Source organism: Ochotona curzoniae, unplaced genomic scaffold (assembly GCF_017591425.1).
Source record: "Ochotona curzoniae isolate NIBS_2020 unplaced genomic scaffold, NIBS_Ocur_1.0 scaffold_4812, whole genome shotgun sequence".
In the NCBI taxonomy this organism is placed as follows: Eukaryota; Metazoa; Chordata; class Mammalia; order Lagomorpha; family Ochotonidae; genus Ochotona; species Ochotona curzoniae.
The window spans coordinates 3,451,189-3,739,546 of NW_024467124.1; the positions used below are offsets into that span (position 1 = coordinate 3,451,189).

Below are 288,358 nucleotides of genomic sequence, written 5' to 3' on the forward strand. Positions count from 1 at the left end.
GATTAGGATGGGGCATGAAAGGAGAGATGACACACTAGAATAGGTGTTATGTTAATATGTAATTTCTGGATGTTTGTAGACTTCCTAATGTGCAGCCACAATTTCTGGGGTTTGGTTAAGAAACGCTGATTTAGAAAAGGTTTTGGTGAACTAGTAAGAAAAGTTAGTTTATGGTAAAAGATTCTGAAACTAAGATTTCATTCTATAAGTTTCCTCCAGTTTCCATGTACTTTTTAAAGTATGTATCAAAATATATTGATGGAGATGTATAATTTTAGGTCCTAGGTTGGATTAATTATATTCTAGTTTCTGGTAGCTTTCTCGCTATAATTTTGAGAGTGGACAGAACAGGAACCAGGTTCCTTGTGACAGAGTGGGAACTCAGTAGGAACGCATAAGGGAAGAGAGGGCAGATGGGTTGGCCTTGGGTGTTGGCCAACATGGAAAGGAGGTGAAGGACTCTGGCCCATCCAGAGGATGGTGAAAGCCAAGACCGGAAATGGGTTGTTCCTGGCTTCTGGGGAGAGTGTGCATGGCTCAAACGCATGGGGGATTTTCAGTGAGGAACCCATAACTCCTGCTAAGCTTTCTTCAAGGACTACATACAAATCTCTAGGAAGAGATAGATAAGTGCACTCTTTGCTTCCCACAGTTATGTTAGCAGGCACAACTGCCAGGTTCAGTTAAGTTCAAGGACTTTCTTGGCAACACAGAATTTCTTTCACTTGAGAGTTCTGGATCTCAAAAAACTAAACTGGATTTCTGCAGAGCAAGTTTCTTGCATAACTATTTGCCCAGCAGACTTTGCCCAGAATAGTAAGCTCTGGTTTTACTTCCTAAAGTCCAAAGGATGGTTCATCTCGGAACTAACCTGCAACCTGTTCACTCTCTTTGAGCTTTGAGTGAGTTGATTAATTCTGTATACTTCACAGGTGCTTGTGTGACACTCCCTTACAGTCTGCGAACAGCGCTTTAATTAATTCTTGCAAGGAAGATAATTCTCTCCTTATTTCCAAGACCTCTCCAATTAGAAATACAATAGTTTTGTCTTGATGACCTAGTGTCACCTAGCATCCTTGTTTGGTTATTTAATTACAGCAGAAATGGGGCTGTGTAAAACTGTGTTTCAGGCCTATTTAAATCTGCATGCTTGCTAAAGGCTTCAGTACTGGCAGAGGCCCCTTCCTTGCCCAGTGAGAGGAGTAATCTGTATAAAGCCTTGATATTTTTTTTCAGGCTTCCTCATCAAAATTGAGTGAAGGACAATACTGACAGTCTAAAGCTGAAAGATGTTCAGTCTGAAGTCAGAATTCAGCATGATGCCATTAAAAGTAGAATTCCCTCTGGCAAAATACACATTTGGGTAAAATCTTATGAAAAAAAAAAAACAGGTTACATTTTGATACGGTTTGCTGTAGTGAAAGGCCTTGAAAGTGGCTTTCTGTTTGCCTCTTCCTACCTGACTGTGTTTCTGACGTGTGATGAGAGTCTATTTCTAGGGAGAACATTTTTTGTAAGTTATTTGTTATAGTTGTTGGTGAACTCCTCGTGAGCCCCCTTTTCGTACGAGATGAGGTGCTCAGGAAATTCACCACTGTAAGCTAAAGCATGTTAATGTAAGTCTGAGTCCCGTTACTTGGTGTTTCTTCACAGGAAAGGAATCTAAGCTGTTACTCAGACAATAGTTGCGTGACTGTTCCACTTTCCTGGAAAGGGGAGTGACTGTAGGCTTATATTGCACATCTATTTTGTGACATTCTTACCTGACTTACCTGAAACTGATAGATTGAAATATTTTTACAAGTTTTTTATTTCATGAAAATAAGCAAGCAAAAACCACTCCTGACTTTTTTTTTAATTCCTTACTTAAGGGACAGCAAAGAGGGACAGTCTCCTAGGCTTTACTAAGGACAAATGGACTCACCCCAAACATTATTAGTAGTTGCTATTTTACATTTGAAGTTCTATTTCCATAATATCCCTCCACTCGCCCCTCCAAAAAAGAAAATCTTGTATATCATGTCTTTCTAGATTCTGAATATAAGTGTCCCTTCAAAATCCATATGTTGAAATCCTAAGCCCTGAGTAAATTTAGCAGGTGGGGTGTTATCGGAAATGCTCGAGTATGGGGGTGGAGCACACAAGAATGGGATTAGTATCCTTGTAAAAGACCCCCTTACCTCTTGCTCTGTGTGAGGTCACAGCATCAAGTCCACTGTGAACTAGGAAGTGGGCCCTTACGAGAGCCTTGACAGAGGACTGCACAGAGTACCTGTCTCAAGCTCCCCAGTTTGTGCTAATTCATGACAGGGACCCAAACAAACTAAGACTTGCCTCAGCTTCCTGGAAAGTAAGGCTTTAGAGTGAGCAGAGTCCATGAATGTCATCATTGGGAAGGGACAGAGATAAAGTGATGCATTTCTATTTTGGATCTTTTATTGATTTCAGACTTGGTGTGCTTCTACCCCCTGCCCTACTCTATTATTTTGTAAAAAGTTTTCCTTTGAGAATCAGAGAGACAGAGAGCTCCCACCCACTAATTCACTCCTGAGGTACCCGCACTGACCACAGCTGGACAGATGCCAAAGTGGGAAGCCAGGACCTCATTCCAGGTCTTTCATGTGGGTGGCAGGAACCCAATTCCATGAGCTCTCGCTCAGTGCCTTCCAGAGTCTGCATTAGCAGGAAACTGGAGACACAGATTGAATGATGCACTTTGATGTGTGACATGGATATCCTAACGATCCCTAACCAGTGGGCTAAATACTCACTCCTCTCTCTCTCTCTTTAAAACATTCCTTTTAGTTATTAAAAAATTTAAAGAAGAATTTAAAAGAATATTTATTTTCCATGATATGATTCTGTAGGTATGAGGATTCCATCTTCCCTTCCTTCCCTTTCAGTCTCACTAATCTCCCCACCTCCAACACTGTTTCTCCCATATTATTACAATCGTACAGTCCTTCAACAGCAGTCACAAGTTCAACATTCTGTTAAGTGTAACATGGCATTATAGGTATAGGCTATGGTAGAAAACCTAGTATCCTATTATCAAGGTGTATTTAAGGGTTTTGCTGGGAGTTCTCCTTTTATTCAGGAGTAGGTAGAGATGCATACTGCAGCATGTCTTCCTGATATACAAGTCTCCATTATATAGTTCATCTTTGATATGAAGACACATGCTTACCTATATACCTATTTAGTTTGTACTTTGCATCAATGTTGCCTTATATCTGAGAGAATATATAAAGCGTCCTTGAAAAATCTTACTATAAAATTGTCATGCAGTAAATTAGAAGTCTCTGTGATCCTTTTTGTACATATACAGAAAAGGTTAATGTATGGCTCACCACATTCAGAATGTTGGACAGTCCCCTCAACATGAAAGTGCTCCTTTGTCTTACCCATTTGTCCTCAAACCTTCCTCCTTTTCTTGGCTCCTGGGACCCGCTGATCTTTGTTCTCTGTCGCTGTCATGTTGTGTGTTTAGACTGTCATTAGAATGGAGTCATTTCTAGGATGTTTGTTGTATGCAACCATATGAGAATGGCTTTTTCATTTAACACAAAGCCTTTGGGATTCATTCAATTTGTTGTATGTATCAGTTATCTGTCTTTTTTTATTGCCAAATATTGCTTCACTATATACATAATAGTAGTCACAGTGTGTTTGACCCATTTCCTCAAGGAAATATACAAAATCGCTCCTGCTTTGGACAATTATGATTAGATCTTCTGTAAAATTCAGGTATGGTCTCTCTGTGTGTGAGCTTAAATTTTCACTTCTCCAGGGCAAGTACCCAGGGGTCTGGGATTGCTAGGTCACGTGGTAGGTACTTAATAAGAAGCTGCCAGACTCCAGGAGTAGCCGTACCTTTTGCATTGTCAACAGCCATCAGTGAGAGTTCCCATTGCTCGGTGTGCTTGCCAGGACTTGAATTGTCAGTCATTTTTACTTAAGCCATTCTAGTAGACATGCAATGACCTGAAGTTATGTTTTTAAGGATGGAAGGAACAATCCTTTGACACTCTTTTGGCTCACTGATTACTGTGCAGAGTCAGAGGTATGTTGGAACCTCAAATAATTCTCCTTGGGAACTGTATGCCTCCAAGCTCCAGCCTGGGCAGCTCAGGAGAACTTTCCTGGTCCAGCCTGGCCAGACTCTATGAGGTCTGAGGAATGAGGGTGGTGATGACGGAGTCAGGGTTACAAAAGAAAAATCCGATCATCCCTCTTCTATTTCTCATTTTCTTTTCCCCTTAGTCCCCTTAGTGAAAAACAAGGGGATGTTGCTTCTTGTAATTCAAATTTTAATTTTAATTCAAATTCAATGTTGTATGTTGTTCCATCTTGTTCAAAAGTCTGTCAACCCCAAAGAGCAGGAAACATGTGATACTTTACTAAATGCTGATGGGAGAAAAAAAAATTCTAGCAGAAGAGTTGAAACAGTTAAAGGATCTCTGTGCTGTTGCCTAGATCGTTGGGTCACCCACTGTGAGTCACTCTCCTGGCCAGAGTCCTCATTAGAACATCAGCAGCTACACACGATTGTGGAGAGTGGTACACCTTTTTCCTTTTCCAAAAGATTGGAAGAAGTTATTGGCAAAATTTAGATTTGTCAAATTGGTGATTGAAGCACAGGTGTAAGTCTGGGATGCACATGAACCACAGAAAGCTTTCTATGATAGCTGACATGCACTTTCTTCACTTCAGAAAGAGTTTATTGTATTTATTTGAAACGCAGAGTTAAAGAGAGAGGGCAAAAGAGGGGTCAGAAAGAGAGCTCTTTCATCCACTGGTTCACGCCCCAAAAGGTCACAACAGCAGGAGCCCGGGAATTTGGGTCATCTTCTGCTGCTTTCCTAGGCCACAGGCAGGGAGCTGGATGGGAAGTGGAGCAGTCGGGACTTGAACTGGTGCACATAGGTGATGCTGGCACTTCAAGCAGTAGCTTAACCAGTAATACCACAACTCTAGTTCTGATTCATTTGCTTTCTACAACAAATTTGTATGAGAACACACAGCTCTGGAGAATCATTTAAACATAATTAAATGTGCCTAACAGGACTCCTCGTTTCCAGATGCCACATGATCAAAACAGTTGTAGTGCCTTCCTTGCCTTATTGCTCTATTTGCAACTTGTGAGTCATGATCACCTTAAGATAAATAGCTGTACTCTTGTAAATCAATCACAGTCCTTAATAATTTTCTCCAAGAAATTTTGGTGAGGAGGATAATAGGTTGTAGGGGGAGGCCATAGGAAAAGAGATCTGATATGGCTTGCTGAATATTTTAATGATTTGCTGTAATCATTATCGTTTATAAGAGTGTACTCGCACAGGGGTGAGGGAACACCGTGTAATTAGCTTTAAATTTTCCCTGAGAAAGGAAATTGTGATGAATTCTTTTTATGTCTGGCTGTAATCAGTACCTAGTGTCATGTGCCTACTGGTTTGGTCCTTCACAGGAGCACAGTGAGCCTGCATCCCTGCAGGAGCAATGTTAAATACACAAGTGTTGAAATATCCGTCTCTCAGATTAAATACACTCTCTCATCTACGCAGCAATCTTTTCTATCAAGTAAACCAAGAAGTTATACATACCTGCCTACCTACAGACACATAACGAGTCCCATCCTTTATTTTCTTCTAAAAAATGAAATTCCTATGTTAGTGAATTCTACTTTACGAGTGACAAAATTTGACTTAGAAATGCTGCTTTCTTCAGTTCATATCAAAGATTATAGATACAGGGACATGCCGCTTGATTATGGTAGAGCGATGAGCTTGGGTTTAGAAAGTCCAGTATTGGTGAAGTCTCCTGAAATTTATTCATCACTAAAACATCGTGACCATGGTACTTAATCTCTCCACATCTTATTTTTTTTCTCATTTTAAAAATGATCATGGAACTTTTACTTACATTGCATGGGTGTGAGAAAGTACTAAGCATTAAACAAAGATTTATTGGATAAATGAATGCATCTGATATTTTATGTCTGTTTTTCTACTCAATATTGCTATGAATAGACTTTTCAGGATATATATCATACTTTGTGTATTTCAATTTTAATTTTATAAAAATATTATAACAGGGACCCAGTGCAGTAGCCTAGTGGTTAAAGTCCTCGCCTTACAAGTGCCGGGATCCCTTATGAGCAACAGTTCATGTTCTGGCAGCCCTGCTTCCCATCCAGCTCCCTGCTTGTGGCCTGGGAAAGCAGTCGAGGACGGCCCAGACCCTTGGGACCCTTCATGCTCATGGGAGACCCGGAAGAAGATCCTGTCTCCTGGCTTTGGATCAGCGCAGCTCCAGCTGTTGCAGCCGCTTGGGGAGTGAATCATCAGATGGAAGATCTTCCTCTCTGTCTCTCTTCCTCTCTGTAAATCTGCCTTTCCAATAAAAATAAATAAATCTTTAAAAATGTATAAAAATATTGTAACAGTATGAGTTTTAGTTCATTCGTATATAAGTAGGAAAAGGCTGTTGCTTATACTCTTCGAAACATTTTTTTTAATGTGAGAGGCAGAGTTACAGAGAGAGAGGAGACACACACACACACACACACACACACACACACACACACACAGAGTGACAGAGAGATCTCCTATCTTTGGATCACTCCTCAAATGGCCAGAATGGCCTGGAGCTGGGCCAGACCAAAGCCAGAGGCCAGGAGCTTTCTTGAGGCTGGATCGGGAATGGAGCAGCTGGAACTCACCCATACGGATGACCGTGTTGGTGGGATCCCATGTGGGATGCTGGCATTGCAGGCAGTGGCTTAACGCCCTGCTCCACAACACCAGGCTCTGTTGCTGTGCTTCCAATGGCCTCTTGGAATACATCTTTTTTTCACGTATCTCTTAATGTGTATCTTTAGGGTATGGTTCTGAAATTTGAGTGCTAGGTCCCAGGCTGTGCTCAGAGTTCCGACTCTGACGGGGGTTTGTGCAGTTCTTCTCCAAGTTCATTGCAAACATTTACAGGAATTTGTGGGGTTCTTACCACATCTGCCTTTAGATTTATTATTTTAATGTGTGTTCCCCAGTTCAGCGGATTTGAGATGCTAGCTTCTATCTGTATCACCTTCATTGTCTGTGGTGCTGAAAGTTGTTTGAAACCACGCGATTTGAGTATTTTTGGAGTGAACTGTCTTTTAGTATTGCTAGGCTCGAGGTTTGATAATATTGTCAGGCATTTAAGCCGTGATTTCTACTAGGCTTACAGTTACACTATAGAAGAAATGACTGAGATAGTTGCATCGTTTTATTCTTGGTTCTCATTTAAATTTTGTGCAGAATGATTTTATTTCATTAAATTGGAGCCATTGAATGTAGTAGTATAAGTGAAACAGACTTTAGCTTTTTTCTAGAAGTACGGTCCTTTTCTCCTATTCTCCCAGTTGCCTTTGGGAATGACTGTTGATGAGAAGTGGGGAACAGAAGGAGGAAGGGGAGGACACACCCCCTGCAGTTCTGTGCTGCCCGTGTGACTTCCTCAGGACTATTTTCCAGTGGTCTGAGCCACTGACATTTGATTGATGTTTTTGATACAGGATACAGCAGGCAGCCAAAGGTAGGACCCCATCACAAGCCCCTGCCCCCATGTGCTTGGGCAGCAAAAGGACCCCTTCTTGGGAGGTACGTCCCTCATCGAGGACCTGGCTCAGGGAGGTGCCATCTAAATAGTCACATCTTCCGATGTCACAGAAGAGGCTGCCCAGTGGGAAGACACTGCTGACCTGGGCTGGAAGAGGGCCAGATGCCCTCCCTCTGCCTCCCCTCCCAGACCCCTCTCTCCTTCTGGTCCCATCCCCACCTGTGCTCATATGGGTGTGAGTTCATGTCCTCACCTTAGAAAAAAATACATGCCAGCATGGTCATGATTGGAACAAAAAGTAAACCCTACTTCTCCCGCGTTAGTGCCTCTCGTTTCCATAAACCTGAGCTTAGCCGTTTCCTTTCTAACTTGTGAGCAAGCTAGTGGCTTGCATTTGACTTCATTTTTTTAAAAAAGCATTTTATTTCAGAAAGTTTTGCATTTATAAAATAAAGACTGAAGTGGTAGTGCAAAGACTTCCCCTACAGCCCTACCTTATTCCCATCTCATGTTAGTATCGTTGTCACAATTAATGAGCCACACCCAGCTTCCCCCAGTTTTTTAATCAAAAGCCTTTTGTCCCCTCCACCCCTCCCAGTCTCTAGTGCTCAACATTCTATGTTCATTTGAGGTTATTTATGTATTTATTTACTTGCTTTTTGTTGTTGTTGTTTGTAGTTCTCACATTTAGAGGGGAGACCATGTAGCATTTGTCTTCTGCCATCATCGTATCTCCAGGTGCACTAATTATTGAAAATGACAGGATTCCATTTTTTTTATTAGCCAAGTAATGTTCCATTTTGTATGTATGCCACATTTTCTTTATCCATTCATCTGATGATGGACACCTAGGTTTATTCTGTATTTTGGTTATTGTGTTGGCATAAAAATGGCAGAGCAGGTGTCTCTTTGAAATGATGTGTTCATATCTTTGGGTATACATCCAGTAGTGAGATGGCTGGATGATATTGGCTGTTCCATATTTAGTAGTTTCAGGAAATTTCCATGCTAGAAAACATCCCCACGTTTTCCACAGTGGCTGCACTAATCGCATCCCCATCAACCGCAAGGAAGAGTTACCACATCCCCAGGAGCGCTTGTCGTTCCGTCTTTTCCGTAATGGCTCTTCTGACAGGTGTGAGGTCATTTCCCTTTATGATTTCTTTTTGAAGATTTATTTATTTTTGTTGCAAAGTCAGATATATATACAGAGAGGAGGAGAGACACAGGGAAATACCTTTCGTCTGATGATTTACTCCCCAAGTGACCGTAACAGCCAGAGCTGCGCCCATCCAAAGCCAGGAGCCCAGATTCTTTTCCAGGTCTCACTTGCAGGTGCAGGGTCCCATGGATTTCATCCATCCTCGACTGCTTTCCCAGGCCACAAGCAGGGAGCTGGATGGGAAGCAAGGCTGCTGGAATTAAAACCGGCACTCCTGTGGAATCTTGGTGCGTTCAAGGCGAGGATTTTTACCACTAGGTCACAGTGCCGGGCCCTCTTTATGTTTTTTTTTTTTTTAATTTTTCCCTCATGGCCAATGATGTTGAGAATTCTTTTTAGATGTTTGCCACGTTTCTTTCTTCTTTTGAGAACTATCTATTCAGTCTTCTGCCAGTTTCTGAACTGGATCGGTTGTGTTGGTGTGGTGGAGCTTTTTTTTGGATTGCTGGTGTATTCTGATTGTTGATCCTTTTTTGGATAAGTAACTTGTAGATATTCTCAGTCATTCTTCTTGATGCCTCTTCGCTTTCCTGATCGATTCTTTTGCTATGCAGGAGCTTCTGAGCTAAGTATAATCTCATTTAGTTTTATTTTTATTGTCTGTGGTTTGGGGGTCTTATCCAAAAATTCATCACCCACACCAATATCCTGAAGAGTTTCTCCTAGAATTTGTCCCAGTAACGCCAAGTCTTTAATCCATCTCGAGTTTTATATATGATGAAAGATAGGGATCTAATTTTATTTATATCTGTCTACTAACCATCTGGCTTTGCGAGCACCATTTATTTCAAAAACTACCCTGTCTCCAGTATTTGCTGTTGGCAACTTCTTTGCAAAAATCAACTGGACATACATACTTGGACTAATTTCTGAGACTTCTGTTGGCATTTGATCTATGTTCTGAATTTTATGCCAGTGTCGTGCTGTATTAATTAGGATAGCATTGCAGTATACTTCAAAATACAGTATTCTCATGCTTCCGGCTTGATTTTGTTGTTGTTGTTGTTGATTACTTTGCCCTAGCTCTTCTGTGATTTCATGGGCATTTTAGAACTGTTCCCCCTAACTCTGTAAAGAGAAATGAGTGTTAACAGAGCCCTGAAGCACTGAAGCAGTGGGAGAGAGAACATCTCACAGGAACCAGCCCTTTACAGGGCACAGTCCCAGCATCCAAGCAGGGAGACAAACTAAGGAACACACACTGCCTTTTCTCTCCTTTAGCTCTTCAGCCCTCCGGGTGTCTCCCCGTTGGCCAATGCCAACCACAGTTAGAGGATCGGAGAGTGAGTGACGCAGTTCATGGGCTGGCCTCTCCCTCCATCCCGGTCGTTCAGAGAGCAGAGAATGTAGGACAATGGGGACTTGGCAGAGGGCAGTTAATGTGATGGAGTTGTGAGGTTTGCTTTGAGGAGAGCAGTAGGTAAGCGTATGCGGAAGAGTGGCACGCAGGAGAACCACCTGTCTTTTAAGTAGGTATGTACTTATAAGGCTCTTTCCAAAGGTAAATGTTTATAACCCTGTGTTACTGAAGTAGCAGCCAAAGGCAGAGCGACCGTCACATGCTGGCAGCATTTTAATCTCAACTAGAAGTCACCATCCAGTTTGTCTAAGTTACCACTTTAAATTCCAACCCACAGAATTGGAAGAACCCAAAAAGCAACAAATACCAAGATGTCACCACTACATCTGGGCCCGTGTGTTTGTCTTCCCATGTCTTTCACATTTCAGTTTAAGGCTTCCTTCTTGAAAATAGTCATAGAATTCTTGAGGGGATTAGAAAGATCATCATATTAATCAGGGGAGGCCACATCGTCCTGTAAACCAGGTGACCACCGACTGGGACAGTGAGGGTGACCTGCTTCACTTTGACTTGCTGCGTCATTGTCCCATGCTGTGCTCACTGTGATATTCATTGTTAAATTCATGTCAGCACCCTCTTTGAAGCAGAGTGCCTTGGGTTATAATTTGCCATGCATTTTCACTTTGAAGGAGATGAAATAGTTTGATACCTTCAGATGTCCCCTAATTGATGTTACAAGTTGTTTTCATACATTTGTTCAGCAGAAACGTTGATATTTTTCCCTATAAATAGGAAGATGCATATTACTCAGAGAGGGTAACCAGCATTCAGCGACTGCATACCCCATGCCACAACCCTTCTAGCTATTTCTTTATATCTCATTTTATTAACCTACAAGATTTTAGAATGATTTTTGCTAACAGGAAACAATCTGTAAGGTATAGGTGTCATTGCTTGTACTCCACGAAGCAGAAAAAGATGACTCAGAGAACTTAAGTCATTTTCCAAAACTATGAAGTAACCCATATATTAAGTCCAAGTTTGGTATCTCCCTCTTAAAAATCAGATGAACTGCTAGTGTTAAATTTAATACCATGGAAACAAAACCTATCTTAACTCACATATTAAATGCTGTGAGATTGCACTTGTTTCAAACATGACATATCATCTTTTTAAAATTCTATTTAGGTATTTGAGAAAGAGTGACAGAGAGAGAGAGATCTCCTGTCTACAGTTCACTCCCTGAACTAACCTGCACATTAGCCGGGCCTGGGACAGGCAGAAGTCAGAACCAGCAGCTCCATTCAGGCCTCCCATATAGCTGTTAGGGACCCAAACACTTGAGATACCAACTCCTGCCTCCCCCAAACTGCCTTATCAGAAAGCTGGGCAGAAAGTGGAGCCAAGACCAAGCACTCGGGTATGAAAGAAGGGCATCCCAAGTCGTGTCTTGACCGCTGTGCCATAACCCATTCCAAACCGGATACGTTCTATTGTGACAAATCCATTCAACGAATTTTTACTGTGTCACAGGTAGGCATTAGCTGATCCTCAGAGTCTGAATTTAGGAACTGAGGACTCAGCTAATTGGTCAATTTCTGGTTTGTCCTTGTTTGCAGTGCTGTGCAAAGAAAACCTATGGAAAACAGATGTGATCCAGGTCAGAAATGTGTTGGGAAAGTACATAAGAACTACCTTTTAGGGACCAACATTATGGTGCAGCCAGTTAAACTTCTATCCGGCATTAACAGAGTGCTATTTGAGTCCTGGATGCTCTGCTTCCAGTTCAGCTTACCTGTTAGTGCAGCTGGGAAGGGAGTGAATAATAACTCAAATACTTAGCTTCCTTGTCCCCCATACAGGAGACCTGGGTAGAATTCCTGGCTTCTGGCTCCTGGCTTTGGTTTGGTTCATCCCTAGCCACTGAGCCATTTGGGCAGTGAACCAGCAGGCCTTTCTCTCTTTCTCTCTCTCCCACTCTGTCTCCCCTACCCCCTCTCTTTTTCTCTGTCAGATGACCAATAAAGTATTTTTTTAAAGAAATCTTTAGAACTATGTCTTTTAAGATAGTTAACTTACAGATTTCAAAGACACTTATCAGCTGAACAAAATAACACAGCTCCTTAATTTTAAGATGCTGTGTGATGACCCCAACAATGTAATGACAGTTTTTCAGGGGGAAATCATGATCATATTAAATGTCTGAATCAGTTTCACATCCTGGTTTCAGACATGTTGAAATATTAAAAGTCCATGTGAGAAATGAGGAATTGATTCTTGCCATTGTTTTCCAGAAGTAAGCTCTTCCCTTGTGGTCAGCTGAGTCAAGATGCTATTCTGAAGACAAAAGGGAAGGAGAACTGTCACTGCCTGCTGGCTTGGATTTGTGCTTGTCCTAATGACCTGTGGTGTACCCATGACTTGGGCATGACTTTCTCAGCTGGGGAAGGGTTCTGGAATTAGGTGGATGTGAAAGAGAATTGAGTCTGCCAACAAGCCATGGAAGTTCCCTGGACTTCCTTCGCAATCACTAGACAAATGCCTGTTTCTTGAGGTTGTTGTGGAATTTACAAAACCTAACATACATCAAGGGCTTTGCCCTAGGCTCTATTGCCTAGTCCATTGCATATTAAGATATCTGGGACTCCATAACATATGAAAGAAAGCAGTATGTATGGATTCAAGTTTTTGGAGGCTGGGAAGTCCAAGAGCATGGTAACAGCCTCTTGCGAGGGCCTTGTGTTGCTGCCATCCGTTGCAAAAAGCCTAAGAGATAAAGGGTGTATGCCACAGAAGCCAAACTCCAGGGACACTGCACTTGTTCACAGACTGCTCTTCGGTAGCTAACCTAGGCCTGTGAGAACCTCGGTACTTCCTCCTTAGAACCGCCTAGAAGGCCCACCTCCTCTCAACACTGGAAATCGGATTTCCACATGCTTTTTGCAGAGGAAAAACCACACACTCTGGACCTGGCCCAAGGTAGGGCTTGCTGGTGTGTTTGATACTGACTCTAAGATCCATTCATCTCAGCCACCTGCCTGGGAGTTAAAAATAGCAAGTCAAAAAGAACCACTGTGCTGCACTTTGCCCTGACTCTTCCCTCCACCTGCATCTTGAAAATCCCAGAATCTTTACGGTAACTTCCCATCTCTGTTCACCAGCTTACCTCTCACATGACCAACAAAGACCTTCTCACCTCGTGTCCTTTTAGTTACCCTGTGGTGGCTGCCCTGGCTCCCTGCCCTTCTGTCTCCTGCTGCGACTCCGGACTGCGTGCTGCCGGGTCTGCGTGTCCTTCCCCCAGGGATCTTCGGGAAATGTTCTTATTTTGCACTTACGCTCGTCTTACAGCCTCTGCTGTTCCATGGGACTCTTAAATTTTTATGAGCGGCTAAAATATTTAAAGCGAAATTCACCATTTAGCTCCTACTTGCAGGTTGGCCACAAACTGTTTGTATAGAATCAATAAGCCACTTGGCCACTTGGGACTCTGTCTTCCCTTCTCAAATAAGGACGAGAATAGATCATTTCCTGGGTCCTTTCTTGGCCTGACTCTTTCTGTGCTGAGATCATGTTGGCTCGCCTAACACAATAGGCCTGCCTAACAATTTGGACTGTTTAGGAAACATGAGTTTGAGAATATCCTTGAACATTCACTGCTTAGCATTTAAAAAATAAACATCTGTTTAATGTTGGGAGAAATTAAATTGTCAGCTCCAGATGTGGTTCAATTCTCCGTGGAAGTGTGTGTTGATATCCTGGCCCTGGAAGCAGCCTTGAGGCAGCTGCCACGCACTCAGCCCTCCCTGTTGGCCCTTCCCAATGAGTTTGGTGAACTGGCTCCAGCACTGCTAGCTTCCTCTCCTCTGCGTTTGGCAACTTTTCTAGCCCACGTCATATTAGCATATTCGCTGCCTCCCACCATGATGTGTGAGCCAAACTCAGTGACCATGAAGCCCCAAGGTTCTGAATTTGAGATTGTTTGGGCCGTTCTACTGAGATACAAGAAAACAAAACAATGTTTGCTAGTTTGATGTAAAACTAACATCCCAAACTTTTTTTTATTTTTTTTTAAAGATTTATTTTTATTATTTTTTTATTGGAAAGGCGGATATACAGAGAGGAGAGACAGAGAGGAAGATCTTCCGTCCAATGATTCACTCCCCAAGTGAGCGCAACGGCCGATGCTATGCCGATCCAAAGCCAGGAGCCTCTTCCGGGTCTCCCACGCGGGTACAGGGTCCCAAAGCTTTGGGCCGTCCTCGACTGCTTTCCCGGGCCACAGGCAGGGAGCTGGAAGGGAAGCAGGGCTTCCGGGTTAGAACCGGCGCCCATATGGGATCCAGGGCGTGCAAGGTGAGGACCTTAACCACTGCGCCACCGCGCCGGGCCCAACATCCCAAACTTTTGTTTTCTGCCTTTTGTGTAAAAGATACTGGTGAAACCACAGTATGTGAATGTGTAAAATATTAAATTCCTGTTTCCTGCAACCTGAATGATATTTGGAGAAATGTGTGGCAGAATTCAGTCATGCAGCGTGGGGTGGTGGAGGTGGGAAAGGGCGGGGAAGGAGGACCTTCTCCTTTCACTTTTCCTCTACTAAAACTGTGCTCTGTTCTGACATTCAGATAGGCAGGGTTTAGAGAAGCTTGGGGGGTTTGTTTCTGTGTTTGCACTTCTATGTGCCTTTCCCCTTATTAACTTGAAATTGAGAGAGAGAGAGAGAGATCTGATCTGATCTTCCATCCATTGCTTCACTTCCTAAATGTCCACCTCCGCCCTCAGCGAGCGCTGGGCCAGTCAGAAACTTGGAGACAGGAGCTTCAGCTGGGCCTCCCCCCGGAGTACAGGGCCTTGAGGACTTGGACAATCCTGCTCTGATTTCCTAGGCCATTAACAGGTAGAGAAATAGCCCGCTAGGGCATCACACTGGCCCCTTTCTGTGACTTTCTATGTGAATTTGAGCCTTAACTGCATCAGTGTGTGACCTAGATCAGATTTTTATTTGTTTCATTTGGGCATTTTTGGGATCTCTGATACACAAAATGGAATTACTAATAACCTTCAGAATTGCCGTGTCATGGAGTGCATGGATCTTCAATTTGAAGAGATCAAATTGCCAAGGTATGGTCTTAGTTTGCGTTTTCATTGCAATGTGGATACCCACTCTTTTCAGTATTTGGAACTGTTAGATTTTTTTTTCACTGTTGCTAATTAAACGAGTATAAAATTTAGGTGTTAATTTACATTACATGACATTATCCTCCACTCTGTTTTAACTTTGCATTTCTCTGACTGGTAGCCATGCTGAACACCTTCTCATATTGGTGAGTATTATGTTCCTTCTTTTGCAGAAAATATCTGTTCTTCTCTTCATCATCTTCCATCCACTTAGGAGTTTTGCTTTGTTCTGTTCTGGAGAAGAAGTACAGCAAGTCACCTGGACATTTTAGGACGATCTTTGTATCTTTGTGGTAGATTTGGCCCAAATTAGTTTTTATATGTGGTCCTGTGAATAATGCCAGATAGAGTAAAAAGCAAGCACGGGGTGCTACTTTCTCTCTCTCTCTCTCTCTCTCTCTCTCTCTCTCTCTCTCTCACACACACACACACACACACACACACACACACTCTCTCTCTCTCTCTAAAGACTTATTATTTTACATGAAAGTCAGAGAAGCTGAGAGGAGGAGACAGAGACAGAGAGATCTTACATCCATTGGCTCTCTCCCCAAATTGCCATTACAGTTAAGGCTGGACCGGTTTAAAGCTGGATTCCAGGAGCTTCTTCCTGGTCTCCCAGGTGGGTACAGTGGCCCAAGGCCTTGGGTTATCATCCACTGCTTTCCCAGGCCATCATCGGGGAACTGGGTCAAAAGCAGAGTAGTTGGCCTGTAATTGGAGACTATCTGAGATGCTAGTGCTACAGGTGGAGGATTCGCCTACTATGCAACTGCACAGGGTCCCTGTTGTGTTACTTCTCATTCCCGACAGGACCCTGCCCTACCTAATGCTCACATCGGTGGACTGGTTTTGTTAGGATTTGCCTGTTTGCTTCGTGGAGAATCTGAGCTTCTTGGGAGGACCCATGTGGTCCTCCTAGTATTATTGTGCTTTTGGGAAATAAAGCAAGCTAGATGAACTCAGACGCCCTTGGCTGAAACATGAGAAAATAGTCTAGAAGCCAAGAGATTCAGTGGAATCCTTGGCAACATACAGGGAAACAAATTAGTGTAATTCTTCCATTAATCTCAATTGACCTGTCTTTAGATGTTTGAAGTATGAACTAGTATGTGACAATTGGGAAAACTGAGGATTTAAAAAACATGCCTCATCAAGCTGAACATTTGGTGCCAAGGGAAAGATTCTAGGATGACTCCTTTCCTGGAAACAGGAGGCCAGCACGGCCCCGGGACATGCTAGGTGTTCTCTCTCTGCTGCTGGGATCCTCTCACACAGCGTTCGGGAGAACGCTGCGCAGTCACGCGAACGTGCACACCGTCAGCAGACGGCTCTGAAGGTCACCATCCACACGCTGTGCTGTGATCATTTCCAGCTCCTGGCTTGATGCTGTGGAGAGCTGACCCCGAGGAGGAGAGCTGGCTGGGAGAGGAAAGCGATTGCTTAAGCAGCCTGGGTCCTGTGAGAACATCCCTGGACGAGTCGCAGGCAGGGTCCATGCTACAGTAACTTCGTTGCTGCTGCACTGCAGCATGCCCTCTCTCAGCTGTCTCTATCTGTGCTCTGAGTCCCTCTGGGGCCTGGGAGGTAACACTCTTCTATTGCTAGCACTGGTGCATGTTTGTAAGCCATGATGGCCGCTTGCTGTTGTAACTCTGATTCTGATAAATACTCAAACTATCCACAGATAATGCCAACCCAGGCAACGTGGCTGTCAGCCTTTGGTACATGATGCTGTTTCAAATGTTTGCTCGTTTGTCTGTGGCTTTACTGGTTCTTCTTTGCTCTGGTTGGAGAGCGCTGAGTTTCAGCTTTTGGTAGAAAATTCAGGAAAGGAAACCGGATAGAGTTTAGCACAATGTCATGTCACCTGTCCTTTGGTCCTCCTCCTTGCATGCCAGTCTGCCCTATTCCTCAGAAAATCTGTGCTCCGGGGACACAGGCTTGAAGAGTTTGGCAACGGTTTTTTGTTGGGATGGCAACTTCAATTTAGGAAGGAGTTAAAAGAAAAGCTTGAATGCTTTCCAAAGACAAGAAAGCTGTGTACTTAATGCCTAGACCCTTGCAATGGACAAGTTACAATTCATTTTCTTTTTTGTGCCAAGCAGTACACAGTAAAGCAGTGAAAACTCATTTAAGTTTATTCTGTAAGAAATGGTGAAAACAGCTGGTAACCCAACTTCACTGCAATGTGGATGGTACCGCTACTGCAGAGGCCAAGCTGCCCACACAGGCGGCTCTGCAACTTAATTCAGGTGGAGAAGCTACTTCTGAGTCTCATTGGGTCTGTTGTCTTCTGCTAAATGAATTTCAGTAATAACTGATATTAGCAATGGTTAAAGAGCCAGGATTTTTTGAGAGTACTTCAAAAGGATTATACAAAATTGCATTAAAAGATGTTTGTTTTACTGCAAGAAAATAAAAATGCATGCACAGTTTTCTCATAATATTTGTTTTCCCTGAATTTTTAAAGACTCCTTCCTTATATACATAACTAAAGCAAGCATGTTTATTGTATTACTCATGAACATGTTTAATTATTCCTTTTAAAAATGACTTATTTATTTTTATTGGAAAGGCAGATTTTAATACAGAGAGAAAGATCTTCGATCTGGTGCTTTACTCTCCATGTGAATCAGAGCTGAGCTGATCCAAAGCCAGCAGCCAGGAGCTTCTTCCAGGTCTCCCATGCAGGTGCAGGGTCCCAAGGCTTTAGGCTGTCCTCAACTGCTTTCTCAGGCCACAAGCAGGGAGCTGGACGGAAAGTGATGCAGTCAAGATACAAATCAGTGCCATATGGGATCCCAGCACATGCAAGGCAAGGACTTTACCCAGTAGTCCACTGCACTGGGCCCGTTTTTAATTATTCTTGTGCACAAAATGAAGCAGTACTAAGCTGAGAGACATCTTTTTGGCTCATATTGAAACATTTTTGTCTTGTATATTTAACAAAGATAGGTCTTAATGTTTCAGAGAAGATTGTTTTCTGTCTGTGCCACCTAAGAACTCCAGGCAGTAACTCTACAAGAAACCAGCCCCATTCTTCCAATGACTCCATTGCTAACTTCTCTTCATCCTTTTCCGACTGTAACTTTGCAAATCAATGCCGTTCTCTGGGGGAAGTAACTATTGCATGACACTTGATATTATTCCTATGTTTGCCTCAAATCCTATTTTCACTCACCTGTCTGATTCTGAACTATTTCTTGCACTTTCTAATTGATCTAGAAAACTTTGCAGAAGTACATGAAAGTGCTTTTACTTCTGATCCAGCTGCCTGTTGATATGCCGGGCAAGCAATGAATGAAAGCCCAGGTGCTTAAGTCCCTGTCGCCTGCATGGAAGATCCAGGTGGAGTTCCTGGCTTCTGGCGCCAGCCTGTAGAAGCAGCCCTGCTATTGTGGCATATGCAGATTAAAGATTCTGTCTCCCCCTCTCTCTCTCTCTCTCTCTCTCTCTGCTCTTTCTGTCTCTCTCTTTCTCTTTCTGTGCTTGTGTCTGTCATTCTGCCTTTTAGATAAATAATGAAAATTAAATAAATGAATAAAAATGTTTAAAAAGAAGATATGAAACGAAGCACCACAAAAGCAGAACGGTGAGGGGGTTATGGGAGTGTGGAGTGGGGTCTCATGGAAACGAGGCGCAGATTTCAAGGATTCTCTCCCAATACAATCGTAGAGGAAATGTTTAACCATCTGTTGGCAAGCTCATTAGAGACCCAAGGCCTGGGTTTCTGCTGTGAGTTGGTCACACACAGACTTCTAGAAAGATAGCACGTGCTCAGCATAAACCACAGTGTTTACAGTGGGGAGACGATGCATCCCAAGTTTTGGGTAACAGACGTGTTGAATTAGAATTTCTCAACTGGGCCTAGATTAGAACCAGTACCCATACAGGATCCGGGTGTGTGCAAGGTGAGGACTTGGCTGCTGGGCTACTGCGCCAGGCCCATATACAAATAATCTTCAATAGTTCATGGAAATGTTCATTATGAAAAACTATGTGTAAAAAAAATGGTGATTTATCAAAAAGAAAAAGAAAAGCTTTGTGTGAATTTCACAATTAATGTATGCTATGCATTGTGCTGTGAAAGATATTCAAGATTTTGATGGGTTGGATCACAAGAAACTGATTCTAATGTGAAGTTCTTACCCATAGTACATTTCTTGTGACATGCTTAGAGAACAAAACTAAATCACATATTTTAAGAGGGAATTTTGAGTTTTGAATGAGCAGTGAAAAGCACAGATAATTTTAACATGAAGACATTATTATGTTATTAACAGACATACATTAACTTTCTTTACCCCTCACTTCTTATGGGAAATTAAGTAATGCTTTATATGAGAGATCTGATCTTGCTTTGAGTTTTTAAAAACACTGATAGCTACATTCTCTCATTTGTAAGCATAATAAATAAGTATAAATAAGTAACAATTATAATAAACAATATCCTGTTTATTATAATAATGACCTATGATTTGTTTCCTATGTGGGATGAGGGCTCTGGTGCATATAGACTTGGAAACAAGTAAGGAATGCTGTTTGCTGGGGTTGTGTTTGATGCTGTGTACCTGCTGATGTTCAGAACAGGTCAGTGAAGCTGTACTGAGACTTCTCAACATTCCAGCAGGCCGTCTCCTCCCTGACACGAGGCAGACGGCACAGGCAATTTCAACCACCTGAAACATGTCATTACAGTATTTCCAGCTTTAGTGGCCGCTGACTATCTGTGCTGGTGGTTCTATTTCCTCCTCCCTACTACCACACTGAGTAGCTGCCTATATGACTGTTTCCAATTGGCAGTATCACCACTGCACTTTCTATGTTGCTCTTTTTTTTTCTTTAATGAGCTGTTCTGTTGCTTATGTAGGTGGAAGACATAGTAACAGGTTTAGGATAATTTTTACAATTGCCCTATGGTGACGCAATAGTTTTGCAGTAATAGGAACAAAACAACTTCATGCATATGCATTGCAAAGATGACACTCTTATTATGTTATACAAATTGGATGTGTCAGAATCTTAAATGTCACCTGTGCAGGAAACATGCAATGCTGCATAATTTTACTTTCTCTAGAAGTGACCATGGAGTTCTAGAAAATTCCTCCTTCCCTCCTCTTTGCTTCCTTTTCCTTTCCTCTTCCTCCCTGTCCTCTCCCCTTGCCTCCCCTCTGCTCCCCTTCCTTTCCCTTCCCTGTCCACACCTCTCTGCCCTGTCCTCCCTCCCACTCTTCCTAACAAAAAAGTCAGAGTCCCCATCTGACTCACTCACTCCAGCACCCTCTTGGTCCACCAACTCTTACTCTCAACTGTCTTCATCTCCTCTCAGTTTCAGGACTCAACAGAACCCACAGGTGAGCAGATGCCAGGGGTATCCTTCATTCAAACAGCAATTAAGAGAATCATTTGTTTTCTGTGCGACCATTTTTAAAATTCATACCTTGTTTTGTTCTGAAGCAGATCTGAGGCTGTCGCCCAAATCACTTGAATAGAATAGTGATTGAGGAAGTCAGGCTTCAAAGAAAACAGAAAACAAAAAACAAGAAGGAAAAACAAAGCCCAGACTAAAATGATGAGTCTGATGAATGCCTATGTGAATGTCTGCTTAGGTGATGAGGGCCGTGGGCAAGTTTAGATATCCAGTTTCTAGCACTGAGGATAAAACCCCAAGCTTTCCTAATGTTGGAACTTAAGATGAATTTCTTTCATGGAGGTTCTCAAAGTGTCATCAATGGACAAAAACCAAAGCAGCATCCTTTTTTAGATACGCAGTGGAGAGACTCATGTGCTGATTGGTTATAACGTCATCAACGTGTTATTTACATTGTGCACAAAATTAATTGAACTTAACACCTCTGAAAGTGCTAGTGACTCCCAATACCCAGGCCTGCGTAAGAGTAAAATTCGGTAAACTGAGACAGACAGATCTTTGTAACCTGCAGGCAGTTGCTGTCATAGATAGATTGCTTCCAATTGGGCTTTAGATGCAAAATTATTCCATGTAGTGTCTTGATTTCTATGTAAAGCTTGGAGTGCAGTATTGCAAAAGATCTGGGAGTGAAGGAAGACGAGAGTTATTTTTCTCTGATGAAATTCAAGGACGCATTCCTGAATGTGTCCTGCATTGGCTCAGAGTGGAATGAAAATCCCCCACCACAGGCTTACAAGCCTTTCTCCAGGCTGGCCTTTTTACCGAGCTCCTAAGAGGCTAAGGAGCTGCCTGCCCACAGGCCTGCTTAAATGTATTGGGATGAATCAGCAAATGGGAGCTTCCACTCTCCCTGCCTCTCCAATACATTTTGTAGGGGGTTTTTTTTGTTTGTTTTTAAGTCATGATTTGTATCGGAAAAGCAGAGTTACAGAAAAAAGGAGAGACACTTTGACAGAAAGAGCAATCTTGCAACCACTGGTTCACCCCCCTGATTGCCACAATGGCTAAACGTGTAAAAGTTCAAAGCCAGCAGCCAGGAGACTTTCCAGGTCTGAAGCCCATGTGGAACGGGATGTCAGAACCGCAGCTGGAGGCTTAACAAACTATACCACTGAGCTGGTCCCCAAATAAATCTTTCTTTTAAACATTTTTTATTGCAAAGTCAGATATGTAAAGAGGAGAAGCAACAGAGAGGAAGATCTTTCATCTAACGATTCACTCCCCAAGTAACCACAGTGGCTGGAGATGTGCCAATCCAAAGCCAGGAGCCTGGAGCTCTTCCGGGTCTCCCATGCTGGTGCAGGGTCCCAAGGCTTTAAGCCACCCTCGACTGCCCTCCAGGGCCACAAGCAGGGAGCTGGATGGGAAGTGCGGCTGCCGGGATTAGAACCGGCGCCCATATGGGATCCGGGCTTGTGTAATGTGAGGACTTCAGGTGCTAGGTCACTGTACCAGGCCCTAAATTTTGTTTTAAAAACAAATTAAGTTTTAAAAGAAAACTCCCTTCAGAAAGAACTTCAGATCTACTTCAAACCAACATGGAAGATGATTTTGACTCAAATGGCCTTAACACAGGGCCAGGACCCCTAATCAACTACTTCCTAGAAATGAAACACAGTTAAATCCTATTGTGTTATCTCTATCAGAAAAGGCATCTTAAGTGTGTCACACTGAAATGCAATGAACTACCCCTGAGCAAGCAATCGTTTGGTCCAAGAAGAAAGCCAGAAATGATGCTGACATTGTGATCATGTGCTTTTCCCCCTCAGAGTGTGAAAGCAGCAAGCCTAGGGAGCGTTTCTTTCTCTAACAACTGTTTTTAGTATGCAGGCCCATGTGTTTGAAAATGGAATTTAATTCAACATTAATTAATGTGATGATATTTAGAGAGTCAGTGTTTATTTCTGAAACTTGTTAGCATGCTTGCAGATAGGCTCATGACTCATGTTTGCATCACGTATGACTTCAGAATGTCACAAGTTTCACTTTACTCGTCTAAGGCTTCCGGCATAAGAGTCCATTTCAGAGTCCTGTCTGTAATTACAAGTCCCCATGTGTAGTAGATGCACTTAGAAAGGGAAAAATATCCAAAAACTTGACATTTGATAAGAAAAAAAATGCAGATGTGTAATACAATGAGGCCTATTTTATTTCCGAGATTACACGTGAGATGGAAAATACTGATAAAGGCTTGCTTTCTGTAATGACTTTAGCGTGCCCCTTCAACTCTGACATCACTTGCCACATCTCTGTTGCTAGGCAACAAAAGAGAAAACCCGTGCAAGTTCAGGAAGTTCCAACCTAAAAAATGGGTTGTATTCTAGGCACAGATGAGCAGTTAGTTTGAATTTTAAATACATTTTTCTCATGTTAAAAGTATTGTAATTGGTTGTTCGGTACTCAGGCAGCCGTCATAAGCCAGTGTAGCTCATAGTTCTTTCGAATTGTTGGAAAGCAGCACCTATCCCTTCCAGAATGATTTGTTGCTTCTCCTATCCCAAATGCCAGATTCCAGGAACCAATATATATATGTATATATATATAGTCAAAATAGCTAAAATACTAGGAAAGCCTGTCCTTCTTAATCACAGACAAAGTTAGATGAGGCCATAGACCCTGTGTTCTTCTAAACCCAATTGTAACAAGTCTCGCTGTTTGATTTGGAGAGTGAGATGGTGTGTGAGAGGCACCCTGAGCAAACGAGGCGGTTCTCACCGAGAGCCTGGGGCAGGGCAGCCTACCGTCTCAGCTAACTCCAAGCACAGCTGTCTGTTCCCTTTTGCAAGGATGTAGAGAGCATTTGTACCTGGAGACACTGTGAAAGCATCACTGCGTTTATTACACCTGCTTGCAGGAATCACCACACCGTCTTATAACAACTCCTTCTAAAGACTTGCAGATGTGTGTTTTTAGAAAGCATGACATGTGCACTAATAACTATACATTATGGGATAGAATGATGTTTGATCTATCGATGCATTATGGAAGGATCGGTTTAGGAGTTTACATCATGCATCTTCTCTGACCCTTGTCATTGCTGTGTGATGACAACATTCAAAATCCTTTCTTCTGGCCATTTTGAATAAATTCTGCCACACAGCCATGAACAGGAACAGGTTTTTTGTCTAAGGACTAAGATGCCCGCATCCCACACTGGAGTGTTGGAGTTGGATTTCTGGCTCCAGCCTCTGACTCCCGTTTCCCACCGTTGAAGGCCCTGGGAGGCCGTGGTGGTAGCTCCAGTAACCGGTGCCTGTCACACTTCAGGAGGACCTGCATTCAGTTTCCAGCTCCTGACTTTAACCTCTTGGACAGTCAACCAGTGTGTGGCAGCTGTTTCTGTCTCTGCTTCTCAAATAAATAAGGAAAATTAAAGATCAGTGACCGCAAATGGCAAAACAAAGTTCACCTAACAAGTGTGTTCTGCACAACTGACATTTACTATGAAAATGCAATTTACTTACACTTGTCATGCCATGGGGAAAAACATAAGAGGAATTTTAAATTAGCCCCTTTTTTTTAATTTGGGGTAAAACATTTTGGAACACCATGCACAGTTTGGATTCAAAATGAATTCAGGCTAAGGTAGTAGAGAGACATCTCTCATTTAGAGGCATTCTGAAAGGCAGCTACAGAAAGGCTTCCTGCTTTTCGGAAACACAGAGAAAGAGATGTTTTCTCCTGTGCATAGGAGAGTGTGTCCCTGGGTCAGTCCCCTGGGCGTGCTACACAGTGTAGTGAGATGCAGATGCCGCCAAGGAGGCCAAGCCTCTGTGTGTTTTCCTCATCCCTCCCCGCCATGCCTCAGGTGCACAGCTGCTCACTCACAATGGGGGTGTCTCTAATTAGGGGGACTCCTCTCCCACGTTACACTGCAGCAACATTTTAATCTAACTGCTCTTGAGCCCTGCTGACTTTCAATTACTGTTTTGGTCTTGTACACAGCAGTGACAGTAATCCCAAATTAAAAGGTGATTGGTATTAAGCATTAGATTAACTTCATACAATAAGTGCCAATGCTTGTTAGCAATATGCGAGGCAGCCGACTCCTCTTGAAGGTGCGGCCAATGAGACCTGCTCTGCTTGCAGAAGGCAGGCTATTGTTTCACGGCTCCTTCCTTCAGACTGCCTTTCTATCTGAAAAACTTATTTTGAGTGTTCTTATTCCAGATTACTGCAAATTGTTCTAAAATTTCGCGCAGTCCTGTCACGGGACATGTCCAATCAGATCTACAGATTTGTAATCAAGCTGCATTTTGTAAAATTGTATTTCTGGAAATGTGCCTTAGGAGTTTGCATAATCGGCACTACACTCAACCTTCAGATAGTTCCTCAAGTTTTAATAGCTGAAAAGTTTCCAATTTCCTTTGCTAATTTTCAGCTTGAGTTTCTCGTAGCGTTCTTGAAGATGATGTCAGGACTCTTGGGAAGTATTTGGTGAAAGGGGATGAGCAAAAACATATATCATATAACAAAACATATATCATAACTTAAAGTCAGGGGTCCAAAGGGATGCATTTTCAAAGCAAACATGTAATTACCATGTTTCCTCCATTAGCCAGCCTGTGAATGCTGTAAACAGATCCACTGCGGGAAAGAAACCTTGGGGAAAGTTCCTACAACTTCGCTAGTCTCTCCTTATGTTGACAAATCATCAGCATCACCTACAGATGTTGTGCATCTAATCAGAGCTTGTGTATACCCACTGGGGCTCCCTAGCAAATGCGGCTATCCCTTTGGGAAATCTTCATCCGTATCTCACGTTTAGTGTTTCAAAAACATTCTTTATGTGTCAACAAAACTTTGCCTCCTCCATACCAGCTTAAAAACAAAAGCAAAAAAAAAAAAAAAAAAAAAAAAAAAACAAGCAAAACTTATTGAGGCACAAAAGGAGAAGCCAGAGTCATGGGGGCAGGGCAGCTCCTGGGCCTGAGTGTGGCTGGTCTTCTGACCGCCGCTGGGACCGCCTGAAAGACATTTTTGAAAAACTTTATACTCTGCATGTCTTAAAATGTACATGTAAAAATGTGAATAATCACGCAGAATATAATTACAGACATCAAGCTGTAGTTTTTATGATCAAACAAGTACATGACTTTATAGACTACCATAGCAATTTGCTACTCATCATCAAAGTGTGAGAACAAAACCTTTCACAAATTTTTTTTAAAGATTTATTTATTTTTATTGCACAGTCAGATACACAGAGAGGAGGAGAGACAGAGAGGAAGATCTTCTGTCTGATGACTCACTCCCCAAGTGACCACACAGCCGGAGCTAAGCCAGTCTGAACCCAGGAGCCTGGAGCCCTTCTGGGTCTCTCACGCGGGTGCAGGTTCCCAAGGCTTTGGGCCATCCTTGACTGCTTTCCCAGGGCACAAGCAGGGAGCTGGATGGGAAGCGGGCTGCCGTGATTAGATCTGGTGCCCACATGGGATCTTGGCGTGTGCAAGGCGAGGACTTTAGCAGCTAGGCCACGGCGCCGGGCCCCCCCTTCACAACTATTTTGCACTATTCTTTCACTTCCCACCTCTTCCTCAGCTTATTACCCTACTGTAATATTTTTATGTTTGAAAATATTTTTTTCTGGTTAGTCTATAATAACTCCATGCAACAAAATATATATGCATTTGGAACTTAAGCTTAATTTTTCAATTTATGTGACAATAATTTAGTTTTTGAAAAAATTTCTGGATTGGTTAAATATCATTGGTACTATACATTTAGAACTGAATGCCACATAGATGCTAAAATTATGATACTCAGGAAAGTAAAATCTTACTGGAAAACAATTTATTCCTATAGACAGAACATTTTCCACCATTAGTTTATGTATGAGAGTCCTTGAAAAAGTCCATGGAGTCTGATGGTTAGCCTAGTGGTTAAGATGCTGGTTAAGACACCTGCATTGCACACTTTCCTAGGTCCACCAACAGCGCCATCTCCCTGTCCTGCCTGCTCTGGCTTCCTGGTAGTGCAGAGAGACCTGAACAGACTTCCTGGCTTCTGGCTTATGTTGGTGCAGTGCTCCACTCTCTGAAGTGCTCGCTCTCTCTCTGCCCCTCGAATTAAAACATTAAAGATAGTTCATGCAAAAAAAGTGTAATTAAAAGATATAAAAGTTTTTGAAATGTGTGCATTTTTAAATAAGATATATCCCCATAATTTTTGAAGCTCACTTGGATTGTGGCTGCATATGACGTGTTACTGCAGAGAATCAGGATTTAGCAATGGTTTGTAATCAGGCTCATATTGTGCTACAGTGGGTTAAACCACTGCTTACAATGCTGTGTTCTCTACATCCCATATGGAAACTGGTTTGAGTCCTGATTGCTTTACTTCTGAAATAGCTCCCCACTGTTGTGTCTGGGAAAGCAATGGCAGATAGCCTAAGCACTCGTATCCCTGCCATCCACATGGGAGACCTGGATACTAGTTTTGACTTTGCCCAACCCAGACCATGGCAGCCATTTAAGGAGTGAATCAGTGAATGGAAGACACTTCTGTCCACTTCTCTCTGTAGCTCTTTCAAATAAATCTTTTTTTAAAAGGGGCATTAATGCTCCCAACAACCCAATCACCTCTCTAAGACCCCCACCATGTCTTAATGACACTGCTAGGAGAATCAAGTTGCAACAAGGACTTTGGTGGGACAAACAGCATCCAAACCACAGCACGTAGTTTCAGCTTTGTCAAATGGTAGCAATAGCCAGGTGGGCAACGTTGAAACCTGTCTGGGTCTTCCCACGTGGGCAGCGGGAATAGCAGCACTTGGCCAATTACCTGCTACCTTCCACTAGTATTAACAGGAAGCCTGGTTAGAAATGAGGGCAGGATTTTAGCTCAACCACTTTGATATGGGTTGTAGGCTTCCCAAACGGTGGGTTATTCTTCTGTCCACTGCACCCACCTTTAAAGGAGCAAATATAATAGATCTATCTCTCTGTTTTGCTTGCATCATTTATTTCTCCTAGTAATTGCATGATACAGCTACAACCATCACTGTCATTTTTTGAGATGAAGAAATATAAAAGGGAAGGAAAGATGTTAGCAAGAAATGAACAAGTGTGTGTGTGTGTGTGTGTGTGTGTGTGTGTGTGTTCTGGTTTCTGAAGGATGAGACAAACGAACACAACTATACCTAAAGGGAAATGACTCTTAGAGGAGAGGTGGGACTGAAGCTGAGGATGGATGCCTGGGCAGAGCCTGGGGGAGGCAATGGAGAGGGAGGGAACGGGAGAGGGAAAGGATAAGAGCGAGAGGGAGACGAAGAGAAAATATATAATGAAAAGCTTCCATATGCTGGTTTAACCCCCAGATGGCCACGCTTCCAGATTGGGCCAGGACTAAGCTGGATGGGAAATGGAGCACCAGGCTTCCTATCGATTGCAGGCCCTTTCTCTGTTCCAGAATCCAACCAGAGACCCCACCCAGCACCTTAGCTGATGCATCAGGATCTCTTAGTCTGCAGTTGGTGGCAGTTTCTCTGTTTTTGTCATTCATGACCTTGAGGGTTCTGAAGAGTAACTCAGTATTTCGTGGGATATCCTCAATTTGAATTCATCCCATTTTCCCATGATTAGGTTGAGGCTATTAATTTTTTGAAAGAATCTACATGTGATGTACCTTTTCCACATATAGTATTTATGTATCTACTTACTCATGGATTGGTTAAGGCAGTATCTGCTGTATTTCTGCAGTAGTAAGACATTTCCCTTTGAAATAGATAACTATTTAAGGAAATGATACTTTGAAACTATGCAATTTATAATCACTAGTTAGAGTGTTCATTAGTGGTTCTTCCCAACAGTAATAATTACTGTAATTTTTCTTTTGTTAAATATATTTTTTATTGGAAAGCCAGATTTATAGAAAGAAGGAAAGACCAAAAGATATTCCATCTGTTGGTTTGCTCCCCAAATGGCTGCAATGGCAGGAGCTAAGCCGATTCGAAGCCAGGAGCCTCTTCCTGATCTCCCACATAGGTACAGGGTCCCAAGGCCTTGGTCCATCCTCCACCGCTTGCCCAGACCGTAAGCAGGGAGCTGGATGTGAAGCGAAGCAGCTGGGACTCAAAACGGCATCCCTGTGGAACACGAGCGGTGCGTGTGGAGGATCAGCATTACATCATGCTGCCAGCCCTGCTGTGTTATAGTCACGCTTAAATTATCCATCTTAGCTGTTAAGAAGTCTTTCAGCAGATCAGTTAAGGCATTATTTCTCTATCTACCTCTTCAAACCCCATTTCTGTACTTTCTGGTTCCATAGGATGAGCAGCAACTTAAGCAAATTTTAAGAACTATCACTATGTGTCATACAGGAAAGTTACGATTTCTGGTTGGGTGTCCCATGCAGCCCATCACTAGTCTCGTAGCAGCTTGGCACTTCTCGTGAAGGATTTGCTTTGTGTGGCCCTAAGAAAAACCACAGAAGACAGTCAACTCTTTGTTCTCCTCCCAGCCTAAAGTCTTGGAAATGACTATGGAAAGTATGGAATGTAACATTCCAGTCACATAACATTGCTTGCCATTTAATTTCCATTCCATAAATGTGCAAATGTTCCCTTCCTGATCAATGTACCTGAACAAATGTCGATTTTCAGAATGGTGCACTGAATGGGAAGGCAGGCATCCTGCCGAGTTCTCCAGAACTTTGAAGATCTGAATGTTTAATTCTCCTATTTAGGTGAACTTGTTCCTGTCCCGAGGCTTTGATGGGGTTCAGTAACAGTTGTCTCTTCCTGCGGAGTATATTGAGTTTGAAGAAGTGAAAATTAAAAAGTTGCTCTTATCAAGTTGATTGTGCTGCCAAAACCATTTAGTCTTCTATAGGTATCTTGGAGGGAGCTTTTTCTTAAGAATTACTTTAAGCTAAAGAAGAGATTTCTCCCCCTTAAGGTTGGCATCTCAATTAGTGTCAGGATGGCTCTTCTCTATCCATCACTCATCAGAAGTTTGCTATGCCATTAATCAAGGGAACCCATCTAATTTTAGGTTTCGCTTTAATCAGCGCTTGTGCTACTTCCATTTTTACATCACCTTTTATACAAACATCTTAAATGACTTTCTGCGTTTTTCTGACTCAGAACTGCAATAAAAGCTAATCTAGCAAACACATCTTACCGAAAAAGGGAATTCTACAGGGGAAGGGTCTACCAGGAAGGTCAATGAGGATCTGTTTACACATCTGGATGGTGTCAGAGCTAAAGATCAATTGGATGAAAGCAACAATAATACTGAGGTGAGCTAAGCCGTATGCCCCTGTTGCAGAGGGCACACAGTCAACATTTTAATATAACAACGAAGGTCGGAATATACAGACTCAATAATGAATTTTCTCTGATCCTACTAAACTGTCAATGAAGTAGTAGATGAAAAAAAGATTAAATCACATTCACAGAATCTGAGATAGTAATTGAACCATCAATAATATTATCTTGTGTAGAATTCTTAGGGAGGTAGCCTAGTAAATGATTCCTGATGGATAGGGGCTCCAAGAAGGCTTCAAATTACAGCAGATCATCATGGCAAGGCATTCACACCCATACGTTTATTGCTACATCAATTCTTTTGAACTCTGGCAACAGTTTCCCTTAGAAAGACTGTTTAGTGTGTGGCCTCTCAGGTAACGGACAGCAGCCTATTTAATCCTTGACTTGTTCGAGTAGAGTTGATGTGCAGTGCTTCATTCACCCCACATCACCATGCTTTGCACCAGGGCGGTCAAGCTTTGACTTGCTGATCCTGTCACTAGTGGCTGTTGAATTAGCTGGGTCTTTGCAGATAGCCCCAGAATACCACTTCCCTGTGAGGTGGGGGAGAAGCAAGGGCTTTCTTTGACCCTTATGCCAGTATTCTAAGGTACCTGTAACTTTGTTTATGTCTTAGCATAAACTCAGTGCTCCAAAGGGGGAAGTTTTCCATCTTTGTTCACTTGTAAACAGGGTTGTTTGGAAGTCTGGATTTGGTGATGTCAGAATATTCTTTTGTTACAAGAAGTGGTATCATCTGTTTTCTTTTGAAGATTTATTTATTTTCATTGGAAAGACGAATATACAGAAACGAGAGACAGAGAGGAAGATCTTCCATCTGATGGTTCACTCCCTGAATGGCTGCATCAGTTGGAGCTGAGCCAATCTGAAGCCAGCAGCCAGGAGCTCTTCCAGGGCTCCCACGCAGGTGCAGGGTCCCAAGGCTTTGGGCCATCCTCGACTGCATTCTCAGGCCTCAAGCAGGGAGCTGAATGGAAAGCAGGGCCGCCATGATTGGAACTGGCGCCCATATGGGATCCGGGCGTGTTCAAGGAGAGGACCTTAACCACTATGCTATCGCGCTGGGCCCTCATCTGTTTTCTTGATCTACAACTTTGAGGGGCAGTTGCAGCTACCTTAACGTTTTGAAGATAAAAGTATAGCCAAAACGTTGAAGATCTAATAGTCCTCTACAGAGGAAAAGTGTTTATTCATTCTTCCAAGAAGTGCATGCCAATTTTGGGGTGTTTTGGCCTATGGGTTTATACAGAAAAGCCCTGAAAACTTTTCACTTTAGCAACTATCATTTAATTAATTTCAGATACTGGCAAGAAAAATCTTCATAATGCTCAGAACACTCATTCTTGAGGTGGTTGAATTGAATTACAGCACCACTGTCAAAGACCAAGCACACTGGTGGAATACAAATGTTTTTCCTGTTATGCCCTCTCCCAGATAATGAGTTGTAGTAAGAATTAAAGTAACACATTTTTGTGTAAGTATTAACAATGACAGCTTGCTTATGTGACTGTGTTGCAAGAGCTTGTCATGATTGGTTGTCAGGCGACCCCATGAAGAGGTAATGTGGTCATCCCTTTTAGAATGAGGACCTTGAGGCCTTGAAGGTTAAGTAACTTACTACAAAAGATGCAATTTTCAGAGCGAGGTTCCAAATGGGCTCTGATTGCCCTGTCTCAGCAATTCTCACCCAGACTGTGCAGCTTCATTACAATTAAATACAATGTAATGATGCTATAACTAGAAGCATATCTCTCTCTAAAAGCATAATGGTGTCTGGATCCAGCATCTGAATCCAAAAACTTTTCTCTCTCCCTTGTTTCCAGGTTTTGTTTTTTTTTTTTTTAAAAAGGACTTATGTATTTTTTGAAGGGGAGAAGAGAGAGAGAGACTTCAGGGGGGAAGATCTTCCATCTGCTGATTCTTCCCCTAGAAGCTGCAGTGACGGATCTGGGCCTGGCCAAAACTTGGAGGCCAGAACTCTATCTGGGATGCCCAGCAAGTGTCAGGGGCCCAGGGACTTGAGCTGTCCTCTGCTGCTGCTTTCCCAGGCGTGCTAGCCGGGACCCAGATTGGAAGTGGGACAGCCAAGACTTCAGCCAACATTCTGTTATAGGATGCTGGCATGGCAGCCGATGGCTTAACCCTCTAGGCAGCAGCATTAGCCACCCAGGATTGCTTTGGCAAATTTATTTACTTATTTGAAATGCAGCGTCACAGAGAGATACAGAGATGAGAGAAAGAGCCAGAGAGACAGAAAGAGAAGAGAGGGAGAGATGTTTTCCATCTGTTGGGTCACTCCCCACACAGATGCAATGGCCAGTGCTTGGTTAGGCAGAATCTGAGGGCCTGGCACTACACCTTTGCTGCTCTCCGAGGCTCGTTCACAGAGAGCTGGATCAGAAGTGGAACATCTGGAATTCAAATCGTGCTCGGATATGGGATGCTGGCATCACCTTCAGTGGCTTAACCCCTGCTCGGCAATGCTAGCTCCGTTTGCAGAGTTTGATGAAGTTCATTTCTGCTTCTTATCTGAAAGGATCTTGAGAGCTTTTTTTTCCATTAGGAATTGATGATGTCTGCACATTTGCAAAAGCTCTGTTGTTCATGGTTTGGACCCAGACTCCAGTAATACTGCATGCCTGCTGCAGTGTTCTCTCTTTGCATTGATTAAATGCAGCTCAACCATTAAATAAATGATGGATCACTTTTGCAATGAATTTATCAGAGCACACACACTCCAGAGATTTCTGTCTTCTTGGAGGAGAAGCTAATAGCGAAGTACACACATTGATCTAGATGCAGTTCCACCACTTACCTTAAGCAAGTCACCTAATTTCTGCTCTGTGAAGATGGGTAGAGCAGACTGAGGGGGTAATGATCGCAAGCGACAGAATACGTTAAGTGGCTATAGCGGGTTTAGCAGTTGGTCTGAGCTAGAGTTAGAATTCGCTTCCAAACCAGCACTTTAAACCATGCTAAGCACTTAATTGATTCTTTTTTTTTTAATTTTTTTTAAAGATTTATTATTATTTTATTTTGGAAAGGCAGATATACAGAGAGGAGAGACAGAGAGGAAAATCTTCCGTCCGATGATTCACTCCCCAAGTGAGCGCAACGGCTGATGTTATGCCGATCCGAAGCCAGGAGCCTCTTCCGGGTCTCCCACGTGGGTGCAGGGTCCCAAAGCTTTGGGCCGTCCTCGACTGCTTTCCCAGGCCACAGGCAGGGAGCTGGAAGGGAAGCGGGGCTGCCGGGATAGAACCGGCGCCCATCTGGGATCCCGGGCGTGCAAGGCGAGGACCTTAACCACTGCGCCACAGTGCCGGGCCCTTAATTGATTCTTTTTTGTTTGATTGCTTGCATGTTTGTTGTTTTTTTTTTTTTTTAAGGATGCCCTGTGGTTGTGAATCCACCACTCTCATTCATCATCCCTCAGCTAAATCATTTTGACTCCTTAAAAAACAAAACAAACAAACAAGAAGCAACCTTCAAAAACATTAGTGTTTACAGCTTTTAAGGTGATTCCAAAACAATACGGAATGTGTTCCTGAGAGGACATCTCAGACAGATGCTTCAAAAATGCTGTTAGCAAGGGGTAAAGGCTGGCAAAGAAACTGGGAGAGACGCATGTGTTGATGGCAGAGGGCACTTCACAAAAGTTCATAGAAAAATGGAATTGATGAATATTTATTTTGATGCCAAAATGTTTGAAAATCATACATTGGTATTTCATAGTACTTATTTTCTATGACATTTCGAAGTTGTTTTTTTTGTTTTTTAACCAAATTGTTGCACTTTTCATTTTCACTTTCTATAGACTTTTTGTTTTGGTTTGGTTTTTAATATATTTTTATTTTGAAGTATGTGGTACTTTCTATAGACTTAAAGTGCTCTCCCACGTGTTTGGGTGCTGATTGATACGAGACGGGTTGTCTCTGAGCAGATGGAATTTCCTGCCCTCCCCTTTCCATCGGGTGATGTCCGTGAGTCAGTGGTTCAACGAAGACGCCAGGCCGCTCCTGCCTGCATCTTCCCCAGCTCCCCTGAACAGCCCTGTGTGTACCTGTAGCATCTGCTGAGGGTTGAGAGCCATTCTCCTTCCCTCCTTCAGAGGAGCTAGGCCTCCAAGGGTGTCCATGCTCAGCCTCTGCTTCTCTGCGTGCAGAGATGAGAGGAAGGAAGCGGACCCCAGGGCCCCCTGGCTACCCCTGGTGGAGGGGCAGTGGTCCAGTGGTCTTATTGTGAGCCACCTTCAGTGTGTGACACAGCCTCCTGTACGGTATTCCATGGCTTTTAGAGCTCACTTTTACATGAATTATTTCCTTTAATCTTCTCAGTGGTCCTGGGAGCAGGTTTGTCAGTCAATTTAGAGAAGAGATTACAGATAAGAAGGGAGGAGGCAACGCAGCCCGAGTCAAGGCCAGCATGCTATCCCGGGGAGGAGTGGGCAGAAGGCCAAGCCTGTGGACACCAAGCTTCCCGCTCTGTCCTCCCAGTGGCCTCGTGGGCAGATGGAGAAACTCACAGTCTGCCCCAGTTCCCTCTGCCCATCAGATTGCCGAGTAAATGTCCCCCTTTCCCTCCTGCCCCAGTGTGTCTGGCAGGATTCATCCTGGGCATCAGGCAGCTTTGGGAGCCTGGATGGATGTTCAGAGGCAGTTCCTGTGAAGTTCTGGCTGGTTGAGTCTTTCCTGCTCCACCAGTGGCTGCATTTCATCGCCAAGCATTTTTGCTTGGTTTGCACAGCCAGGGCAACAGAAAGGTCTGGGTTCCCAGAAGATAAAGTGAGGTTAGCAACTCTGGCTCGTCCTCTCTCCAGAGCCAGTCCTCAGTCTGCGATTCCAATGATGTGGATAAATATTTGAGTGTCCATTATGAGCCTTTCTCGTGTGTCTGAGATCTGAAAAGCCTTGTTGATTTTTGGTCTGTTTATTTGCATTTTCCTTTGTGTCTGGCAAACATAGGCAGCCCCTGGCTACCAACTGCACAGAAGAACACTCTTCCCGACTATTACAATGGTTGCTCATGATAATGTTTGCTTACTCTAAACATTCACTGGATGTCTCCCACAGGCTGGGAGTGTGCAGGTGAAGGACCCAGTGGCACGTAGAAGTGATTGAAGTAACCCAACGGGACTTGCAGTATCAAAGGGTATATGGTACACAGAAGCAGCAGTGTCCGTGGGGAAGTCGCGGGACTGGCGATGCTGAAGCCCAGCCTGAGGATAGCTGACTTTGTGGGGGACCTTTACAAACACATACCTTTTTGTTTTAGAAAATTGTTTATGAGACTGGCATTGCAGCATAGTGAGTAAAGCCATCACTCGCATCATCAGCATCCCATATGATCACCAGTTCATGTCCCAGCAGCTCCACTTCTGACCCAGCTCCCTCCTAATACACCTGGGAAAGCAGCAGAAGATGGCCCACGTGCGTGGGCTCCTATATCCAAGTGGTAGACCTGGAGGCTCTGGGCTTTGGACCAGCCCATTCCAGCTCTAACAGTAGGGGGCGGAGGGAGTGGGTAGGACATCAGTAAACCCAGCCACACTTTCCAGACGTGTTTAAAGTGTGGTGGCTGTGTGTAGAAGGTGTGATGGCTACACATGAATGATCCCTCCAGAGGATGAGGGGGGCACAGGAAGCTCCAGGTTGAGTGCTGTGGTAGAGGAAGAGGCTCGGATCAGGAGAGTAAGAAAGTCCTGGTGGTATTTGAAAGGGCACCATGCACCTCTGATTGCAATTTTGATGCAAACCCAATGAAAAGACAGCACAGGCTTCTGGGAATGGCACAGGCTTCTGGGAATGGCTGAACCTAAAATTCATCTTTTGTGGACTTGTCAAGTGCAATCCAAAGAGGTGAGCCATTTCATGGGTGCAAGTGGGATGAGTGTTGATCTGGAGGGACAAAGGGTGGCTGGTGACTTCTTTTTCTTCCAACAGCGTCTCTTAAAAGTCTTTGCTGTTTGATATTTCTTAACCTTTGTAGATATCACCATGGCAACCCTTGATATGAGAAATAACATTAGCCTAAATGTATCTGCCTTAGACGGTCTGACATTTTCCACTGTGGTGACCATTTCCATTGATTGTGCACATGAGGAAGAGGGTTCCTCTTGGATATGTCGGGATTTTTTTTTCCCTGAGATGATAAGTGCTAGTCACATCCCCCTGGTGTGACATGGATGGTAGTGGAAGAGGATCCAGTTGTCCTCTGGTTTGGCTCAGGACTGACGATGAGGAGTCTTTTGGGAGGCTTTGCTTAAATAGGTTCCATCACTGTATAGAACCAGCGTGGTTAAGTAGCTTCTCCACCTGCAGTTTCGCTTTCTGCATCCCACAGTCAGCAAGAAGGGAAGGAGAATACAAAACGGCAAGTTACTCTGACAGAGAAAGGAGAGACTGTGTTCATGTAGCTTTTATTGCAGTATATTGTTATGGCTGTTCTATTTTTTTTAAAAGATTTATTTTTTTATTTTTATTGGAAAATCAGATATACAGAGAAGAGGAGAGACAGAGAGGAAGATCTTCCACCGGTTGATTCACTCCCCAAGCGGCCGTTGGAGCTGAGCCAGTCCAAAGCTAGGAGCCAGGAGCCTCTTGCAGGCCTCCCAATCAGGTGCAGTGTCCCAAGGCTTTGGGCCATCCTCAGCTGTTTTCCCAGGCCACAATCAGGGAGTTGGATGAGAAGTGGGGCTGTTGGGATTAGAACCGGTGCCCATGTGGGATCCTGGTGCATGCAAGGTGGCGACTTTAGCTGATAGGCTACTGCACCAGACCCCTGGTTGTCCTATTTTATTATTTGTGGTTCATAGGTTACTTTGTCTACCATACACATTATATTTCATCATAGGTATTTTTGTATGGGAAAACATGTAGACCACAGAGAATTCTGTGCCTTCCATAGTTCCAGGCATTCACTGGGGTCTCAGAACATGAGTCCTGTAAGTTAGGAGGGACTGCTCAGTGTCACTTCTAGTCCACAGCATTTCATCAAGTACTCAGCGTGTCCTCTGAAATGTAGTTCCCTCTTCTGAATCGCCTTCTTTTGTCCAAATCCTGGTCAACCCTGCTCTTTACTTCAAAACTTTCCATCCCTTGCATCATCACACAGCTGCATATTTTATAACCTCTGTGGCTTTCTGCTTTCTGTTACTCAATGTGCTGAACACCTTCCCTCTGGCAGGCACTATTGTACATGCCTGAGGCACGTGGCCAACAGAGGGTGAGCCCTTGTCTTTGTAGGACTCACACCAAGAATGACGTAAATATACGAAAGAAAGGAGATGATGTTAATTGATAAGGGAGAAATAGTGGAGTCATGCAAGGTGGCAGGGGTGCTGGGATGGCGCAGTCAGGATGATTTTTGTTGTATGTATAGGATGGCCATAAACAGGTGACATGGGAGCCTGGTCTTGAAGGAGGTGTGAGAGGCAACACCTCAGAGAGACTGATACAGAAGGCCAAGGTAGACGTGTGCTTGCACTTTTTAAGGAACTGCAAGGATGTTAAAAGGGGCCAAGTGGGGCAGGGGGTGTGGTTGGAAAGCGAGGGAATCAGGCAGATCAAGCAAGTCCTAGAGGGTTTTGGGTCTTTGAATGAGTGAATGACGTGATGTGGTTTGTTGCCAGCTTCTGTTTGAAGAAGGGCCATCGTAGTCCCAGGGTGGTGCTGAACCCAGATGAGAGGTAGTGAGGTTTTGCCCAAGGGTGCCCACCACGGTGTGTGGAGAAGTGGTAGAACGCTGGATGCATTCTGAAGGCAGAGCCGACACGATTGACTGATGGATGAGACCACTCTCCCTCAGCCCTTTTCTCCCACTCTTAGATTGTAATCAAGTGCTTTCCTTGCTCAAATAGACCTATGTCTATGTTAGGATCCCTTTGGGGCCCTGTCTTTTGAACTTGATCCCTTATTTTCTGTAGAGGAAACTCCAAGAGACAAATATAAACCTATCTATGTAGCCTTGTGGTTAGAGCAAAGGTCCCAGAACAAAACTACCTGCTCTGCTTTGTGCCAGACGTGCAGCCGGAATACGCTGTTTGGCATCCTGGTTGTCTCAGTTGTCACTAAAGTGTGAGGGACAAAGAGACTAAATGTCAAGTTCTTCAAAATGTGGAAAATGGAACTAAAAGATAAGCTGCTGATTTTGGAGTAAAACATTTTTGAATCTGAGCATATGAGAGGGGTTTTAAACAAGTTGATGGACGGTGCATATTATCAAAAAACCTGCATGAGTTTTCAAATATTTTGTGTTAAAGTACACTTACCTTTTGGTTCCATTTCCACGGACTTTATGAAGTGTCTTCATGCATTTGAAGAATTCGGAACTGCTTGTGTACACAGTAAGCTGTAAATAAAAGTTGACGGCAGTAATGTGTGATACTCTGTTAGCATTTGCCTTGAGTTCTGCCACGGCTTCGTAAACTATGAGCACTCTCGGTGTTCTTTGTTTTTTTTAGGTTGTGTTTTTTATAGGAAAGTCAGATTTACAGAGAGAAGGAGATACAAAGAGAAAAAACCTTCCATGTGCTGGTTCACTCCCCAAGTAGCCGTAATGGCCAGAGCTGAGCTGATCCAAAGCCAAGAGCCAGGAGCCAGGAGTTTCATCTGGGTCTCCCATATGGATGCAAGGTCCCAAGACTTTGGACCGTCCTCAGCTCCTTCCCCAGGCCACATGCAGGGAGCTGGATGGGAAGTGGAGTTGCCAGGATTAGAACTGATGCCCATATGGGATCCTGAGGATTGCAAGGCGAGGATGCAGGCCCTGAGCTATCCTGCTAAGCCCTCTCTCGTTGTTCTTAGAGATGTGTTTCAGAGGATGTTTTCTGTTCTCCAGGATGCATCGTAACAATGGAAATGTTTTTCTATTGCCTCTGCTCCCCTTCCTTCATGGCTAGTGCAGTGTGTTTTTAGGGCTCAGTTACATTGTGAAACTGCTGGTTTTGAAAGTCAAAATTAAACACTGGCAGTTTGATGGTTTAACCAAATATAAGTGCATTTGATTGTGTACTTGGAGACCTTCTAAGTCTAGGTCAGGTGTTGGTGCACCCTGAATTTGTGCCCGGCTCTCCCAGTCAGTTCTGCTTCAGCCTCGACTGCTTTTCTGTTAAATAGGGATAATGACAAAACCCATCTCTCAAGGTTCTTTCATGGACTGATGACAAGAGTTACCCTTACAGATTAATAGCTTTTAAACTTTCCCTTGCACAAACCTCAGGCTTAATGTATATGTTTTTATTTTAAAAAAAGGTCTGTTTACTTATTTGAAAGGAGTAGAGCCATAGAAAAAAAAAAGGGATTGGGGGAGAGAGAGAGAGAGATCTGAAGCAGACACCTGAAGTGGCTGCAACAGCCAGGTCTGGGTCAGGCCCAAACAAGGTGCAAGGAACTCTGGCCAGGCCTCCCACTAGGGCGGCAGAGGCCCAGCTGCCTGGGCAATCCTCTGTTTACCCTGTGCCTTTCCAGGCTCAGTAGCAGCAACTGGATTTGGAAGCCAAGCAGCCAGGACTCAAACTGGTAATCCACTATGGGATGCTGGCATGGCAAGTGGCAACTAAACTGTGCTGCCAGCACTTGTCCTGCTGGGGAATTTTAGTACGAAGTGACAACAGAAATGGTTGGGCTCTATACCATAAAATATCCCACTTTTGCCCTGGGGAGAAATCCACTAATTAACAAGGTGTCCAGGTGTGTATTCATTTGCACAAGATACTTATAGAACCCTCTTTTCAAATGTTTTTATTTTATTTCATCACAAAATACATAATGGACCCTTTCTGTTGTCCCTAAGATAATCATGAGTGCCTATGTATATCTTTCCCATATCACATAGAAACTTGTAATAAAATCATGAGTAATATTTATTTTTTTTTCTTTGGGGGTTTGAAGAGTTGTTGATATTCTAGTCATGATATTTAGTATGTTACGTGCTCTTTATGCCAATTGTGAAATGTGCCAGCATTTCATTGACACATCCCCCTGAAGTGGGCAGCCAACTGCAGTAGCAGGCTTCCCAGAGAGTGTAAGCATCAACAATCTGATGACAGACACTGCCAAGCAAAGCCAGCGTCGGCGCACACAGGACTTGCTCATAGAGGATAAGAGGAATATGTGACACAAATATCTGTATGCAGTGTACAATGACCAAGTCAAGATCACTAGCATTCCATTCCACTCATTTCTTACCTCCTGTACTCAGAAACTTCAGGTTCTCCTGGTTATTTCCAAGCACACAACATATTATTGTGGATCTTAGTCACCCTACTGAGCCACAAAAGACCAGAACCAATTCTTCCTGTCCGTGTTTTAGTCTCCTCTGTCTAACCTCTCTCCCCCTTGCCAACCTCTAGAGACTACTGTTCTACGCTCAGCTTCTACAAACTCAACATTTTTAGCTTCCACAAGTATTTGCATGTTGGTTGTGGCTCATTTCAGCTGACACGATGTCGTCATTTCATCCTTGTTGCCACAAATGATAAGATTTCATCCCTTTTATGACCTAATACTATTCCATTGTGTAGATCACTCTTTGCTTCACCCATTCATTCATCTGATGATGAATGTCGTGCTTGATTCTGTGTCTTGCTATTCTGAACAGTGTGGTGATAAACATGGGAAAGCAGGTGTCTCTTGGACAAAATGTTTTGGAAGAATTCTTAACATTCAATTAAAATTTTTGTCACAGTCTTCTTTTGTTGTTCCTGGTTCTCAATTGTGCCAGCCCATACAAATCTCATAGATAATGTTCAAAAATATGGATTCCTGGGTCTTATTCCTTATGGGATCGGATCTATTGGGTTTAAGAAGCACTTCAAGTGTCAGTATCTTTAAACAGTTTGTTTTTAATTTAAGCCTTTAATTAATTATGAAATAGTTAAAATAAATGCAAGCTAAAGAGAATTGTTTAATAATCCCCAAAATACCTAGGGCTCAGCCATGATAATTGAGCTCAGTTGTTTTTTAAAAGTTTCCCCCAATGATGCTTCTAATGTTCATCTCTGCTCGGGATCACTGCTGCCTTCTAATACAAAAAAGGGAAGAAAGATTCCTATGGATGTTAATACCAGTGGAAGGGGAACCTTGCAAGGGCCTCACAATGATTTTTTTAAAGATTTATTTTTATTGGGAAATAAAATTTTTTTGTTAGATTTATTTATTTTATAGTATCTTAAAAAAATCATGCATGGTGGTCTAGTTGCTAATGTCCTCACCTTGCACATGCTGGCATCCCATATGGGCTCTGGTTCTAATCCTGGTGGCCCCAGTTCCCATCCAGTTCCCTGCCTGTGGCCTGGGAAAGCAGCTGAGGATGGCCCAAAGCCATGGGACCCTGCAGCCATGCGGGAGACCTGGAAGAGGCTCCTGGCTCCTAGCTTTGGATTGGCTCAGCTCTGGCTGTCACAGCCATTTGGGGAATGAATCAGAGAATGGAAGATCTTCCTCTCTGTCTCTTCCTCTCTGTATATCTTCCTTTCCAATAAAAATAAATAAATTTTTTTAAAAAGATACTATTTGGTACTTTGTCCCTAAGTCACAATGGCCTTCATGGGAATGTAACATGTTTTGTTAAACAGTAGAATAATTTTCAGATTGGCACTGGAATATCTTAGAAAAATTCCAAGTCTCATTCAGAACGTCTCTAAACTTAAAAAACAAAACGAAACAAAATGTGCCCAACCACTGGCGTTAACTCAGGGAAGCCTTGCTCCAAGGTAAGCAGCGGTCTGATGGAAGAAGGTAGCGGCATGTCACAGGTGATGGCTCAGAGGAGACATGCTGGGGAAGCGTGAACCACCACTGAGTTATGGAGTGGAAAGCAATTAGCCAATTAACCAAATTAACCTCAACCTATAATAGGAAAGGTCTGGAGTTTTCCAAAACCATGTGAATACACTGTGTCTGGTTGACTTGCCATTTCCTTGGGCTTCAAGTGTATGAGTTCAGCCAACTATGGACAGAAAATATGCTGAATAAAAAGGTCTCTGTATTGAGCATCTACGGGACTTTTTTGTCATTGTTTCCTCAACAGTGCATTATGATAACTATGTATATACTGTTAGTATTTTATACAATCTAGAGATGACTTAGAAGTAATAGGGAGGATATGCAAGGGTTCTGTGCAAACAGTACAGCATCTTACCTAAGGCATTTGAGCCTCCGTGGGTTTTGCTATCTCCAGGGAACTGAATATGGTATCTTCATGAAGTCATATTTTAACTATTAGCTCGAACAGGATTGTGTGCCAGCTCTAGTTTCTGAGTGGCAAACATAGTTGGAAAGCAGTTTCATCTCACAGTTGGACAGAATTTTATAGATTAACTTACACAAGTGACTCTCCTGATATCTTCTGGGATGTTGACAAATGCCAGCATCCCCTCAAATACTCTAGCCTGAAGTTCCTTCACTTACTACTCATTCATCAACTTGACCCATATTAGGGTGGTAGTCCTCTATGAAGCTGAATTCTCACTCTTTTGTGTCACCTTAACAAAAGAACATATCCACTTAATATTGTTACACATGTATAGAGGTAGAACTGCTCTTACATTTTTCACACCATCTGTAAAACCAAAGTAGGGCTTGGTGCTCTGGCACTTATGACACTGGCAGCCCCAAACTGGAGCACCAGTTTCAGTCCCTGAAGCTCCACTTCTGATCCAGCATCCTGCTATTGTGCCATGTCATCTACATGGGAGACCAGAATGGAGCTCCTGGCTGTGGTAGCCATTTTGGGAGTGAACCAGCAGATGAAAGATCTCTGTGCTTTTCAAGTAAATTGAAATTAAAATAGCTTCACAGTGTGAATAAGCAGGACCTATCATATAAAATCAACAATCTACTACTTTAGCAGGATGAATGGTGCTATTTTGCTGAAACAGAATTCCTTGTGTTGTTGTCTAAGGGTAGAACGAGATGGCCTATGGCTGATTCTTTAACTTGGGCCTAGCGTTCATTAACCAGCACAGGGAATGCCCGTTTGCTGAGGTATGCTACATTCAAAGGTTTTGATAATTTAAAGTCTCTATTTCCTGGATCTGCAGTCAGATCTCAACTTTAACCACAACTGCCAACCATCAGAGCTCTATGTCCCATTGGAATGAGGCATCCCTTGGGAACTTTGTAAAGATGTTTTGTGTACTTGGAAATTAAGGTCAGCATTGTAGTGTCACTGCAATCTTCAATAAATGGGCATCTAATCCAATTATTGCTGGAATGGGGAACAGAACAATCTTTCATTGTTATGTACTACTGTACTTGCTGCTAATGCACTGGAATTGCAGACTGAGGGATACGATGGGAGAATCGAGCCAATCATTCTTGTTGTGAGTGCAGGCTCTCTTCTGGCCAGCTCAGGCTGCTGGAGTGGGGCTGTTTTCTTGCTGCTTGTCCCTGTTCGAACTTCTGCAAAACATCCGAGTCTTTTCACCCATGGGATTATTGCTTTAGACAGGTCCCCCCTCCATCACTGACTCTCAGGATTAAGCATGGATGACTCCCCTCTGACACACAATCACATACAAGAGTCTTTTCAAAATGCTTGTTCTCTGGATCTGACTCCAGTACTTCTGGTTTGCTTAGCTGGGGCTGAATTCAGAAACTTGCATTTTTTTTCTTTCTACTTACAGTTTATTTATTTAAAGACAGAGAGATCTCTCATTCACCGGTTTGTTATTCAAATGTGCACAACGGTATGGGCTGGGAATTCCAGCCAGGTCTCCCCTGAGCACGGCCTATAAGGTAGTTTGATAGCTACTTGAGCTGTCAGAGTAGGAAGGTGTGCAGTCAGCTGCTTCAGCACTCCAGTGTGGCATACAGACATCTTTGACTGCCAGGAAAAAAAATGCCTGCCTGGAAATTTGCAAGATTGATAAGCACTTGGACTGATCCTGGTATAAATGACATGGAGACATAAAATTATCACTTCCCAAGATTATTACCGACACAGGGCATAATACTTAGAAAACTGCTCAAAGACAACCCAGTTTGAGAAACTGGCCCTCGTGTTTACAGTTTCTGCGGATGGATCAGCCTTAGGTATGCAGACAAAGCCTTACTAAACATTGTGAGCAGGAGACGGGCAAAAGTCCAGGCTTGTTTTCAAATGGGCTGACCTTTTCAACAAATGTATTCCAAAGGACACAGACAGTCTAGATGATGTCTCCATCGATTCCCAGATCACTTTGGAAGCTGTGGACTGCAGCAGAATCATATTTTCAGCTGGTACCCACACTTGTGAAGGACACAGTTCGGGGGCGGGGGGAATGACATAAGGGACAAGAAAGTGGCAGAAAACGGGGAAAGAAGGACCAAGTAAAACTGACAGGTGGCTGGTTACTGATGCAGGTTTCTCAGTTCACAAAGTCAGCCAGCACTCATTAACCTGAAGAAGGGAGGTAAGCCTGGAGGTAACATCAGCACATTAAGAAACCAGTGTTGAAAAAGTGTCCTAGTCTTCACTTTTCCTTTTGTTGTTAATTCTTGTTGACAACTGTTGGAATACAATAGAGTAGCTAATTAGGATTACTTAGAACTTTCCAGGTGACCAAGAGGCTTGCTGGCATTCATGTTGTATCCTTTGGGGGAAAAGTGATCAAAATGTTAAATGTCACTATTGATCACTCAATCGTGATCATCTGCTTGGCCATCCCATGTAATATTTCCATCTCAGTTTCTATGCAAAATTCTTAACCAGAAAACACTCATAATGAATTTTTATTTTTATTTAGTAGTTGAACTTAGCAATATTACAGATGACCAACTACCATTCTTTATGCTTCCTATTTGCGTTTTTCATCATTTATATTGAACGTAAAATCTACATGTACGAAATATCAACATCCCTAATAAATTTATTTTCACTTAAGAGAGTGGACACCCAAACTTTATAAGAGACTGAATATTAAATATCTCATAATTTTATGCTGGAAATGATTTACTTAAAAGTGCAGAGGCTTATTTCTAAGATTTACTAGGAATGGCAAAAAATAGACAAAAATCCTAAGGATGTTTTACCACAGTTAAACTTTCATACATCAAGCCTGTGTGTATGGCTATGATTTTTATAAGCATACACATAGAAACATGAATAGGTACTTTTTAAGAAAAGATTTTTATTTTTTTTATTGAAAAGTCAGATCTACAGAGAGAAGGAAAGACAGAAAGATCTTCCATCTGCTGGTTCACTCCCCAAGTGCCTGCAATAGCTGGAGCTGAGCCAATCCAAAGCCAGAAGCCAGGAGCTTCTTCTGGGTCTCCCATGCGGGTGCAGGGTCCCAACATTTTTCCAGACCATAAGCAGGGAGCTGGAAGGGAGGTGAAGCAGCTGGGTTACAAGCTAGCACCCATACGGGGATCCCAACACATGCAAGGTGAGAACTTTAGACAGTAGGCTACAGCACTGGGCCCATGAATAAGTACTCTTAAAATACTGCCTCACCTTGGGGCCAGCAGTTTGGTAAAATGCATTAAGCCTCCTCCTGTCATTCTGGCATCCCATATAATGCCAGTTTCAAGTCCCAATTGCTCTACTTCCAGTCCAGCTCCCTGCTATTCTGCCTGGAAAGATGATGGAAGTACTTGAACTCTTGCCACCAATACAAAGGACCTGGATGGAGTTCCAGGCTCTTGGCCAATGTGGCCATGTGGGGAGTGATTGGGTGGATAGAAACATTCTCCCTCTCTTTCAAATAACTTTCTAATCAAAAACCAAATCTGCCCCCTTTATTTATACACATTTTTTGTAGATTTCATGTTGTATTTATACTTACAGGTTTTTTGGAGGGGGATGAAGGGGACTTTGTTTTGCATCTGCGCCCTGTATACTTGGCCTCAAACCCAGAATAACAAGAGCTATCTGAATACTTTAATGAGATGTAAGCTTAACTCCATTGTTAGGACTTAGAAATTCTTAAACTCTGATTTTGGAAGAACGAGCTTGTTGCTCTTGCATTATGCATTCGTCCCTGTATTTCCCTTCTTTGTGGTCCTCAGTAATGCTGGCACTGTGATTCTGCATCCTGATTACAAGAATTTGATATGCAATTCAGGTGTCTGACATTATTCCAAGCATAGAATAAAACCCAACCAGTTAGTGCAAGAGTTGTTAACATTTTCCTAAGGCAGCTGCTCACGTTGAACAAATGAGGACAAATGAGTGTGCATGCCTGTTAGAGCTGCATTTGCAGGGTTTAGCCAAGCTTTAATATCCCTCCAGCTCTCATGTTTGGAGGCAAAGTTCAGATGTTCACTAGTCAGATTCTCCATCTTTCTCCCTGGAATTTTGTCCAAGAGGCTATGGATGTCAGTACAATCTGCAAGTTTGGTCTCTGTCTTGGCTGTCAGAATTTTCACTGCTCTACAGGTATATCCATGAGCACCAAGGAGCCAGTACTGTCCTGGTGCTTCTGTTTGGAAAGGGATTCATGGGGGTGCTGTCACTTTGGCATGGGGATGAATGCACCCATATACCTTACCTGAAGTAAGCCGTGTCCATTTTTCTGTACCTTGGCTAGAATGGTTGGCTTGTGGGTCTGCAAGACAGCACAGGTAACTAATGTCAGGAAGCCCAGACATAAGGTTACTGTTGCAGAGGAAGCCTTGTCTGGTGCTGGAGGCCGGGAAGAGGCCTCTGAACACCAGAACAGGCCTCCAAACACCAGGCCAGAGTCCTGGAATCTTCCTTCACTTTTCATGGATGATTTCAGCATTTGCATAACACCGCACAGTGCTCTGAGAGCCCAGGAAATTAGGGATCTGAAGAGCAGACTGTTCATGCCAAATTGCACTAACCCTGGGGACTGTGTGGGAAAAACAGTTGTCAGATTCAAGAGGTGCTTTTCTGTATCCTACTGAAAAAGCAGCACAACCATTTTTACCCTGATGGGGATAAAGCATTCTCTGGACATGACATGTGGTTCTCTTTTTGGTAGTGAGAGAGATAACACAGAGAGAAGTTAGACTTGTACAAAAGCAAGCCGATCCATCTGTGTCATCGCCTTGCCTTACACTTGGTTGCGTTCCTTTTCTTGTCCACACATAAGGGCTCCTTACTGTTCTTCCAGATGAGAATTAAATAGCAGGTTTTCATTATTGCTTTTACTCAGCACCTATCAAGCTGTCCTGTGTTTTTTAATCTGGTGCATCCCTATTAATATTGAACCACAAGGAATTTTACAAGTGTAGTTGCTTATTTCCTACAGGAGAAAACAGAACCCGCAAAGCAAAGGGATAGCTTAGTTCAATATTCAATGTCCTTTCATTGGATTAGTAAAAAAAAAAAAAAAAAGTTCAGGGCTTGGCTTGCAGTGTACCCAGGGAGGCACTGTGGGGAGACAGAAGGCTGTGAACAGCTCCCTGCCTGATGTTCACAAGGTGGCAGAAGACTGCAGAGACCAGCAGGTTGTTGTGGGAGCCGTGCCTTGCTCCAGGGTTCTTTGCCATTTCTTTCTCTCCATCGCCTGTGCTAGAAAAACAAAGAAAAACAGCAGCTGAGTCTTGGTGAAGCCCAAAAGGTTTCCGAGACATGGAGACATGACATCTTACAGTTACTACGAAAACACACAGCAGAACAGATTCTTGCTTTTGAATGCCTGGGCTATGATCAGAACTCGCTATTTCTAAGCTTCTAAAAAGTAACACTTGCTATCCTAACAGTTTTTGTTTCCAAAAAATAGCCATTCATACATTATTGCTGTTTTTCATTGCCATAAAGATTAAGATTCATGAGTCGTGGAGAAAACAGTTTGCTTTCAATAAAAAAATGCAAAAAAAAAAGCAGCAGTAAAATGAATGAAAATATGAAACCATCTGTGTCTAAAGTGATAATGCCAGTCTGAGGTTTACTGTAAACAGTAGTATTTGTTCAAGTCCACCTCAAAGGCGAGTGCTTTAGTATGCGCACACACACACACAAGGAAAACGCATCCCCTCTTCATTCACAGATCATCATATATGCACCTCGCACAGCTGGACGTGTGCGTATGTGACATGTATATCAGCGTACTGCAGAAAGATAAGCTTATTTTGATGCAGAAAATGTTTAACTGAGAGACAGAGCTCCCACATGCTAGCTCACTCCCTAAATGCCCACAAAAGCCTGGGCTTAGCTGGCAGCTTGACCCAGGTCTTCCAGGAGGGCTGTGGGAGCCCAGCCGCACTGCCTCCTAGGGTCTGTGTTAGCAGGAAGCTGGAGCCAGCAGCTGGTGCTGGAAATGGAACCAAGGCATGGGAAATATGAAACCATCTGTGGCATCCAAACCAGCTTGTCCACCACCATGCCAAATGCCTCTGTGCTACAGAACTGAAACCTACACACAGTTTTCATTCTCCTCCTTAAATCAACCATGGATATAAAATTTGGGGGCATAATTTCTTTTAATTCTATTTTTCCATGAACTTTACTTTTCTAGTGCTCTTGATAAGAAGTCGGCATAGGTAACGTGCCAACCAAACAGGAACCTCCATCTGTCACTTGAAAAATAATCCAGCTCCTCATTACCTCTGGAACTTGGCAGGGCTGCTGTGAGCAGCCTGGGCTGTGCCCATCTATTATTCTAGTCTTTGCTGTGTCATTATTTTCCCCAGGTTTGACTTGAGCCACATTCCCTCGCTCAGAATTCCCCAAAGCGGTACCTGTTCTACAGAATACAGGTCTGTAAACTCAACAGCAACACAGGGATGGTAGAAGCTCAACCTTTTCACCTATAAAAGCTGACAAAACCCTGGTATCCCAGCCAAGGAACTTCAACGCTGTATCCTACACCCCTTTCCCTATGCTGCAAGCCCCACCCCAGGACCCTTGCCTGGCCTTCTGCTAGGTTGGTCTCCCCAGGCCTCATTCACTTATCAGGGCTGCTAATCTCTGCCACAGCCGTTTGTTTATTCTGCATCCCTTCCTTGGCATTTGATAGTTATATTCAGGAATTTTGTGAACCCATCTTCTTACTGAGTCTCCTGGAGAGGGTCTTAAAAGTTCTGCAGAAAGACTGCCTGGTTACTTGGTTAGGACGGTAAGGTGACAAGGTGACGGGCTTGAGATGCCCGCCTCCATTCCTCTTCATTTCAATGCAAAGCTTAATAGATGGTGGGGACAGATACTAGCTGAGTTGGAAACCTCTTTGGAGGCCACCGTTAATTCAAGAAGTCTGTATTAACTTAGTGTTTCTGGAGCATCAACCTTTGTAAGATGCTGCCCATTTGATATATTTTTTTTTCTTTGAAAAAAAAAAAGAGAGAGACTGCAGTCCCTGAGCCAATAAATCACTCACCTGAAGGTCAGGCACAGCCCTGTCTTCTTTTTCTCAGCTGGTCAGTCTGGGAGGGGGCAGTGAGGGAGAAAGGCCCCCCGCGTTCATCTAAGTGGAAATCCAGAGGTTAACGCTCTTGGCAACTGTCTCGAGGCGTTGTCCCCGGAGCCTGACCCAGCGCCAGCACCGAGGCTGCTGTTCCAAGCTAACTGTCCTTAAGTACTGCGGCGGCCCCCTCCCCCGCGCCTGGGAGGGAAGTCGCGGCGAGGTTGGCTTGCTTCGCACCGTGTCTGGGCGTGGGCCCCGCCGCAGTTCCGCGGAGCCTCCGAGTCTCCTGCTAAGGGGGGCGGGGGAGCCTCCGCGAGCAGCCCTGGGCTGCGGCTTCCTCCCCACACCCGAGTCTCCTGCGCACCGCCGACCAGGACGCCAGCGGCAGCCGCGTCCCAGCACGCCACGGCGCACCGGGCCTCCCCACCGGCCCCAGGTAACTTTTCTGCTTCCCAGAGTACGGGGTGGGGAGAAGAATCCTCAAGGGGTCTTTGCTATCCGAGGTGCGGAGGGTGAGCCCGAGGCCGGGGACCAGGCGCGCGGGGTTGTGCAGCTGACGCGTGGCTCCAGAGTGACGCGGCCGCCCCGAATCGCAGGAGATGGGCGCTGCGCGCGGCCCAGCCACGGTCCCCACCTGCCCGGGAGGACCCCCGTCTCCAAGCCCGACCGGGTCCAGCCGGTGCGCCGCGCTCTCCGCTGGGGGACATCCACGCTCCTCCCGCCGCGCTGCAGCATCCGCTGGGTCGGCGCGCAGAGCCTACGCCTCGGCCTCCGGCCTGGAGCCCTCCTTCAGAGCCCTGCCCGAGAGGGGCGACTTGGTCCCCGCGTCCCTGATCTGCCTATTTGCGTAAATCCCTCATTCGGGACGCCATGTTTTAAGTTATCCCCTGGGCTAGGGGTGAGGGCGGGCGGGCGGGCGGGCAGCCACTCCCCGCGGGGAGGCGCGGAGGACGAGGGGGCGACACTGCGTCGCACCACCGGGTTGGGGGGAACGGAGGAGGGCCCCAGCACCCTGTGCGCTGGCGCGCCGCAGCTTCAGTCAGACTCGTCCCGGGTGCAAGCACAAGCGGGCGCGACGCGGGGCTGGTAAGGTGCGTTTGGCACAAAGCACAGGGGCTCGGCCGCTTTTATGTAACTTGCCTCCTTCCCGAACTAGGGCAGCGTCCCCTGGCTGGAGGAGAGGCGGAGAGCCCGGCTGTTCCGGGCCTGGGCACCTGCGGGGCTCCCTGTGTCCCCTTCCCCCCCGCCACCTCCCCGCGGGCTCCCCTGCGCGGAGCGCGAGCGCATACAGGCCAGGGGCACCGAAGACGCCCGAGGTGGCTGCTCCGGCCCGGGGCCCCACACGGAGCTGCTCACCTGGCGCCCGTGGGACCCGGAGCCGCCCGGGGAGGTGTCTGCGAGGGCGGCGCTGCGGCGGTGGGGGTGGGGCGGCCGGGGCTCCGGACCGCTGAAGTTGGGGGGTCTCAGCCAGTTCCGGCCGAGGGTTTCCTGGCTCCTGCCTCCTGCTTGCTGCCGCAGGGGTTTCCTTTCTCGGGTTTCCCCCCCTCTCCTCTGGCCCCACTCTGCCTCCCCTTCCCCTTCCCTCCCTCGGGTGCCAAGTTCACGGCTTCTGCAATGCGGTGGGTGTGGTTACCTAGTAAATTGTAACTGTGGTCTTTTGCGGTGGGGGCGTCCTTCGCTTTCCTCTGTTTAACGGATATGAAGTTTTCTAGGTTTTTCTTTCTTCTCCAGTTGCAGCTCAGGGTTAAAGTTGGGAAGCGATTGTTGCTGAACAAATAGCATGATAAAGAAAACATGTGGTATCAATTACGTGTGGCGGCCGGGCTGGGAAATCCTGAGGGCCGAGCTGTCCTACTCGTGCAGCACCCCCATGACGTGTTCAAGTTGGTGTTTCAGCGTTTTGAACCGAAATCTTGCAGAATTGCTTTTGCAGATACTCTGCCTTCTGCTGGTTTGGTCCTCTGTGGACTCCCCCAGGTGCCAGGGGTGCTGGTGGCACCGACTTCCCAAACAGAGGAGACGTCATGGCGTTTGCTGGGAACATTGCTTGTGAATTTTACATTGTTCTTTATAAAACCTCAGAGAAATACAAGCGCTAAGCCTCCTCATTTTTCTGGGATTCTCGAACGACCAGTTGCAGCAAATGAGTTAGTAAAGCCCTGTTAAGGACAGGGAGCGGCCCATGGGTGGCTTCAGTGAGTCCTTACCCTGGGAAAGAATGTGGAAAGCATCGCGTGTTGGGGCTGATCTCAGACTTTTAAAACTTGTCAGATCCCAGTAATTCCCAGAGGAATAAATTCTAAGCTGGAGAATCTGATTTATTTCCAAGGTGTAGATGGAAGATCAAGGTGAATTCCCAGTACAGTTCTGTGTGTGTTATTGATGACGTAGAATATAGATTACTGCACAAAGACAAATCACTTATCAATAAAAATACGAAATCCCTTCTCTCTGAAGGATGGAGGAGCCAAAGGTCAAAGGTTAGGTCTCAGTGAACTGTGTGCAGTTAACTTTTTATAATAAACGGTTTTTGTGTCGTCCTGCACGCATGCAATGTAGGCTGAAAGTGGTTTTTGTCAGTTCCTGTACCCAGTGCTTGGACTTAGGCCAGCACGCAGTTATGGGATCACAGTTGTTGTTGTTGTTTGTTAATTTGATGAGACGCAATTTTGCCTATAAGTTGCTTTTTAAAAAAATTAGTTGATCAGATGCGGTAAAAATTAGATGATGTTCCCTGGTAGAAGAGCAGTGGCCACCAAGGTCCTGAGAGCTGTGAGGTCACCCTGCTGTTACTCCACGTTGAGGCAGCTGGCAGAGATGGGGCAGTTCTGGTATGTTTTTCCCCCCATATTATATCATGTACATTCATCTTTTAAGCTAGTACTCAAAAAAAAAATACCTTGGAATCCACAGGCTAGAATTCTTGTCCTGCCAATAAAACAGAATTCTGAGACGTTGCCTTTCTGTGAGAATTTGAGTATCAGGAGGGGAGAGTTTAACAAGTCCTCTCTCCCCGCCATCCTTCATTTGTCTCATCTCTTCCAAGTGCCCCGTCGCGGTTTTCCTCTTTGAATGTCAGCTTTATTATGGAATATAGATTGGCCATTGAAAAGAATGAATCAGATTTATCTTCAGTGCCACTTCATTTAGAGAGACCCTTCATGGTGCAATGGCTGCACCCGTTTCTTTCAGAAGACTGGCTAGCTGCTAATTTGTCGGGAATTCGTCAGGCACTCTGGGCTCCTGGAGGCCTCTGTTGTCATTTGATGTGCGCTGCCTGCAAAGAATTCTGTGCTCCGAAGCCAGGCCTGGAGCAGTGAAGTCACTGGGCTGCCTGGCGTTGTGACATCACTATGGCTCAGAGAAGCAAGGGTGGGGCAGGCAGCAGCACACCTCGGAAGCATCTCGCCGGCTGGCCTGAACTTTGCCTCCTGAGTGAACAATACTCCACTCTCTCGAGTTGAACTACAGCACAAGGTAATGTCTTGGAGAATGGCAAGGCAGATGTGTCAGACTGCAGAGGCGGGAGAACAAGGAAGCCAGGGGTTTGTCAGAAATTGTTGACTAGTCTTTTACAGAGGAGAACACTGTCATGCTTTGAAAGGGACATGTAAAAATTATCTCCAGAACAGGAATAATCGGTTTATTTATGCCTTGAGTTCTATTTCTTGCTGTTCTGTGTAATGAAATAGCTTGCTTGTAAATTCTTAGTTTACAGTGTGTAAGTGTTGCTTTTTAAAGTGTACGCTGGCTATAAAGATGTGGTTTATTTTCTGGAAAAGCAGTGTTCTTTCTCATTTATTTTTAAGGGTGTGATTGTAGTTGGCAATTGGACAGAGATGGAAACAGCTAGTGATTTCACAGGCGCAGAATTGTGAATATTTACAGTGAATTCAGGGTCATTGATTTCCATTACGGTTTTTGGTTTCCTTTGCGAAACATTTTGGAGTTTAGCATTTTAATCCTAATTTAGAATTCTAGGGCAGAGATAATCAGAGGCACGGTTCGGTCAAATTAGTGTTGAATCGATTATAAAGGGCAGATGAACTGGGAAATTCCGAAGTGCGTTTTGTGTTTTGTTTCTGGATTCATGTGCTGTGAGCATTGAGAATGCAGAGCTGCAGAAAGGCTGTAGGGCCCTGTGTGTCCCATGCATCCTCGCTAGGAGGACTGTTGTCTTCCGTGGTGAGTGTGCTGCGTGTGTAGCACTCTGAGCACCTCTGACCTGTGTGGTTGTTTCAGAGCTGAGTTCCAAAGCTAAAGGAAGAACATGGGAAGAGTGGTGCAAATAGGTTCTGTTGAGAAGAGGTCCCAAAAGTGTGGATCCCTTACTTGGTTTGAAATGTCGTCACAACTGTATTTTTAGACTTGAAGATGACTGGTTAAATTGCACACTTTAGACTTGCAAGCTTCTGTTCACACCAAGCCCCTAATTCCTTTGTAATTTGCAGTACCAAGAAAAAGCTGACAACTTAATTTTTAGATGCTGATGGTTGGATGCGTTGTTCTTATAGCTCTTCTTTCCTGATTGGGAGGAGGGGAGACGTGGGAATTGATCAATGCACAGAGTTCTGTGTTAGAGGTAGAAAACAGATGCGATTTACTCTACCTCCTGGTTTCTCCCACTCTCTAATTACACTGAATGTATGCTGGATGTGGGACTGACTTTTCTTGGAATTTTATCCCTAATCAAGTAGAAATCTAAACACTTCTGGCATTAAGTCATTATTTGTGGAACTGAGTTAAAACAGTGACTTACACTTCACTGTAAACATACTCGATATGTGTTAAAAAAGCTACTTTATTTTAGAAATGAGAACTACCGGATTCGTGTGTGTATGGTCATTATGTTTAATGGTGTGACCTTTGTAATTACTGTAACACATATTGGGTAAGTTCTAGAGATTTTTGCCACATCACAGGTGCAAATACTGCAGGTACCCAGCGAACTGAAGAGTTGTTTTGGAGGAAGCACTGCTGGGAACCCGCTTCCTTTCCTGCCATGTCTAATTGGTGACTTGAAGGACATTACTGTAGATAGAATACTGAAGAGCAGGAGAGGGGTCAGATGGAGGGGAGCAAGAGCTGAAATGGACTGTTGCTGGGAGATGCTGTTGATCCTGCTGCTGGAACACCAGAGAAAAACTTTTCTGCTGTGGATCTGTCTCCTGTGGTTGGTTGTTTTTCTGTCTGCTATACATACTCTCAAATAGAACATGACTGTGTGTTCTAATCAGCCCCGATTTTCATCATTTGTCCCACGAAGGTTTTTCCATATGCAGTGTCTTTGAAATTGGGATATGTTTTTATCACGGCTGTCAGCCATGTGGCAGAGGGAAAAAAATCGGCAGCTTAACTCATGTAACTGAGTGTTCATCAGAAGTCGGGGATTGCATGTCAGCTGGTGGGAAGGAGATGCTGGAGACGGTGGAGCACCTGTAAGAAATGATGCACTCCCCTGCTCTTGGTGACACAGAGCGATGGCATGGTGTAGAAGAGCAGAGAAAGCCAAAGTTTTGTGTGGTCAGGCAACTTGGAAGAGTTGGGTACTGAATGGTTCCTGCATAAAATTTTCAGTCTTCAAAAAAAAAATATGTGAGTTGTGTCTTAATTGAGTGCAGTAGAACATAAGGTCATTTCTTTTCAATCCATTACGTTATGAATTTTATGAGATGAAGTTTGTCACGTGACTCTGCCAATTATTTTTCTAAATGCTTTATAGCCTTTACTGCTTTTTTACATGGTTCATTCTGTGTATTGGCATTCAGGTTTCTTGTGTGAATCCATTCATGATAAAAATCAGTGGCCGTGGCCCTGGCATGGCAGCCTACAGCTAAGGCCTTTACCTTGCATGCACCGGGATCTCATATGGGCGCCGGTTCTAATCCCAGCGGCCCTGCTTCCCATCCAGCTCCCTGCCTGTGGCCTGGGAAAGCAGTAGAGGACGGTCCAAACCCTGCACCCATGTGAGAGACCCAGAAGAAGCTCCTGGCTTTGAAAGGGCGCATCTCCGGCCATTGCGGTCACTTGGGGAATGGATCATTGGATGGAAGATCTTCCTCTCTGTCTCTCCTCCTCTCAGTATGTCTGACTTTGCAATAAAAATAAATAAATCTTAAAAAAAAAAAAACCCAGTGGCCTTTACTGTTTGACTTTTCCATCCCAACCTCTGGAAGATGATTGGATTTTGATTGATTTGTCATTGAGAAGATATTCCGGAGGTCAGAAGGGCTGGGCTTATCTGGAGTGCAGCCTTTAGGCTGAAGAATAGTGCAAAATGTAGGCCCTGGAGGTGAGGGGTTCGGGGGTGTTTGAGATGAAGGGATATTTTGGACTTTGCTAGGAGAAGGAGATCATTGAAAGTGATTGAATAGGGAGGGAAAATGTTTATCCCTGGTAAGGAGGATGAATGCATTGAAAAGATGGGAATCTAGAGACAGATGGTCTTTTGTTAATGGACTGATTCAAATTTTTTTTTCAAAAATTGGATGTACCATGTTTTTCGCTCGATGACTGATCTTTTGGCAATACACTGCATATTACTTGTGGACATATTGAGCCAGAGATGAACTGTCATTTCTGAATCGTGTCAGGTGTATAGGGGATGGGAAGATTTTCCTTTTGTACTCCCAATTAAATTATATCTGTTACCTTTGATAGTAAAACTGACTCATGCTCACTGAAATGTTTTCTAACAATGAGGAAGAGCAGATAGATATCCTGTTGCAGCAGTCCCCAAAGCCCTGCTTGTCCAGTACACAGTAACGCTGTCGTTGACATCAGAGTGGTGGAAAAAGTGGGTGCTTATTGCATGGTGGGGAGCACGGTGCTGGGCAGCTCCACTCCTTTCTCCAGGGTCGGGATAACGGCTCATTCCGAGAGCCGTGTGTGCTGCACACAGTGCCCATGGCTCTCCTTCGCTTGGTTGGGAGTAGTGGTGTTCTCTGGGAGATTTAGATGCCAGCAAAGTGGGCTCCAGTCAAGTGGCAGTTACTTCTTGCCAAGGGATTGGAATCCCTTGGAAAACCCAGAAGACCAGATTGACCATCAAGATGTTATTTCTAGGAGAGTTGGTGATCCTCAGGAATCTTAGGGTAACAGGTGCATCGCTCCCTCAGGTTAGAGGTCGTTTGACCACGAGGTTGGTTTGCAAAGAAGCTTTCAGCTAAGGGAAACAGAAGGACTAGATGAGGCTATAAGGGCTGACATCATGTTTTTTTTTTAAGTTATTCATTTATTTAAAAGGTGGTGGGAAGAGAGAGAGTGAGATCTGCCATCTTCTGACTCATCCTCTAAATGTGGCAGCAGTCTAGTCTGATCTGGGCTGAAGCCATTAGCCAGGGACTCTTATCTAGGTCTCTCACGTGGGCAGCAGAGACACAGTAGTTGGGCCATCATCCACGGCCTTCCCACACACCTAAGCAGGAAGCTGGTTTGGAAGTGGAGCAGCAGGGACTTGAACATGCACTCTGATGTGGCATTTATGGAATACCTGGGTCACAACAGTGGCTTTCCTGCTGCACACAGCGGCAGCCTTGGTAGGATCTTGTGCCTATCTTCAAGGCATTGTAGAGGGGCTTAGCTTCAGTCTCACCACTGGCAGGTAGTACTGGTGAATTTCTTTGACAAACAGCCTTCCAAAGTTCCTTCTCTGAATGTCTGATCTCTTCTTGTTGCCCTTCCCACTGTTGAGACCTGCACCGGCTTCCCAGCCTTCCTGCCTCTGAGATGTGGCTCAAATCTCAGCATCCCAGAGTCAGTGATGTGCTCATGAGGTGTCCACAGTTCATGGATGTGAGGGTGAAGTCATAGCATGGATGAGGTGACCATAGTAAGTACAGCTCAGGGATGTGAGGGTTAAATGACAGCATACATGCAAATGTGGAACACAGCACCTTGCAATCTGCACTCACATTAATTCACATCCGTATAGATTCATAGATAGGTGTCCAATATTTCACATGGACAGACTGCTATCCTAAATGTCACTGTGGAGCCATTTTCTTAGTTGTGTGTAGTATTATATCTGGGGAAGCTTTTTCCATGTGCACAGATTCATATTCATTTCATTACTCTTAATGGTAAATAAATATTTTCTTTTGGCCCCGTTCAGTCCTTTGAAAGGATCATTACCTTACTGATGATCATGGTTTGAAGCGTTGTCGACCAGCCCTGCCTCCCTCTGCTGCTGGCTGCCTGTGCTTTTCATCATTCTTCTCTAGCATAGACATTACGAACTTGTGATGAAACAGGGCATTAAGCAAAACTAAGATGTCTACAGGGTGATGCTTATGTGCATCTTAATGTTGTGCATGAATGTTCAGTTTTAATAAAGCAAATCAATTAGGCTTTACTCATAGATTTCTGCCTTTAAAATTTTTATTTGAAAAGTAGAGTTACAGTGAAAGAGGGAGAGACTGGAGCAGTGGGAGTCGGGTGGGGTGGGGTGGGTGGGAAGAGATCTTCTTTCTGTAGGTTTAACCCTCAAATAGCTATAACAACTGGGGCTGGGTCAGTTGAAGACAGGAACCAGGAACTTCTTCCAGGTCTTCCACCTGTGTGCAGTGGCCCGATGACTTGATCCATTCCCTGCTGCTTTACCAGTAGCATTAATAAGGAACTGAATCAAAAATGGAGCAGCTGGGATTCAAACTGGTGCCCATATGGAAAGCCAGCGTGCCGGTCACATTTTTCTGCTTTTTGATTCCCAGTTTTCCTTTGTAGAGGGCCTCACTATACCCAGCATAGTCTCAGCTGGTTCCCACGTGTTCTCCATCCTTACCACTGTGCCTCCTCTGTGCCTCCAGTCAAGCTCTGAGGATATTGGCCACCACAGCTGGACTTTCCTTTGTTCTTGCATCGAGTGGGTAACAAGTGTCAACCTCAGTTCTTCAAGTGCATGCAAATTCACCGGGTGGATGATGTTCTATTAGTCACAATTGTTATGTTATCCACAAACACATGGTTTTGATAAATCTTGGGTTTGCCTGGAACCCAGTCTTGTTTTTCCTACCTTCTTCCAGTTGAGGAAGACAGTGTTGGGATGCTGACATTGGAACTAACTGCAGTGGTACCCCAGTTAATCTTGCCTTTGTGGAGTGAGATTGTGGTCTCAGGTTGGTCCTGACATTCATTCATTCGTTCACTCATTTATTTTCTTTCCTTCTTCCTTCTTTTCTTTCATTATTTTGTGCTGTGTAGTGATGACTTTAGGAGGAATATTTGTTGGCTAATAATAGAACTGGGAAAATAGAGTTGACTGGTGTGTCTGGCTGGAGACGTTTGGAATGCTTTTCACCTAAGCTCTTGAAATGTGGATAGTACTGATTCACAGGAAAGGGCTCCATCCTAGAAAAAAAGATGACGAATTGGGGCTTGAAACGATCTGCTTGCCCTGAGCTAGTTAACTGGGCACGTCTCCTCTCAGCTGTGAAATGTGAGATCTCTGGTTGAAGACATCCAGGGGGTGTGTGAAGTACATGCCCGGTAAATGTTTTCCCATTTCAGTGCTGATGTTAGGCACTGGAAGAATCCAGGGATAACTCTCAAGGAGAATGTGGAATTCTGTCAAGGATGAAACTCCAAGTTACAGTAGTCTAGATTTACAAAGAGTGAAGCTTGATGGTTTTCAGATCTTCATGTGTAGCGGAATTAGCTGGACTGACAGAAGGGAGATAGTCACCAGGAACCATCTGTAGCTCCTTGTGTTGCAGGGCTGTAGCTGGGTCCAGCATTCTTCTGTATGGTGGATACTTCAGTGCAGCCTAAGGCAAATGATCCCTGGGCCACGTTAGAGATACGCTGTCTTAAGAACGCTCGCTTGTCTCAAGGAATCCTCAGCTTAAGGGCTGTGGTCAGATAAACATTTAATCTGGAAAGATAATACACGGTGAATAAATAGTTCTGATGTTAATAGTACTGAAGTTTGAGAGACTGTCTAGCTGGAAGCAGAAAGCCTTGACGTTGGCTCTGAATGCCTGAGTGTCACTATGGCTGTTTGGTGGCGATGAGACATTTAGAAGGTTATGGAAGTAGGATACAGGTTAATTTTCCCAACTTTTGTGTAGGGTTGATGTAGCAGAATGGTCAGGAGGACTAATAAGTGAAAGTCAGTTGAACTGATTTTGTTTTGTTTGGGTGGTTGGTAGAGGAAGAAACAGATACTTCAACAAGTAAATGCACTCTGCTGATGAGATCATATCAAGTTGTATGTCTTGCAGGTATTCTCAAGCTCTTTGCTTTCTTATGTGAAACTTGAAATGGTGAAAACCTTTGTTTTCTTCGCGAATGTTCCCACATTCAGTGCCATTCCTGTGAGTGGTAAAGGGTCAGTATGCAATGTGATGGGTGATGGTGCCATACTCAAATCCAAGAAGATCACACATTCGCATAAGCGACTTACAAATCAGAAGTCACTGTAAATTGCATTGACTTCTGAGAATCCAAAAATAAACTCAAGAAGTTCAGTCTTTGAAGCTATTGAGGGCCTTGGAGTTGCTAACCTGCCTTCAAGGATCTTTAGCTTTTTCAAAGGGCCACAAGACCAAGAAAAGAGTGTGGCTCGGTGGCCAAACAGGATGAACCCCTCTTGGAGTGCCTGAATGCCATATCTGAGTGTGGGCTTAGGGATCTGCTTCGGATCCAGCTTCTTAACTGGATTCCTACTGCCTGTGAAGGCAGCAGATGATTACTCCAGTACCGAGACACTGCCCCCCACACAGGTGACCCGAATGGAGTTCCTTGCTCCTGACTGGCCTTGCCCAGCCCCAGCTGTCATGGGCATTGGGGAGTGAACCAGCAGATAGAAGGTATCTTTCTTTCTCTCTGTCTCTCTCTACCTCTCTGTCACTCTTGCCTTTCAAATAAATAAATCAATCTTTACAAAGTGATCATTAGGAATTCAGATGAGTTTTGTATATTTTAATTTTGTTTTTGATTGACCAGATGAATTATTTAACAGTCTCCAGATTTTGGCTCTTTCTTTGCTCATTGAACATTCTCCAGGGGTCATCAATCTACAGTTATCTCTGAGAATGCATTCACATTGAGATAATGTAGAAAGTGCTTTGGCAGGTGTATATATATGTGTGTGTGTGTGTGTGTGAAATGTGTATTTGTATATTGGGAAATAGATTTTCAGTGACATAGCCTCTGAAACATTGATTGGCTTTGTTGCCATGCCTGTTATTTCTCCTATTTTTTTCCTAAAGGTTTATTTATTTGAAAGACAATGTTACATAGAAAGGGAGAAACAGACACATACACACAAACAACTGAGGTGGGGAGTGGGGACAGCGAGAAATCTGAATCTGTTATTTGGCTCTCCCAGTAGAATCCGAGTAGGGCTGAGCCAGGCTGAAGCTGGGAGCTGAGTCTCACCTGAGTGTAGAGACTTAAGCACTTGAATGTCTTTTGCTGCATATACATGAGCAAGAGTTGGCTTGGAGGCAAAGCAACCAGTCTTGAACTGGTGCCCATATAGGATGCCCACATCGCAGTTCGTGGCCCGACCTACTGGGTCACAATGTCAGCCCCCACATGTGTTGTTTTTGTGTGCTTTTATTGAAGAGGTGGATTTCGACCCGGCAATGTCCTTTGCTGAGGATCGTGGTGGTAAGCATTGTTAGATGTTATTATGTCGGTCATAATAGTGTCGTTATCAAAGATTGCCTACTTCAGCTCCTTATCTGGATGTTTTAGGAACGTGCTTCCAAAGGTTTGTGGAAAACGGGATTTAAAATTAAATTTTTATGCCAATTTTTTTCTTAAATCTATGCATAGTTCTTTTTCACAATAAATTTTAAACATATGCATAATTTTTGTTTTTTCTTTCACCAAAATAAATGCATCTCATTACAGATGTTTGGGCTAGTGGTTAAGACACCAGTTGGGACACCCACAATCCCAAGATGGGGTGCCTGGGTTGGAGCCCAAGCCCCCGAGTCAGGATTACAGCATCCTGCTAATGCATAGCCACGGAAGCTGCAGGTTATGGTAGCAGGCTGTGTCCCTGACACTCGGTGAGAGACTTTGGATTGAGTCCCTGGCTGTGTGGCCTGAGCCCTGGCTGGTACAGGCATTTGACGAGGGAACCAGTAGACGGAAACTCTCTTGTCTGTCTCTTTGTCTTTTAAGTGAATGAATAAATATTTCATTTCATTTTGCTACCCGTGAACTAACTCTCTTCCCTCAAGATGAATTTGAGTCTTAATCTCTGTTTAGACCAGCTTGCAAATTACTTCTCCAGGTGACTCTAGTTCAAAGTGCTTCCCTCATAAAGACATAGCCAGCTCCTCCCTGGACTCTGCTCCATCCACAGGCTGGGTCGCCACTGTTTTCTTCCCAGCTCTGAGCTTTTGAAGTGATGACTCGGCCACGCAGCCTGCTTGTCGGGCAACTGTGATTGTTCCAACACTGCGCTGTGTGCCGAGACACACATTCACACAGACAAGGCTGGTGGCGTGTGCCAAGGCGGGACACTTGGGACCTTTGTCACGTCTGTTCCTTTGCTTGTTTTTCTCTCCACTTATTTGTTTAGCCCACACATGCCGCTTGTTGTCACCCTGCTGGATGCTGGGGTTGGGGTGATGGGCAGGGCCAGTCAGAGCTCCACTCTGGAGCGTGGCTGAGGGGGAAAATGGGACGAAAAGAGAACTTTATTTTGGTGCACACATTTTTTGAATAATATTTTCCAGGAACTGCCTGAAACCCCCTTAGAATTATAGTTGTCACTGTGTTCTTACAGTGAAATACCTCATGGGCACGCGTGACAGATAGACCTATTCAATGGCTTGAGTATATTTGTGGCCCCATTGAAAGAAAGGAGGGAACTTTCCAGAAACATCTGTTCACCAACAGCACTGCAAAACAAGCTCTTTCTTCCCTCTGCAGAATTCTTGTGTAAGTGACAAGCAGTTTTCAGATGGTAACAGGGGCAGAGGGGATCACTGCTGGCATTGTTAGGGAGTAGACTTTAAGGGGCAGGAACATCTTTGTCTTCCGCTGTGCCCCCACAGTCTGTGTCTTTGTTCATTCTCCTAACCAGGGAGTCTGCCCTGAGTTCATGGGATGTGCCAGCCCTGTACAGGCACCTTGTGAAATGAATAGTCCTGCCCACTACCGTGGGCTGCCTGGCACCCTGGTAAGGAGATGAGTAAGTGCACCCTTCACCATCACGCTTCACCTGGAAGTGCACCTGCCAGACCCAGGGTGTGGTTGTGGAGGAGGAAGAGGGAAGTTCACCTGAGACTGCAAGGGTGGCCAAGGGACCTGGCATGGCCTGGGGCTGCAGAGTCCAGAAGGAAAGAGGAAGCAGGGGTGGTCCAAGGGGTTAGAAGAAGTGAGTGGCTACACAGCCAGATGGGACCCTTGGAGATGACAGGAGCCTTGGAGGCTAGGTTGGATCAGGACAAAACCATGAGCCAAGAGCTTCCTCTGAGCCTCCTAAGCAGGTGTAGGGGGCCCAGGGGCTTGGGCCAGCTGCTACAGCTTCTCCTGGAGCATTAGCAGGGAGCCCTATGGGATGCCAGCACTGCAGGTGGCAACTTAACCCTTTATTCTACAAAGGCAGCCCCTGTAGAATTTTTTTCGTAGTGTGACAGATTTCTGAATGATAATGGTGTCTGGAGTACTGCATGATGTAATAGTGAAGACTGGGCATGTTAACTAACCAAGGGCCTGGGCGTATTACAAGGGCCTGGGACATGCACGTCCCTTGGAAGTGCTGGGCTTGTGCACCCCTCATCCTGGCACTTTCCCACCTGCCGGGTTTATACAGCTTGCTTAGCCTCTTCAGTCTTTTGCTTATCCTGCATAAGCTCTCCCCTTACCTGCTTGCTTTTCTTCCTGTTCCATAATTTACTTACTTGTATTCATGTATTTGTTGTGTCTTCTCCAAGCAGATTCTCAGCTTTGTGCGGACAGGATCTATATCTGTGATGTCCACTTCCTTCAGACTTCAGACTTTTTTTCTTAAGACTTATTTATTTTTATTGAATAGTCAGATTTACAGAGAGAAGGAGAGATGGAGAAAAAGATCTTCCATCCGCTGGTTCATTCCCCCAAGTGGCTGCAAAGGCTGGAGCTGGGCTGATCCAAAGCTGAGAGCCAGGAGCCTCTTCTGGGTCTCCTTTGAAGGTTTAGGGTCTTAAGGCTTTGGACCTTCCTCTACTCCTTTCCCAGGGAGGGAAGTGGAGCAACCAGAACACAAACTGGTGCTCATATGGGATCCTGATGCCTGCAAGGCAAGGATCCAGCCACCTGGCCACCGTGCTAAGTAGGTCCTAGATTCAGACTTTAAAACGTTACTGGGCACCTAATAGGTGTTCAGTGAATATTTATATGAAGCAGTAATTTTAAATATTTGTTAAAAAAAAGTTAGGATTCTACATTGTCATTATGACCTTAAAAAGGAAGACCGCCTGGTGGGCTGAGCTTGCCTGAGCTGCCTGCCTGGGGGCTTCCTTGGAAGGGGAATCAGAGTGTGCCAGGCTACACCATCCTGCAGGGAAGAGTGAGTTCAGCCAGGCTTCCCAAGGTGACTGCTGTGGGGGTTCTTTATGTTCCTAGAGTGGAGTAACTCCCCCCTCCCCGAGAATGAACTCTTCCATCTTCCATGTTAGGAATCTTTCTTCCAAAGACCATCTGGTCTACCCCTTTTGTTAACCTGTAGTTAATGGCATGGGGCAATCAGTTTAGTTGTTTTTTTTAATTTTTATTTATTCATTTTTTTAAATTTTTAGCTCTTCAGTTTAGACAAAATAGATGGGTGAGAGTTTGATTAGGAGTATTTTTAATTAGAGGACAAAAATAAATGATGATATTTTTTTCTTTTGTCCTACTGTAGGAAATTATTAAGTCTCAGGAGAGGTAGTTGTGTTTTCTTGCATAAAATCATTTATCACTTAGTTTGGAAGAATTTCTTACCCAATTGGAAGTGTCTTTTAATGCCATCTCATTTTGATTGTTTTATTTAAATGTAATATCGTGTCTGTAATCAGGAGGGCAGAGGTCTGGAATTGAGCTGCAGGTACTTAGTATGTGTTGATGAAACAGAATGGCTTCTCTTCATTATTGCACTTTTATTCTATTCTCCATCTTCTTGTTGCCAGCAGCGATCTGTTCCTGGGTGAGACTCATGGATCAATACGATCAGTTGAATGTGTCTGATTGATAGAGAAGTTGATGGAGTGGGAAAGATGCTATCTTGCGTATGCTCTGTTCACTGCAGGTGTAGGAGGTTCAGACCCGTGATGAGTGTTCATGTATGGCTTCAGTGCTGTTGTGTGTGAATAGGTTGGGTCAACAAATTCAGTGCATGGCCTCTCTGGATCTGACTGTACTTTGCTTCGCTGGTAACAGCCATCACTTTGTTCAAAATGTCACTCTTCAGCAAGGAGTCTGTCTCAGTCCCGGATCACTAAATTGAGTGTTTAGAAGCTCCTTTAAAAGCATTTCTGATGACATAACTAGTTGCTTTTTTGGCCTTCTGTAAATTGGGTTTGCTTGGTAGAGCTCCTTTGGTTTCTGGTGGCCTTTTTCCTGGTGCTGAAAAAAAGGTGAGGTTAAAGAGTGTTTCAGCAGCAAAGCCAGCAACATTTTCATCCTCAGAAGCACTGAATAGAAACTGGGTGTTCTTCCTCTAGTTGGCCTCTTGAGTGAGGTGCTAGAGTCCCAGCAACACCTTTAAGGCACCTTCCTGATGCAGGGATGTGAAGTCGTAGGGCGATACCAATTTGTAATAAAACAGGACTTGCAGAGCTAAGTGACTTGTCCAGCAGTGCAGAAAGAGCAAGGGCAGATTTGGAATTTGACGTTGGGACCATCTAATTTTCCAGCCATGTTTGAATTACAGATGTTATGCTTGTTCTCAATTTAAGACGGATTCTCTTGTGATAGTCATACTCCGTAGCTAACCATGCTCACCGTGGTGCTGTGTTAAAATGATGGTATGGATAACACTTGGCTCTTGACAAGTACCTGGTATTTGCTGCCAATGTAGATATTGCCAGAGATTCACTGGGGGAGCTGCATGTTTGTTACAAACATAAGCTATAATCACCACTAGACATGCACCGTTCATCCAAGAAAGACAGAAATAAAATTCTAGACAGGATGCCTTTTTGTGTGCACTCAGGTGAGTGTCTTAAAAGGGTGTATTCAACATTAGCCAACAGTTGTTATAAAATGCTTAAAAAGCAAATTGTTACCTTGTGGTTTCTACGTGAGGCCAGATATTGGAAATAGTTATGTTTGTAAAGTGGAAATAGGAATGCTACTTACAGATGGTTCGCCTTGCGTTAATGCATTCTGGAATCATTTTACTTATGGTTTTGAGCAAGGACAAAGAACTAAATTAAAAGTCGTGATGATATTTGCTATCTTCAATATTTTGCTTGGAGCATATCTCTTTCTATATTTGTTTTGTTTTGTGTGTAAGTGTGTGCCTCCTATTACTGAGGTCACATTTTGGCAAATATTTACTCACGAGGCAGAGAGCACATTTCTCAGTGTTCTCTTGGTCTTTAGGGAGCTATCTTATTCATTGTCTCTACTTGGAAGTTAAGGTGAAGTTCAAGGTAGCCAGCACCCTGCCAAGGCCGATGGTCTTGCAGGGTAGACTTAAAACTCAATCCCTACCCCCTTGTCTCTTCTCTGATGATTTCCTGTCATCAAGAGTTGCACTGGAATGTATAATCGTGGACTAATCGAGACTACCATATCCAGAAGTGAAGACACAATGCAACATGCATCTCTGCTTCCAAACAAAAGATAGACTCCCAGTGAAAGTGTTGGACATACGTAGACAATGGGGTGATGGACTGTCTGACGTTGTCTGTACCAGCAGTCTTGGGGCACACTTAAATAGCAGACTGATGGAATTGTAACTTCTTATGAAAAGTTGTAATATGGGAAAAATCAATCCGGGGTGGAAAATAGGGGGAGGGAAATCCCAGACTGTACAGAATCGTACAATAAATTTCAAAAATAAAAATTAAAAACAAAGAAAGGGTTTGCATTATGCAACGGTGATTTTTTTTTCTGTGTTGCCTTTTCTAGTATGCTTCTACTGTCTCTGCATCTTGAAAAAAGCTCCAGCTTTTTTTTTTTAAAGATTTATTTTTATTATTTTTTTATTGGAAAGGCGGATATACAGAGAGGAGAGACAGAGAGGAAGATCTTCCGTCCGATGATTCACTCCCCGAGTGAGCGCAACGGCCCATGCTATGCCGATCCGAAGCCAGGAGCCTCTTCCAGGTCTCCCACGTGGGTGCAGGGTCCCAAAGCTTTGGGCCGTCCTCGACTGCTTTCCCGGGCCACAGGCAGGGAGCTGGAAGGGAAGCAGGGCTGCCGGGATTAGAACCGGCGCCCACATGGGATCCCGGGCGTGCAAGGCGAGGACCTTAACCACTTGCGCCACCGTGCTGGGCCCAAAAGCTCCAGCTTTTAAAAACAAATTATGTTTCTTTTAATTGGAAGACAGAGAGGGACAGACAGGGAGTTCTTCCGTCTGTTGGTTCACGCCATAAGTGACCACAGCCACCAAGGCTGGGCCAGGCTGAAGCCAGAAGCTGAGCAATTAATCCAGGTATTCCGTGTTGGTGGCTGGGACCCAATCACTTGAACCTTCCTCCGCTGTCTGCCAGAGCAGCGGCTGGAATCAGGAATGGAGGTGGGACTGGTACCTGGGACTGCCATAGGGAAGGCAGCATCCTGAGAAGCACCTGAACTATTGAACACCTGCCTCCCTCAGAGACTCCAGTTTTAGCCTTCTCACCGTGGGACCTTGGCGAGGGCAACATGAGTGCTGTTACTGGGAAGGAAGAAGATCGAATTTTGTTAGCGTAGAATTTTCTAATTGTGTTATTCCATTGCAGTAATCACCTATGTGCAATTGTTGGTGAGAAGCAGATTTAAAGTGTTGCTGCCTACTCCATGATGAAAGCCAGTTGAGCAAAATCAGAGGGAAAATAGTATACTTTGATATTTTGTAACCAGAACTCTTTAACTTTCAGGGCTTTTTACTAAAGCCTGGCCCTAATCTCTTCTGAAAGGAAGACAGGCAGTCTTATTTTCTCTTCTAGATTAGTAATCCATGAGTCGGAAACATGTCTAACTTCTACAAGTCAGACATGAGTCTAGTGACCTAGTTTGTTTGGCCTTGATTAATTCCTCATTGGTTTGAAGTGTATTGCTTTGGGGGTGTCATCTCTGCAAAAGTTGAAGTTACTGTCAGTGCCGTGTATTGGCAGGGAGAGGGGAGAACACAGCCGGAGTACTGTGGACAAGAGGCTTGCCTCACTTCCTAGGGTGGGTCAGATACAAACTGAGCATCATGCCCTGCTTTCACATTCAGGCCTTGTAGGGTCTGGTTATAATACCTAACGTTTGTAGAGCACTACGGCGATCATACAGTCCTTGTCTTAGTAGTTGCCTTGAAAATTGGACAAGATGCCTTTGTGGGATAACAAACTACTGGAGAAAAGAAGTATTGGCAGTTACTCAGCTTAGTCTACTTGCAGCAGAGGGAGAGGGGGCAAATGCTAAGGACAGAGAGCTCTCTGGGTATCCGCTGGACCAGGGATTGCCTCAAGGTCGAAGTCCGGTTGTCGGTCCTGGCAGCTGTAAGCAGTGGCAGAGGCAGCGCCTCAGTGTGGGAGCTGCAGCACGCAGCTGCAACCCCTGCTTTGGCAGCAGCCTCGCTGTTCCAGAAGAACCAAGTCCTGCTTCAAGGACAGGCTTTGCACTTGCCGTGTTCCTATAGGCGATCCCCTAAATGACGGTTTTCTTGGAGGGTGTTGTGGGGAGAAATAGAAAATGATGTAGACGTGTCCGGAGGGATACAGCTAAAGGATAGCACAGTCCTGAGAGGGGGTGGTTGGGACTTCCTGGACTTACCGTTCTTTTATGGAAGACCTGAACATTTGATAACTTCCTGGGAACATTCGTGTGGCTGTCTGCCTCTGCACCCATACACATGGTCCCTTGCCCCGCCAGCCACCCTGGCATTGTTCACTGGAAACAGGGTATGTGCCATCACCCACAACAAAATCTGTTGCGTTGTTTGAAGCATTGTTTTCCTCTACTCAAAGCTTAGCGTGAGTCGTTTTCTCTGCAATCTTTGTGTCTCATCAACCCATAATTCCATCGTAATGATCCACCACAGGATGTCACTTGGCACAGTCTGAGCCCACATCTTTGCTGAGCAAACAGAACACTGACTCAGTTACCAAACAGGTGGATTCAGACACATTGTAAGTCAACTCCTGCTTATTGATTCCTGTTAAGTCTGACCAGTGTGCATCAAAAGAGAAAGCCCAAAGGTTTGGATTTTTATGTTCCATTTTTCTCCAACATTTTTTCACAGCCCTGGGTCTCAGCACTGAGAACAGGGTGACTGGAAGTATCCATCGAGCTGACTGATGCCAAATGCTCACATCCCAGTCACAGTTGTGCTGTGTCACATAGAGGGACAAGGTCTCCCATGTGGGTGGCTGGAGGCCCAACGGATGGGGCAAGGCAGGGCATCTTCTGCTTTTCCTAGGCACATGCGCAGAGAGCTAGATTGGAAGTGGAACTGTTGGGACTTGAGTCTGTGCCCATATGGGATGTGTGCACTGCAGGCAGTGGTTAAACCCACTAGGCCACGGTGCTGGCCCCCAGAAGGCAATTGTTTACAGTATTTTTAGCATGCCTGTGTTCGGACTGTGACCCATCATGTTTCTCAGTTGAAGAGTTTTCCATCTGTGGCATCACATCAAGGCTCAGCATGTATTTGAGTTTGGATTTGCAGATGAGGACTTCTCAGCCCGTTATTTAGTGCCTGCCAGTCTTCTGGGAACTGAGGGCCAAACAAGAGCAAACTGATCAACATCCCTCGCCCTCACAGAGCTTGTGAGAAACAAAACAGAAAGCAGAAGCCAGTGTACCCTCCGGAGGGGCCTGACAAGTGGTGTGGAGAGCAGTGGAGCAGGGCGCAAGCCTAGCCAGAGGCCTGGGCTTCCCGGGTGGGCAGTGAGGGAAGGCTTGTGGACAGGGCATCGCTGAGCACGCTCCTGAGGAGCACAAGGGACACCCGAGGGACTCAGGGAAGAACTTTCAGTGTGTGGCAAGGAGTGGAAGGGTCTGGGCAGCAGTTGGGCCCCGTGTGGCAGGGGTGGGCTGGGTAGGGGGCTTGAGGGAAGGGGTGATGACCGGCCACGTGCTGCCTGAGGAGCATTGCTAAGCACTGTGTAAGGGGCTTCCGTGTGTTCCCAAAAGAGGTGGAGCCGTATACATATCTATGTTTGAATGGGACTAGGGTGCTTTCTGGGGGATACCCAAGATGCTGACACAGTTTCCTGTGGAAGTTTGCTAGAGCTCACTTGAGTACATTTGAGAGCAAGCCTTGCCTGCTCCCTCCTTCCTCCTCTGTTTCCTTGGGGCTGACTGCAGTCTTTCTGAGTCTTACTGTCTGGCAGCCTCTCGGGCTCAGGACTGCATTTGCTGGTGGCTGATGCGTGGCTGGGACAGAGCGGTGTTGCGGTGCGGTTGGAGCGGAGCCAGCTCTCCTGCCCGGTGCTGACCGTGGCGAGGTCCGAGGAGCGCATTCACACGCCTCTGAGAGTCACCAACAGCTGTGTTCACATGAGCTCTGGCTTAAGACTTCATAGGTGGCCTTTGAAGAGCAGCTCGTGAAATGGCTCTTGAGAGACAACAATTCCATCTTTCACAGGACTTGTGTTGTCATTCCTCCCTATCTGTGATTTTGCTCTCTGAGGTTTACAACTAACTTCAGTCTGAAAATATTAAATGGAACATTCCAGCAATAAGAAATTAACAGGCTGGGAGTTGTGTCTTATTCTGAGTAGGGTGACAAAACCTAGTGCCAGCCCTGTTCTGACCGGCTCAGGGTGTGAATCAGCCCTGTGCCCAGTGTATCTATGGGGCATGGACCACCTGCCTGTTATCATTTGGTAACCAGTTGGCTATCAGACCAACTGTTGTTTGGGCAGATAACCTTTATTTAATAGTAATGTTGAAGTGTGAGAGTAATGACTTGTAGCATTCTGATGTATCAAAAAGAAGCTGTAAAGTCCTTCTTTCAAGTGAGACGGTGAAAGTTTTCAACTTAGAGTATGAAAAAATAAATCATATAATGAGGTTGCCAAGACCTGTGATGAGAGCCAGTCTTCTATTGTGAAAGCATAAAGAAGAAGTCAGCCTAGGTAAGTTTTGCTGTTGCGTTTTCAAGCTGCGGTGGTGCCAGCCACACTGTTTGAGCAGTGCTTGGTTTAAATGGAAGTGGCATTCAGTGAGAAGGCCAGGAACTAGCCATGGTTTTAGGCATCCAAAGAGAACTGGAATGTATTCCCTACACGTTAGGGGGCTATTGCCGTGTGAATTGGAGTTCTGGTCTCTTGATAGTGTTTAACAAACAATATTTTAGAATATGATTAACTGGCAAATTGAAGGCTTCCCATATTCTGGTCTTAACTGCTCCAATCAGCATATTTTGTATGCAATTATCAATTGTTAGTTATCTGGGGTAAAATATGCATGTTTTGACTGCTGGTTTAAAAAAACCTGCAGTTTGTCTCATTAATTGTTTTGCTGAGGCTAATCCTAAAATGAGTTTGTATTCTCTGAATTTGTACCAACTGATGTCTGGGACAATAGTCTGGCTGTTGCCATGGGAAAGGATATACTGAAAACTCGATATTGGACATTTTTGGTTTAAAGGGACATGAGAAATTTAGGGAGCACTTTCCATCAGAGATGGCTTTAGACTTTTCTTGGTGCCGGGAGGAATAAGATTGGGGAACAACTGGTGATGTCAGGGACCAGCAGGGGATACAACTTGCTCCTTAGCCGCCCGAGAGATGCTCTCATTGGTGAGTTTAATGTAAAGAGAACAAGCATTTTCACATGTTCCTTCCTGTATTGAATAAACGGTGAGTATCCTCAAGTGAGGTCCCTGGTTCTCTCATCCGTGTCTGATTTTTAATAAGTGTTCTCTTGGGGTGAGCATTGGTCTAGCAGTTGAGCCAGCCACCTGCCAGGTGTAACCGCGTCTGAGTCCTGCCTCCAGCAGAGGTGGGGTGGTAGCAAAGAGGGCGCAGTAATTGGGTCTCTGCCCATGTAAGAGACCTGGCTTTTGTTGCTGTTACAGGTATCAGGGGAGTGAACCAGCAGATGGGCGCTCTGTCCTACTCTTTCTCTGCCTCTTGGATAGTCATACTACTGCTTAATAAGAATAACTGCGTGTCTTCTTGTGTTTGTCCAGTTTAGCACTTAAGAAACCCATCAAATAAATGAGCCCTTGGTCTTATTTGTTATCATGTTCTCTTTTTTTAAGATTTATTTATTTTTATTGCCAAGTCAAATATACAGAGAGGAGAAGAGATAAAGAGGAAGATCTTCCATCTGTTGATTCACTCCCCAAGCAGCCGTAACGGCTGGAATTGCGCCGATCCGAAGCCAGGAGCCTGGAGCCTCTTCCAGGTCTCCCACAGAGGTGCAGGATCCCAAAGCTTTGGGCCATCCTCAGCTACTTTCCTAGGCCACAAGCAGGGGACTGGATAGGAAGCGGGGCCGCTGGTATTAGAACCAGAGCCCATATGGGATCCTGGCGCAAGCAAAGTGAGGACTTTAAGCCGCTGACCTACTGCTCTGGGCCCTTAACCATGTTCTTTTAAGAACTCAGTAGCTCAATGCGTTCCTAGTGATGTCCAGGTTCAGCTGCACAAGAAATGCAGGATTGAGATACAGATTTGGGACTCTGTGCCTCTGGGCTTGGGGCTCCCAGAATGGTCCTTGCACTCTGTACTGTGCGTCATCGGCCCTCGGTGCGCCTGGCTTGCGGTGGGCGTCGCATCCTGCTTCAATGTTAAAGAAGTTTGTGTTGTCAGGACATGATCGTTTCCGGAAGCAGAGGACCATCCGCGTGCCCAGGGTGCTTTCTGTAACTGCAGCAAAGTGCTTCTCCATTGAGGAGAATATCTGCTCTTTGCGTTGGTTTCGTAGGAATCCTCAGATTGGGAGGAAAGGGCGCAGTGGGTGCATGTGCTTTGGGTTTTGAAAATGTTTCCATTTCCTTAAAAAGCAAGCTTGGTATTGTCTCCAGGGCCTTTTTCGAGTGCTCGTTTCTGCCTCTTCTGCCTTGTGACGTGCAGACGTTGTTTTCTGGCGTTGTTGGCCGTCAGGATTTTGAGAAGGCTGAGATTGCTGCACGTCAGTTCCTTCTCCCTGTACCGTTGCAGTTCACCGTGGCTGTGGAGCCTGCGAAGGAGAGTTACATCACAAACCAGGGCACTGTTGTAACTGGCTCAATATTGACATTCTCTGCAACTTTGAATTAGGGAGTTTCTCATTTGACTTCCCACTTCTCTCCCACCCCCCCTTTTTTTTTTGCTTCGTCTCAAGTTTCCTTCCCATGTGACTGGCCTAGAGTTCATTTCAAAGCAGACGTGGTTTGTAGAACATGCTAGTTCATAGCAAATGGTTGCGGAATTCCTGTTTGCTATCCTATTTGAACACCAAGCAGGGTGAGGGCAGTCGTAGCATCTTGGAAAGGATTTGGGAGGGAACATTGTATAGGAAGACATTCTGGGCACCACCCAGCAGGGTTCACGGTGGCAGCTGGAAAGTCTAATTATAGGCTGGGGAGCCCTTTAGGAATTACAGGAAAGTGTTAGCAACGAGCCTGGAGTCCAGGACAGCTGTTTGCCTTGGCCACCAGGAGGCCAGTGTGCTTGGTGAGTAAAAATAAAGCGTCCTGTCCGGCATATATATAGCTTCAGACACTTGTGAAAACCCACCCTGCTTGTTAATAATAATAGATTGCTGGTCGTCACTGAACTAGTGCTCTCAAATGCTCTGAGAGGGAGCGCACACAGGGACTTCTTTTATAGTTTAGAGTTGTGTTTTTAAAACATCTAGCCAGTCAGTACACGTTGATTTTAGGAGAGCATAGGAAATAAACATTAGACACATTGTAATTTAGGATATCCAATTACTTTAGCGGGTGCAGCTGCACGCTGGGTGCACTAATGGATTCCAGGGCCAAGGAAACCCTGCTCCTCTCAGAGACATATGGAGTGAGAAATATTCCATCTTTTTTTTTTCCCTTTTCTTTCTTTCTTTTTTTTTTTTTAAGCAACTGTCAAGTACCGAAGTAATACAAGAAAGTGGTAATAGTACTGTTCTTGGAGAATATAGCTCTGAGGCTGACCCTTTTTCTCCCAGAGGGTCATTGGAAAATAGGGATTGTTTTTTTGTCGCTTCCATTATCACTTTGACATTTCTGGAGCAAAGTAAAATGGGTGCATACATTAATGCCGTTTGATGCAAACAGGGCCAGGTTTGCGGACTTCTTTAAAGACAAGAAAACTAGAAATAAATGATTTGCAAGTGAATTAACCTGCTTATGTGAACACTCGAGAAGAAAGTGGTATTTCAAGAGCTCTCCGGTTGGGTAGCTTTATTTTTTTTTTTCCATTCGTGTGATGCCATGCTTGTTTTGATTTGGGTGTCAAGTTCGTCTTATAAAAAGAGCAAGAACAATGTTTTGCTGTTGGTGATGGGCATCACCTACAAATGCGTATCAGCCTCATGTTTCCTGTTGCTTTATCCTGAAAAGGCAAAGTGAGTCTTGCCGTCACCAGGGGCGAGGAGAGCCCTGGATTAGCAGCTGCTCTGGCCTCTGATTCCATTAAGCAGAGCAGGAAGGAGGAAAGAGTGTGAGATAATGCAATAATAACCGCTGAGGGCTGGATGTCAGCTATGTCACGGATAAGAGGTGCAATTTAATACGTAAGCCATACCGGGGGGAAATGCTCATTTTCTTCTACTTTTGTAACTGTATGCTTTGCCTCTGTATTAAATGACCAAAATCATTATTACTTTTTAATCAAGGCCAGTGTCAAATTTTAAAATACCAACCTTAGCCTGACTGTATCATATTTGATCATCAGATTTCTGTTAGGTCATTAAAACTATTGTGATTTTCTGCTATGTATAAGCCTCTGTGACTGCAACTGTGTTCTGTATATATTGACTTTAGAATCTGAAATATAAAAAATAACAACTAATGTCTGAGAACTTGACGCGTGCCAGCTATCACACTAAATCCTCATTAGTTCGTGAGACAGGGATGATTATGCCTATTTTTATACCCATCTGACTGGTGTGATTAATATACTCACTTAACAAATCACTTAAAGAACCTCAGTGTCTGAGCCAAAGTTGCACACCTAAGTGAGTAACTGTCCAGCCCTTAGAGTGGCAGCCTGAGAGCAGGGTTCCCACTCTTTGCTTCTGCAGCCCACACCCTGCGCCGTCTGGTGTGAGCAGTCCTTAAGGGGCAGAGACGCTCCATTCGTGTTTCAGTGGGAAGCAGTCAGAGCTGAATGGAGCAACTCAGACGGGATTCCCGATGCACGTGGCAGGAGGTGTGGGCGAGGCGACAGCAAGGCTCACTCCACCCGCAGCAGCAGAGGAGGCAGTGTTTATACTCCTACAGCCCCTACCGCGGGCTGGGGGATTGGCATGTGTCTTGGACCATTCCTTTCCTGGCAGCTTCCTGCTGGGCTCTCCTGCCATGTGCCCATTGCCACAGGGTGCCCAGGCAGTGGCCCAGGGAGGCTGACAAGGCGTTCCGTCTCCCAGAGAGTGAGACTCAAGGTAATGACATCGTTGTTTGCTGTCACACCCAGACCCGTGGCCTCTCCCAGCTCGGTTATGTTCTAAAGGCCAGTTTTACTGCTAGAGCAGTAATTCTATGAGGCTTTCAGAGACACAAATTGCTTCTTGCTTGAGCTCTGAAGACTTTAGGGCTTGGGATGTGGCGGGTATTTTTTCATGCCAGTGGCTGAAGGACCCATGCTGGCAAGGACCTGTGATCCTACTAAGGGCCCAAAAAAGAAGAGAGAAAGAAGAAATACTTAGGAGAGAGCATCTTTGGCTGGTGCAGCCGCGCACATTCCATCACCCCAGAGGTTGGTCTCTTCGTTCTCTGGATGGCCACGCACTCCTCAGTGCGCTTGTCCTAGCCTCCTGTGTCCTGTGGAATCTCTTCCCTGGTGTTTTGGGTGATGCTGAGCAGTTTTGTATAGATCAGACCTAACAGGACTAGAAGATTTACTTTAAGCCTATGTATTTGCATAGGCAGACGTTGTGATGGTGGTTGGGGTAGCTCTTTGGTAGTTCGATGGTGGTGATGCACAGGGCTGCAGCTCCCCTTACTCCCTCTTTCCCCCACTGTGTCTCCATCTCCACAGTGCTGTGATGTTTCAGGCACTCCTCTGCTCTCTCCGCTCTTTGTGGCTCTGTTGTCTGATCTTCATTTGTAGCACTGCTTTCTTCTGTTAGTTCTGCCCCGCGTCTGCTGCCTCATCCATTCTCCACTCCCCTGGCAGAATGACGGTTCTAAAACACCAGTCTGACCTTGTTATTTCGAGACCTAACCGCTAACTATTTATTCTCTGTTGCTTGGATACACAAATGAGTCCCCTTTGTGACCGGATTCCTGATGCCCTCTTCACCTCCTTTCTATCTTAATCATTCTCAACATTCTACCCCAAAAGGGACAGTCCTTGATTTTCCCACCTTCTCTGGATCTCTGATTTCACTGCTTCTTGAAAGAAATCCCTGATTTCCCCATCAAGGTTTAGTGCCTCTTATTTGTCTCTGGTAATCTCCAGTTTTTCCCCATGTTATGACAATTTAGAGCTCTTAACAAAAAAAAAAAAGACCTTTGTTTTCTGTACACCAGGAGGTCTTCCAGGGTGATGTATATTTCTGTCCTTTGTGTTTTTCAAGATATTCCCAGGACTGACATATTGTGCCAGAGCTGGGCTGGGACAGAACTAGGAGCCAGAAATGGGGTTGCAGGGACCCAACCTCCAAGGGTGCCCATCACTAGGAAGCTGAAATCAGAAGGAGTGGAACTGGCCACTCCATGTGTGCCTAACCCCTATGCCTGATGCCCACCCTGGCTTGGTAACTATGCATCTGTGCTAGGAATGTTATAGAAGTACCTGGAGGGTTTGAGTGTCAATGCCCTAACAAAATACCCTTGGAGACACTTTCAAAAACTATTGCTAAAGTAATACTTTATATGGTAAATGTAGGACATAAGAGAGGCCCTTGAAAAACTTTGGTTAGCAATTGTGAAGTGTGGATTCAGTATTTGGTCCAAATTCACCTTGATTTTGTTAGTATCACTGTGAAAAACAAATCTGGGCTAAAACCAAGTTCTTTCTCTTCAAAGGATGGAGAACTACAGTTTTTGCTTTTTGGGTTTTTTTGCTTGGTTTTGTTTTGGAAGATTTATCTTTATTTGAAAGGCTGAGTTACAGGAAGAAAAAGAAACAGAGAGCACGAAAGGGAAAAACTTGCATCTGCTGGCTCACTCCCACAATGGCTTGAGCGAATTCAGGGACCAATGATTGAAGCTATCCTCTGCTGCTTTCCCAGACCCTACACAGGGCACTAACTGCATGGGAAGTGGAACAGCAGGGCATAAAGCGGTGCCCCCCTATGGGATGCTGACGATGCAGGTTCATGCTTATCCTGCTACGCACAGTGCTGGCCTCAGAATCAAAGTTTTCATCCTTTGCAAATAAGGGTGGTCTACATAGGAGAAAACGGGGCTTTAATTGTCTGGAAAGAAATATCAGAGAGTGATTGGATTCACGCACTCAACTTTCACATAGTCTTGTCTGCCATTTTTTGCCTGTGATGGAAGTCCTAATGGTTGAACCAGAAGGTGTATTGTAGGCAGGAAGCAGTGGGAGACCCATGGGGGAGAATCTGTTATGGAGCTCTGGGTGATGGGAATGTGAAGGTGTTTGGTCAAACATGTGCTTCCTTCCTGTGCTTTTCCCCTGGGTGACAGGTATCCCAAAACTTCTGGAAAGGTGCAGAGCCAAATGATTTCTCATTGCAGTAAAGGAACAGAATACCAGTATGACTATTGCAGATACCATTCCTCCGCCCCTTTAATAGATTTGTGTCTACAATGAATTTTCCTTATTTATTTCTCCTCTAAATGAGTATCTGCATGTATTCAGTATGTAAGGTTACGGAAATAGATATCAATGTTTTTATTAGATGAATGTGAGGTTTGCTTTAAAACAACTTGTGGCTTAATTTATTTTGGGGAATAGAAACCTTGAAAATGGCTTCCTTCCTGCCAGCCTGTGACCAGGCTGGTAGCGGGATAATGGCTGGACCATGTAAAATGCCAGTACTCTTCCCTGGGAAGGATGAGGGCTCCCCAAGCTCCTGGGAACTGAGCTGGCTTTGCATAAGAGAACCTTCATCAGATGGACCTACTGTGAGCAAGTGTACCGTGTGAAATCAGGTCCTTCTGGAACTGCCTGATAGGACGTCCAGCAGCCAGAGATCCTTCATCCCCACGTGTCCTCTGGGGCCCCAGTACTAGTGCTGTAGCAGAGTCAGACACGGGACACCAGTATCTTTCCCGAAATGAAAAAGGGTTTTTCTTTTAGGTGCAAGAAAATTTTATTTTAAAACCAAGTTTGCAAAACCAGTTCTCACTGATTTCTGTGTTAGAATACCATGGCAAGCCATGAGTATGTATGTGCCAGGAGTGCAGAACCCTCGCCGTGTGGGACCAGGCTGGTGGTTAGCTGCAAGTCGTTTGTTTCCATGTAACTAGCTATTTCAGGGATGCTGCACATCACGCACTTCTGAGTGGTAAAAATCAAAAGCGGGGCTAGCGCTGTGGTATAGCTGATTAAGCCACTGCCTGCATTGCCAGCATCCCCTGTGGGCACCGGTTCATGTCCCAGCTGCTCTGTTTCTGCTCTAGCTCCCTGCTCATGACCTGGGGAAGTAGCGTTGGCCTCTGTCCAATGCATGAGAGACCCAGTGAAGCACCTGCCTAGTTGCCATTGCTGCAGCCCTCTAGAGCGTTAACCAGCAATTGCAAGAGAGATCTCTTTCTCTCTGTCTCTGCCTCTCCCTCTATGTAACTCTGAATTTCAAAATAAAGAACTGTTAAGATAAAGTAAAAAAATAGGCTACGTTGAAAACAAGATGTTAGTTTCCTATGGTCAGGACCTAACATGACTCAGAATTTACAGGTTATAGATTCTAATATCCCTCTGGCAGAAAAATCTTCAAAATACTTCATTCAGAATGGCATAGTGTGTGGATATAACCTACACACCTCCTTTCATATATTTTCATCTCTAGATGACTCATTTTGCCTTGTGCTGTATATTTCTTCTATATTGTTTAGAGCAACATGGCATCTGTTCAAGTTCAGTGCCAAGTCGTTTTGCTCCACGGTTGGTTGAACTCTGCAAGGTGAAGCCTGCAGATCAGGGGTCGGGCAGGGGAGTGGGGGAAGGCTGACCGCATTGACTGATGGATGAAGTGGATCAGTGGCTATGAATGAGGGGGTGAGAGTGATGCAATAATTATCCTTTATTTTAAAACAAAACTAGTCGTGATTATCCTATCAGTGAAGATGGACTTGAAGCACTTTGGAAGAGAGGAGAGCGAGGAGATTTCGCTGTGATCCCCAGGCTGAAGTGGGCTCCTTTGTGGGCACTGCATCTTTGTAAGAGCAGGTGCAGTTAGAGCCAGCGCACTTACCCTAGTGAGACTCCAAAGCACCAAACCGTGAAAAAGGAAGGTCAGTGCCTGTACTCCCACTTACATTTCCAAGTGGCTCTTTCTTCCTCATGCGTTTGATTCTAGTCCCTCCGGACCCTGCTGTCCATTGGCACCTCTGATGAACTGGATGCTGACCCCGATCTGGCCCTTTTAAGATGCAGTCTTCCAACTCAAGGAGGTGAAAGCTCACATTGGATGTGGGGGGCAAGGGGTCTGTGTGGGCCTGGCCTGGACTTGGAGTCTTCTCTGGTTGGTGGTCTCCTTAAATGTCTGATATTTTGTTTATTTTTCTCTTCTTAAAACATCCTCCCAGGCAAATGCAAGATGAGATTGCCTGTGGCTGGCAATCCTACCTCTGCTGGGCTGGTCCTCTAACCCCACTCTGAGAGACTGGTCGGCTCTCCCAGGGGGATACCATTGGCTAGAAATTTCTTAAGACCATCTTTGTTCTCACCAATCAACCCGGTGTGCTGGCTTTCCTAGTACGGCATCTTTGCCATAATCGTCTGGGTGTTGCCCTCAGACTGATGGCATGGATGCCTCAGATAGCTCTGATTCTTTTTTTAAAAAGATTTATTTTTATTATTTTTTTATTGGAAAGGCGGATACACAGAGGAGAGACAGAGAGGAAGATCTTCCGTCCGATGATTCACTCCCCAAGTGAGCGCAACAGCCGATGCTATGCCGATCCGAAGCCAGGAGCCTCTTCCGGGTCTCCCACACGGGTGCAGGTTCCCAAAGCTTTGGGCCGTCCTCGACTGCTTTCCCGGGCCACAGGCAGGGAGCTGGAAGGGAAGCGGGGCTGCCGGGATTAGAACCGGCGCCCATATGGGATCCCGGGCGTGCAAGGTGAGAACCTTAACCACTGCGCCACAGTGCCAGGCCCAATAGCTCTGATTCTTACTAGATGCCGAAATAGACAAGCACAAGAAGCAAATGCACAGTGATCAGGGCTGCGAGAATCCGGTCAGAAAACAGAAACAACGAAAAGGAACATTTTGCCAACATTTTGGAAGACACATTAGAAACTTCGGTGGGCAGTCTATCTTCTGCCGGGTTGGAGGATGTTACTAGAAGAAATTTGCTAGGCACATTCCTTGCCAGTTTTTCTCCATCGGCAGGGAGAAAACCTAGCTTCCCAGGAAGAGCAGGTTTTTGCTTTATCATGCCTTTTGAAACTAAATGAAGGCTAAATACTTAGTCCAGAGTAGAAGGGAAAGTTCTTGTATTTATGATTTCTTTCAGTGGCTCTTTTATGTCCAGAAAAATGTATTTTCCTTGTCTCCCTGTCATCCTTGTCTCCTGTGAACTTTGTGTGAAGCCCCATCTCCCTCCTGAGAAGGTCCTGGGGTTACATCATTCTTTGCCAAGCTCACATTTTGAGCAGAGCTTATGTAAGCACAGTCCTGGCAGTGACAGGTGCACCGCAGTGACGGATGCTGCCATCATGTCTCTGACAGCGACAAGGAGAGAGTTCAACCTGTCTCTTGATTTGGGTTGTTAATTATGATTAAGTTAGCAGCCGTGATCCTGAGGGCTTCCAAAGCTGTAGAGGAACAGATAACACATCCTCAGTTCTTAGGTGCTTGGCCCAGTTCCTCATTTGTTTTTAACAAGGTGTTCATTTTTTTTCCTCACTAATACTGGAATACATTCTAAGCAGGAGATAGTAACAGGAGGGATTGTTCTGCTGACTTAGAAAAGCAATGGTAGTCTATTGAATGTTTCCTGTGTTTTGTGCTATACTTGTGTTAAATGCTATCCTACGAATGTTAGCTTATCCTCAACAATTGATAGGAATTAAGTGGTGCTTTTCCTACATTTTAAAATTGATGAACATTTATTTTTGGAGAGACCAGGTCACCTAAAGTCACACAGGGGATAAGACTCACACTTAAAACTTTTACTGTGACCTGTTAGGTATCATCTTGGTGTGGGAGATTGTGACTCATGCTGATAGACAGACGCCTTAATTACACTTCTTAATGTTTCTCATAATATCTTAATAATGTCCTCTTGGCTTTTATTGTTAATCCTGCTTGAAAAAGGTAAGGCCCATACAGAATCATTTCATGCTAAGTATAAGCTGGGTGGGGAATAAGAAAGTTCTTTAAAAAGTTCATGGAAAATGAAATTAAAAGATCAGTTAATTTTGGTAAGCAAAATTTTTGGAGAAATGCCAAAGGATCTTGATAAACCCAGAAAGCTCTTTAAAGAATGATGGAATTAATTCCAAGTCCTGACCTTGATGTCCATATCATCCTCCTGATGAATGAGGCTCTGCCCCCGGCAGATCACAGCTTATCTGGAGACAAAGAGAGCACATAAGAAAATAGGGAACAATTAAGTGTTATTTAAATGCCATGTTACATCCAACAAACACAGTGTGAAGGTGCTTCTATAAGTTCATAAGAAATGCAACTCAAAGTTAAATTTTCATTGCTAAAATTTTTTAAATCCATAAGTATGAGGGGATTTCAAAAACTGTATGGTAAATGAATATCACACAGTAAATTAGTGGGGTGTACATCTTTAGTATGTATGTAACAATATATTGTACCTGGTATAGGGATTCTCTGTTAGGGTATGGGTCCTTTTCCTATTAGCTAAATTCAGGGTGGGTTGAATTTATTCAAGCCCCGTTATGCACACACACCTGCAGATTCTGTTAGTTTGGGAACCATCTTATAGTTGGACCTGGGAGGCTGAGTCATGGCAAGTCTTGTAAGGCCTGGGATCCAGGGACCCCCATGCACTCTGTCTTTCCTGCTTAGATTAAGCTCTAAGGCAGGGCTCTATCTCAATTGAGGGAATGTCTTTGATTAGAAAATGTCTGGAGGCTAAGACTGTAGTCTCATTCTAAGGTTTAAGCGCTAGAGGTAACAGTTTGTGATCATTCTGGAACCTAGAAATGCCTTTCACCTGTTGTGAACCAAGTCTTCCGCCTTATGCAGGTGTGTGTTCTGCCTCCTGTTCCAAGGAATAGTCTGCCTTGAGGAATTCATTTCTCAAGAGCAACATTCTGAGAAATTAATAAGGAAAAGGATGATAATACGAGCTGACATTGCTTTAGGATCTGCTCTGTGCCACATGGTTTGTAAATGCCACCTCTGACCCTTACTGGACCCTTTAAAAGTTCAGATATTAGGTCATTTAAGGATGAAGAACCTGAGATTTGTGAAGTCACACGGGTTAAGCATATGCAATTATTAGACCCCAGACCTTGTCTAACATCAGTGCCCGAGATCTTTTCACCAGGTTGGACTGTCCTTATGAAAGGTGATTCTGTGAAATTGTGTATGTTGATTGTAGTGCCTTTTCCTTAAAAGTGCCCCTGATGGAAAGTACAGTTTAAAACAGCCTGTCTAAGATTAGTTGGTTGGGTATAATGATTTGGCAAATATATTCTAATGAATGCCTAGTAAGTACTTGACCTTCTTCAAGGGCCTAAAAGGCCCCAAAGCTAAGTTAATATGTTCAGTGAATATTTATTGAGCATTTGCTGTGTATACCTTCCAATTCTAGCCAGAGAAGACAGACCAGTGAATGCAACAGATAAAACCACTGACCTGGAGTTCGATCTCCGGTTGAAGGACAGAGATTGAAAAACAACAAAACAAAACAAACAAACAAAAAAAAAACAGCAAATAACTGAAACACATAAAGCACTGGGTTAGTGATCATCAACATTTAGAAAACAGAAGGGGATAGTAAGTGGAGTGTTAGGGAAGGCCTCCTGAAAAGGTCAGTCTGGGCAGAGGTATGAATGAAGGGAAGGAGCCAGAGCAGGAGCCCATTCCAGGCAGGAATCGCAAGCACAAATCCCTCCAGGAGGCACCTGTGACTGGCCATGGGGAGTAAGAATAGAATAGCAGAATAAAAGTGGAAGACATGGGGACTTTAAGGTAGTCATATTTTAGACTGGTAATGCAAGGGCTCTGGAATCGACTTTTCCTGATAGGGGAGTCGTTGGAGGATTTTGAGCAGAGAAGTCCAAAGAGTTGATTTATACTCTAATAAGATCAAGCTGGCTGTTACAGAATAACTACTGAGAGTACAGGAGTTAGGTTAGTGGAACCAGTTGGTTCCAGCGTACTGGAGTAATTGGGCACATCCTGAAGATGGACCTGAGGGATGGAAGAAAAGGCAAAGTAGGTAGTAGTGGAGGTGAAAGTGTGTTTAGTGATAAAGGTGTAGGGGAGGTGAAGAAGGTGTGGCTGACAGTGGAAGAGGTGAGGACGAGGAGTGGAGGAGGCGAGGCAGTGACAGCTTGTGGTGCAGGTGCAGTGAGTAGAAGTGCACACAGTGAGAGAGTCAGGCTCTGGATATACGTATTGCTAAGGCAGAGCTGCAGCATTTACCGAAGAACTATGAAGGTGTACAAAGTAATTTGTTTATTGTTTCTTGCCTTGTATATTGCTTGGCTTGCGACTGGAAGATGTTTTGGTTTTTGGAGAAAGACTTCAGGATGAGCTGGCTTTGGGGAGAAGCTTCAGTAGTTGATTCACTTTGGGCACTTTGGTTTGAGGTTGACGTCTAGCAGTTTCAGAAACCTGTATTTGCCCTTGAACATCTTATATCTGGATCCAGAGACTCTTAGAAGAAAAGCTTGAAACAAACCAAGTGACACATTTGCAGTGATAGCGAAATGACCAGTCCACAGGAGAATCTTTGTAGGGACGACAGATTTGGGGAAAGGCTGCTTTCTAGAGGTATAGTGCGGCTGAGTTTGAAGTAGGAGGGCTGTACGGTGCCAGTGGGGAATGGGAAACAGGGGGCATAGAGGATTCTGTAGTCACTATAATAGCACGTTCAAGGACATGGAAGAATCAACACTGTGGAGTGATTGGAGACCTGCCGAGCATTCACTAAGTAGTTCGTTGCCTCTGGGACTTGTTGTGAAGACAAAAATGGGGCTGGAGAGCCAGGAATTGCCGGGAACAGGACTATCTTTTGTGTTGGACTGAGGAGGAATATGGCATGAGACCTGTTGCAAAGATTTTGTTACTTAGAAAGAGCCGCTTGGGATGAAACCCATCAGGAATCCTACTGAAATGGGCTTTAACCTGTGCCCTTATTTTGTTGTTGCGTTGCATTATTTTTTAATTAATATTTAATTTTTTATTTAAATTTTTTTTATTAGAAACGCAGATTTACAGAGAGGAGGAGACATACAGAGAGAAAGATCTTCCGTCTGCTTATTCACTCTCCAAATGGCTGCAATGACTAGAGCTGAGCCCATCCAAAACTTAAAGCCAGGAGCATCTTCCAGGTCTCTCCTGTGAGTGCAGGGTTGCAAGGCTTTGGGCAACCTTCAGTGTTTTCCCAGGCCACAAGCAGGGAGCTAGATAGATGGGAAGTGGAGCAGCCAGGACTGAAACTAGTGCCCATGTGGGATGCCCAGCGCTGAGAATTAGCCAGTTGAGCCATTTCATTGGTTCACTGTTGTGCATTCTTATAACCAGAGTTGCTCAAACTATAGAAATGCTGGGTTATTAGTCCTTAACTGTGCTGTGGCACATGTCATGGGCTGGATTACAGCCAATTGAAATTCATTTGAATCTACTCCTGCCTGTACCTCTGTTTCACTCAGAAAACTCAACAGACTGCCAAAGGAAGAGAATGTAGCGAAGGTATTTTTAAAGGGTTTAACAGGTTTTGTTAACATTCTAAATCAGGTAAATAAAAGATTTGGTCCTGGTGCTTTTGTTCTGTTTTGTCCTAAAAAATATATATATTTTATTTGAAAGATAGATTTACTTGGGCAAGGGGGGAAGTTGGGGGTGGAAAGAGAAAGAGAATATCTCTCTTCCATCTGTTGGTTCACCCCTAAAATGGCCACAATGGCCATGGCTGTGCCAGGCTTAATCTAGGAACCAGGAGCTTCACCCAGGTCTCCCACACTGGAGGCAGAGGCCCAAGCACGTAACCCATCTTCCACTGCTTTACCAGGCACAGTAGCAGGGAGCTAGGTCAGTAAGTGGAGCTACTGGGACTCAAAATGACCCCCATACAGATGTTGGTGTAGCCATTGGTGGCTTAACGCGCTATTCCACGGTGGCAGCCCCAGGCTTGGTGCTTTAATATGCCTGGTGCCTTTTCTGTTCTGTGACTAAAACCCCAGGTGTAAGTGCTTAGCCAGTTTCCCTGGTGTTATGCTGAGCACTGTGCCAAGGCTCGGAAGGGTGTCTGCCTGGAGCTGCCAATCCTGAAGAACACGAAGTGGAGCCTGGGAACTCTGATCAGTAGTGTTCAGCATTTTCTGATTTGCTGTTCCCCCTCCCTCCTCAGTGACAAGCCCTTCCCATTTGAGGAGAGGTGCTGCTTTGGAAAGGAGAGGACATGAAACCGTTTTTGTTTTTGTTTTCCTCTTGCGCTTCAGCGAAGTCAGAGGTTTTCGGCTTTGATCAGTAATATGCCTCCCACACACGACGACCTCATGTTCTTTGGGGGAGTCAATTGTGCATTAATGAAATGGGAAAATGTGTCTGCTATTGTAGCTTCAGAATGAAAAGTGATATTGGTAAAGTTAAGGTTTGAAAAAGCGAGAAAATAGTCTGCAGATACCTTTGGGATAAATCATCAAGGCAGATAAAATGGCATGTACTTAAGACATTTTTGAAATGCAGGAAGCATTAAGATCACTGTGCCAGTTTTGTGGCAGTGATCAAAATGTGCGTCAGTGCCTAGACTTGGCTGTGGCCCATGCTCTTTGTTGTCTGCTTGTCATTTCTGTCTGTCTCCAAATGCTGTCATTTTCTGCACAGGCCAGTGTCTGGCAAATTTGGCTCTACGTGAGAATCATCTGAGAGCTTATTACAAGTATAGATCAACAGGCGCACCATTCGCAGTGCATATTGCATTTTAGAATCCTGCAATGGCTCAATTGGCTCATTCTTCCCCTTCAAGTACTATGAGCGCCGTTCACAATCCCGGCTGCTCCAGTTCCCTTCTAGCTTCCTAACTGTGGCCTTGGAAAGCAGCAGAGGATGACCCAAACCCTTGGGACCCTCTACCCAATTGTGAGGAAGCTCCTGGCTCCTGGCTTCGAATGGGCTCAGTTCCAGCTGTTGAGGCTACGTGGGGAGTGAACCAGTGGATGGAAGATCTCTCTCTGTCTCACCTTCTCTCTGTAAATCTGCCTTTCCAATTAAAAAAAAAATCCTGCATTAGTGGGAAAAAAAATTACCTGTATCTGAGGTCTCCCACAAGAGTATGAAATGATAGGAATGGAATTCCAGCACGTAAATACCGGGGAGTCTTTACACTTGTGCTTAGGCCACATGAATATGTGCTTGGAATTCGTATGAGAGAGAGAGAGAGATCTGTTCTGTTGGTTCAATCCGCAGATTCTCACAATGGCCAGAACTGGGAACTCCATCCAGGTCTCCCCCTGGGTCACAGGAACCTCAGCTATTTGAGCCTCCTGGAAGGGTCCGTGTTAGCAGGAAGCTGGAATGAGGAGCTGAAGCCGGGAGTTGAACCCTGGCACTCAGAGATGTGTCACGGATGTCTGAATGGGCATCCTCACCTGCCCCAGAGCATGCGCTGTTAATAGTGCTTCAGGTGTTTCTGATGCATATGGTCCAGCTGTCATCCGTTTCCAACCTTAGATTGGTAGGCTGTACACAATGATTGATGCTGCCACGCCATGTTTGCATTGAATGAAGAGTTAGGGCTGTGTCCTTAGTGTTAAAGTATATTAGAAGTAATCATTTTTCTATTAAAAAAAAAACTTAGTTAACACAAACTAGCCACCTAGTCAAAGTATTTTTAGAGCCAGCATTGTGTTGTAACACATGAATTTGTTGCCTGCAATGCCAGCTTCCCCTCTGGAGTGCTGCTTTGAGTCCCAGCTGTTCCACTACCAATTCACCTCTCTGCTATTGTACCTGAGAAAGCAGCAAAAGAGGTGCACGTGTTTACACTGCTGTCACCCACATGGAGACCCAGATGGATGGAGTTCCAGGTCCCTGACCTTGGCCTGGCCCAGCCCTGACCATGTGACATTTAGGGATTGGACCAAGGAAGGAAAGACTTCCTCCCTCTCTCTCTCTCTTTTTCCCTCTAATTCAACATTTTAATTAAATATTTTAAACATATTTTGGACAAATGTTGAGTATACCTTTGACTACCATTTGTCCTTAAATAATATGTTTTTTTGTTTTCCCCTGATTTTAAAACTAAGTAGTTCTGTAGGAAATCTAAGCCCATGCAGAAATGACCAGTCTTCACAGTGAGCTCAACACGTGAGGTTCTGCTTCCAGGATGAATCTGGATGCTGAAGATCCCAGGCTGAATCTCCAGCCTCTCCACGGTTAGTATGAGGGGACTTCAACAAGATATTGTCAGATTGACTTAAGATCTTTTTGTTCTCGCTAAAACTTTTTGAACTCCCAAACACAGTTTTTTTTTTTTTTTTACAATATGCATTTCTGTGGATTCTTGCATGGACTTCAGGATGATTTTGCTCTGGGGTAACACGTGTGTTCTCCTCTTTGGGGTGCTTTCTTCATGGTACTGCCTCTCCCGCAGTCTGATCTCTGGAGAGGCTCGCCTTGTCTGAGTCCTCTCTCAGAGGGCCAGCTGACTGTCTCCTTCATCAGGGACACCTGTGGGAGGTCAGGAAGCTCTCCTTCTGCCCCGAACTGGTGACCGTTCTCAGGATGGCAGAGTGTTCCTGGCAAACTCGCTGGCAACCGGTGCTGCCTTCTCATACCGGTCCCGGCTTTATGTCGGTCTGCATCCTCCCATGGTAACATGTCTCTTCTACGTGTGACTCCTCTAGGAAATGCGCCTTTTCCCTTTATGTTTGGGGTCCCCTTAGCATAGGAGCACTTCAGGTGCAGGATTCGTGTGGATTCCTATTGAACGCCACAGAGGAAGTTGTCACCTGGACAGATTTATTTTGCTTTCATTTTAAGCAGATACATTGAAGGACTAAAAATTCATACCAATATGTAAACCATGGGAATTAAAAGTATCAACACGTGAAGAGCTTGGCTGTGATTAAACAATTTTTTAACCAAACATGAAGGACCTATAAGGTGAACTGCATTTTAGCCTTTTAGTTTTTCTTTAGATTTATTTTGAAAATTTTAACATGAATCTCCATTGAATTAGAAATATGTGGGCTTAAAAACTGAAAGAGCTGGTTCTTGGCCTAGTTGCCCACTGGAGAAGAAGAATACAAATGGAGCGTCACTCCTATAGCTGCTAGGTCATCGTTGCCTGCTTTGGGAAGGCAGGGCTCTTCAGAGCTCCGGGCGTGGAGGGGACAGCCTGGGAGAAGGAGTCAGTGAACCAGCAGCTCCTCAGAGCCTGATGAGGCCCTGTTCTCAGTCAGCTCGTCTGTATGCCAGTGAGGTCTGTTAGGAGCATCCTTTATAGTCCTCATCCAATAGAAGCTTAGAGATAAAAGCTCATGTTTCATCATAAAAATGGAATCGTTAAATATTTGGCCTCATGTTTGGATTGAATGATGAAAAAATTCAATTGCCTTGTCAAGCCCTCATGGAATAGAAGGGTCCAGAATGTCAGAGGAGTCCCTCGTCTTTTTTCTCTGTGAGAACTGAACTAAATGCTACTGTGAATATTCATATAATTGTGGAGTGTCAGAAGCACCAAGGAAGTTTATTAATTTGGCTTTGGATTCAGAAATGGCCTTTCAAAGGTCAGGCTCCAAAAGGGTGGGTAACAAATGGGATGTATTCTAGATGGGGAACTGTTGTTCAGAGCAAGATACTACAAAAAAACCAAGACATGATTTTAGGGCACATTCATTCATTCGTTTATATATGGAATGACCACTCATGGTTGCATTGTATTATTTTTGTAAGGATTAAATAGAAATAGTGGTGGAATTCTTGGACATTTTCCATGAGTATGATTTCTGTTCTTTTGTGATAGAAGTGGCTTTCTTCATACTTCTGTATTGATTTAATCAAACATTACCTATGCTGTGTGAGTCTTCAGAACTTAGTGCCTATAATATCCTTAAAAGGCAAAATACAAATCTTGACAGGCGGTTTGCCTTCCAGAGTCTCTGAAAGGTCTCATTTCCCCCTTAGTTTATTCACTATTCACCCTCACATCCTTTTGGCGGCCTGTGTGAAACTTCGCTGTTAGGAGCTGACCACTGGGATAAAAGCCTTGAGATGCGTGTGGTTAAGGGAACAACCAAGCCAGCTCCTTGTCCTGCAGTTCATCTGAACTGAGACCTGCCTTCCCGTTGTATTCATGAGATGCTCAAACACAGACTGTTCTTTCATTCATATTTGTCCAGGGTCTGTTCTTATGCGAAATTCCCCTAGGCAGACAGGGCCTTAGAAGCTCGGAATTTTTGTGCTTCGGCCAATCGAGACAGCCATTTTTATTGTTTTCTCTGCCCTTAATCCTAGGGTATCGACAGCTATCAAAAGAAAGCCGGATCATGATTCTCAGCCAGACATCCCCAGATATCACACAATAGGTTGGTCCTCGCTAAGGTGCAAAAGCTGGAATTTTCAGTTCCATAGCTCTTCCCTTTTGTTTTGAAATCAGCGCTCCTGTGGGGGAGAGATGCCTTTCAGCAGTGAGAGCCATGGTTTCGACGTAGATGATTGTACCAGGAATTTTACGTGGTTTTAATTTATTCATTCTCTATGGTTCACACCTCGTTTCTCACAGATGCAGAGTCAGATGTTGGGTAATGGAAAAATATGCTTCTGAATTAAGGTGCCAAAAACCTTCTTTCTTTTAAGTTCTTGCCTGGGTAGAATTGGCCAAGAATATAGAAGACATCCGCACACTGCAACCCCTCTTTTCTCTTCTTTTCCTTGGTAAAAGAAAGAAATACTGAAACATTGTAAACAGTGGAGTTGGACTTTTGTAATTGTAAAGATTTGGTGCTAACTTCTTGTCTAGTTGAGACCGTCTGCAAGGAGTTTCAAAATTCTCACTGAATGAAATTCAGACTTGGCAAAGGGGTGAAGTTTTAAAGCCACCTCAATGGAAAGTTATACAGTGTTGAGAATCTAGAAAAAACCAGTGTCCTTCATATTTCCTTAGAAGCAACAATAACCACCTCTTTGTTCTTCTAGGGAAAAAAATGACAGATTGCTGAGGGTTCGTGCTAGATTAGAAAGACTTGTGCAAACGAAGAAGCTATGTCGTGTACTTTTGTATGCATGTAAGATAAGTCAGTGGTAGGAAACAGACTCTGTGAAGCAGAGTGTCATCTTCCAGGTATCTGAATGGATTAGGCAGCATGCTGACAGTGTGGGATTATGAGTGACCACATAAAACAGCTTTTAGGGCTCTCTGTTTCAGGCCCACTTGGAGAGCACATCATTTGCAATCTTTTCCTTTCTAGGGATTCTGTGTTTGTAAGAAGTCTAAGGTTTGTAAGAGAGTTTGCTTTCCAGCTCAGAGCAGAGCATCCGAGGCGCATGGGATAGACACCTTGTCCTATCATTTCCTGTCTGGTGCGTGGACTGTTGCCATTGCCTGGCCAACCAGTTGCCCTACTGCACTTGGCCCCCCACCTGAAGCTTAAGTAACCTTTTAGTGTCCTTTGATCCTTACCCTCAATGACAACATTTCATTATTTACTTTAAAATAAAATCCTACAAAGATTCCCCAGGTTCTGCTGTGTATTTTGTATTTTTCTTTCCCACACCTCCCGTGCTCCAACACTATGGCCCCCCCATTCATTCTTCCACCATATCAAGTTCATTTTGTTCTCACAGCTTGGCACTGGTCTTCCTTAGAGTCGTTGTTCTAAATCTTGCATCTCCATGTAGCAACTTCTTGATCTTTCATGTTGCTTACTGTCTAATCCTTGAAGAATTGTTCCCAGCCACCGTCCATTTCCGTCGGATTGCTTAGGAATATCATCTCTTTCCTTCAAGTAGAATGCAATCTCCAGTGGTGCATAGACCTTGTACTTTTTTAATATGATGGATCTGATTTATTTCTAGGCCTCAAAACACCTGTCTAGTAAATGATGAGTCATTATTAATGAAGCAATGATGTAACCTGTGTTTCTAAATTTGACTGATAGATCTCCAGCCAAATGCAGAGAAGCCACAGTGTGTATGCAGCCATGCCTTGCTACATGGACGTTTTCCTTAGAAATAAATGTGAACTCTTAGATCCAGAGGCCTTTCCTCGTGAACCTCCAAAAGTTCAGGAACTCAAGTTTGGGAAACTTACTTGTTTTGAACAGAGTGCTCCAAGTACAGTGATCCTGGAAAAGAATGTTAAGGGAGTTCTTATCCCATTTATGCTGTTGACTGATTGTCTAGATAGTTTTACCCAGTCAGGAGCCTGGCCACTCCTGCCCACGTTGTCATTGAAAGTTGAGATCTTCCACTGGCTGAAGTGCTCCTTCTTTTTGGGCAGGAGTCTGCTGCTTCTTTTATGGGAATAAGTTTAGGAGATTTGTGGGAATAAGAGTTATTCTTATTAGTTGAAATAACAGGAGATTTTACATGCTGGCATTTGGAACTAGATTGATTTGGAAATATCGACGTTGTATATATTGGTAAGATGAATGTTTCCATGGTCCTCTTGGCAGTACCCAAGTAGCATTTGTTAAGTTTTCTGCTCACAGAGGGAAGATCTAAATATTTTTATCTTGAAAAGTTGCAAGCTTGTTGAAAATAAATGACAATTTTCTAAACTGCTATGTAAACTGATATTTTCAAGCTATTAAGATGTTGTCGGTAAAGAAGTATTTCAGGGAACTAACTAAGATTGGTAGAATCAGGGTTCAAGCAGCCGTCAGTGGAGCTGTGCAATGGTGCAAAGGCTGATTTCTTGCTAGAGTGTTGGTGACTGTCTGACCCAGTTTTGTGCCAAATACCTAATCACAGTGTCAGTTGGGATCTGTCTTTACTTGTTAGAGGTCTGAATTTCCTTAGATTTTATGTTGTTAATCCAGTGTTGTCGCTGGAACTCAGGAATCTTAGAATATTTGAGTTTGAGAACAGAAAAGTAGGTGCGATTTGATTGAGGTCCTAGAGCAGGTGGCCGCTGGGACCAGATGCAGGCAGTGGCCTTGTGCCTGAGTGGGGCCCTCCATCCCAGTGCCTGTCCCTGTTCTTAATCATCCTCGACTCCTTTCGTCTGTGACTTCTATCGCGGCTGAAGCATAAACCTCGCTGTTTAACTAGGGGCTGAAGGGTGGTGATCATCTCCCCAGGAAACAAGCATTCTTTCCCACAGCATCCTTCCTGCCTGGCATCCTTCCTGCCTCCCAAACTTGCTGGCGACCCCTGTGTTCTGGGCTGAGGTGTCACCCTTGGCTCTGGGATTAGTTTGCTTCTCAGCAGGACATAATAGGATACACAGTCCTTGAAGCACGTGACCATCACCTTGAGTGTTTGGGTTTGGTTTGGTTTTCTGCTGTATTTAGTTACAATGAATGTGAAATGTTATTGTTAAATTTTTGCTTCCTTGTGCATGGATCTTGGTATAATCCTTGGCAGGTTTATAATGATCATTGTGAAAGTAATTTTTGAATGATTCCCACAAAATTTCAACTTTCTGTTTCTTGCATAATCTTAAAGTCAGTCAATTTCATAGGAGTCAGTCTTTTGACATAAAATTTGAATTTAATCTAGCCAAAAACTGATTTGAAAAACTGTTGCTGTTTTTCTCACCGTTGCTTATAAGCAATGTCTGGAGACCTTGTTGTCAGTGTTTTGACTTATGCCTTCACCTGTTGACTGAGTGCACTTTAGCAGGAAACTGCAACTGGGAATAGTTTGAACCTGAACCCAAGCACTGCAACGAAGGATGTAGGCATCCCAGTGTCTTAGCTGCTAGATCAAGTGCCCACTCCAAGTCATTTTGTTTTGGAAAAAAGTGATGCACACACCCCATCTCCCCCAAAGAGAGAGAAAGAGACAGCAAGGTTAAAGAATGAGATTGAATCCTAAAGCCACAGTGTTTAGGAATAGAATAAGAGAAATTGGCTATGAAGAGACGAAAAGAAAGACTAGCCAGAAAATATAGAACAACCAAGAAAAAAAAATTGGCTAAGAAGTCTATCCATTTAGTTGGGTATTTTTTTGAAACTTTTTTTTTTTAATTTTTATTGGAAGTACAGATATACAGAGGGGAGGAGAGACAGAGAAGAAGATCTTCCAACCACTGATTCACTCCCCAAGTGACTGCAATGGCCAAAGCTGTACCAATCCGAAGCCAGGAACCAGGAGCTTCTTTCTGTTCTCTCATGTGGGCGCAGAGTCCCAAGACTTTTGGCTGCCCTCAACTGCTTTCCCTGGCCACAAGCAGAGATCTGTATGGGAAGCGGGGCTGCCAGGATTAGAACCGGTCCCCATATGGGATCCCAGTTTATGCAAGGCTAGGACTTTAGGTGCTAGGCTACCGCGCCGGGCCCTGGGTTGGATATCTTTTTGCACTGGGAAGTAAAGGATTTTTCTTGTATGAAATGTTTTGCCCTTCATAGAAATCCTATCTGACACATGATGATAGAAATGTGTCTTAAGCCCTTCACTAAGTCTTAGATCTGTGTCTTTTTAAATAAAATTCCAGTGAATTTTTGTATTGAAAGAGGTAGGTAAATTTGAATCTGGAGCTTTAGCAGTCATTTAGCAAGGAGTTGGAGATTTGGGAGATGCTAGTTCAAAAAGTGAAAAGAGATGAAAGTGAATTGACCTTTTCTTCCTTCTTTGCAAGAAAAAAAGTAGAGCTGGACAAGAACAAAGCTTAAAATACTTGACAGTAGCCACCTTTTCATTATGAGTTGAATTGAGACTTGTCAATAGGATTCATTTACACCAGCAGGATGTGTCGTTTGCAGCTCTTTGCCGCGTCTCCTGGGTAATCAGTTTCTATTTCCCCAAGAGAGGTATATTGAAGTACAATTCGTACTTCTTTAGAAAATGTAGAACTCATGCTGCCATCAGCCTAGCGTGCTGATGGAAGTCCTTGCCACAGACTTTATTATCTGGAGTTTAGACAAATCTGAACCGTCTTCAGCTTAGGCAAAATAAAATTAGTATTTAAAAAAGGCATATGTCATGTGATAATAATAAATGGGGTTGATTTTGTCATTTAGTTCTCCGTCAGCTGTTAAATACCATGTGTTGGGTATCAGATACTACATTGTCATTAGGCATGTTGGCATAGAAACCAACAGGGTTCAAACCCTTGACTATATGGTCAGGGGAGTGGAAAATAATTATGAAATGTGATATAGGGAAGGAGCAATAAATATGGCTGGAATCACTGTGTAAGCAGGAAAACCTCTCAGCCAACGCCTGGGGAAGGAATGGTTGGCCACTTATAAATCGAGAAAAGAATGTTCAACCATTGAGGGAGAAAACATTAGTATGGTTTAAAAACTCTAAGGTTGACTCTTGTGGCTAGATCGTAGTAGAGTGTGGGGACAGACAGTATGGTGTCAGTGAATACCAGGCACAGCCTGAAAAACCCAGGTTATTCAGAATTTAGGTTTTACTTAAAGGTCATCAGGGGTTTTCATACATTTATGTGTATGGAGATGGGGCCAGGGAACATAACTTTGAGAGCCTAGGAGAAGTTTGGACAAGAAATGATGGTGGCCCAGAGAGGGGAAGCAACCAGACAGGATATATTCCTGTCGTGTATCATGTGGCTGTGGAGGTAAAGGAAATCCTCGGTGAGGATGAGGAATATGAAGGAGAGGATTGGGGGAATGTCCGGTGGGCAGCTGGAGACTAGCTCTGAAACTTGTGACAGAGGTCAGAATGGCAGGCTTGGAGGTGGGAATCATTGAGTTAGAACAGGTATTTAGAGTATGGAAAAAATATCATGTGCTGGGGAGAAAAGAGAGAGACAGAGAGAGAGAAAGAGAGAGAAAATGAATATGAAGGCCCAGAATTGGGTTTTGCAGGAGGTGACGTGTTTGGAGGTTGGATAGGGTTGTTAGTAGCCTGTCCAGTACAAGAAGTACTTGGGAAATCAGAGTAAAGCCAGACCGTGTGGTGGTCCCAGGAGACAGAAGTCTCATGGCATGGTTGGGGCTTCTGTAAGAAATCGAGAACAGGCAAGTCTGGTACATTGGCCTTGGGAACACCCGGTGGAATATGTAGGGTTGGAAGCCTTTCAGGCAGATAAAAATCAATAAAACTAAGAGGGACATTACTAAAGGACAATGGAAGAAATGGATTTGATGAGGTCTCTTCTATAGACCAAGAGCATCTTGCGCTGGGGAAGGGTATTTACAGTGCATTTATTGCTAATTCATGAACAGTTCCAGGCTTACATTTATATTCCAGTGTTTAGTGAATTGAATTGACTCTTAAAACTTACCCTCCTGGGGCCAGTGCTGTGGCTAAGTGGGTTAAACTGTACCTTGTAGCACCAGCCTCCCATACGGGCACTTGTTCAAGTTCGGGCTGCTCCACTTCCAATCCAGCTCTCTGCTAATATGCCTGGGAATGCAGTAGAAGAAGACTCAAGTGCTTGGGCCCCTGTACAAACATTGGAGACCTGGATGAAACTCCTGGATCCTGGCTTTAGCATGGCCCAACCAGGACATTGAAGTAAACCAGTGGGTAGAAAAATCTCTCTCTACCTCTCAATTGAAAAAAAGGAAAGTCTTAAAAAAAAAAAAAAAGCTTACTCTCTTCCCTTTTCCAAAAGCTCCAGTCCCATGCTGGGCTCGTGATCTCATTCTGCCCCTCTTTCTCCTCTAATGTTTTTTTTTTTTTTTTCCTGTATGCTCATACCACTTGCAAGCATGATCATATCAAAGGAAATATAATATTTACTCCAAATACTTGCTTAACATCTGAAATGTAAAAAGGTGGGAAAAGAGAATGTGTGAGCTTTATTTGGATCACTCTCTGTACATTTGGACTTGGTATTTGCATATGCTTTGGGCAGCTGAGCCCATGCCAAGTTGATAAGTCTTTTATTCAACAGAAGGAATAGCTGTGATGGCAAAAAGAAGCCCTAAGTGGAAAGCACAGATACAGTGTAGATTGATATTTGTTCTGTTTCCTTCTTTGAAATATTAAACATATCTCAATGTGTATTATAAAGATAGGAATGAAATGGGAGCTTTGCTGTGGAGTCATTACTTTTATTTTGCATTAGGCTGTAATATGCCAATGAGTATAACATTAGCTTAAAGCATTTGCCCTGGCCCGTTGCTTATGATATTTTCAACCATGAAATTATAATGAGAGGGAGAGACTATATGACAGTCTGAGCTACTGGTTTTTGAGATACTTACTCTACATAACCGAGAAATTTCTTGAAAGTGACATGCTATCTACTTGGCAGAGCAGTTCTTTTGATGTGTAAAACAAAAACAGCAACAAGAAATCTGCCTTAAAATATAGAGACTGGGCCAGTATTATGGGTTAGGCTGACGCTTACAATGCCAGTATTCACACTGGAATATTGATTTGAGTCCTGACTGCTCAACTTTCAACTCAACTCCCTGCTGGTTCACCTGGGAAGCCTGCAGATGATGAGAGTCAAATCCCTGGGCCCCTGCCACCCACCTGCAAGACCTAGCTTCTGTGTGGGTCCGCTCTGATTATTGTGGTCATCTGAGGAGTGAACCAACAGATGAAGATTCTGCCTCTGGGTCACTCTTCGTTTCAAATAGTCAGCCAGCCAGCCAGCAAATAGAAGATATTCTCTCTGTCGGTGTCACTGTGTCTTCAGACAAATGAATAAATAAATCAATTACCCAATCCTCTTTTCCAACAAACATATATGCATATGTAAGGAGGGGGTGAAACAAGACAGAAAAGAAGTTCTTTAGATATGTTTGTAGTCTGTCTCCTCACATCTTCACACATGGTAACTGAAGCACAAAATACTTAAGTGTCTTGAGTAGCAAACTGTCAGAAGATCTATTTTATATGATCTGTTGCAAAGGTATATCTGCAAAGGGGATGCTATGAGTTCCTTATGAGATATAAGATGAACTAACTTTCAGTTCTCAAGACTGGAAAGAGTGCTCACTTCGGCAGCACATATACTAAAATTGGAAAGACTAGAAAGAATAAGAGAATAAACATGGGAGGGAAAAGAGCATGTGTCCAGTATCCCTCCCAGCCATGGCCTCTGCCTGTCCAGCATGGGGCCAGTTTCATGTCCTAGCCAAGGCTGCTAACTCAACAGGACATGAACAGTATTGGCTAGACTCCACTGGGGAAGGAGGGATGGTGTAGATTCGGGAGTTGAGAGGAGACGCTGTGTAGAAATGGGGAAGGGGGAGAGAAATGAGAAGAAATTTGTGCTTCTGTTATTAGACTGTACTCCCCTCTGTTTTCACCAGTCACTGTTCTGAAAATAAAGGTAAGTTATGAAATTGTAAGGCCGTTTGTTTAATGTCATTTTGTGTTCATATGGTAAACATCTAGAGAATAAAACCTGTGCAGTTATCACAGCCCAGGTTTATCTACTGGTTGAGCGTGCCCTGACCTGCAGCACCTGACCTACCCCATGTCTGCAGCACCCAAGGTGCTCACCTGCTCACTGTGGAGTGAGCACCTGCTTGGTGGGTAGCCTCACTATACCCCTTCCCTATGACTTCCCTTTAACCCTGCACCTTCAGCAGCCTAGCCTTATGGCCCAGAAAGGGGATCACACCCCATGACCATAGCTTCCCTGCTTTTCTATTTGCAGAACAATCAACCATGACGACCGAATCAGGATCAGACTCGGAATCCAAGGCTGACCAAGAGGCCGAGCGTCAGGAGGCGGTGGGTCCGCAGGGGCGCGCCGGTGCGCAGCCCGGACCAGAGCTACCCAGTGAAGAGCAGCAGGCATTGGAGCAGTTTGAAGAGGCTGCAGCGCACAGCACCCCAGTGCGGAAGGAGGTAAGCCCACTATCCCTCACCCCTCCCAGCCTCACGGACTGAGCGTTTGTTCACTGGTTTATTAATATTAAACATCAAATATTAAACATCAGAGATGGCTTTGTGGGATAGTCCGCTTCCTTTGTGGTCCCAGGCAGGTGAAGTGTATGCAATTTTAAGACTGATGGTAGATGATGCTGTGCGACCTTGCTTGCCTCACACCTATTTAGTTAAAACACTTAAACTCACACTGAAGTTTGTTGCTCAGCTCTGGACGCAGAGGCCAGGTGCACAGCTAACTGCTGGCTATAACTGAGTGTGTTGTTTTCCATTTGAGCCTAAAGATTAAGGCTTTTTGTTTGTTTGTTTGTTTGTTTTTCCTTCTGTTTTAATGATGTTAGCATGGGCCTTTTCCCTTCACTATACAGTGCCATTTGGAAGAGTCTTTAGAAAATGGAGTTTAGATGCAAGTTTATGTTGTTGCAAGTTTTTTTTTAATTCCATATGTATGTGGGATCTACAGAAGTTTGAATTTGATAAAAAAACTGTGCACAGATTTGAAAGCTTGTTGCACCCCAATACTTAGAATCCCATTTTCTGCTTTTTCAAGCATTCTTGCATGTATGTCCCCACCTCTCTTCTCCCATTTACGTTTGAGTTGCCATCAGTCCTGTATCCCTTTTAAAAGTTTTCATACAAAAAGCAAAGTGGTTTTTACCTGGACCTTGCATGGGGTCCGTGTTTAAGTTTGTTTTGTTTTAAAACTTCACACTTGGCATCAACCTGTGTTGGAGTATCCACTTGTACATAGAAATGTGGGACTCCCACAAATGATTGTGCTTCTACCGGTTAGCAGTATGTTTGCCCAGATAATTATGCTTGAAGATGTTCATGAGAACAACTTGAAATCAGCATATGAGCAAAAATCTTTGAAATCAAAGCACATTAGCTTAACATTAAGCTGTGTGCTTACAACTAGATTATTTCTTTTCTCATGACAGGTGTAAGTGCTTTAAACCTGGTGAATAAAAACAGAATTTGCTGTATAGCGCTAGAGCCACCTCTGACTAAGAGGTTTTGTGCTGAAAGCAGGGCGTAGCATCCCAGCGTGGCATGCAGAAGCCAAGAAGCTGTGGTGGCCGCCATGATTTTCTTTGTCCTTTTCCTGTCTACATGTGGAATGATGATGGTAGCAAACACTTTCCTGTATTTTTTGATCTGTAAATCTGCAAAAATAGTAAATTACTATTCTTTCTTTTCTTCGTTTTTTTCCCCTCTTCTCTCTGAACGAAATAACATGAAAATGAGACTTAATTATGCAAGACATGAATCTCTATGCCTAAACATGAATAAGTATACAACCATGCACCACTCACCGACGAATTACATTCTGGGAAATGCATCATTGAACAATTTCATCGTCGTGCAAATGATGCTGTAGCCTGCTGTACACATGCAGGCTGTATGATGGATATGATTCTAACATCAAACACAAATGATTCAGTAATTATACAATGATGCAGTAAACACAAGATAGGTGAGCGGTGACTTAAGTATTAGGACAGACTATTTATACAGTAAACATTTTCATAAGCAGAAGGAATCCACCCTAAAGTAATGACAAGACATAGATTGTAGTGATCACATAGCCCAAGCAGGTGTCATTTTCATTATCAAATGTTATATACTGGATGTCACTAATTGTGCCATACATTGATACACCTGGCAGCATACCAGCTTTGCTCACACCAGTATCACCACAAAGACACCAGCAATGTTATCAGGCAGAAGAGGATTCTCAACACCGTTATAATCTCACAGGATACGTAAGAGATCTGTGCACTGATGTGTTGTTAATGTGGAACAGGGTTGTACCTCATGTGATCACACATTTGATACGAAGCAAAACCAGTGGTACCAAGCCTTGGGAGGGAGCGATGCTGTGCAGCTTAGCACAGATGCCCGAGTTGGTCCTGTTTATCCCAGGTGTTACTTTTCAGGCTCCAAGAATTCATCCAGCTTTTGGGCCATGACAACGAAGGGGAGAATTCAGGAAAGATCATTTCTCCCAAAACATTTTTGGTGTACACCATGACGTCTGTTTTATTGGAGTTAGAATGAAATACATTTGGGGATATATTGAGGGAAAAAGTGTCAATAAGTTTGGCTGAATTTGAATTGCAGGTTATTGTATGCCCTGCAGAACATTTCCTAGGTGCAGGGTAATAATTTAGCATCTGCCAGCCAGGGTAATAATCCCCGTAACACAGAGGTACTGTGAGGATGAAACGAAAAAGAGGACTTGCCAAAATGGTTGGTACAGATGTGTCAATGGCCCATGTACTGCAACTGACTTCTCGTTTGTGGTACTTGGTCTGCTCTTTCACAGCTGTTACGATTGCTGTAAAATGTGTTGTGAGAACTCCAGTAGTGGTTTCATCTTTGAATTTTTCCCAAAACTTGTCTTTTGAGTGACAGTGGTTTAAGATGTCTCTAGAATGTTGACGTTAAGTAATCTTAAGCTAAGTAACCTAGAGAGTTTATTCTCACGTAGATATTTTTATTTTAATAGAGGAAAATGAAATTTGATTTTCTCTATTGTGTATTAAAAGTTAATTCCAGATAAAATTTAAATAATAATATAGCTTCAGTTGACCTTATTGCTGCTGAGGTGACAATATAAATTAAATACGCAGGGGCCAACATTGTGGTATAATACATTAAACTGTCACTTGCAATGCCACCATTATCCCATATGGGTATTTGCTCGATGTCCAGATATTCCACTTCTGGTTTAGCTCCCTCCCTGCCAATGCACCTGAGAAAGTAGCAGAAGATGGCCCAAATCCTTGGACTTGTATATCCATGTGAGAGACCTGGAAGAAGCTTCTGACTCTTGGTGTCAGCCTAGTCCAGCCCTGGCTGTTGGCAGCCACTTGGAGAGTGACACCAGCCAATGGATGAGTTCTGTCTCTCCTTCTGTTTCTGTAACTACAGTAAGTATACAGTAAAATTTTCAAATGCAGTAAATCTTTCAAGTACAACAAATCTTTAAAAAATAATCAACTTTACAAAGGTCTTTTTTGAAAAAAAGAAAGAATTATTTGTTTTTATTGGAAAGGCAGATATGTATAGACAGGAGGAGAGACAGAGTGGATGATCTTCCATCTGATGATTCACTCCACAAGTGGCCACCAATGGCTAGAGCTGAGTCGATGTGAAGCCGGGAGCCAGGAGCTTCTTCTGGGTCTCCCACGTGGGTACAGGTTCCCAAGGCTTTGGGCTGTCCTTGACTGCTTTCCCAGGCCACAGAGAGCTGGATGGGAAATGGGGCTTTCAGGATTAGAAACTGTGCCCATATGGGATCCCGGCATGTTCAAGGCCAAGGACTTTAGCTGCTGGGCTATCGGTCTGTGCCCACAAAGGTCTTGTATAAATTATATAGCACCTAACAAATAAGTCATGATAGTTCCTTTGTAATTCCAAGGCTGCCATAGTGCCATAGTTCTTAAACTATCTCAAAGTTAAGATTAATGATAGGTTGAAGTTTGTGATTTTCTGTTTTATTTATTTTATTATTTTTTGCATCTTTGTCTTTGAGAGCTACAGAAAGCTTCTCTTCCATAGTTTACTCGTCAGGTGCTTACAGTGGCCAGGCAGCCAGTTCTCCTACATGGGGAGAAGTTCTCCCACGTGACTGCTGAAGTCATCACACCGTCCCTGGGTATCTGAATTGGCAGGAAGCTGGAGTTACAAGCAGAGCTGAATGTCAAACTTGGCTATTCCAAAATGAGATGTGGCTTTTTCCCTACTAATCCAAATTTGTACCCTCTTGCACCTAGTTTAATGCTTCAGCATGGGAAGATCGATGGTCTAAAAGGTTAGACTAAGTTGCCAGGGCAGGTTTTGTTAAATTTGTTTACTTGAGCTAGCTAAAGCTCATCCTCTGGACTACTCCGACCTTTGAAATTGGGTGTTCAATTTTATCTTTTTCTTTATAAGCTCAACAGATGGATCTTTGAAAAAGAACGTCTGAAGACATTGTCTTGATTTTCTGCTCAGGTGTAGAGGAAAGTACTTGGTTAGGGATCTTCTGGATGAGGAAGGTATGAGATAGAAAACGCTGGAAAAGCAGAAATGCGTACCGAAAATGCAAAACAATCATGCCTAAAAAACTTTGGGATTATGCTAGTATGCTACAAAGTGATAGACGTTGATAAAACAAAAGAGAGAAAGAGAAGCATTGAGAGCAGATGTTCAACCTAGTGGTGGTTGAGATGCCTGCATCCCACATCGGCTGCCTGGGTTTCTCTGGCTCTGGACTCCAGTTCTGTGCTCATGCAGACCCTGACAGGCAAGGATGATGGCTGAAGCAGTTGCGTTCCTGGCAAGCATTTGGGAACGCTGCACGGCTTTTCCCAGCTCCCAATTTCAGCTCTGCCCCAACCATTGCTGGCATTTTGTGATTGAACCAATGCATGGGCTCTCTCTGTCTTGTGAATGGATAAATAAATCTTAAGAAGAAAAATTGCAACGATAAGCTATCAATACTGTCCTTTAGTTTATGTAGCTCTAGTGTGAAGCTGACACCATGCTGCTGAGAGAGGATTTTTGAAAGGTTTTCACATAGTTTCAGTACAGAACTTTTCTTTGGAGAGTGTGTGCTGTGTACATACTGGTTACAATGCTGGTCTGGCCATGGAGTGAATTTACACTTCGGTCTCTGATGGTCATTAGGGGAAAAGAGGCATGTGATGGCTCAGCATGAGCTTTCCCAAGGCATTGGCTCCCGGAGAACGGTTGTCGCTTAAGATGCCCTCTGCAATTCTGAATCTAGTCTGGACGCATCTGCTGTGTTTTCAAAGCAGATTAAAGCTCTTGGACAGATCCGATCTCTTCTAGTGGCTCATTACAATGAGCAGAAGCAGACTTGGGGGATTACTCTGATGAATTTCAGTGTTGCTGACTTCATTTAATCGATTTAAAGCTAAAGCAAATATTTTAACAGTTTGTAGAATTACTGCAGAGATAAATGCTTCAAGCTGCACTGGCCTCATAGTTTATAAATACCATGTACATATATGGATGAGGTGGTTGCAACTGCTGGATATAGAAAGATCTAATAAAATAAACTTTTTATTTTGAGCATGATATAAGAAAATACCCGGATACAGTAATTTAGATGCCTGTATAATCCAGTCCATTTTTTTTAAAAGATTTATTTTTATTATTTTTTCATTGGAAAGGCGGATATACAGAGAGGAGAGACAGAAAGGAAGATCTTCCGTCCGATGATTCACTCCCCAAGTGAGCCGCAACGGGTCGATGCTATGCCGGTCCAAAGCCAGGAGCCTCTTCCGGGTCTCCCACGCGGGTGCAGGTTCCCAAAGCCTTTGGGCCGTCCTCAACTGCTTTCCCGGGCCACAGGCAGGGAGCTGGAAGGGAAGCGGGGCTGCCGGGATTAGAACCGGCGCCCATATGGGATCCCGGGGCGTGCAAGGCGAGGACCTTTAACTACTTGCACCACCGCGCCGGGCCCCCAGTCCATTTTTTTAAAAGTCAAGAGTCATGGGCTCGCACAGTGCCTTCATAGGTTAATCCTCCACCTGCAAGCACCAGTATCCCATACGGGTTCTGGCTTGTGTCCTGGCTGCTCCACTTCTGATCCAGCTCCCTGCGTGTGGCCTGGGAAAGCAGCAGAGAATGGCCCAAAGCCTTGGGTCTCTGCACCCAAGTTCTGATTAATGCAGCTTAAACCATTGCAGCCATGTGAGGAGTGAATCAGCATATGGCAAAATATTTTAACTTTATTTTTATTGGAAATTCAAATTTACAGAGAGAAGAGACAGCAAGTAAGATCTTCTGCTGATTTACTCTGCAAGTGGCTACCATAGCCAGAGCTGAGCCAACTTGAAGCCAGGAGCTTCTTCTGGGTTTCCCATATGGGTGCAGAGTCCCAACGCTTTAGGCCCTCCTCGACTGCTTTCCCAGACCACAAGCAGGGAGCTGGAAGGGAAGAGTGGCTGCCAGAGTATGACCCCGAACCCATATGGGATCCTGGAACATGCAAGGCAAGAACTTGCCACTAGGCTGTAGCGCCGGACCCAGATGAAAGATCTTTATGTCTCCTCTCTATAAATCTGCCTTTCAAATAAAGACAAATTAATTTCTTTTAAAAAAAGTCAAAAGTCATTTTTTTTTCTTTATTGGCATTGTATCTTGATGACTTTAGCTGACTTAGTGCTACTGAAGTGAAGCTAAAATATGTCCCGATCAGTAAATTTAAATGGCAAAAGTTCCTGACAGCACTTAGCATTGTAAATACTTGACTATTTATCCACTGCTGATATCATAAGTCAGATTTCCCTCCCGCCCTAGGAGATCCAAAGCTGCCTGTTGCCTAAGTGTGGTGCTATTGCCTGAGCAATGCAATATTTATTTCCTCTGTTGCAGTGAAACCTCCTCATTATTTTCATCTCACAGGTCACTGACAAGGAGCAGGAGTTTGCTGCCGCAGCCGCAAAACAGCTCGAATATCAGCAGTTTGAAGACGATAAGCTTTCCCAGAGATCATCTAGCAGTAAACTCTCTCGGTCTCCATTAAAGATCGTCAAGAAGCCTAAAAGCATGCAGTGTAAAGTGGTACTTCTGGATGGGTCGGAATACACCTGTGAAGTGGAGGTAAGGCAGTGTTTTACAGATGTTGAGCGCTGGGGAGTGTTGGTATGCGACATACGGAGAATGCCTCTTTATCGTTCCAGAACTGCAGACTACTACTAAGATCCAGCCTCTAGGTGCTAAATTAGTTTCAGTCTCTCCACAGAAGGTCAGATTGCTGATGAATCTGTAGTATGTCCCCAAATGATAAAATCAAAAATAAGATGTGATCTTAAAAAGAAGTAAAGTCTCCTAACATCTTCCATGGCAGGAAAAAGAATGGAAGACTTTAAAACTCAACTTTTGTTTAATATCCTGGCTCTGAGCTATTGTTTAAATGAACTGTACCTTTTCTGCTTTAGTTTGTGACCCAGTCCCTCATTACTTGGTACAAACTTATAAAACAGCCAAAACCTAATGATTGTAAGATCATTTGCAGTGTTCTGTCCTTTCCTTGCTCAGGGAATGAGTAAGACACAACCCAGTTCACATGGTAATGGGTGTCACAGCTTCCCTGTCAATGAGTACATTACTTTCTGTTCCTTCTTAGTGAAGGAAACGGAAACCCCTCTCTGAAGAGGGACAGTTGAATGCCTTTGATCAGAAATGTTGTACAAGACCAAGTTAGCCGATAAGAACACCCGAGCTGTGCAGATGAGTGGGTTTGGAGCCCTTGGAAGGTCTTGGAGAGCCCAAGAGACAGGGCAGGAACTGAGCTGGAAGATCCAGTGTGAGTTTACACCGAGAGCCACTTGAAATTTTAGCAAGGTTTCAGGTTTTACTCTTCCCACGTGCAGCTCCTCCCGCATCAATCACACGTCTGCTAGGCCAGTTTTTCCCACCTCAGCCTTCCAGCAGATTCCAAATAGGACACATCTGTGTGTGATGCACGTTTGTATTCCTCCTCCTCGTGGACAACCAGCACCCAGTGCGCTTGATTTTCCACCGTCTCTATTCTCCGCTTCCTCCGTCTTACAACACCTGTGTCATGGCTCCTGTATCATGCATCGTGCACCTGTCACTTCATTACCTTTCTTGAAACAGAAAATGTCAATCGTTTCACATCAGTAAGGTCATTTAGAGTGGAGAGGAGTGGTGCGTTACTAAATAGTTAGTGATTGCTGGAACATTACAAATTAAACATTAAACATTTTTAAACATTAAACATTAAACATTTTAAACATAAAACATTTTTAAACATTAAAAATTATTTCTTATATTTCAAAGTTATTCAGTGTGTCGTGCACGATATCATGTATGATCACTTGCGGAGGTTTTGAGTTAACCTGTGACGTCCCAGATACCGGTGGGCTTCTGTGGGGGTTCCCAGGGACCCTGTGAGGTTTACCATGGTGAAATCCATTTCTTTATTTTTGCTGGCTTTGGCTTGGCTGACTTCTTGGGTCAGATTATCCAACTATTGATGAAGAGGCTAATACTGCAAATGGTGAGCTCTGATAATATGCTTTTGAGTTTTAACCCTGAAGCTTAAAGGCCTCTATAACTTTTGGAGAGATTGTATTTTTCCAGTATAGATTTTGATTTCTCAAAAGAATTGATCTAAGTGAAGAGAAGCTTTTCCCCTCTGCTTTGAGGACAATCTATTGATTGCATTTATATAATAGAATAAATTGAGTTACCTAGCAATTCTCACACTTCTAGTGTTTTCCAACGAAGCTTCTAGAAGAAAATTTACAGAGTTTCCCATAAGGGGCAAGGTCCTTCATATTTTGGTAAAGTTGATTGATATCTGTGGTTCAAGTTGATTACACAGATAATCAATGTAGTTTTCAGTCCAGATTTTTGTTTTGTAATTAACTTTGTGTACAAATGAGAGTTACCTGGAAAGTCATTATGAACCTTTCGAGTAGAGTAACAGTGTTGGTATGTTATTTTTTTATAATCAGGAATAATACTGTAAAAATTAAATATGTTTTAAATGAACTTGACAAATTGTTGAGAGTAACTTATTTATGGAGTTCTAAGCCTTTGCCAAAAAAAAAAAATCGTGGGTTTATAATAGACATTGGTGGTAGAAAAATATGTTCACTGCTGATGCCCTTGTGAAGAATGTGGGAAAATGTGACCATAGTAAATCATAATAGATTTCTCCAAATAAGAAAAATGGCATGTGGACCCATGGTGTGGTTCCCGTCGTGGCAATGAGGTGCTGGTTGAAAAAGTATAGTTAAGATGCTGCCATTTTTTGACATTAACTATGGAAAGGAAAAGTTGGATTTTTTCCAGGCACACACATGTGTCTTAGATAAACAGCCCTTGAAGAGCACTGCCAAGGGGAGGTGTCAGCCTTCACTCTGTAAATCGAGATTTTAAGCAAAAGTTTGAGTGACAGCAGAGGAACAGCTGAACAAGATTTGTTAAGTGACATAAGCTTTTCAGAGTCTCATGCCCCCAGTGTCAGAGTCCAGTTTTCCTGTAAAGTGGTGCAGTGTGTGACACAGAGTCGAAAGCTAACATTTTGCAGGAATGGAAGTTAAAATGTTGCTGTTTTTAAGGATCAAGCAAGAGTAGAAATGTGTTGGGGAGAAGAGATGGTCAGATGGGTTAGACGAAGGGGTGCTTGTGTAAAACTTGACTCTGGGTTTGATATCGAGCTCAGGTTGATCCAGCAGGGTGGTGTACCTGTCTAAACAGTCACGCATCACGCACTGCTTCCACGGCAGTCCAGCTGTGGGCCGCGAGCTTTGTCCCCCTGTACTGGACAGGTCATGTTTACCAGTGGCAGGTGAGTCACCACCATGGTCTGGGCTGATGGAGTTCTCCAGTTGGAACAGTGTGATTTTGAGGAACTTCCCTAAACGTTCCAAAACTCAGCTTTCTCAACAGAAACGTGGGGGTGGAAATTCATGCCTTGAGTAGACATTCCTGACACAATTGAAGCTGCAATTCACTTAAATATTTAAGTGTAGCATATGCTAATAAATGGGAGCTGTTTTGTATTGGTGATAGGAGACATGGACCCTGATAAGTTTGTTTAGCAGAGAATTACTGGTGGCCAACCGCTTGGAAACTTCCCATCAAGAAAGAGCAGAGAGGAAGAGTGTGTGGCCTATTTGGAAAAAAATAAGTTCTAGAGGGAAAAGGATAGTTAATTTTAGTTACCTGCAAGTACAAGAAACTGTATTTGAATTGAAGGGTTATTGACTCTCTCTCTCTTTTTAGTACATAAAATATAAAACTAACATAATAGTTTTAGGAAATCAGGTTTTAATAAACAGCGCTTGTATGTATATACACATACACAGACATTGTGTGGCTTCTTTCTTTTCTTTCTTTCTTTCTTTCTTTCTTTCTTGAGTGACTGCTGTCAATCAATATCTTAGTGTGAGGTATGCTCTACCTTAGAAGGGTTCCAGCAAAGGTTAAGTCACCACTTGGGACCAAAGCTTCCCATGTTGGAGTGGCTGGTTTGAGAGTCCCGGGAACAATGCTCGGGTCCAGCATTCCTGCTGGTGCGCACCTCTGGAGGCAGGCAGGTGAGAACCTGGATTGAGAGGCCAACCCTGCCTCTCACCATGATTCCAAGAGTGAGCCAGCCAGTGGGTGGAAGATCTGCCTGCCTTCCAGATACTTGTTTTAATTTGTGCATTAGGTGATCAGTGCTGCCTGAGAGCGAAAAGCCACAAAGGAATTATTTGCGTTTCCCCCCGGCTGTCTTGTGTAAAGACCTGACAGAGGATTCCTTTTGCAGATGTTGATCTCCTGGTGATGAGTGGCTGCAGCACTCGGGTAGCTTGGTGTGATTGCTTTGATCCAATCAGCGCTCCCTGCCAGTATCCCAAGTGAAATGCCATCCCCCTTGTTGTCTTGGGGAACCCTGTTTTTCCTTCCCGTGGTACTTCCCACACACCACAGCTAAGTTTGTGAACCGTAGCCATGCCTTACGTATTGACTGAGTGGAGAAAGTAGCTGTCTTCCAGCACTGAAGATGACTGCAGTGTTCTAATTCTCACGACGCTGCGGCGAAGATTCAGGTCATCCTTTCTATTTTTATATCCAGTTGCCCTGAAATCCACCGCATTCTGCCTCTTCCCTGGCTGTATCGCCAGTTCTTCACATGAGCTCTGGAAAATGCACTTTGAATTCCTGCCTGCCTTTGTGGTGTCATTGCCTCTGGTTGCTATGAGATGGTGGCCTGGCCATTTTGCCCTTCGGCTCTGACACCTTAGCGTTGGTCCAGTGAAGGGCGCTACTCACCCTTGGCTGCTCCATCAGGAATACAGCAGGCTTCTTCTAAGGTGCCTCGGAGACCAGGCTGTGAGGAAAAACTTTGGAGCAGAAAATGCACCTGCTACGCTTTGTGCCGTTCTTAGGTTCCAGTCATGTCTTTCTGCCTAATGCCTACTGTGTTGCACATGGCAGGTGCCAGTTCGCTTCCATGAGCAGTAGTACCCGTCCCGCTCAGCCCTTGCCCCATGGAGAAGAAAAAATTCCCCGCTGAAGTCCAGGCTATTCCTCAGTTGCTTCCTAAGGAAAAATGTCTTCCTGGCATGGTGGACTTCAGTCCACCCTGTGTGTGACCACACCCTCTTCTCTCCACACATAGGCCGCCCTGCCCATGGCCCCGGTCCTGCTCCCCATGGGCTTCTCCAGGCTCCTTCCTGGATCTATACACACAACTTCATACAGCCCCTTAGGTTTGAGTCTCTAAGTTGCTTCATTAAAATCTTGATATTTGCTAAGATATGTTGATCAGTTTGCACATAGTAAATGCTTATATATGATGTATAGTTTTTTTTTTGTAAAAGTGAATCATATAGCTTTCACTATCATTATTTGTCTTAGTGTATATATATATATACATATATACACACACATATATGTCTTAGTGTATATTCTTTTTCCTGATTGATAGCAATTTAAAACTGATGCTGAACACCTTTATTGATGGGGGAGGGGAGCTATAAAGGCAAGTGTTTCTTCAGGGCCTGTTGTGTTCCAGGCCTTGAAGACTTCAAGCGTAAACCCAGGATTTACTTTGCTATACAGTCAAACTGCCTTGTACCTGACAGGGACGTTGGCAGGAACCTTGCCTCCCGCCTTTTCCACTAACGAATAGATCACTGGAGGTAATGTGCAGACAGTGCCAGACCTGAGATTGCTTGAAGTCCAGTACTTGCTTCTATATAGGACTTGTTTCTAGTAGGAAGGAAAATGAGAGAGAAGGGTTTTGTGTTACACATTGTTTATGAAGCTGAAGTAATTTGATTCTGTTATCTACAGCATTTGTAAGCTTTTTATGCCAACATTGACCCATTTTTTTTCTAAATATGGGGGTGATGTATGCAGCTGTTGAGTTGACAAATGGAAAAGCAGCCACCAGAATTCATCTCTCTCTTTCACTTTCTTTCCTATTGCCTACTCTTCCTCCTCTTACGTGGCTGGAAGGTTTGGAAACATTAAAGTATAATGGGAGGTATCTCTCCTTTGTGAGTTAAATATTTTTGTTTAATTTATTTAAAGGGGGAAGGAAACATGTTGCTGCTTACTGAGCATTCACAACAGCCAGGGCTAAGCCAGTTTGCAGCCAGGAGCCAGGAACTCCATCTGGGTCTCCCACGTGGGTGGCAATCATAGGTGCCTCCTGGAGTATGCCCTAGCAGGAGTGGAGTCAAGACTTGAACTCTGTGCCATCTTAATTGCCATGCCAACTAGCCACCGCCATGCTTCCTTTTACTGTGTTTTAGGCCTGTTGAGGATCAGTTAGGCCTCCCAAGAGTCAAAGAACTCAGAAGATTTGAACAGATCCTGTGCCATGCTTCAGGGTTTATGCAAAAATTGAATGAAAAATCATAAGTAAATAGAATCTGTATTAAAAACAATGAAATGATTTTGAAATCCAGATGCAGTTTTTTTTTAAGATTTTATTTATTTATTGGAAAGTCAGATATACAGAGAGGAGGAGAGACAGAGAGGAAGATCTTCCGTCTGATGATTCACTCCCCAAGTGAGTGCAACAGTTGATTCTATGCCAATCCAAAGCCTGGATCCAGGAACTTCTTCCAGGTATCCCACACGGGTGCAGGGTCCCAAGGCTTTGGGCCGTCCTCGACTGCTTTCCCAGGCCACAAGCAGGGAGCTCGATGGGAAGCAGGGCTTTCGGGATTAGAACCGGTGCCCATATGGGATCCTGGTGCGTTCAAGACAAGGACTTTAGCCGCTAGGCTACGCCGCCGGGCCCAGGTGCAGTTTTTTATAATACGTTTTCTGTGAACCTTTTTGTGAAAAAAAAAAAAAAAACACATCAGTTTCACAAAGTTTTTACAGCAAAGTAAACTTATCCTTTCATTCTATTTTCTGTCCACTTTCTGAAGTACCTTCTCATTTAAGAGAAGCTAGTAAAATAAATTAGCAGAACATTGCTATGGGGTGCAGCCAGTGATAGCCAGCACCCAATGACAGCAGGCTAAGGAATTGACTAGTGCTCGTTGAGCTGGGCAGAAACAGGAACTGGGCTTGTGGCTAAAAACACCTAGACTAATTGGACTCATCTGTACCCAATATCCTGCTAAATTAGGATGTTGGGGGAAGAGTATATAAGGAGATGTGAAGGTGCAACAAAGTGAGACTTCACAGAGACTTCTACCATCACTGTCTCCTGGCGGTGGCTTCATCCCCAGACCTTCTCCCTATCCACGTCACTGGCTCTGCTGGTCGGAGCAATCATGGTCCCTGTGTACTGCTTAGATGGGACAATGGATATAGTATCAGGAGTTGCAGGAGAGGTGAGGCCTAGCAGTGATGGAATGTGGGCAGAAAAGCCAGGGAAAGGTGAATATCTGCAGCTTTGTGTGTCCAGGTTATTCGTTGCGTGTCTCTTAGGATAACTTATACTGTTGGGGAAGCTGGGACATGGGTCTTCAGCTTAATGGATGGACTGAAGGGTAATGACCATTTGTTCCTCTTGGGGTTTATGTTTGGTTGGATTATGTTTGGTTGGATTATGATTGGTTGGATTGCTGTATGGACTTGTGATTTGCTATTTCTAGTGTGTTCTATTATCACCAAGCTTGGTTAATAAAGACTCCTTAATAAACCTTAGACATGTCTGGAGAGATCTAGCTTGCATCCTGTAACAAACATGTTTTCTTAAGGTTTCTTTTTAAAGTATTTTTTTTTTTTGTTTAAAAGGTAGAGAGGGAAAGAGACTGAAATCTATCCCCCATCTACTCTTTCATCCCCCAAATGGCTGCAGTGACCAGAGTCACTGGGACAGAGGGAAGCCTGAAGTCAGGAGCTTCATCTGGATCTCCCAGGCAGGTACAAGGACCCAAGGACCTGGTGTCTTTTCCTAGGAGCATTGTCAAGGAGCTGAATCAAAGTGGAGCAGCTGCGGCTGAAACAAGTGCCCCTATGGCATACTGGTGTTGCAGATGACAACTCAACCAGTTATACTTCAACATCAGCTACATTACTCAAAAGACCTGGGACTCATTAAAGACAATGTGATTGAAATGTCAAATTTTACTTTGAATCTATTCACCCTGGAATTGGCCATCAGTATTTCATTTAAAAGGATCAGTCATACCCAGGCTTTTATATATTTTTGTAAGGTTGATTTATTTGCTTCAAAGACAGGGCAACAGAGAGTCTGATGGATTGGTTAGTTGATTGGTTCACTGACTGATTCATTCCCCAAGTGTTCCTGTCGGTTGGGGCTGAAGCCAAGAGCCACAGACTTCTTCCTAGTTTCCCATATGGGAGTTGTCCAATTATGTAGGCCGCCTTTCACTGCCTTCTCGGTTGCAGGAAGCTGGATTGTAACTGGAATAACTGGGACTCAGACTAGCACTCCTCTCTAGGTCACAAGCAATGGTTGAACCAGCTACAGCACAATGCCAACCCCACACCCAGACATTTACACATATCTCTGTGAATCTCATGATGTGTAGCTATCCTAAAAACTGACTCTCTACTTTTCTGTGGAAGCATCATGATTGTTTTTTTCTCAATCAATTCTATAGAGAATTGATTTTTTTTTTTAACTTAAGAATGTGAAACATGGTTGGCAAGATACCTCAGTACATTTGCCTGGCTGGCATCTTGGCTTTATCCTTGATAAGCTATTCCTTTTTTCCCCCCCTAAGATCATCATTTTCTTCATCTGTAGGATACAGTTCATGAAGTTACTGTGAGTAATGAAGAGCGAATATTCTAAGACTGCCAGTTCCAGAAAGCCTCAGTCTGCAGTGGCAGACAAATTTGAAAGACTTCCTAACATCATGGCATTTTGTCGTGAAACATACTAAGTATATCCTTGTAGAGCTGAGTGCAAGAATATTCCGTAAATATAAAATCCCTCTTAGACTGGCAGGGATTTGTTAACATGAAAATGGGACCATAATCTTTCTATTAGTTAGACACTGGAAAGTGTCTTTTAAACCTGGGGAAGTATCATTTTGATTCTTCACTTTTTAAATTTTTTTTAATCTGAAAATAATACTATCAGTGTTTTCCATCAGCTGATCATTAGTTTGGGAATTTAGGGGGCCGATGTTGTGACATATTGGGTAAAGCCATTAGCAATGATGCCAGCATCCCGTGTGGTACAGTTTCCCTTTGATGGCCTGGGAAAGCAGCAGCAGGTGGCATGAATGCTTGGGTCCCTGCACTCGTGTGGAAGACCTGAATAAACTCCTGACTTCTCACTCAGCCTTGGCTAATACTGCCATTTAGGGGAGTGAATCACTGAATGGAAGAGCTTTTGTCTCACTGTCTCTCCTTCTCTGTAACTCTTTGAAACAAATAAATACATCTTTCAAACAATAATCTGATAGTTTGGGAAATGCTGAACAATTTTGTTACAGCAGACCAAGAAGTAACTGTGCTTGTGAGTAAAGCTCATGAAAAATCTTCTTAACCTCGAAGTTTCTAGAACAGAGAGCCTGAAGTGGAAAGCAGAGGAGTGTGCTTTTTCTCACAACCTATTGGTTGAATGAGATGCAACGAAGCATTGTTACTGTTATGTTGGAAAAAAGAAAGTGTTTAACAAGCCTGAGTTTGTTCTGAAAATATTTCTACACACTCCATTGCCGGTTTTAGTGCTTGTCTCCCAAACTGACTCACATTTTATGGTGAACAAGGAAGTGCTGTGTTCCGTGGCTTCAGTAATGAACTTCCTCAAATAATGTGGAGAGGTCTATTAAGGGAATCCCAGTGAAATCACTTGGCTTTCCCTCCTTTTCTTGAGTCCCTGTGGCAGCTGAGACAGAGAGCATTTTTTCTAGTTCTATTGCATCTCAACTCACTGCATTTTCTTATCTTGTGGCGGCTGAGAGGTGCATTTTTAAGTGTTTTCGCTATGCAGTTTGACCTCAAGTTTCTTTGACATTACAGGTCACCCTATTTTTGCCTTCTGTAGCAAGTTCAAGTTAGTATTTACTTTCTGACTCTCTCTCTCTCCCTCTCTCTCTATCCTCTGGTCATATGGCTTCTATGTTTGCTGGGGGTTTTAGTAAATAGCTAGGGATGCAATAGAAGCAGCTTAGAGAGATGGAAATTGACTTAATTCACTTCCTGTTCTTGTTGGGACAGAACTCTCTTGCCTGAGGAACTTGGGAGTGGCTGTCAAGGTACATTTTCTGGATTCTTCTTGTACAAGGCCTAAGGTTTGTTTTTTTCACTCTTTGGCAGGTCGATACTGGTTGTTAGACACTGTTAGCTGTCTATCCCTGCGGTATTTAAGCAACATTGAGTAGTGTTAAAATGCTGTATGTCAATTTTTTAAAAAAATTTTACCAAATCATTCTAATCATACATGTTTTTCACAATTCTTAGAAATCTAGTGGCGTGGGCAGGTAAGGAGATGGGAAGAGTAAACACTGGGTGCATCTGAAATATTGGCAGGAGAGAAAAGGCATGAGTTGAAAAGGAAGACCAGTGAACTGTCAGGAAGGATGGGTTTGGTGTGCTGAGAGTGTACTGCTCTCCCATTGCTGTGTAACCGATTCCCATACGTGCAGCCGCTGAGCACAGCACGTTTCTCATGGGTCAGGTGTCTGGCATGCTCCTCGGCTCTGAGCCTTACCAGTGCTCATGGACTGCATCCTCATCTGCATGCTGGGCTGGGTAAGGACCCAGTCATGTTGTTGGTTATCAGAATGCAAATTCATCTCCTCTTGTTTGTAGCAGCATATTCCCCATTGCCTGGCTCGCTGCTATTGGAAAACTGTTGTCCACTGCCAGGTTGGACTCTCACTAGTCATGAGGCTTCTCTGGTCTTTGGCACAGAATCAGAGAATCCCACCTGCACCTTGATCTGTCACCCCTAGGAAGCTCTGATTCCACTTTTTTTTTTTTAACAACTATCCAGGAAGATACTGTACTTGTAAAGAACACACATGAAAGCATGTGTTTAACCTAGCAATTAAGCCACCACTTGAGAAGACCACTTCTTGTGCCTGGGAAAGTGCCTGGGTTTGAGTCTCAGCTGTACTTCTGAATTCAACTTCCTACTCATGAGCTCCCTGAGAGGCAGTGGGTGATGAAGTATTGGGGTCCCTGCCATCCAGGTGGGATTCCCAGATTGCCTTCCCCTGGCTTCATCCTGACCCAGACTTGCCTGTTGGATACATTTGGGAAGTGGATGGGAGATTTCTCTTTCTCTTGTCTCTTTGCCTTTCAAATAGTTGAAATAAATAAAGTTTAAATGGGGAAAGGGGACTCATTTGATCAGGCCAGACCTCCCTTGGAAGAAGATGGTCCTTTGCTTAGGCGAGCTGTGCCCTCTCATATAACCAAGCTGCAGGGCTGGGAGGCTCATTATTTATGCTCCAGGAGATAAGCCAGTTGGGTACAAAAGGGGGCCAGGGAAGTGTGGGGCCAGTTAACATCGTGCATATCACAACAGTGGCAGGGAGCTTCGAAGGGGCTTTATCTTGGGGAGTTGTTTGGATTATTGTGTTTTAAAAATATTCTCTATTAAATAGTAGTTGGGGGCAAGTCAACAAATAGGGATATTGTTGCCTCTGTTGCACTGAATTGGGCAAGAGAGCCTGAGGACCATCTGTTGGTAGGTAAAGAGAAGGAATTTAAAGAGCTGTAATGAGAACAAGCAGTTTGGACCAGTTGGGTGTATAGAAGAGAAGTGGATAATAAGAGACAATAAATGATGAAGACTCTGTCTTGGTCCATTGTATGTTGCTATAGCAAAACCTCTGAGACTGAGTAATTTGTAAATAATAGATGTTTGTTTGGCTCATGTTTCTGGAGACCAGGGAGTCTAGGGGCATGCATGACACAAGTACATGCTCAGCATCTGTGGAATGGTGTGGAGCCATCATGCGGCAAGACAGAACAGGTATACAGTATGGGCCTCTCCCTCCTGTTATAAACCCACTCATGGGGACCCCACCTGCAGGACTGCCTCTAATCCTAATTGCCTCCCAAAAGGGCCACCCCCAAAACCATTAGCACAGGAATTTAGGGATTAAGTCTCCAACACATGAACTTTAGGTGTGGGAAGGGCACATTCCAAACATAGCAACTTGCAAATTTCTGGATTGAGGGACCCACTGACAGGAGCCCTGCCAGTGGATGGCAGTACACAAGAAGAAAGGTTTATGGAGGAGGTAATGCTTCTAGTGTAGATTATCTAGATTATTAGAGTGACAATCTGCCATTGCAATCAGATGGCGTTGGGTAGAAAAGTCAGGCTTACTCACAGAGCTGGTGGAAGCCTTTGTCCTTTACACAAGTCCGAAGCTGGAGATGAAGAATGTTGTGTTAGGTGTTGAGTGAGGGAGTGGAGAAGAACAGAGCTCTGGGGAATGCTAACATTTAGAGAGGGGGGAGCATTGTCAAATTCCCCCATCCCTCAGCTTTCTTCCCTTCCCTAATCCAACTGTCCCTTCTCCAGCTCATGAATAGTGTATCTGATCCCCTGGGGAAACTGCAGTCATGACTACCGGTGATGGGACTCCTTCACACAGTTGGAAGGGAGTCTACGTAGAGACCCTTCCCCAGGATCATTTCTAGATACCATTTAGGGCACACACTATTGGATGTGTATCGAAGAAACAAGCAGAAGATGGGAGTTGCTATGTCGGAAGAAATAATTAAGTGTTGGCGTGCTTTGTGATTTTCCCTGTACCATCCCTCAGTTCCCTGCTAATTCTCCTTTTGTCTCTTTTGCTGGGCCCCTCGCTGTCTTCTATGCATTAGAATTTCAGTTATAAAAGGTGATGAAGATCATTGTACATTGCTTGTAAGGAAGAGTTGCTGTTTGTTATTTCCTTGGCTTAAGATGGGCATTGGCAATTTCACTTCGTGATCTTTCTAAAACTGTGTCGCAATATTGTAAAGTGTGAAGGAATGATGTGATTGAGGAAGTTATCTTGAAATGTTTATCTCAAAATGGAAAACAAACAAACAAACAAAAACAACTAACCTCTTAAGCATTGCCTCTCACATCTTTCCAGTTTAGGACTATGGTAATTCCTACTGCTCTTCAGTTCTCTCCCTTACTCTCTTCTTTCTCTTCTTGCTGAAACATCTACTTGCTTTTCCTCTCTTCACATGAGAGAAGCAAAATAATTCTTTTTCTCATTCACTGTGGTTGGTACTGATCAGCCAGTGCACATTACACTTTTTATGTATCTGTTCTACAAAAGGCCATGGACTTCCAGTTGTGGGAGCTTTCTGTAGGAATTCATTTCAGTATAGTCATCTTCCTAGAGCTTGGTGCTGTGAGTTTCCCTGTGAGAAGATTGTCATGGGTATGCGGCCTCCAGATTAGTGATGCATAGGGTCTTTTATTGCTTCTCTTACACTTTGACCTGTGTTGTGTTAGCATGACCTAGTGACTTTTTCCTGTAGTCTAGGTCAAGGAGACCTCCATAAATGGCAAGTGGAAATGATCAGATGAAATATTAACTCATGAGATCCCCTAATTAGGGTATGTGTGTTGCATGGGGGTGAGGGGGTGGGGGGGAGGCGCTGCTTCTTGTCAGCAAACAGGATATCTTTGTTGTATGAGAATGTATTTGTTCAGAGTGATGGCCAGCTGTGTTTAACTGGTATGTACATTCGGCATCATTTCCTAAGAAGGGAGAAAGCAAATCCTGTCACTAGGGCACGTTGACACTTAGGAATGCACCTCATTTTCCTGGCTGCTGTTGATGGTGCACAGATGCAGAGCAACACAAGGGATTGGTTCTTGTTCTGGAGCTTGGAACACTGGAAGGAAAACAGAGACTTGTTCTTTCTTATGGAATGCCATGGTGACAGCAAATAAAGTCCCTAAAGAGGGGTTACATTCTCTCAGGAAATGCCATTGGACTGACCCTGTGCAGCACTTGAATGGTTTTCAATGGTTATTCCAAACAAAATCCTTCAGTTAATGTCTCCAGTTACTCTATAGAAGAAAAAAAAAAAAGAAGTCTTGCCCAGAATGTCATGACCTGCAGAACGTCTTGGATACGGCAGTGATTAGTATACATCATCCTGTTTATGAGGGTCAAGGGTGCGTGAGGGGGAGCTCACCAGCAAACTTGGTGTGTAAGCTGGTGTCGAAGCACCTGTTGCTGTAACTTGGGGCTTCCAGTAACTCATACCCCATCGTGTTCTAACAAGGACATAAGCTGTTTTGTTTCACTTAAGCGCACATAATAGAGGGAGAATAAGTAGAAAGCAGAGCCAAGAGAAATGGGAGGAAGAAGCCAGGAATGCAGTTCACAAAGCGCATGTTCTAAGCTCCCTGATGAGCATTGGGACAGAAAAACATGACTCAGTGCCTATCCCCTAAAACACCTCGGTGGTTCCCTCAGAGCGTCCGTGCCAGGGCTGCTGTTTGCTGGAGAGATGCTCGCCCCTGCGGCTCTCTGGTGGCTTGTTCCGGGGTGGGATGTGAGCAGTTGTCTGGAGCATCCACGTGGTTATTTCAGTCAGCCTTGAGTCAGCTTGAAGTCAGTCTTTGTTGGTTTGAGATGACATTCCTTATTAAGCACCCAACGCGCAGCTGTTGAAGATGTCTAATGCAGATACGAAGGCTCCTCAAAATGTTTGTGTAAAATCAAGTTAAAAGATAAATTTTGGTTGAAAGGTTGTTGGGTGTTTGAAATCTGTGCCTACTGTTTTGCATATTGCACATTGTCTGTGAGCTCTCTGAAGATTCCTCGTATGCATGGACTTCAAAATTTAGTACACCAAAATAAGCAGTTTTTAACCCATTTTCCACAAACTTTCAGTGTGTGTGAAGGGGAGATTTATATATATGTGTGTGTCTGTATAATTTTTTTAGACATAAGAATTTTGTTTGGGATGAAATTGGAAAATATGGCATGGACATAGCTCCCTGTTTCACTCCACCTGTGAGTTTTGATATGATGAAAACATATCCTTTCTTGAAGGGCTGTGGCCCAGAGAACCCCAAAGGAAGGCCACTCCTGTGCGGCCTCTGAGCTCATGGATTCACTCAGCAGAGTTAAGTGACCACTGGACTGCAGGGTCTGAACACGATGCAAAATGGACAGCGAGCAGCACCTCCACTGGAAGCTAAGAACTAGGATCCAGTGTTGCACCTGCAGGCAGTGTCTCAGGACCATATTGTTAAAGACAGAAGTACTGACAATTTGGGCATCTTCTCATGAGAGATTAGGGCTTTGCAAGTACATTTTCACAGAGAGCAGCACATCACCTCCTTGTGCCAGGACTCTGGACATACCAGAGGATGAGGTTAAAAGACACCTCAGAACCCTGGGTCTAGGTGAGTAGAGAAGCCAGAGGAGACTCGGGGTCCCCAGGTGCTACCTTATAGAACACAACTTCAGTTATTTCATCACGTAAGAACTTTAAAGTACTTGCTGTGCATTTGGGCTTCTGTGCTCTTCCACATGATCTCAGTGCAAAACATATGCCCAGGTATGCAAATGAGGTTCTTCCCCTGTAGCGGATTGTTAACAGTAAGCCCATTAAATACTGTGGCTGCTTCAGAAATATTTTCATTATAGAACAGTCTTTAGGAAGCAGAGCCGGTCCTATAACACTCCACGCTGTTATCTGTGTATTTGTGCTTCTATTCTGAATGTGTATCTGTACATTCAGGTTGGGGTGGGTAGAGCAAGTTCTTCCTAGTTACCCAGTCATTTTAAAGTTTTCGAAAAGATTGCCTAGGACGCATCTTTATCCTTTGCTCAGAGCTGTTACCTGCGTTTATTGAAGATGAAGGTCTGTGACAGAGCAAGCCAATATCGTTCCTTAAAAATCATGATCCAATTCTATTTTTCTGTTTAGTGAGTGGCAAATGGTATATTACATGCCGTCATAAGACCATGGCTTAGGAATACTTACCCCTTAAGGGAAATTTGAAAATATTAATTGGGGTATTAACCCTGCAACATTTGGGGGAGAACATTTAACAAGCAATAGACCCTTCATTTGTGAAAATGAAGTATTTTCTTACAAAAATGGGGTGGGGGAAATTCAACAGTCTAGATTTGATCAGAGTAAATTATAACCACATGGCAGAGGATTGTAAACACGTTGGCCAGGAATCAATTTCAAAGATAAGAGCCATTTCTGAAGAGTTTTGAATCAGTGCGTTTAACCCCAGATGCATTTGTTGAGATTGGTTTAGTTTTGTTTCTTTTGGGTTTTTTGTTTTGTTTTGGTTTTTTTTTGAACGGTTCTACTCAAGGCTGGGACTGGGGTGCTTGCTGGGGATCCGCTGTGAATGAGTGCCACTTTGCTGCCATGATCCTTCCTCAGCCTGTAATAAAACAGGTGTAAGGTCGCCACCACAGTGGGGGCAGTTCAGGAGCTGTGTTGACATCGTCTGGGCTTTGGCAGAGTCCTGGAGGTCGTGGATGGAGTCTGGAGGAAGACATTGAGAGCTGACAGCTGAGCAAGTAGAGCATTCCAGGGCCTGAGAGTAGCCTGTCCTTCCATTGGCAGGAGGAAGCCTGGGAGGAGTTGGGGGTGCGGGGGGGGGGGCATTGTGGTGGGCAAAGCCAATGGGGCTGGGTGACTGTGGCCATGCCAGGTCTTCCCATGGTCACACATTGCCTGTCTGCACTGTTGACTCTGATGGCTAAATTCTGGTTTTCCTGTATGAATTTATTCTCCTTGAGACCCTTCATTATTAGCTGGAAAAGCAGAAATGATAGAAAACTTGATTTGAACCCCCCTCCACACACCCACACAGAGCCCACCCTTCATAGCCTACCTGGCCACCCAGGTGCACTTGTTAAAGCCAGGTGAGAGCAGCTAGAGGTGGTTTATTTGCAGCGGGTGGAGAGCCTTTTTTTTTTTTCCACCCAGGGGACCATTGCAACATTATTCACACACCAGGCAGAATTATCTGCCTTAAATTTAGCCTGCTGTAAGTTTATTGCCCTTGAGGTTGTCTTGTCGGGGCCAGCATCAATGCTGCAGTCATACTGGATGTCCCCCACCCCTGGTTTATGGTGGCAGAACTCCCTAAAAAGAAGGAGAGAATTACCTGAGTGCCTGGGTCTCTAGCGTGGTGTTGCTGCGGTGGTATAACTTAAGGGCATTCATGGGCAGGAGGTGATTGGGTCAACACGCATGCTGGAGTCATGGATATAGCACTGTCACTTGCCAGATATTCTAAAGCAAGTCCAGTCCGCACACTTGACTCCTTCTGCGTGTATTAGGTTCCCTTCTTGTGTCCCCGGTGAGTTGGGACATCACTCAGGGAGCCCTCGTTGGCACATCGGTGCCCTGCTGTTAGAACCTTCCAACTGTTAGAATTGTGCACCCAATGCCCTCTCTGCTTGAGAGTCAGCAGCCTTTTACATTTTTTTATAGCAACAGAAAAACAGACTAGGACAAATCCTGAAAACAAGCACACACTGAAAAGCAGTTGCATTTTCAAGAGCGGAAGAAAATGCAGCACTATTTGAATGACCGTGTAATGTCCTGTTTATTGGAATAGAATGTCATTTGCCTGTAAGTAAAATAGCATTAGAGTTGTTCAAAAAATAGACTATACCTATCAGTAAAGCATTTTCTATTCTTAATGAGATTTGCCCGATCTTTTACATTTTTCCTGGATGATTATTTACCACCATCTGCTAATGCTCCTTGTACATTTAAAAATTCTTAACCTTAGCGCTTAGAAAAAAACATTCTAGTTTCAAATAAGTGCAGTGGCTCCCATGCTTTTTTGGTGAGATGTGTTGTTGGAACTGAGGTAGTTAAACAGAGCTTCATCATCTTCTAACACTGCTGACCCTAGAAATCAGAGCCAATCTAGAGTCAGATTACTGACTCTAGAATTGGGGCCCTCTTTCTCATCTTCTTAGCGTTCGATTGCTTCCTCCCCATCCAAGTCCGAGGAGCAGGGCTGACGAGCAAGGAGGATTAATGCTGGTTTGCGGGAGCACAGACATCAGTAATGTGAAGCCAGGGGACCTGGCAGAGGGGTGTCTGAAGATGACTCAACCCTTGGCCACGAAGCTGCCCCTCTCCCCTGGCCCGTCCAGGGTGTGGAATGTATCAGAAATAGGTGACGACTATGTAAAGATTCAGATACACAGTAATGGAAGGGTTTTCTTCCTGTTGTGTAGCCTGGAGTTTAAGTAGTCATCCAAGATAACTCACATGACAAGACTGACTAGGTATTGTTTGCAAACATGAACCTCTGTGCTAGCTTTTTAACCATTTGTTTCTATTTTAGTAGAGGTATTACATAAAGTATGAAGTACTCTTAAGAACATAACAACTGCTAAAAATCATCTACTTACATATTTTTAAACTTTGTGGGTATTTCTCCTCTTTCTACTCAGAGCCTTGTCTTATTAATAGGTCTAAGTAGGAGAGTTGATGGAAAGAAAGGACACAGGTTCCCTTATCTACATTTTTCTTAAAGCATTGGCATGCTTTTTCTTCTTTTTAAGATTTATGTATGTGAGAGGCAGAGAAGCATTCTGCAGGCTCCCTCCCAAGATGCTCTCAGCCAGTGGGGCTGCATCAAGTCTGGAGCCAGGAGCCAGGAGTACCACCCAGATCTCCCACACAGAGGGCAGGTGTGCAGCCGTAACTGCTGCCTCCTGGAGTCTGTGTTAGCAGGTAGCTGCAGGCAGGAGCCAGAGCTGAGATGCCAGCCCAGGCATTCTCACATGGGATGTGAGTTCCAAGCCCGATAGTATTATCTTGCATTGTTCTAATGACCAGTTCCTTACAAATTTGAAAAGTGACAATGCTGAAAATTCATTCTCATTAAATTCATATTATTAAAAGTCCTGTTTTCCCTGTCAATATTTGCATTACACACAGCTCTTTATTTGACCAAATGAATTATAAATCATGGTTCGGGCCTTTGCATTTTTTTCTAACTTTAAATTCGTATTTTAACATTAGACACAATTCTAACGACACATGACACTCCCCTCCTGCCTCCTGCCCTCCCAGCCTCCTTCCCCCGCCCCATCCTATCGTTTGTCTTTTTTCTTTTTTTAACTTTTAAAGTAACATGCTTGTTTTTAAAGAATCGTTTTAGGAGATTAAGTACCATCTCTCACAGGAAAAAAAAAAAAAAGCTTCAAATTCCCATCATTCAGAATTAATTCATGGTCTGGTGTTGTGTAGCAAGTGAAGCGAACCATACTCTGGCTTCTTTGCTTCTGATCAGCTCTCTACTAACATGCCTGGGAAAGCTGCAGATGATAAGCTGCGTCCTGGGGCTGCTGCCTCCCGTGAGGGAGATCCAGGGGAGTTTCTGGCTCTTGGTTTGGGGCCGGCCCACCCCCAGCTGTTCTAAGCCATTTGGGGATTGAACCAGTGGATGGAGTATTCTCCCTCTCAATCCTTCTGTCATTCTGCCTCTCAAATAAATACATCTTTTAAAAACGAGAATTAGTTCAGGTTGTTTTATGTGATGAAGTTTGTGTTGCTCTCAGCCTTCTCTCTCTCTCAGGCTTCCTTTTCCACATTCATTTTGTCCGCTTTGGCTTGGCGATCTGAATTCTTTGCAGACTAACAGCAGGAAATGTTATCTGACAGTTCCCTGCCAACATCCACCGTGTGTGATGTGAAGCTCTTTGTCAAAAATCAGACTCCATGTTTTTGCTGGCCAAGAAGTATGCTTCACTGGAAAGCTATTATCTACCACAGCACACATGTCTGAGTACAGAAGTCTGATTTCAGACAGAGGCTGAAAGTGCTGCAACCGGTGAAGGCCGAAGCTGATTATGGCCAAAAGAAAGACTTCCATATGCAAAGGCTTTCGCTGGGTGTGTGTTAAAGATGTGCGCACTCCGATTCACAAAGTCTAGGCTTGCCTTGGTTGAACTTGCACAGTTTGTTCCTATTTTAGAAGTGCCTTATGCCATATATAATGATATGTGACCATTTTATGTTTTGGTCAAGTATATACCAAAAGATGTCAAGATAGCCAGGTGAAGACTTATGTTAAAGAGTGCATGTGTGTGCATGTCGGGGAATTGGATGAACATTCAGCAGTTTGCTGGTAATAACACTATGGTTGAGCATGTTCCCAGTTATCTACACAATAAGCTCGGTTTGTTTTTCCAGGGTCATATGTTTGCTGTGATTTCATTACAGAGGAAATAAGCTTTCAGGAGTACAACAATCTCTATGCTAGATTTCTGCACTAGAAACTAAATGGGGCATGCATTCGGCGTAGTGGTTAAAGGCCAACATCTTCTATCAAAGTATCTGGGTTCTGTACCAAGCTCCAACTTCCTGCTGCTGTGGACCTTGGGGTATAGCAGTGGTAACTCAAATAGTCATTGGGTTCCTACCGCTCACCTGGAAGACTGGATTGAGTTCCTGGGCAGGTGGCAGGCATCTGGGGACTGAATCAGTACATAGGAGTTCGTGTCTCCTCCTCTCTTCTCCTCTCCTCTCCTCTCCTCTCCTCTCCTCTCCTCTCCTCTCCTCTCCTCTCTTCTCCTCTCCTCAAATTAATATTTTTAAAAAGAGACTAAATTTTAGAGGCACTTAACAAAAGAGCCTCATAATAATTATTAACATCTCATGAATGGGCAACATATTTTGCATTGTCTTGGTTATGCAGCAATCGTGTAAGTACCAATGCCATTTCCACTTTTTGATGATCAGTGAAGCTCAGCAAGGCTAAATAACTGGATCATTATAGAACCAGAGTCCACCTGCGGGACTGGTGTAGCACATAATAATAAGAAAGCAAACCTAAAATAGGTAGTAATATCTGGTTTAATGGTGCTAAATAAATGGTAGATGACTTCTAATCTACAGACAATTAAAACATGAAGGTAAATTCCATGTTCACTAAGACTAGGAAATAGTTCTATAATCCTGTTGTAGCAGAACATTCCAGATCACCATTGCTAACTTGATTCAGAGATAATGTAGAAGAAAAATTATCTATCGATTTATTAATGTTTGAAAGCCAGAAACATGATGATGTTCTGGAAAGCTGATTGCTCAAGGAATTCAAATCTGGAAATTCGATCTGCACCACTCATGTCAGCTCTGTACAAATACACAGCCTGGTTTGCACTTGGGATTAGCGCAGAGCTTCGCAGATCCCATTAAGTCCTGCTTCCTGTGAGAATGCATTCTGGCAGGAGTGATGTGGATAATGGGTTTTCTACTGTGCTTATTAAACTTGGCATTGAACATTCATTTGAGGGAAAAGTGCAGAAAGACAGCAGAGGCCCGAAGGGCAGCTGGTGCCACATCTCACTTTGCAAGGCTTCTCAGCTCCCCCCATCTGCAAAGGCTGTGACCTCTGTCGTCGCAGACCACACACCAGCTGCTTTGTCCCTGGGTTTGACACAACCTCTTGGTGTGTTTCAAGTGTGGATTTAAAAGCCAAACTACTGTCCACTTATGTTTCACTGCAAACAGTGTGAGATTTCTATCAAGGGTGCAATGCAGAAGAAGGGAACCAGGGCATCTGCAACTTATACCGGGTCTGGGTGTCTGATCTGTGCTTGTGCTGTGGCCTGGACACTTTCTAGAGTTCTTCAGAAGTTCCTGTACTTGAGGACATTGGTCATGCAATCATTCAGAAATAAAGAGAATTCCAATTGACCTTTTGAAGTCATAAAGACAGGAAAACATTCAGTGAGGAAAAACAGTTAGGGAAGGGGGCGTGAAAAACAACAGATGGCATTTTGCTTCCAGATGAATCCAAGATAATGTGAGGAGAAAGTCTTTCTCCAAATTCGTATCGGTCCTACTTCCTAATAAACGCATCGCTTGAAGCCCACTGTGTTCACTGTATCTGGGGCAGGAACAAGAGCACACATTTCCTGTCCTCAGAAGCACAAAGACAAGCTCCCAGAATGTGTGGGAGAAGGTAGCTCCCCAAAGAAACTTCAGGGCTCCCGCTGAGGATGGTGTGTGACGGAAAGAAAAAAGTGCTGTAGCTTTGACACTCCATCACATTTCAAAAATAGCAGAAATAAGAGTATAAAAACTTCTGGTTTTCTGAAAGTTCTCGATGTCATAGTTCTAAATATTGCCTTGTGTTAGCGTGAAATGTGCTAAGTCTGAACAAATATATGAGAAAGCCCTTTTTTCCTCCCCATTTTTTCGGTGTGATCTGTAGCAAAATGCACTTGAAAACTCTGAGGGTCTTGGGGCTGGACTCCCCTCCTCTCTGAGATAGGGTGGGAAGCTGCTGATTAGCTCCTGTTCTCAAGCAGGGTAACTGTGAATATTCATTTTCTTCCTGATTGTGCAGCTCTAAGTACAAGCTTGTACCCCATCTTCCAGAGCTGGATGACAGTATTTGATTTCACATATTTCTCCAATGGCAATGTTTCGTTAACCTTGGCCTGAAGAGAGCTTCACTGAAGCCGATTCGTTGCTTGGAGAGAAATGAGGAAAAGCACAGATTCTGTTGTGCTCTCATGCTGAGATGCAGTCCAAGGCACTCCTTTTCTCGGGCATGGAGCAGGAATGCTTTCTCACCATTGGAACCTGGTGACCCTGCTTGTTTCAGAGAAGGCATTGCAAAAGGCACAATGAGCTCCACCTTAGCACATGCTGTGAGCAGCTCTGCCTTCCTTTCTTCCTTTCTTGCTTGGGCTCAAGGCTGGGTGTTTGTGCTTGACTGTCATCTCCCTTATCTGCTCTGGCTTCACCCTTCCTGTATCAGAATAGAGAAGATGTAGGTGAGTGCTGTGATGCCATGGGTAAGCCACTGCTTGTGAGGCCTGCATCCTCAGATCGCTGGCTCACATCTTGACTAGCACATTCTCCTTCCTGATGCATCCTGGGAAGCAGCAGATAACTGGTACCTATGGAGGAGACTCAGGTTCCTGCCTCCTGGCTTTGGCCTGCACCCAGTCCTGGCTGTTACTGGGGAGTGACCCAATGGATGAAAGATATCGCTCTGTGTATGTGTGTTTGTGTTTATGAATGGATGCGCCATTCTAATAAGGTAAATATAAATACAAAATTTTAAAAAGTCTTTATCAAGATGTTTTGTGAATCAATTTGGAGTCATTCTTCAGTCACCTGGCAGGATCTTGAGTAGAAATTGTTGTATGTCATCTATACAAAGTTGGTATATTGCCTCCCTCCCCTTAAAAACTTCAGCAAGTCTCAGAAATTTTCCATTTTCATAGCTTTATTTATTTTTTTTTATTGTTTTCCAGGGTATGGTTTTGCAAGTATAGGGATTTCTCCCTTCATCTTCTCTTCCCCTCTCCACAACGTTTTCCTTCATATTATTACAATACTATAGTCCTTCAGCAACAGTCACAAGTCCAACATTCTGCTATTTAAGTGTGTCATGGCATTGTAAGTATAGACAGTGGTAGAAAATCTAGTATCCTGTTGTCAAGGTATATTTAACAGTTTCATATGCAGTCCTTCTTTTGTCTGGAGTAGATGCATACTGCTTTTAGGTAGCTGATCATTTCTTGAGAAGTTACCTTTTCCAAGAAAATTTGCTGGAAAGAGTGTCAAGATTTTAAGCATAGGGGCCAGTGTTATGACTCAATGGCTAAATCCTCACCTTGTAAGCACCAGGATCCCGTATGAGCAGTGGTTCCTATCCTGGCTGTTCTACTTCCCATCCTGTTGGGGTCTGGGAAAGCAGTAGAGGATGGCCTCCAGTACTGGGACTCTGAATCTGCAAGGGAAACCTGGATAAAGCACCTGGCTCCTGGCTTCAGATCAGATCAGCTCTGGCTGTTGCAACCATTTATGGAGTGAGCTTATGGAATGTCTTTCTTTCTGTCTCTCCTCCTCTCTGGAAATCTGATCTGCCTTTCCAATAAAAATGAATTTTTTTTTTAAAGTAAGATTTTAAGCATGTATGTCTCAGTAAGTTGATTTTACAATGCAACTAAATTGTTCTGGGCCAATATAAAATCTGAACACACACAAAAATAAATAAATAAATAAATTTTTAAAATTGCCCCAAACTACTTATATGATTCCTTAACATGAGTATCGTGAACAGATTGAAGAGCATCCAGCCTGCCTTCAAATGCTGTGGTATAAAGTTTAAAAACCTGACTGTTGCCATTGGATGAAGCCAGGATGCCAGTTCTTGAACTGTCTTGAAAATGGATTATAGGGGAAAAACTCAATCACTCACTTCGATTTTGGTAATCAAATTCATTGCTGAGTAACAAGATAACTCCTACGAAGAGAAGTATCTCTAACCATATTTCAGCTGACAAAGGAAGCAAGAAGGAGTGGTTAAGAGCAGAGCAAGGCTGTTTTGCAAGCTGGAATGAACGGAGCAGGGCAGTGTGATTGGAAATATCCCCGAACTAGGCAAGCAGCCCCTGTGTTTCTGTTGATGACGTTGCCCACCATCTCTGTTGGAAAGCCATCAAAGCAGAATTTCATCAGGCTGTAGGTTTGCCTGGCAGTCTACAGGAAATACGAGAGATGGAGAATGCATGAGGCAAACTCTAGAACTCCAAGGCAGATAACCTGGTTGTTTAGACAAAGGCAAACCCAAGAGAAGTAGAAGACTTTAAAAAAAAAAAAAATGATCAAAGGGCCCGGCGCGGTGGCGCAAGTGGTTAAAGGTCCTCGCCTTGCACGCCCGGGATCCCATATGGGCGCCGGTTCTAATCCCGGCAGCCCCACTTCCCTTCCAGCTCTCTGCCTGTGGCTTGGGAAAGCAGTCGAGGATGGCCCAAAGCTTTGGGAACCTGCACCCGTGTAGGAGACCCAGAAGAGGCTCCTGGCTTCGGATTGGCATAGTATCGGCCGTTGCGGCTCACTTGGGGAGTGAATCATCGGATGGAAGATCTTCCTCTCTGTCTCTCCTCTCTGTATATCCGCCTTTCCAGTAAAAAAAATAATAATAACAAAAATAAATCTTTAAAAAAAAAAAAGAAGTAGAAGACTTGCAGATGAAGTGGCGATTTTTCTAGAACATTTGCTCCAGACCAAACTTTTAAGTTTTTAATATTCTCTTGCTAAAAATAAAATCATTTTGTGTATAAATTTATTTAGCTAATCATTTTAATACATTTTTAGTAGTTTAAAAGATCGTGTGCTTGTTTTGTTGGTGTTTCTTCTTTTATAAGAAATGGATTTTATATTTTTTTTTAAGTTTTAGGTTCACAGAAAAATTTAGCGGTGTTTCCATATATCTCTTCACTCCCGATCCTCCAACCCCCTCAATTTGTCTTTATTTTTTAGTTTTTAAAGGGTTTGTTTATTTTTATTGGAAAGACAGATTTATAGAGAAAAGGAAAGACAGAAAGATCTTCCATTCACTCCCCAAATGGCTGCAATGGCTGGAGCTGAGCTGATCTAAAGCCAGGAGCCAGTAGCTTCCTCTGGGTCTCCCAGACAGATGCAGAGTCCTAAGGCTTTGGGTCATTTTTGCAGGTCACAAGCAGGGAGCTGGATGGAAGTGGAGCAGCAGGGACATGAACTAGCACCCATATGGGATCCCACTGTATGCAAGGCAAGGATTTAGACTGTAGTCTACTGTACAGGGGCCCAGTCACTTCTGGTTTTAACATAGTACTGTGATGTGTATGTCACATTTTAGGAGCTTTATATTTAACTAAAACCCATCATTTCTTTTTTATTTTATTTTATTTTAAGATTTTTACTGGACAGTCAGATATACAGAGAGGAAGATCTTTCATCCTCTGATTCACTCCTCAAGTGAAGCAACAGCCGGAACTGAGCCAATCCAAAGCCAGGAGCCAGAAGCCTTCTTCAAGTTTCCTACATGGGTGCAGGGTCCCAAGGTTTGGGCCATCCTCGACTGTTTTCCCAGACCACAAGCAGGGAGACAGATGGGAAGTGCGGCTCTGGGATTAGAAACTGTGCCCGTATGGGATCCCGAGCCGTGCAAAGCAAGGACTTTAGCTGCTGGAGGCTGCTGTGCTGTGCCTCTTTTTTATTTTTTATAAGACCTTCATTGTTTTTAAGGTTAGTGCTAGAGAAAGAGAATGACTAACAGAGGCAGAGAGAGGGTTTCCATCCATTGATTCACTTGCCAAATGACTGCGATAGCCAGGGCTAGACCAGGCTGAAGTTATAAGCCAAGGGCTTCTTCCAGATCAGTCTCAAATGGGCGTGTGGAGTTGTTGACCACTGCTTTCCCAGGCACATTAGCAGAGAACTAGACATGGAGTGGAGCATCCACAACTCTAATGCCTGTATGGGGTGCCAGAACTGCAGGCAGCGCCATGCTGGCCCCAAGCCCGTTATTTCTGTGAGGGTTCAATCTTCATGCTATACACACTGTGGGTTTTGATGAAAGTATAAACAGCCGTGTCAACCATTAAAATATGCAAATCAGTTTTACTGCCACAGTTGTATTTCTGTTCACATCTTGAAGGATTTCTTGGTTGTTCCCAAGTTTGGATAATTATGAATGAAGCTGCTATAAAGACATTTGTGTGCAAGTTTTTGCATGTACGTGCGTCTATAAAGACATTTGTGTGCAAGTTTTTGCATGTACATGCGTTTTCCACCCCTTTAGGTAAATGCTAGGGATTGTGGTTACGAATTACATGGTAGCAGTGTGTGTGGTTTCCTTAAGCAGCCTCCCACCTGTCTTCCAGAATGTCTGCAACAGTTCCTCCCAGCAGGGAATGAGAGTTCCTGCTGATCCCCCACCCTTGCTGACCGTGGTGTAAATCTTGCCATTCTACTCAACATTAGTTGAGGGTCTCAGGGATGTCTCCATCTTCAGTTCTCTAGTGATGTCTTTTCATATGGCTGTTATCTTGTATCACGTTTAGTAAGGTGCTGGTTCAACTATTTTGATCATTTTTTTTTTAAAGATTTATTTTTTTATTATGTTTTTATTGGAAAGGCGGATATACAGAGAGGAAGATCTTCCGTCCGATGATTCACTCCCCAAGTGAGCGCAACGGTCGATACTATGCCGATCCGAAGCCAGGAGCCTCTTCCGGGTCTCCCACGCGGGTGCAGGGTCCCAAAGCTTTGGGCTGTCCTCGACTGCTTTCCCAGGCCACAGGCAGGGAGCTGGAAGGGAAGCGGGGCTGCCGGGATTAGAACCGGCGCCCATATGGGATCCCGGGCGTGCAAGGCGAGGACCTTAACCACTTGCGCCACTGCGCCGGGCCCTTTGATCATTTTTTTTATTGAAACTTTTTCTTATTGCTTAATTTTAAGAGTTCTTTATCTGTTGAAGCTACCAGTCCTTTATCTGATATGTATTTTGCAAATATTTCTTCCAATCTGTGGCGTGTCTTTCTTTCTCTTCTTAAATTCTCCTGAAAGAATTAGCTGATACTTAAGCTGGTTTAAATTGCTTGGGGATATACCATTTTTTATTTCTTAAGGTTTATTTATTTATTTGAAAGAGTTACAGAGAGAGAGTTACAGAGAGAAAAAGACAGTGAGAAAGAGAGATTTTTCCATCTGCTGGTTCACCTCCCACATGGTAACAATGGCTGACGCTGGGCTAGGCCAAGCCAGGAGCCAGTATCTTCTTCCAGTACTGCCATGCAGCTAGCAGAAGCCCGGGCACTCGCTCCATCTTCCTGCTTTTTCAGGGTATTGGCAGGCAGCTGGATCTGAAGTGGGCAGTGGGTCCTCTGCAACTACTGCCTCTATCAGATGCCAGCGTTGCAGGAGCTGGCTCTACCCACCATGCCACGCAACCAGTCCTAGGATGAGTCTTTCTTAAGGATATTTAAAGCCTTCTAGATTATTGAGCCCATCCACCCTATCAAAAACAGAAATCTAATTTTCCAGGGATAATATTAGGAGAGGGCAGGTGACATTGGCTACTACTTAGTAAAGTAACATTGATGGTTCTGGAAGATGTCATAGAAATCAGTGTATATGCACTGCGAAAGCCACTGAGTCAGAGATAACTGAATGACTCACAAGGAACTGCCACAAAAGCAAGAAGTCTTAGACACCTTGCATTAGGCAAGTCATCCATTAGTTTAGAATACCTCTGTCAGATTTCCTGAAAGATTTCCCCAATTTTTGACTCATTGTACCTGTACCTGAGCACATCCAGTGACAGGAAAGTACCTAGATTTAATCATTTAAGGAACAGCATGCCTTGGGGAACCATAATATTTACTGTACTTTCTTTGCAATTTCCAGTCTGCCTTGAGCTTTAGTGATATGGCAAAGGTTATTGCCTGATGGTACACGTGACTGTCAACAGACAGAAATGGTTGCCTTGGAACGCTTAATGATATGCTAGGGAAACCAACTGAGTGACAAGTATCAAGAGTTTAATTTTAGAATTTGGGGAGCTTGTAAAGATGCAGTCCAGGGGTTAAGTAAATTCCATGTCATGTCCTAACTCCATTTGCTGGCAGTGTCTGTCTTCACAATGTGGAGAAAGGGGTCGAAATCTATTTCGAATCCTTGAAAAGGAGCACTTTAACCAATTAGGATTGACTGTAAACAAAGGGGAGGTTCAGTCATAGCCTGGAGCCCATGGTCACTGTAACCTCTTATAGCCTTGCTCAAGGATATAAAATGACTTCAAAAGCTTTTCCAAAGTCACTCAGCTGGCTGGTAGCTGTGCTGTTTAGCAGGTGGAAATTCCATTTTTTTCATTCCAAATAAACACCTGCAGGAGATACCAGACAACTGCTTTTTGTTTTTAGGGCCAGAAAAAAAAAGGGGGGGGGGTAATCTCTCTGTAAAGAATGGGACCACAAAACAACTTATGTTTAAAATATTCAGTACATTAGGGCCAAGCGTGGTAGCCTAGCGGCTAGCGTCCTTGCCTTGCTTGCGCCGGGATCTCATATGGGCGCAGTTTCTAATCCTGGTAGCCCCACTTCCCATCCATCTCCCCACTTGTGGCCTAGGAAAGCAGTCTAGGACGGCCCAAAGCCTTGGGACCCTGCACCGGCTTAGGAGACCCAGAAGAGGCTCTGGGCTCCTGGCTTCGGATCAGCTCAGCTCTGGCCATTGTGGCTGCTTGGGGAGTGAATCAACGGACAGAAGAGCTTCCTCTCTGTCTCTCCTCTTCTCTATATATCTGACTTTACAATAAAAATAAATAAATCTGTTTTGTTTTGTTTTGTTTTGTTTTGTTTTATAGATGTGGTACATTCAAGAGAGAGCTATGTGTCATTCACAGAAATCAGATTGTGAGAAAGGGGTGAGGTAGGAGCCAGTTAGCTTAATGGGCTGTGCTGGACCTATTCCGTGCCACCTGGGAGTGACAAAGTGGAAGATGACTCACTGAGCGAGTGCCCGCACAACCTGCAGTGTGCTAAGAATGGATTCCTCCATTGAAAGCTGGCTGTGCTGTGTGGAGTTGGAAAATATGGGAAGCATGGAGGCAGCCAACGCCTTGTAGGGAAGATTTTCAATATTGGCCATTTCTTTTGCTTTTCATGTATTTGTTGGGAAAGAACAGACCACACACTGAAGGTTATTTTTGTGTTATGTGTGTGTGTAAATGACATGGCACAACTCATGAAGACAGGGGAAGGACAGGGCGTGTTAATACTGAAGTTGCTTGTTAGCACCACTCCAAAAAGTCCATGTCTGTTTTTCTGCAGAATAAATAAATCCTGATTTCTATGTATAATTTGTTCATAATACATATTTTCATGAACATTCGAAGACCTCCTATATGCATGAACTTTAATATTCGTTTGAGCCAACATAAGCTTACCTTTTCATTCCATTTTAGGGTTTTTCTGCAAGTATTCTTGTGTGTGTTTCTATAGAAAGAACACATAATAATATGTTTATATTAGTTATTCTCCCATTTCTCCTACCCTGGGCTAAAGTAAGAGTTAAGATTCAAAGGCTTGACGGGTGTCACCAATGGACCGATTTTGAATACATTCTTTTATTTTACTGTCAACTCTCCCAGAGTAGCAGCTGACATGATATCTGCTTTACAAAGGGTTGTTACTGGTTTGTGTAGCCACGAGAGACATGGTTAAGATCCAAACCTGCGCTCTGTGTACTTGTAAAACAGCTTCCCAGAGCCATCAGCACTGTGCTGCAGCTCTCATCTGTGAGCTTGTTTTTAAGTAAATTTTGGAGATGATGCCAATAGAAACATGGGTGGAGGTGGAACCCTTTTTTTGGATGTAATACTTTATGATGTCCCAAGCATAGTTCAGAAGTTACATACTGTCATTTATGAATAAAAGCATTAAACCTTCAAGCGTTTTGCTGTACCATGTATTCATGTGAAATGAGAAACGATACATTGTTGGGCTAACTGTGGAACTATGTTCTCAAACGCACGCTTGATTATTTGCATCATAGATTTATCCTTTTGGTAAAACATTCATGCTTTAGGGAACCAGGTAATTAATTTTCAATATAATTTGAAGTTGCATAATAATAACCTCTATCATTTATTTCTTGGATGCTTAATATTTGGGTTTGCGTGTACTTAGTCAACTTTCATGTATCTCAGTGTTAACACATGAAATCTTAAAGGCAAATATGTTTAAAGTATTAGATATAAAATGTCAATAGCACATAAACAAAAGAGTAATTTGGTTTAATTGTTGCCCCTTAATCCACTGCAGACTCCAAGGCTATGATTAAAGTCCTTGCAAGAATTAGATGAAAGTGCGATAAAAATGTGTCACAATGAATGAAGCTGATGAGTTTTTTTCCCTTTTTCCTGATGACTAATTGATTGTTAAAAAAAAAAAATACAGCATATCTATGAGATCACTAAGCAAATCATAGAAAATGCATATTATGAAAAAATCCATGCATTTCCAAGTTATGAGCTTATCATTTAATTCAATTTCCATGATATTTTGGAAACACCTTTTGTATCTTACATAGGAGAAATAAAAATCTTTAAGCTAAATGCACATTTTATGTTTAATAACCAATATATGTTCTAAAAGGAATTAAAAGAAAGCTCAACACTGCGATTGAAAACAAATTCAGGGCCACTAACAAAAGTAAACATATGAACGATGGTGTCGTAAACTTGAGGAGTGATCCTGAGAATTTTCATGTAAGGATTAGAATATGAAATATTGTGTTTGAGTGTCAGTCTACAACCAAGAAGAGGATGAGGTTTACTCAGGCTTAGAATCTGAGTATAGAGGAGGGAACTGAGTGGGGGATTCATATGTGGATCCTATAAGCTCCCATTCACAGACAGAATTCCTTGATTTCGTTAGACTTGAAGCTTCTCAGTATTGGGGTTGCTTTCCTCAGCTGCTTTGATTTGGAAATTGTCCATCCATCTATCTGCACTCCCTTGTAATGTGATGGGTGGGTGCTTTGATTCTGTCTGCTTATTCATGTGGGATTTAACAGCTGAGACCCATGTTGCTGAGCCTTTTCCAGAAACAGGAACTGGCAAAGTGATTGTACTTGCTACTCACTCACTGAACGTTTAAGCATGTTTCAAATCTCACCCTATTTTATTGGCACCAACCGGGAGATGCTTGTTTGTTGACACCTGTCCTTGTTGTGTTTCCTATAGAAACGGTCCAAGGGGCAAGTGCTATTTGACAAAGTGTGCGAACACCTGAACCTGCTAGAAAAAGACTACTTTGGCCTTACGTACCGAGATGCTGAAAACCAGAAGGTGAGCCATCAAAGACCATGGCAGCTGTTGCTCACTGCTCGTTCCTGCGTGAACGTGATTAACAGGATGGGTGGGAAGCTCTCCACGTGCCCGCGTTAAGACTGTGAGTCCCTCAATGCTGGTAGTCACCTTCTTTCTTCATGAAGGATATCCTTGACAAGTCCCTTTCATCTGAATATTTGAAGAACAGTAAGTCAGCTCTTCTGTTGATTTTTTTTTTTTCAAACTGGAGTTACTGTGGTTGCAGGAAAGCTTTTTCTGGGGTGCCCCTTTGGAATGTCACCATTTAGCAGACTGAGCCAACGGAAAAGAACACCACAGAGATCCTATGTAGACAGCATTTTCACACTCTGAAATTCTCTGAAGAAACCACAATTGCAATTGAGATTGCCAGATTGGGGCTTCTGTGTGATCCTTATTGTCTTGTTATACATTCATATTCTTAAAAGATTAGAAAGTGAGGTGGTGTGAGCTGACCCTTGTCATTGTATGACAACTCAGTAGATGCTCACACCTGACACAGGCTGTTCAGAGCATATACACCACCCTCTGAGAGGCAGGATGAGGACGCTGTCTCCCTCGCACTCCTGCTGGAAACTGAATGGAGGAGGTCTTCCTCATAGGTGGCCCACATTGTAGAGTTGTCCCATGATACCCACTGATGTCCTTGGTCTTCAGGATTAATCATCTGATTTTTCCCCAGGAGGAAAAAGAAATCACAAAGTCTTCATCAAGTGTTGGTTTGCTAGGCTGGATTTCCAGATAGAAGCATAAGCATCTGTGTTCCCAGAAGTCACCAGTGTGGAAGTCAGGAACTAGGACATTAGTGTGTCAAGTCCTGCTTATCTCAGATAATTTGCTTGAACACAAAAATCTTCTACCATCCTCATGCCCCCATTTCTTTGGAAGCTTGAATCCCTGAGGGTTGTAAATCAAAATATTTTGCAAGCACAAATGATACACACTCTCACATTTTCTCATTCAGGCAGCACCTGCACTTTTGTGGGACCTTGTGGGACCTTGTAGGACCTCGTGGAGGGAGCATCCGATGTGGGAAAGGACCACAGCTGGGGGGAAGGGGACCTTTGCGTGACCATCTGCTCTCTTAATACATTCAGGGCATATTTGCCCCTAATCAATGTTACACGGTTTGTATTCTATTCTGAGTCAAGCTCAAAATGTCATTTCCTTTTCAGAATTGGTTGGACCCTGCGAAGGAAATTAAAAAACAGATTCGAAGTAAGTTCTTTTGCATTATTCTCTCTGATAATGGGGATTCTTGGCAAGTTGGGTTGTCTGAATCGGTAGTCCGTATGAACTTCACTAGTGTGAATTTGCGGTGTTTGAAAAACATGTTAAAGTCGCAGCCGTGATTTGGCATGTTGTTTTCAGAGAATACCCATTCTTCATCATCATGACTGGAGATCAAAATCACTGTGACACTTATTCCTCTGCCGGCTCATGGATAAGGGGGGGAGCGGTGGGAAGAGGAAGTGATTTAATCAAGTGATGCTCCAATTGGCAGTAAACTACATGAAGATTCCAAACTTAATTATTAATGTCAAATTAAGTCTAAGTGCCACAAATACATACAAGTCATTTGGTAATTTAGAAATAGAATAACAAGTCTGACTAAGGTCTGTTGTCCAGTGAGTCCCTTAAGGGGGAGTTTAAAAAGGTCTGTTTACATAGTGGACTTTGTGCATAACGAATTAAGCTGCCACTTGGCATACCCACCCCTCCTGTTACAGCATTTTGGGATTCAGTCCCAACCCACTTCCAACTCAGCTGATTGCCGTGTGCAATGAGGGAGGCAGCAGCTTGGGGTTTTCTAACATGCAGGGTCATGCCAGCCACATGGGAGAACTGGATGGAGTCCTTGGGTTCCTGCCTCAGCCTGGTGCAGCCCTTGCTGTTGATGCGTGTCGAATGAGCCAGTGGATGAAAGCACTGTCTGTCTTTAACTCATTCTGCCTTTCAAATAAAACATTAAAGAAAAAGCATATATTCTGCAATGCATGGAAAAAAATTACATGACTCATAAGAGTATGAAAAGCAACTGCTAAATCTTACTAAAGTTTAAATGGAATGAAAGTTAAACAACCTTTTTCAGCAAGTCCAGATGAGCAGAGACTTAAACAATTGAGCAACAAGCTGCGCTGGTGATCATGCACCCTTGGCTGAGGGAGAAATTTGAGCAATGCTTTAGGAAGGCAAGCTGGTCAGTGTTGATTCAAATTAAAAAGCCCTTGTTGACCCTCAGATTCCCTTGGAGAAATGTATTCACCATATCTTTTGGGGAAAAAGGTGTGTAAACACATCAAAGTTCGTTATTAAGTTTTTTGCAATAACAGAAAGCTACAAACAAATATCCATTTATAAAGATATTGTTAAGTCAGCCATAGAGTGGTCAAATAATCCTAGCCCTTATTACCAAACGTCAGTCTTCAGAATAATGCCTACCACATTTATTGTTAAAAGCTTACGTGTATGAAAGGTCTTCCAAAAGTTCATGGGTAGTATGCAAATGAAAAGAAATATGTGTGGATTTCATTTTTTGCACCAAAATAAATGTATCTTTTGATTCCATTTCCCCCCACAATTTTGAAGCACCCTGGTGTGTGCATGGGGAACTTTGGAAGGCATGCAGGATAATAGCAGTGTTGGCATGCAATATACAGGAAGGTGAGAAGGAGGAGTTTAGTTTTATTTTTAACTTTTATTTTTACCTCAAGCATGGATCATCTTTATGATTTTAAATAATTATTTTAAGCAGTTCTTAGTTATCCATAAAGCCTAGATTAATTTTTCTGAACAGCTAACTCTAGTGGAAGAATAGACTCAGGACCAGTTCACACAAAACCTCATTCCCTTTGAGTTTTTATCACTTAAGTCCTAAGGTAATCCAATTGCCTAAATGCTAATAAAGGTACTTCGCAGTAAGCAGTTTGAAATAACTTCATAGCAAATACTATTGCCAAAGGGGTGGAAATCACTCTACTCCTAGATATTAAAGACTTTACTGATGATTTGTATAATTAAAACCTCATTTTACTATACATGTAGAGAAATTTGGTGATGGTACTTGGTAATGAAGCTAACAGAAAATGAGAATGAATTAGTTGGGGAGAAATAATTCAGTTGGGATTTTTAAAACAGGGATAGCTATGGCTATGATAAATAAAAGTAATGAGAACTATTTTTTCTTATTCTGAAATTTAGGATAGTGAATAAACATGAAAGGTTTTTCTGGAAGGTGGTGACTGTTTTTCTGTGTGCATATGTTCCCGGGCTCGTGTGATGAGCAAAATGCTGTGCTAGTTAATAACCACAGAGCCTTGCGTAGTGTGTTGTAAAGTGTCCAGTGCTCAGTGGTTGATGTTGGGAGAAAAGCTGTACCCACTAGCATTCCCTTCTGTTCATGGAATTTTTTTTTCCATTAGCTTCCCATTTCTGTTGTCCCCAGTCCTCCTTTCTACAAGAAGAAAACCAAAGGGATAATCAGAACATGAGATTGAAGGGGTATTTTCATGATGCAGTCTCTATGACAACCGCTTGAAGAAAGCTGACAGCCTTACATAGAAGGGAGGAGACAAGAATAAATGGATATGTTTCTAAATTTAGATTTTTTTTTTACTGATATTGAACATTTTGTTGAGTACCTTTTGGCCATTTATGTGTCTTTGTTGGAGAAATCTGTGTCTAGCTCTACCGTCCCAATTTTAATTGAACTCCTTGTTTTTCTACCATAAAGTTTATTGTATATTCTGGATATTAGCCACTTGTCAGACATGTAACTGCGTTGTCTCTTTACACTGATGATTGTTTTCTGTGCTGTGTAGAAGTCTTTAGTTTCATGAAATCCCATTTATGAACTTTTTAATTTGTTTCCTGTGGTTTTAAGGTTTGATCCAGAAAAATCCTTGTCCATTTTAGTGGTCTTTCTTATAATACTTTCAAAGTTTCAGGTCTTATATTTATGTCTTGGATCCACTTGGAGTTGATATTTTTATGTAGCGAAAAAGAAGCCTCGTTTAATTTTCTTACATATGGATATCTGATTTTCCTGGCACGATTTATGGAAAACTCTATCCTTTTTTTTCATTTCATATTTACATCTTGGGCAAAGATTAGTTGGCCAGGGATGCAAGGGTTAGTTATGGTCTCATTGCTATCTTTTTTTTATGCCATTACCATGCTGTTTTTTTAACTGTAACATTGGAACATATTTTAAAGTCAGATATTATGTTTCCTGCTTTGTTCTTTTTATTTCACTTTGGTTTGGCTAGTCAGGTTCTTCTGTGGCCCCGTACAAGAGATTTTAGTGCTAATTTTTCTACTTTCTGAGAAAAAAAAATTGATTGGAATTTTGGCAAGCGTTGCATTGAATCTGTGAATCACTTTGGATAGTTTGCATGTTTTGACAGTGTTGATACTTCTTCTCATCCGTAAGCATGAGACGTCTTTCCAGTTGTGGATGTGTGTCCTCTTCCATGCGTCAATGCTTGGTACTTTTCATCATAGGGATTTTTCCTTCTTTTGATTAGATGGTTGTGCCTAGGTATTTTTGGCAGCTGTTAGAAGTGCGATCGCTTTTTCAGGCGACTTCATGTTACAACACTACTGAGTTTCGATGTTGACTTTGTATCCTGCAGCTTTGCTGAAGAGAATGTGTGTCACCTGTTGTTTCGCATCCATTAAAGTACTCTGTTGTCAAAACGTGTGTTGTGGGCTCGGCTTGGTAGCCTGGTGCTAAATTCCTCACCGTGCATGTGCTGAGAAACCCATATGGGTGTCGGTTCCTGTCCCACCTGCTCCACTTTTCTTCCTGCACCCTGCTTGTGGCCTGGGAAAGCAGTTGAGTATGGCCCAGACCCTTGGGACCCTGCAGCTGTGTGGAGACCTGGAAGAAACTCTTAGCTCCTGGCATCGGATGGGCTCAGCTCCAGCCACCGAGGCCTCTTGGGGAGTGAATGGAAGATCATTCTCTCTGTGTCTCCTTCTCTATGTAAACCTGACTTTCCAATAAAACACACTGATAAATAATGTGCATTCTGCTAAGGTAGAGAAATGTTATCCTATCGGGTGTAATTATTGCAGCATCACTTCCTCTTCTTGAATCTCAAGGATAAAAGGATTCTTCTCTCTTTATCATGCTCTTAGTACACAGAGTTTCTAGAATGAGGTCTTTACCAGAAGCAGCATCAGAGCAATGGCAGTTTTAAGTTATAAATATCAGAGTACATTCTGAAACTTAAAAGCTTGTTCTTTTATGCATTCCAGATCTTGAATCTTTTAATATCTTGTGATTATAAATGTAGTATATGTATTATATAGAACATATACATACCCATATAGTAATTTAATCACATGAATGCTGCATTCTTTAAAATTTTTAAGATTGGGCTTGCACAGAAGGCTCAAATTAGAAGTGTTTGTTTTTGTTTTGGTAAGAATGGATTCCCCTCAGCATCACAGCTTTTTTTATGTATCATACATTTGTAATTTAAAATCCTACATCAGCACATAGCAACACTCATTTCAGTGTGTTCAAGGTGTTTCGTTTTCTCTTTTCACCAGGGCCTTCATCTGATCAGACACAGGGTTGCAAGCTCATTCACTGTTGATTTGTTTCTCCAGGCTCTTTATGGGCTGCTGTACCTGGGGTCTAACTCACACCTTTCTTCAATTTCAGGTTGTGTACTTCAGTTAGCTAGATTACAGTTTCTATAAACTTACCCATCATTTTCAAAATAATGTCCTGAGAGACCTGTAATTATTGGTAGGGATAATTTTCAAAGTTTTGTTCTGAAACCCATTTGTTTTAGAATAATTATAAAATTTTTCAAGATTCAGGTTTTCCGCCTGTACAAAAATAAATAAGCCAACAGACAGATAGGTTCCTGTGCTATGTTCTGAATCTCTGGAATGAATATCTCTGGAATTGGCATTTTAACAAGCATCTCAGGGACTTGCTGGGCCCATTGTGTTTTGTAACTGGTTTTTCCTGGAATAAGAGTTTTTGCATCAAAATGTCTTTTCTGTCCTTTTGCTGTATATTGGTTTCCCGATTTATAATTTTTTCCTTGACCTTGTTATAAGATTATTTAATTATATTACAAAATAACTCACTGGTTTCAAGGTATACTTTGAAATGAATAAAAATGATAAAAGAACAATAAATCCATTTCCCTTTAACTACTCTATTATATTTAATTCCACTTCCTCAGAAGAAAGCAAGCTGTCATTTTGAACCTTATTATTGGCTACAAAGGGATCTATTTTTTTAAAGATTTTTTTTTTATTGGAAAGTCAGATTTACAGAGAGAAGGAAAGACAGAGAAAAGATCTCCCACCTGCTGACTCACTCCGTAAGTGGCCACAATGGCCAGAGCTGAGCCCATCTGAAGTCCGAAGCCAGGAGTCTACTTGGAGTCTCCTGCTTGGGTGTAGGTCCAATGCTTTGGGCTGTCCTCGACTGCTTTTCCAGGCCACAAACAGGGAGCTGGATGGAAAGTGGAGCAGCCAGGACATAAACTGGTGCCCATATGGGATCCCAGCCACATGCACGGTGAGTACTTCAGCCATTAGACTGCTGTACCAGGCCCAGTCAAAGTTGAGTAGGAATTGATAGGAGAGTGATACCAAGTAAGACTGCAGTTTAGAATAAGGAATGTTTTTGAAAATAGTAAGGGAAACAATCACTAAGAAATATATTTGGCTGGCAAATATTATAGGTTTTGAATTCCTCTAGCCTATATTTCAATAATATATTGAGTGGTATTAAAAGGATAGTGAACAGCTAATAATTGCTGATCTTTGTCATGTGGAATCTTAAGTGCCAACAGTAGTGTCAGAATAAACTATTTGGACCAGTGTGATGCAGTGGGTTGAGCCACTGATTAGGAGGCTGGCATCCCATGTAAGAGTACCGGTTTGGCTCCTGGATGCTCTGCTTTTGATCTAGCTTCCTATTACTACACTGCAGAGGCAGCAAATGCATATGGACAGATGAAAGATGGCCAGCTCTGGCTGTTGAACCTTTGGGGAGTGAACCAGCAGCTAGGAAAACTAGTTTCTTTCTCTCTCTCTCATGGCCTTTCGAATAAATATTATCTAAAAGAAAGTTCATGGAAAAAAAAAAGATTTGAATGTTAACGTGCATATCCCATGAACTTAAAAAAAATGAACAATGAGAAATCTATTCCATTTATGACAGAAGTGTAGGGAACTAGTGAAGCGAAGTCTAGCTACTCGGTGTGAAAAAAATACAACTGCTCAAAGAAAAAGCCAAGAAATGTTGGCAGGACTGGACCCTGCTTCTGAGAGTCTGAGCAGGAAGAAATCCTGGAGAAACGGAGTTTCTAGTGGTCCTTTAATTGGAGGCAAGTGGCACTTGGCAGAGCTAGGGGAAAGTGTTCAAAGCACCAGGTTACAAAATCATGGAGTGAGAGTGAGCCTGTGGCTGTCGAGTGAGGAAGTACAGGGGACAGGCTTCCAGTTTGGGTACCAGGGAGACTGGGAGGGACTTTCTGGAGTCTAGGCAGAATACAGACAGGACTTCAGCTGTGGAACCAGTAGTGTGCTGCTTCGGTGGAGAGAATAAGCATATGCAGCAAAACAGAGAGGAACGTCCCAGCTTGGGGTAACTCAGTGCGTCCAGAAGGCAAAAGAAGGGAACAAGGTAAAGTGAAGGAATGATCGGAACACACTGAGTGAGTGATATTGGCAAGGACAAAATGATCTGATTTCCATGTCTGTACTGATAAATCATTCACCATTAGCCGACTAAAGAAAGGCAGACCTTACTAAGGCTTAGGCAGTGTTTCAGGGATGTGTGCGGATGGTGCAGAATGCAGAGACCTGTAGGCTCGCCTCTCTAGGCTCTGCAGAACTAGAGCGTCGTGATGTGAATGCCACAGGATGATGGCTAAATCCTGGGCAGAGGGGAGTTGTGTGAAGTTTCCAGGAGAAACAGATGAAAATGTAAGTGTATTTTGGTGGAAAAAAAAAAACATAGCTTTTCATAATATATGTTGTCATGAATTTTTAAAGGCCCCTTGTGTACTTAGGTATCTATTTCATTAGAAATTTCTCCAAACAAGGAAGAACTTTTCAGCCTCCCATACTCCCTACAGCAAACCTTTCGCTGGGGCAGCACTGTGCTGCCGCAAGTTAAGCCACTGCTGGGACGCCTACCTCCCGCACTGCGGTGCCTGGAGGAGGGAATCCAGCTACTCCGGTCCAGCTTCCAATCCAGCTTCCTGCTGGTGTTCTTCCGAGGCAACAGATGATGGCCCAAGAATTTATGTTCCTGCCATATGAGATGCCTGGATGCATTTCCTGGCTCCTGGTTTCAACCTGACATAGCTCCTGTTTTTCAACCTGACATAGTCCAAATGTTTCAGACATTTGGAGAGTGCAGTCACTGGTGAAAGATTCTCTCTCTATCTCTCTCTCTCTCTCTCTCTCTCTCTCTCTTTTTCTGTCATTCTGCCTCTCAAATCTTTTGCAAAAAAAATAGAAATAGCAGCCTGTTTTGTCATGCAGTAAATAAAGCAACACAGGCCAGCTTAGTCCTGACAGTTCCACTTCTGATCCTGCTCCCAAGTCATGTGCCTGGGAAGGCAGCAGAGCACAGACGATGTACTTGGGCCCCTGAATCCATGTGAGCCATCCTAATGAAGGTCCTGGATTTACACCAACCCAGCTCCAGCTGTTACAGCCATTTGGGGAATGAGCTAGTGGTCAGAGGTTGTCTCTCTCTCTCTCCCTCTCTGTAATTCTGCCTTTCCAAAAAGTAATCTTTAAAAAAACTCACAAATACAAATTTTGAGTAGTTCCTTGTCTTTATGATAGGACTAACTCCTAGTAACACAACAGGACAAAGAAAATGGGAATTTTGTGTCTGGTATTAGTGTGAGCTATTCAGAACTTCAAGGCAATGTAAATGCAGTCCACGCTAGACTTATCTGATGGAAGATTATCCGTATCATTCACTGTTGTTCTTTGCTCTGAAGGATTACCTTTGATCCTTAGAAAGGGAGGAAGTTGGGTCAATTTCTGTGACAGTTAGAAGTGCCATTGAAGGATTCGATTGAAGATTAGAACAAAAATAAATTTCTAACTTATCTTTGAGTTTTGTGGAACAGACACCTCCCTGTTTTCCAGTAGTGATCAAAGTGTCCAGGGTATTCGTAATTCGGCATTACGGTTGTTTTGGCTATCAATTCAAATCAAAAGTATAAGGAGATTTCCTAAACTTCTACTCGGATCTTTAATTTTTATTTATGTATTTGTTTGTTTCCCATCCCTGCAGGTGGTGCTTGGCACTTTTCATTTAATGTGAAATTTTACCCACCAGACCCTGCCCAGCTGTCTGAAGACATCACCAGGTACTTGAAAGCTGGCTGTCATTTTCTTGGGAGGCAAAACTGGGGAGGTGGGCCTCTCTTAAATGCTCTGGAGAGGAAAGGAGTCTACCTGTCCCGGGCTCACAGTCAATCCCACTCGAGTGACAAGTGGAAGACAACTTCGTGAGAGCTAAAATCCGAGGAGACGAGCTGCCGATCCCATTTCTTAGAGCCGACTTGGTGATGTTAGCCTATTACTTCCTCTGCCCGGCCCTGGTGCCAACACCTGCACCATGGAGATGCTGCCATCCTCCCACCAAGTCAGACTGGGTAGAGTTCAGCCCGAAGGAATGGAGCAGTTCTAGCAGCCCTGCTTTACAGCAGACTAAAAATGTCTTTTTGGAGGCTTCTGTAGTTTATGTAACTATTTTGATACTTGATAGCTATTTTTAAAATTCACACGCGCAGACACATAAACACGTGTGAATGTAGGAATTTACTTTCTGTGCCCTGTGTATATAAGCAACATGATTACTTTGGGGGAGGTAGGGAACACTAGAAAATGCATCCAGCATCAGTCTATTCCAGCTTGTGAGTGGGCCTAGAATCTCGAAAAGATCCCTTTGGAAAGCTACACGAAGTGTCTAAGCTGTACTGGCTGCTCTACCACAACATCAGAGACGTGGTGGGCTGCAACGCCCAATGCTTGGAGCTGGTTGTTGGTGAGGTGAGGATGCCAGCAGATCACACTGTGGGCGGGGGGGTGGTTCTGGCTCAGATGCCAGCTTTCTGGTATATGCCCACGTGGGGGCCAGAGATGGGGCTTTCTCTCAGGCCTCCTTTATAAGGACTCTTCCATTCTCAAACCTGCCATCCTCATGACAAATTCCCCTCCCAAATTTACTCCCCAACACACACTCCATGTCAACCTCCAGAGCAGAACTTCAAGAAATGAATTTGGTACAAGGGAAGACACAGAATTCCATCCATTGGTCTAGTTTGGAGATGTGGCTATGACCAGTTAGAGCAATTTGGCTTGCTGTGGGCAGGATTTTCCGCATAAACCTCACATCCTGCTTTGGAAGACTTTTGCTCAAAAGGGAATTGACTTGGAACAGCTTCAGTCGCTTGGTAGGCTTAAATTCATCTCACCAGACATATGTATTAGAAGAAGGATATCAATTAGTTCCACAGGCTTTCCTTTATATTTGTACTACATCTGAGAAAATTCATAATTTCTTATGTAAAGATTCTTCTTAGTCAATATTGAAGAATGATTTAATTATGGCTAATTGATAACTAGAGAGCTTATTATTCCAGGATTTCAAAATTTAGTGCATGATTCCTTTCTGTCAACTTGGGTAATGTTTGTCGAGCCTGTTAAATGTTTAAGAATTTTTGTGTCTGGATTACATGAATTTTCCTTGAAATGCCAGCCTAAAATCATACACAGAGCAGGTCTTAAGCCTTGATTGCAGTCCCCTGCGTACCACATTGGCGGTTAGTCTCTACGAAAGATACAAGGGTTTGTTATTATGTGTGTATGCCATGCCGTGATAGGTAGCATTGAAACTCACCAGCGTTAATGCTTTCCTTGGGATCTTTGAGAGTAAGCATACCATGTGTGAATCTTCAAAGCAAAGTAACACGACAAATTAGCCATTAGAGATCTTCTTATGTTGTGACAACATTATATGAAAAGGCAGCACGTTCCACCAGTTTAGACCTACTTCCAGTGACCAGTTCTCAGATTTTAAGTCATAATTCTCCAGAATTAGTCTTCATGTTTGTTAACATGAAAGAAGTTATTCAATTTTAAAAATGAGAAATGCAAACAAGTGAAATTACTAGCAATTTTAGTGAAGAACTGTCCGATTAGGAACACACCAAGTGGTGGACAGAGTTTATTGGACACATCGCTGTGGAGTCGCCTAAAATCCATCCAGGTCTTGTGGCAAGGCCTACCATCCAGATGTTGAAACAAGACTTCCGTAAGATAATTGGGACTTAATAATTACATTTAGGAGCTTCAGTTTTGTGTCACCGTTCCCCTAGCAAAGGATTTTGGGAGTTCCCTTGGGGGTTATTTGCTTTTCAAAGTTATTTTGAAAGATGTTGGTAGAATATGTCTCTAGATTGATTTTACTCTGTGCTTTATTGATAAACTATCCTACTACGAGTATTGACTGGCATTTTGAGGACCTTAAATATTACACATACAGCAAAGTATTTTTCCCTAATAACTGTTTCAAATACAGATCCTGTAGCTATCAAAGTGCTGGAAAATTTTTCCTACAGAAGTTATTCATCAGGGAGAAATAGTTCACCTCCAGTGTAGACCAAATGATCTCCTTTTCAAACACGCTGATGTTGGCTCCTGGTTCTGTCCTCTGCGTCCCCGGAAGGTACTACCTCTGCTTACAGCTGCGTGATGACATCGTGTCTGGAAGGCTGCCCTGCTCTTTTGTGACCCTTGCCCTGCTGGGCTCCTACACTGTCCAGTCAGAACTCGGAGACTATGACCCAGACGAATGCGGGAACGATTACATTAGCGAGTTCCGCTTTGCACCGAACCACACGAAAGAACTGGAAGATAAAGTAATCGAACTGCACAAGAGCCACAGGTTAGTGGCAGGAATCAGGAATCCCAGGAGCACTCCTTTGTGATGCCTTAGGAGCGTCACCTGGGCCACCCATCCCCATAGTACTGATTCCTGTGAAGGTCTGTACCTGGAAAAATCCCAAGGCTATTTGTCTCATAGTCTTCTTTCCCTGCAAGTTGAATATCCCTATCTAAAATAACTTGGGGCCACAAGTGTTTCTGATTTGGAAATTTTTGCATGTCTTGGCAATGGAACACAACTCTAAGCCCAACATTCATTTCTGTCTCATGTATCCCCAGGGCGCATAGCTTGAAAGTAACTTTATGTAATATTAATTTAAGAGCCCCTTCAAAAGTCTGAAGAAAGTGGAACTAAAACCTGAGTTCATTTGGGTCCTGAAAAGTTTTAACATCCATACACAATTGTTTTTATTTGTTTTCATCTGTGCCTTTCCTTGAACTGTCTTGTGGGCCATGTGCACATGGCCCAGAGGTAATTGTGTATGTTTTATAGCACAACAGTGTTTTGTCTCTGGCCGGTCACATACATCAGTCATGGAATTTTCCACTTGAAGTGTATCTGGGCACTCAAAAAGTTTTGTATGTGGGTTGTGCAGTTTTGGATTAAGGGTGTTTGGCCAGGTATAGAACATGAGTCTGCTGTTAACCTGGTGGGACTTTCTTAGCAAATGGCAGGGAGATAAGTGGGAAATTTAAAGCCTTGCCAGGCAGCAAAAAGCAACTGATTACTTTTAATTTTAAAAAAACAAACAAAACAAAACAAAAACACTTTATTCATTGGATGTGACAAGGCAGAGAGAGTTCGTTCCCACCTGCTGACTTACTCAGCACAGGTGCCTGGGATGGAAAGATGGTCTCTTTGAGGGTGATGGAAGCCAGCTGCTTGAGCCACTGTGGCCACCTTTTCTGGCCTGGATTAGCAGGAAGCCAGAACTGTGTGTTGGTCCCAGCTGTGCCAGTGTAGGGTGCTGTATCCTAACTGGACTTTAACCCCTTGGACAAATTGCTGCCCATGTTTTTTTGTGATCCTGAACAGCAACTGATGAGAAGGTAAAGCAACATTATAACAGAACTTTTTCTCCTTGTCAGAGGAATGACACCGGCTGAGGCAGAGATGCATTTTTTGGAAAATGCCAAGAAACTCTCCATGTATGGGGTGGATTTACATCATGCCAAGGTATGCCTCTTTGAGCCCCAAGTTTTCTGTGTGATTTGGATAATTCAGTGTTGAGGTCGCCATAAGCAAGTCCTTGTTGCTTGTGTTCATGTAAATGGACAGTTGGAGAGTTCCAGTCAGTATACATCCCTTAAGCCTTACTCCGTAAAGGCAAGTCCAGCTTTCTCACCTGTACTGAGGGGTTTACTCATTGTGGCTCAAATTTGCACTGTGCTCTAGTCAAGCCTACACACAGGCAGTGGAAGGCAAGGCTCTGTGTCATTGCCTGCTAGTTCTCTTAGAAACTTCTCTTGACTTAACAAGCTCTCCGCACCGCCTGCCTCCCTGCCTCCCGCCAGGGCGATATCTCCTGCTCTCTGGGGACCAGCAACCTTGGCTCCCGCCAGGACCTGTCTGTGCCTTTACCCCGAATACACCCACGTCAGGACTGTCCTGTTCTTTCCTGTCTGGCTGGCCAAGATCCAAGTGTCACATCTGTTACCTCTTTGGTACTAGGTATGCCCCCATTCTGGGCAGCCCCTGGGCACTCGGTGAGTTCATGTCCTATTGAAAGAACCCTATCGCTAAGGTTTAAGTACTCTGACAAATAAGCAGTACTTTAAGATTAAAAGCGTTATCTTCATGTTTGACTAAAATTAGCCTCGGTGCCTGGTGATTGAGGAGTGTGTCTTGGGGTTGGAATCTCAGGAAAACAAACAGGGGTTGGAATTAGATGGTAGGATGGCACATTTGTATGGATGCAGGGGGGGGCGGCTTTACAGCATGCCATGCTTTTTCTAGAATTTTCTCCTTTTATCTAAGAGAGAATGGGTGTGCAGCCTACAAGTCTACTATTTAAGCAGCCATGGATAAAAGGAATTTTTTTTTTTTTTTGAAAATACAGGACAGCTTTGATGAAGACTTTGAGCCACAGAAGCATATGAAATTTGAGATGTTCCTAGGGTGGACTCAGGGATTTGGGCAGCATTAAAAACCAGGTCAATATTTGCAGTTCAGGAAGGTTGCTTGTGATTGGGGCTGACAAGATAACATCACTCCCGTAGAGATGTGAATTTAACCTCTGATGGACAGAGTGAGTCACCAATTTCACGGTCTGGGACTCACGAGCACGTGGGGTGACAGGCTGCCAGTCGAGTAAGCCTCTTGGGGAGTCCGGTTAGGACCTGAAAATGAAGAGCGTTCAGCTGGCCCGATTCGAGCAAATCGCTCCACTCCTGCCCCTGAGGACCCACGGGGCAGACGTCGAGCCTCTGCAGCTTGTGCTGGTCATGGGCGTCAGGGCGGGCTGCCAGTGGAGGGACAGACTTTATCCACAGTGTGTTTAGACAGGAATATACTGGCTATGAGCACAGTAAAAGTAAAACTGGTGGTGTGTGTGGTTGCTTTGGGTATCTCACTGGGCAGCAGCCTAATACCCCAGTGTCAGCAGCACCTCTGAGAACTGGCTGAGTTTTTCTTAGGGTGGCACTGCTCCACGGTGCCCAGCTCTCTGATGTTTGTATGCAATTGTAGCAGTAGATGCAGCCCTGGTTTCCACTTACCTTGCACCGAGATAGCAAAGTTTTTATTATTATTATTTTATGACAGTTATGAGTTAGGATTGGGTCTGCAAATTACAAATCAGGAAATGCGCTAAGGTTTTGATTTCTCCAAAAGTTTTCCCTAGGTGGAGAAGAGATAAGAGTTCAAGAAGGAAATGAGGGTAGCCTGACAATTTGAGTGAATCTAAAGCTATTTTTAAATTACATCAGACACTGTGATTCACTTACTGCCCAGGAAAAAAAAAAGTAGATAAAAGATTATGGCGTACATTTAGGGAAGCATAGCTCGGGATGTAGGAATGTTCTTATTGGTACAAATAAGGTCACTTAGTATTGCTATGGCTACTGAATTTAAATGGATGGCTACTTTTTCACTCAATAATGTGATTTGAAATTAGGCCAATTAAAGAGCAAGAGAATTAAGGAAGTGCAAATGCAGCCTGTTACAGGATTTTATCTGAGTATTAAGTATAGCAGATGATTCAGTTACAGGCTCCATGTTTTCCTGCAGCCACACTCCATCATGTCAAGAAGGAAATCGACTGAATTAGATTAGAGCTAATTTCCGGTTATGAGTGAGATGCTTCTCTCTTGATAGTAGGAAATGCCCTGTGCGTTACGATCCATTTTACAATTCTGAATTGTGAACTTGGATTCCATAGCTGGGTCCCAAGAGTGAATGTCTCCATGGAAATGAAGGCCCTAGCTTAGGGAAAATCTAAATATGCTGGGAAAAGCTATCCACGAATCTCTGTATTTTCTTTGGAAATCTTTCTCTGTTGTTCACTTAGTGGCAATCTTCATAGGCTTTGTGATAGTCACTTATTTCATGCTAAGATTCTGGAAAGCGGATGTAGTCACATGTTATACATCCCATGGACCAAGCGATACCAAAGAGGGTAGCATTTGGTGTTTTAGTCATTTTGTATTTAAAGATGTTTCTCTGGTAGTGAGTTCTTGATCACTGCTGTTGTTGGTTTATTTGGACAACAGAGATCTCCTATCTACTGTGTTACTTCCCAAATGCCACATTGGCTGGGCCGGGCTGACCTGAAGAAAGGAGCTGGCAAATCACTCCAGGTGTCTCGCTTCACTGGCTGGACCCAAGTTCTTGCACCATCAGTTCTGGCCTTACAGGGTGGGCAGGAGCAGGACCAAGATGCAAACCAGGCACTTGCCTGTGACGGTTGCCTGGGGCCTCTTTACCTCTGTGCCACATGCCTGCCTAAGGTGGCAGCATGGGAACAGTGATTCCAAGTAGAGGGAGGCAATGATAGACTCCAGGGCTGCCCTCTGGGCTCCCTGCTAAAGGGGGGAGAAATTTACTCAGTGAGGTGCACATGTCCCCAAGACAGATGGTTGCTACAGCCATTGTTACACAACACTATATCAGGCTCAGTGGGCTTGTGGAAATTACGGTGAGAAAAGTTAGAAAAAGTTTCATTCTTAATTGCTGTGCAATTTATGAAATAAATTTTTCTCCGCTTGTTCCTGCCATTTTCATTTTATTCATCAATTCATTTACTTAATTGAAAGTCAGAGTTACCCAGAGAGAAGAGACAGAGATCTTCCATCCACTGGTTCATTTTCTCCCCAGGTAGCCACAATGAGGGTGCTGAACCAGGCTGAAGCCAGGAGCCGGGAGCCAGGAGTGTCATCCAAGTCTCCAACAAAGCTGGCTGGGGCCCAAGCACTTGGGCCATCCTCTGCTTTTTCTAGGCTATTCACAGGGAGCTGTATCTGAAGTGGAGCAGCCAGAACACAAACCAACAACCATATGGAGGCTTAATCCGACATGCCGCACACTGATTGGCCCATGTTTTTTATTCTTAAAAAACAAAACCAAAATATGTAATGACTAATCCATGTTGGGTATGCCTATTTGGGCCATGAACTTAACAAAGAAAAAACAACTTTGCTGCCATTTGTTCAGGGCTGTGTCAGTAGCAACAGGTTGATTTGGGAACACAAAGAAGCCTACGTTGGATGGGACAAGAAGAGGAAGTGCCAGCACCTTCCTTATCTTTGAAGGGACACAGTTTTCTTCTAGTTCAAAGAGCCTAATATGACTCCAGCATTCCATATGGGCACTGGTTCATGACCCAGCTGTTCCACTTCTGATCCAGCTTCCTGCTAATGTGCCTGGAAAAAGCAAGAAAAAAATGGCCCATGTGCTTGGGCCCCTGGCACTCACAGGGGACACCTAGAAGAAGCTGCCGATTCCTTGTTTCGGCCTAGGTTGGATCCATCTGGGAAGTGAACCAGCAGATAGAAGATACCTCTGCCTTTCTTTCTTTGACTGTAAATCTGTCAAGGAAATAAATCTTTAGAGATTAATAGTTGGTTTTCAGATAGATAATAATGAAAAATATTTAAAAGACATACTCCCTCTGTAGGTCAAAGTCATATTCCCTAAACTTGTGTTTTATATCAAGAAAAAGAAAGTGGTTCCAAGAGCAGTTCTTTGAGCAGTTCTTCCGGTTTCTATGTTCTGTACATAGCAGGAGCCCATCACTCGCACTGATGAGCAGATGGGCTCATTCCAAAGGATCAATAATAGCCACCTCATCAGCATCCGGTATTGCTTTTTCCAATTAAAGTCCTTGATAAATGGTGGGCAGTTTCTCCTCAAATTTTATTATGTTGTAATATCCTGCCATCAAGTATTTCCACTCCTGTACAGTAATTTGATATCTAATGGAGTAATGTGTTTCCAAGGTAAGATATTTCCTGTTATACTGATTATATTCTGTTTGAAAACTCAGTTTCTCAAGAGATAGACCAACATATTTATTTAGAACTTTGAAAGTATATATCTTGGAAGCAGAGGGAGGGAGACAGAGAAGAAACAAGTGCTCCTGTGTGCTGCTTTACTCCCCAAGTGCCCTCAGTGGCCAGAGCTGGGCCACTCTGAAACTGGGAGCTTAATCCTGGTCTCCCACTAGGGTGACAGGAGTGAACACAGCTGCTGGAGTCATCCCCACTGCCTTCAAGGATCCGTGTTAGAAGGAAGCTGGAATCGAGAAGCAAAGCCAGGACTGCAACCCAGGCACTCGGCATGGGATGCAGGTGTCCTAACAGGTGCCTTAACTACTGGGACAAATTCTCACCCCAGTCTATTTGTGTTTGATTCTAAACTGTCCAGCGTGGGCCTTGCATTGAGCCCACTGAGGAAATAACTCATCAAAAAGTGCATGAATCAGCTTATCTTTAATGGATTTTTTTGATTCCCCCCATCATCTTTGCTGATGTCTCACACTGACTTAAAACCAGGGATGGACCAAGGAATGTGACAGAAAATCTGAGCACGACTCCCTGGGTGTGACCTACCCATGACGCTCTCTCTACCCTACTTCCAGCCATGTGTGGGACAGTGGTTGGACCTCACCTTGCCTCTGCCCTTTGAGCCCATCCAAGGGCACCAGCCATGTTCATTCACCCTGATGTTGATGCGTGACAACATCAGCTGTGTTAGCATATGGCTTAAGGTGGATGAAAGATTTCCAATCAACTCTGGGTGTCATACATCTCTAAGGATCTATCTAAATATGAGCTGTCATCAAGGCAAATTGCAGTTTTAATATGGCCCCGCATTTTAAAAACACACATACACACACACACATATATATATAAAATTGATCTGTATTCATATTTATTTATGTCAGCAATATTGTTTGATGTGATTATCAATGGGCAGTGTGTGTCTGAGGGAGGAGTGTTGGAAATGGACATGCAATTTTTAAGAAGAAAAGCTTGTATTTTGGTGTAGCAAGTGAAGCCACCACATTGAGATGCCTGCATCCCATATCAGCCTGCTGGTTCAGGGGATGCCTTTGCCAGGTCAGATTCAGCTGCCTATTATGGTGTCCTAGGAGGCAGCAGGTGATGTCTGAAATACATCGGAACCCACATGGGAAGCCAGGTGAATTCTGGGCTGTTGGTTTCAACCTGGCCCTGGCCTGGGTCTTGTAGGCATTTGAGGAACAATACAACAGATGGAAAACTCTGTCTCTGGGATCTGCTCACAGATTTTGCTCTGTGTGTGTGTGTGTGTGTGTGTGTGTGTGTGTGTGTGTGTGTCTCCCTCCCTTCTTTTTTCCCCTCCCACTTTCCCTCCATTTCTGTGTGTCTGCTTTTCAAGTGAAAGAAAAAAAAATAACCATTTTTTTAAAAACATCTTATATTCAAACTGTGTTATGCGTATGATGGTGTGTAAAGTTTGGGCTTATTTTTAAAGATGCAGGCTCCAAAATGCAAGAAGGGACTTGTGAGTACTCACATCAGTTGAGGGTGCTGCCTCTGGGATGCATGGACCCTTCACCTCCCCATCCTTCATGTTCTATCACCTGTAAAATGGGAATAATGTTAGCAACCATCTCTATCCTAGTCATGTGTGGGCTGAAGTTAACATGGACAGTTGGAGCAGTGGCTGGCACTTAACAAATGAGGGTGTGGCTCTTCTGATTACGATTGCTTACATACCTTCGTCTCCTTGGTCTCCCGTGTGCGTGTTTGTGTCCCGAGATTACCAGGGTGAGCAGAGCTTATCATCATAAATCTCCAAGTGATAAATGTTCCTGTGAGAGAGCCGCTATTCCATGGCATTGTTTCAGAAACAGCTGCAGCATTTTTTTCTTATTCAAATTATCCCATTATAGTTTCTGTCATAGAGGCTTAAATATTGTACCCAGTGGAAAGTGGGTCTGCATGAGATACTGATTCACTGTTTCTTGCCACTGTTCTTCAGGATTCAGAAGGAGTAGAAATTATGTTAGGAGTTTGTGCAAGTGGTCTATTGATATATCGTGACCGGCTGCGAATAAATCGGTTTGCCTGGCCCAAGGTTCTCAAAATTTCATACAAACGGAACAATTTTTACATTAAGATCCGGCCGGGAGAGGTACGTATACCCACTTTTGCATGTGTGTTGGGAAGTAAGGTCCCTGGCAGCAAATGTAAATGTTCTCTCGCACGCTCTCGGCTTTGTGGGACGTGCCGAGGGCTTTCTGAATGCCTGAGAGAGCTGATCATTGGTTTGTCCAATAAACAGTAGCAATAGCTGCCCTCCTCTGCTATGTCCCCACTTTCTCCTACTGCCTAGACTCATTGTAAATGTTTTTAAAAGCAGATTTCATATTAACTCACAATTCATGAATGACACATTGTGTGCCTGAATGACTTTTTTTTTCGCATGCATAAGACTGCAGTGAATGAATGTCTTTGGGTCCTTTTGTTACCTACTCTTCAGGCCCTTTTAATTTCCCTGCACATCTGATTGCACCTGTAAGTGAATAGCATAGAGATGATATGCTTCAAGGTGCAGAGATTAGAACGGGGTCCCCGAGTGTGAATTATGAACATGTCCAACAGCACAATGTATTTCCAACATATTTCTCCTGTTTCTTTGAAATTAGAGATGTTAATGAAATAATACAAATTGGTAACTAACCATTTCTCCTGGAGCACAGCCTTCATGATCAACATATTTTTATCTTCTTTAGTGGCTTGTTCTTATAAAGTAGTGCATAATATGCGCTGATTTGCTTAAAAGATATTTAATAATGACCTCCAGCTTCTAATGGCTGTGGTAAAAATATTGGAGACTATGAATGCTCAAAGGTTTCAGTTCATCCAAAATGTTTTCTGATATCTTCTGTCTTCATAACCTACCTGTCCACTGGAGTTCTTGGTGGAAAGTACAATTTTTAAAATTAGAATCTGTAGCAGTGTAAAATTACACATTTCTATAATAGCTAAAATAATAAACTTTTCATATATTCATACCCCACATCCTAGTGGTAACTTTTTCCTAAAGATTGTGTATGTTAGAGTTTTAACTAACATGCAGGGTTTGAATTCATGGAATATTTTGTACATGAGCATCTATTTGTTGTTAAGCACATGTTGGTTTTGGAAGTACAGAGACGAGACCTTGTTCCTGTTCTTAAGGGATTTAGCAGAAAAGCAGTGCCATGCGTTGATGCTTTCAGTAGTGATGCTACGCTGTGAGAGATGGTAATCTACTGAGGACAAAGTGTGGCAGCATATATCACAGGCCTTCAGGGAGAGGGAGAGAAACCAACCAGACAGCAGCTGAGCCATTACTTTAAATTAGGACACGGCACAACTACCTATTTTGGAATGGATGTATTTTTTAATGAAGTTTAACAACTTGAGAAATAGAGTGTGATTTGATCTAAACCAGGGCAGGGCTGTGGGGATGGCAAGGAGGGCATAAATTCGAGAGCAGATTGTCACCGGCAGAAAGGATAGAGGAGAAATGGAAAGAAGGAAGGTCTACAATTATCAACGAGTTTGATTGAAATTTCTTTGGGATAGATTTTTTTGAGGGGTGATTCTTGTAAAAAAAAAATGCAGTAACCATAAACCATGTACATTTTATTCAAGGCTTTAGACATAAAATAAACTCAAAGAGCAAAAGAAGCCCTAACAACCTTGGACAGCACCGGTATTTGAGAGCAGGGCAGGCAAACAAGAAACATTGGAGATGAAGAAAAATGGCCAGGGAAATGAAAAAAAAGGGATAGCGACTGACAGATGACAGGATGAACTGCAGGAGAAAGCAGTCTGCCAGGAGGGTCCTCTGTGACAAGGAGGGCATGCAGAATGGGAACCTGGCAGTCATGAAGAGTTTAGGGAGTTCTTAGAAGCACCTGCCAGGGTGTGGCGAGGCGAGGAGAGGTGCGACCGAGGACATGCAATGGCTTCCCTCTGGCAAGTTAGCACTAAGACAGGGTTTTGATTCTGGTGGAAGCAAGTCTTAAAGCCTGCTGGTTTCATCCATTTTTAATGATCATGTTTGTAGGGTGAGAAAAAATTATTGATGGCACAATGCTCTGAAGAGATTGGAAGAAGTGGAGGCACACGTCGGAAATCACTCCGGATAGCTAGGAAGCTGTGTCATCTTCTGCTAAGAAGGATAGCAGAAACCTTTCCCAGCAACAGCGCTGATCTCATAGAAGCGTTGAAGAGGAGTTAGCAGAGGCTGGGAAAGGTGTGGGGGTGGGAGGTGGGGACAGACGGGTTAATGAATGCATGCAGGAGTGCAGTTGGGTAGGAGTAACTTCTGGAGCACAGCTGCATGACTGTGATTGACAATAATTGTGTATTTTAAAATAGCTAGTAAAACTTCAAGTATTTTTTAACACAAAAAAAAATGAAAGTTTCAGGTGATGGATATGCCAATTATCCAACCTGATCGTAACATGTCGTATGCATGTATCAAAATATCACACCCTATACCCCGTAAAGAGGTACAGCTAATATATGTAAATAAAAGTTACGAAGCTTTTCCTAGCTTCTGGTAGCAAACAGCAAGATGACTGTTTTTGGTGACCTCTGAAGTTCGCCTGGTATGTGGAACCTTTTAGGTAGAGGATGAAGAAATGGATGGTGGCTTACTGGAGTCGCAGTAGTCCTGGCTTGACCAGTCCAGGGTATAATAGCAATTCTTGCAGCCACCACTGCAATGAGCATCCTGAGTGTAGAAATTAGGAAAGGCAACTGCGGGTGGAACAACTTAAAATGTATGTCCCAATCCCTGAAGTTGTTCTTACCAACAAACAACAGAGGTTAAGTGTGATTGTGTCTCACCTGCCAGAGCTAGACTGGTACCAGCCGGGAACCAGTAGCTTCTTCCAGGTCTTCAGTATGGGTACAGGGGCCAAACAGCTTCCATTGCTTTCCCAGGGAATTGGATCAAAAGTGGAACAGCCCAGAGTCAAACTAGTGCCCATGTGGGGGGGAAAAAAAATGGGAAGCAAACTTAGAACTAAAGAGAAAACAAAAAGGCTAATTTTCATATCTATAGTTGGCAGTTTACTTACTTCAGTGTTATGGGGAAATCAGGGCAACAGAGACAGACTGCCTCAATCCTTATCTCACATGAAAGAAAAATTTCCAAGTGAACGAAACAGTGAGCAAAGCAAGATTTATTAAGGACAAAAGCCTGCCACATTGTTCAGGAGGGTGGGCTCCGAATGAGGAAGACCCAAAAGTTTGATCTAAGTGGGGGTCTTCGAAGCGTAATTGGGGGTCAGGGGGATGTTGGGTTGAAGAAATAGAGCAACAGCTAACAATCCGAGAGTGGGGATACAAAACTCAGAATGCTGGAATTCTAATCCTATCTAGCTTGCTCAAAACTAAAAGCCATCAGAAGAATGTGAGTGGCAGTTTTTTGAATGATTGCTTTTGCTGCTGGCTTCATCAACAGACAGGCTGTTGGGGGCTGCTGTGGGGAGATCTTACTATTCAGGGTGATTGCCCTCTGGTGGCCTGTTGTATCCTGCCTGCATTGAGTGAAAGCTAACTGACCCTCCACAGCAGTCATGCTAAAATATGCTATATAGAAAGCCAGATGAAGTCTTTCGCGTTGAAAGTTCAGGTGGCAGATGGAATGTCATCAGAAATGTTTGTGCCAAAGCTTGTTTCTCCCAAGGTCTGACATTGTCTGGCGTTAGCTGTTAGCATGGTAGTCCATCATAGAACACAAAATCAGAATGAGCCAAGTTATCAAAGACCTGGGAATGAGCCGATACCAAGTAACAAAGACCAGAGAAATATCCTATTTTCTGGCCAGATAATAAGAGAAAGTGTCCCTTCTGGGATTTTAATAATGTGATAAGGCTTTTACACTGAATGAATGAATGAATGTGTGAAACCTGAGTTCTGCATGGATTAGTGAATAAAGAACACGCTTGGGAGTGACATTATGATTTTTTTCTAAGTTATTCTCTGAGCTTCTGTTATTTTTGCTTCAAATTTGACTCTTGAGTGTCCCTTTTTAAAATTTAGTTTGAACAGTTTGAAAGCACCATTGGGTTTAAGCTGCCAAACCACCGAGCTGCCAAGCGTTTATGGAAAGTGTGTGTTGAGCATCACACATTTTTCAGGTAGGTATAAATCTTGCTTTTTTTCTCAGCTAGGGTAGAAATGATTGGCATCATACTGAACAAAGGTTGTTGGGAAGAAGAATAGGAGAGCCTTCAAGCTCACGATTACCACGTTTCTTCATAAGAAATCCTAAAAGAAGGGAAGGGAGAGTGGAAGTACCACGGTGCTTTTAAACCTGTACTGGAAAACTTTGCAACAGTAAAATAAGTTCAAGAAAATATTTGAAATCCCAATGATAATGTGGGCCATTGGGGGGGGGGAGAGTCCTGAAAAAACATAATTAAATTACAAGAATTTTCCTTAATTCGTCATGTACTTACCTGCCTCTTTTTCGTTACCTTGAATGCCTTTCCACTATTTTTACAGGGTGTCCACTTCAAGTAGCCAATCTATCCCTTACTTATTTCAATACCTTCTCCAAAGCATAGAACTTCTTTACCCACAAGCAGGAATAGACCCTGAGATGTGTGCCCATAGAGTAACAAACTCTTCACAACATCACCTTGTTCACTCCTCTTCTCTGTTGTAGTCCAACTCAGCCCTCATTTCAGTGTCGTTTGTTAAATCGGATTCATTGAAATGCGCCAAGCTTAAAAAACATGTTTAACTTACTAGACTTCCTTGTGGTTCTCATTCATCTCTTTAGACTGTTATTACCAGAAGCACCTCCAAAGAAATTCCTGACCCTGGGCTCCAAGTTCCGGTACAGTGGCAGAACGCAAGCCCAAACCAGAAGGGCCAGTGCGTTGATAGATCGTCCAGCGCCTTACTTTGAACGCTCATCCAGCAAACGCTATACCATGTCTCGCAGCCTGGATGGAGGTAGGCATCATTTACTGGCCCTGGCTCATCACTCGTAGCTTACCCAAAAAGGAGTTTGAAACCAGGAGCTTTTGATAAATGTGGGTCTTCTTGGGTATTGTAAATTGAAAAAGGGTTGTTGGTGTGTGGCTGAATGGTTTTCAGTGCTGGTACCTGGTCTAATATATATTATTGGTAAATTCCTATAAAACCATGTAAAACAGTGGTACTTAAGTCATGAAGAGCATCCTTTCACACCCTGGCACCCTGAATTTGGAAAAAGATGCTGTCATGTAAAACAAGAGTGGTCACACGCTCTTTGGACCACTTGCTGGCAAATCTTAAATGACTGTCAGATTTTTATCTGGCTCTTCATTTCAAAAAGGAAAATATAAGTTCAGTTAACACTTGTTTCTAAAAATGTCTTATGAATAAAATTTGACCCCTGCCAGGCACTTGATAGGCTGGTGAGAAGGTTGACATTCAAATAACAGAGCAAGGGGCCCTAAGTTGGCTTCTCCCGGTCACATGGATTATTGCACCAGGTGGACTGGGAGAACATGTGAGTGTTCTGAAAAGTCAGGTCAGATATGCAAGTCCAATGAGTCAAGCAGGGAGATGATCACCCTGCTGTTGGAATAAGTGAATGGTGAGCTGGGATGGGTTTCTATTCTGACAGTTTTGCATTGCTGACAGGAGAGATGTCAGCTCTCCTGTACTTACAGCAATGCTGCCCCCAGAAGCCCTGTTCTGGCCAGTTCCCTGACTTCTCAATCAGAGCACCTACAAAGCCTCTGTCTTATAGAAGACCTATCCTGTGCAAATGAAAAGAACAGTTTCTCGCATGTGTGTGTGATTTTAATAAGAAGAACAATCAACGGAAGTAGTGGGCGTCTAGGACCACTCCCTTCGCCTTGAACCTAGCCCTGTGTGGTTGATGGGACAAGTTGCTCCCTGAATCTTCAGAGTGAAAAAGCCTGTTTTTTCCTAACACAGTTATTCATCAGCGATTCATAGAAGAAATCAAAAAGTGTGTCATTTGTGCTGTGTTATGTACGTGGCAAGGGTGGCAATAGGACACTCATTGGCTGTGGGCAGCTCCAGGGGCGGGTCCAAGCTCTGGCGGTGTCCCTCTGTCAGGAAAGGCTGGCGGATGAGATTAACTCTGCACATCTCTGTTCAGCCATTTCAGTCTAAGGCCAGTGTTCACAGGATAAGCAAGATGGATATGTGGAAGTACTCTAGGTATAGATGTAATTATAATTCTGCCAGGGATTGTAGTAATGATGATTTGTGTAAGCTTTTGTGAGCTGGCCTCGGAAGGTGGTTCCGGTCAGCCGTCCGTGTAGGTCAGTTCTATATCCCTGACGTTGAATGGGCTATGAATCAAAAATATTCTTAAAAGAATGTTGTGGTCTACGCTAACATGTCCACTCCTTCCTCAGGACTCCCTCAATAATGCGGCATAGCAATGATTAACATGCATATTGTACTTGGTAGCCCCAGTGACCTAGAGATGATTTAAAGTATTCAAAAGTGTGTGGGTAAATAGTTTGTAAATCTTACACTTTTTATTTTTTTAAAAAGGGAGCGGTACTTGAGCTGTGACAGGTTTGGGGATCCAGTGGCATTCCAGAACCTGCAGCTCTGCAGAGACAGAAGGCTGACAGCGCCATTCTGTACCTTCTTAGGTTCCCCAAACTCCCAACTTAAGAGCCAACCCTTTGGAATAAAACAGTTACCCAGTGTGTCTCAGACTGAGTGAAGCTGCTGAAGTGTGTGTGTGAACATGGAAGCTTTTCTTGTGACTTTGCTCCATTTTGTTCTCCTTTCTCCATGGGAGAAGCCCTGTTAACCATCTCTGTATTCTCTAAGTCCACATTGGAAGAACTTCTGTAAACTCATACTCCATTTCCTCAAAGCCACCTGTTTTGTTCTGTAATGTGAACCCGAGAGATCCCGTTGGTTGTGAATGCTGTTTTTTCCCCGTGATCTTTTGTGTATTCGTGACCACTGAGAAAGACGGAAGACAATTGTGAAATCAGTGTACTAACTCCATGCTGTCTCTTCCTGTCTGCCCCAAAGTGATGTTAGTATGTGTTGTCTCTCACTTGCTGCGGTCCTGGCCGTTCTAGTATGTTCTACTGCTGCTGAGCTTGCCTGCATATCGAGACAGAAATGGCTATTTGCAAAGCTGCATCTTAGAACAGCTTCACTGGCCTGGGAAGAAGTTGTCTCCTCTGAGCTTTTTCATCTTTATAAAGAGATATAAAATGTCTTAGTGAAGGTACTTTTGGTGAAATAATTTAGCTATCAGGACTTCAGAATCTTTTTTTGCTTTGAAGCTCCTAGAATATGAATGCGTATTATATTTAGCCTGTGATTTGCTACTTTGTATTTGTAAAGCAGCATTTATGAATTTAATAAGTTTTATGATATCTGAAATAATGAATGCCAAATTTTAAAATGTAACTGAGCGAGGCATCTCTCTCTCTAAGACATTTTAGCTGAGGTGAAAGGCTGCATCTTAGATCTCTTATGTATGCATGCTGTGCATTTGCATGAATTTCATTTAGCAACATTTGTCTTGTTTGCCTAAAATATTAGGGTTGAAAGTATGCATATGCATATCGTGTTAGTCTGTTTAAAATGCACTAGAAACCAAGCCACTTCCTGTGCTTCATTCGAACTGAACTGCCATCTGAATTTTATCATCTTTGCCGAAGATGGTTAATTTTCATGAGTATTCTTGAGATTTTCATAGAATAGGAATGATGCACCATTTAACATTAGTAAGCATGATCATAAAACCAGGTCAGTGCTTCGTGGTGAGGGTCCCTGCCAAAGCTCTGTCCAAAGCCAAGCGCTTTAGTGCCATCATCGACTGCAAATTCTGTTCGTGTGGAACTTGTCATCCAGTGCCTGCTGTCTGTCCCCAGCCAGTGACGCTCAGCAGCTCAGCTTCCTTCCACTCACCCACCCTCGCCTGCCTCCTCACCAGAGAGCCTGACAATGGATGAAAGTTATTTATTCCAGGCCTCCCGGACTTGAAGATGTAATGCATTCTGACACCCTGGTCCAGGTGATCCAGAGCAGGTGCTGCACGGTAGTGCTCAGACGAAGGTCCCTGCGGCACAGGTTTATGTGTTCAGGGCCCAGCAGGTGCTGTGTGGTGGTATGTGTTGCCTGCCTCTCTCAGCGGTGGGACAGTGGTGGTGCTCACCCATCTTCTGACTTAACTGCTTCAGATTTTGTTTCTCCGGTTGTATTTGCTTTTAGCATCAGTGAATGAAAACCATGAAATATACATGAAGGATTCTATGTCTGCTGCAGAGGTTGGTACTGGCCAGTACGCCACAACAAAGGGCATCTCTCAGACCAACTTGATCACCACTGTGACTCCAGAGAAAAAGGCTGAGGAGGAGCGCGATGAGGAAGACGACAGACGGAGGAAGGCTGAAGAAGCCTCGCCTGCTGCCGCGGCGGTCCGGCCCGAGGGAAAGGTATAGCCCCCAGGATGCCTCCTAGAGCTCGCTGCAGCTTTGAAGGGCTTCTCAGAACTCTGGGGATGAAGGTCAGAAATGCGTTGCTATGTAGACTAGCTCATACTTCAGCACGCGTCAGATGCTTTTGTCCATTTAAATAATATTCCCATTTCTACATTTTTTTTTCTCTGAAAGTTTAACTTTGGAAAACTTTAAGAACTGACACGGTGTGTAAGACTTTCAACAACTGCCCTGTTTGAATATCTTAAAATATTGTCAGGCTCACATGTCAGAACTGTTACAAAAGGCATTTGTTGTTGTTTCTGGCCCCGTTCTCCTACCCAAGCACAGTTGTCTTTCTAGAAACACTGATCACATGGCCTTGCTTTGCATTGCAAGTACACTGAGCAGTCACAGCCTTTGTGTTAACACACTAGCTCCTGTCTTAGTTGCTTGACTGTAGTCAGCAGAGTAGTGGGCAGAAGGCAAAAGGTGTTTAGGCCATTACATTTTGTGACATTTCACCCCAGATTAAATTCAAACTGGTTTTTATTATAATGGCAGAAAGAGAGCAGAGAGGGTGTTAGAGGGAGAAAGCTCTTCCATCTGCTGGTTCACTCCCCAAGTGCCTGCAACTGCCGCAGGAGCCAGAGGCACGTCGGGGTCTCCTGTGTAAGTGGGGGGACTGAGGTGCCCTGCAGCAGGAAGCTGAATCTGAAGGTGAGGAACTGGAAACTGAACAGGCCCTCCAGTGGGGGCTATCACGGTGCCCCAAAGTGGCACGGCCTGCTGTGTCACAATGTCCGCCTGCAACATTAAAAAAATAATAATAAAATAATTCCATAATAATAAAAGCCTTCCTGCTGATCCAGCACTATAAAGCAACTGTTTTTTTAAAAAAAATGATTAAAAATGATTCAAAGTCAAAAAATTTTTAAAAATGAAAATCACCACCCCTTTGTTAGGCAAATACATCGCCATAACAGCTGAATGGATCAACTCCTAGAATGTACAAGGTACGGAGAAGCAGCAGCAGGGTCAGATGGCTTGTATAACCCACAGGTTAACTGAGTTCCTTTAGGTTACCAGTGTTGTATGACAACTCTCCAAATATAGATGTAAATGATAGTGGATCTCTTCTGAGGACTCCAAAGAAAAATGTTCCCATTGACAGGAATTCAGAAGTGAAATCTTAGTGCAGGTGTTGTGCACAGAAGGCTCAGCTGTCACTTGGGACAGCTGCCTCCCGTGGTGGAGTGCCAGTTCAAGTCAGGCTCTTCTGCTTCTGGTCCAGCTTCTGTTAAGATGCCCTGGGAGGCAACAGATGATGACTCCAGCATTGGAGTCCCTGACCCCATGGGTCCGAGCTTTGCCTGGCCCACCCACAGCTAGCATAGCTACTTGTGGACTGAACTATCAGATTGGTCTCTCTCTCTCTCTGTCTCCTTTTTCCTCACCTCTAACCTCTCCTCCATTCTTTCTTGTCCAGATGTTTAAATAGCTACAAAGAAATTAAACATAACAGCATCTTAATGGGTAGATCAGAAAGGAACAATTTCTGTAGCCATGTCAGAATATTCTAACTGAACCAATCTGTCATCTTTTGCCAGGCAGGGGGGATTAAGGACATTTATTTGGCTAACACAAAATTAGTACAAGATGAGATATGATGGCAGGGATAGTTGAGGTGTACTGATGAAGTGTACAGAAAAACTTCATGGACCGTGAACGTTAAGGGGTGGGTTTCAGGTGTATCAGTTAAGATACTGTTTGGGACCCTGTGTCTTCTAGTGGAGTGCCTGGGTTCAGGTCCTGGATCAGCTCCTCATCCCAGCTTCCTGCTGATACACACGCCAGGAGACAGCAGGTGATGGGCACTCGAGTCCTTGACAGCCATGTTGGAGATGCAGAATCAGTTCCTGGCTCCAGGCTGGCTCATTCCTGACCATTAGGGACAGTTGGGGAATAAGTCAACAGATAGGAGCACCCCCTCTGTCACCTCTGCCTTTCTAATAAAATAATTTTAACAGTCTATGTTGACGCAAAAAGAGTTCGAAATCCATGCACAATTTTTCTTCATGCTCGTTTCCACAAACGTTCCATAGTACACTCATATTCCCCCATTGTAAAGCTGTCTGCCAAAACCTTTTTTAATAGGATGCATGAAGAATTATGCCATAATTTTATTCCTCTCTGTCTTCAAACAAGAAACATGGTGGGTGCTTAAGTCTTAACCAAAGGAGAATAATGTTAGTGGACAGAGTTCTTCAAAGACCTCCCCTGGATTGCTGGAAGAGGCACTCCCCCACGGATGCCTAGGCATGGGGTGGCCTCTGCTTCCAGAGAACAGCTGTCGTCTTACCGGAGGTGGCTTGTAACTTCTGTGTCATTTCTAGTTGGATGGCATCTGTACAGCCTCCTGTTTAAAATGCACCATTTTATGTTGAACGTGTATGTTTGGGAAAAGACTTGTGATCAAAAGAGACACTTCTAATGCTAATATATTCATGATATAATTTTATTTGTTTATTTGCTTTCCCTCCATTACTGTACTTACCACTTTTCTCCAAGTCAGGATTAGATAATCACCCCCAAAGCAGCCTGAATAATTTTTATGCTGTGAAGTCTTTAGATTGAACAAATACACACACAGAAACACACAGACAAGCATTTAAAAATTATTTGTTTATTTGAAAAAAAAAGAGTGTGAGAGAGTGGAGAGACAGAGAGAAAAAAATGCAGTCTACTCATTCACTTGCTGAATGGTTGCAACAGCCAGAACTGGGCCAGGCTGAAGCCAGAACTCCATCCAGCAGGTCTCCAACATAGACAGTAAGCCTAACGACTTGAGCCATCATCTGCTGCTTCCCAGGAGTGTTAGCAGGGACCTTGATCTAAAGCGGAGCAACTGTGACTTGAAGTACTTACAGTGCGAGCGGCAGCTTAACCTGCCCAACACCAGCCCTAGAATGTAGCATTTATCTTCAAGTCCCAGGTGCCCTGGCCTTGTATCCTCCGAGACTTGGGCAGTTCTCAGATCTTTCCGGGTCCTGCTTGTGGTGAGCTTGCTTCCCTTCTTCCCCCTGTTGCCCAACATCCCTTCTGCCACCTGCAGAGGAAATTGGCTGTGCTCACTGAGGTATCCTGCACACAGAATGAATGGTAACTGGATCTCCTTGCCCCGTAAAGACTTTGAGCTCAGCAGAGCCTCACTGTTGTGGGAACAGCCGCTTTGGCCATTGTATTAAGGATTCGATCAAAGGTATACATACGCCCTTCTGAAAAATCAGAAGGCTGGGAAATTTTATCTTTCTATTATTTATGAGGCCACAAATAATAGAAAGTAAACACAAACCATGTTACAAGAAAACCCATTCTTTTAGCTGGTTAGTTTGTTGAAACCACTGATTTGTATAAAGGTTCCACTAGCCTCCCAGAGAAGGAAAACAAAACAGAAAGGTTTTCACAGGATCCTCCATTCTTTGTGGAGAGTCAGAGTTTCTGAAATGCGCATTGTTGAGTGTCCAGGTAAAGACTTCCTGTCACATAGGAGTGGGGCCAGAAACGTCCTGATTTCGGAAACCCACCTGCCTTGAATATGATTAACTAAATGAAAAGAAAGTAGTGCTAGAGATTTTAAAGAATAAGAATCAAAATTTGGATTGAACTTTTTAATCCAACTCAACTGTGACTTAGATAAGGAGAAAGTTATTGAAAGTCTTGATGTTAACCCATTAAGTTCCTGGTTTTCCATTCTGCAAGTATTTCTACAACATGCTGATTTCAGCATTGCCATATGGTATATTTCTTGCTCAGTTTAACTCTCTGTGTCATATACCGGATGATGGGACATAACTAAGTTATCAGAGAGTTGCATTTGCTTTCAAAAATCCAAAAACTTTCTCGAGTCTGTCTAAAATGAAACTTTTTTGGTTATGTAAAACTTGTAGATTTTGGGACTCTCTCTCTCCCCCCACCAAATACCTTCTGTTCTGACTCTTAAAAGTAAAACTCCAGCCTGTATGTCGTGTTCCCATGGAAGAAATGAGGCCATTCATGATGAGATTGGCATGCAGCTTAAATATCTGGAAATTGATGAGCAACCCTAATGTTAAAATTCTTGTATTACAACTTATATTGACTCCCATAAGAAAATTAACTAATTGCAGTTTTCTTTTTGTCCTTTTGCACCTCTGTTTGCTGCTTCCTGTCTCTCTCTCTCCTTCACATCAGTCCCCTGGGCTTGGCACTCACTCATGTCCCCTGTCACCACCATCAGCCGGTCACATCCTTGCCTCCCCCACCGAGCTGCGCCAGAGGTGTAAGGAAAAGGAACACGCACTGCCAGGCTACGAGTCACCCAAAGCCCAACACATGTGTGGGGAGCCTACCTTGGACCCTAATGGCCCAGGGAAGGCCTACGTGGGGGATCAAGATGCAGCCTTTAGCTGCAGACAGCAAACTGGCAAAGGGACCACGCTGTTTTCCTTCTCCTTGCAGCTCCCCGAATCATTCCCCTCCCTCCTCGATGACGATGGCTACCTCTCTTTCCCCAACCTTTCTGAAACCAACCTCCTGCCCCAGAGCTTGCAGCATTACCTTCCCATCCGCTCCCCATCCCTGCTGCCCTGTTTCCTCTTCATCTTCTTCTTCCTGGTTTCCGCCTCCTTCTCAGTGCCATATGCCCTCACCCTCTCCTTCCCTCTGGCTCTGTGCCTCTGCTACCTGGAGCCCAAGGCAGCCTCCTTGAGCGCCTCCCTAGACAATGACCCGAGTGACAGTTCAGAGGAAGAGGTGTGTACCTCGGCATAGAACACACTTCCCCTACGTGTTCCGTGCTTCAGTCTGAAACAGTGGTAGCCGGCTGCTGCGATACTGGTCCTACTTTCAGAGCCTCATTTATTGTCTGTGCCAATATGTTGAGGTTATTTTGTGTGTGTGTTGGGGAGTCCAACCGGGCCCCAGGGTTAGGCACAACACCATGTGGCCGTAGTAGTCTGAGCAAAGCCCAGAATCAGTCTTGTGATCCTCTGAGTTCATGTGGGGTTGAAGGACTCATTTGGAAGTCAATTTTAAATAACACATTAGAGTTGTAAAAACTATAAGGACTACTTTGTAGGTCCTATGCAGTTAGCCCACGGTAAAGCAACTCACACATGAGACAGCTGAGTAACTTGGAACTTTATTGATAGACAAGGAGAGATGGAAGGGAGCACCCCAGGACTGTGTCATCATTGTCTTAGTAGCAGCATCTTCTCCTCCAGGCTAGTTCAGAAGCACCAGACTGCACCTGTCACTCCTGGCCTGCAGCGTATACACTGGATCAGAATGAGTGTCCCATGGGTTTGGAAACACTTGCCTGACATCATTCATTGGCAGAACTGCATGCAGTGAGCAGGGTTCAGACCCAATCAAGACAGGTCCTAATCGAGGCTGGATCTGCGTCAGTGGTAGCTCTGGTGTGCCTAGGTTGGATGCAGCCCCTTCATTCAGCTCCACCATATGCTAAGCACTGCCCTCATTTTGAAAGACAGCATGGTGCAATCAGGAAAGCTGGCAGGCCTGTATGGCTCCCAGCCAGGCATACACTTAATGAAAGAACCGAAGTTCCCAGCCTCTATCCATGCTAGATGGCTCACCACCTGTCGGTCTTTCAGCACTCATCCCAGCTATTGGGCAAGCTGACCTTGGAGCCAGTAGTTTGTCCTCTTCGTTGTTCTCTTTGCCCTCCACATCCCACTCCCTGAACAGCCCAGCAGTTTTCCCTTCCTCCACTCTCAGAGAAAATAATAGAGGCTGCTTCCAGCAGGTGCGTCTGCTTGTCCTTAGCTGCCTTGCACCTCCCCGAGGGTCTCTTCAGCCTTCCTGTTCCCACAGAAACAAGGGCTTCTGTGGCATGAGACGAGCCAAATATTTCTAGCATTTACACTAAGAAGAATTGCAGCAGCACTACAAAAGAAAAGGAAATCTATTCAGTTCTGTGCTCAATAGAAAGGCATCGTTTGAGCTGTACCTATAGGCGTACAGACTGGTGAGGGTCTCTATGTTTTTATATTTAGTGGTATTGTGGCCATTTCTTTGCAGTAGACAGGGGAAAGAGTGAATGGTGTGACAGAAGTTTTAAACAAAAGTCTGAACTTTTCAACTTGTTGTCACATAAGGCCCTTTTTCCGTGTCAGGTTATATATGATTGTTAGCTTCAAGTGATCACACACACACCACACCACTAGGAAGTATTTTAAGAACTAAATCCTAGGCTTTAGTACTACCAGCTTCCCACACAGGCAATGCTACTAGCTAATGTACGAGAACACCCTCCAGTGAATATTAGCATTATTCACCAAGATTCCTTATAGTATCAGCCAATTTCCAGGCTATAGGTAAACTTCTCCTTTAGCAGTAGAGTGAGTCATCGGGCTAGCTGGAAGCAGAGAGGATCGCTCTGTTAAGCTTTTCTAAATTCTCATTTATCTGTTTGAACGTTTCTGTAGTCAACCACACAGATCTTGTGCCTAATCCAGGGTATACATCTCGTTGTAATCAGTGCATGAGAGTTAATGTTCAACTTGGGCATGTCTGCATTACATTGGCAAAACAAATCACAGCACTCCCTGTTGCCGGCACGCGAGTGCCAGGGCGCTGCCCCCTGCCCCCTGTTGAAGTGGGGGATCAGCTGTCCTCCATCCCGTCCAGGTCCAGTGAGCCGCCCTGCAGCTCTCCCCCGCTGGCAGATTTTGTGTCTGGCCGTCTGTTCAGTGTCCATGCTCCACCCCAGGTGTTAAAGAGCTGTGCATTCCAGTTTGGCCTAAGCGAGAGAATTATCTAGGTCATTCAGTTCATTTGGGGGGCTTTGCTTTCGGCGGGGGGGAACCCTATTTGCTTACATGGCCTGTTATATCCGCTAGGCACTTTGGCAGCTAGGCTGGCGGGGTTCTTAGAGTCCAGCTGTGTCACTTTGATTTGGCAGGTCACTGATGGCTGTTATTCTATTTCAGTATTTTGTCACTGCCTAACGTTTTCCACGTGTTGCAGAGGCATGATCAGTTTCCGCCATTCTCCAGGAGAAACCCCTGCAGATATGGGCTTACTGATTTCAAACTGTAAAGTTGTTAGGCAGCCATGTTTTTTTCTTTTGTGCTTTCAGAAGGGGTAGATTATCAGATCATGTACTGGGATGGACTCATAAGATGAGCTTGACTCACCAGCATATAATTCCGTGTGAATTTCAGAGTAGTTTTGGGATAACAACACACACACACACACACACAAAATGGAGACAAATTCAAATCTGGAGGGAAAGAAAGAAAATGAGTTGATATCTGACTTGTCGTACCTGTGTAGTTTGGTGGAGGCACTGCTGGTTACATAAACAACGCTTGTTATCAAAGCTGAACGCCTCTACGCAGCCTTTATTCCTCCATTGCTTGCCTCTTGGTCATGCATTATGCTTCTCTCTAAGAGCTAAATGGGAGGTGAAGATACAGCTAAGCCATTCCATTTTCTCCACCTAGATGAGATAGTCGTAATAATCATGTACAATTATTATCGACATCTCATAATACTATATTAGCATTGATGTTTTTGTGCTGCAATACTATCTTAAATCAGTACTGGATACTTAGCTCTCCCTGCTGGGCACCAGGATAAAACTTGTAACATCTGTGACATAGCTGGAGCTCTGTCTTGCCCCATTTTCCAAGAAGAAAACGGGGATGAAAATACGGCCCATGTTCAACGTGTCAGCAGTTTCAGCAGCAGAGTGGGGAGCGCCTGTCAGGCTCACGTGGGACAGCACTCCAGTGTTCAGTTGCTAGCAGGTGTTACTCATGTCCATTTGAAAGCCAGAAGGAAAACGATGGAAAGGGAAATCTTTTCCAAAAAAAAAGTTTATAAAACTTTTGACACAAGTGATTAACCAAAACAAACTATTTGGTCTGGAAAGTCTAAAATCTCTGAGTTAATTGAGCACTGAGTGACCTGTTCCCTTGTCAATTCAGTAAGGCTGGGCTCACACCACGGCCACGATCACGATCTTGCAAAACAAACAAACAAACAAACCCACAGCCACCCTTCCCCAGTTGTCAACCGGGTGGCCAGCTCATGACACTGGGCTGAGAGCACACAATCCTCACCAGCCTCCTGAAATTATTTCACAGGTGGATTCCCAGATAGGCCCCAGTCTCAGCAGAGTCTTGCTTAGGACTGCCTAATCTTCACAGAGGCAGAAGCGTCTAGATGAAGTCTCAGTGGCCTTACTCAAAAGAAAAGAGTTTTTATTTTAAATCTGGAATCTCCGTGAGACAGACTATACAAGCCTCTCCTGAAATTGCCATTAGATTCTCTCCTGAAAACCTAGACTCACTCAAATGCTGTGCTTTGTTTTATTTGTTTCCAAGTAGATGTCTCTTTATTTTTAAATTTTGTTATTTTACTTCATTTCAATGGTTCTTTTGGAACACAATGTTTAAATATGTACTTTGATATACTTCTTTGTGTTAGAGGGTGGGGCAAAAGAAACAACAGATGGTCTTTAAAAGTATATCTGTTAGCAATGCTACTATGAGTTCCAAAAAACAAAAAACATATGCCTGGGAGTCCCTGGCATGTGCTTTTTTATGACCGATAGGTAATGCAGACAGCCTGATGGTCATCGGTGGATGTAAATTCTCCAGATGGTATAAATGAGGGGCTGAAAGTGCAGTGACTGTTACAGTAGCTTTGATGTAAATTTCCAATGAACTTTGAAATGTGACATTTTACTAGCATAAAAAGTACATCAATTTTATTTGCACTGAACAGTTTTAGAAGAGCTGTAATGGGGTCTTAGTGACCAGAGTCGGGGTGGGAGGGTATGACAAATCGGTTTTGCTGAGACCTAGGAGCAGGCCGGTCCGTGTGGCCCCCTGTGGTCCCTGCATTCCTGCAGGTGGCACGTGCCTCGGGTCTTCCTCGGAGTGGGCTCCGTCAGGGACACCCAGCTCTGCTCTTCTTTCGCTTTGGCTTGCCCCTGCATTCCTGTGGGAAGGTAGAGTGCTGGCAGGTCCCCGAGAAGGAAGGTGAGCACTGTCACTTGCACCCTACCCTATGTGACCAGATTGGTTTATTTTCTATCCCTGCCTTCTTCCTGGAATCTGGTCACTGCTGTGCTCATCAGACGGACAGCGAGCGGACAGACACGGCCGCTGATGGGGAGACCACGGCCACTGAGGTTGGTACCCCGAGTGAGGGTAGCGGCGGGGTGGTGCTGCTTGGGGTGGGGAGATGCACCCTAACCAGAACATGGGGTTCAGTGTGCCTTTCTGTGCTGGTCCAGGGGTTCCAAGCCCACAGCTTTACCCATAGGGTCAGGCTTCTGAGGCTGAAGGACTCTGGGGTCTTTGTTTCTGCTACATTTCCGGGCATCATGGAATCACAGATTGAGAGCCATTTTCTTAAACTGATAATAATTTTTACAAAATAGCATTACTCAAATGAGAGGCTATTTCGTTTGATAGTTCAGATGAGTGGGAAAAAAGATCACCACGAATTTAATTAGCTTATTGACTGGGTACAGATATACAAATATTTTAAAGCCCTGAGTGATTAGTTAATACTGGTTGAAAGAATGCTTCTCTTAACTCATTTTTGGTAGCCTTTAGCTGTAGGCAGGGCCACTAATAAGAAATGAATCCTCTAAGGAAGTGAAAATGAGCAAGTTTCAATTAGCACTTTATTGAAGAGAAACATTATCATATCATTCTCCTTTACGATATGTGAAGTGTGTGTGTGTGTGTGTGTGTGTGTGTGTGTGGCACTCAGGCTATGTGGCATAGCTCTCCTACAAACAGGTAGTTAAAATTTCTGTAGAAATGGTATTTATCCGTAGAGATGAAAGTCAAGATGTTTATTTCTCAAAGTGTCAGCAGAATTTAGTTCTTCCTTTGTGATATTATTCATTTTTGGTTCTGTGTTATTTTCCATATCATCCAGTCACAACCATATTTTCTGCTTTGGCATTGGAGGAGGGCTAACAGTGCTGTTAAGTGGTGTTGGTGTATCACTTAGCTGTAACTTGGCATCTTCAGAACAGCACCTGATTCAGTTTCTCCCTACGGAAATGCCTGTGCTCTGCACTCAGTGCTTCCAAATCATAGCTGTGTGAAGTTATCCAAGTTGTCACAGTTACCCAACTTGTTTTAAACAATATATAAACGTCCCACGTATAAATTTGTTCTATACCAAATAGAACAAAAACTGCAAATAGATTTTGTAGTAAGTACAAGTTAATACATTCAGTCATTGTCATTGGAATCCTTAATGTGTGTTATAAATTTGAAGTATTTTAGTAATACTTACAGTTTGCTATGAACATTTAAAGCATGCATGCAACAGCGTGCAGCATCAGGAGCTTGTGAAGCTTGAAAGCAAGAGGACCTGTGAGCCCTGTAGACTCCCTTTGGACTGAGCCTGCCACACCATGCCTAAGCTTCCTGTGTGCTCTAAAGTGTTGAAACATTTGGCCTTCCTCTGAGGCAGCCAGCCTATGAGTGGCACACCTTGTGGTATGCAGCATAGGCAGTGTTAGTCCCACTGACAGTTAAGAAAACGCACCCAGAAGGAGTGAATGCGGTAGGCCTCTTGCCCAGGTGCCAGCCATCCACCTGTACTTTCACTCAGGGCCTGCTATTGGCTCACAGAAGTATAAAGCTCAACATGTTCTTATTTTCTTGCCCTACTTACCTGGTTACCCACAATAAGAAAAGCAGTCTGATTATTAGAGAGTTCCTTGAGATCAGAAAACTAAGGGTAATGAAATGACTTTGGGATCAATACTTATTTTTCAAAAATTCTAAAAATTATCCTGTTATCTTAAGAAACATGATGGCAAGGGGTTAGATTCAAGAAAAATCCACATTCCAGGAGATTTTAAAATAGAGAAGCCTCTATATTTCCATTCATTGAGCCTCAGTTTTCTGGTCGGCAAACAGGATCCTCAGAGTGGATCTTGCGGGATCCTGAGGCTGGCTCCTTCCACGGAAGAGCTCCTGTTATTGTGTGGTCCTTGCCACTGTCAGCAACTATGATTCTGATCTGGCTCCTGGACTTGCAGAACTGTTTTTAAAATTCATCCCAAACCACTTGACAAGCCCTCACTGTCGCCATCCCAGGCACATGAGTCTGTCCCCGCACAACAGCAAAGACCCCAGGACAAGGAGTGTTTTGCTTGTGTCTTCCACAGCTTCCTTATTAGTGTGTGAGAATGCGTGCTTTGTGTGTAAGAATTTGCATCTTGAATCCTGCCTAGGGATGTCATTGCTTTGCCCACATTCAGCAAGTTTCTGTAGGCCATATTCCGTCTTGGAGTAAATCGCATGGTAAGACTTTTATTTCCCACTCTTTCTTGACGCTGGCAGTCGGACCAGGAGGAAGATGCCGAGCTCAAGGCACAGGTAGAAAACTTAAACACCAAAGCAAACCCCAGTGTGTAAGAGCCATTGTCTGTGCCCAGTGTTCAGATCTCGCAGCATGCCCCGTCGCTGTTACCATGCTGTCGGTGCATAGGATGGCGTTTGCTCCCTGGACTACTGAGTCCCTTACCTTTCCCTTTCTTCTCCACTTTTTTCAGAATAGTCTGATTAAGCGAATAAAGGGTGAAAATGTGTATGTCAAACATAGTAATCTTATGTTAGAGGTTGGTATTGGTATATACCAGTGCATGTCTGTGTGGTGTTTTCTTTTTAGTGGCATACCTGTGGCCTTGTACCATGATGCATGAATTGTGTGTTCACCTGTTCGTATGGGGATGACTTCTAAGCTTTCTGATTTCTTATTTTCTCCTAGATATAGATCCCTTCTCCTGTGTGTGTTTTTATTTTCATTCTCTCTGCCTACATGTGAATTGTGTTCTTAACAGTTTATCTTTTAAAATATTTTTGATTGTTATGCTTGTATGAACTAAATTTTTTTTTTTACTCTTGCTCCCTTCCGTGGAAATATCACATTTTCACCAGAGTGTTTGTGGTGCTGTCTTGAGCCCTGATCCAAATTCTGTTTTATTTTGACTACTAATGAGATTTAAAAGATCATAAAAGAGAGTTGAAAGCAACTGTGAAGCACTGACTGTTGAATTCTTTATATCCTAAACATAGGAGTTAGATAAAACTCAAGATGAGCTGATGAAACATCAAACGAACATCAGTGAGCTGAAAAGAACCTTCCTAGAAACCTCGACAGACACTGCCGTAACCAATGAGTGGGAAAAGAGACTTTCTACCTCGCCCGTGCGACTGGCCGCCAGGCAAGAGGACGCGCCCATGATCGAGCCACTTGTGCCCGAAGAGGTCAGTGTCCAGGCTTGGGGTGGAAATTGTCTTCTGTTCCCTAGCATGGCTGCTCTGCCGGGTCTGGGGGCAGGGGATGGGAGCTGGCGAGCGAAGGAGACAATGTCACCGCTTCTGTGTGTGCAGCCTGCGTTGGGGTGCCCCGTGCTCCCCAAGAAGGCTGCCCAGTGAAATGAGCAGGTGACTGAGTAGCAAGCAGTGGCGAGTGACAGTGCTTGCAGTGACCGGGGAGCCATGGGGACCCCAGCGAGTCCCACATATCAGGCAGCTTTGACCACGACGGGGAGGAACTGGGCTACCACCTTATTAACAAGTTAACCCTTGTTCGGTATACACTCCTGCTGCTGCGTTGGAAACAGGTCCTGCGTGTGTGTTTGTTTGTTTTTGTCGGTTGCAAAGTGAAGCCTGTTGAGACTGTCTGCTGTTTGAATGGTGATCTGTCATTTCACAGCCTTTCAGGACGCACTGACTCTGAGCTGCTACGCCAGGCCTCGATGGGAGTGATGAAAGTTTTGTCTGATTTTTATGTAACTGGCAATGTGAATAGATTTACATAGAGTTGTATTTGGTTTTCTGAAGGGGTGGGGAGCAGGGAACAGGATTTAAAGTAATACTCTGTCATCTAGGAAAACTTCTTAAATGCACAGCTAGAGAAGGGTGAGAACCCTGCAGGAATGACTTGAAAGCGCCCAATATCTACCCAGTCCCCCAACAAATGACCAGTGCTAAGCTGTCTCCTAAGAGGCATCATCTGGCTTTCTTACTCTTTCAAAAGAAGCCGTTTTTTGAAACAGCTTTTTACTAGCCTGATATTGATTAATCTCCTTATCAAACACTCCCTATGTTATGAGCCATTTGTTGAGGAAGTGAAAGCTGAATAACAAACCAAATCTCAGGCCTTTAAGTGAGAAAAATCCTTGAAGTTACAGTCTGCATACAATGCCCGAGTCATTACTGAGAAAATGAGAACCAAATCACACACATTATTGAGCATTTTGTAAGCCTCCTTTGAAACTTGTTTATCAAGAGTGACCAAGCTATCTTGTGTTTGTATGTGCATGACAGTTCCCCAGGTAAGGAGAGGGTAGTGATGTATCTAGTGGAATGACTTTGAAAAGGGTCTTTTTGTAAGTGGAATAAATGGAGTGAGCCCTTATCAAGGTATCCCTATACCATGTAACTAGTTTGACAGTTTCAAATTTAAATTGCTTGTCTCTCTAAGGACCAAAGTTTGACATTTGGATTAAGTATAATAGTCTTCGTATTAATAAGAATGCCGTTTATCAACTGTACTTTCATAACTATTTTTGTAGTTGGTCAAATTTGTCATAACCTTATTTTTGTTTTCTCTTTTGGAAAGAGCATACCAACTCCAAGGATGTCAGATACCAGACTAAATTACAAAGTCGCAGAATAAATAGCCACCCAAAACAAAAACACATGCGGAGAAGCCAAACCTCTCTTCCCATGCATTTAAGAAAGTGATAGATGATGACCACTTTGAATGAAATTTTGGAGATGTTGGACCAGGGGGCTTTAAAAGTCTGGACCATCAGAGTAGTCATTAAATCCTAACTCTTAGGAAATGACATCTGAGGAATCCCAAAGAAGTGATACATAAATTACTCTGAATTTTCCCTTGATGCTCATGTATTTTTCCAGAAAAACTGGAGAAGGCCAAAGAAGGAACTTTTCCCTGTTTTTGCCATGTCTAGAGGACAGAGGGAGTTGGTCGTGTGTAGACGAGCAATCACGTTTTGGTTATGCAGACTGGCAAGACCCACTGCTGGCTTAGTGAGTGCTCTCGGCTCTGCTCAGCAGTCACTCAGCACCTCAGACCTGCATTGCCTCTGCACACAGAGGAGATGAACTTCAAGAAGTTCAAAGAGAATGGAGTTAAACAGCAATGTACATTTTCCGTGAGTTTCTTGAAGATCTCATAGACAAAGCATATTGATTTTTAAATACATAACCAGGAATTTAAGAAGTGTTTTTCAAAGCGAATTACTAATTTGACAGCACTCTACTTAATTTATATGGCCTACTTTAAATTACATTGTAATAAACAAGCTTAGAATGAAAAAAAATGCTTTTTTAAAAATTGATATCCCAGGTAAAGTAGTAACACTTATGTCAGAATCAGGAAGAAACTTGGATTCAGCGGCCCCAGTCCTACAGCCCAAAGCTCGGTTGCTTTTATTTTGTTCCTCACTAACGTTGTGCAAAAATGATATTTTTGCAGGGAAAAAACAATCTAATGACCTTTAATTTTTAATGTGAACATCTGTTTGAATTCTAGGTAACTGTTCTATAGTATATGACCACTTTATGAATAGTTAGAAGAAAATTTTAGTTAGAAACACATAAATGATCTAATAATGATGATTATATGCTGAGACTGTTGTGTGTTTGCTATGTGAAATGGGAATCTGATTGCCAGTGGTTGAAAGTTTCCAACATTTAATAGCAGCAAACAACAAGGATGTCTTAAAGCAACAGACAGTATGAAATCATCATGAAGTCAGGGGAAGACATGTAAAGCATTGCCCAGCAGGACCGGGAAGGGTTGGTGCATGGTGTGTGCAAGTTCCGGGTGAGTGCTCTGCTCTCACTCATCCACCGAGGGGAGGGAGCCAAGCTAGCGATGTGTTCTTTAGTGAGTCCTTGAACACCGAAAGGTCCTAAATCACAATCCAAACCCAACACCCATTAGCACCTGTGCAGCAGCCTTGTCCTTTTCAGCTCAATAGTGGAGTTATTACTAGACAGTAATGCCATGAGCTAGAGGCTTACCACAGTTCATGTTCATTTACCCGTGGATTCCCTGAAAAGTAAGTTGCCACTTGTGTTTGTAGAAACCCTTCATCTCTCTTGAGTAAATGACTCCTCGGTGAATTTTGTGTATCGGAATAAGGCATGCTTTCCTCAACACGATGTAGGGGTGAATGTTTAAGCCATTGTCATAGTAGTGCTCATTTTCTGTTCTGGAAGATCTCAGAGGGTCTGTGCTTTGCAAATAAAGGAGATCTATCTAGCTGCTGGTTCGTGCAGCTGAACGTCCCGACTGAGACATCCTCATCTCTTTGGATGCTGGTGAGGGCATCCTGGGCTCTGTCACATCACGGTGGGTGGCAGCCTAGCAGGGGAGCTGGTGAGCAGGAGCCGTCAGATGGCAGGTCAGGAGGCAGGCTGCCTCTTTTTCTGTAACAAACACTCTTAGGAAAGAAACACACTCATTTCCAGAAACTGGCATTAATGCCAGTGATCCAAGACCTGATGGCCTTCCACTACAGCCTACTTCTTTGAGGTTCCACTGCTTTTTGATATTACCACATTGGGATCCCTGGTTCCAGCATATGAACATATAAAGGACCAGACCCAAACTATAGCAGGAACTAAAGGAAGCAGCTGGGATATACTTCATACTATATTCTAAGCTCCAGGAAGGTACATTTTTAGATGCTTTCAGCTCTTCACTTCTGTGTTAGGAGATCGAACCATATCTGGGATACCATCACTTGTACACATCTCTCCCCTACATTGCCTGTCTATCGTTACACACAGTTCTGAATGTAGTCAGTATTGGCATTTCCAACTTTAAGACATAGACATTTTACAGTTATTTGATTTCAGACACCAGGATATGCTGGAAAACCACTTTTCCACTGCTGGGTTTTCTTAAGCTTTTTTTTTTTTATCTGAAGAATAATATTTATCTGATTGTAATTGCAGTTCTAGTAGAATTAGTCTGTAAAATGCCTATGATTTTGACCTTTCCTGCCTGTTTCTCATTTCCATTTGAAAAAGAGACTATGATTGAAAGTTTTAAAAAAATAAAAGAATCTACCTTTAGTGGTTTCACATGGTACATTTTATCTTTCCCAATACTCCCCTTCAAAATGCATCAGGAGAGCAGTTTTTTTCCCCTTCTGCAAAGGGCTTGTCTTGTTAGAAAGAATCACATGAGATTGGTACCAACGAACACTGTCCCTAGGCCCTGCAGGACAATAGCCCAGATGTTCCATTACAACCTCTGGCAGGCAGGTAATTACATGTAGAGCTGGTAGATTGGTAGACAATCAGAAACTTTAAATAGTTGGTATAATATTATTTCGTATACAACAAGAAAATTTTTAAGAGAATGCCATGATTGTTTTGTTGATCAGTCTTCCAAACAAAACTTTCTGTGCCTACTGTCTTGGAATTACATGCTGTACAGAGGTAGAACTGGTAGCTGCTCTGTGGCCATCTGGAGGGTGCCTACTTAATACTAAAGAAAGCAATGAAAGTAGCTTTGCAGTCCAAGTCAGGGATGAATGCGGTGGCCTGGTGAGTTAAGCTGCTGCTGGGATCCGGTCCTGCCTGTGTGTCTGGTCCAGCTCCTTGCTGATGCGCCTTGGGAGGTGGCAGATGACAGGCCAAGTGTTTGGGTTTCTGCTCCCCACATGGATGACCCATATGGAGCTCCTGGCAGTTGAGAATTAGCTGGTTCGACTTTGGATGTGGCAGGCATTTGGGATGCAAGTCGAAAGAGGTGAGATCTCTGTCTCTCCATCCTTCCTCTGGCACTCAGCTTCTCAAACTAAGAAATCTCAAGAAAGTAAAACACTGATGCCTAGCACAAGATGTTTGATGTTTTTAAATTCTAAACATTAAGGAAAAAAGTATGATTTGATACAGTTTCTCACCAAGATGTCCTGAAATTGACATTTGAAAATCATTCACCACGTTATACATGCTCAAATTAAGCTATAATCTTGAATAGTCTTTACTTGTGGAACTATAAAGAAAGAAAGTAGAGCTTGGTTTATTCCAACTAGTTATTATCCAATGAACCTGAGTGGCCTTCCCTTCAACAGATGCTCACAAATGGGGGACACATCCAATTGTTCATTTAAAACACAAGTAGGAATTTGTTATTAAACATTTTAAATTTAACATTTTCTTTTAAATACTCATTTCTACACTCTTACAGATAGCTGACATAAAAACACAGTACAAATGCCAAGTTTTTTTTTTTTAATCACTCATGTATATTTTGTGGGAATGAGATATTTAAGTCATAAACATTCAGGTGTCAGGAAGCAATGTTACCTACGGAAATAATTCCTTGAGACAGTTTCAGTCCATTGTTCAGATTAACAAATCATAATTTACTTAGCAGTTTGAATGAATATCATGAGTGTGGATTTTATATGATTAAAAAAAAAAAACCTCACTTCCTAACTTACTGTTTCGGAAACTGTCTGCCTCCTCCTCTCCAACCCAACCCCCTTTATTCAAACAGACCAAAGAAGAAAGAGAGATTTCTGAAAAAGTTATATTTTTGCAACAAGGAAGCTCTCCATTCTTTGAGTCTCAGGTAAAAAATAAACATGAAGAACTTCCCAGAAGGAATTGCTATTCAGACTTCAGTATCATTAAACTGTCTTTAGTTTTATTTTGCTTTGTGAATTTTTCTCATTTTAAACTAAGGTGGGTATTGAAGTTTTGCTTCCATTCCGGGGAAGGGATGAAGGAATTTCGTCCTGTTTTCGTTGTGTAGAATGGTTCATTTCTTTATGCCTTCTGCTGCTTCGTGATTACGTGTTGTCGTTGAAATGTTGTGACTGTGCTGTTCTCTTATTGATACCTTTTGCTGCCTGTTTTTTACCCATAGATTTTTTTTTTCTCAACGTGCTTTAGATGACCTTGGTTGGTTTTGAAAGCTCTGAACTGTTACTGGTTTTTCCCTAGCCAAGTGTGATAAAGGATACGCAGGAAGGCGCCTCTGCTCACTCTGTGGTTACCTCTCGTCAAGTAACTTTCCAGAAAACTCTCCCAGCGACCCTAGAGGTTAATTTTTTTTTTTCAATTCATTTAATCCCAGCAGCACCAGCATGTAGATGAATCTGTGGTCTTTTGTCTTAAGGCACACATTATTTTTAGAATCAGGTTCTCAGGCCACACCACGCATGAAGGTAGAAAACACATTAATGTAAAATGTCATCCAGAACACCTGCCTGTGTCCACGTCCCTCTGTAACCCATCAGGCTGGTCGGCCCTCCAGAGACATCGGAACAGAAACTTTGGTTTCTTCTACTTTTCACGGATTGGCTCTAAGGAGCATGGGGGCGAAACTCCTGAGACAGGTGCAGATGACACTGGAACACTCGCACTGACAGTGAACTGGCTATGGAGCTTCCCATCCGTGGGAAGTCGCCCATTGCAGAGCCTAGACCCCAGGCACACACACTGTCAGTTGCATAATGGCTGTAGAGGAGTCGGTTCCCTGTCAGAGGAGGTATAGCTCACAAACCTAGAAAAGCAGTGTGATGTTGACAAGTTCTTATGACAACGGGGCTTTTTAGAAAGTTCCTGGGAAAATAGGGCAGTGCAAAAAACACATGGATTTCAAAGCTTTTTTTTTTTTGCACCGAAATAAATTTTTCCTTTAATTTCATTTTCCTGAAAACTTTTTGAAGTACCCCTGTACTTGGAGTATATAGTCTATTTAGCATGGAAAACTGTTCCGTGGTGGTCACACACAGAAAATGACTTGGAGTAATTATTTCCATAGTGTTGTTTAATCCTGAAATATAAAACGACCACAGTAATGTACAAGATCAAATTTATTTCTTGCAATGCTTACCACCAGAGTATATGTTCATGTAAAGAAATGTGACATGATGGTTCCACCTACAGCATGTATTCTAGGTTGGAGTTTCTACTTAGTAAATTGCAGGTGAGAAGGGATTGCAGCTGTTAATTACTACACCCCTGGCACTGTGCAGCCCCCTCTCAGACCTGCCTATAGCCCTTGTCCTGATTCTCTTAGAAGGTTCTTATTTTAGAAATGAGATAACCATCAACCTTTCTAATTTAGCTTTTATATTTCAAATATAGGGCACAGAGGATTGGGTTATTGTAGACAAAATACCCACTGAGGTAGTTGATGGTGATTTGAAAAAGATTGTGACTTACAAGGTGGTGACCGTGAGCAGTAGAACCGGTGACATCCCAGCCGACATGTTAAAATCTAGCACTCTTGAAATGCATGGCTTCGATGATTTGGCCCGAGAAATGCACCTGAAAGAAGAAAGCAAGCAGAAGATATACACGCTGGGCAAGTCCTATGACACTGTGTCCGGAAGGGTCGTGACTATGACTGGGAAAACTAAGGAGGGAGAAGGGGCAGTGCCGTCCTCGGTGCTGGAGGCGCTTCAGAAGATGGAGAGGGGCTCGTCAGAGACGGTGAAGATGCTGTCCTCCGGCCTGGCGGAATACGAGGTCCTGGAAGCCCTTGCCGAGGAGAAACCCAAGCGAGGACCCGAGGTCCAGGTGACAAAACGCAAGCTGTCGGAGTCCCTGGCTCCCATCAAGGAAGCTGAGTCTCGTCGGCAGAGCCCTGAAGATGAGGACGCCAAGAAGGCTCCAGAGCCGGGAAGGGAACCCGCGAGCCGCACTGGCCCTGAGAGCCTGCAGTTTGGCAAAATGGAGCAGGTGCAAGAGAGTGAGGTCTTAAAGGTGGGCCTCTTTGGTCCCCGAAGGAAGAGCCTGTCCGAGTGGAGATACTCCCAGGAGCCGGCCTTGACCGTCGCTACTGCTCACTACCTAACCGAGTCGTCCACGTCCCGCGTGGTGGTAACCAGTGGCTCTCATTCAGCCGCAGCTTGAGATTCCAGCATGATCCATTTCGAGGCAGCATCCCTTCCACCCCAAACCTTCCCGTTTCTCTTGATGCTTGGCTTTATGTTGAGAGCAGCCAACCCAGCTTTTTAAGTTTTGTGTTTTTTTTGTCATGGTTCAACCAGTACCTCAATCCCAAGAGAGCCTTAAGACACTTTCCGTTTTATTTCCAGCTACCCGTTCCCAAGACCTGATCACGCTGCTGTGGCTGGCAATGAAGGAAAAACCCGAGCTGCTTTAGTCGGCGCCACCCTCCTCCTAACTACTCTCTCTCTCCGCTTTACCAAACAAGAGCTCTTGGTCACCGCAAATGGCTATTTTATTTCCCTTCCTTTTCCTTTCCAAACTCCGCCTCTTGGATTCCTTCACCCTCCTCCCCTTGTCCTCCGCCTCCAGTTGTGTCTGACAAGCTGTGAATATGTGTGTGCCCACGGTGTGTCCCCGCTGTGCCTGACTCTGTCTTTCTCTGTCCACTCAGACTAAGCAGTCCTCCAGTGAGAAGCTCATGGATGGTTCTGAGATCCTCAGTTTGTTAGAGTCTGCACGAAAGCCGACAGAGTTCATAGGAGGGGTTACTTCCACTGCTCAGAGCTGGGTTCAGGTGCCCCTTGCTTTCCATCCTGCGTGTCTCTGGCCTTGCTTTGCTTTCTGTTTTATACAGAGCGGGTGGGTGCACGTGTCTTGCATTCCGGTGGCTTTGCCTTCTAGACCTCAGAGGTGGCTTCAGTGACAGTCCTTTGTGGCTGCTTGTGTCACCATTTCAAAACCATACTTGGGGAGCAAGCATAAAGTCGAGCAGTTAAGACGCCAGCTCCCCTGTGAGTCGCTGCATTTGACTCCTGACTCCAGTTGCCTGCCCACACAGGCCTTGGGAGGCAGCACTTAAACAGCTAGCATTGAGTTCCTGCTGTTTACATGAGAGACCCAATTTTGTTCTAAGCTTCCACCCTTAGCACTAGCCCTGCCTCTGCCCCAGGGCATTGTGGGAATTTGGAGAGTAAACCAGCAATGTGTGTTTCTCAGCCATGCTGAGAAATTCTAACAACATTTCATTTCTACAAGCATTATATCTCATCTGTTGGGTCTGAGCAAGCAGCCAATACTAGTGTGAATGTGCCCGATAGCTTTTGTTATGTGTTTCTGGGGGTTTCCTTTTGTTTTGTTGTTTTTATTTGGTTTTGTATTGCATTGTCTCTGCAGAGCAGAAGTGGTTTAGTTGGCAGGTCTGGTTGGAGCACATGGTTTGGGGCGGGAGCAGGTGTCAGAGATTCTGATGGGAGGGGTGGAAGTTAATTTACATTTTCGATCTATTTCTGGTTATAAGCACTTGCTACTGGCTGTATGCATTCCTAGTGAGTGGCAGCTGTGCTATGCTGTTTGAGAGTCACATTGACACCAATGTCTTTCCCCCATGCAGAAAACCGACACCAAGCCAGAGAGCAGTGAGGCAGAGAGCACCACACAGCAGCAGCTTCTGGGCGCGGAGAAGGTGGTGCAGGAGACGGTGCTGGTGGAGGAGAGGCGGGTGATAAACGTGCATGCCAGCGGGGACGCCTCTTCTGCAGCCAGCGAGGAAGCCGAGGCCGCCACCCAGCCCTGCCCTGCAGACACTCCCAGCGGGAAGGCCAAGGAGGGCTTGGCTGTGTCCGAGCAGGCCAAGGAGGAAAGAGGGGAGGAGGTGGAGAAGACAGAGCGGGAAGAGACGGGTGCCAGGTCCCAAGAGGAGGAACAGAGTGTGGCTATCCACGTCTCGGAGACTTTGGAACAGAAACCTCACTTTGAGGTAGCTAGCAGTTAATTGCATGGTGGTAAAGGATCTCCATGGCGGTTGCCAGGTTTGGGTTCACCTATCAACGTGGAATATTTTTGCTGGCAGGAAACCTGGTAGGCACATGGTTGGCCAAGAGATGAGAAAATCTGACCAGTAATTTCCTGTCAGTTTACTTTGATCCAAAATTATGGAAAACCAAACACCAAACGCCAGAACTTTCATTTCTGTCTTATTAAGCTCCCTAATGTCTTCAAACTTGGTCTTTATAAGAAGTTACTAAATTAAAGGCCTATTTCTTGATCTGACTCTGTTTAACTTATGAGATAGAGAGGGATAATATTTAAAACTTTCTTGAATTTCCTTTAAAATAGTATATTTAGCTCATTTTAGATTTCTTTTAAAAAACCACTATGAAATCTAAAAACCTCAACTGCGTGGGTGTGTGCGTTTCCCCCTACCCTGTGCCCATGGTAGAATGGCAATGTGTACAGGCTATTGTCCCATGCTGTCATAAAGGACCAGAGGAGACAGGGGGGGCCCAGAAGTGTGTGCGAATGCTAACAGCCGCCCTGCCCACTTGCCATTTGCACAGTCGTCCACTGTGAAGACGGAGACCATCAGCTTTGACAGTGTTTCCTCAGGGGGAGTGAAGCTGGAAGTCTCTGCTAAAGAGGTGCCAGTAGTTCACACAGAAACAAAAACCATCACATATGAGTCCTCACAGGTGAGTCAGCGTCGCAAGCCCGGCCCCTCTCCCTTCAGTGGCTTAGAGCATTTGACTTAGGAATCTGTGTCATCGAATGCATGGGGCCCAAGGACCCAGGAGCCAGGCCGTCTCTGTCCGGAGCAATGCAACGATTAAAATCTCATGATGGTAGAGCAGCAGGTGACTTCAAGGTATTCTTAGATCTCAGAGTGTAGCAAAAGGCTCAGAAACCGCCCTCTGCAGTCATGGATAGGAAAGAATGTTGACTTTACCAGCCGCTGCTCAAGTCCCGGCTTTCAGTGACAGTTCCCTCTGGCCATTGCTAATGGGTTATTCTTTGGAGCATCAGTGCAGTTACTGTGGGAGATAATTGCATCATTTGTAAGGTTGTATTTTTGGGGGGGGGTGATGGGAGTTACATATTTAGCTAATTCTATTATTATTTTAATTATACATATGTACAGAGTACAGTATGACTTTGTATAATGATAAGATGGTGACAGGTTTTTTTTTTTTTTATTGTTGCTTACATTATATTATGTAGTACAGTTTTATAGGCGCTGGGGATCCCCCCCACCCCTCCCATACCCCTCCCCCCATGGTGGATTCCTCCACCTTGTTGCATAACCATAGTTCAAGTTCAGTTGAGATTCATTGCTTGCAAACACATGCCTAGCATAAAGTTCAGCGTCTTATTGTCCAGATAAGTTCAGTGGCCTCTTGGGGAGACCTTCTATGGTCTGAAGATAGGTCTAACAGAGTAAAGATCCGGTCAGTTAAAAGCCCCAACAAGGCCTCAGTATCATTATACAACATTATGGAATTAATTGACATAGTATTGGGTAAACAATATGTTAAAAATAATGCAAGTTCCATTCTTCGAAACATCTGGGTTGAGACAGTATCAATGACAGGTTCAAAAAATAACAAACAACCAAACAAAAAATTACAGGTTAAATCAAGGCAAACATGTGGTATCTAATCTTTTGGGATTCGCTCATTTCCCTTAGCATTATAGTTTCCAGTTGTGCCCATTTAGCCACAAAGAACTGCATTTTGTTTTTTTTAATAGCTGAGTAGTATTCCATGGAGTAGATGAACCAAAGCTTTCTTATCCAATCTTCTGCTGATGGGCATTTCGGTTGCTTCCATGTTTTCGCAATTACTGATTGTGCTGCAATGAACATAGGGATGCATGTTGGTTTGTCGTAAAACAGGTGTTTTGGATATATTCCTAGGAGTGCTATTGCTGGGTCATATGGTATGCAGATGGTGACAGGTATTTTTAGAAAAAATTTTGATATGCACTTAATGATTATACATATTTCTTGTGTATAGTTCATTAAATGTAGATGATATACACTAATCAAATTAGAGTAAATTAATGTGTTCATCTCTGTTTGGGAGCATTGAACTTATATTTGTTTTAAAAATGCGTTAACAAGTTACTGGAAACTGTAAGTCATGGGTTAGTGTAACTGACTTGTGCTACCCAAACTGTGTTTTGGTGACTTAGCCAACCTCTTTCCCTACTCCCGTTCTCCCAAACTTTCATAGCCTCCAATGATGCATCCCTAATGTTCTAAGTTACAAATCAAACCTCAGCAGAAGAACTGCAGTCACTTGCCTGTGTTATGTCTGCCCATGTGCTGTGTAGGTCGACCCTGGCGCTGACCTGGAACCAGGCGTGCTGATGAGTGCACAGACGATCACATCTGAGACCACCAGTACCACCACCACCACCCACATCACCAAAGTATGAACAGCAGGAAAGGGGGGAGGCGTGGCTGCAGGGGGCTCCCACCAGTACCACCACCACCCTCATCTCCAAAGCATGAACAGCAGGAAAAGGGGGAGGCGTGGCTGCAGGGGGCTCCCTGACACCCTGGGACAGGCTGGGCTGCAGAAGTACATGGCTGACCATCAGGCTGCAGGAGGAGCGTCTGCTGCTTCTGCAGCTACAAGACACTTGCTTCCCCCACACCCCCATCCCCCCACTCCCCCCCAACGCCGTGCTGGTTTCTGTTTGACAATATGCAAGTCGGCCCCTGAGAAGGAACACTAGTGCCGCATCCTTGGGGAAAAAAATTTCAGGGGAAAAAAAGTTGGCATCCGTCCTATGCGTGTACAGACCATCTTCTTGTTAGTGTTACAAAGCAGTACAGTAGGTATGTGGTTCTCAGTACTTTAGTGCTTTATTTCAGGGCAGTAAGTACGCAGGGAGAAATGCATAGGTCAAATGCAAATACTGTGCTGTTGCATTTAAACAACTTGATGAACATTCTCAGATTAGTCATCCACAGGAGTCCTGGTACCAATCCCCTGGAATAGTGAGGACCCCGGGGTATGCTCTGGTATCGTAGGCCTGAACCCAAGCACTGCATGCTGTGTCCACTTCAGAAATTGGAATACTCAAGAAGTGCCACAGAGTTCTGTTTAAATTCCTGAAGAATGAACGAACAGCACCTGGTCTACCCTTGTCCTCAAGTTCGATGATGACTGCTCCTCTCTGCAAGCAGACACATCTAACTCCCCTCTTTGTTTCAGACTGTGAAAGGAGGCATCTCAGAAACGAGAATTGAGAAGCGAATAGTCATCACGGGGGACGCAGACATTGACCATGACCAGGTAGTGTGTGAGAGATGGTTAATAGCCCCTGGCCGAGAGACAGGGAAGCTCATTACCCTACTGTGTTCTTCTGGTCCAGCCCATATTCTAAACAAATTCCTGACTTAACTCTCCCCCGTATGATTTACAATTCCTTCTGTAATCATTGTATCTCATTTGTAAATTGTGGATTAGAGTTAGCGCGTAAGTCTCCACCTGGCTACTGATCATGCATGTCCCACCTCCTTTTTGTTTTTGCCCTTCTGTGATTTCCTGGGGATAGGCGCTGGCTCAGGCAATTAAAGAGGCCAAAGAGCAGCACCCTGACATGTCAGTGACCAAAGTAGTGGTTCATAAAGAGACAGAGATCACACCTGAAGATGGAGAGGATTGACCCAGGTAAGAGGTGGCACCCGCCCTCCAGGCTGGCATGTGGCATGGGGCACTCCCCGCTCATCCTTCCCCTGCTGCCTCCTCTCCTTTCCTCTCACTGGCATGCTCAGCGCTGGTGACCAGACACTGGAGAGCCAGTGTGCAGATGTTGACTTGTCTCGTGTCTGGGAAGGCCTGTCCTTGCGGGTGTCTTGCCTGTGCTGCCAGTTGGAGGAGAAGGGAACAGCACAGGCTTGGCTTGACTCTGCTACTGTTTGCTGGTTCCTGCGGTCTCTACATTCTTGGCAGTATCCACATTTGAAATATCAAATTGGATTTCACTGGCTGTGCCACCTGATCAGAGCTAAAGCCATTTTGTTCTGAAAGGTGCAACTTGTGTGTTCCAACTCCCAAGAAAATAAAATGCATCCTTTTTCCTTCACCACTGTAGCCCCATTGAAAGCTTTTACTCTAACTGTATTGGGGGATATAACCTGTTTATGCCTTGTTGGGAAGGAGGTCATTTTTTTTGTTTTGAATTTGAGCCTTTTGGGGATTCTTTGGGTTCGTTGGGATGCTTTCCCTCCCCTGTTGTAGCTTTGTGTCTCGGGAAGAGGAGGCAGCGGTGCCGTCCGTCATGCTGCTTCCTCCACCACGTGCATGCTTTTCCATTACTGATTGGCCCGTAGCATGAGCAGCCCACATCCTCTGTGTGTGCCCATAGGCTTGTCTTATGTCCAGACCTGCTGGGCAAGAGCTTGTGGAACCATGAGCATCCCTTAAAAGGCTTCAAATGCTGAATGCAAAAGGTGACCTCTGTGCACTTGGCCATGCGATAAAGTCTTAAAGAGACTACAATACCTACAATACAATACCTACAATTCAAAACAAACAGAGATGAATGAATAGCATCTCTTAAAAGAAAAAAAGAAATTTCAAGCTCACTCAGCGTATTCGGAACAACAGTAGAAGGGGACTTCCACACTGGATCTTAGCCAAAAGGCCGAGAAGCGATAGGAGGGGACTTCCAAAAGATGATAGAAACGCAATTAAAAGATAGGTTTATTTTGGTGCAAAAAACTCCATGCGTGAATTTTTTTTCATGATGCACATTTTCCATAAGACCCCTTTTTATGCATGGATTTTTTTTTAAGTACTAAAATAACTTACCTATAATTGCATTTTTCCCAAACCTTTTTGAAGTACCCTGATAAATTTGGGGAGGTAGGAAGCCACAAAGATTTTCCCTCAATGGGCTTCACCCACACGAGTGATGTCATTCATGGAGAGAGGATATATCATCCTCGGACTCGGAATAATGTTGGAATGCTAAGATGTCTTTGAAAAAGAGTGTTTCCTCCTCTTCTTTTTGTGACCATGATCAAGAAACACCCTCAAATGTTTTAAGGTGAATAGCTAATCCCACGTCTTTTCTGCAGGAATAACTTAGCTTGCACGTGAATCCAGTCACACAAACTGTTAGGAAAGCCAGAGCCTCTGTGGAGTTGCCTCTTCTAACCCAACTGACTCGCATCTGTCCGTGGAAAATTTCAATCCAGAAGAACTGACCTTGACCGTTAACAAAGACTGGCAGAGAGATCTTCCCATAATAAAGCAATCTGAATCAGCGTCACTAAACTGATATTGCATGAAGCAACGATAAAATTGCAAAAGAGCAGCATTTTTAATTTTCACACGACGTCTCAGTTTCCTGCTATTCCTGCACGTTCACAACCCACAAGTATAAATCGTGATCTCATGCAACACGTAAACGATCCATGCCTTTCATAGTTTATTATTATTCAAGTCTCCACAAAAATTACAGTTTCTTAGGTGACAAAACTGCTGTTTACAGATCCATGAAGATTTCTGTCTAGGTCCGGTGTGTCTGATTTACCCCAGATTAGATGTGCCAAGAACAGAGTTTATTCAGTAAACAACTTGAATCTCGTCCTGTTTCCTCTGGTTTTATTCTTCTCACCCATAATCAATAACGACTCTCTGATCCTCTGGAAATATTTAATGCTTTTACTCTTGCTTTGTGGATCTAATTTAATTCGTCATAAGGTAGTAATGATTTTAGCATATTAATGTGGTTTCTTCTTTGTCTTACACTCTGATCTGTTCAACCTGGAAAGCTTTTCAGAGTTGCCTAACATGTCCTGAATATGTAAATTGTCATCACTTCGGGGAGGGAGAAAAAAACAACTGTATTTTTGTTAGTTTGCATTATGGTGAAATTTCACTCCATGAAAATGTGGGTTTCTGTTGCTTTGTTTTTTCTTCATTTCCTTTTTCTTTCTATTTTTAAATTAATTTTTCTTCTTTTATGTGAAAAAGAAAAGCCTTTTATTTCCAAATCCGGTCCATATTTACAATCTAGTTCAGAGCCAAGCCTTAAACTGTACAGAATTTCCACTGTAATTAAGACTATTTAGTGTTTAGTTATAAATAGCCTTCAAAAAGATATATTCCACATTACACTGTCAGCCTCATCACAGCCCATGGTGAATGTAAGATTCTGCATAGAGAAATAAAGGCGATAAATGCATTGAAATCTCTTGTTTGCTGTATAATGATTTCAGTATTGTTTGTGTCAGTCCAGAGGTACAGGTGCATGACTTCAAAGAACCAATTCTTCGGCCTAAGAGGGATATCTTGTCCTTGGAAAATTTCTAAACAAGAGCAAACTATATGTTGTACAGGGATTGAACCTAGGAACAAAGTATTCCTGTAAAAATCTTTGTTTGCCTAAGAAAACTTTTAAAAAACACATCATAGACTCACTTTCCAAGTTTTCATTTGAGAAGAGGCTGTGTGCCACTGAGAGCTTTTAAATCTGCCAAGGAGACACCTCTCTCTGCTCCAGCAGTTCCACAGCTGACATAACCAGAGGCCGTATCCTGCAGCTCATCCATGTCAAACTTTCCTGTCGCCTGGGTCATTTCTACCAAGTAGATACAAGATATGGCTCTTGCCCACAGCATCAGCAAATTGAAATTTCGGATGGACTAGAGTGCCTGAGTTAATGCCTCACAGCTCAGACACTGGAGGGTGCCGTGAAATGGCTCAACTGTTTGGATTTGGGCTACATGTACCAAGGCCTGGATCGATTTCCTTGCTCCCGGCTTCAGCCTCGACCATTGTGGACACTTGAGGAATGAACCAGACCAGAATGGTGCATGCATCTCTTTCCCTCCCCTGCTCTCAATAAATAGTGGCTTTAAGTGTATTAGATCAAAGTCTTAACATTTACATTTAGAAGTTAGTCAGTTACTATCTAAATTCTTAATGCAGTAAGTTTCATGCTGGGTTTCTCTCCTGTAGGAAACTGACTTACGTAGACTCTCAGTTCACCCTGCATTTTATGCAGCTGTAACTACTGATGGTATGAGAGTGGTCCCAGATACCACACTTTCAGAAAAATTCCGCTTCAGGTAGCTATTGGCCTCATAGCAAAGACAAGCTTGATAGCCAGTTTTTCTAAGAAAAAATTAAACCTTCCCTGCAATCAGCAGAAAAGCAAATTGCAAACCTCAGTGCATGCTAGTATGGACCTGTAGATGCCATGCAGTCTGCACAAGCAGTAGTTCTGATGTCACCAAGCCCAACACTCGCACAGTTTCTCTGGACTCAGAGTGAGCCACCTTCCTCCAGGGGTCAGTCAGTGCTCCCTGCTCTCCATCCAGTGGAACTTGAAGGGAGTTCAGCCAAGGAGTGAGGGTTCAGCCCATGGGGACACATGTCCTCCTCCTTCCTTCCTTAGTGTGGAGCTTAGGGGCAGAGCTGTGAAGTTGCTAACACAGCCACTGCTTTGAGAAGAGATAGGAGGGCAGCACCAGCCCTGGGGAATTTCATAGCCGTTCTCTTTCCCAGAGAACTGTCTCATGCCCTTACAGTCCACACTCCATCCAAACTTGAGAGCTGCTACATCCTGAGTAATGAGCAATATTGTGCACCTTACAGGAATGCTCAGCCCAACTTTTGGCACTTAGTGTAACCCATATCATCATATTACCATCTTTCCAGCACATTGGCTGTTCTAGTAGCTAAATCTGCCTCATCCCTAGCTATTTTTGAAAAGTCAACAGAATGGAAAATTTAAGTAAGAATGTGTTATATATTATGCACACCTTCCAGTTAGAGCCTTTTTTTTTTCTTATTACCTCAAATGAATCAGTCTAAGAAATACCTGCCTCGGGATGTCACAGAGGTGACTTTGGGTTTTCATCAATGTGATTTGTGAAATAAAATTGGATTTATCTGGGGGATTTTTTTTTTAAGACTTTTTTGTGGCAGGCCATTGTTGCATGCAAAATTGTGTTGTGAGAGATGACATTTTTGTTTTGACAGTTGCCAGAGCTGCTTCATTCTGAGGGTGGGTGGCAGAAGGAGTGCATGCTGTCCCGCGAATGTGCTCGTTATTGCACGTGCCCACTCTCATGCAGGGGCTGTGCACCAGAGGTGGCTGGGATAGCCATCACACCATGGTATCCTGCCCAGAAACTTTTCCAGCTGTGTTTTATGCCCCTCCAGGCACAGGGACAATAAAGATAACTCATGGAGAACAAGAGGTCAAATTGGATAACCGAACCCAAGAGTCATATGATGCATAAAAATAGCTTACTTGTGCAAATGTTCTAGTTCTATTCATCTTGCTAAGACAGAAGTGTGGAAGGACTTCTCACCACTCTCTCCCTCACCCATCATTTCCTCAAATCAGTAGTCACACTGTTCCTTAAGTTTAACCGTGATGCCTGACAATTAGGGTTTCCACATTGCCACCCCATGTCAACCCCAGTCCCATATGTGGTCATTTGTAATCTTTTGAGAAACACCACTCTAAATCTGTCACTCCTGCACTTGGAAATGAGTTCAGAGCTCTGTGCTGCTTTTCCTGTGGAGGCCTCAATTCCTCACATTCAGCTGCAGGCTTGTGTGGACTAACCTCCTGTGACACCCCCTCCCAGTTGCAGCAATGTGCAGATGAACAGCCCTATTCCACTTAGCCCCCAATTTTGCTTTCAATCCAACTTTAAATAGTCTTTTCATGACTTTGCTGGCAAGTTTTCCATATTATATGCTCACAAATCTAACAGAATATATCCTGACTATCGTATTTACTTCTGTCCAGTTTTTACGATTTATTTATTTTTATTGGAAAGTCGGATTTACAGAGAGGAGGAGAGACAGAGTGGAAGATCTTCCATGTGCCGGTTCATTCCCAAAGTGGCACAATGGCCGGAATTGAGTCGATCTGAAGCCAGGAACTTCTTCTGTGTCTCCCATGTGGGTGCATGGTTCCAAGGCTTTGGGCCATCCTCTACTGCTTTCCCAGAGCACAAGCAGAGAGCTGGATGGGAAGCAGAGCCACCAGGACACAAGCAAGTGTCCATATGGGATCCTAGAGTGTGCAAGGCGAAGACTTCAGCTACTAGGCTACCACACCATGCCCCTCTGTCCAGCTTTTTTAAGGAATCTCTTCAGATGCTGTAAGTCTGTTGGCTGACCAAGCACAATGTCTGGCATATAGACTCCCTGTTTGCACACATGAATGAACATAGTAAAAGGTTTCTTGGGCATGGTGCAGTATTGTTATCTGTTTTCCCTGGAGCGCAGTGAGTGGGGAGAGGTGGGTGGATCCCCGTGGAGAGATCCTATTTCAGATCTTTCATTGGTTGTCACCATAGTCCTGCATTCTGTGGAAGGTATCTTTTCCACAAGCAATGGATTTTTCCCAAAGAGATAACATTAGAAGGAATAAGGAGTTTGGAGTCCTCTTTTGGAGGGGACATGACTGTCCCTCTGCTGAAGTCAGTTGAGTTTATTTGATTTCAGGTTTAGCTCTGGTACATTATGCTTGATATTCATGTGCCTTTGGAACTATTCTTAAAAAGTTTCAGTTGCCATGCAAATAGCAAACTGCAGACTCACTGCAGAGTTTACAGACATGGAACTCATAACCACGTTTTAACATCTTGGGCATCAGCGCTTCGATCCCAGCAATGTGGAGGTGAGAGTAGTAAAAAACCTTGGCGCTATTTTTAACTCCATTATTTCCTTCACTCTGTGAAAGATCTTTCATTTCTGACCTTCTTGTAGGGTTAAGGCCTCTTTGTATTTCATCTGGACTACTGCATTAGCTACTAATTGATCTTCACGTTCAGATCATTCACCATGAGCACCACTCCCTAAGTCCTTCATGGTTCTAGCTTAATTTTAAAAACACTGTCAACACACCCCGAAAGCCCTGATGAGTACTCCTCATTCCCTAAAGTTTAATTCTAAGCTCCAAAGCTGAGTTGAAACTACATACATGATATAGCCCAACTTTCTTTTTTTCCCCATGATTTGAAAGCCAGAATTACAGATAGAGAGAGAGAATAAAGATCTTACATCTGCTACTTTACTCCCCAATGGCTGCAGTGGCCAGAGCTGGACCAGGCCAATCCAGAAGCCTGAAACTCTGTCTGGGTCTGCCACATGGGTGGCAAGGGGCCAGGCACTTGGGCAATCTTCCACTGCTTTCCCATTACCAGAAAGCTAGACCAAAAGTGGAGCAGGCATGGTTCCAAGTGGTGCCGTTTTGGGTGTCAGTGCTGCAGGAACAGAGCACTCCAGGGCTTCAGCACCAGTCCTACACCTCTGTTTCTCATGACATTCTGCAAAGCCAGCTTTGCATTTCCATCAGCACAACAGTTCATAACAGGTAAAAGGTGGAAGCTTCCCAAGTCTCATTAGCAGGTAAGTACACTGTGGGTCCAATCAAATATTATTCTGCCTCCAAGATGAATAAAGTTTTCAACGTACTGTAGCATGAATGACTCTTGAAAACTCAAGTCAGACACAACAGGACAAATATTCTGTCTTTACACTGCCTCTAGGTGCCTAGAGCATTTGCGTTCCTAGAGACAGGAAGTAGAGTGGTAACAGGAAAAGGCTGAGGCAGGAGGAAAGGGAAGGACATTGCTCCATGGTTACAGAGTCTCTACTTGAGTGGACGACAGAGGTTTGGAAATAGATCATAGCAGTTGTTACATGACATTGAATGTACTCAATACCACTGAAGGGTATACCCGAAGGTCATTACAATGACAAACTTCTTGTTACAATAATAATTACATTTGATTTCCCAATAAAGAATTTTCCCCAAGTTCCCTCCATTAAGATCAGGTAGAGCAGCCCCACCACATTCTCAGTGTTTCCAATCAGATTTTTGTTAAGCTTTTAATTTTATTTTTCATTTATGTAAAAGAGGGAGAGAGACATCCCCCATCTTCTGGTTCAACTCTTCAAATGCCCACAATATCCAGGGGTGGGCTGAGCAAAATCCAAGAGGTGGGAACTTCATCAAGTGTGCCCCGGGGCTGCCGGCACCTTAGGACTTGGGTCATGAGCATCTACCTCTCAGTGGGATTGGCAGCAGAGGCGGGACTGGAGCCCTCACACCCCAATGTGCAGTGCTGGGGTCCCAAGCAGCATCTTAACTATTGTGCTACATGCATGCTCTTCCAATCAGTTCTTTAATTTCCTGCTCATAATCAGAACCCCTCTGAAAGAATGATCTGCTATATACAACCAGGGGCGGAGCAGCCTATGCAATGTGGATGTTGAATGAAGCAGAATTTCTCAGTAACAGCCTCAGAAACTGTACCACTTGCCTATGAGGGGACATTGAGAGCAAAACGAAATGTTAAAGGTTGAGACACAGTAGTAGAAACAATTGAATAGAACGCTTGGGAATTTAAGGGAATCTCCTAGAAATTAAGGTGTGAAATGAAAGGATTAGAAAAAATTTTAAAAAAGATTTTTAAAAAGTGAGATGCCACATCATCCAAATGAATGGCATTCCAGAGAATTAAATCATCATTACTGTAATTCCTTAAGATGTCCCTGCTCCAAAGGTGTGGCTCCCAGGTGGTGGTGATTAGTACCCTTTCCTATGCTGCTAGGTCTGTGTCAGCTGCCCAAGGATAATTATTTACAGAAAGGTTAGTAGGTGGTAAAACTAGAATTAAAGCAAAGACGTGCTTAACACGAAGTTAAGATGATGGTTACTTCTCAACAGGGAAGGAGAAACCTGTAACTAAGGCATGTTGGAGGTCCCAGGGCAGGCATCCGAGGAGTGTGCCCCGTGCCCAGGACGGGCATGCAGGGAGCATACCCATCCTGTGCCCTTTCTTTAATCCCTGTATACAATGGACACCATCACTTGAAAGGTGTTTATTTTGGTATCTTTTTCTTTGATGAGAGGAAGTATCAGCTGCTTAAAGAACCCTGGACTATGAAAGAAGTCCCATTGACAGCACGAATGTAGCACTATGTTTGTGATCTTGACCTGGAAACTTCCTGGTTCAATAATATGTAAAATAAAGAAACTTAGGGGAATTCATTTGGCACAATATTTAAGGAGTGCATTAGTTAAGAAATGATTGAGGGCCAGTGCGGTAGCCTGGTGGCTAAATCCTCACCTTGATGTGGGCGCTGGTTCATGTCCTGACAGCCCCACTTCCCATCCAGCTCCCTCCTTGGGCCTGGGAAAGCAGTCGAGGACAGCCCAAAGCCTTGGAACCCTGCACCTGTGTGGAACACCTGGAAGAAGCTCCTGGCTTAGGATTGGCTCAGCTCCAGCCATTGTGACCACTTGTGGAGTGAACCAGCAGATGGAAGATTTTTCTCTCTTCTCTCTGTAAGTCGGACTTTCCAATAAAAACAAATCAATATTTTTTTAAAAATGACTCGAGATGTGACGTCTCTGATGGCCACTTTCCGATAATACTAGAGTAGTTGGGTCACCGTCACCCAAATGAACAAATCAACAAAAGGCGTATCTCTTTGTCCCGCACTTGCTGTGTGTCTGTGCCTCTTTTTTCTTTCTTTTTAAAAAATATTTATTTACTTTTATTGGAAAGGCAGATTTGTAGAGAAGAGAGACAAAAAAAATCTTCCACTCACTGGTTCACTCCCCAAGCAGCCACAACACCCGGAGCTGAGCCGATCCACAGCCAGGAGTTTCTTGCAGGTTGTTCACACAGGTGCAGAGTCCCAAGGCTGTGAACCATCCTCCACTGTAGGAGGACATTGTGATCCTAGAGGGTCAGGGAGCACAGGACTACAGTTGATTGGACAATATTTGTATGAAAACAACTGAATGGGTGCCTTTTATGTGACTGATTGGATGTCCTTTGCATGAGAACAACCGAATGGCTACCTTTTATATACCTGATTGGATGTCCTTTGCATGAGAACAGTTGAGTGGACAGCATGTATATGAGAACACTTGATGGAATATACAAGACAAAAGGAGTTCCAAACAAAAGCATAGAAACAGTTGATGGGTTTTGTTAATAAGCTCAATACCTCCATCCTTATCCTATATGACCCTCAGTGTATAAAGTCTGTTGCCCCTAACAAATTTCGACTATTGATCATCAGTCAGGGTCCACGCGTGCACCAAGTCCATTGCTGCGGGACAGCGACACTGCCACTTTCCCAGGTCACAAGCAGGGAGCTGGATGGGAAGTGGAGCAGCCAGGACAAGAACTGGTGTCCCATATGGGATCCCGGCTCATGCAAGGTAAGGATTTAGTCATTGAGCCATGGGGCTGGGCCTAGTGTGTCTGTTTTTCAAACAAATGAAAGTAAATTTTTAAATGAACAGATCAGAGTACCCAATTCCTAAACAATACTTCACATTCTGGGTTCCATGAACCCAGTGCAAACTGTAACGAATACTGATCATCATTGAACTCCTGGATGCTCAGAAATCAGAGAAGGTTCAAGCTCAAAGAGACGCTTAGAATCATGGAATCCAAGTTATTCACCAGGGCAGGGCTGTTATTTTTAATGTTTATTTTTATTTGAAAGGCGGATTTACAGAGAGAGAGAGATATTCCACTGCTAGTTCACCCCCCCAATGGTCGCAACAGCTTTGAAGCCAGGAGTCTGGAGCTTCCAGCTTCTTCCAGGTTTCCTATGTGGGCAGGGCCCCAAGGACCTGAGCTATCCTTCACTGCCTTCCCAGTCTGTAAGCAGGGATCTGGATGGGAAGTGGAGCAACTGGGACATGAACTGGTGCCTGTATGGAAGTTTAGTTGGCTAGGGCACAGCACCAGCCCCCAGGCAATCTTTTGAAATTGTCTTTATCCTACAGGGAAATTAAGTTAAAAATCCTAAAATGGGATATCAGTAGAATTTTGAGTGTACAAAAAGCCCCGAGCACTCAGACAGGCAGAGAGAAGACAGCCTGTTAGATTTCTGAGATGAACGTGACCTGTAAGCCACTGGCCAGGTTCCTGTGCCCTGAGCTACAGGAGGTACTCAAGTGCAGGGATAACACGTGGACTTCTGGAGCTCTCTGGACAGTGAGGAGGAACCAGAACATTTGTCAGCTAAGCTTCAGATATACTCCTTCTCTCCAAGTACACTCATCTTTGAAATCTCAATGACCTTCGAAGAGAAGAAATCACAAGGAGAGGCACCTGTTAACACAGTGCAATTCTCCAACATTGAGCTGGCTCAACAAAACCATCGCAGCCTAAGTTTCCCGTGAGAATGCCAAGCAGAAGGGCCTGGAGTACAGTGCTGGCGAGAGCAGTTCATTTGTCTGGAGTTGAGCTGGTGTAGACATAGTCTTTTTTTTTTTAAGATTTACTTATTTATTTTTATCAGAAAGCCAGATATACAGAAAGGAGGAGAGACAGAGAGGAAGATCCTCCATCGGATGGATCACTCCCCAAGCTGCCGCAAAGGCTGGAGCTGAGCCAATCCGAAGCCAGCAGACTCCTTCAGGTTTCCCACACGGGTGCAGGGTCCCAAAGTCTTGGGCCGTCCTCGACTGCATTCCCAGGCCACTGGCAGGGAGCTGAATGGGAAGCAGGGCCACTGGGATTAGAACCGGCACCCATATGGAATCCCGGCATGTGCAAGGCAAAAAGACCTTAACCGCTATGCTATCGCTCTGGGCCTGCTATAGACATAGTTTTACACAAAGTTTTGGGCCCAAAAACGTACTTCTTGCATTTTCTTCCTGAATATGGCTTGATAGTATACAGGAATTTATATTTTTTGAATGGTTGTCCCAGTATTGCACAGAAAAACTCAAATGTGTTAATAGCCTAAATAATCAGGAAAAATAGAAAATCTATAAATTACAATTTTTAGATAGATTATTGTGCAACCACAAAATTTGTAAAATACTAATCAGTGGAAATAACCTAGCATGTTAAATGAGAAAGTATATGAAATAGTTTGTACATGATTATACTGAATCTGGAGACACACACATTCACACAGAACGACAGGACTCCCATTCCTTGGTTTATTTTGATCACAAACATGCATCAGTTAGACCTAATCCAGGTTCAGTCTCGATCTCCAGTGGCAGAGCATAAATACTTGAACCACCACCTGCTCTCTCCAGGGTGCATATTTACCGGAAGCTGGAGATGGCGGTGGAACTGGGCAAGCCAGGCACCCTGGCATGGCATGAAGGCATACTAAGTCAGTGTACTGGCCCTAGGGTGATAGCTAACAGTGTTTTTAGTGCCCAAAGAAGGAAAACTGGGCACTAAAATATTGGCACTGCGTTTCTCCACTGAAGGGAGAGCATATGGTGCTTTTTCGTTCCATGTTCCCCTCAAGTTTCTTAGAATGCATATCACCATTATTATATTTTTTGGAGAAAGGGCTTAAGAAATAATACCAATAATTGTATCTAGGAAGTGAAGAACAGAGAGACATGCAAATGAAAAGGGACTTTAAAAACTTGCTCTTGGAACTTCAAAGCCATTATTACAATCACCAAATGTTACAGATGCCTTTGTTAAATAGCGCTTCCTTAGGCACCTTCTAATTAGAATGGTGATAGATGAGATTCTGTTACAGATAATGAAGTTATTTATAGCAACACTTGATGCCACTCTTTCCAGATGAATAAGCCTCTCCTTGGGTGCCCCTCGGCAGTTGAGGCAGTGCCTTTGCTTCTGAAGGGTGTTATTTAGTACGCTGTAACTACAACCTTAAGCATCACCATGGTATAATTAATGGAAAGATAGGGTTCTCTGCGTTTGCTTAACTTTTGCTTTCCTCTGTATACGGGTGTCACTAGCCCAACCTTAAAAGAACACTCCAGTCAGCAGTGTCATGCCTGCCCCTTACTAGCCTGGTCACCTCGTCCCAGGGGGCTCCATGCCCTGAGCCTCAGTTTTCTTGCAGTTAAAAAGAGGACCACAGCCAAAGACGCTGTGATGAAACTGGCCAACTGAAGAAGCCTGTGACCAAATCGGAGCAAACGAGGTTTTTCCTGAAATGCAAAACGGTAGTTAGTGTGATAACTTAATTTTTTCTTTCTTTCTCCATCTCATTACTGTGTATCACTATTCTAGATAGGAGAACTCACATGGATTCCCTTAGAGATTGTTAATCACCTCAATTTGATAAAAACAAATGAACAGAAAAGCCCTGAATTTAGAGAAGTTTAACTCAATGACTGCATAATCCTACTTTGTTGGTGATACAATTTAACTTATGCGAATGATCATATCTAGGATCGTTCCCTGTAGTCACTCCATTTCTACTTTACACAAGAACAAAAAAGAAATGTATGATTCCATTGTGGAGGCAGTGTCCATGCTTCTCTGTGGTGAGAACTTTGCTACTGCGGCCCACGACGTGGGAAATCTGAAGTAGCTGGCACAGTGCCTAGCACAACTAAGCATGTAACAAATGTGCATTGAGTCAAACCTAAATATGCAAGTTCCTATAATCATTGCATTGCTTGCCAGAAACGGTGTGTATCCGTCTAGCATGCACACACTGCTATATTAGATATGACTTTCAATGTGGGTCTTTACATTTGCATTGACTTTTTGGTAAGTGATGGCATTCCAAAGCTCCTTGGAACATTTATGTGATTGACGAGACGCAGGTCAGATACCTTTTCTGGGGATGCACACTGAGGATGAAAACAGAAAGAATTCACAAGTGCACCTGGCACAGAGGTTAGGATGCTTCTTGGGACACTCTTGTGCTGTATCAGAGGATCTGGGTTCAAGTACTGGCTCTGCAAGCAGCAGTAGCTTCCTGCTAAGGCACACTCTGAGAGGCACCAAGGGATGGCTCAAGCATCTGGGGGATCCTGCCACCCGTAGGGGAGACCTGCATTGGCGTTTAGTCCAGCTCCTGCTGTTTCACACATCTGGAGAGTAACTACTGTATAGAAGATTTCGGTCTCTCTCTCTCCCTCTTGCTCTCCCTCTTTTTCTCTCAAACAAATAAACATTACCTAGTTGATTCCATTTTCCAAATGCCGTCGCGCCATCCAGAGCAGTCAGCCTAACCCTAACCCTGAAGCCTGGCTCTGCACTAATGCCACCTTCTTTTTGTTTTTGTTTTGTTTTGTCCTTTTAATTTTGAGAGTCCAAGCAAGCTGCTAACTGGTCTGCAGGTGAACCCAGGCCTGGATATTTTCAGAAATTTTGCAGATGGATCTCAGCTGCAGCCAGTGTGGGACTCAAGCACTCAGTGATGTGGCTTTCAAAGCTGAGCATGCGTCGGGATCACCAGAGAGCTTGTTGGACTCACCCCAGGACTCCTGATTCAGCAGATCTGAGGCAAGGCCTGAGAACTAGCATTTCTGGTGCGAGACAAGGTGCTGCTGGTCTCTGATCTGCATACTGCATCCTATCACGTCAATATAGTGAGACCTGCTTTGGGACTGAGAAGAGTTGCATGACGAGTTTCTTGGTCTGCTGTGATTGGATCTCACCTTCTGTAAAAACAAATGAACTCACGCACATTCACACTGGTGCAGGGATACCCTGAGAGCGTTCTGAGTCACCCTAAGGAATGTTTCAAGCACTGCCCAAGCCAAGCGCAGGACTGTTACCTCCCTGTGTATCTGGAGTCTGTGAGATCAAAAGGAACATGAACAAGCAGTGATAAAACACCGAAAGAAACAACCATCATGCCAACAGGCAGGAAGGAACTCAGAGGTTTGATAAAAGAAATCCAAACTTCCAGGGACATTGGGGATCATTTAGTAAACATTGATAAGAATAACTGGAGTGATAAAAAAAAAAAAATAGAAACCTGCCAGTGAGGCACCATTAACAGAAAGACATAATGATGCTGTAAGAGGGCATCTGCCTTCATTGTAATCACCAAAATGGGCCTTTCCCAAAGCCTTCAGCTAAATACACTGCAGAGGGATCCATCGGGGACCCTCATGAAGCTCTTCATCAAGAATCACCTGTGTGGACGAAATAATCACTAGGAAATATGACGCGATGGGAGATATAACAGTGGAGTGAAAATCAGGGCCTGGGGAGAAGGTGTCCCTCCTGATGTGTGTCCTTGTCTGTTTGCTGTGCTTGTAACAGAGGAACGGGGACTGCGGAGATTGGGAGCAACAGGTGTTTATCGATCTGTAGGTTGCGATGTGCAAAGCTGGGCGCCAGCATCTGGTGAGGGTCTTGCTGCTGCACTGTCCCCTAGCAGAAGGTGGAAAGGTATGAGATGTGCAAGAGGGCAGGAGCAGGCTTTCATCTGCTGGGACCTCACTCCCCCCACAGCAGCAGTAATCCTATCACGGGAAGCCAGCCATGGGGTGCCGGCAATCTGATACCAGAGTTCCAGTTCAAGTCTAGTGTACTTGAGCTCCAGGCTAACTCACTGGGAATTGAACAAATGATGGCTCGAGTACTTGGGTCCCTGTCAGCCGTGTGGCAGGCCAGGATGGAGGTCCTGACCCCTGGACATTTAGGGGGTAAACCAGATGGAAGACACTGCCCCCTCACCACAACCATTTCTTTTCTTTCTTTCCCTATATCTTTCAGATGATTTTTTTTTATTAAAAAAAAACACACATTGTTCTCATGATGGTAGGGTCCTTGTAATCTAACCACCTTGTAATGATCCTACCTCTGGGATCAGTTGTGTGGCACAGCGAGTTAAGCTGCAACCTGTGATTTAAACATCCCATATGAGCACTAGTTTGAGTCACACATGATCCAATTCTGACCTATACCCTTGCTAATGTGCTTCAGAAGACAGCAGAAGATGTCCAAATACTTGTGTCTCTGCCATTCATGTGGGAGACCCGGAGGCCGTTTCAGGATCTGGCTTCAGCCTGTTCCAAACTGGGTCATTCCAACTATTTTGGGAGTAAATCAGTGGATGAATGCTTTCTCTCGCTCGCTCGCTCTGTTGTGTGTGTGCATGCGTATATCACTCTGCCTTTCAAGTAAATAAAATTTTTTAAATAGTCTAAAAAGTGTGCATAATTATCCAACAAAGACCCTACTTCCAACTATCATCAAAACAGCAATTACATTTCAACTTAAGTTTTGGAGGGGCATATAAACCATAGCAATGAGACAGATATGACATTGGAATTGATCACAAAACATCATGCAGGACCAGCGTGGTGGCCTAACGGTTAAGGTCCCTGTCTTGAATGGGCCGGGATCCCATATCGGCGCTGGTTCTAATGCCAGCAGCTCCACTTCCAATCCAGCTCCCTGCCTGTGGCCTGGGAAAGCAGTCGAGGACGGCCCAAAGCCTTGGGAACCTGCACCCACGTGGGAGACCTGGAGGAAGCTCCTGGTTCCTGGCTTTGGATCAGCACAGCACCGGCCGATGCACTCACTTGGGGAGTGAATCATCGGATGGAGGATCTTCCTCTCTGTCTCTCCTCCTCTCTATATATCTGGTTTTGCAATTAAAAAAAAAAAAAACAGCATGCAATGCTGACCAGACTCTAATTGTGGGGGTATGTGGGCGGGGAACAGGATTTGCAGGAAAAAGTGACATCTTACCCAAACGTGGTTCACAGTTCTGGACTTGACACTCCAGTGACTAGGGTGAAGTTTCTGGCTCCTGGCTTCTTCAGCAGTAGTTTGCCTAGATCTGTAATGCTAGATTTATGTAACATCTGTGATAATGTCTTCATATGTAAATACAGTTTAAAAATAGAAGAGCAGTTTCTTCCAGTACAAGAGAAAAATAGAACCATTTGAAAAGGTCACACTGAGAGTTAAATTGAAATCTTTTGATTAAATTCTCTCCATTACCAGCAAAGCTTAAGAAAGAGCTGTCTGATTAATTTGGCTTATGGATTTCATGCATGAGCTCTCATGAGTTACAGGCTGTCGATGCCGGATTGGAGTTGCCTGGAGTGCTTGCAGTCCACGGGGCCTCCAAGTGCCAGTCTTGAGTCCCAGCTACTCAACTTCCCATCCAACTTCCTGTTAGTGAGCACCTGGGAGATAGCAGACAATGGTTCAAGTACCTGATTCCCCGACACCCATGTGGGAGACTCGGATACAGTTCTAGGCTCTGTCCTTGGCATGGTGCAGCCTTGGCAGGCATTTGAGGAGTGAACCAATGGACAGAAGCTCTCTCTCATTCAGTTTCTCCCTCCCCTTCTCTTCATTTCAGATGAAAAAATATTTTTTGGAGTTGTATCAGTATATTAATCAGTATATTAAGGAGGCAGTCATACATTTCAAGAAATGTTTAAATTCTGCTATCCAGATTTTAAGCATGTGAACATGACTTCAACATACAATTTAAAGCTACTCCCAATTTGCTAAACTACCAAAGTGACAATTACTTTGGAGCATAAATGGTTTGAAGTAAGTCTGTAACATACCTAAGGAATACCTTCCTATATTATATATGCAGATTATTTTCACATAAAGGTTTTTTGATTTCTAAGTTATCCAACTCTAGAAGTCAATACTAAGGGGCTTATCATGGTCCAAAGAGAGACCTTGCCAGCACAATGTTTTATACGTATATAAATTATAGATACATTTGTATGTATTTTTAAAAAGATTGCAAAGAAGGGAATGCAATTCTAGAAGTACAAGCCCTCAAAAGCAGCATATTAGAAACCCCTTCTTAGACAGTGGTTTCACAGGCTAGATTGCATAATACGCCATCTTCAATTAAGTCGATGCAACAGAATAGCTCTGAGACATCACAATGAATCCACTTAATACAAATAACTGGACAGACCAACACTTGTCTACAAATTGTTTTTTCTGATTGCCAGTCAAATAATTTTAATTCCATAATCTTCACACTGAAGGGTCAAACATGGAAGCCAACACATACACCTAGCAATTCAGTCTAAGCTTGTCCATGTAGACAGATGAAATCAATCACAACCTATGGCTGACAAGCGCTAGGGGAACTTTTAAAATTAAGCTTTTACAGGTATTAAACTTGACCTTGCACACCGATGTCATCATACATATAGAGCAAAGTCAGAGCTTTTCTATTTCCGTTTAGTCTTAAGTTTTACAAGACTACTATAGCTGGATATTAAAATCAATAGCAAGTAGTGATATATTATGGTTATAGTCCTTCATTCATTCATCTGCTACTTCATATACGATGCCAGCAGCGACATAGCCACTGGCCCATGAGGAGGTTTGACATTGGACACCCCTCTGGGGTGATGCCCATAGACCCCATTATAATGGCGCTATCTCTTCTGATGTGGATCAAAGTCCATGAGTTCTACCTGACCCATCTCATCAGTCTCTTCTACAGCCTTCCTCTCAGAGACAAGTTTTTCCAGGCAAAGAAAGTTTATCAGGAGAGAGAGTGCCATTCTCGGGAAGGTTCACTGTAAATTCAATGATTAGGTGGCCCTTTTCATAAGGTCTACAGTAAATTGGCATGCCTCCATCTAGCACACACTTGATATCTCCATGCTTGACAATCTGACCTGGGTGAGAGGTGATGACTGCGGTTCAATTGTCAAAAGCGCAAATTGGCTTTTGGAAGCCACACAATGCTTCAACCAGTTTTATGTCCAAACACATGAAAAGGTCTTCTCCTCGTCGAGTGAAAATGGCATGGTCCTTCTGATCTAACACAATCATAGCATCTCCTGGCTCCAATCCTCGTTCTTGGTCTCCTTCGCCAGGGAATGTTATCTTTTGGCCATCCTTCATGCCTTTGCTAGTGTGAAATTCTAGAATTTTCTTCTCTTGAACTGTTTCCTTCCTTGGCAGCTTTTACATCTGTCTTTAGGAGTGATGCGTTACCCTTGGCCCTGGCACTCCATGCATACAGACTGAATTTGTTGAACCAATCCAGGTTCTATCTGTTGAATTCGGGCTTGTACTCCAGGCCCTTGGCAGTTGGGCCAGCACTCTAATGCTCCTTTCATACCTTCTTGGCCTTCACATCTGTCACAAACCACGTTCTTCTGCAGAGCCAGCTTTCTTGTTGCATCATTATATAAGTCTCCTAAGGTTATTCAGAGTTGATGTGCAGTATTTTTACCACTCCATTCTCTCTGCATCCTTCCTCCTCCCACACCCCCCCAAAAAAACATATCAAAGATGTCCATAGGGGAGCAGAACCCACCTTCCTTAATTGCCTGCTCTCCTCCTTCGTCCTATAATTCCCTTTTCTTTGCATCAGAAAGAAATTTGTAAGCTTGAGAAATCTGTTTGAACTTTTCTCCTTCATCTGGATTCTTATCAGGGTGTTACTGCAAGGCCAGTTTCCTGTAAGTCTTTTCAATTCTTGCTGGGTGGCACTGCGTTTGACTCCCAAAACATTGTAGTAAGTGGTTTCTTGCACCATTTGCTACAGCGAGCTGAGTGAGTGAGTGAGCTGAGGCCGGTGTGCGGGAAACGGGAAGGAGCACAGACCTTGCACAGCCTTGACAGCCGCCACTCCACCGCTGCTCACCGAGTGTTCTGGAAAGTTCTGGGATAAAAATAGTTTTAAAAGGTAGGTGTGGTGGGGGGAGCTGTTGTGGCAAAGCAGATTAAGCCTCTGCCTGTGATGCCAGCATCCCATATGGGCACCAGCTCAAGTCCCAGTTACTTCGCTTTCAATACAGCTCTCTACCAATGAGGCTGGCAATGTGATGGAAGACAGCCCAAAGACTTGGGCCTCCGCATGCATCAAGGAGACACAAAGTAGCTCTGGACTCCTGGCTCTTCGCCAGGCAGTGCAGCCACTGGAGGAGTGAACCAACAAGTGGAAGATTCATTCTGTCTCTCTCTCTTCCTCTCTCCTCTTTCTATAACTCTGCCTTTCAAATAAATTAGCAAATAAATAAATGTAAAAAAACAATTTTCAGAACAGACTGGCAATGCCATGCATTGTGTTCATGTAAGATCTCTCCATGCCTCATGGTGTTGTGGATCCAGAAGGTGAGAGAGGTGGATGCACACGGAGCTTGAAAGGCGCTCTGGAATAAATGACATATAACTGCCTGTTTGCCATGTGACTCTGTGATGAGAGTGAATTGTTATAAAGTGACGTTCGTGTGCAACCACTGAGTACTTTGAGCTTTAAGAACTCAGGGCATAGTGAAGAGGAATTTCTTGAAAACTAAATAAATAAGAGTAGCCTGTCCGGAGCACAACACAGCCTCTTGTCTGCCCAGATCTTCAGGAACATGCACGGGAACTGGCCGAATCTTGGCTGGCACTGGCACTAACTGGGATGTTCTCAGGCAGATTTCAGAGTAGGTGAAGCGACCCTCAGCCTTGAAGACGGTCTCAGACATCCCCATGGAAGGAACCAGGGAAAGTGCGGCTTTTAGAAAAGTGCAGGAATTATTTCTCAGGCTGCCGCCTCGTCCCTTGTGGAGAAGGAGAGATGTTCCTGTTGGTGTGGGGGATGATCAGCCCTGGAGGAGTCTGGACACCTTGGGAGCCAGGGGGCAAATGGTGACAGGAAGGAGCCAAAGGAGCACAGTGTGTCCCTCTGGAGACCCCTGAAAGCAAGTGTGTCAGGAGAGCACAAACGGTGGATCGCAGGCTGGAAGCGGAGTCAAGTTCCACAGGAAAAGTCCAGAAAATGACCTTGAGCTTGCAGCAGTGAGTGCACAGGACATAAAAAATAAATAAATAAATCTGAGACTAGCTTGTTTTCTTGAGTTCCCCTAAAGATAAAACGGTGATGAGTGCAACATGAAGGGGAGAGAGAGATGTGATTGAAAGCACTGGTCAGTCGGGTACTCATTAATTAAGGACTGACAGTAAATGATGCTATTTAAGAACTCATGACTAATCTCCAGCTGTCATGCCTGCGCAATAGTCTGTGAAAGGCCTGCTGTGCCCAGGCTGCCTCCTGCAGGATTTTTTGACAGGCTGTATATGTTACAAAGAGTAAACACCTGCCTTCAGCCCTTTTAGAGATGAAAAAGAAAAATGTTAATGTCTCTTCCAGGGCTATTCACAAGGAGCAGAGACTTTTAGCCCCCGAAATGCATACACACACACACACACACACACGCCCTATCCTATTTGCTCATTTTACCTCTCAGCCTACAGCTACAGCCACTTCCAGGATCACCACCCTCCAGGATGCAGGCTCTGCACCCTAGCTGATTTCCTTAGTCCTAGCTGGAAACAGTCTTTCCTTTGATGTCCTCACCATCCCCTTTGGCGTGTTCCATTGTTCCTCTGAGAACACTTCGCAGGCACAGTCACTTACTCACATATCAACATTGAGCAAGTTACTTCACGTCCTTCCTTTCAAATCTATCAGGTGAGGAAGCCCTTTTAATTTTAATTTTGTTTTTAATGTTGTTTACATAATTGAGAGGGATGAACACCCCTGTGGGTCTCCAACTAGGGCAGTGAGGGTTGAGATCTGGAGGAAGGTGGGTGGGACAAATGTGTCAATTTCTTTTCTTTTTTTTTTTTTTTCTTCTGTGTCCACTGAACAGGATGGGAAGAGGTCTCTTCCTTGCTGTCAACCTACCTTATATCTGCAGAATTTTGTGTTGCCTGCTGTAAGCATCTTTAAGAATATGGGTTCATGTACAAGCGAAGACTATGACACTGTTAAAGTACAAATATATATAATATACAAGTATACATATACATGTGCATATACACATATATGAAAGGTAATCCTTACTTTACGTAGGTAAGGTGAACCAAACCGTGAGGGAAAGCCTTATGGTTCAAAGAAAAGACTAAACACTGGGTCCTCCTTAGTCCAACTCAGGTTTAGCCCACACATATCAGACACATTCTAAATTTAAATGCTACTAGATTTGTATAGCATTTCACTTTGCAGTGCATCTACAGCCATCTTGTAGACAGAACTATATTTCCAGTATCATTTCATGCTGCTGCCAATGGTTTCGCCAGGAGGCATGACTTTATGTGGCACTGTGCTGTCGATTTTTGATCCAGAGAAATTGTGCGAAAGTATTGAACAGCTAAATCATAGAAGACATGTGGAATTGGAGGGACAATTATCTAGCTGCTTCCTGACTAAACATGAGGATCCCATGTGCAAGTCTGGCAGAAGGTCCCACTGCTCCACCCAGGATGCTGTTAAGGTTAACTTTTTTGCTAACCTCATTTGGGTGCTGTGTTTTAAGAGTCAGATCTGCACCATCACTCCGGGCGTGTGGTCAGTTTCATGGCTGTGTCAGGATGCAGAAAGACACCATCAGTCATGGATCTCAACATTCTAATCGTCAGTTCATGTTAGCCTCGGGGCTGCTTTGGTGTCTTCGAACTCAGAAAAGGCACCGTGGCTGCTCAGTTCCAGGACACTTTGAATATATATCCTTGCTTGTCCATCAGTTCATTTTCATGTGGAAAGTGATATGGTATAGTTGGGAGCCAGAAGTGATTCAGGATTTGAATCTAAAAGGAAAAGGGTAGAAAACTATAGTCTATGGAAATAATGGCCAAGATAGGACATTGGTGTATCAGTTGGCCTCTGAAATCCCTTCAATGTGGTCAATTATTGTAGAAAGAGTAATTGCCCAACATAGTCTAGCCCCACAAAGCCCAAATTCTTTCCTGTGGCTTTCATAGTCAATACTTGCTCTCCCCTTCGGTTTCAATGCTCAAGTCTTCCCAAGTCACTCCATGCCCAGCATACAGACACATCATGTCTCTGTCCCTTAAAGCAATGCCCATATCCACACTTGGGACATCTTTTTATGGTGAGTCACCTAAGTTAGTGCACACACAGCATGCCATAATTTTGATGACATCAAGAGGTAAAATGGATACATTTTAAGATATCTGGGCTGTGAACAAACTTTATATATATTTATGATTAAATTAAAGGTCCATGTATCGTGGTGTATTATATATTTTAAATAAGTCTTTTCAAGTGTTAGGCGATGGACTTGACATAGTTCTTTCTGTGAACATTTAAAATGTCTGTTTTATTGCTTGAAATAGTGTCACGTTAACCCTGAGTGATACATTTTAATGGCGATTTCTTCAAATGAGAACTGATTTGAGAGAGTAGGGGGTCAGGAACAGTGATGCAGGTAAAGCCCTTGTCATTGGTGACAACATTCCATATTGTAGTGCAGCGTCAAGCCCTCGGTTGCTCTACTTCCAATCCGGCACTGCAGTGTTGTGCCTGGAAAAGCAGCAGAGGATTGTGCAAGTGCTGGGCCTGGCATGTGCCACCCACATAGGGCATGCAGCTCGAGTTCTCGACTCCGGGCTTCAGCTTGACTTAGTCCTCATTGTTGCAGCCATTTGAGGAGTGAGACAGCAGATAAAAAGATGAGTTCTCTCTCTCTCTGTCATTCTGCATCTTAAATAAATGAAATAAATCTTTTTAAAAAATCTTTCTTAAAAAAACAGGTAATAAAAATTTATAAGCCATTGATTTTGCCGTCATTGAAAATCTATAAGGCAGCTGATATTACATTTAAATACTCCATCACTATCACATTGACAAATGCATTTTTTAAACTCTTGCGATAATGCTAATGGAGTTTTAAATCACATTGAGCTTTTTATGTCTATCATTTTAAATCTTATTCATTTATTCTTTCATACAAAAAATATTACTAGTTTTTTATTATTTGTCAAGTTATGCTAAAAGTGCCAATGATTTAGCCATGATCAACAGCAATTAGAGAATGTCCAATTCCCATGGAACTTGTATCTTACTCAAGAACTTTTCTTCAAAGTGTTAGCGACTTTCCATTATTCTTCAGAGATCAGCCCAGGCACCATGGGCAAGTGTCCATGGCTAATCATGCGCAGTCCTCTCCTGATAGACATGCAATATCATACTGAAAGTATGGCCACGTCTTTCCTTCCAGACTCCATTTCTAGCAGTCAGGAATGGTATCTAACCAATTCCAAAATTCCTCAGTCCTGTGACTCTTAGTTCAATAAATATTTGCGAAAATTTAGGCAGCTCTAATCTGTACAGCTTATGCAGTGACTTCAAATCACAAGAATTGAGATCCTCTTCAGCTAAATTCCAACCAGCCTCAAGCTTAAAGTGTGAGACTTCAGTTACATCCATGTATTATTCTTCTATTATTCAACTGTTTCACTTGGCAGAAGGGACGAGATGTTTCTGTGACATCCAAAGGTCACCACTAACATCGATAAGGCCAAAATTCCCACTAATGACCTAATCACCCCAAGGATCCTGCCTCCTGACACCATTCCCTGGGGGGGGGGTGCTGAAATTTCAGCATATAGTTTTGCATGCACCTGAAAGTAAGTTGAGAGAAAATATTTAAAATACTTCGTGCTTTTTATTACTGTGGAATATGGTTGCTTTTAAAAATAGAAGCAGAAGGATCACAAAACATATTCTAATCTAGAGATAATGGCACACTGTTAGCAACCTGCAGATTTGGGAGCAAGGTTCACTTCAGGGGCTATTTTTAGATGTCTGTATTATGATGTCTGACTTCTTCCTCTTATTTAACAACTGCCTTGACAAATCACTGTTCATGTTTTATTTCACATGCTTACAAGATGACAGGATTAAAAAGTTTAAAGAAAAAATAGAAGAGTTTAGATAATAAGAAAACAAGCCCTGGAAACACTTCACAGCAGCTAAAGAGCAATTAGTTCATTTACTCACGGAATTCTAATATATTTCTGTAAAACTGCCTTCCAAGTGACTATGCTTTTTTTAACAAAAAGTTCTAATGTTTTATTCATACTGCTGAACAATATAATGTGTTCGCACATAATATATGTCATTCTGGCAGTTTATTTTAGAACATTTTAATGGGATATTCTGAATAAATGTTTCTTTCAATGTACTCTTAAGGAACAGATCAATAGCAATAAATGTTCACTATGTTCAGTTCTGACATGTTTTTCTAAAACTCTCTACACATTTTTCATGTCTTGGGATGCTGTTATATTTGAGGAGTGAATATATGGAATTCTGCAATTCTGTATTGTATCAAATCTTTCACAACTAGTCCCCTGCAGCAGCTGTTGGAGCTGTCCATGGTACTGCAATCATTTCTGTCTCTGTCCTAAGCCAGTAGTTCTCAGCCATATTGAGTTTAGGATGTTATCACGCTGTCGAAACAGTTGAAGACTCTAAGAAATGTGTCTTATGTCCTTGTATCCATCAATATTTACAGCATCAGGCATTTGCTTATTTAAAAAACCCAATACATCATATATTAGTATAAACATTTTCACAATTAAACTAGTTCTGTTTTTCAAAACAGATAAGCTTTGTGAGAGCAGCAGTTCTGTTTTCACATTTGGAAAATCCAGTATCTTGCTTAATAGAGAAACAGCCGAATTTTCATGTGTGCTTTGCACTCATTCTGTAGCAATATGTTAAAGTATACGAATTCTCACACTGTGTCTTAGCCCACTCTGGGCTGCTATGCAGAGTGTTTGGCAGAGGTAATTTATGTCTGTGCGTGTGTGTATTATTTCTTTTACCTCTGGAGGCTGGGAGTGCAGGGTCAGGGTCCCACAGCTGAAGAGGGCTCTCACTGCATTATTCCAAGAGGAAGGGAGAAAGGGCAGGAGAGTACACACAGATAGCCTATTGTTATGACATATCATAAAATAAACCAGTTTGCAGCTGACAAATTAAATGATCTAACAGGTGTTCTTCTATGCAGCAGTTCATTTATAGGCACTTACCATTTCACAACCAAAGTACGTTTTAAATGACCAAAATCAGGATAAAAATAGAATTACAGCTACACAATGCATTTCAGTAAATGATGGATTGCATATATGATGGTGGGCCCATGGATTAGAGTGCAAATGATAGCTTCCTATTATTTGATGACATCATAGCCATGCTGACATCATTGCACAATGCACAACTCACATGTTTGTGGTGATGTTGGTGTAAACACACTACTCACATATAGGCATAACATGTACAACTATGTACAGTACTTAATGCTTGACACTGAAAATAAGTGACCATCTCACTGAGGTTTGTCCTTACTGTGCTACACTTTTTATCATTAGAGTGAATTCCTTCTACTTACTTTTTTTATAAGGTTTACTATAAAATAATTCATGCATACAAGAAGGCGCTTTAAAGCTTCATAGAAAGCGAGTATTTAAAATACGTAAGGAATTCAATTTTTTGACTCAAAGTAAACTTACCTTTCAATACAAATTTTCTGTGAAGTTTTTCAGGTCTCCTCGTGTGGTACATTACATTGACAGAAGCTGCGTGTGACTGGCTGAAACCATCTAGATTTGTGTAAGGACAAGGCATGATGTTTGCATAGTTACAAGTTGCCTAAAGGCACATTTCTCAGAACCTATCCACTTAGTAAGCAGCATATGACAACAGTAATTTTTATGGCTTCATTAAAGGCATGCCTAGTGAAACTGACACTTTAAAAAAGTATGAAGCCCATTGCATCATTAAACACAATGATTTTTCTCATTGCTTCAATTTGTTCTACAGAGTTCACCATCATACTCAATACCAATTTTTCACCATCAATATACAAGTCAACCTGGTGTAAGGGGTAAAGAACATCAGTAGTGGGAGAGAGCAGAGTAGGTGGATCCGTAAGTTCTTGCTGGGGTGCCTTCCTGCATCTGTGCAACACATTTTGCAAATGGCTGTTCTACTCAGTCATAGAATCATGGGCCATCAGGGGGTAAGGGAATCCAAAATAGACACAGTGGTGGAGAAGGTATAAATAGAGTATCAGTAAAATTTTAAACTCTATTCCCTGCATTTTCAAACAGTACACTTTTTTGTACTCTATGATATAAAATGGCTCTCATTTTACAGGATTATTGTACTATAAATGAGTATTTACAACTAGCTATTATTTCATTCTCAATGTGCTCATGCCCATTCATCAGCAAAGTTTCTCATCCACAAATTGAAGCCATCTCCTTTTATTTACTTTCCATACAAAATAAAATTATTTAGTCTACTTGCTCTGCCTAAGATTCCTATTTGTGCAAAACCAGTCCTTTCCGCCTTCTCAATTATAATAGGAGCCTTATGCATTTGCTTTTACATCCATTTTAAATTCCTGCTTTGGCCCACAAGTCTTCCAAATGATCTTTTTCAATACACATCTGTTCTTTTCTGGACTTTCCCTTCATTATTAGCTTTGCTAACCTGAACATGTGTCCTACACCACCATCCAGCCTACACCTGCATTCTCCACCTTATGCATCTCTGAGATCTAAATGCCCTTTCCCATAGAGCACTTCTGAGAAATGACAGCATCACTATCATGGTGTTGCTATGAACATGGAAGTTATGTATGTGGTGATCGCACCACAACGAGCGGTTAACAAGGGCAAGAGGGCTGTGGTGCAGTCACGTCCCTTCGAGCTTTCTGCAGTGATGGAAATATCTTACACCTGAGCTGTGCAGTAGAGTAGCCACCACCACAGGTAGTTACTGTGCACTGACACATAGCACCTGTAACTGGGACAATACATTTAAATTGTATTTATCCTTAGGTCATTTAAATGAGGTTAGCCATATGAGTGCAGCAGCTCCTAAATTAGACAATATAGCTATAAACTTTACTTGTAATAGCTCATTTAGAGAACCGATGAGGTCCATCTTCACAATGGCCAGAGCTGAACTGATCTGAAGCTGGAAGCCTCCTCGGGTCTCCTACGCAGATGCAGGGTCCAAAGAACTTGGGCCATTCTCTGCTTCTTTTCCAGGCCATAAAGGGAGCTGGAAGGGAAGTGAAACAACCGGGACGTGAACTGGCTTTGGGATACCAGTGTTCAGAGGTGGAACATGAGCCCATGGAGCCATTGTGCCAGGCCCAGTGTTCCTACAGATAGTACAACACTGAAGGTTGGAAGGTAAGAGCAAATTTACAAGGCCACTTGGCTGTTAAAGTGATGAAGATGAAACAGGAACTGTACTCTTCCTCTAGACTTGCTTTCCTCTTGTTACGGCAATGGGAAAGACACAAGAGGGCGGAGGGTGGCTCCTGGCTTCCAAACTGAGTTTGTTAGTGATCTTCTCATCATAGCACTCTAACAAGGCAGGGTTAGGTTCACAAAAGCCTATCTAATCCAAAATGGTAACTAACATTTGTAACTAATGTGGAATAGTCTAGGCATATAACACTTTTATTTGTAAGTATCGTTCCAATGGGTAAATATATTTGAAATTTGAATAATGCTCTTAAAAAACTTTTTAAAATAAAAAAGTATTCCCAATTGGCGATTGAATACAGAAAATAGAGTCAGAACTTCACACTTCTACATTTCCAATGAACTTTACTGGTAACCACATCACTACTGACCATATACTCACAATGTTTGCGCTAGAACAACTTTTTTTCATCTTTTTTTTCAGATTTATTTATTTTTATTGGAAAGGCAGATTTATAGAGAGAAGGAGAGAGAGGCAAAGAGATCTCCCATCTACTTGTTCACTCCCCAGGCTCTGGTAATGGCCAAAACTGTGCCAATCTAAAGCCAGGAGCCAGGAGCATCTTCCATGTGGCAGGGGTCAAGCATTTCAACCGCCTTTTACTGGTTTCCCAGGCATGTCAGCAAGGATCTGGATCAGAAATGGAGCAGCCAGGATAGCAATGGGAGATGGGTCAACCTTCTACACCACAGCAGCCATTCTACCATCCTCATTTTTCTATTAAAAAAATGTTTGTTTGACCACTGTATGAAAAATTAAACCAACATCCATTAGCATTTTTATTTGTTTAAATATTTATATTTTTATTGGAAAGGCAGATCTACAGAAAGAAGGAGAGACATATAAAAAGATCTTCCATCCTCTGGTTCGCTCCCAAATGGCCACAAAGGTTGGCGCTGAGCTTATCCAAAGCCAGGAGCCAGGAACTTCCTCCAGATTTCCCAGATGGGTACAGAGTCCCAAGGCTTTGGGCTGTCTTTTACTACTTTCCCGGGCCACAAGCAAGGAGCTAGATGGGAAGTGGAGCAGCTGGGACATGAACTGGAACACATATGGGATGCCAACACTTGTGAATGGAGGATTAGCTCATCAAGTCACAGCACCAGGCCCAAGTATTATTTTCAATTCAAGATTTCCATGAAAAAAGACATAAATTATACAGAAGATTCTATTACATATATATATATTATAAACAATGTCTAAGATATGAAATTGTTAATATTCCTAGAATTTCTGTCATCAAGATATATCTTAGAATTGAGGTGGTCCCTAGCTTGATCAAAATATCTTTTTTATTTTCAAAAACAAATTGTTCATTCTGAAATGAATGGCATTGGAAGTAAAATTAAAAATACATTCTCTGAGATATGAGGGAGAGTCTTATCTTGTATATAAATGTAGAACTTGATTAACATCAATTTTATTTTAAATACATAATCATGTCAACAATTATTGAGTATCTATTATGAACTAGACACCGGGCTAGGTACTATTGGGAAAAAAATCATTTACTCATTTATTCTACAAGTACATAGCGAATAACAAATTTTGTAGTTTTCACTGTGAAAGTCTTCTGCCTTATTCTGCCTCAAGTTGATTTTTAATTCTTTTTGATGTTATTATAAATTCAGTGTTAATTTATTTTTGGATGATTTATTGTTAGTATTGCAATCAAATTACCTGCTGTTTTAAAACATTTTATTCAGGGAGTAGTTCACTCCCTCAGCTAACTTTCATGCTTATAGTACTGCCATGTCATAGAAATCAGACACAAGTGGGCATTCAGTCTACCATTCAAGGTGACAGTGGCCCTTGTCAGAATGCCTGAGTTTGCTGCTGCACAGCTCCTGACTTTTTCTCACTGGCAAACCTGGGATGCAGTAGTGATTTTTGGTAACTGGGCTCCTGACTCTGTCTTAGAATCCTGGGTTGAGTGCCTGACTTCTGACTGTCCAGAGCCCAGTCCTAGCTATTGAGGACAATGGGGGGTATACCCACAAAGGGGAACTCTCTCTACTTCTTAAATAAATAGAATAACAATTTTTAGAAAAACAGAATATAGTTGAAGAGATTTGTAATGTGGAAGTGATTTCTAGTATAATTTTACTACGTTTTGTAGTCTTTTCTGTTGACCAATGTGCATGGTTTGTCTCATTTTCCTGTTATAATTCCAAAGGATAAGACCCCCATATAAACACACCCTATCCTTGGACCACATACAAATAATCATTGAATGATCATCTCTGAAATACCCACAGGTGACTGGTTCTGAAACCCTTCTTATACAAAAATTCATGAATGTTTAGGTCTCATATGTAAAATGGCTTAATATTTGCATATCCTATGCATATCCTCCTGAAAACATTTTTTTAAGTTCATTTATTTTTATTGGAAAGTCAGATATACAGAGAGGAAGAGAGACAGAGAGGAAGATCTTCCATCTGATGGTTCACTCCCCAAGCGGCCACAGCGGCCAGAGCTGAGCAAATCTGAAGCCAGGAGCCCAGTCTCTTCTTGATCTCCCACATGGATGCAGGTTCCCAAGGCTTTGGGCCATCCTCGACTACTTTCCCAGGCCACAAGAAGGGAGCTGGATGGGAAGTGGGGTTGCCTGGATTAGAATCAGCGCCCATATGGGATCCCAGAGAGTTCAAGGCGAGGACTTTAGCCACTACACATCGCACTGGGCCCATCCTCCTGAATACTTTAAAATATCTCTGGATTATTTGTACCACCTATGACAATGTAAATGGAACATAAATAGTTGTTATACTATAATTTTTAGGGAACAACACTCGGAAAAAATGTTCAGTTCAGATGATATTTTCCATTCCTAGTTAGTAGAATCCAACCAGGTGGATTCTGAGTGACACCCGCACAAAGAAGTGATTGCATTTCTTACTCAAGTTTGGATTCCTGTGAGCCATTTACATTTCCTGTGCCAGATTCTTCATCGAAAGTACTCTCCTTATTCTTTTCGTGGAGGGCTGGAGCAAAGGAGGCGGCGAAGGGAGTTCTTCCACCTGACAATGATCCTCCATCTAACATGACATTTTTCACTTACACCTGTCATTACAAAGTATAACTTGTTCTGAGCTAGACTTTGAATGGAGTAGTTGTACTATCGCCTCTGGCATCAAGCTTAGAGACATTTGGGAATGCTAACCTGAATGTAAGAAGCAGTTTGCCATTTCAAGGGTCTGGAAAAGCCCTCAAATGTCTTCTACTTTTTTTTTTTTACTTTAATATGATTTCCTTTTGAGCTTGACATGTGTACTACAGATAAAATCTTGCATAATTTGATATTTTTCTTTGGACTGTAACCTCTGGGTGACAGCCCATATTACTGAATACATGATTTAATTTGAGGATATTGGGCAGCTAGTCTTGTGACATTTTGAGCACAAGTTGTCATTTTTCTGAGAGGATTTGTTACTGGACAAATTAGATTTCCGAGGAACGCAAAGGCCATTCCCTTTTGTGATGTAATAAACCAGTTGCTTAACTCACTTTAGGTAGCCTGGCAAATTGATACTCCATGGCCTTCATTTCCTTCAAATCTCTCTAGTCACTAGGTCTTGAACGAGAAGTCTCAAAGTAAACTTGAGAGCTCCAAGATGCTACAGTGATCTTTTCCCAAGAGACCACCTGAACGCATCTGGAGAAGTCCCAAGCACTGGGAACTTGTTGCAGGCTTCAAGCCTTCCTGAGTGCTGCAGATTTGCTCAAGAACTCTCACTCTACTCCTGATGTCACACCTTTTACTTCAAGACTCAGTGTGGTCAGTCAGAAGGAGTATGACCAACTAGAGTTAATCGGGAGCTTCTGAACAGTCTAATAAAAGGCATCTCAGACTCTAAAATAATCAGACTGGCATGCAGAAAACAAAGGAATGACAATGCATACTGGGAGATAAAGAGCAATTTGAGCTCTGCACCATACTGGGGGTGAAACTGGTCAGCCATATCAACAAAACAATGGTTACACTCTACTTCTTCAGAGTTTGGCCTCACCTTTCAATCTCTGAGCCTCGCACAAAGCAGAAGGGAACATTTCAGTTGCTAGGGCCAATGTGTCGGATGGGTTAAGCAACAGGGCTGAGAAATGCACTCCCTTCTGGCTGTCAGGAAGGAGGAAAGCCTGGCTTGGGAGGGCCAGTGCTTCTCTTCGACCCTCAGATAGTTGCCTGTAGTTTTCCTATCCTCTGCTCATTGGCCATCAAGGAGAAGAGTCATAAGAATAAGGTAGGCCTGGGCCAGGCACGGTCGCCTAGAGGCTGAAGTCCTCACTTTGAATTCACTGAGATCCCATATGGGTACCGGTTCCAATCCTGGCAGCCCCGATGCCATCTACCTCCTTGATTGTGGCTTGGGAAAGCAACCGAGGACACACACTCCAATGCCTTGGGACCCTGTATCAGTGTGGGAGACCCAGAAGAAGCTCCTGGCTCCTGACTTCAGATCAGCACAGCTCTGGTCGTTGCAGTCACTTGGGGAGTGAATCATCAGATGGAAGCTCTTCCTCTCTGTCTCTCCTCCTCTCTGTATACTATATTTTTCAATAAAAATAAATAAATCTTTTTAAAAAAAGAATATGGAAGACCTGATCCATATACATGAAGGCGTTTTTGACTCATTCCAAAGTGTAGTTTTTGAGAACGGTGTTGTGGTAGATGCCTACAGTACTGATATCACCTGTGAAAGCTGATTCAGTCCTGTTGTTCCACTTCTGATTCAGCTTCCTGCTAATGCCCGTGGGAAAGCAAGGCAAGCTGGCTCAGGCACTTGGGTCCTGCCCCATGTGGGAGACCAGAATGGAGTTTCTTCTCCTGACTTCAGCATAACCCATCTCTGGCCACTGCAGTCATTTGGGGAGTAAACCAGCAGATTGAAGATCTCCCTCTATAACTCTGCTTTTCAAAGAAACAAATAGATCTTTTTAATGTAGTTTTAAGAAACTTACAGAGGTGAAGAACACTGCTATCACTGCATGAGCTATATGCCCTTAAGTCTCAAAATGATTGAGCTGGAGAAATCATCCAAGCAGATCCAGTTGCATTATTCCTTAGAAATTAAAAAGGGGTTGGTCTTGTGACTGAGCAAGTTAAGCCACAGTTTGCAATGATATTGCCCACAACCCATATCAGAGGACAGTTCATGTCCCAGCTGCCCGCTTCAGAACCGTTCTCTGTCAAGGTAATGGATGATGGTGTGAGCACCTGGACCCCTGTTACCCACGTGGGAGACCAGGGTGTCATTACTGAACCACTAATGTAATTGAAGGCTGAGTGTGTGGTGGGCAAGATCGGGCTGGGCTGCAACACCCATTAGTTTGTCTAAAAGACAGGACTGGAGACAGAATTGACCCAGCAATTGCAACCACCAGCATGTGCATAAGCTGATTAGGCAGATGTACTGTGCCAGACCCTGTACTGGCAAGCACTTACAAGATTCAGATCTGGGATCACCTCAGACGAGGTTTCTGTGGTGATCCTCCAACTGAATTGCTGGACTCAGAATCCCAACCATGGAGAGAATTGCAGGTTCCATGGTCTGACTGTGGAGTGCATGTGTCAGAGCTGGACCTCCTCAGTGACTTAGAGCAGTGGACAACATATCCAGATGCATGTGGAGGATATGGCAATACACCGGAGCATGCAGAGGACACCTGGTACTAGAATAGAAGACAGAGGACAGAATAAATCAACCAGCTATCCTAGCCAAGTGTTGGCAATGAACAACTGGGCAAACAGACTCTAAGGTGGACTATATCAACCAATGGATTCTGGAGAGATTTCAGCATGCTTAGAGTGGTGAGATCGGCAGTAATTCAGAGCTGTTGAACTATCAAAACTTCATGAACAGGGCCCTCAGAGCATGCCCCACACTGGGGACTCTGGGGTGGTGTTGGGTGGCTGTCCTCCATCCCAGGGTGCAGAGGTATTTGGGAGGCTGGGTGTGACTTCTCTCCTTGTCTCCCTCCTTCAATCAGATATAGAAAGGGAAAAAAGCAAATGTGGAAATGGTGATCTCACCCACCTTCCTGTAGCCCTTGACCTTTATCACGCTAATCAACAATGTAAAAATCATCAAAAATAAAAATAATTATTAATTTTAAAAAGACATCACCTGTTGCCTCCTACCATGTGTGTCAGCAGGAAGCTGGCTTAATTAGCACAACTGGGTTTGGACCCAGGGCCTCTGCTGTGGGATGTGGGCATCTTAATCACCACACCAACCATCCGTACGACATGTGTGCCTACCCTTAACAAGAAATACAGAACGTGCTTGGGGGCAGACAGCCTATACCTTACTTTCAAGTAAAAAAAAAAATCCTTACAGATACATGGATAAGTAAATATGGCAAATGTTAGCATATATTAAATGTAAGTGGTAGGAATATTGTGATCTTTTACATTCTTTTAAAATCCAATGTGTCTATAATTTTCTTCGCTTAATATGTATGGTAATATGAACAAGCAAGAGTTTAAAATCTGCACAAACTTCCAGAATATAAGTCATAAGTTTCTAGTAAGACAATTAAACTAGAGAAAACTCTAAGAAGTGAATCAAACCAAACCAAAAACAAACCAACAAAAAATCCACACCTGCTACAATGACTGTGGTGAGGTTGCAGGATACAAGACCCTTTCAAAATTCAACCCCAGATTACGTATTAGCAACAAACATTTAAGAAATGAGATAAAAAACAATAGCACCAAAATAGATAAAATTTTCATTTAACACAGGCGCTAAATCTGTACATTAAAAATTAAGAAAGCATAGTTGATAGGAATTAAATTAGACCTTGATAACTGGAAAGGCAACCCATACCCATAGTTCAGAGCAATAATTGTTTACCAGATGACAGCAGTCCCTACATTGATCCACAAAGTTAACACATTTTTTCTTTTTAAAAACTCCATCTAGATTTTCTGCAAAAATTGACAAGCTGATTCTCACAACATCCTCTGGTGCCAAACTCAAATTCTTACACACCCATTTGTTTTGAATGTAGCCCAAATGGACATACGTCTAGCTATGCAGAACCTGTATGCCTTACATAGCCTGCAAAATTGCACCTAACACCCGCAAGTCATAGATTGAGTCGATTCTGTAATAGTAAACATTCCCAAACCACAGCTGACCTTGAGTTCTCTGGCCCACAGCCTCCTCCTGGCTGCTGACATGGCCTCTGGTTCTGCTGGTTTACTCTCCTGGGACTCAGCCTTTCCCACTACCTCTGGAAGGCCTGCGAAGAGAGACCTGCCTCCGATGCTGCGTTCCAGCTCCACCCAAAAGCACTTGATGCAAACACTGCCACCTTGTGGTCTTAGGTGTTCCTGGCCAGCCCCCAAATCCTAGAATCCAACGCTTACTGGGATATAGGCAGCCATACAGATCATCAGAATAGATTTAAGAATCCAGAAATGTATAGTCAATTAGTTTTTGACAAAAGTGCCAGACAAATGTGCAGCTGAATACAACAGTCCTCCCTGACTCATGGTTTTGCTTCCTGGTTTCAATTTATTTTTCATTATGAAACTTGAGTCTAAAAACACTGTAGAAAGAATTCAGAAATAAGTAATTTATAAGTTTCTAATAATTTTATTATGGCATATTTTTATAACCTTTCTGTTTTCATTAGTAGCTGTGGTTAATCTTTTACTGTACCTAACTTATAAATTAGATTTCTCATACCTATATATCTATATGATTCTCATATAATTTTCATATGATATATTATAATGTATAATATTATACATATATGATTTTGTATGAGAATTAGCTACTCTGGGGGTCTTATATCTTCTTCAAGGGAGAATTGCATTCGGATGAAAGAATAAAGTTGGACTTTCCTATTTCATCTCACACATAAAATTTAACTTCAAATTAATCATAACTCTTTTTTTTTCTTTTTTAAAGCTTTATTCACTTTTACTGGAAAGGCAGATTTACTGAGAGAAGGAGAGACAACGAGAAAGATCTGTTGTCACTTCCCAAGTGGCTTAATGGCTGGAGCTGAGCCAATTGGAAGCCAAGAGTCAGGAGCTTCCTCTGGGTCTCTGACGCTGGTACAGGGCACCAAAACTTTGGGCTGTCCTCCACTGCTTTCCCAGGCCACAAGCAGGGAACAGATGGGAAGTGGAGTAGCTGGGATACAGACCAGCACCCATATAGGATCCTGGCACACGCAAAGTGAAGACTTTAGCCATTAGGCTACTGTGCCATGACCAAACATAATTCTTTTTTTTTTTCCTTAAGATTTACTTATTTTTACTGGAAAAGCAGTTCAGATTTACAGAGAGACAGAGAGAAAGATCTTCCATCTGCTGGTTCACTTTCCAAAAGGCCACAATAGCTGGAGCTGAGCCAATCCAAAGCCAAGAGCCAGGAGCTTCCTCTGGGTAGTCCACATGGGTACCTGGTCCCATGCCACAAACAGGGAGCTGGATGGGAAGTGAAACAACCAGGATACAAGCTGGTGCCCATATGGGATCCTGGTGGCAGTTATAAGGATTTAGCCATTGAGTCATTGTGCCGGGCCTAAATGGATCATAACCCTAAACATAAAAACTGTGGCATAAAAGTCTTAGAAGAAAACAGAAGTGAATCAGTGACTTTAGATTAGGCAATAACTTCTTAGAGATAAAAGAAAAAATAACAAATTAGAACCCATCAAAACATTTGTGGTACAAACTGCATTTTCAAGAAAGGAAAAGGACAGTCCACAGAATGTAAACTGTTATGGTCTTAGGCAGCTGGTTTAGGGTCACGAGCTTGGAAGGACCTATGTGGTCCTTTCTGCCCACCTGTAAAGCAGGTGATGCTCACCTGTCATCATCTGGAACCCTGGAGGGGGTGGTATAACGTTATTGTGTAACCACTCCCCTCCCAAGCCCCCATAAAGGCCCATGACAGGGAGGGGTTCACTCTCTTGGCTGCACGCTTCCATCACTCCGGCACCCTAACTTTTGCCCTCCCCAGTACGTGCTTTATCTCTGGCTTCCCGCAGACAGACTCCAAGGACAGGCAGCCCCTGAGCATGGTCCCTGTAGGTCTGTATTCCTCACCCTCTGTTCATTGCTTTGGCAAGTTAGCGAAGACACAAATGCTAAGATGCTTTGTATTTCTAAATTGTGTACTTTCAAGGTTTCCAGGAGAGGTGAGGCCTAGCAGTAATGCAATGTGAACAGAGAAGCCAGGAAAAGGTGAATGTCTGCAGCTTTGTGTGTCCAGGTTGTTTGCTGCATGTCTCTTAGGATAACTTCTACTGCTGGGGGAAGCTTCAGTTTAATGGAAGTTCTTCAGAACCATTAGCCCCTTGATCATAGGAATCAATCCCTTAACAATAAATTTAGTCATGAGGAATGACTCAAACATTGACTCTGAAGGCATTTTGGACTCGGTATTATTTTAATATCTGTTTCCCCTAGGTCTCGGCTTAAGATTTGTGTACCCTTCAGGTTCAGATTTTGTTGTCTGCCAATCTGTTGTAACCGCATGATAACCTCATGGCCCAGTACCTGACAGCCCTCTCCACCAACCCCTTACGTCCCTTCGCCCAGTCTGGGCCCACCGCTGCACCTACCAGTCCCCTGTGGCCCTGACAGCCCTATCCACCCATCACTCATGGTCCCATGGTGCCTGCCACTGGCCACAAAAAAAGGCACGCTCCCGTGCATGCGGCCCCTTGGCATGCTGCCCCTTCTCTTCTTCCCTTCCCTGCTCTCTTTCATCCTGCCCCTCTTCTCTTCGTTCTCCCCATCCCCTGCAGCCCCTTCCTGCAGCCATGGCAGGAGGCGTCCCTCCCTCTCTCTCCCTCTGCCTCTGCTCCCAGCCCGTGCAGCCCCTATCCTGCTGTAATGAAGGACCTCCTAGGTATCTAGCTGCATCTGGTGTTCCAGCTTTTTGCGGTAACCTTATCCTGAAGAGAGCTTAGTTATGTGAAAAGACTAACACTAGTAGATATAACAACAGAGACACAATCATACATACTCATACACACACATACAGAGGGGAGAGAATGTCTTTTGGTTCTGCCTCTCTGTGCAATCTGGAGCATCAAGTCCGGGTACCCAGAGTGAAGTAGGTTCAGGAAAGGGGGACACGTCTGGCCTGCAGACCACACAAGGCCTTCAAAATCAGTTCATCTGGCGCTGCTAAGGCCAGAGTTGAAGGCAAGACTCGAAATTCAATTAATTCAATTGCCAGCTAATTTTTTAGTTGATGATGTTGTACAGCTTATAAATGATGTTCTAAGTATCCAAATTTCCTTGGCAGAAATAAGGTTTCCCATCCATGTTGAGAAATCAAATACTCAGGATGAATTTTCTGAATTCACGCTGCAATTTCTAGAACTGCTTTTCTAATTTGACTACATTAGAAGTCATTAACAATTCTATTTCCATTAAAAAAAAAAAGAACATTAATGGCCCATGGCTTGGATGTGGCAATAGAAACAAAAAATGACATCACTTTAGACTCCCAATTACTTCTGAGAACTTACAAAACACAAGGTTCTTGGTGACCATGTATTTGATAGTTTGGGACTTTTCTTTAAAGATTTTTTCTTTAAATTTTGTACTGTATATCCGATATACAGAGAGGCGGAGATACAGAGAGGAAGATCTTCAATCTGTTGATTCACTCCCCAAGTGGCTGCAATGATCACAGCTGCACCGGAGCCAGAAGCTCCTTCCAGGTCTCCCACATGGGTGCAGGGTCCCAAGGCCTCGGGCCATCCTCGACTGCTTTCCCAGGCCACAAGCAGGGAGCTGGATGGGAAGTAGGGCTGTCGGGAATTAGAGCCAGTGCTCATATGGGATCCTGGGGCATTCAAGGCAATGACTTTAGCCACTAGGCCACTGCACCGGGCCCAATTTAGGATATTTTTGTCAAACTGATAGAGCTAGTGAGATTGGCTGGTTGCTCCAACTGTGCTAGACAAAGTACAGAAAAGAAAAACTCAGAGGAAGGATTAAGGTCCCCAACTCAAGCACTCACACAAATGATCTGGAAGCTTCTATGTCTGTTTTGAGACAAAAAGTGCTGATCGCCTGAATCCTCAGAGCTGAAACTGATGGGAAACAAACCCACAGTCAGCCTAGGACTCGCTGAATTGTGATGAAAATTGAGTCCTCAAATCTCATAGGGTGTCTGCTGTTACAGGGAGGTGGTGATAGGAAACGAAAGGGATTCTGAATATTGGAACGGAGACCGTGGTGAGCCTCTGATGGAATTTGTAACGTTAAACCCCTAAGATCTGAAGAGTCATCTTTGCCGGTAGAAGCAGCCCTTCCATCCATTTGAAGAGATTAGCCTTGCTTTGCTGGAAGGAGCTGTAACAACCTTCCCTGAGGTAGCTGCAACTGACAGTTATGACCAGCAATTAACTAATTAGCTAACAGTTATGACCAACAATTACCTAATTAACTAACTAGTCCTCCTTGGTATTTACTGCACCTCCCTTTGCTTCTTTCTAATCCTGTAACTAGGTTCAAGTTCCAGCAGGTTTCAAAAGGTGATGTATAAAGTGTGACCCAAGATGAGGTGTGCAACAGTCCCAAAGCAATACACAGAAGTCCTTCTTATGTGGACAGAAACATTGGGAATGTGTGTGGACATAGCTAGTGAGAGTGCGCTGATGGTACACGGACAGGCCCGCAAGGCAGAAAGACGCTTTGCTGCTGAACTTGGTGAACTATAGTGAAGGGAATCTGAAGGCTAAGGGAGACGGGACATTAGAGAGGACTGACCACTCATTCTGGAAAGATCCAGAGACAACCAATCACCACAACTGTGGGGCAGAACGGTGTGAGAGGAGCATCTTGTTAAAAAATTTTTTTTAAATACATTTATTTTATTTTTGATGATGCTTACATGGTAGAGAGAGATGAATGTCCATGTGGACCACCAATTAGGGTGTGGAGGGTCAACAAATGCCTCCAATCTCCCTTTTTTCCCTAGTTCCTGGGGAAAGTGGAAGGAAAGGGGGAGAGGGTCTGTCCCAGCAAGCCAGCCACAGGAGCCGGAACAGAGCCCCACATCTTCCCTCTGGGAAGGTTAGAAATTACCATGGGATCTGCCACCACCAAACCATAAAGCCTAGATACAACAGGGGATAACTGGGTCACAAAAACTAAGTGGAAAGTGGAACATTTAATTGCTACAAACAAGATGACCTGTAGGGAAGAAAGGAATTTTTTGGGGAGAGGCAGGGAGGGAGAGTGGAAATGGGGAGCAGGGACAGGGAAGAAAGTGCACTCCCACCCCTGAAATGGCCAGCATTGCACCAGACAAAACCTGGAAGCCGAAAACACAGATCTCCCGTGCGGGTGGCAGTGAGCCCACTGCTTGAGCTGTGGTTGCTCGCCTCTCACGGTCTACAAAATCAAGAAGCTAGGATCCAGAACTGGAGCTGGAACTCAAGCCAAGGCACGCTGATGCAGGAGGCAGCATCCTAACTGGCACCTTGACCTCTTGGTCAAACCTTCTACCTGGGCAATCATATTTAATGCAGATCTAACATTCACTTTTCATCACATTTTACCTAGTAAACATTAGAAATCTCATGCTAGTAACAAGAAAAGCTATCTTACAATTCTGAAGACTGAAACCAGACTCCAACTCAAGTCCTGTTTGCATGCAATAATCTGAGTGCTGTTACTATTAGCAAATATCATTTCAGCAGTTCTTGACTCTCTTTCCTCCTCTGAATTCTCTTAGTATTATTTTTGCTTTTGTGTTTCTTCTTTATCTTTGTAATGATAAATTATAAGCATGGTATCTATTTTTGGTCCTCTGGTTTAAATAATAGCTCTGAACTCAATTGGGCTTGTATCATTATTTCCTACCAACTTAAAAGACAGACAATTCTAAATTATGGAATTCAAATCCAGTATTTCAAAACGTTTTTCTTTTTTTATTAAAGAAAGTTCTTACTGATGCCTACATGCTTGACAATGAAGTCTTAATTGCATTTGCATAGCTATTTTACGCATTACCTACTATGAAATTCATAGCCAAGAAGGCATGCAAAAATGAGTCACTCCAGTATTAAGCGAGCAATAAAATAATTTCGCCACTTTTGAAACTATTTGTTTCACACCTGAAAAAAAGCTAAGACAATGTGAATAAAACAGGAAGAATCCTGAAGATGATTTTGACACTGTCGTGTCAGTGTCAATCAGCATTTATGACATGCAATAGTTACTACATCCAAACAGCTCATGAAACGCTCAGTGCGCATGCCCTGCTCCTCCTGCAAGCCAAACTGCCGAAAAAGCCTGTCTCTGTTCACAACGGTGGCGCCTTCTCTGCCCCAGGACACAAACGCCTGTGCCATGCGGATGCTGCCAAGCAAAACTGACTTCTCCCACGTTCCCCTTTTCCACGAGATTTTGACACCTAAGACACAGAAAGAAATTGAATCTGACATGAGAATTCTGCTTCCTGGGAGTCTATCCGCTAAGTCTTCAAATCTGATTTCAAAAATAGTTCGAAGGGAGAAAAGCACCCAGGAGCCACTGTGGTTCTGTGGCTCATTCCTGGAGCACTCAGCTACAGCGGCGTCTCTGCGAACAGGATCCCAGGTTACCTCCCTTCATGTTGTCCTCATCGTCTTTGCTCTGTGACACATTCCCGCATGGCAGCCATGCTCTCTCTCATGATTTCATCTGCCCACTGGGTATTGTCATTTCTAATTTTAATCCTCTAAGTAACTCTGCACAAAACCCACAAAAGGTGAATGTACATAGGCCAGTGAAATAGCACAAAAACAAGAAAAAATCCTAATAGATTCTGTTCCCTATTCTTTCCATTACCTGCCCTTGAGGACTACGGATATTTAGTTTGATTTTGATTTTTTTTTAAGTACAGATCTTTTTCCAAATATAGGAAGGCTATTTTTTACTAGAATAAGAATATGACTTAGCTTGTTACCTTTTTTTTTTTTTTGCAAAATTCATGGTGAATATTCCAGCCACAACAATAGACATGAATCTAAAGTGTTTGAAATAATTACATATGTCAGTCACCATTGGAGTCTATTTCGTTGAAGTAGGTTAGTTAGTACAGTATATATGTCAATAACTTTTTACTGCAGCATTAACATATAGACATTACCAAGATCAAAATACAGACAGTTATACAAATCCCAGAAACCTAGTTCATAGCTGAACTGTAACAGCAGCCCCTCCAGGGCCATCAGCATTGGATGTCTTTCACCATACATCAGGTTGGCCACGTTTTGGTTCATGTTGTATAGCCTTTTGTGTGTGGGTCAGTTGCATTCAGCAATGTATGTGAGTCATTATGTATGATATGTAAGAATCTTTGTAAGCATGTAATAACTGATCTATTCATTCTGCTAGTAATTTATATTTCTGCAATAGAGCTATTTAAGCTCTATTCTTGTTCATATCTTTCTGGTGCATCTATTAGCACATTTCCATGGAGCATATATCTGGAGACAGAATTACCCAATTCTAGTATACACATAGTCAGTTTCATAGATGTTTGCTAAAGTGTTTATAAGAATTTACAGTTGTGCCAACACTGTAGGAAGAGCCAGCAGCCACTTTCCATCCTCACCAGCACTTGTGATTGTTGGCACTAATTTCACTCTAGTTCCTCTGATATTTTGCTCTGATTTTATTGTCTTTCTCCAGTTACTGATGATTTGTGCATCTTTTTATTTGCCTTTTGATTGGTTGCATGTTTCAATGATGTGCCTGTTCAATCGTGTGTATTTTTAGGGTTGTTTGTTACTATTGGTTTTTCTGAATTTTACGTACCCGGAGCCAGTCATTTGACATATATATGTATTGCAGATCTATTACCCTATTCTATGACTTATACTCTCATTTAATGCAGAGGTGGTTGAGTGGAATGAAATCCAGTTCATCAATACTTTCCTTTGTGTTTGATGCCTTTGTTTAAGAAAGGATGCTGATCTTCCAGAGCTTTCTTCCAGAGAACTTTTGTTTAAATTTGTTAATCAGATGTCCAACTCAACTGGAATTACTTTTCCTGTGTGATGTCATCAAGGTCTCAATTCATTTGTTTATTTATAGATATCAAGTTGATCTAACAATAAGTTTTTAAAAATTCACCCTTCCTTCCACAACACTACGGTGATACCTTTGTGGTAATTCAAGGGCCTGTTTTGTATCTAAGGGTCTGTGTTTGCACCCTCTCCCCACTCCCCCAGCTGTCATTCTACCTGGAAATCCTTGGGCATGAAGCTTACCATGTTAAATACTGTAACTTTCAAAGAGGTTCTCATATCTAGTACTGCAAAACCTTAGTTTTGCTTTTCAAGAAGCTCACTAGAAAGGTAAAGATTGGAGCTCTAGGATCAAAAAATAGACACAGAAAGTAAAACAGCTTTTTTTTTTTTTCTTCTGAGCCATTTGCGAGTAAGATATGCATGCTAGCAGAACATGCCCCAAAACCTCAGGGTAGTCATCAACTACTGAAAATGTGTAACATTTTTATTTAGTCTATCATTTCCATTCCAACTCTGTCAATTGGGTCTAATAATATTCTTTTGTTATTATTACTTTATTGGAAAGGCAGATATGCAGAGAGGAGATACAGAAAGATCTGTCTGCTGGTTCACTCCCCAAGTGATTGCAACAACTAGAGCCAAGCCAACCCATAGCCAGGAGCCAGAAGCCTCCTCCAGGTCTCCCACATGGATGCAGGGTCCCAAGGCTTTGGACCATCCTCAACTGCTTTTCCAGGCCACTAAGCAGGGAGCTGGATGGGAAGCAGAGCAGCCAAGACATGAACCGGCACCCACGTGGGATCCTGGCAGATGCAAGGTGAGGATTTAGCTGCTCAGCTATTGCACCTTGCCTGGGTCCAATAATGTTCCTTACAGTGTATCTATTTCCTACCTGCAATGGCAGGATCCAATCCAGGGTGAGATGAAAGAGTGTTACATGTAGTCATCCTGTTATCTTAGTCTCCTTTTATCTAAAGCATTTCCACAACTTTTTAAAGATTTTAGACATTTAATCTTCTAAGAATGTAATTTCCTGCTTGTATTTAACAGCACAGTCCTAATTTTGGAATTGTTTGCTGGAGATGTCAGATTCAAATGATGCATCCTTCACTGGAATAGTATGGAAGCCATGTGTTCATTTGTAATGGACAATTCTGATGATCTACTCACACTATTGTTGAGTTTCTCTAAATCACTTCTGCTTTTATTTTCCCCATTCAGTGAATAAGCAGTCTGTCAGGGATACTTTAAACTACAAAAATATTATGTTTTTAATCAAAATTGTCTCTTAGATTTAACAGGCATTGATAATTTCTGACTAATCAGTTTTTTTATTATGAAAACTTGCCAGTAGTCAAAAAGGAAGAATTTTTTAAAGTTTATTTCCCTTTTTAGCCCCCTCCATCCACCTTATTTAAGAGTTTGACCATTATATTTAGCTGACCCTGGATCATTAATTGCAGAACTCAATCTAACTACTTCATTCCAGGCCTTGTTTTACTTTGTGCTCAGCCCACGTGAACTCATGAGTCTCTACTACATCGTTTCACCCTGTGTGTTTGGGTACGACTTTCAGAAAGACCAGTCCAGTGGATTTTACACTGTTGGCCTGATCTGACATCTTAGGCCCTCAAGGTTGTCTTTATGGCTGTTCCTGCTTGAAATGTTCATTGATATTTATGACTTTATTCCTCCCTATCATTTCACAGTTACTGTTCACTTAATTCGGCTTCCTGTCTCCTATTTCCTACTTTTTAGGATGTGGTGTTTATTTCTTCTTCTTTTCTTGTTAGTTTTAGCAGCTTACACATGTTTTAAAAATACTAGATTTTTCTATTTATAGCAATCGTAACTCAACATACACTTCTCCATTTTATAAACAGATATGCCCCAGCAAGAAAAATCTAGTTTTGCAATTCCACTAAGATGAGCTCTAAAACTTTGGCCTTGCTCTCTTCAGACTTATAAGCAAATGTATCACAGGCCCTCCCTCCCCAAGGAGGTCTTGATCCGTCCACCTTCCTTAGGTCATTTAAAGCATTCAGGCTCAGTCCATCATTTGGTTTTCTAACTATACATACAATGTATGGCACACTATTACGTTCTTTTTTCTTCATCGCTGTCTCTGGAGAAGTTTGTTCTGCTTTGATTGTACCTGGTTAGTTATAATTATACTTGATTTTATCACATGCTTAGTGAAAGCTGGAGATAACTGTAAGAAATACTGGTAAATAAAGTAAAAATATGGAAACGAGGAAATCACAGGAGGAGAGCTAGAAAAATCAGAAAAGTGAGGCCAAGAAACCAAATGTTCAAGTAATAAGATATTCAAAGAAGAAAAGTAATTCATAGGAAAGAAATAATTAATTGGAAGGTTTTTTTTCTAATTTAAAATGGAACAAAATATTGAAAAGATTCAAAATATCTCACTGGGATTAGTGGAAATCTACATATACACACACACATCGTGGCAAAACATGTTAGATGTTATACAAAAGGGGGGTGGGGACAACTGGTCTGTACACTACTGAGAATACAGACTAGTATCAGAATTCTCATTAGTAACTTTGAAAATAGAGGCAAAACCCCATTACATAGCAAGGATAAAATTCATCTCTTTAAAAAAAGATTTTTTGATCACCCTAAATGCCTATTTTAGACTCTACCCAAATTACATAAGCATGGTTGGTGGCGCACGTGGGCATGCATCCTTCTTAACTATGTAAATATCATCAAGAATAAAATAAATTTCTTTTAAAAATAATGCACTCTACCTCCTTATTTTCCCATATATATTTTTTCATATATATATTTTTCATATATATTTACATATATGTATCTACATTAATATATATGTGTGTGTGTGTATTCCACATGGCATTTTCTTGTATTCCTTATTACTTGATGGTCCATGGGTAAGTCCTCATCAGGGGACTATCAGAGTGAACTGACCTGTACAATCAATACCTTGCTTCCTTGAAGAGAAATTATTTGCTCTCCACTTGCTTTGTTTTTTTGCTGCCAGATGACCACCAATGTGTTACTGTGTATCAGCTTTTACCCTCCCAGCTGATTCTCCCTGGAAAATAATGTGAGCCACAAATGACACTGGAAATTTTCTCAATAAATAAAAGAAACGAAAGAAACTGAGCGTAACAGCATTCTATTAGGGGCAGAGGTTTGCTGGAGAAGAGGCCACTTCAGCTGTCCACATCCCATTTCAGAGTGAGTGAGTTTCAGTCCCAACTCTGCTATCAGCTCCATCTTCCTGCCAACGCACACCCACAACAGCTGATGGTGCAAGAATGTGGATGCCTAAAATCCACGTGAGAGACCCGGATTGAGCTCCAGGTGATGGGCGTTAAGGAGTGAGGCAGCAAGTGGAAGAACTTCCTCTGTCTCTCATATTTAAAAAAAAAAAAAAAGCAGTAGCAAATTTTAACAACAACATTCAATATGTTGTTGTAATATGTAATCAATAGAAAATTACTAATTTTGAAACCTATTTTTATTTTTAATTAGCATAGTAACTGTACATATTAACAGACAGTAGGATATTTCAGTACATGTATAAAACATGATCAGATCAGGGGAACTGGCCTATTGCCTCTGAGAGTTATATTTTTGTATTGGGAACCTTAAAAATCCTTTCCACTGGCTGCATGAAAGCATTCACCAATTGTGATCAAGAATGGTTACCCTACCATATTCTAGAACATTACGAAGTTTTCTCCTATCAACCTGTGCCTGTTAATATCCTTTCCTCACCTCATCTCCCCACACCTATGCAGCTACTGAAATACCAGGCAATTAGTACAAAATAATTAATGAGATATTTTACATTCTATTTTTATACTAAGTCTTTGAGATCTGATGCATGGTTTGTACTTCCAGCATATTCCAGCTAGGACTAGCTGTGCTTCAAGAGTTTAGTAGCACTATGTGAGCTGTGGCTGCTCTACTGCACAATCCCAGTATTATGTCAGAGCAACCAAAGAGAAGGAAGGCGGGTCCATGGGGTAGACCACTCCCTCCCTAGCAGCACTCCTGGGCTACCTGGTTACTGCAGTCAGGTAACAAATTTCACCTTAGTGAAATCAATGCTGGTTTTGGTTTTCAGGTATGTTTTTTTTTTTTATTACAAAAACTTTGTATCAACTAGGACATATACACTTAAACTCATAATAATACTGATACAGCACCTCTTTGGAAATTTCTGCATTCAAGGCAGCAAAGAAGCTTTATGCAGTATTTAAAAATTAAAATACCAGAAGTAAAGAAGCTGTGGTAATAAAAAAAAAACTAGGGAAGGAGCTGGGGGTTCACACTTTCCAAGACAGCGGGAGGTCCTGTTCTCAGGTATTTTTTTCATTTTTCAGTTCTTTATTGGCCTCACGCTTTCATCATCTTTCTATCACTTTTTTAAAAATTAGCATCCTCACAGTTCTTTGTTTTGTTTTGTCTCTTCAAGATTAATTTGTTTCATTATTTGAATGGTAGAGTAACAAATATAGGAATCAATATCAAGAAAGGACCTGGCACAATGGCACAATTGGTTAATCTTCTACTTGTAAGTGCTAGGATTCCAAATGGGCATCATTTTGTGTTGTGGTTGCTCCACTTTCCATCCAGCTCCCTGCTTATGACCTGGGAAAGCATTGGAGTACAGCCCAAAGGCTTGGAATTCCTCACCCACATGGGAGACCCGGAGAAAGCTTCTAGCTTTGGATTGGCTCAGTTCAAGCTGTAGTAGCCATTTCAGGAGTGAATCAGCAAACTGAAGAATTCTCTCTCTCCTTCTCTCTAAATCTGCATTCCCAATAAAAATGAATATTAAGATAAAAAGAAAGAAAGAAAATAGCAAGAGAGAGACAGAGAGATCAAGATCATTCATCTACTGGTTCATTCCCCCAAACGCTCACCAGAGATGGGATTGGGCCAAGCTGAATCCAGCACTCTGGAACTCCATAGATGTCCCATATGGGTGGCAGGAACCCAAGTACCTGGTGCATTACCAGGAAGGTTGATTGGAAATAGAGGTGGGACTGCATCCCAGGCAGTCCTGTATGGGATATGGTTATCCTAAGCAGTGACTTAACCTGCTGTGCCACAATGTCTCCCCCTGGAGTTAACATGTTTGCTTGGAACCTTTCAGACAAGAGTTGAACTGACACACCGAAATGGGATAAGCAACAAAGAAAGGAAAGTGAAGTACAGATATAGTTAAGTTAGGAAGAGGTCAAAGGTTTCAATTTAGGGGAAATGTAACTGTCAAATAAAAACAGATTGTTGACGTCCCAGAAGCATTTGGAATTTTTACATGCTCGTTACTGGACTAGATAGTAAAAATTTAAAGATGAGTATTTCATATCCCTATCCTGAAAGACTTTTATTATCTAGTAGAGGAAACTGAAAAAAAAAAGATAGCTACATTACAATGTCATAAACGTTTTTTCATAGAGTTGAGTGATGTCCTCCTAAAATTGCTGTATAACTGGAACTTCATTTGGAAATAGAGTCTTGGTAGATGTAACCAGATAGCATGAGGTCATGCTTCATTGAGTTAGGCCTTAAATGCCCTGGTGTCCTTAAAGGGAGAAGCAGCATATGGAGGCACATCAAGAAGATGCAGCAGAGGAGGGGTGATGTGCTGACCAGCCAGCTGGCATCATGATGCCCCAGAACACCAGGAGCTGGAAAAGGCAATGAAATACTGTTTCCTAGAACTCTCAGAATAGCTGATTTGGGACTTCAAGCTTCCAGTACATGAGATCAACAATAAACGTCTTTTCATAATCACATGTAGGCATTATTAGTCCTAATCCCCTGGATCATACCTGGAATTGGACTCCCTTCGATTTTACGGTATTCTTTGTCACAAAGAGAAATTGCCATTGTTGCAATCACGGCCTTTGTGAAATAGCAAAGGACGGATACCTTACCGATCTGTTCACAGATATTTCTGTCTCCCTTTCCTTGATGGGCAGGCTGACATCATCAGAACTCTGATCCAATCATTTCTAAGCTGAATGTGGTTTTCATTTCTTTGTCTCCAGGACTGTTAGTCTCACCCTGAAAAGAAAAGAACCTGCTTCCAATTAGAATTATTCATAATACGATGAATACTGATTTCAAGTTGTTTAAAGTTATAATTATTCGGTTTGAATCTGTCCTCTACAGGGTCATGAGTTGGAAACATAATCCTCAGGTTCATTTGTTAATGGTGCTTGGTGACAGAGACTTGAGAATTAAATCAGAATTAAATGAGGTCAAGAGGGAGGCCTCATGATGACCCGGATGGCCTTCTAAGAACAGAGACTTGAGTTCTCACACTTGCTCTGTCTCATGCCTGACGCCTCCACCAGGCAATGACACAAGAAGGCCCTCTCAGAGGCTGTACGTTGATGTCGCTCTTCCTGGACTCTGCAACTGTGAAAATCATTTTCTCTCCTTTATGAATTACTGAGAGTCTGATGTCTTGTTATAACAACACAGACATACTTTATTACTGGCTTCTTTCTCCATACAAAATATTTTAACATGCCTAGATCATGGTCTCTCCCTTGAGTCACAATCATTTTCCACTTTCAGGCCTTTCCCTAGGAGAGGAAGAGTATGTTCTATGAAAGAAGGTACTGGAGTTCATCCATCTCTTAGATGCTCTCCCAGATGTCTTCGACAGGAATGTGCCTTTTCATTTGTAGCCTAAAACTCTCACCAAGAAAATCCTGATCGTTTTTGAAGAAAAAAACAATTTGTTGCATGCTTTGTGCCTTAGCTGGCACTAAAAGCATCTTTCATGGTTTCCTATGTATCTTTATGCTCTCTGGTCAGTGGTACATTCAGTTCACAATGGAACATCTGAAGGAGGACGAAGCCTGCTTTAGAGAGCCAAGCGTTGGTTCTGATTTTGTCCTAGAGCTCTCTGCCTGAGGCTCCGATGGCCTATGATGTCTCTGTACCCTCACTCAGCCAGTCCCACCTCTCTCTGCTTCCAAGAAATGTATCACCTTACAGAAGTATCCGTGCCTCAACTTCCTACCTACAAAATAGGGGCAGGTACCAGATGACCCAAAGCTTTAGCCAAGTATTCTAAGGTCGTTTTCTATGGACACTTGGGATTCTGAGCTTAGAGGCTGGGAAAAGTTCTATAACCCGTGAAGTCTTGTGGAAGTAACATCAGTGACACCAAACCAGAGACCACTGTCTCCTTCCTAACACTTGCCATCACTAACTAGCCCAGCAGTAGCAAGGATTTGTTCATTTCAGCATATCTTGAAATTGTACAGACCCTAAATAACCTAGTTTAGACTACGCCAGATTAATGGAGCACACATTAGGATTGAGGAATGTCCTTTTTAACTTTTGGGTTTTCCTCTCTCTCTGGAAACTAACCAGGCAGCAAGAAATCAGTCACTTACCAGGAATCCAATAAGCGTTTATTCAATAAATGAATGATAGACTAATTTGACATAGTTAGTATCACTCATTCTTTTGCAATGAGTTTTATGCCATTGGATCAAAAGAATCTTTAGATATTTTTCACAATTTTCTGACATATGTAGCATCTCAGTTATTTGTGCACGTGAATTCCTGAGAGATTTTTCGCTCCAGTAGAAGATTCCCTCTGCCTCATCTAAATTCATCGCGATGACAGATGTTGGATCTCTCATGATTTTATGTTTACAAGATGTATATTGAATTCATCTAAACCTGTTCTTCCTTGTTACTCTCCTGGTCACCACTGCAGTGCAATGTAAATATGAAATAAATACACAATCTGAATGCACACAGAGGACGGGATATGATCCTATCGGAGGCACAGGACTTACACTTTGGACGACCCTCTCTGTGCCGTGCACTGTGCACACAGCAACTTAACTACCACGGAAAACCTCAGCATGACCCAGTACTAATTTATCTACTTTTCTGCTTGGAAGAGATTTCATACATGCCCGAGGTCACACAGCTGGCAATAGAATTGAGATTTAAACCAAGGTTGGTAAAATTTCAAAGCTCGAACTGCTTTCATTGTCTGGAAGAAAAAGCAACATTGGACAAAAGGCCATCTTGATTGAACAGAGCTGATTAAAGGAGTGGAAGAAATCTAAAGGACTGTAGACATAAAAGATCTGAAAGAGGCCAATTGCAGAAGACAAACAGGTCACATGTAAAAGGAGATGTGGTTTCAGCGAAAGAGAAGACAAATGCGAGTCCAATAAGGCAGGTGCAGCAGGCAACCGTGCGGCGGAGAGCGGGCTGACACAGCTGCATTGCTTCCACATGGCTGAGGGAACTTTATAAATGTTCATTTTACGTATTTATTTATATGGAGGAGTTGGTGAAGAAAGTCAGGAAAGAAAGAGAAAAATAGAGAAGAGAAAGAAGAAGAGAGACAAAAAGAGAGAGAAGAGACAGAAACAAATTTCACCTGCCGGTTCACTTCACAAATATTGCTAGCAGCCAGGACGAGGCCAGGCTGACCGGGCGAGCAGAGCCAGGAGTTTAGAACTCAATTTTTGTCTCCCGCGTAGACGGCAGGCACCCAGGTACTTGGGCCGCCACCTGCTGCCTTCAGGACTGTACGTTACCAGGAGGCTAGACCAGGCAGTGGAGCTAGGACTCAAACCCAAACTCTGATAACAGGACGTTGGCATTCCAAGGCTGTATCTTGACTACTCAGCCAAACATTTACCCTAGATCACAAATTTTATAAGAAACCAAATGCAAGTTTCCTATGTTTGTCCACCTGACAATCTTTTTGTGAATTACCAAACACATTATCTCTCTTTTCTGATCTTATCTGTGTTTGATTTACTTCATGAGATGTAAAGGACACAATGTTTGGGAATGCAGAAGAGCCTGTTATCAACAAGCCCACAAGCTACCATTTCATCCTGGACAAGTCGCTTAGCTTCTAAGTATTGGAGTTTCCTTTTCTAAAACATGCTTTCTCTCAATCTGATAGGATTTTGTGCATGTAGGGAACTCAAGTGACACATGTATGTGAGTATTCATTACACCACAGAAAAAGAAAACACCATGACTGTGTCCATATATGTACCATGAGGCAATACCCGTTCTTCTAAGACTGGAAGTGGGAGAAGAGGAGGGGTTCAGGATGCAGAGAACACCCTGGAGATAATTCGGGTTTGCGTTCAGTCTGGCTCCTGTGGGACTGTAATGATTTTAGAGATGTTTGATTAATGTCCTTTCTACTCAGCAGGGAAATAAATCATTCGATGAGTCTAGATTGCATTTAACACCTCTACAATAAAAATGAGGGATTTCACAGGAAGCGATGATTTACCTATGACTGGAGCCATAGCAATTCTGACCAAGTTACCGGAGCTGACAGCAAAAGAAATACAGCACCCAGCAGTGGGTTATTCCAAGTGAAAACACCCATGCTGTTTCCAGGAACATTTGGCAAGCAATTTGTGTGCAGAGGAAATAGTAGCAAAGACAAAACTGAACAAATGACAACTTGGCCATCAATGGGTACCCTGTGGAGCCCCCAAAGCTAAGAGAAAGATTTCTTGCTGTGCTTTTTGGAGTCTTTCCCTTGTGACCATATGAAGATAAAGAAGATCAGGATCATGTGACCAGACCAGGGAGTTTATGAGCCAATATAAATAAAGTACTAAGAGACTGAATGCTTCTACTTACCATCTACCTGCCTCCTTTCAACTTGTTTCAGTTGTAATGAAATCTGGAACACTAGGAATTGTAAGCATATTTTCTTGGATTTGAAGTTCAAAACATGATCAGCATCCCACATCAGGATACATTGAAGATATTTTGTCAGATGTCCTCCATAAAGTTTATGTTCTTTAAGAAGATCTCATAGCCTCCCTCCTGTTTGTAAATAAAAATACAAGATTTGGTACAGGTACTAAAAAGCTTTCAACTTACAGAGATTACCAGGACATGCCAAGGTACATTTGAAAATCTTGGTCATTAAGAAATACTTTGTTTGAAGCCAGAAGAGAATGCCTTCCTTTACTCTCTCATTTCAAACAATGTGTAAATTTCCTTCCTTTAAATATAGATGTGATAGAGTCCTTTGCCTTTGAAAAATATAAATTTGGCACTGGTCATGTGGCAATGCACACACAGCTGCTTGCATTGCCAGTATCCCACAATCCCACGTCACAGCTCTGCTTCATTTCTGATCCAGCTTCCTGTTAGTAACCTGGAAAAGCAATACAAGATGGGCTGAGGGGCTTACATCTTTGACATCTGAGGAAGACCCAAATGGGGTTCCTGGTTTCAGATTGACTCAGCCCTGGTTATGGCTGCCCTTTGGGGAGTGAACCAGGAGATTAAAGATTCTCTCTCTCAGCCACTATCTTTTCAATTAAATTTTAAAAAGGAAGTTTTTAGGACCCACCACAATGTCTCAATTGGCTAATCCTCCCCTCACAAGAGCTGGGATCCCATATAGGCCCTGGTTCTACTCCTCGCTGTTCCACCTCCCATCCAGCTCCCTGCTTGTGGCCTGCAACAGCAGTAGAAGATGGCCCAAAGCCTTGGGATCCTGCACCCACATGGGAGACCTGGAAGAAACTCCAGGCTCCTGGCTTTGGATTGGCTCAACTCTGGCTGTTGCAGCCACTTGAGGAGTGAACCAGTGAATGGAAGATAAGGAAGATTCTTTCTATCTCCTTCTTTGTAAATCTGCCTTTCCAATACAATTTTTTTTTTCTTAAAAGAAAGTCTTTTTAAAATTCATAACATAAACTGTGTCAAACATATTTTTCCTTAGAATGAGGAAATTGCTCTTTTGGAGCCAGTGCTGTGACTCAGCAAATTAAAGCACCTGCAGTGCTGGCAAACCATAGCACCAGTTGGTGTCTTGACCGCTCCACTTCTGATCCAGTTGGCTGCTAATGTGCCTGGGAAAGCAGTAGAATACAGCCCCAGTCTCCAGCACCCCACACTTTGTTGTCATTTGGGAAGTAAGTCAGAGGATGGAAGATCTCTTTCTGTCTCCACCTTGCCCCCACCCCCACCATAGAACTCTTGGCTTTCAAATAAATAACCTTTAAAAAAATGTTCTTCTGTTGAATATAAATGAAGTAAACGTTAAAGCCATTTTGCCTTATATTAGCCACTATTACTGCACTTAATACTTTCAAAATCACGATTGCTGTTTCTCTTTATTTTCTTAAGATGCATTTTGTTGGGGCTAGATCAGTGACATAGCAAGCTAATCCACCTGCAGCTCTGGCATCCCATATGGGCACCACTTTGTGTCCTAGTTGCTCCATTTCTGATACAGGTGTCTGCTTATGTTCTGGGAAAGCAGCGGAGGATGGTTCAAGTCCTTGAGCCCCTATAGCCACATGAGATACCAGGAGCGAGCTCCTGGCTTCCAGCTTCGGACCAGCTCTGCTCTGGCTGTAACAGTCATCTGGGATTGAACCAGCAGATTGAAGATCTTTCTGTCTCTCTTTCTCTCTCCATAAAATCTGCCTTCATAAATAAGTAAGTAAATAAATAAATAGGGCCTGCGGTAATGGCCTAGTGGCTAAAGTCCTCACCTTGAACAGGCCAGGATCCCATATGGGCACCAGTTCTAATCCCGGCAGCTCCACTTCCCATCCAACTTCCTGCTTGTGGCCTGGAAAAAAGTTGAGGATGGCTCAAAGTCTTGGCACCCTGCACCCGTGTGGGAGACCTAGAAGAAGTTCCTGGCTCCTGGCTTCGGATCAGTGCAGCACCAGCCGTTGAGCTCACTTGGGGAGTGAATCATCAGATGGGAGATCTTCCTCTCTGCCTCTCCTCCTCTCGGTATATCTGATTTTGTAATAAAAATAAAATAAATCTTAAAAAAAATAATCTTTCTTAAAAAGAGATGTATTTTGTTTATTTGAAAGGCAGACTGACAGAAAAAGAAAGAGCTCTTTCATCCTCTGGTTCACTCCCCAAATGGGCCGGGCCAGGCCAAAGCTTGGAGTCCATACTCTATCCAGCTCTCCCATGAGAGTTCAGGGCCCAAGGACTTGGGCCATCTTCTGCTGCTTCCCTGGGTGCATTTGCAGGGAACTGCATTGGAAGCAGAGTAGGCAGGACACTAACCAGCATTCTCTGATAAGGGGTGGGGACAGCAGAGGCAGACACTTGCCACTCACCAACCCTGTGCTATAAGCACAGGCCTCCCTCTGTTTTCAAAAACATCTCTAGGGCCCCAGAGAACATTTAATCGTGTGGTTAATTAACCTTCTGAGCACTACTTTAAACTTGGCTGTAGTTTGCTACATCATATTTTACAAAGATCCTTCTGCTCCTGTATTGTGAAAAAAGTGTCCTTCCTACTCTCCCAATTCCGCACCTCACATCACAATTAAACCAGTCTGCTTTGAGATCAAGGAGTGTGTTTCTCTTATGCACAGCTGCATCCTCAGTCCCTTCCACATTCTGGATACTCAACATGCAGTCGTGGGGGGGAGTGACTAACCGAAGGCAGGAGCCTCTTTCTGACGTTCTGTGTAGAATGAAGCACAAGGAACAGGTGTAAAGAGAAATCCAGTAACATTCCCAGCAGCCACAAGAGAGCAATCCAATTTCAGGCTCACCTTGGAGAATCCCCTCTTCATTCATACCAAGCAATGAGAAGCTCCTAGGAATGAATGCTTGAGGCAATATCAAAAAACCTAAAGTTTTCTGTTAATGAGAAAGTGAAACTAAAAATTTAGGGAATCAGCTAGGGTGTCGCCTTGTGGTTAAGAGACACGGAAGCTAGTTACCCAATCTGTGTCAAAATTCTCCCGTCATTTACTAAGTGTGTGATGTGGGCAAACTGCTTCATTTTGATGTGCTCCAGCTTCGTCACTTACAGATGGGGATACCAGCTGCTCAGGGTATCGCGAGACCAGATGAATGAAGATACGGCCAGTGCTTGAAGCACCGTGGTCCTGCCCCTAACAAGCATTGTGTAGGCCCTCCAACGCTTTACCCACGTCCCTGAAGAAGCCACGAACAGGCCTCGAGGACAAGATCACCTCTGTGCTCTGTCCGTAACCAGTTTTGTGAGCTACAGCTGGCATCTCTAGGTTTCTGTCTCGGCGTCTGAAACTGGGATCTGGACCTCCACCTCTGGCCTTCTAAGATGGAATTGTACAGAACGGCTGCCCGAAGTAAATCATACGGTGCACATATAAAGACCACATTAACGCAAAGCAAATGCAATTTCAGTTTCTAGTGGTTAACAGAGGATAATGCACAACTATATCCACTATTGCATGTATGTGAATCCTGATTTCTTAAGCTTGTAAGTCTCAATCGCACTGCCAGTGTAAAATATATAACAGCAACAATAAGGCAACTCCAGAATTGCTTTAGTAAGATGTCTTGTTTCCTTTTCTTTCTCTCTTTTCTTTTTCCACCTCTTTCCTCTAAAACTTTCCTTGCTGTTGTCAAAGAGGCGTTGGTATGAATTTCTAGGTCCGGAAGCATCTTTCTCATTCTTGAAGACCCTGTAACTAACCATATGCCCATCCTTTTTAAAAATAGGATTTTTTCTTTTTTTTTTTTTTCTTTTTTTCCAGGAATAAATTTGGCTGATGGATATTCTTGCCTCAAAGGGGAATTGTTTAGTCAGTATTTGGTCACTGTGAAGAAATGGCTGAGTGACAAAGCCTATCAAGTAAAGAGGTTAACTGGGGCTCATGGCTCTGGGAGTTCACAATCCAAGATCAGCTGCCCCCACTGATTTGGTCTTGCCACCCTGATAACCTAATTCCCTTTAATGCCTTCCAAAATGTTCCACACCTAAACAGCAGAAGATTAAATTTCCACCCTTTTAACACAAGCTTAATTGCTTGCTCGAGCTCAGAGCCTAATATTCAAATCACAGCAACAAGTATAATCAACCCTCAGTAATGCTGAGGAACTATGCAACCATGAACGTCTGTAGGGAAAAATATAAAGTTCACTCACCACAGTTCATTTATTCATTATGTGGGTTTTCTCTACTTTCTATTCACTTATATGTAACTACAGACCAAAGTCAACATAATTAGAGCATAGATATTTGCCTTAAAATATAATAGACTTTTGAAAACATACTATCATAGAATTTTAGAACTGGATACAGTCTTAGAGGTTATTCAGGCCAAATTTAGTGACTTAGAGTTAGATGAAGTAGGAAGGTCACTTGATCTCTAGTATTCTTTTTTCTTTTTTAATTATTGGTTTGAAAGGTAGAGTTACTCAGAGAGGGGGAAGGCACACAAGAAAGAGAACTTTTCCATCCACTGATTCACTCTCCAAATGGATACAACTGGTAGGGCTGAGCAAGGTCAAAGCCAGGAACATGAAACTTCTTCCCTGACACATGCGCGGAGCCAAGCACCTGTGTCATCTTCCACTGCTTTCAGGGTGCATTAGCAGGGTGTTGGACTGGGAGCAGACCAGCCAGGGCTTGAGCTGGTAGTGCCCATATGGGATGCTGGCAACACAGGAAGTCCCTTTAACTGTTACACCACAATGCTAGCCTCTGTGGTACTCTTCCCAGAATCCTATAATCTACGTCTAATTATAAGAGACACCAATGAAACAAACCCAAGGTGGGGAAGCATTCTATGGGATACCTGGCAGGTGCTTTCAAGGCTGAGGTAACGAAAAACAAGGAAGGACTGAGAAGGGATCAGAAGAGACTGGGGAGACGTGAACAAATCAGTGCAGTGTTCTTTGGATCCTGAATGGGATCCTGCAGCAGAAAGAAGACATGAATTTAAAAAAAAAAAACCCACTGGGGTATCCAAGTAAGACTGCAGTTGAATTAATAATATTATGTTTTTTTTTTTTCAGTTTGAAAAAATGTACCACTGCACTGTAAGGAACTAACAAACAGTTGGTAGAGACCGCACATAGGACTTATAGAATATTCTGCATTCCTTTTGTAACTTTTCTATAACTCTAAAATTTTCCCAAAATATTTATTGAAAAATATTTAGACAAGTTTAATAGTTACCTACAATTCCCAATAATAACATCTGGATTGCTTCAGAGGTCAAGCATGTTAGTAAATATATAACTGCCAATGGATTATCTACTTTTTTAAAAAAGATTTATTTATTTTTATTGGAAAGACAGATTTACAGACAGAAGATGCAGAGAGAAAGATCCTCCCCCAACTGGTTCACTTCCTGAGTGGCTGCAACAGCCAGAGCTGAGCTGATCTGAAGGCAGGAGCCAGGAGCTGCTTTAGCATTTCCCATGTAAGCGCAGGATCCTAAAGCTTTGGGCCATCCTCAACTGCTTTCTCAGGCCACAAACAAGGATCTGAATGGGAAGTGGGGCAACCTGGAGTAGAACTGACAAGGCAAGGATTAGCCACTGGCCATTGCACTGAGCCCTCCACTTTTTTAAAGGGTTTTTTTAACATACACATTTCTTCATGAGTATTCATTTTCATTATTCTAAACAGAATTTTGCCAACAGCAGAACAGACTTTTATAAATAACTTTCTAAAATTGAATGGAATGTAGACTTTTCCAAAAGATCTGTTTAGAAAGATAAACTATTTTGTGCTGAAACACTAGATAGGGAAGAGAAGCCAATGACAGAATTTGTCAAATTATTTCTTTTTCCAGTTAAGTGAATTAAATGTGAGCTTTGGAAAGATTTTTGTGTCATTATAAAAGTTTCTTATAATTCCCAGAGGATCTTCTTCTTTTTAAACTGTGAGATTAAGGCCATCACTTTTCTTAAGGTTTGCTAAAAGAAGAATGGGAAGATATATATTAGCTCGTTCCCTAATTTAAACATAGTCACATAATATTTACGATTGTCTGTTACTTTTACTTTGTGATAGTATACATTTAGCAGCAGTTAAATTGGTAAATTTATACTTGTTTTACTCATCCCAAAGGATGACAGAAAATTACATATGATGGGAAGGCAACTTACACAGATTTGCTTGATTCACAATCAGATTTTAAGGGAAAATCAACCTTGCACATATTTAACTTGACCTCATTTTGTCATATTTATAAAGCAGGTAAGGAATGAGTCTCTGGGTTGGTGGTAGAAACATGAGAGCATGTCACACAGTGTTTGCTGTCCTGCAGCGACGGACTTGGTGCATGGAGCCTATAATAACACACGTGGACCACCATGTTGGTCAGACAGCCAAAGCTGATTCGTGGCATCAGGCTTTTCTAGACTGAGGCTCACCCAGGATAAGGGAGGCACCTTAGAATCACTTGGAGGGGTGACATAACTCAGGCTGCATCCCCAAAGCAAGCCATCGCAACCTGAGGGTGGGACCCTAGATCCCAGGTGATCCAGCCCACAGGGGGGACAATGGCGGCTAATCCTGAGGCTAAAACTCAGGCATTCCTGACGAGCAGGTTGCTTCTCCTGGAATCATCTAGAACCATGACTCGGAGTGCTCCTTGCTGCACTGTAACACGGCACTCTCCTTTCTTTTCCAAGCTCTTCCTCCTTTTCCCTCCCAAGCCCTTGGGAATGACCCTGCCTGTCTCCTGCTCCCACTGTCACTTTTTATTCTTTGAAGAATTTAATCCCCTGAGCTAGTTCTCTCTTTCCCTTCCTCTCCCTCTCTCTCTCCAACTGCCACCAAGCCATGCCATCAAAGTTGTTGCTAGAGTCCGTTATGCCTTTTGTGTCCAACAAACATAAATTCAATCTTCCATTAGAAAATGAAAACAAAAATCTCCCATTGACATCTGTCCTTCACAGGCAGGTGTGGGGAGTGGGGGAACACGGGGCTCTTGGGTATCCTTTCCCACTGCGTCTGTGTTTACTATTTATTTTGTGCTTGCTGGGTTTGTTCATCCTGGAAGACTTCCCACCTTCAGGGCTTGCCTTTCCATCCCCCAGCCTCCCTAGGGCTCCCCTCTTCTTTATTTTTCTCTATAACATTCATCACCAGAAAGTGTACTATACATTTCCACTGTTTAATTATTCATTGTCTGTCACCAACACTGAACTGTTTGTTTTGTAAACTGTTATGCACAATGTGTAAAATGCTGGCCACACTATAGACAGTCAGCCATCCTTATCCACAGAGTCTGCATTCCTGGGTTCAACCAACTGTGGATTGAAAAAGAAAAAAAAATATGGAATTTGGGGGGAAAAAACTGTCTGTATTGAACACGAACAGACTTTTTGTCTTGTTCTAATTTTCTTGACAGTGCAGTACCACAACTGTTTACCTAGCATCTATGTTGCATCATGTGTTACAAATCCTGCATATACGATTTGAAATCTGTAAGGAGATGTGCACAGGTTCTGTACAAATATGACACATTTTTATATGAAGGACTTGAAGATCTGTGGATTTTGGTGTTCCCAGGAGTCCAGAATCCAACACACAAGAGGTATCACGAGGCAACTGTACCCAAAGCTCTCTACTGAATTCATTTATGAAGACCTATGAGATAGGTCCTGTGTTGATTCTGATTGTACAGAAACTGGATGCTGAAGCACAGAGGAACCTGTCCAAGTGTCATTGGCTAGGAAGTGGCAGATCCAGACACATGAACCAGAGAGTGGGCAATTACACACCCGCTACCCTACACTGCTTTCCTCATGTGTTACATAGAAGACCTGCCTCCTAACGATACAAAAAGATCAAATTCTGAGGTAGATAAAAAACTGAGAACATTATATAGTTGAGCTGCTTCTCTGGGCATTTGATCAGCTATTGAAGTTTAATTTAGACAACAGGAACCTGAAATCTATTTTGATAATTCAACTTGAACACTGCAGAAATAGTTAAGGTTTTTCCTTTTTAAGATTTATTTACTTTTATTGAAAGGGCAGATTTGCAGAGAGAAGTAAGGACAGAGAAAGATCTTTCATCTGCTAGTTCACTCTGCAAATGTCCACAATGGCCAGAACCAAGTTTATCTGAAGACATGAGCCAGGAGTGTCTTCCAGCTCTCTCATCCAGGATGCAGGGTCCTAAATCTTTGGTCCATCCTCCACTGCTTTCCCAGGTCACAGGCAGGGTGCTGGATGGATGGGAAGCGGAACATCCAGGACACAAATTAGCAGCCATATGGGATGCCAGTGATTTGCAATGGGATGGGAGAATTAGCCAACTGAGCCATCGTGCAGGGCCCAGGTAGTTAAAGTTTTAAGGAGAAGCATACTCACCAGCATGTGCAGGAAGCAGAAGTCAGAAGAATGGGGTAGAGGATGGTAGAGGGAAATAATACATCCTTTGCACGAATCTGAGAAAAGACGCCAGGTGGAGAAATTGTTATTTTGGGACTATGACATTGGAGTAGCAGTCTAACTCCCACTCTCCGTCTGTGACATCAGCATCCCACATGTGCGCCACTTATGATCCAGTTCCCTGCTATCATCTTTGAAAGCAGCAGAGGATGATCCCTCCATCCATGTGGGAGACACCGAAGAAGCTAGAGTTTCCTGGCTTTGCACATGCTCAATTGCAACCACTGCTGTCACTTGGGGAGTGAACCAGTAGATGGAAGATCTTTATCTCTGTCTCTGCTTCTCTCCAAATAGATTTGGTTTTGGCAGGATAGCCTAGTGGCTAAATTTATGCTTTGCATCTGCCGGGATCCCATATGGGCACCAGTTTTTCTCCTGGCTGCTCCATTTCCCTTCCAGTGTCTTGCCTGTGGCCTGGGAAAGCAGTTGAGGACAGCCCAAAGCCTTGGGACCCTGCACATGTGTGGCAGACCCAGAAGAAGCTCCTGGCTCCTGGTTTTGGATGAGCTCAACTCTGGCTGTTGCGGCTACTAGGGGAGTGAACCAACAGACATAAGATCTTTCTGTATTTCCTTCTTTCTGAATAACTGCCTTTCCAATTAAAAAAAAAAAGCAAAACATAAAATAAGTAAAATTCTTAAAGAAAAGTGTTGTTTTAGCTTTTTTGCTTAGTTATTTAAGTTGAAAATAAATGCTTTGTGATCGAGAAAACTATGCAGCATTTTTTTATTGTTTATTTTTTAAATTATTGATTACATTGTATTATGAGACACAGTTCCATAGGTACTGGGATTCCCCCCCAACTCTCCCACTATGGTGGACACCTCCACCTTGTTGTGAGACCACAATTCAAGTTCAGTTGAGACACCTTCATTGTAAGCATATACCAAGCATAGAGTCCAGCATCTTATTATCCAGATAAGTTCATCTGCTTCTTGGGAAGACCTTCTCTAGTCTGAAGGCAGGGCCAAGGGAGCAAGATCCCGATCAATTAAAAGCCCCATCAGTAACAATATATATCGTTATGGAATTAATTGACATAGTGTTGAGTAAACAATATATTAAAATTACATATAAGTTCTTAACAACCTCCTGCGACTATTTCAATGACATTTTAACAATTGAGGTGCATATCAGCTTTAGGGGGGTATGCAGAGAAATATTTTATACCTTGGTGAGGAGTACTTGTTTTTTGTGTTCTACCTAGTAGGGTATGTGTGAGTCCATGATGACCAATCTTTCTTTGTTGTTCTCTGCTTATCTATTCCAATTTGTGTGCGTATGTGAGTGTGAGAGTGTGTGTGTGTGTGTGTGTGTGTGTGTGTTGGGGGGGTCTGGAGAGACCCTGTTGGTCATTGTAGAGGGTGGGGGCCCAGAGCTGGAACTAAGTAAGGACTGGAGAAAGCTCCTCTCCCTTGTCCCGAAGGAAGTTTATTGTTCTTCTGATTCTGAGGACCGCTCGTGGTTCCTGGCTGTTGTTCCGATGACTTTGGATCCTATGAGGAAGGACTTGGGCTTCTTCCATCTCGTGTAGTATGTCCAAAGAGGGGGGATGGATGTCCTCTGGGTTCTCGGCCTCTGAAGGCATTCCAGTACCCCGTGTTCTCTTTGGCAGTTGTGATGATGTCCTTGGTGCCCGTTCTGATAGACCTTGGTGGGAATCCGGGAGTCCTTATGATTGGGATACAAGTCTGCTCCTGTCCTGCTGCTCCGCTCTGGGGCTCTCCCCTATGCAGCATTTTGATTGTCCAAAGCAGAAATGTATGATTTTAGCTCAGCAACATTAAGGATAAATGCATTGCAAGTTTTATGAGAACAGTTTTCAGATTATTTAGATAAATAAATGATATATTCAATTCTAAAAATTCAGTATCTGACAGGTATAGTGCAGTAATTCTTTTTTTTTTTTAAGAGTTCATTTATTTTATTGGAAAAGCAGATTTGCAGAGAGAAGGAAAGATCTTCCATCCACCATTTCACTCCCCAAATGGCTGCAATGGCTGCAGTTGAGCCAACCCCATGCCAGAAGCCAGGAACATCTTCCTGGTCTCTTACACAGGAGCTGGGTCCCAAGGTTTTGGGCTGTCTTCTGTAGCTTTCTCAAGCCATAAAGGAGGGAGCTGGAGGGAAAGCAGGGCAGCCGAGACATGAATCAGTGCCCATATGGATGCCAGTGCTTTGCAATGTGAAGATTACCCCCATTGAGCTGGGCCCCCACTAAACCTTTTATTGAATATTATAAATAACATAACATAGGGGGTTTTATGTTACATGGTTTATGAAGTCAAGCCGAGTCTGAAGAGCAGTTTCCAAAGGGTGGGCTTGGCTGGGGACCATAGCAGAAAAGTGGTCACAGAGAAAATGTTTTTTAAAAGATTTATCTATTTTTTATTGGAAAGTTGGATTTATAAAGAGAAGGAGAGACAGAGAGAAAGAGCTTCCATGTGTTGGTTCACTCTCCAAGCAGCCACAGTGGCCAGAGCCAGAAGCCACGAGCTTCTTCTAGGTCTCCCACACAGGTTCAGGGTCCCAAGGCTTTAGATTGTCCTCGACTGCTTTTCCAGGGCACAAGCAGGCAGCTGGAGCTGGAAGGGAAGTGGAGCAGCCAGTTCACATTACGGCCAGGATTGGAGGCAGGCCCGGCTAGGCCAGGCTATAGCGCCTATCAGCAAATGCTGATGCCAGACCAGGCTGCAGCACCCAGCAGCACCTGTGAGGCTGGGAGGCCAGGGGTGGGGTGATCCTGTTAGGAGGCAGCAAAAGATCTCCTATTGGGCCACTATTCCCAATGGTGTGTATTAACTGGGCCCCAGGGGCAGACCAAGATTAGCCAATTGAGCCATTGTGCCAGGCTCAATGGTTTCATTTTTGATTTCCATATGAAAATCTATCGATCCAGAACTTTTTTTTTTTTTAGTCTTACTAAATGATAAGTTTTCTCTTATATCACTTGACTTCTGTGGTTAGTTCATAATACAGAAGTTCAAAGTTTGCTCTTTAGGAATGTGTCTGATAAGGATGTTTTATTTACAAGTGTCATGAGTAAGTTTTCTAGATAGTGAAGGATAGCATTACAACTGTGTTGAAAACCTCACCCTCGAGGCTTGCATTCGGCACAGCAGTAAAGTCACCTTTGGGATCTAAGTGTTTGATGTGAGCCCTGGTTACTTTGCTTCTGATGCCGCTTCCAGTGACACATGTCCTGGGAGGTGAAGGTTCTAGTCATTGGGCTCCTGCAACCCATGCGAGAAGCCTGAGATGAGCTCCCAGCTCTGCCTGCTGCAGGTGTTTGGAGTGTGAAACAGCTGATTAAACGAAGCTCTCCGTCCTCTGTTTCTGCCTTTCAAATTAAAATGAAAATAAATAAGAATAAGATTAAAAGTTGCATCCTTTTTGGGGTGAATGTTTTGATGTGGCAGTTAAGATAGTGGTGGGGGGCCTGGTGCATTTGCCTAGTGGCTAAAGTCCTTGCCTTGCACAAGCCAAGATCCCATATGGGTGCCAGTTCTAATCCCGGCTGCACTGCTTCCCATCCAGCTCCCTGCTTGTGGCCTGGGAAAGCAGTCGAGGACGGCCCAAAGCCTTGGGAACCTGCACCCGCGTGGAGACCCGGGAGAGGTTTCGGGCTCCTGGTTTTGGATCGGCTCAGCTCTGGCAGTTGTGGTCACTTGGGGAGTGAACCATCGCATGGAAGATCTTCCTCTCTGTCTCTCCTCCTCTTGGTATAGCTGACTCTCCAATTAAAAAAAAAATTAATAATAATAATAATAAAGATAGTGCTAGGGATGAACCCTAGCTGGATTCCTATTCCAGCTTCCTATTAACACGTACCCTAGGAGGCTGGTCCTGACTGAGTAGTTAGCTCCCTGCTGCTCCTGGCAGCACATCTGGGCCCAGCTACAGCTACTGGGGGCAATTGCAGAGGGAACCAGGAGACAGGTTCCCTATTTCTCACATACAGAAGTGCTAACTGAAGGCAGCCTCTCCTTCTCCAGGCGGATTCAAGGATGTGGGATGAAGGGGCACACTCCGGCAGTGGACCATCCTTCTCTTCCGGCTCCCATAACTTGACACACCGGCCAGGGTTTTACTTCCTTGATTCTTGCTTTCTTAAGTAGCAATCCTGAGAATCTCACAATTGTCACACAGCACACAGAGATGGTACATATTGTGCTGATATGTGCTAAAGACTGACCAGATCATTGGGTTGTTATTCAAATGACTACCTCTCCAGTAACTCAGGCTCAGCATGAGAAGTGAGAGCAAAGGAAAGGCAGCAGCAGGCGGCCAGGCGTTTGGAGCACCCCTCTCCCTTAGGTGAGCTCTCTGCTGAATCACAGTGTGCCCAGAGAGGCAGCCGGTGCCAGCTCAAGTAGTTGGAGTCTCACCACTCACGCTGGGAGACTCAGATAGTTCTTCTTTTTAGGCTTAGGACTGTGCCAGTTCTGGCTGTTGCGGACATTGTGTGCATTGTTAGGTAAAGCAGTGGAGATATTTATGCCCCTTCAAATAAAGTTTAAGACAGAAACTTTCTGAGGGTTTCCATTGTGTTTAATAGAAAATCCAGAGCCCTAATTGTGGACGACAAGGGGCCGCTATGTCAGACCCTGCTGTTTCCACCGACCCATCCGAATAGCCTCTGTGCTCTGGGCACCACGTCTACCAGTCTCAACACAGCAAGCTCATTCTAGACTTTTTGCTTCATGCTGTTCCTGGCTCTGCCTGAAATGTGCTCCTTTACTTGCCCCTCCCTCATCCTTCAGGTCTTCATTCAGGTCTTCATTTCATTTTTTTATTTTTCATAAAGAAAAAAGGCTTCTTTTGGCTTATGGTTCTAGTCCAAATCTAGCAGCTACCTTAGTCCATTGCATTCTTACAGAGTACCAGACAGGTTCAAGGCACTGAATGGGGACAGCCAAGTCTCCCAGACCCAGGGCCCAGGCGTCCAGTCTCTCGTTGTAAAATCTCAAAACGGCGGTGACATTTCAATACACATCACGCAGGGGACAAACCATAGCGATGTGGATGAGCCAAGAAAGTCACCAGTGTCACACACAAGGACAGGATCCTGAAGGCTCCTTCTTTCATGAAGTGTACAAAAGAGACATGGAGCAGTTTTACGGTTGTCAGGAGCCAGAGAAGGGGAGAATGGGGTATGGCTGCTTAACCGGGTTGGGGACTTTCAGGGTTGATGCAAAATCAAGGAATAAACACCCAGTATTATGCTGTGTTTCTGTGTGTCTGACGGTCTGAGATGTGAGAGAATAACAAGTAATCACTTTCACTTTGAAACAACAACAACAACACACATTTGTCACTGCAGGGCCGACATCATCTTCAACTCCTGGCATCCCTTATGGGTGCTGGTTCAGTCCCGACTGCTCCACTGCCCATCCAGCTCCCTGCTGGTGTACCTGGGAAAGCAGCTGCAGACAGCCCAAGTGGCTGGACCCCTAACACCCACGTGGAAGATCTGGATGGAGTTCTAGGCTTCTGGCTTTGGTTTGGCCCCATCCTACTGGTGCAGCCATTTGAGGAGTGAATCAGTAGATGGAAGTTCTTTTTTTCTCTCTCTCTCCCAGCCCCTCTCTCCCTCTCTGTTACTTTGCCTTTAAAATAAATAAAACAGATTTTTAAAAAAATCACTGAGCTATATACTTTAAAACGTTGAATTTAGAAAAAAACAAAACAAAACAAAAAAAAACCAAAACCAGGTTTGAGGAATGTGGAAGCAAGGAGAGCAGGTGGATCCCTGGGTCTGAGGGTGGAAAGTTGGGGGCCAGGATGCTTCCTGGTTCCTAGGAAGAAGATGGTGACCCAAATACTCAGGTGCCAAGAGTGGAGGAGGTCAGAAAATTAAGAAAAATGACCAGGGCGGAGGATGCGGGATTTGGGGTAGAGATTTCAACAAGGTCTGTGGAGTGGAAGAGAGAAAGGGTGAAAGGAGGCAAGGGGAAGAGGCCACTGTCTCCAGAGACACACAGAGAAGGCGACAGCCTCGTCCCCAGGGCCTGGGTACTGGATCCTGTGTAAACAGGTGCTGGGAGGTTTGACACACCGCCCCCCCAGGAGCCCAGTGCATATATTCTAGCAGGGACTGGGATCCCAGAGTCCTGAAACGGAAGAGCTCCAGAGCCTGGATGGACGGCGGGGTGAGCAAACTGAGCTGGGGACTCAGATTTCTGAGTTCTAGGGACGATCAGGGGTGGGAGTTCAGATGTTTCACCCGCAAATTTGAGGAGCTAAGTTTTGTTAGGAAGATCCAGTTTAGGGGTGAGGTCTTAAGTGAGTGTCAGATGCAAGATCACTCCTGGTCACCCAGTGTTGAAACCTGGACCTTGCTTCTGCAAGACATGGGTGTCACCACTGTACTGGTGTCACCCAGTTCCAGCCTTTCTTCCCTGGCCTCAGGTCCGTCCAGGACACAGAGTGCCTGCAGCTGTTAGGTTTGGAAGTGAGGGCTCTGGGGAACTGAAGAAGACTGGAAGAGCTGGGAAGACTAGGAGAAGCTAGGAGGAGATTAGGATTGGAACATTGAGAAAGACAGGAAGAGTGCCCAGAGCTAGGGCAGCCTGATTCTACTGGACGCCTACCCTTTGCTTCTGCGTGGGAGCCAATGGGGCCTCAGAGGCAGGAGTTGACCTAATACACCTGGATTCACTCTCAGGGCTGGTCCTAGAGGGGGGCTCGAGTCAGAGAGGAGAGTTGAGAAGAGAGGGGAGTGAGGAAGGCAGGAAAGAAGGAAGTAGGTACTGCGTGCCTCTCCTGCCCCTGAGAGCCCAGCATGGAGGACTACTGGTCCCAGGAGGGATCAGAAATCTATAGCAGTGTCTTTCTGGACCTGTGGGCTGCTGCTGGCACCTGAATAGTGTGAGTGTCCAAGGCATGACAAACTGTTGGGGTTAGAACAGAAAGGAAGTGAGAATCCCTGCTGCCTACAATGCGTGTCTCCTCCCAGCCCTGATCAACACCACGGTGGACACTCATAGCCCTACCTCAGGCAACTCAGGCCTTGGGATCCTGCCAAGGGAAGGCACAGGGGTTTGTCTGAGAAGCAACACGCGACCCTGCCTCTTCTCCAGTTTCCATGGCTCAGAGCTGCATCTTCAGCCAGACCCTCAGAGGCGTACACTGGTATGAGTAAAACTACTGGTCAGTCCAGCCCTGAGCAGACCCTCCTCCCTCGACCCCCACACTCTCTTCCCCTGATGCCAGAGTTCATCCTTCTGCCCTTAAACAACCATCTCTACACAAGCGTTCCCTGATTTCCCCCTTCCCAACATACTTGATGCTTTTTAAAACTTTGTATTCAGGCACTGACCACAATGCAAAATTGTGGAATCACTGGTGTGCCTATTTTCTGACTAGTATATCAGTATTTCCACATCAAGATTAGATCTTTTTTGTTGTTGTTCATTTTTTTTTTTTTTACATTCTGTTTTCAGAGCAGTAGGGAGAGGGTGCTTATGGCACTGTGCAAATATGCTGATTTTTGTAAATAATAACATAAAAAACACAAACTCCTGGTGGCTTACACAAGGAGTACTGCTCCTGGAGTCTGTGGGTGAGCTCGCGCCTGCCTTGGCATGGCTGGGCTGGGGTTACAGGATGGCTTCCTTCTCTCAGATGTGTTTTTCAAAGGCCTGGGCTGCAGCGGAAGTGGCAGCGTGGGCATCCGCCACAGCGGGAGGGCAGCTTCTCAGGGCCTCCGCTCACCATCCTGCCCTCTTGTTTGCTGGTATTCACGGGTGAGAACCAGCCAGAGGGCATACGGGATGTCTTTCTCCCACAGCAGAAGGCTTGGTTCAAGTGCTGTCTCCAAGTGCTTCCTGGTCATGAGCAGCCTAGAAGGCAGCAGGTGTCTGCCCCAATTTCAGGGTACCTACTCCCCTTGTGGGAGACCCAGACAGAGTTCCTGACTTCTGCCTTTTGTTGGACCCAGTCCTGGTTGATGCAGGCACGCGTGGAGTGAAAAGGAGGGAAGATCTTTGTTTATCTTGGTCCCTCAGCCTTTCGAATAACTGACAATGTTTTAAAATGAGAATACATATATATATTTTTTAAGATTTATTTATTTTTATTGCAAAGTCAGATACACAGAGAGGAGGAGACAGAGAGGAAGATCTTCCATCCATTGATTCACTCCCCAAGTAACCACAATGGCCAGGGCTGAGCTGATCTGAAGCTAGGAACCAGGAGCTTCTTCCACATATCCCACATGAATGCAGGGTCCCAAGGCTTTGGGCTGTCCTCAACCACTTTGCCAGGTCACAAGCAGGGAGTTGGATGGGAAGCAGCGCAGCCAGGATTAGAACTAGTGCCCATGTGGGATCTTGGCACATTCAAGGCAAGGACTTTAGCTGCTAGGTTACTGCACCAGGTCCAAGAATACATATATATTTAAAAACAGCAAAAACCCCTATGTTCTTTAAAAAAAAAAGAAGAAGAAGAAAGAAAGAAAAGAAAAAGAAGAGAAAGCAATAGCCAGAAGGCCCAAGATTGATAAGATGGAAATATCAACTCCTACTCACTATAAGAATCCAAATGCCCAGATATTGTCTTGGGGTTTGGGGGTTGCTCCATGGCTATTCCAGGACCTGGCACCTGCCAGTGCACTCCACAGGTCGCACAGCCCACGTGCTCACAATGCTTAAAAAGTGGAGAAGAACAGTCACTTTGCATTTGTTGGGGTATAAGTCCCACGAAGATGGTTCCTGGGAGAAAGGAAGAAAACTTCCACCAGGGTTTTAACCTGCATTCCGGGAAGACCCTGACCCCAATTCACTGTACAAGCTATCTGTACAACAGGCCTCAGAATCAAGTTCTAGGCTGTTACTTTTTGAAAACGGAGGGCTGGGAGATGTTGTCATAGGCAAGATTTCACGCTTGGGTCAGGCCTTCCTCTGTGAATTTTCACATCTCCTCCCTCTCACGGAGGTGCCCTTTGATTTAGACTGGTGCCCATGGCTCCTGGGATGAAGCACAGGGTAACCAGGCAGATCCGGGTGACAGGAGCACGACACAGACCAAAGGAGTCGCGGATACAAACCCAAGCCGTTAGGAATCGATCCTGGGGAAACACACGTTGGTGCGTCAAACCAGCCACACTGTGGGAAGACACTACATACTGTCTACAAACAGATGCAGAATGAGCGGGGAACCCCCTTGGTGGTCAGGAAGGTCGGGGAAGAGGCAGTAATGACTAATCTCTGGATGCCTGGGAACTCCCAGCATTCGGCTCTTCAATGCTTGATGCCCAGACCTGCGATGGAGTATTATGAGCCCCTATAAACACAAACCACAGAGAGCATCGAATTGCAACTTCAGGAGCCTGGCAGTAACCGATGCACACCCACAGCCTGTGGCACTGCCATCCCACACAGACACACGTTTGAGTCCTGGCTGCTCCATTTTTGATGGAGCTCTCTGCTAACAGCCTGGGAAATCACTTGGACCCTTGTACTCAGGTGGGAGACCCAGAGACACTCCTGGCTCCCAAATTTGGATGAACCTCAGCGAACCAGTGATGGGAGATCTCCCTGCCTCTCCTGCTCCCTGTAACTCTTTCAATAAAATAAATAAGTCTGGGCCCGGCATGGTAGCCTAGCAGCTAACGTCCCCGCCTTTTTATGTGCTAGGAACCCATATGGGCATTGGTTCTAATCCCAGCGGCCCCATTTCCCATCCAGCTCTCTGCCTGTGGCCCGGGAAAGCAGCTGAGGACAGCCCAAAGCCTTGGGATCCTGCACCCACATGGGTGATCTAGAAGCTCCTGGCTTCAGATCGGCTCAGCTCTGGCCACTGCAGTCGCTTGCGGAGTGAACCAGAGGATGGAAGATCTTTCTCTCTGACTCTCCTCCTCTCTGTATATCTGGCTTTCCAATAAAAATAAATAGCAAATCTTAAAAAGTAGTAATAAAATAACTAACTCTTAGAGCCATGTCTGTAACAATGAAGCATGCAGGCACAGGGCATCACCTGTGACGGTCATAAACTTTGCCAACTGCCATGTTGGGTGCAGTCACCACCGCCTGAAACCACTGTCTGTGGGCATCAGTTACTGAACACCATTGTGCTAATACTGAGCCCAGCGTCACCTCACTTAATCCTCACCAGTGGCCCATTAAGTGCCTTTCATCTCTCTATTCAAAGAACAAGAAGCCAAGATTTAGGAAGCTCAGTCGATAGTTGAACTGGCTATGTCTGCCTTTGGAATTGGCTTATTCTGCCCTATTTGATTCCTGCTGCCAACTAACACCTGTGCTTTAGCAAACTTGAGAGATGCGTACAAAACACCTGGAAACACTAAAGCAACAACAATCACTATTATAAAATCAGCTGATGCGGTACATAGTCTCCTTTGGACAGTCAAGCGTAATCACACGATCACTCCTTCGCGTTTACCTCCGTACCTAACAATGTGTGTGCATCATGGCAACAGGCAGTTAACACGCTGCTGCTCGGCCACCACATCCCATCTTGGCGCGCCTGGATCCATTCCCACACACTCCCGGCTTTCCACCGGGCTTCCTGCTAACACGCCTAGGGAGCAGCAGCAACTGACAGCTCACGCACTTGGCTGGGCTCACGCACTTGGCTGCTACCACCCACGCTGGAGACCCAGATGGAACCCTTCAGCTCGGCTCAGCTCAGCACTGGCTACGGTTGTCACTATGTGGAATGGGAAATCTTTCTTTCCCACTCTGTCCCTCTACCTTTCAAACAGATGAACCTTCAAAAAGGCAAAAAAAAAAAAAAAAAAGTATGCATGTCTTGCAAAATACCATTGTTGTCTCCTGTGGTGTCGTCCACCTTCCTGTATGCAGACAGGTGGGAAGGGCAGCAGCAGGAGAGAGCTACAGCCTGGGTCTCCGTGCAGGCACAGGCTCCAGTATCCGAGCTGCTGCCTTCACAGAACGGGAGAGCAAAGGCAGCGTCAAGTTTTATCAAAGCTCTCGCGTTCAGGGTCAAGACTACCAGACTCGAGGCCTCCGGAGCCCTGGGTAAACGCCGGGGCGGGGGGTCTCGACGAGCTGGCCTCACAGAGCCGCGATCGTGCGTTCCGGACCTACCATGAGCTCACGCCTCAGGCCGTGGCAGTGCGCCCGCGAGCGCGCGTCCGCCGCCGGCTAGCCAGCGCACAAGGGCCGGGGTGCCCGGGCGCCGCCGGCCCCGGGAGCTGCGGCCTCCCCGCGCGCGCTCCGAGCGGTACTGCCCACGCACATGCACACGCCCGGGCGCGCCGGCTCCCGCGTTCCCGGCGTTGCGCCGTGGCCCGGAGTGTGAGGCGGGCCAGGCCGAGGCGCGGCTGGCGGGGCGGGTGCCCGCGGACGCCGCTCGTGCCTGCGCGCCTCGGCCCGCCCCGCCCCGCGCAGGCCCCGCCCCCGGGCCCGCCCACCCGCTTCTCCCGCGCGCGGGCTCCGGCGCGCTCCGAGCGGCGCGCGTGCGCGCGCGTGCGCAGCCCAGGGCCCCCTCCGGGGGTGGAGGAGGGCGGCCCCCGTAGACCGCCGAGGAAAAGCGTCGGCCCGGCCCCGGCTTAACCCTTTCGGCGCTCGCCCACACCGAGGCCCGCTCGGGTTCCGTGCCTGCGCCAGGCGGCGGCGCGCCTTCCCCCCCCCCCCAGCCCGCACCGCGCATGCACGGGAAGGGGGGGCGGCGGTGGGGGTGTTCACGGCCGGCTAGACAGTCCGTGCTCGTGCAGGAGGAGGGCTGCTCCCATCAGGGGACGTGCACGATCCCCCCCCTCCTCACCTCGTCCCCTCCCCAAACTCCAAAAAAAAAAAAAAAATAATAATCCAAAACACACTGCCACCCACCGTGCCCCCCTCCACCCGAGCCCCACGCGTCCATCCCGTCCCGGCCTGCGTGCTAGCGAGCGCGGGAAGCCCACGGCGACTGTGCGTGGCTGTGCCAGGCTGCAGGTAAGCGCGGGCCGGGGTGTGCGGAAGGGGGACGGGGCCGTCGGCGAGGCGGGCACGGGGGCGGCCGGCGGCCCGGCGGGGCGGCCCCGGAGAAGCGCGTTCCCGCCGAGCGCTGCTGGGGCAGCAGCCAGCTCCAGGATGTGGCGCGGCGCGGTGCGAGCGGGGCCGGGCGTGGGCCGGGGCCGGGCGTGGGGTGGGAGGTGTGTGTGTGTGTTGGGGGGGGGGGTGTTGGACCGGGCGAGGCCGGGGAGCGAGCTCCGGGACCCGGGCAGGCAGGCGGGCGGGCGGGCGAGCGGCGACGGCGGCCCCGCGCGCGCGCTCGGCAGCCGAGTTCATGGCCGCCCCCGCTCGCAGCGCCGCAGTGCACCGCCATGGGGGTGGGGACGGCCCGAGCCCGCCGCCGCCGCCAGCACCGAGCAGCGAGCACGGCCCGCCCGGAGCCGCCCCTCCTGCGAGCGAGCCGGGGACCCCCCCCCCCAGTCCGGGGCGCCGGGGACCCCCGCGCACGCACGCCCGGCTGCGCCCGCTTGCAGCTCGGGGGAGCCGGCCGCGCGCCGCCCCCGCCCCCGGCCGCGGGAGGGCGGGGGAGGGCCCGGCGCGAGCCGGCCGGGGAGTGCGCGGGGCGCGAGCTCCGGGCTCGCGGGCGGGCGGGCGGGCGGACGGGCGCGGCGCGGGGCTGCGGAGCCGGACGCACGCCCGCTCCCGCTGCTCGCGCCGCCGGGGCCGCTGCGGGCCGCGGCCGCTCCTTGCAGCCGGCGCGCTCAGCGCCGAGGGCCCTGGGCCTCCTGCGCCCCGGCGCCTGCTTGTGAAAAGGGAAAAGCGGGCCCCCTCCGGCCGCCGGCTCGGAGGGCTAGATGCTTTTGTTGGGGGTTGGGGGGAGAGCAGGAGCGCAAATGTCCACTGCCCACTCCACCCCTGGACCCAGAGACGGGAGAGGAAGGGCTTAGAAGGCCCCTCGGGGGCTTGCGCCGGGTGCCCTGAAGCCTCCCCATTCCGAAGTTGCGAGCTTGCGACAGGGAAGTCGCGGGGCCGCCATTGTCACGGCTGCTCTCGGGGGTAGGGAAGGCAGCCGCTTATGTAAGTTTGGGCTCGCTGGAAGCGCTGCTCGCGGCTCGGTGCGGGCGGTTTGGAGAGCCTTTAGGAAAGAGCCCTGTGCCTTGTGGAGCTGTAGCTGAGGCTCCATCTTTCCCTACACCTTTCTGCAAGCACCCTGGTAGCGGCGATCTTCCGGTTTGACTCATCTCAACTTAGCAATGGGAACATCTGTATAGCGCACCTATATATGCCAGAGAACACATGGCCGCAGGTTTCCGGTGCTCTGAGATGTTGGGAGAGAGGTGGCCCAAGAGACGCTGGCCTAAAACAAAACAACAAAAAAAAGCGCATTGACGTGTTGCCATGGCTACTCAGTGGCCACTCCTCTCCTTCGTCGTTGCCCCATGCACTTTCCTGCCACAGGCCCCAGGGCGAATGCCTACTAACACAGCCGGCAGGAAGGATCTGCAGGTGGCTGCAGGCTGGGGTGCATTTGGGAACAGGGAGTCGTGAATCACGTCCCCGGTCAGAAGCAGCCTGAGCTGATTTTGCCCAGCCCACAGTAGCTGGAAGGCACTTCCTGGGGGTGTTCAGGGTGCTGTTGTGTGGGAGCCTCGCCCCAGCTTGTGGTGTCAGACTGTTGGAACCCATTGCCCCTGCCGCTCCAAGCAGCTTATATGTGGTCACTGTTCAGTGGAGGAAACTTTTTATGTTTTTCAGGATATTGGTCTGCAGGATGGAGTTTCTTCGGGTAAGAGTTAAAACTCACAAACAGCTCACATTCCTTGAGCCTACCTGTAGGGGTAGAAGCAGCAACATCAGAACTTTCTCTTTTTTTTTTTCCCCCTACTACAGCTTTCAGGATAAGGGGGTGCAATGTTGTACAGGTGTGGAAGGGGAAAAGCCACTGCCGTTCCCTCTCCCGCCATGTTAACTGTGGGGTCTGTGTACTCCCAGAGCTTTGTCAGTTGTTGAAGATACAGCTCTGAGTGTGGGGAAAAAAGGCGGAGGGCTGCGTCGTCAGCAGGAAATGGTGGGGGTCGCAGGCATCAGTGGCTCTTGCTCAGTCTAGCAGTCGGCACCTGTTCCAGTAGGGCTATGGCTTTGGTGGTGAGGAGAACGCCTCGGGTAGTTCTCCATCCCTTCCTTGCCATGCCCTGTGCACAGCCCCTCCGTGCGGCAGGTGCTGCAGCCCTTCCCTGCTCTAGTTCTTGTCTCTTCAGAACTGGACCTGGTGCCGCCATCCACCTGCCTCTTGGCTGCCAACGTGGAAATGGGTACATGTGCAAGAGGCAGAATAAGCAAGGGAGGCTTTCTTTATTCTTACTATCTTTTAAATCTGTTCTGAAAAACGTTCTTGGCTGAGCCTGCGAGATGAACGTTGCCTCACTCTTGTTTCTCCTCTCCTCTGTAGGTCTGGCAAGCCCCTGATCAGAGGAATTCTGATCGGAAGATTTCAGTGTTTAAGGCATTAAGAGAATAGCCTGAATTGTTCATGGTAACTATAATTTTGGATGTTCTGTCTTCAAAAAGTAGAGTTTATGCTTGCTTTAAAAAATATGTGATTGTTCATTAAGGCTTCTATTTCTCAGGGCGAGAAAAAAAAATCCTGTGTTTTCTTCAGCTTTATACCTTGTTGAATAAAAGCAAAACAGGATTTTTGAAAAGGAAACCTGTGCAAGAGATCATTTCCTTAAGGGGACGACAGAGGTCTCTGGTGCCATTTCTAAGTTGTTAGGTGTACAGTCCTTATCAAGGGCATGCAGGGTGGGTGCAGACCTTATCTGGAAGGTGATAGATCACCCTGCTGGGAGCAGGAAGCTGCTCATCGCTGTGTCCCCAGAGGGCACCTGATTCTCTTAGATTAAACCCTGACTCTCCTGCAGAGTGGCCCCAGACCACGGCGGAAAAACAAGAAGAAAACTATCAATAAAGTATTGCGGTGGAATGGTTTAGCAATGATGTCTGCTTCAGACGTATGAAAGTGATTTGTCTCCGCTATCAGGGAAGGACGACAGTGCCAACTAGTTCTTCCCCATACGTGGAATTAGAGTGCATGGAACAGACAGTGGAGGCGCTGTGTCAGCAGCCTGTTTCCTAAACCTTGAAGCTGAGTTACTGCTGCTGGTACTTCCTTGTGCTGACTAGTTGTTGCGTACCATGAGTTTTGGAGCTGTGTCGCCTCGTTGGGATCCCAGCTGTGCACTCCGCAGCGGTAGAGTCTTGGGCAGATTTCTGACTTTGTGTCGGAAGTGGTGGTGGCCGTAGCCTTGCCGGTTAAGCTGCTGCCTGTGACACAGTCACCCGTGTGAGAGTGCTCATTGCAGCTGCTCTGCTTCTAGGCTCCTGTTAGTGTGTCTGAAGGCTGCGGACAATCGTCCACAGGCGCGGGGACCAGGATGGAGTTCCTGCCTCCTGGCTTCAGCCTGGTCCAGCACTGGCTGTTGTAGCCATGTGGGGAGTGAACTCATGCATGGGAGAGTGTCTCACCCAGTCGTTCTTTCAGATATATAAACAGATAGATGAGTAGAAAGTACATTAAGCAGGCACGTGAAGCACTTTGATCAGTGTCTGTAAAAGTTGCTATTACTGTAATAGGCAGTTGATAAAGAGAAGTGTCCCCTGGGTGTGATCACTTTTTGTATTTGTCCTTGGATCATTTTTCACATCAATTTTCTCAAGTTGGCTCCAGACATTGATCAGGAAATCGAGATCTGCCATTGTTTTCTTTATAGAGTGGTATTATCCGTGACTACTAAACCTTCTTTCCGAAACCATTTCTCGCAGGAGTTTTTCATCAGTATGTCTGAAACCATTAAATATAATGACGACGATCATAAAACTCTGTTCCTGAAAACACTGAACGAACAGCGCCTGGAGGGAGAGTTTTGCGACATTGCCATCGTGGTTGAGGATGTAAAATTTCGAGCACACAGATGTGTTCTTGCCGCCTGCAGCACCTACTTTAAAAAGCTATTCAAGAAGCTTGAGGTTGATAGCTCTTCGGTGATAGAAATAGATTTCCTGCGGTCTGACATCTTCGAAGAAGTCCTGAACTACATGTACACGGCCAAGATTTCTGTGAAAAAGGAAGATGTCAACCTGATGATGTCCTCAGGTCAGATCCTTGGGATCCGGTTTTTGGATAAACTGTGTTCTCAGAAGCGTGACGTGTCCAGTCCCGACGAAAACAACGGCCAGTCCAAGAGTAAGTACTGCCTCAAAATAAATCGCCCCATCGGGGACGCTGCCGACACGCAGGACGACGACGTGGAGGAGATCGGGGACCAGGATGACAGTCCCTCTGACGACACGGTAGAAGGCACCCCCCCGAGTCAGGAGGACGGCAAGTCACCCACCACGACGCTGCGGGTGCAGGAGGCGATCCTCAAAGAGCTGGGGAGTGAGGAAGTTCGCAAAGTCAACTGCTACGGCCAGGAAGTAGAGTCCATGGAGACCCCGGAATCCAAAGACTTAGGGTCCCAGACCCCTCAGGCCTTAACCTTTAATGATGGGATGAGCGAGGTGAAAGATGAACAGACCCCGGGCTGGACCACAGCGGCCAGCGACATGAAGTTTGAGTATCTGCTCTACGGCCACCACCGGGAGCAGATCGCCTGCCAGGCGTGCGGAAAGACATTTTCTGACGAGGGCAGGTTGAGGAAGCATGAGAAGCTACACACGGCCGACAGGCCCTTCGTCTGCGAGATGTGCACCAAGGGTTTCACCACGCAGGCCCACCTGAAGGAACACTTGAAAATCCACACGGGCTACAAGCCCTACAGCTGCGAGGTGTGCGGCAAGTCTTTTATCCGCGCCCCGGACTTGAAGAAGCACGAGCGGGTTCACAGCAACGAGCGGCCATTCGCATGTCACATGTGTGACAAAGCCTTCAAACACAAGTCCCACCTCAAGGACCACGAGCGACGGCACAGGGGGGAGAAGCCGTTTGTGTGCGGCTCGTGCACCAAGGCCTTCGCCAAGGCTTCGGATCTCAAAAGGCACGAGAACAACATGCACAGCGAGAGGAAGCAGGTGACGCCCAGCGCCATGCAGAGCGAGACGGAACAGTTGCAGGCCGCGGCCATGGCTGCCGAGGCGGAGCAGCAGCTGGAGACAATCGCCTGCAGCTAGAGTTGGCGGGGGCAGGTGGCCCGGCCCGGAGGAGTGTGCGGACGGAGGTGGCCGTGGTGGGAATGGGTGAGCACTGGTTGCCGGGCTCCCGCCAACGCAAGCGGAGCATTGGACTCGCTGGACTTCGGGCAATGCTTGGTTAGATGTTTTCAAAACTTTTCCAGGAAGTTATGTTCCTAGGTTCTGACCGAACAGTTTTCAATGTCCTGTTTGGTGTCTAGTATTCATGTCGCCAGTAATCCCCCCTTGCCCTCGTCTCTCCCCGTTTGATGATTTTGAGGACTCCTGTGTCTCCAGTTTGGAAGTGAGAGACTTTGTTGTGTTTTTAATCCCTCTGTACTTGCCAAGCCGGTGAGTGCACTGCACAGAGTAATATTTGAGTAAGTTGATTTCCTAATCATTAGAGTGATATGTGACTTGGGATCAAGACAGCAATTTTAATAACTTAATGAAAGTACTTGATATAGACACAGAAAAGGTTGGTACGTGGTTCACCAGGAATACCGCGCAGATCCGAAAGCAAGTTCTGGAAATGCAGAATGATATTTGATTTGTATTTGCTTGTTGATTTTCTATCACTGGTTTTTATGTTTATTTTCTTTTAACTGTTCTTGAGGACAAATAAGAGTTGCTTTGCCGAAGTGTTGTTTCATCCGTGTTGATTTGCCCCATGCCTACCCTGAAAGCCGTAGTCGCACGTGCCGGAGGCTAAACAGGCCACCATGTCGCTGCTGGTCTCGGGCTGAGTTGCCAGCCAGTGTGCCACAGCAGGAGTGTGTGGAATGGACCAGAAAGGGCTCTCGGAAACAACGTTTTTACAGGTGCAAGGTTTCCTAGAGCCAAGTAATGTTTTCGTTTCGCCATTGGGTTTGTATGTGTGATGATGAGCAGGACTTGAATGGATGTGCTCTCCAGGTGCACCTGTGTGTGTAACAGAAGGTCGCAACGCGCTGGGCTCTGCAGCACATGGATGACCGGTAACAGAGATGCAATATGCTTAAATTAATAAATTCAGAATCTTTTTAAAAGGGTGTACATAGTATTGTTGGTTTTATATATTTCAGATAAGCGTAGACAGCTGCACTTTTTTTGCACATTGGATTGAAATCATTTCCATTAGCAATGAACATCTGAGATTTCTTTAACCAATACTAAAGATTGTCAGACCCAATGTTTATGTTTCTGAAGTGTATTTCATCACTGGTGACAGTTTCAAACTGAAGTTGATTGCCTTTTCATAGCCGTGGATCAGAATTATAAATTCTGTTCCAGATTTGGTGTACCTAATATTCTTTTAACTGTTTCTTTTGGACTATATTGAAATGCCAATAATCATTTGAATTATGTTCTATAAGAAGGTATTGGTCAATTATTTTAGAGGATGTACAGTTGTAGAAAATGTCAACTTCTAAAATTCATTTTGGTTGCTAGTATTCTTTTTCATAGATTAATTTCCTTTCATTGCTTGTTGCATTAACACCTGTAATTACTATTGTGGGAGAAGCTTTATTTTTTAAATTGGTGTACGTGTTATGCCCAAGACTGTAGGACAAAGATGCTACCTTTTTTTTTAAAAAAAAAAATTATTTATTGGTATGACGTTTGACTTAGTTTAAAATTAACTTAATTTTCTCTTGGAAGTTGTTCTGTACTAAAAGTAGCCATGTCACTGTGTTTCTGTGCTGTTAGTAGAAAGGGGACTCGTTGCTGGTTCCTGGGCTGTTTTAACCAAAGCAAAGCAGAAACTTCCCATCTTGTCAATAGCTACTTTAAAAAACCATATTTTGGGCCTTCATTTTTGTATATAAAAGAAAATATACTTCTATCATTCCTGGTTTCGTTTTTTTCATAGCAACCTTGAAGACATCCAGGTTTCTACCAAATGTTCCTCTGCTCTCTTACTCATGGATCTGCGGGATTATAAGCACATAGTATTAACCCCCCCCCAACTGAAACCAAGTAGTCACAGTGGTACTTGCTCCTAGTCCCCAAAGCTTAGTTCTCAGCACTTTATCTGTATTAGCCAAGCATTTGTCACTTGGTTTAGTTTGCACAACAGATGGCCTTTGTGTTAACGTTGTCCACCGCTGGTACGGGGTTCATGTGTGTGTCATGGTACATCGTCTTATTTTGGTTGTTGGTGACAGCAGAAGTCCTAACATGGCCACTTTCTAGTACTGACCAATAACACTCTCCCCGCATCTGGCTGGCTTGGTTGTCACCTGGAGAATGGAGCCATGGTGTGGGATTCTCTAAAGCTGCTTCTAGCACCGTGGGGGTTGTCCACATTAGTTCCTCCTCACTGACTTTGCCCTGCTTGTACAAAAAGAGATGTTCCTGCTTATCTGGCACTGTTTTGGCTTCAGTAGGGGAAGAAACTTTGAGGAAATCTGAGTGTAAGGCAGTGTGCCTCTGGTTAATCATCACTCGTTAATTCTTTAATTGTTTGAAATCAGAGACCATCGAGCGAACGCTTCCACTCTCGTAGGGGAATAAAGATAGAGATGAGGGAAAATGATGCAGATGTATGTAGCTCCAATGAAAGGGTTGATGTTGTAGAGGATAGCCTAACTCAGTTACTTGGAACCTAGAGTTTGTTTTCCTGTAGCTGATGATTAAAGTTCTCAGAGTAAGGATCAATGTCTGCCAGGGAAAGCATAAGGGACCTAGTACATGGGATGGTAGGGAAGAGCTCTGAGTTCTGCCAGCTGATGCCAGGGCTTCCAGAAAGGAGAGTGAGGAACTTGTTGCCCTCCGAAGTTTGTCCCGACTTGTGCATAACCTAACTAGGAGCTTTCTCCCACTGGGAACTGTTCTAAATAAGGACACACCTGCATCTGTTTGGCACCTCAGTAGTGTGTATAGGGTGGGCCTGCTGAAACATCATTGAGGATGCTTGTGCAAGGTCTACACTGAGCCTGGCTGACAACATGTGTGCCCCTTGGGGCACTGAGGTCTTGTGCGTGCTTTTTTATTAACAAGAATGGGGTTTGTCCATCCATTCCATCATCTCAAGGGTCCTAGATACAATTTGCTTGGATTATGACAGGTTTCAGCAGTTGAGCTTTCATTTATTATTATTATTATTATTTTTTTTTGAATTCTCATTGGAAAGGTAGATTGACACATCTTCGACCCACTGGTTCACTCCCCAAATGGCTACAGTGGCCAGAGCTGAGCCTTTCTAGAACCAAGATCTGGGCCTCCCACAGGGGTGCAAGGTCCCAAGGACTTGGCCCATCCTCCCCTGCTTTTCCATGCCATAAGCAGGGAGCTGGATGGGAAGTGGAGCAGCCAGGACACAAATGGGCTCATACGGTTAGAGATGGAAGATTAGCACTTGAGCCATTGTACTGGCCCAGCAGTTGAGTTTTCATTTTCTATTTCAGAGATAGCTAACTTACCCATAATCATTTAAATCTCTTCAGGGTATCAGGAGGAGTTGTGGTCTAGGGGAGAAGACCTGGTTCTTCTCAGTTCACGATTTGGTGTAGACCAGATCTTGACTGGTTGGCTTTGCTTGGTGTGATCACTATTACAGTGATGGACATTTCTACCTCAGAGTCTGCTTGTGAGCATTGGTTGTGTTAGCCACACCCAGCACGGAGCCCAGCCCTCATCACCTTTAGGCACACTGTCTTCACATAGTGGTGAAGACCACCCAGAAACCTGAGGTTCTGCCTTGTCTTCAACATCGGTCAGTTCAGCTGCTGGCCGTAGACCTCAGGTAAAGTCCAACCGAGAATGTCTGCAGAATCTACACATGCAGGCCTTTCTACAGTGTCCACTCCTTCACAGCTTTGTGCTTGAAGGTGTGCATAGTCATCCTGGAGCTTTGTGATCGCCCATCGTCCTGTGTTTGTAGGTCATGGAGAGAGGCCTGTGTAAACTCTGCCCTCCTCCGTGTCCATGGGTCAGGGAGGCCTGTGTAAACGCTGCCGGCTCCCCTGTGTCCGTGGTCAGGGAGGCCTGTGTAAACGGTGCATACTCCCCCGTGTCCGTGGGTCAAGCAAGCCTATGTAAACGCTGCTCACTACCCTATGTCCGTGGGTCAGGGAGGCCTGTGTAAACGCTGGCCCTCCATGAGCCTTCCTGCTTTGCTTTGGGATCCTCAGATGACAGAGCCAGGATTCTGATTTTTGAGATTGTTGTTTTTGTCTATGAAAGCATGCACTTAAAGCAGAGTTTTTTTTAATATCATGCTTTTATAATGGCATGTGTTTCAGGCTACACTCAACCTTTCCCTTTTTTGGTTGTGTCATTTCCAGCATGATCTGTTGCTTCCTTCTTGAAAGGGTTTAGATTATTACCCAAGAATTTTGATTTTCCTGTCAGCTCCAGCACAACAGCTGATAGAAACACTGCTCTTGGCAGGTTCTTTTCATTCATTAGGCACAGGTTCTCTCTGTAGAATCACCTTAAAGTTTATCAGTCAACCAAAATAGCCACTCCCCACATCCACAGACTGCAATCGTGGAGTCAGCCACTTGTGAGTGGAAAGAATGCCCCCTAAAATGGTGTCTGAATATGTATGCTACTCCCTAATCAATGAATATCTGAATATTTATGTTACTCCCTAATCAATGTAGCATCCATAGCTTTGCTTAATGTTAGCTATAACAAGTAACTTCAAGTTAACTTAAAGTAGGAAAATGTATGTAGGTTAACTGCAATTATTACCCATTGTGTATAAGGCATTTCCAGAACTTTTGCATATTTTGGTACTTGAAAGAGTTCGGAGACAATTCTAGTTGAGTGTCTTGTAGAAGCTGTAGCAGGCATTGGAGTAGATGCTGGGGTTGTGATGGGAACAGCATTGATGCCATTCCAGGACAGGACATTTATCAAGTTTTACAAAATGTACAAAGATTGATCACAAATGTGCAAGAAAGATTGTCTTTAAGTCTCTGGCATATATTTTTAAACCCATGGAACAGGCAGTATTAACAGACTGTCACGAGGTTTAGTGGTAATGAAATAAACATACTAAAATGGCTTTTTTGAATGTTTAATAAGAAAACAGATATTTATTAAATTTTCCCTCATGGATACTGCATTTCAGGGAGAGAGTGGTGAGTAGAAACAGGATATTTCTTCATAGTAATATATCTTGCCATCAAGGGAGATACTAATGCATAGGATATTAGAGGAGCAATGAATGGTAACCCAACAAGGGATTGCTGAGCTGTCCAAGGGGAAATGCCCTGAGCAGTGCTCAGCAGTAGCCCAGCAAAGGCAAAGCACAGAATCGGGCAGCATTGACCCAGCACCCACCAAGCAGAGGGCTGGCATTCGGACGGCAAGCACGTGTCTGAAGGGAATCTGGGAAGTGGGGGTGGCGTTCTGCCTGTTGAGGTCTCCCAAGACTGCCTCTCATGTCATTTTGGTGGAGTTCTGGGAAAGCATCCTAGCTACTAAACGTAACTTTGGAATGGAGTCATTTTTGTTTTCAGTCGAAATGTGATTAAATGAAGGGTGTGCAAGTGCTGTGTTTTCTTAAATCTGGTCATGCTTGGTTATTCAGTTGTTTCTGTAATTTTCCAGCCAATACAAAACAGGAAATATTAATCAGATTGGAAAGCTACTGGATCAGCTGGAATTAATATAAACAGGATTAATAGTTAATGATCAGGATATCTTGTAATAAAACGTGGGGTTGGGAAGTGAAGAAAGAAAACTGGTAAGGGTAAATTGGTTTGAGGTGCTATATAGTTATTCACTATTTTCCAAAATTTAATTCTGTAGCTATATGACTATAGGGATTTTTTTTTTAATGATCGTTAATAATGCACAGAGAGCAATTTTTTATTTTGATGAAAGGGTGAAACTAAGACTGTTTGCCAATTGATTCCTGTCTGGTTTCTGCAGGATGCCCCTCAGCTTACATGGTTTTATAACTCCATGCTGTTATGGGGTATGTAGTTCTCATTTCATGGACAAAGTAAAATAGGTAGAAACTTAGGTTCTTGGACTCTGACCCTTAAATTACAAGCAGCCCAAAATAGGGTTACTTAGGATGTATGGGATATATTGAGTTTACATAAAATATTTGGCTCTTTCTAAAGTTGCCTGGTGTCTTCACAATAAAAAAAGATTGATTCCTTTGAAAGGCTGAATTTTAAGCTCCAAAGTTGCTGTATTTTTATCTGGACTTCCTGTTAGATATCTTCTAGTATCCGTTTCTACCACTGCTCTACAACAGCTGAATTCTTGCTGAGACACCGAACCTCTGGTTCTGAGATCTTTAATACTAGATTTTTTTTTTCTGTAGAAAAGTTTGAAAATGTTTTCATTGAAACCCAGACTCAAATCCAATATAATGATTTAAGTTGTGGGCTCTGGATTCAGGCTGCCCTTGGAAATAAATCTGGCTCCACTGTTAACTCAGTGCCCCAGAGCAAGGGGTTAACACTTTGTACATATTGGCTCATTCATTTTACAAGAAGGGAGATAATACATAAAAATAATCTATGGTTAAGTTCCTCCATGTGACATACACTCACTATTCATCTTATTGTTATTTTCTGTCAGTCAGTGATAAACTAAAATGCCAAGATTTCTGTGTCCTGCAGTCTTCAGCTTGCTGTATGAACTCGGATCAATTGATTTGATCTTGCCGAGTCATTTCCTTGTTTTGAAAAAGGGTAACATTGTCTCATTCCATAATTGTCTAATTGGATTAATACCTCCAGCTTTTTTTTTTTTAATGCGATTAGGTGAAATTTTCCTGCCTTCTAATTCCAAATGGGACTTAAAGATGATCATGACATCTTAGTTCTTCAGTACATGCCAACGGTAGCAGAAGCTGTTCACAGGCTGGTGTTTGTTCTCAAGTTCATGTGACCCTTCATGTGGATGACAACCCATGAACTGCCACAGTTTGGCAAAAGCATCCAAGTCACACTTGATGTAATGCAGGTGCTTCTACATGCCATCATGGAGTTGGGCTGGAAGTGGAACAGCCAGGACTCCCACCTGTGCCAGTATGGGATAGCGGTGCTACTGAAGGCAGCCTAACCCCCTGGGCAGCATTGCCAGCCCTGCCCTCCTCCTTGCTTTTTAAGCCCCCCAATCAAGACACTCATTCTGTGATTGAGTCAGGTTCTAGGACTGGTATGGGGAATTCAGGTGAAGATCCTTATCTCCAGAGCTCAGAATCAAGAAAGCAAGAAAGGTCTCCTGGGTCACTGCACTCCACATGGGCAGTGTGCCTCCGAGGGAGCAGGGATTGCCCAACTGGACAGCTCCTAATTCAGACTAAGGCGAGGGAGAGCTTAGAGGAAGCTCTTGGAGAGAAGTTCTGCCACATACTATATCGTATTCCAGGATATTTAGAGGTATCTGTAGAAAACGGTAAGAGATAAATTTATTTTGATATAAAAATGTATATGAGGGGGTTATCAAAATGTTCATAAAAAATGAGTTATCAAAAACTGTAGATGGATTGAAGCAGTTTTTTGCACCAAAATAAACATCTTTTAATTCATTTTTTTCCAACATGTATTTTAAGTCTCTCCATATGATCTCTACATTGATAATTTATAAAAGTCTCCAATATAACACCAAAAGCACATTCTTGGCCTGACTCACACCTGCTCCCTTCACTCTTTCCTGCCTCAGTGAGCGTAAGTGTCTTCTTGGTTATTGAGGATATGGAGACAGTACCCTTTTCACATGCAAACCACCAATAACTTCAAAATGTATCCAGGGATCTAATCACCCTGTCTCTAAGATACCATTGTCCCTTGCCAGGATCGTGCCAACGTCTCCCACTGGGATCCCTGCTTCTCCTTTGCCTCATTTCATCCAGTCTAACCATAACAGCTGGAGGGATCTTCTGCAAATGGAGGAGCCAATGTACCACCACATTCCCCGGTCCGCCTTATGTCACCTCCCAAATGTTACCTAACCAGTGAAGCCATCCTTGGCCACTTGGCACAACAGCAATGCAGCCTGCCTCTGAGCAGGCCATTCAGCAGCGACTGAACTGACTGCCAAGTAATATAGTTTACTTTGCCAATGTGTAAGTTTATATTTCTTCATTGCAAACAGACTCCATCATAACTGTAATCCAGTTGACTTTTGTCCTCAAAATATTCCCTGGATCATCCTAGAATTGTGTAAATTACTGTTAACTTTTGATGTGTGAGCTCTGGGCATTCATTTGTTAATTTACATTGCTTTAAGAAAGTAATAGAAACTTATATTGTGAAAAAATTATGCATAGATTTCAAAAGTTTTTATTCTAAGATAGATGTATTCTTTCCATTTCCCTGAGTTTTTGCAGTGTTCTCATACGTGCATGTGCACACATGTGAAAGTATATGAGTACATGTCGATTAGCCCAGGGCTGTGGTGTGCATCCTTTTTTATCATGCTTCTTTCATTAACCAGCATATAACCAATATTTTTCAGTAATAGTTTTCTTGTAAAGTATGATTTTTACTTCTATATAGTACTTAATTATTTGGGTATAATCATAATTTATTTTATTTTTACACAAAAGAGTTACACACACAGGGAGAGACAGAGGAGAGTCCCTCTACCCACTGATTCACTCCTAAATGGCCGCAATAGCGAGAGCTGAGCCAGTGGGAAGCCAGGAGCCGGGAGGCTCCTTCAGGTCCCAAAATGAGTACAGGGATGTCAGGCTGCAGGCTCTCCTCTACTAGCTTGCGAAGTCTTTCGCTGGGAGCTGGATTGAAAGTGGAGCAACCAGAACTAGAACCAGTGCCCACATGGGATGCTGGTGCCGCAGGTGCAGGATCAGCACACTATGCCACTGTGCCAACTCCATCTCTTTTTGCTTTTTAAATTTTATGTGTAAAAAGCACCACTATGATAAACATCCTTTCACATCTGTGCATACTACATGTGTATTCCCTTGGAGTAGATATTAGAAGGTAGACTTATGTCAAAACATATGGCAATGACTGGCGTTGTGGTGCAGTGGATTAAGCTTTCCACTATCCCATGTGATGCTGGCATCCTATGTAGGAGTGTGGGTTTTCAAGTCCCAGCTGCTCTGGCCCCAAATAGCTCCGTCATGATGTGCTTGGAAGGCAGCAGATGTCAGCTCTGGTGCTTGGGTCCCTGCCACCCATTTGGGAGACCAGCCTGGAGTTTGCAGCCCCTGGCTTAGCTGGCTGTAGCAGGCGCTGCGGGAGGAAAGAGGCACTTCACTAACAGAGGACCGATCCTTCTTACCACACCCCCTGCTTCCTGTTGCTCAGCCTTTCAAATACATTTTTTTTTAAATCTTTGAATAAATACAGGACATTATAGACTTTGTTACCAACTCTCAACTTGCTATTTGGGAAGGTTTTGTCATTTACGCTTTTCCCACCATGTCATATAACCTTCTTAAATATTTAGCATTAGTACATAGTCCCATGAACATTTGTAAACATTGTGGGAGATCAGCATATTCCCCACCAAGAACTGCTGAGATGAAGACAGTTAAGAAGCAGATGCACATGGCTCTCTGCACTCCTTCTGTTTTCCTAAATCTTTATTTTTTTAGAGATTTATTTTTATTGGAAAGTCAGATTTACAGCAAGAAGGTAGACAGAGGGAAGGATCTTCCATCCGCTGGTTCACTCTCCAAGTGGCCACAGTAGCCGAAACTGAGCTGATCCAAAGCCAGGAGCCAGGAGCTTCTTCTTGGTCTCCCACATGGGAGTAAGGTCTCAAGCACCTGGTCCATCCTTGACTGCTATCCCAGGCCACAAGCAGGGAGCTGGAAGGAAAGCGGGGATAATGGGACATGGACCGGCACCCAGATGGGATCCTGGCAGATGCAAGGCGAGGACTTTAGCTACTACACTACCACACCTGGCCCTCACATAAGTAAATTTACAGACAGAAGATATCCTACCCTCTCCTGGCCTGCTTAACCAGGGGAGCAAAGGTTACCACTGAAGACGGACAGCCCTGGACTCTCAACCTTGAGAGGGTGCCAGCGGGAGGAACTATTCACCAGCATTAGTAACTACATTTTATCTGCCATTTATTTCTTTTTCCTTAACTTGCTGCTGCAAGCTGGGAGCTCAAAGTCCTCTTCCTTTGTCCTGTTATTTCTCTAATAACTTATTGCTCTCTATGGAATATGCCACAGAAGTTAATATTCAAAGCCGTGTCTTTGAGAATTACTCATTTAGTGTGTGTCTCCCACATAAATATGCAACTTACATGTTCTTTAACTTCTCGTTTCCTCTCCCTTGTTAGTCTCCCGTTTGGTCCAGGAGTCCGTTCCAACTCAGAGCCTATGGGTGCTGGCAAATACAAACCGATTTTCCCCTAGAGTACATTTGATAAAGAATAATTCTTTTTTGGAAGTGCAGGAAAACATCAGTTTTAGTACTTAAGAGTACCAAAGAGACCAGTACTAAACAGACCAGTAAGAATTCAATCCTTTTCTCAGAAAATAAAAGTCTTCCTTTGCCAGTCTATTGTGTATCTTTTCCTGACTTACTCTACAAGTTTGTGAAAGTAAGCTGGACATGATGGTATATTCCTTTCAATTATTTCCTGTAGACCTGTCTTCCAAAATACAGGATACTTCAAAAAGTATATGAGAAAATCAAGTTAAAAATCAGTTGAATGTGGTACAAAAACTTTTTTTTAACTTTTTCCATTTTTTATTATATTTTTGACAATCTTTACATAATTAGGCTAAAAAGGTTCAAGGGCTACAGGAAAGTGGGTAAGACTATTATTTCCGTATTGTTGCCTTCACGTATCTGAGGTAAAGGGGGATATTGAGGGAGAAGCCCCACCCAGTCTCCCACCTACCCCAGATCCAGGATACTCCGAGATTCTTGCTTAAGTGGTTTTGATAGTTCACCAGTTATGAATCGCTGCCAATCTCACCACTTCAAGCACGATGAGGTTGTTGAAGAACCCACTGATTGGCGTAGTCCATCACAGAGTCTCCATTTACCCAGTTTTTTGCGGCCAACATATAGCTGAGGTGGTTGATTGACTTGTTCTGTCCTCTGTTTTTTCATGGTTAGGGTTCTGAGTCTAGCAGTTCGATTGGGGAGATCCCCAAAGAGATTTTGTCTGAGATGTTCCCAGACCAGATTCTTATATGCACTAGCAAGTACAGGCCCCAGTGCAGTCCATCACCCCAATCAGAGGGTGGTTGCAATTGCTGGGTTGGTTCTGTTTTCAGTCCTGTCTTCCACTGGAACCAATGGGTGTTGCAGTCCAGCCTGGTTCTGCCCAGCACACACTCGGCCCTCACATAAAACAGTGGGAGCTGCAGCTTAGTTGGAGCGACCCACAGTAACTCCCACCAGGCCTGCCCCCTACCCTGCGAATGTGATACAAAAACTTTAAAATATGTGCATACATATTTCATAATCCACATCCTCGTAAATTTTTAGAAAACACCTTGTGCTTTCTCATAACACCTTCACCGGGGTCTATGTTTTCTATAATAAATTTGTTTTTATTTCTATAATAGAAGTGCTCACAGTATTTTGGAATATCACCTTCTTTTTTTTATTTTGAAGATTTATTTATTTTTATTACAAAGTCAGACATCCAGAGAGGAGGAGAAACAGAGAGGAAGATGACGATTCACTCCCAAAGTGACTGCAATGGCCGGTGCTGCATTAATCCGAAGCCAGGAGCCAGCAGCTCTTCCAGGTCTTCCATGCGGGTGCAGGATCCCAAGGCTTTGGGACGTTCTCAACTGCTTTCCCAGGCCACAAGCAGGGAGCTGGATGGGAAGTGGAGCTGCGGGGATTAGAACCGGCGTCCATATGGGATCTTGGCGTGTTCAAGGCGAGGACTTTAGCCACTAGGCCACTGAGCTGGACCCAGAAGATCACCTTTTAAAGAAGAAATATCTGCTAATTACTTACAGATTCCTTGTTTTTCTGTATTTAGGGTTGCTTTGTGACCTAGTCCATTTTTGCTACCATAACTGAATATAAAAAACTGACCAGTTCGTAAGAAGCAGAAATGGAGTTCTCACAGTTTTGGAATCTGCTCAACGCAAGGCCGGATTGTGAGGGTTTGGTCTGGAGGACCTTCTTGCTGGGTCTTCACATGGAACAAAGCAGGAAAGAACAAACGGGTAAGTCCTGCATGGAATTCTGTAGAACTTCGATCCCAATGATGAATCAGGAGCCTTCGCAGGCTCATCTCACAGAGGTCTGACTTTCTCCCTGAATTTTTATATCACCTGAATATTTTGGGGGAAGGGGGTCAATTTTCAACATGAATTTTGGAGAGGATAAAATCTCACAGCACATAAATCCCAAGAAGTTGCATTACTTGCATTGTCATGAAATAATAAGTGAAAGATGAAAGTAGATTTAACATATGAGTTGTTTTCTTGGAACTCATTGAACAAGTAAAAGTTCAGTCTCTCTAATACAAAAGTTTGATAAAGTACAAACTCTTGAATACAAGTCATTAGTGCACATGTGTTATGATAGAATCCAGGCTTTGGCTGTGGGACCTGGGACTTGATCACTATAACTGATTTCCTGGCTTTTTTTTTTTTCTTTAAAGATCTATTTATTTTTACTCAAAAGGCATATTTACAAGAAGGAGAAACACAGGGAAAGATCTTTCATCCACTGGTTCACTATGCAAATGGCTACAATGGCTGGACCTGAGCCTAACCGAAGCCAGGAACCAGGAATTTCTTCCAGGTCTCCCACGTTGGTACAGGATCCAAAGGCTGTTGTCCCAGGCTTTAAATGGAGCCAGATGTGACGTGGGACAGCCAGGGCAATAACAGGTGCCCAAATGGGATACTGGTACTCGCAGGCAGAGGATTAACCAGTTGAGCTATCACACTGGCCCCTATAACCAATTTCTTACATAATGCATACTCGTCCTTGCCCTGCACGCCCGGAATCCCATATGGGCGCTGGTTCTATCCCAGCAGCCCTGCTTCCCTTCCAACTCCCTGCCTGTGGCCGGGAAAGCAGTGGAGGACGGCCCAAAGCTTTGGGACCCTCAGACGGAAGATCTTCCTCTCTGTCTCTCCTCTGTATATCCGCCTTTCCAATAAAAAAATAATAAAAATAAATCTAAAAAAAAAAAAAGTAGAAGGAGCCACCAAGGTGGTGAAGCAGGTTAAGCCATTGCTTGAGACATCAGCATCCTGTACTGGAGTGGTCATTCAGTTCTTGGCTTTCCCACTACCAAGCCAGCTTCCTGTGAGTGTGCATGGGCAAGAAGCAGAATACGGCCCAAATACTTACTTAGGCCTTGTGGGAGACCAGAACTGGTCACTGGGGATATTTGGGGTATAAACCAACAGCTGGATTTCTCTCTGTTGCTTATTCTGTCTTCCTCTCCAAGCCCTTTCCTTCTCCCTGTCATTCTGTCTTTCAAATAACAAAAATAAATAAATAATTAAATCAAATTAAAAAGTAAAAATTAGAAGTTACAACCATTACAAAACAATGCTTTTTCCATGAAGTTTTAGAATTTTCTGGCCAATATTTTATATTTCTGTCTCTTATATGTAATACTCTAGTCATCCTATTTCTTCAAGGGTCATCAGATTTAAAGAATTTTTTTAAAAATTTGTTTATTTTTATTGCAAAGTAAGATATCCAGAGAGGAGTAGAGACAGAGAGGAGAATCTTCCGTCCGATGATTTACTCCTCAAGTGGCTGCAATGGCTGGTGCTGCGCAGATCCGAAGCCAGGAGCCGGGAATTTCCTCCAGGTCTCCCACGTGGGTGCAGGGTCCCAAGGCTTTGGGCTGTCCTCAACTGCTTTCCCAGGACATAAGCAGGGAGCTGGAAGGGAAGCAGGGCTACTGGGATTAGAACCAGTGCTTCTGGCGTGTTCAACTCGAGGACTTTAGCTGCTAGGCCACAGCGCCAAGCCCCAGATTTTAAAATATTTTTAGCAGACATAAAATTGCATATATTTTTGGAATCACACATGATGCTTTGATACACATATTCATTTCATTATATCCAACTTGAGTAATTATATCTTCCCAAACACATAGCATTTCATTATGATGAAAGCTTTCAGAATCCTATCTCCTGGTTGTTGCTACACATATAGTGCATTAACATTACTCTGGGGAGTAGGGGCTGTGGTTTGAAAGGCTAAGCTGCTGCTAGAAACACGAGTGGAGCTTCAGATTTTTGCCTGCAGCTTTGCATTTAAGCAGTGAACCAGTAGACACAAAATCCCCTCTCTCTCTTCCTTTCTGTATTGCCGTGCTTTTCAGGTAGATAAACACAGGCAATTGAAAAAAAAATTTTTTTAATTCCCATTCTGCCAAAAAAACAAACTTTGGCTGCATTCCATGTGTTTTGATGTTTTTTATTTCAGTTTGATTCATTCCAAATAATCTATTTTCTCTAGTCAAATTCATCACGTGCTCATGAATTATACAATGGCATCATTTTTCCCAAGAGACTTCTGTGTTTCCTTTTTGTCACTAATGTGTTGGTTACTCAGTGGCACTTTTTTTTTTATGGTGCTGTAATTTGTTGTCTCACTTATGGTAATGCATAGTGATGGAGTACTGGGGTCTATCATATAGACAGGTACAATGGAACATGCATCCCTGCTTCCAGACAAAAGATGGATTCCCAATGAAACTGTTGGACACGTGTAGACAATGGGATGCTGGACTGCCTGACATTGTCTGTACCAACAATGTCGGGGTACACTTAAATAAGAGACTGATAGAATTATGATTCCGTATGAAGGACTACACTATTGTAACATAATGGGAAAAATCTGATGGTGGGTGGGAGTTTGGGGGGGAATCCCAGCCTATACAAAGTTGTACCACACAATTCAGAATTCAAAATAAAAATATGTTAAGAAAAATAAATCCACATTCTGTGCAGGAATCCTGCTATACTACAAAATCCTAGGATTTCTTAGTGTTGTCTAGTTAACATGTGTTGGTAGACCCTTGCTTGTTGCTCCTCTCCTTGGCTCCTCAACCTCAGCAACAAGCCTATGCTTGCTTTCTGAAATCGTCTTTTATTTTTTAATTTCAAATATAAGTGAAATCATGCCATGCTTGTGTCTCCTCTCCCTTCCCCTCCCCTCCCCTCCCCTCCCCTCCTCTCCTCTCCTCTCCTCTCCTCTCCCCTCCCCTCCCCTCCTCTCCTCTCCTCTGCTCCCCTCTCCCCTCCCCTCCCCTCCCCTCCCCTCCCCTCCTCTCCTCTCCTCTCCCCTCCCCTCCCGTCCTCTCCTCTCCTCTCCTCTCCTCTCCCCTCCCCTCCCCTCCCCTCCTCTCCTCTCCTCTCCTCTCCTCTCCTCTCCTCTCCCCTCCCCTCCCCTTCCTTCCCCTCCCCTCCCCTCCCTTCCTCTCCTTCTTTTGTGGTTAAGTAATTTTTATATACTAATGTGTTTTGCTATCTTTCTTATTACTTCTGATAAGTCGGCTATAGGTTTTTGCTTTGTGGCTGCCATCAAATTTAGAAAAAACGATTTGCTACTTTGGAATGATAATAACATTGATGATAAGAATAAGAAATAACTTGCACTCCATTTCTCTCCTACACTTTGAAATTTTGTTTTTTGCTATATTGCCTCTCTTTACCCTTTCATGTAGTCGTCATTATCAACTGTCTTGCTTTATAATCCCCACCTTAAAGGTATACATGGGTATAAATCATACATTTTCTACCTTCTGACCATTTCTTCTGCTTCACTTCTTCAGGGCTCTAGTGGTGACACATCTTCTGGCTGGTTTCTGTTCTTTGGTCTGGGAGTATATGTTATCCTTGTCTCGTATTGGAAGGGTACTTTGCTGGATACAGTATGTGAAAGGAAAACTGGGGCTTTTTTAGGGGGGTTTCTTGGTCTATCTTTTTCTTTTCCTGCAGCTTCGAGAATCTTCTCTTTATTTTGAAAATAAATGTCATAGGCAGACTGACTGAGTCAAATCCTGTTGCTGACCTTTGAGCTTCCCATAGCTAGAAAGTTGCAACTTTCTCTAGGTTTGGAAAGTTTTTTTTTGTTGTTGTTGTTATCTCTTTAAATATGTTTTCTACCTCTTTGGGTTACTCAAGGCCCCCTTCAACATCAATAAATCTTCTCATACTGTCTCACAGTTCCTGAAAGCTTTCCTCATTCCTCTTGATCAGTTTTTGGTTTTTTGTCCTCAGACTGCATTTTCCAATAGCCTATCTTTCAACTTAATGATTCCATCTTTTATTTTATCTATTCTGTTCTTAATGCCTTCTATTGTGTTTTTAATTCCAACAGTGTATTTTCAAACATTTTAAAGATTTATTTATTTATTTTTATTGTAAAGTTAGATTTTCAGAGAGAAGAAGAGACAGAGAGAAAGATTTCCCTTTCACTGATTCACTTCCCAAGTGTCTGCAATGGCCAGAGCTGAGTTGAAACACGGCCAGGAGCCAGGAACTTCTTCTGGGTCTCCTACATGGGTGCAGGGACCCAAAGCTTTGGGCCATCCTCTACTGCTTTCCCAGGCCACAAGCAGGGAGCTGGATGGAAAGTGGGGCATCCAAGACACGAACCAGTGCCCATATGGGATCCTGGCATATGCAAGGTGAGCACTTCAGCCATTGGGCCCCAATTTCACTAGTGTACTTTTTAGTTAAAAGATTTGTTTGTTTGACTTTAATCAATTCCATGCCTTTGACAGGTGTCTCTGGTAGAGAAGTGCATAATCCCTCTGTGTTGTTTTGAACTTTGTTGAGATTCCTTCAGTTATTTTGAAATCTTCAAATCTGAAAATTTCAACTCCTAGATGTTTGATTTCTCAAATTTTTTGTTGCATTATGTAAAACACATTTCCCTAGATGTCCATGATGCTTGTCTGTGCACAGTGTTGTCTGTGAGCTGAAGGATGAGTTGAGTCATGTGGCTTGCTCTGTGGTTCTCCTTTTCAGAAATGCTAAGCAGTGTGCTGTCTGTTTGCCTGTGGACACAGATATCTTAGAGCTAGGAGGCATCCTAACTTGAGGTTTTCTCCAAATCTATTGCTGGTGTGTTTTCACTGTTGCAGCCTCCAAATACCAGATTTAGATTTGTCCCAAATTTGCAATTACTATGTATGCAATTATGCTGTTCAGAACGAACTGGGAAAAAGCCCCCAAAGGGTAGTTTATCCTTCTTTCTGAGACTGTGGTAGGTCCAGTTGTCTAGTCCCATGGCCACCAATGTCACGGTACAAGGTCACACCCACAGCCTACCTAGAGCAGCAAAGTACCTATGGGCTACTGCTAAGGTAGGCTTACCAGCTGATGCTGTCCTACCAGCCACTGGTGATGCTGCTTTGGATAGCAGACCGAGGAATGGGGGCCATGAACTCTAGTTGTCACTAAATCAGGTCTAGAGGGTCTGTCTGCAGGCGACAGCTTGGGGACCAAGGTTTGGGGATCAACTCGAGCCTGGCACTGAGTCTCTAGCTGTGTTCTTGAGGTGGGAAGAGGACTGCTAGAGGCGGCCTTTCAAGTGCTCTAACAGGTACTATATAGGTCAATTGCAGAGCATAACTGGTTCAATCTTAAGGGCACATGCCAGGCCCTCAAGATGTGTATGGTTGTCAGTGATAATATACCACAACAAACCTGTCCCACCAGGATGCAGGTCTCTGATACTGGGGCAAGTCTAGGCAGTGTGCATTTAGGCCTGGCTAAGGGACAGAGACTCTTGGGCTCAGCCAGGTTTTAGACTTTATTAGCCTGGTATTGAGTTCCAAGACAATCTGTGGCTCCCTGCTGTACACCCAAGGTGTAGGAGGGTGATAAAGGCAACCCTTTGGTCATCTAGACTGCATCAGACTGGGTCCATTGGCCCTACAAAATCTTGGGAGTGTCTGCTAGGCTCCTGGAGACTGGTAGGAAGGCATGCTGAAATGAATCATTCCTCTGCCCATCTGGAGTACTCCATCTGTCAGTACTTGTTTGATTGTAGAAGCTCCTGGACTTTTCTCAGGTGCTGGTCACATGGTGGCAGACCACTGAGAGTGTTAAGGCCAGGTCCTAAGCCTCGTCTTCTGCCTCATAATGCAGCAACAGGAGTCTTGATTTGCTTTCTGCAGTTGACTGGGGGACAGATGCTGGAAGCTGCCTGGATATGATGGGCCCAGATCCTCCAGATTGATTTGGGGGCATGGACCCTGTACCACCTCAAATTTTATCACAGTGGGCCTAGAACTGGGGTCTGTGTGGAAGACATCCCTCTCTCTCTACACTATGCTACTTGGAACTGGGGAGGCAGTGATGTGGGCATTGCCTGACAGCTTTCTTCAAGGTGACTTTTCTCATTAATCGAAATGAGGCGTGGTGGTTTCTCATTTTGGCACCCTCAGCGCCTGTGAAGGAGGCTTGGAGCTTGACTAGCTGTTCAGATTGGTGTGATCTGGGGCAGTTGATCTTCCTAAGGCACCATCTTTCTTTGCCCCCTTCCTCAATATTTAAAGTAGAAAAAAATATGTCTATTTGTTCCTATAATTTTTTATGTTTATAAAATAGCTATTATAGTTAAATTAAAACGTACAACTGGTACAATCCACTGGGAAGGCTGGATAGAAGAATGCAACCAAGTCTTGGTTGGCAAAATTCAATTAAAATGCAGAAATATGTTTACATTCTTGAATATAGTCCATTAGCATGAACCTGCAGTGAGCTACAGGCATCAGACAGTGAAAGTAAAGTGTCATTTATCATCAGCAACATATTCATATTGAGAGGAGTGATTTAGTTTCTGCAGAGCACTTCATAATTCAATTTTAACCCATGTTATTCACTTAAATTTTGTTGGTTTTGGGATTTGGGTTGTATTTAACTTGCCATTTAATTTTGTGTTATAAGCATAAGGATCTAGAATTGGTTTAATTTGTGTATGTCTTGAAATCAGCATCATGGAGTGGTAAGAACTTTTTAAATAAGCTCTAAAGAGGGGTTTATATTACACATGGATATGAGAAATACTGTCACATAAAGCATGGAGGGACAGATGTTATGGCATAGTGGGTTAAGCCATCACCTACAGCACTAGCCTCCCATGTGGGCTCCAGGTCGAGTCCCAGCTCTTCTACTGCTAATCCAACCCCCTGCTAGTGTTCCTGGGAAGACAACAAAAGATGGCCCAAGTGCTTGGTCCCTTATGAGAGATACGGATTTGGCCTGACCTAACTCTGGCCATTGTGACCACTTGAGGAGGGAGCCATAGGTGGAAGATCTCTCTTTCTCAGTCTCCCCCTTCTGTAATTCTACCTTTCAAATAAAAAATTTCTAAATCTTTAAAAAAGTGGTATGGGATTACTAAGAATTAATGTAAAAGTTATGAATTTCCTTCTCTAACATAGACATCCATTCACATGTTCTGTTTCATCTTTGTTTTATCCTTCTGCCTTATCCCTTTCTCTTAGTTGAACAATCAACCATCAGAAGAAGAAGCAGGGTTATGAGCTGGGAATGCTATGGATGATGCAACATTCGTAAGACTGGCCCTTGATCTTGGAAATTAAGTCTAGAAGGATTTTAAAAAGATCTAGTTATAATTAAAATTATAATTTAGTACTTATTTAGCCAAAAATGATGATTTCACAAGGCAAGATAACCACTATTGCAAAACAAACAAACAAAAAATTAGAGGTGACTACTCTGAGCGTCTCTAGCACGTGCTTGCTCCTTCACTTTTGCACAATGACTCAGCACTAAATCTGTTCAATGGAGGCGAGCATGAGGCCTAGTGGCTTAGATGCCAGGCAGAATTCCTGTGTTCTACATCGGAATCCCTGAGTTTAATATCTGGCTCTGGGTCTTCTCTCTGGTTTGCTGCTAATCAGGGAGATAGCAGTGATGACTCAAGTAGCTGGGTTCTTACCATCTAGGTGGAAGTTCTGGATGGAGCTCCTGGTTCCTGGCTTCTGCTTAGCCTGGCCTTGTCAGTGGCAGGCACCTGAGGAGTCACTTGGCACATATGAGTCTCTGTCTGTTCTTCTGTATCTCTCTGTCTCAATAAATAAACATTTAAAATAGATATTTTTAGGAAGCAATATGAAGTCTGTGATTTGTATCCTTGAAAATGGTTTGTTATGGGCCCGGCACGGTAGCCTAATGACTAAAGTCCTTGCCTTGCATGCACTGGTTCATGTCTTGGCTGTGGCATAGCAAGTTGAGCATCCTCCTGTGGCACCAGCATCCCATCTGGGCAACACTTCAAGTTCCAGCTGCTCCACTTCTAATCCACTTACTTGCCTGTATCCTAGTAAAGCAGCAGAGATTGGCCACAGGGCTTTGGCACTACATCCATATGAGAGACCCAGAAGAAGCTCCTGGTTCCTGTCTTTGGACCAGCCCTGCTCCCACCATTGTAGCCATTTTGGGAGTGAACCATTGGCTGGTAGATCTCTCTCTGTATCTCTCTCTGTTACTATGCCCTGCCAGTAAAATAAATAAGCAACAAAAAAATCGACAAAAAAGTAGTAGTTAATTCATTAGTATGCTTATCTCCACCTGACTTTCTTCTTCCTCCCTTCCTTTCATTCTTTTTTCCCCTCTTTTCTCTCTCCCTCCTCTCTTTCTCTCCCTTGTCTCGCTCTTTCTGTTTCTCTCTTCCCTCTTTTCTTTCATTGAGGCCTGGGTCCTTCGCACAGGTGCTCTGATGAGGGCGTGTTCAAGAGTCAGTGAGTTTTTGGTGGGAAGACTTGGCAAACACAGTCTTCTATCGAGTTGGGTGTCACACCACTGTAAGGCTTGGAGATGACATCAAAGGCGGCCTTGGCAAAGGTACCCAGGATGGCAATGCTGCCCCCGGTGGAGGCATGCCAGTCATCAAGGCCAGTGGTGGTCAGAAGCTTGGGGAAAGGACCTGAGTGCCTCTGGGGGTTGGAATGAGGTGCCCTGGCACAGAGCATCTAGTCAGGCTGTGGGGCTTGGTGGATTTTGCTCCCGCAGGAGCCTCTCTGCGTGGGCACAATGAGAAGGTGGGCCAGGATCATGGCCCATAACATGGCTCTGGCTACCTCTTTGGAGCAATTAACAACATGGCCATTATAGTCCCCAGTGACAATAAATGCCTTGAACCTGCTCTGCCGGCCTCTGTGAGTCTGCGGTTGCACTGGCACGATGTTTGAAACCTTGGGGGATGTCCTCTGGAAAAGTCAATGGCCCTGGACTTGGGCAGAGAAAGACATAGGTCTCCAAGGACATGGTCTTAAAGTCCTGGAGCAGGTCACCTGGCTTGGTGACAGGGTCACCTCTTTGTCCCAAAGAGCTCCAGAGCTTCCAGCCTGGCCCTAATTCCCACGTGGAAACCCCTGCACAGCATCTGTAGCCGCCTGTTCTGAAGTCTGGGACCTCCCTGCCCCCGCCCCTGTTACAATGAGCTAACTGCATTGTTATTTGTTATTGGTGAACATTTAAGAATTATTTCTCATTATGCTCTTTCTCAGTACTCATGAGTTTTAAGACTAATAACCTATGCATTTACATTATTTATTGTAACCATTCTCATTAGCCAAGTGTCATATAATTTCTTGAATTTTTTTTGTCTTTCTCAATTATCTTGCTCTTTTTGGACGTGTTTAAATTTAAAATGTCAGTGAGCTTTTAATAAGCTTTTTAATGTTTTTTATTTAGAAATTTATTTTGATAGAGAAGCAGATACAGAGTTTCCATTCACTGGTTTATTCCCCACTTGCCTGCAGTAGCCAGGGCTTGGCCTGAGTCAAGCCAGCCGCCAGCAGCTCAAGCCAGACCTCCCCGCTGGCTCAAGCCAGACCTCCCGGCTGGATGACAAGGATCTAAATACCTGAGCCCTTGCCTTCGTCTTCCTAGTGTGTACATTACCAGGAAGCTGCAATCAGGGCTGTGCCTGGGGATCTCATCTAGGGATCCTATGCATCCCAAGCAGTTTCTTTTTATTTTAATGCATTATTTTCACTAATTCAAATGAAAGAAAGAGAGGAAAAAAGAGAGAGAAAGATATCTTTCATCTGCAAGTTCACTCCCCAAATGGCCACAACAACAGATCCAATCCAGGAGCCCAGAACTCAGTCCAGGTCTCCCATGTTGACGGCAGGGATCCATTACCCACCGTGTCACAAGATGCCCATCTTCAGGAAGCTGGAATCAGAAGTGTAACTGGCATTTGGACACAATCGTTCAAATACGGCATGCAAGAGTCCCCACTAAACCAAACACTGGACTCCCCCAGGTTATATTTTTCAAATCTTTCAGATGGG

At 43.9% G+C, this 288,358-nt stretch overlaps 2 protein-coding genes, 1 long non-coding RNA gene and 1 pseudogene across 5 annotated transcripts; 2 read left to right on the top strand and 2 right to left on the bottom strand.

Annotated features, from left to right (window-relative positions):
• The first annotated feature begins 49,668 nt into the window (after window positions 1-49,668).
• Window positions 49,669-191,254, top strand: EPB41L3 (erythrocyte membrane protein band 4.1 like 3). Its single transcript, XM_040970602.1, has 23 exons — window positions 49,669-49,737; window positions 97,572-97,765; window positions 104,228-104,425; window positions 135,261-135,365; window positions 136,562-136,604; window positions 144,685-144,760; window positions 147,124-147,342; window positions 148,431-148,518; window positions 154,807-154,959; window positions 158,874-158,971; window positions 159,619-159,794; window positions 163,053-163,276; window positions 167,492-168,052; window positions 172,413-172,466; window positions 174,652-174,687; window positions 175,387-175,578; window positions 183,725-183,847; window positions 184,664-185,029; window positions 185,610-185,741; window positions 187,381-187,479; window positions 188,271-188,351; window positions 188,614-188,729; window positions 190,142-191,254. The coding sequence occupies exons 2-22, from the start codon at window positions 97,583-97,585 to the stop codon at window positions 188,722-188,724; spliced, it is 3,318 nt and encodes a 1,105-aa protein (XP_040826536.1). The 5' UTR covers window positions 49,669-49,737; window positions 97,572-97,582; the 3' UTR covers window positions 188,725-188,729; window positions 190,142-191,254.
• A 14,740-nt stretch (window positions 191,255-205,994) lies between these two features.
• LOC121149896 lies at window positions 205,995-207,642 on the bottom strand (annotated as a pseudogene).
• A 29,170-nt stretch (window positions 207,643-236,812) lies between these two features.
• On the bottom strand, window positions 236,813-243,540 carry LOC121149925. The gene is made up of 3 exons (XR_005882878.1): window positions 243,452-243,540; window positions 240,540-240,728; window positions 236,813-236,942 (listed from the first exon to the last, which is right to left on the bottom strand). It is a non-coding gene; the product is annotated as an uncharacterized LOC121149925 (long non-coding RNA).
• A 17,212-nt stretch (window positions 243,541-260,752) lies between these two features.
• On the top strand, window positions 260,753-268,004 carry ZBTB14 (zinc finger and BTB domain containing 14). 3 transcript variants are annotated; one of them, XM_040970566.1, is made up of 4 exons: window positions 260,815-261,007; window positions 262,763-262,793; window positions 263,457-263,540; window positions 264,830-268,004. In XM_040970566.1, exons 3-4 carry the CDS (start codon window positions 263,538-263,540, stop codon window positions 266,174-266,176), a joined length of 1,350 nt encoding a protein of 449 aa, XP_040826500.1. In that variant the 5' UTR covers window positions 260,815-261,007; window positions 262,763-262,793; window positions 263,457-263,537; the 3' UTR covers window positions 266,177-268,004. The 3 variants fall into 3 exon arrangements, with proteins under 3 accessions (XP_040826502.1, XP_040826500.1, XP_040826501.1); XM_040970567.1 differs by lacking the exon at window positions 260,815-261,007 and adding an exon at window positions 261,724-262,513; XM_040970568.1 differs by lacking the exon at window positions 262,763-262,793 and having other exon boundaries at window positions 260,753-261,007.
• Window positions 268,005-288,358: the final 20,354 nt, after the last annotated feature.

Bases quoted from the DNA above. Each gene is read 5' to 3' on its own strand.
- EPB41L3 (XM_040970602.1), top strand. From the start codon at position 97,583: ATGACGACCGAATCAGGATCAGACTCGGAATCCAAGGCTGACCAAGAG. The intron at 187,480-188,270 runs GTATGAACAGCA...TCTTTGTTTCAG, and splicing joins CCACCACCCACATCACCAAA to ACTGTGAAAGGAGGCATCTC. The intron at 188,352-188,613 runs GTAGTGTGTGAG...TCCTGGGGATAG, and splicing joins CAGACATTGACCATGACCAG to GCGCTGGCTCAGGCAATTAA.